A 253,573-nucleotide genomic window follows, 5' to 3' on the forward strand; every position below is an offset into this window, starting at 1 on the left:
TTGGAGTGGCATGGGTGTTGGGGATCAGACCTAGTGCCTTGCACCTGCTCAGCACCCAGCCTAGCCCTGAGCAACACTCCCAGCCCATTTTCTAGTTTGCTTGTTTTTGTTTTACGTGCATGGTGTTCTGCCTGCAAGTCTGTCTCTGCATGCACCACATGCATGTCTGATAGCCAGAGGTCAGAAAAAGATTGCATTATAGATGTCTGTAAGCAACTATAGCGGGGCTGAAAATCGAATCCAGGTGCTCTGGAAGAGCAGCTAGTATTCTTAACCACTGAGCCATCTCTCCAGCCAATTTTGTAATATTTTCAACTCTTCCTTAAAAACAAAAACAAACACAAACAAACCATAGGTTAGAATAAGGATACAACTTTTAAAAGAAAAGCTCATCTTAACTGAAGAAATTAAATTCTGAATTTTATATTAACTAGGGGATGGCATTATTGGGCATTCGAGTTGTATATTTTTCATTTATGACTTAGAAAATGCCATGTATGCGTGTATGTATGCATGTGATAGACATCTTTTATATCTATAAATTTTTTCAGTGACCCATAGAAGTAACTTTTAAGGTTTAAATATCTGTGTGTGTGCCTGAATGAATTTATGTGCACCATGTGCATATAGTGCCTGGGGAGGCCAGGAGAGGGCTTCAGATGCCCCTCAAACTGAAGTTACAGATGGTTAGGAAGTCTGGAATTGCTTTGTCATTCATTTGAAGACATGCAGACTGCAGAACAATCTCCTCTACCTGCAGAGAGCTCCTGGTGATTGTCAGGTGTGGAATAGCACCTGGACCTACTTGCAACACTACACCAACTCCACCATCCTCCTGGTCACGAGGCCAGCAGTCCTGACAATTTCTTCTCGTCACTTCTTTTACGATTATTCTCTCAGAGTGATTTTCCAGAAGTATGTTCTCAAAGTGCTTTTGCCACTCTCAATATTCCTCGAGACAGTTTCCTAAATGCCCAAGGGTAGCCTCAGGGAACACCCTTCCCTGGGGAGACAATTAGGAGCATCACCCATCCTTAGCTTTCTGATCACCTTCAGGAACAGAGATGCACCTCCTGGAAGAAAGAGCTAGATACCTCCTGTCCAGAGTCACAAAGCTGGCAACTTGCTCTGCATGGATGCTAGAGGGTTGCTTATAGCATATTACGGTATGCTACAAATATTTTATAATATATAGTTCAAATTGCTGTCACTCCGATAGGCTGGTGAAAGCCTTTTGAAACAAATGCGTTGACAGATTTAAACTTAGAAATTGTGCTATTTGAGACATTTCATTTCCTTTGAAACAGACTTACACCTAGTTTTTCTTACCAAGCCTTCATTTAATTCTGGTTCCCTGCCAAACTTATAATATTGGCTGTCTTTGGGACCTTGAAGTGGACAGGGTTGGCTTATGGCTGGTGCAAAGTATCCTGGGGAAAGCTGCGGAAGATAAGCCTGCTGCCTGCCCAGTGGTCAGAGGCAGCCCTGGAAGCCAGAAATTATCATAAGGACAGCCAGAATATGGCCATAGAGTGAGGTGAGTGTCCTTGGAAGATGGAGAGGGGAGGTTGGCTAAAGACTATATATTAAAAAGAAAAAGATGAGGAGCTGGAGAGAAGGCACGTGCACACCATGGTGCATGGGGGTGCATGCATATACACACACAATTAATTAAAATGTAATTTAAAAGTTTTAAAAGATGACCTCTAGCAGGTCAAAGGGTAACTTTGTCAGCTACTGCAATGCTCAGTTTGAGTGCTGTATTAAAAATGGGTGGCGTGGGCTGGGACACCTGGAAGAGTGCTTGCCTAGCATGAATGATGCCCTGGGTTCCATACCCAGCACCAAATAAAACCAGGCATGAAGGCCCACACCTCTAATCCCGAACCCAGAAGGTAGAAGCATCAGAAGTTTAAGGTCATCCTCAGCAAGTTGGGGGACAGGGTTAGCTACAGAAGACCCTGTCTTAAAAAAAGAATGAATGAATAAACTGGTGCAAGACCCTAGGTTCTAGCTTCAGAGGACCCAATACGTTCTTCTGTCCCCTGGAGCACCTAACACACACACACACACACACACACACACACACACACACACACACACACACACACACACACCCTCAACTCCGTTAAGTGTCACCTCAGAACACTCATTTCAGCTTTCAGGGCAAGCTAAGGACAGCACTGTCACAAAGCTGCACTCTAGTGCCCCCCTGTGGAGACGGTTGGTTTCAAGAACCCCTTGCTATGGTGAAACCTGGCAAAGGAAGGAATCCTCTGACCCTGCACTGCCACCTTTTGTCCCATGTAGTCTCATCCAAAACACAGCAGGGTCATTTCCCTAGAGTGACTCCACTCTGCCTCCACCTCTCTTTTCTAGTCTGTCTACAGTCCTGCTTGTCTCCACTTACAGACTCGACAAAGGCTCCAAAGAGAAGCTTGTCAGAGCTTTGCACTGAATTCCCATTAATGGAAAATTCCAAGTTGGTGGTATCCTCTCCTGGCTACACTGGAATTAGGTCTGGCTCCACTGCTTTACTGTGGGATCATATATATATATATATATATGGAGAATGAATGGGAAAATCTGGGCAGCTGCCATTAGCTTACAGCCACCTGAATTGAATGCTCTGGGTTAGTCTGAAAATATGCTTCATCCCCTTTCTGCAAGGGTGTATTTTTGCTGAGATTAAAATTGTAGCTTAGGGTTGGGGGTGTAGCTTAGTTTTGGCTTCACATGCTTTCTCAACACATGCTATATTTAGTGTAATTCTTTCTCTGTGCAAGACTGGGATAGTACTGAGGATTTTAAACTCCTGCCAGAAAACCAGTTTTGCTTTTAGCCTCTTATTTATGCAGGAATTGCTGTGCAGGGTCCTGGTACCAGCCACAGCACTGCAGAAACTGGGTGCAATGATACATGTCTGTAATACCAGCACCTGGAAGGTAGAGACAGAGGATCAAAATTTAAAGGTTGCCGGGCAGTGCTGGCACACGCTTTTAATCCCAGCACTGAGGAGTCAGAAGCAGGCGGATCTCTGTGAGTTTGAGGCCAGCCTGGTCTACAGAGGGAGTTCCAGGATAGTGAGGGCTATACAGAGAAACCAACCAAACAAACAAATAAAAATTTAAAGGTCATTCTTGGCTATATAGTAAGTTCAGGGCCAATATATGTGAGACCTGCCTCAAAACATAAAATTCAACACACTACTCAACCCTTACAGATAGTCCACTGGTTTCTTTTATTGTTATGAAGTCACTATGGGTTTAACTGCTGCTGCTCTTGCAGAGCTGGGCTGACTTGTCTGAGCACAGGAGGTCCTGAGCGGCAGCCCTAGTACTGCAGGCTGTTGGGGAGGGAGGAAAGGCATCTGCCTCTGGCCTAGACGGTCTGCCTTTGCTTCCACCTTGAGCAGTTTTTCCAGACGCGTTCAGACAGAAGTATTGTGATTTGATAATCATCTGGAAATCCGTGAGGTTCTCTTAACACTGTCTATGTTCCTCTTCTCTTTCCAGACTCAACAGTTCTCTTCCCTTTCCCCTAGTTCAACCTTTTTCTCTGCTTGCTTCAATTATGTAATTTCTCCTGACTTACACATCTTGTCTTCTAAGCACCTTAAATCTGCCTGTCTCTAGGCTGTTTCTTCGGAAGGGAACAGACCCTAGGCAGAGAAGTTCCCGTGATGCCAGCCTCCCAGCTCTGCATTTTGCTCTGGATTTTGGTTACCAGTAAGAGACCAATTGGGTACTGTTTTAGAGAGCTGTTTCCTGTTCAGTTCAGAAGCTGTACTTCTTCCCAGCAGGAAGTCCATAACCAGCGCGCCTGTACAGCTGTAGACAACAGGTGCAGGAAGCAGATGATTTTCCCCCTGGGATGAGGCCAGACCATGCAGAACTGGATACAGGATCAGACAGGGAATATGCAAAGAAAAACTTCATCTGCTCTTCACGAGCAAAGGTCATGCTTCATGTTTGGACAATGGTGATGAAGCTTTCACAGGAAAATAGGCTACTGCCTACTGTACACGGTTGACATTTATTTTAAATAAAGAATATATTACGTCCTCACAAAGCTAGGTTTTAAAAAAGGCATCTAATAAATTTATACAGTGAATAGTATGTCTTTATTCTATTTACAGTAAATTTGTTATAAATATAATACACTTTTGAAAAGCTTATTTTTAACTTGAGTAGATTTATATTTTAAACAGATCAACTTAATTGTTAAAGTTATATAATAAAGAATATGATTTAATGACAAAAATCTTATTGTGAAATAGTGTGACAATAAGAGATGAGCGAGGGAATAAAGTCAAATTCCTTCCAAAACTATGTTCAAAGCATCAGAAAAGCTTTTCTTTTTACAGTTATGTATAAGCTATCGGGATACCAGACTACACGAATGCCCGTAGCCAAAGTTCAAAACCAATCTTACAGAACTGCATGAGGCGAGGCAAGGCAAGAAAACCTGTATTTGACACTCTAGACCTTCACAGTAAAGCTGGGTCTGCAGACTAATGGCTTAGTGGCGGTCTTGCCGGCAAGGACTTTCCCTCCTCAAAATCATCTCAAGAGTCATATCCCACTCCGCACGGCGCAACAGCAGACTTCGACGCTTTTCCTTTAAGACACGGCTTCATTAGTGTATGGATATGTTGAAATTCTGTATTATGCACATGTAAATTATTACCAGTTTTAAAAGAAAACAAAATGGAATTCTATTCTCAGCCCAGTGTACTGTGCGTTAACTAAGTGCCAAGTCCCAGTATTTTCCAGTGATGGACGAGAGAACTTCCGTAACAAGAGGGTATTTCAAATGCCGCTGTAAAACTAATGCCAGAGTCGGGCTCCATCTGTGACTCTCAGCAGTCAGGCATTATTGATGATAATCAGAGCAGGCATGGAGTTCTGCTGACTTGTTTCAAATACTGTAACCTGGTCCAATAACTTGGCAAATACCCTTGGAGTTCCAAGGTTATAAACACCTGTATGAACAAAGCAAGCTTTCAGTTGCAAACTCTGCGTCTCTTCACTTTTCAGCTGCAGTTTATACTGTGTCTGTCCAAGCCACGTGAATGATCCATGAGTCTCCAATGCCTCTGGACTAAAGGAAGAAGGAAACGCTAAGTTGTAAACTTTTTCTTTCACTTTTTTTTTCTCTAAAGTCTTACTAACATCTCTCCTTCATCAAATCCTTTTGTTTTGAGGATTTATAAAATGAACTATTATTAATAATACTTATTACTATTTTCTAGGAACAATGATAAAAGTAGATTATTTCACTTAATGCCCAGAATGGCATCTAGTCAACAATGGAACCTGATTTCAAACTGAGCTCTTAACCTCTTTGTTATTCACATATAAAAACAATTGTATGTAAAAGAACGCCCATGATTTTAAACTTTGTAAAACTAGAAAGTAGGAACAATCCAGTGCCCAACAACACAGCACAACTCAACGAGTTTGTGATACATAAACATGCTTGGATTTTAATGTACATTTCTGGGATATAACATGAAAACATTCATCATATGCTTCATATGACTTTTGTGTTTTTGAAGATTTATTTACTCATCTTTATGTGTATGGGTACACCGTCTGCATGTGTGTAACTGAACCACATGTGTACCTGGTACTTGCAGAGCCAGAAGAAGGTATCAGATCCCTTGGAACTGGAGTTACAGATGATTGTAAACCACCAAACAGGTGCTGGGAACCAAACACAGATCCTCTACAAGAGCACCAAGTGCTCTTGACCACTGAACCTTTTTCCAGCCCAAGATTTATTTCCTAATACAAAAATGCCTAAGACAAACCTGTAGCTCTAGAAGTACTAGGTACTGCAGTATAATCTAAACTCTTTTATTAAGTATTATTTTCAAATCAGGGTGAAAAAAACCTTTGATATTTAATAGCTTGGTAATACTTCTCTGATACCATATAAATAAATCTAACAGTGCTTGACTTAATTTTATCCATGTTAGGCAATGATTTGCATAATTTCCAAACACTGAACTGCTTTAAATAATACTAAACTTTGGGCTACAAAGTAAGCTCTCACAAAATAAATTCTTACCTTGTCGTTTTATGCCGGAGATCAACTATGACATCTACGTCAGCCTTAGAACAGTTAGAAAGTAAAAGGGTCACTGGTACTAGGCAAAGGCTGTGGAACAGAGACAGACAAAATCGCTAGTGAGACACCTTCTTCTTAAAAACTAGCTTCTTAAAATAACACAAAAACACTTAACAGAACACAAGTTCAAAATCAAATTCAAGTAAGAAAAACCTGAGTCACAAAATCATTCTAGGTACTAATTTTGTAAATAAAATACATTAATACAATCTCTCTATACTAAATATCAGAATGCATATTTTCTAGAAGGAATACTGTTAAACAAAAGTGTTGTCCCTGAATATAAATGTGGCTTAGGTTGTGCCGGCATTATGCGCCAGAGAGCAGGTTTCCCCGTATGCACCATCTCCTTTATTTAAATTACAAATGTATAGTCACAAGCCAAAGTGAAACCCCAGGAACTCACACTCTTCTGGGCCCATCTAATCCTCCAATGCTAGGTGACTCACACCTTACTGAAATGCTACTAAAAGAAGAGATGCAGATATCTGCAGACTGCCCTCACCCACCCCACTGCCCATCTCATCCTCAGACCCGGATGACATCATGGCCCCCTGACTGTTAGCCCTTTCGGGAGCACTTTAAACTGTGGACCCTCCCTCCCTCCACTACACACTGTTGAGACATCACTTCCCTCTTGATCTTCCTGCTGGAGCTGCTCCTTCCCAGCCTTCAGGTGCTCTTTTTTCCTTGGCCCACTGTTCACCATTTCTTTTCTGTCCCACCACACCCTCCCTCCCTCCCTCTGTCAGCTTTACCAAAGGGGACTTCTCCAAAACTTGGACATCAATTGTCATATACACACTGGTTCTAAGAAAACTACTCCTTATACCTGCAAGTGGGCAACCTGCAAGTCATTAGATTTACAACTTCCTACTTTAAAAACATTGTTTATACATCCAAGTTGTTTATCAAAAATATAAATAACTCACTCCCTATGATATTCAGTACTTAAAAATTCTCCAGGAAAAGTTAATTTGCAAGATGGCTTGCTGCCAAGTCTGACAGCCTGAGTTTGATACCTGGGCTCCACATGGTAGAAGGAGAGAACTCCCAAAAAATGTCCTTTGACCTCTACATGAATGCCACAGAATGCACACATACATACGTGTGTGTGTGTGTGTGTGTGTGTGTGTGTGTGTGTGTGTGTGTGTGCACGCAATATAAATAGATGTAAAAAGCCTTACGGGAATGACACAATTGAAACCTGAGTCCCACTGTTAGTCATGCTATAGGTTTGATCTGCGTCTAAAACAAACGATACAATTTTTCCCCTGGTTTTTGACTTTATTAAAAACCTTACACTTCAAACAGATGCCTCGGAAGTGTCTGGGGCAACATCCATCCTCAGTAACACTGAAGGTGTGTGTGTATGCGTGCCCCCCCCCCATACACATACACTCACAAATAATAATTATAGTAAAGGCTAAATCATTTAAGACTCAATAATATTTTAAATTTCTTTTGGCATGTGGGTTAATGCTGTTACCAAAATAATGTTAATTTTTGGTACAGTGTGTCTGTACAAGTACATAGAAAAATTTAACAAACATAACCCTCATACCTTTTTTGATGAAATGGATGATGAAATGATTCTGGGTAGTGAAGACTTGTTTTAATGAGATTAGAAAGCTGCTCTACTGATGGTCTTGTGGAAACTGTAGTGTTTTCTGGCCTGAAGAACTTCAATAGTTCCATTTCTGGAGGCTCCTGAGAATAGACAATACAGACTAGTAATGAAATGATGTTTTATAAAACTTACAGTATACAAACTTTTTAAAAAACAGTGAAAACAACCTAAATCATAAAGAGTATTTTTTTCTTTTTTTGCTATTATTTAAACTAGCAGCTACTGCCACTTACAATATAATCAGGGATAAACATTAATTTCCTGTTTACCTAACAATTCCACACATTAGCTCTGTGATCTTAATTACTTTAATAATTTCCTTATATGTAAATTTGGGTTCCATAACTAATCACTTCAACAGTTGATGTGATTCTCATTCAATAAAACTGCTCAGTACTAAGGCTGTGGATATTCAATTATCCACAGCTGTTTTAACAACTGAGGATCAAGAACTAACAAAAAAAATTCCATTTTGAAAATATATTCATTTATTTCATAGATTTAGTGTTTCAAATATATTACTCCAAAGCAAACATGTACTGGGGAACTAGCTCAGCTGGTCTAGTGCTGGCCTGGCATGAACCGGTTCAAGCCCCCAGCACTTGGGTAGTAGAAGTTAAGAGAATCAGGAACTCAAGGCCAACCTCAGCTACACCCCAAACTTGAGGCCAGTCTGAGCTACTGAATAAGGCCCCTAAATTGTTTTAAGTTTCTTTTTTTTTTTTTTTTTTTTAAGATTTATTTATTTATTATGTACACAGAAGAGGGCACCAGATCTCATTACAGATGGTTGTGAGCCACCATGTGGGTGCTGGGAATTGAACTCAGGTCCTGTGAAAGAGCAGTCAGTGAGTGCTCTTAACCTCTGAGCTATCTCTCTAGCCCCTTGTTTTAAGTTTCTTAAAGGAGGAAAGGGAACAACAGCATAAAAATTACCTAACACTGGTCATAAAGACAGCTCTACTTATTTCAAAGAGTGTCATTTAAACAACCCAGCTGATTCTACTGCATGTGCAGAGTATTTATGAGGACCAAGGGAACAACCAGCAACACTCGGGGACATACAAGCACTTCAACCCAGCATGCCTTCCTAAGCTGAGGGCACTTCACACTCTGGTACCATGAGGTCTTGCAGCTCACCTTGCAGACCTTAGAATCAGTCATTGTTCCTGGAACCCACTCTTCTTTTAGTTTCTACACTGAAATGTCCATTGAAAATTGAAGAGCTATAACATGAACAGATTTCACAAACATGACCCTAGCCTAAAGGACCTAGATGACAATAAACCACATAGGACATCTGCAGATTCCAAACAGCGGCTCTGCTTTTGACTTCTAAGACATACAAATAGTCCAGTTTACTCCAGAAAACGAAGAGCTGAGGAAAGGCAGGAGGAGCTTCTGGACAGTTGCCGAGATCTTTTTCTTAACCTCAGTCTTAGATTAGATTTGTAAGAACTCTGTACTTATGACTATCTTTAATTTTTAAAGTTTAAAAAATGCATTATTGGGGCTGGAGAGATGGCTCAGTGGTTAAGAGCACTGGATACTTTTCTAGAGGACCCAGTTCACAACCATTCATAAACCCACTTCCAGGATCCAATGCCTTCTTCCCAAGTCTGTGGGCACTGCAGGCATAGACAGTAATGGGCACCAAGCATGTACGTGGTCACATACATAGTTCTTGGGCACTGCATGCACATGGTGTTCATACATTGTCTATAGACACCAAGCATGCACGTGGTGCACAGACATATGCAGAATGTTCACTTATAAAATAAAAAGAATTCATCTAGTTAACATATTCAAGTCATCTAAACAACCTGACTTCTAAATTATACTGAATAAGGGCTAAAGGTATAGCTCAGTGGTAGAGTGTAGGTTTATCATGTGTGAGACTCAGGGTTCAATCCTCATCATAAAGTAAATAACACCAGAAAATTTCTACAAATCACCTGTCAGGAGAAAAGACATAAACAGTAGCCAGAGAAGGGTATTCAGACAAACCAGGCATGTAACACACGCCTCTAACTCCATAACCAGAGGCCGGCCCATGCAGAGGCTGCACGTCAGAGACCAGCCAGAGCAGCTAGACCCTATCTTAAACTAGAGAGGACAGAGCCGAGGGGTGAGAGGCATGGCACAGAAAGGTCACAAGCACAGGGAAGCACGACGACACGCAGACACAAGGGTCACAGCAGCCTCCCAGCAGCTGCCATACCTGTTTCTGGGACTGTGAAAAGGCTTCTTTTCCGAGAGCGCGGACAGCGACATGGTGCTGGCCTTCTACGATGAGCTGCTTGTTATCTTCGACAACGTAAGCCTGCAACGCAACCGACAGGGGTCACCTCCCGGGTCGAGATCAAGGTAGTAACAGTGATAGTAAAGTAGTAATGATCTGTCAATTAGCCACAATCCTGTGTCAGCATTTGAACCTTTATTACCTTTATCCATTCAACCAAAAAACACCTATCCCTCCCTCTGAATCTGTTGGTGTGGGTTTTTTATAAAACTTGACTGACCCAAGTATTTCAAAGAGATAAATCTTGAATTTTTTCCTTGTTTTCTCTAGACTTTCAAGAGACTTTCTCTAAACTTCAAAGAGTGTGTGTGTGTGTGTGTGTGTGTGTGTGTGTGTGTGTGTACACATGTAGGTGGGTGCCTGTCAAAGTCAGAACTCAACATATGCTGGATTCCTCAGCCACTTCTCTTACTGAACCCGGAGCTCCCTGACAGGCTTGCTTCCAGGGAATTCCAGGGATCCTTTCTCCATTCAGCACTGTGGTTACAGACACAGGCTTTTACCTGAGTGCTGGGGATTTGAACTCAGGTCCTCATGCTTGCACCGCAGGCACTTTACCCACTGAGTCCTCTCCACAGGTCCAAGAAAGACTGCTTTCTTAAGGGGATCTCGGTTAAAAACCAAGAAGTAACATTCAAGCTTCTTCACTCAACTGCCGAAACACAGACGACTAAACTGTGAATCCTGTGAGTGAAAATGCCAGGCCTCGTCAGACTGTTAAGTCCAGGACGGTCTCAAACCTGTGATTCTGTCTGAGCACCATGAGTGTTACATTATATGTGTGTACCAGCATATCCACTTTAATCCACACAATTTCTTTTGGTTTTGGTTATTTTTTCCAAGATAGGGTCTCACTGTATATCACAGGCTGGAGTGGAATCTGGTATGTAGCTCTGACCGGAATCAAACTTAAGCCTTCTGAATACTAGAATTACAGGCACATGGTACCACATCTGGCTACATGTTTTTAAAAAGGCTTTTTTTTCTACTGGTAAATAGCAAACTGAACTCATCTATTTTAAAATATTTGTCCCAATTTATAGTTTTTTCTCTCTTTTGAATTTGACTCTGTTCTAGAGAAATATGTGTCAATGGCTCTAATTTACTGTACTGTCACATTATACAAATATACAAGACTTATTTGAAGTTTTTGTTTTAATATTATTTGTTTTATGTGCATCAATATTTTGTTAGCATGTAGGTCTACGCACTGTGTACATGCCAGAAAAGAATGGTGGATGCCCTGGGACTGGGGTTGTGAGCCACCATGAAGGTCCTCTGGAAGAGCAGCCCAATACTCTTAACTGCTGACCCATCTCCCAGCCCTGACCTTTAGTTGTGTTTTCATTTGTTTGTTTGGTTGGTTGGGTTTTTTTTTGGTTTTTCAAGACAGGGTTTCTCTGTGTAGCCCTGGCTGTCCTAGAACTCACTCTGTAGACCAGGATGGCCTCGAATCACAGAGATCCACCTATTTCTGCCTCCCAAGTGCTGTGATTAAAGATGTGTGCCACCATGTCTGTCGAATTACTTGTTTTTAATAAGCTAAACTTTCATTTGATTCAAGAGACTCCCTCAGAATGCTGCAAGAGTTTCAATGCTTGAGTCCTTTCAATTTCTGTACTCACTGACTGGTGACGGATTGTCATTCGGGGGTCACACTTTTAAGTACTGCTGTCCTAAAGCACAGGACAGCCCACAGCCTGCTCAGCTCAGAACCCAGAAGTAAGGAGCTGCACAGCTGCTCATTGAACCTTTATAGGAACTCATCGATCAAGTCTTGAGACCATGTCAGACATCTTTTACATAGATGTTTCCAGGTCAACCTGAGCTACATAGGAGACCCTGCCTCAAAACAAAACAATTTGACACCCAAGATATGAGTTTGGTCCTGAATAGCTTTGATTCACAAATCCTCCCCTTCCTGGGCATGATATCCCACATGTTCAGTAGCTAGCTAGGTGTGATAACACACACCTGTAATCACAGCACTTGGGAGGTACTGGAAGGATAAGAAGTTCAAGGCCAACCTTGATTATATGAGATCCTGTCAGAAAAATAAAAACCAAAAAAGAAGGGAAAAAGTATTTTTAAATTCTCTTTAATTTACACACATTTTCTCAACTCAATATAAATGCAGCTCCAGGTATTAACTACTACTAAGCTTTGTATCATATTCTTTAATACATTTACCTCTATTTTCCATAAAGGATTACACCTTAAGTTTCTCTTTTACATATCATTAGCAGGCCATTTTTTAAAAAGTAAAATTTTCTTCCCAACCAAGATCATTGTGGATTTGACAATTGAATACAGATTATAGCACATATTACTCGAAATCTTACCTTAAATGCATCAATAGAAGAGCCTATGATTTCAAGCTAATACATAACAATACATAATAGTCATTTTAACATAAGCATATGCATTTTTATATAGTAAAAAAATAAAATTTATTTAAGCAGTGTTTCATTTGAAGTTCATGCAAAGTCAGCACAGTTTCAAAATGTAACTTACTTGCAGCAGCAATGAATAAACAAAGGTAAAAATAAGAAAGGGAGGAGAGGCACACAAAGAGAGGAATGCCACAGCACCAAGCCCAGGCTGCAGAGCTGGGAACTGAGTGCCCACACTCACAGAGCAGTCTCCTTCTCGACAGTGTCTGCAGATGCTCATGACAGTTTCGTGGAACCTGCTCTCACTGACCTGCATGGCCACAATACTCCTCGTGACACAGAGAAACAACAGTGTCTCACAGAAGAAAGCCATCTGCTTTTATTGAATTCCTTTCTTTAGACAAAAAGTCATTATGATGGAATGGCTAAAAATTATAAAATAATTTCAATATTGAAAGTGAAAATTTTAATCATAAAAAATGTGAGTATACAGTTATCCTCCAATTTGAAAATAAAATATATAAAGCTGAATATACTGGCAACAGCTTCAATCCCAGCAAAGATGGAGCTCTATAACTTCAAGTCCAGACTGGTCTATATAACAAGTTCTAAGCTAGCAGGGCTATATAATGAGACTCTGTCTCAAAAATCAAAATGAAACAGGAAAAAAAAAAACCAAAAAACAAAACAGTAATGATAACAACAACAAGGGAAGGAAGGAAGGTGGGTGGGCAAACACCCAGGCCGGGTATGATGGTATATACCCGCATCCCGCATCCCCGAAACTAAAGCAGGTACAGAGCCTGAGGCCTGCCTGCCTACACAAACAGAACGTAAAGGTCTCTAAGTGAGGTTTTCTGGCAGCATGTAGTGCACTACCTTCCATAACACGACAATGTTCAGGTCCACCTCACTGCACTTCTGAATCAGCCGCACAGCATCCTCTACAGGTTTCTCTGGATGCGCAGAAAGCGGGTCTTGTGGTTTCTTCAACTCTGAGGATAAACTTCGGTAAAAGAAATCTGCACATGGACTTGCTGAACTTATTATCTGTGGAAAGAAAAATCACCTATCTACATAAGTGTTTTAATTAAATGCCCTGTCAAAACTTACTCATTTAAATATACTCTGCCAAAATTTATAATTCTGTAACTTACATATACCCCAAAGTTCACTCATTAATTTCTTGTCTGTGCAGCTAAATATGTGAAGGCCATTTGAATACTTAAAAGATTTAGTGCAAATTATTTATAACCTTAAAAGGTGTTATACCAATGTAATCTATACTGCCATGATTTTCCAGGTGTCCAGGAGGATGAAGAAAAACTACAATTCTATAAAACAAAAGTGTTTCTCATCCATTTAACTCCCTAGAAACATCAGTCAGATCCTTGAACTAAAACTCATTTTCATTGTGGTTGTTGTTAAATAATTTTGTGAATGAGTACTTTTTGAGGTGTCTGGTTGAATTAAGAAGAAACTTATGAGGACACTATCAGGCAGCATCTAATGAAATAACATAGATAATCACTGGTATTAAGTAGCCCTTTGTATTTACCTGAAGGAAACAATGTAAGAAAAGATTCAATTTATAGGATTTCCCCTTACACAGTATACTCTCTCACAGTAAAACCTCTACATTTAGTTTTATGGATTATAATGCAAAAATCATTTATATGTAAAGCTTCACAATACAAAGTAAATATTAAATGTTAATATATGCTGGGCTGGAGAATTGGCTCAGCTGTTAAAGGATAGGCTCACAACCCCAAATACAAGAGGTCAGTTCCCAGTACCCACTCCAGCCACTTAAAAAACAAACAAACAAAACAACCCATTATTGGGTGATGTCATTCTGTACACTGTGAATGTGTGTTGCTCTGATTTGGTTGATAAATAAAACGCTGATTGGTCAGTAGCAGGTAAGAAGTATAGGCGGGATAAGCAGACAAGAATTCTGGGAAGAGGAAGGCTGAGTCAGAAATCGCCAGCCAGACACAGAGGAAGTAAGACGACAAGGCAAAACTGAGAAAAGGTACCAAGCCATGTGGTTAAACATAAATAAGAATTATGGGTTAATTTAAGTGTAAGAGCTAGTCAGTAATAAGCAAATGGCCAAGCAGTTATAATTAATATAAGCCTCTGTGTGTTTACTTGGGGGATGCGAGTGGGAGAGATCTGTCCTAACCATCCACCAGGCAGGACATAGGAAAACTTCCAACTACACACCATGTATTTTTTTTCTCTTCTGATGAACTTTTTCTGATAAAATATCATCCCCATAATTTTCTCCTTAATCTGTAGTACTTGGTGTTATTCAACCAGATACTTCAAAACAGGGTCTTTGTTTCTGTCTTCTTTGGTGCATATGTGCTATATTTTTTAACAACAAATACAACAAAAATTGAACTTTTAATATAATTTAAGGGTTCTGCTGTGAAGCCTCTAGAAATTTAATTTTTTTTTTTTTTTTTTTTTTTAAATTCTGAGAATTGAACTCAGGACCTCTGGAAGAGCAGTCAGTGCTCTTAACTGCTGAGCCATCTCTCCAGCCCCAAATTTGAATTATTTTAAAATAAAATCAAAAACTCATCCACCAGGTTTGGTGGCATAGGCTTGTAATCCCAGGAGGCCCTTCTCAAAGCACAAAGTAAAAGAGGACAGACTGGGTTACAGCTTAATGGTAGAGTGCTTGCCTAGCATACAGAGGACCCCTAAGTTTAAGCCCTGGGATCATCAACATCACAATAAACAAACAAACAAAAAGCAATGATGAAAACATACAAGTGAATACCTAAAGTACTGCTAACTCTAACATTTAAAATCACACGGAGCAATTATTGGAGCTCCGTAGCTTTGAGATATTCCTTAAACAGCTGCTTCCTCAAATATTGTCACAAAGGTGAGTAATGTGAAACTCCTGATCAGAGAAATGCAATACTTTAGAGATGTCTGGAATTGTTAAAGAACAAGAAGTCATTTCATTAACAGAACAATTATACAGGATGAGAGGATAGCTCCCCAGATGACTTCTCCAGGTTACAGCAGAGCTTGTTAAAAATGTATAAGGCAGGGAAATGGTTCAATAGGTACAAGTACTTGTCACACAAACTTAGAGCCCACATCTTAATTCCAGCATCCTTATGGTAAAGTGAAGGTGCATACAGGAGAAGCAGCCCAAAACTTGAAGTCCAGCTAGCCTGAGAACCTGCAGAACAGCAGCAGAGACCTGGGGAGACCCTCTCTCAAGCAGGGAAAAGAGAACTGCCCCCAGAAAGTGGTCCTCTGGACCTCCACACACCCACCATGGCACATATAAGCACATGTAAAATTAATTAATTAATTAAAACTAAATGTTGAAGTATGTTCCAGGCTAGAGACAAAGCTCAGTTGATAGACTGAAGGTTTAGCATTCACAAAGCTCTAGGTTCAACCTCCAGCTCCACATGGAAGGTCAGAAATGGTGACATGGTGCTATAAGCCTGTGATCCCTCTGGACATGGTCCCATAGTCCTGCGATCCTATCATGCTGACATAAACCTGTAATGCCAGCACTCAGGAGGTAGAGACAGGAAGAAGAGAAGTTCAAGGTCATCCTTGGCTATATAAGGAGTTATGAGGCCAGGCTGGACTGACATGATACCCTGTCTTCAAAAAAAATTAAAAATAATATTCCCAAACTCTACTGCAGATCACAATGGAGCTTCAGAAGTGCGGAAGAAAAGCCTTTATTCTAACAAAATTCTCTATACCTGGACATTCAAAACTAGGGACTGAACCACTACTAAGGTCTATAGTATTACCTAGAAACTGACAACCACACAGAACCTCAGTTTCCACCACAGTCCTGACAAATCAAAACTGTACCTTAACAAGATCCCAACTGTGTACTTCTTAACATTCAAAAAGCTTGCTCCAGGTGACGAATGCATATTATGATCAAATGTTACAAAATTCTGTCCAATTCCAAGACAGCCTATGTACCCAACGTTTCCAAGTCTTGGAACCACGTAATATGCCCAAATTTGAAGATGACAAATGAGCAAACAAATTTAAGCAGACTTAGAAACAGAGGTTCTAGTTAGAAAAGTGGCTGTACTTTGGCCACGTTTCCTAAACAGAAAAGTTTCCTCAAGTAATTCTGGCTTTTCTAAACTTCCTTCACTGGATATTTTCAGAGGAAGTTAGTTTTACGTAACTGAAGTGGAACAGTCCATATGGCATGCTTGGATTAAAGGTGGGTTGTAAAACTCAAATGAAGTTCATATGCTCACTATTCAAAGATAGTTATTATTAGTGACGCTACATTTTTTTTTTCAGAGCAGACAGATAAGCCAAAACTATGATTTTTACAACAAATACTAATGTGCATCTTTGCATACCTGTTCATTTCCAAAGATGATATCTGCAAAAGTATATTTTTCGGAGGACTGTGTAGCAGCTAAAAAAAACAAAAAAAACACACACAGGAAAACAAACTAATCATGTCATTGCTGTAAGATATAAAATAGACATTTAAGAAAGTGTCAAAGTAAGACAAATTTACCTTCTTTTTGTTTACATCTTACTGCCTTGAAGCAAAACTTTCCTTTCTCCCTACTGGCAAGTTTCGCATCTAGGAATAAAAGTGTTTCTCAGGTTACATGTGCAAAGCCCAATTCATTAGTCAGACTTCCTTTGTCAAAACAGAAAGCAATTCAAAATTATTTTAAAAAGGTTTCATTTGGTTGGATGTGGAGATGCATGCCTTTAGTCCGAGCATTCAAGAGGCAGAGGCAGGTGGATCTCTGAGTTTGAGGCCAGGCTTGTCTCAAAAAAAGAAAAAGAATCTTCTTTCTTTTCAATGAAATGAATATTCATTAACCACTTGAAAAGGTTAAGATTCAGACTCTTAAGATACACAAGCATATGTGACTCTATAATTGTGTGTGTGTGTGTGTGTGTGTGTGTGTGTGTGTGTGTGTGTGTGTGTGTTTTCTAGGAGCTCCCACAGTCTCAGCACTTGATCATACCCTTTCAGTATTTTTCAGTCATTTCCTTTTGGTACTTCTCCACATTACATTTTGCCACAGTGTATCTTCCTACCACTGTGTCTGGCTTTAAAAGTCTTATAGGACCAAAGAGATGGCTCAGCAGGTAAAGGTGCCTGCTACCAAGTCTGATGACCTGAGTTTAACATTGGTATCCATATGGTGGAAGGACAGAACTGACTCCCCCAAGTTGTCCTTTGGCCTCCACATGTGTGCTGTGGAAAATGAATGTTTACATGCACACAGATACAAATACAAAAGTACATAAAAGTAAAAAAAATTAAATGCTGATGTATTTTGCTGGCTACTAAAGTCTACATAAGTAGCAGCATAATTTACACTAAAGCCACAACCAATTTTTCTCCAGTAAACATGAATATGCCATGCTCTCTGATTATACAGATTTCTCCACATGTTCAGGTAACTCCTACTCTTCAAATGTGAAAGGCCCCTAGTGCTAGTGTGTTTGAACAAGTGGTCTGCAGCTAATGGTGCCTTGCTGGTGGAAGCGGGAACTGGGGCAGACAGACCCTAAGGTCTTACGCCTAGCCCCACTTCCTATCCACCCTCTCAGCTTCCTGATGCAGATGTGGTATGACCAGCTGTGTCATGCCCCTGCCCCTGTGCCGTCCCAAGGGTGGACTGTATCCCTTCACACTGGAACCAAAACAGCCTTCCTCCCTTCAGCTGCATCTTCACGTGTTTGCTCACAACAACAACAAAGTGAGGGACACAATTTCCCACGTGAAACCAGTGTGACGTAAGGGCACAGACCTTTGTTTTCAGAAGTGTTCACGGATTTATGCAGCTGCCAGTGCCTGCTGCTGCTTGACACCTGCACCATGTGGAACTCCTTCACCCCTGCTTCACTCTGTCAAGACAACAAGTCACCTGAGGTTAAAGGAACTGAGTGAGGTCAAACACTCCAGTGAGGACAACATCAGATGCTGCTCAAATCAATCAAAAGTAACAATAAAGGGTGGGGAAGGAGCTCAATGGTAGAGCACTTATCTCATGTACAAAGCCCCATTTAATTCCCAGTATAGGGGAAATAAAATAAAATAGGGGGGGCGGGGGGCAAAACACCTAGATCTGTAGGGGCTAGAGAGATGGATCAGTGGTTAGGAGCACTTGCTGAGCTTCCAGAGGACCTAGGTTCAGTTCTCAGCACCCAAATGGCTGCTTACAATAATCTATTCTGTTTCCAGGGAATCCAGCCCTTTTTTCTAGCCTCCATGGGCACCAGGCACACATATAGTTATATATAAGCAGGCAGAACATTCACATGCATAAAATAAAAATAAATCTTCAGAAATAAAATAAAAACTTTAGATGTAATATGTATTTGAAATAATTCAACAATATGTATCTCAGAAGGTTATTCAAATCCTCTAACACTCTGGAGAAAGCAACATTTTACTCAAGAAATAGATTAGTATATTATATATCCATAGTATAATATATATCCATACATAAAGTTATTAGAATCTACTATTTCTGGTAGTATTTAATAATCAAAATTATTTGTAAGCCAGGTATGGCAGTTCACATCCAATCTCAGCACTTGGGAGGCTAGAACAAAAGGACCACTGTTTATGGAGAAAATGCATCAGAAGAAATAAGTGTCATACCCTTTCTTTCTTTCTTTCTTTTCTTTCTTTTTTTTTTTTTTTGAGAGAGAGAGAGATCTAGTCTCACTGTTTATGGGCTATATCTCAAGTTCTAGACTTCTCGGGTTACAAAATGAGACCCTGACTCAAGTGAAACAGAATAAATCGCTTGTGGACTTTTAACTAAAACTATGACACTTTCTGAGCTAGGGAAACAGTTCAGTTGGCCTAGCATTCATGAAGCCTCTATAAGACAGATTTGGTGATATATGCCTATAATCTCAGTGCTCAGGAGGTAGAAGCATGGGCTTAGAATTTCAAAGTAGGGCTGGAGAGATGGCTCAGAGGCTAAGAGCACTGGCTGCTCTTCTGGAGGTCCTGAGTTCAATTCCCAGCAACCACATGGTGGCTCACAACCATCTGTAATGAGATCTGGTGCCCTATTATGGCATGTAGGCATACATGCAGGCAGAACACTGTATACACAATAAATAAATAAATCTTAAAAAAAAAAGTTCAAAATAATTTTCAACTACAGAATGTTTGAGACTAGATCTCTCTCTCTCTCAAAAAAAAAAAAAAGAAAGAAAAGAAAGAAAGAAAGAAAGGGTATGACACTTATTTCTTCTGATGCATTTTCTCCAGAAATATCTCATTTTCGAAAAGGTGGGGAAAAAAAATAACAAGCAATTAGCTGGACACAGTGACACCTGCCACTTGCCTATAATCCTGGATCTCAGGAGGCTGACAAATTCAAAGTTACCTAGACTAATACACAGGTGTCACTATGGGAGGGAGAGAGGGGGGAACAATGAAAAACTCTCAAACTAATGTGTAACTTAAACTGTATATAACTGTTATGTTCCCTTAAATGAGAGCTAATCTGACATTAGAAATTACTAACATTTTCTTTCTCAAATAATGAACATAGTCCTGTGAAAATCACCAACATTTCAGTACAATAAACCTCAATGTTTCTTAAAAAGTCATTTCATAGACTTAGGAACTAAAAGCAAGCATTACAGAACTAATAACATTTGATAAGTATCTGAACTGATCAACATGAGGCTTCACAATCACCTTCTTGACTTTGGAGTGTACAGACAGAAATGTCTTTTATAAAGGGAATGGTACTGTCAGGGCATGTGAGAACAGAGTTATTACGTTAATGCGGAATGTGAAATCCTCACAGAATGACACACACTTTATTACCTCTCAGACTGTCTCACCAAATACTACCTACACCTGACACTGATGTACCATACTACTATCAGCAGATCCTTTCACAAAATGAAACCCAGTGGAGAATTTTAACAGGTTTTTATACTAGACTATATGAATAGTTCTAAAATCCCTATTTACGCTAAACTATAGGAGGAAAAAAAAAAACATGTGCCAAAACCAAACATTTCTAAATACACTTTAAACAAATTTCAGCTTTAAAATAACTTACAGTATTGGTATTTTCCACATCCACAAAGACTAGCATATTGCCTCCCCTGCCTTCTTCATCTTCAAGTGAATTACTTCTGCAGACAGTTGCTCGCACGTTCAAAGACCGGCTAGTACAAATAACTGCAGTGTGTCTTAATATTCTGTGTCTGAAGATTAAAAACACATGCAAACTGAATCTAAGAGTCTCTCCCGATGTTACAAATCTCTAAATCTAAATAAAGACCAGAAACATAGGAACTTCCAGGATAGCATATAACCAGAAAACAAATTATAGTTAGACTAAGTTCAACTGTTTCTTCTCAATTTGGAAGAAAATTAACAGTAATCCTGGCTCTAGGCTTTTCACCTGCTCATCAAACCATGACATAGTAAAAACCACCCTCACATAAAAACAGATACATCTTCTCTCTTTAAAGTGGTCCCAAAGATGTTCCCAAATGTACGGTAGCACACACCTTTAATCCCAGTACTCAGGAGACAGAGGTAGAATGCTCTCTGTGAATTTGAGGCCAACTTAGTCTACAGTGAGTTCCAAGCTAGCCAAGGCTACATAATGAGATCCTGCCTCAAAATAAATAAATAGGTCTCAAAATTAAAACTACCAATAAAACCACAAGTTAATTTTTGTCTTAATTTGTGTATTTATGTGTGCACATATGTATGGGTATCCAAGGAGGCCAGAAGAAGGCACCAGACTACCAAGAACTGGATTACACCCAATATGAATGCTGGGCACCAACCATGGGTCCTCTGGAAGAACAGCAAGAACTCTTAACCACCGAGGCACATATTCTCAGGCCTGAAACCTCAACTTCTAACTTGGTATTCAAAACTGCACATTTCAAATGCAATGTCTAGTATTTAAGCCAAAGTCTGTGTTGCTTCAGGGTGGCCTTATATTCCTGATCTTGCCTTCATCTCCCTGATTACAGGCATGTGCTACCACATCAAACCCTGCTTGACCTCTTTTCCATAGTTTGTACTGTGGCAAAAGCATTCAGTTCTTCTTCTAACTGGTAAACCACTATTCATAAATAAAGGTGCCCACTGAAGTGGTTGACTCCAGAATCCATGTCCTGAAATCTCTCTGCCCTCTGAAGCCCATTTCCCTACCTCAGCTCTAAAGCTTCCCTGGCCAGAGTGCTGCTGTGTCTATCCTCTTAGAAGTATCCACATTACTAAGAACCCAAAATGAACCATCATCTTAAGGAGAATTCACATTATTAAGGCTCCAAACTGTACCATTACTTCAAGTATTTTCCTATTTTTGTCCTTATGCTGTTTCATATTACATTTAGATATCCTACAGAATAAAACAAATGTTAATTTTATAAAGATGGTAGTAGTATTTGAATTCTGCTGTGAAACATGGAGGCCTGAAGTTGTACAAAACAGTGAGATTGGAGATCTTAAGTGATTGTCCACTGGAACACCACTGCACACACATGTCCCATACATACCAAAATCATATTCTTACAAAAGGATGCTGTACGGAAGGGGACTTGATATACACATAACACAGCACTTAAATCTATTAAAGAATCAGTAAGTTTATAGACTTTAAAGTAAAAAAAATTTTGAGTTTTTCACTTTCTATTTAAAAAAACACAACAAAACTTCATGTAGCTATTTCTTTCCATTCTTAGCTACCTAGAATTAAGTTATAATTATAACAAATTCAGATATAAACATTATACATAATTTGAGAGACAGTATCTTTTTGTTTCTTTGCTTGCTTGTTTTTTGTTTTTCAAGACAGAGTTTCTCTGAGTAGCTCTGGCTGTCCTGGAATTTGCTCTGTAGACCAGGCTGGTCTGGAACTCAAGTGCTGTGATTAAAGGCATGCGCCGCCACCACCCACTCAGGAATGTGGTGACTTCTTAGTAAATGATGATGTATAATATATTAACAAGTACCAACTATTTATTCAAATACGCAAACACATTAAGTACAGATCTTACACTTTAAAAGTTTTAAATTACCCACCGTCTTTTAGGCTGCTTTTTAACACTTTCATAGTAAAATAAAAAGTTAATCTCATGGACACCCTCTTCGTCTGGCCCACGAAGCCACATTGGCAGCTGGACAGAAGCTCCGGGAAGCAGCACGGAATCAGGAAGGGGGACGGGAATGGCCTCCGGCTGCTGTCCGGTGCTGGTCCCAAAGTCTCCAGAAGACGCAAAAGACACAAGTGCCGTGCCTGCTGAGGCAGGGCCTGTAACTACCGTCTTGTAAGCACTGCAGTTTTCAGATGCGGAAGGGCTCAGTGGTGTTAGAGCAGCAGTATTGACCCCAAAAGTGAAGAACTCTGGACGTTTAGACACAACCTTCAATCCAGTCAGAGGACATTTGCTGACATTGACAAATTCGACATATGCTTTTCGGATTTCTCCACAGAGCAGCCCTGTAGGAAAATGTATAAAGAACACCTGCATTGGAGGGAAAAAATATTATTACACTGTTAAAATTCTGAGCCTCTGATGAGCAATGCTGAAAGAGACTGTTTTCTAAAAGAACAAGTTATTTCATAGTTCTATCTCTGAATCAAGCATCTAATGTTATTTTCCACTCAGATTTTAAATTTTGAATTTAAAATACAAGAACAAGATGACTAATTTGTCAAACTTGCATGACTATGTAGATTATGGACAAGTTACAAGCTATTTTAAATGACTCTAAAAATTAGATGAAAATGAGTCTTGTAATGGTTTATCACTGTCAAGTTTAAAAGTATCTAACTGCATCAGTAAATAACCATGGCTGTCACAGGAGAACACAGAGATCCATGATTCCATATTCACAGCTTTAAAATCCGAAAGTTCCACACAACCCAGGCTTTTAGTAACTCAATGGGGGCAAATGAAGAATTTTTCAACCTGTGGATAAAACTAGGCATAAATGAGACCACTCAAATGCTAAGAAACCACGACTAGAAACTTAATGACTTCCTAGTGATTTAACACACAACAGACAAAATCAAACTCTTGAAAACATACCCCAGAACTCACATAGATGGCCTCTGGTCCTAATTTCAACCCCAAACACATTCTTTACAAGACTGGTCAGCCAACACTAGTTGTTTCTACAGAGTTAAGAAGTGGCCTCCTTCCAAACATCACACTCAGATGCACAAGGTTCAAACTGCCACACAAGAACAAACATGAGATATAAAACAAGCAGTTCTAAACATAGGATGGATGGGAATTGAAAAGCCACTAAGTTACACAAAGTTTCAGCCAATGACAGTACCTGGTTCATGTAGTGAGTTAGGAGGTTTCCTAAGGTTAGAGGCTTAGAACTGGGCCTGAGAATAAAGCTCTATCTATAACTGTGAGTCATCTGAGAGCACAACCTGCTGCTAAAGCTAGGGAAACATCAAGGAAGAGGGGTAGGAAGACGGGAAGAGCCAGAAGACCAGGTGTCTGCTATTGGTGTTTTCTATATACGACAGAGAAGTGCAGCCATGACTTCCCCACACTGTGGTTGCCTGAACAAGACCAGCAGAGTGACAGCACCAGTTAATATGAGAACACTGACAGGTGTAGTTAGAGTTTTCCTGCCTGGCCCAGTCAGGACAAATCTCTCTTACCCGCCAGTCCCACAGCCACTCAGACCCAACCAAGAAAGCACACAGAAACTTACATTGTTTACAAACTGTATGGCCGTGGCAGGCTTCTTGTTATCTACTTCTTCTATCTTAAATTAACCCATTTCTGTTAGTCTATACTTTGCCACATGGCGTGTGGCTTACCAGTGTCTTTACATGTTGCTTTTCATGACGGCAGCTGGTGGTGTCTCTCCCCAGCCTTCTACTTCCCAGAATTCTCTTCTCTCTTGTCCCGCCTATACTTCCTGCCTGGCCACTGGCCAATCAGAACTTTATTTACACAGAGCGATATCCACAGCACTTCCCCTTTTCTTTTTTTTTTTTTAAGGAAGGTTTTAACTTTTACATAGTACAATTACATATAACAAAACAATCATCAAGCAAGAATTACAGTTACAATATTAAAGAAGATATCCTATCTATCTTATATTTGTGAGTCTAAAGTTTTATATCTAACTTATCTTTTATCATAACTGAGGAAATTATAACTATCTAGTCTTCAACCACATCAAAGACCTCAGAAGGATATAACCCCAGCATCACAATAAGTCAATAAAATTTAACTTAACTGAGAAGTTTTGACTGAAAGAGTCAATATAGAACAAAGAAACAATAAAAAGCTAAATATGACTTTAGATAAGTAAAAATCCTCAACATGAACAAAGATATTAAATAAAGCTAAAACATACATAAAATAATTATCAAAAAGAAAACAGCACTTGGGCCTGTATCCTCCCCCCTCATTAAATTTTGCCTCTCTGCCTTTAAATGTATGAGCAGAATACATGCAGTTCAACAATTATTTCATCTTAATACACAACACTACCACCACCAACCATACCACATGATACTATTTATAACTAACTACCAATACTCTATTTAAGATCACTAGGTCTAAAAACATAAATACCATTTTGGGATCATATTACAAGCACCTTTTGGAGAAAGGTGATCATACTTACTAACTTCCCTATCAGGGAAACTAAAACCTAACACATTTTTAGATTTCATTATGGTACTTATAAACAATCTCCCATCTTCTCCCCCATGACCCTGGCCACCCCTGTACTCTTCCATGTCCCCACACAGCCTTTCCATTGACATGTCACATCCTATTGCTTTTCCCTCCTTCCTAAACACCTTTTTCTCATGGTCTCCTTACCAGTGGCACAGCCAACAGACCCGCTCACCTACACACACACACACACACACACACACACACACACACACACACACACTCTATAGGTCATTTGTCTGAGTCTGGATTACTTTCCAGATGCACTCATTGTAGTGGGTAGCCATCCCAGCATTGGCCTGGAAGTTCCAACCCCCATTGAGGCTTCAGTAATGGTCACGCCCACAAGGCAGGGCTGAGGGAGGAAGCGGAAGACCCAGGAGGGAGAGGAGAGGTCTTTCTTGGTTCTTGGACGCTGGACGCTGGAGGTAGACCGAGCAGAGTTCTCCAGAGAACACTGCCGGACTGTGCCATACCTTTCCCAGACCCTGCAATCTATCCCTTCATTTGTAAGTTACCCCACAAAATAAACCTCCCTTTTAACTACGTGGAGTGGCCTTAATAATTTCACCAATAACGCATCCCACATAATTGTATACTGCTTAGACTGTCTATAAGCATTCACTCACATATTATTTTTATACACTGCAAAAGGGTCATCAAGTTCAATAAGCAAAGTGCTGAGTTACAAATATTCCCCCAGTTCCTATTAATTTGTTGAGGATTCTACCTTACAACATGAATGTGGTGGAACGCCAATTTGCACATACCCTGACCTCTATCAATGAGAACCATTTAGCTAGCTTAACAATAGTTTAACAGTGCAGTTCAAATCTCAGCACTCAGGAGGCAGATCTCTGTGAGTTCAAGGCCAGCCAGTACTACATAGAAAGACCCTGCCTTAAAACAAACAACAACAACAAAAAGTACAGTTCAATGTACTACCTGTACTACCTGTACTACCAACAACCTCAACCTAAAATTAAATTCTATAAAACATCATCTGGCTCTGCAAATGGTTAGTCATGATGGGAAGAAGCATCATACCTCCAGAAGCGGCATCTCCTCAGTGACTACAGGGTCTAAACGTCGGTCAGGACCGTACTTGACAGACGTCTTCTCCTCCTTCGTGTTGTTAAGTCGAGGGCCCTGAATTTCTAAGTCCTGTCTCCCTCGGACTGACATGCTCAGAGAGTGTTTTCCTGAAATTAAAAAAATCAATACCCTAAAAATAATATGGCAGGTTTGATGATTTGGTTGAACTTGAATATATGAATACTATAAATAAACACTATAAATTTCCATAAATCCCATGTAATTGTTGAGTAGCACATGTAATTACAACAGTAAGTATACTTTAATTCCATATTTAACATCATCTATGGTATGCTATTCAACATCTCATTTTGTTTTTGATTTATTTACGTTGCATAAAGGCTACTCATCATTGAATAGCAGTCTTTAAAAACCAGTATCCCTATTCATCAAAAAAAAATCTGAGAACAACTGTCTTTGGCCCAGTGGGCCATAAGAAAATATTAAGTAATGTATTAAAAAATAAAACATAAAAATAAAAAGTAAAACATAAAACAGGTCAGCTTTTTACTTTTACTCATACCAAATATAGCACTATTTTGAAGACATATAACTAGCTATATCTTCTCAAAAGGCTGAACAATGAAAATTCTAATACAGAAAAGTTTTCTTTTTAACTTCTTCAATATTTATGCGAGGTTTCACCCAAGTAAAACATGTACTCTCATGTGTGAAAGAGCTAGGGGGGCATACAACGCCATCTTTCCGGAAGGCTATTCAGGGCCTTTGGTCACTCTGACGGATTAGATATACAATGTAGTGTTTCCATAAACTACTGTGCCCAGATCCCTATGAACATTCTGTATGAAAAGTATCTACACTAAAATGTCATGAAAATTCTGTTTATAAGATGGGACTTATTTTAATGTGAATTCACAGTCACTGCCACACACTAACATAAATTATGATCTTTAATGTATTTTGTTTTAGCACCCTGTTAGCAATATTTTATGGACTATCAAAATTCTGTGGTACCAGAAGACTTAAGTACCATGAGAAAGTTAAAAAAAAAATTCAGTACTCACACTGCTTTAAAATGTAATAAATTAGCAAGACTACTTACAAATAACCTGCCTAACACTTACCAAACAGGAAGCAGAAATACAGTACGAAAACTCAAAAGACCATACTCAATTTTTGGGTAGGAACAAAACCCGCTGATTCATTCTTTCTAGTTGAGTTTCTCTTGTGTCCAGGTGGAAATGTTAACTACAAGCGTGAAAGTCAGCAAGTGTTTCAGGAGACTCCCACTGTTAACAGTCAGCTTTTATTATGAATGCTAAATTCACACCAACCACATGAACAGCAGTCAATTTTAATTTGTTAGAAGATACTAAAATAAAGTGCTGGAACTCCAGCAGTTTATTACAAACTCCCTTCACAGCATCTTTTCAACCTAAACTCAACCGAATATATATTAATTACAGAGTTCTCCGAATTATTTAAAAATCAAACAAAACCCACCAAACCAAGTGAAGAGCATGTATGTATCTTTAGTTTTCTTCAAAGTCTACAGAGAATACTATTTAGGGAACCAAGATTATCAGCTTAAAATTAACTCTGCTCCTTTGGGGTATAGATAACAATATTTCAAGTCATTTTTTTTTTTTTTTTTTTTTTTTGGCTGTTGTTTTGTTCTTTGTCAGTACTGAAGGCTGAACCTGGTACCTCATGCTAAGCAGATGTACTACCAGGGAGCTACACCAATAGCTCAAATTTTTATGACTTTTGTTTTGAAATATTGTCTGACTAAACTGCTCAGGCTATTTTTGCAGTTCTCCTGTCTTAGCCTCCCAAGAAACTATTGGCATGGACTGCCACAGGTGGCTTTGAGTATTTAATAGCCAAAGACAGAGGACACAGTGGCTTTAGTATGTTGTTTGATAGAAAGGAAATATTAAAAACAAAATATACTAAGGTGGTTTTGTATTGGCAGCAGACATTTCAACAAACAAAATTTATTTAGTTATAATTTACTAAATTGATATCAGTAACAAAAATATTATCGAGGGAATAAAATCCCATACCTTTGAACCTATGCCAGAAGTTAGAATAATCTAAATTACATATGCTTATACATGTCTAGATGCCATTATATAGTAGGTGTGTCCAACCTGCAGCCCAACACATTTAAAATATTATGAGATTTTTCTTGGCAATAATTTTTTTTTGTAATTTGACTGCAGTTCTCAAATAGGAACTTTGTACGTGACAACATAACATGGGCAATGTCCATCAGCTGGATATGTTTGAAAGGCACATTAGACCTATTTAGAAAAAAACTCTATTCATTCATTGTATTCTATGGGATGGTTTAAGAGTTACTTTTCTAACTGCTTATCGATGCTATAGCTTTACCTGTGTGACATCCAGGAAGAGCACCAATGCCATCTACTGTCACGGAGCCCTGAATAGTGCCAAGATTATACACAACTCCCAGAATGTGCAGCTCCCCTATGTGATGGGGAAAGAGCTTCAGTCTTGCCTATGGAAATATTGAAGTCATTCTTATTATGTTTTCATAGGATCTTAATAGCACAGTATCTCAATTTTGGAATGTTGCAGAATTAACTCATGAGCTAAACTTTTAAACTGACAAAGTTCCTTATGGAAAAGTATTTTTCTTATTTTTTATTTGAATTTTTATTTTAGGGGAAAGCACATACAGTCTACCATCTGTCACAAATTATGCAGTGGAGTTTCCCCCATTTAGGGAAATCACAGGGCCACAGCAAATCCCAAGTCAAGTGCAATGGAAGAGGCTTGCCCTGGGAAATCACTTTCTTAGTTGTGGTAGCTCCCCTGCTGGCTAAGTATGGAAAAGCATCTTTCTTAAAAGAAGATCTGTAAATTCAGTAATTGTTTTGGGTTTTTGTTTTGCTTTGTTATTGAGTTAAGGTCTCACTATGTAGCTTTAGCAAGTCTGGATCTTGGTATGTAGACCAGGCTGGCCTCAAACTCAAAGAGATCTACCTGTCTCTGCCTCCCAAGTACTGGGACTAAAAGTGTGCACCACCATGCTGTACAAAAACAAATCAAAAATTATGTCTTGATCCTCGAAAACACAATTTTTTTCTTTTGTAGTACTGGGACTCAAATGAGGCCTTGCACACGTTAAAAACAGCCCAGCCCTAAAAGAATACCCACAGACCAACTCTGGGCTAGGCATGGTGGCACACACCTTCCATCCCCACATTTGAGAGAGAAAGGGCCAGGTAATTTCTGTGAGTTCCAGGCCAGCCAGGGCTACATACTGAGTTTCAGGCCAGCCAAGGCTACACAGTGAGACCCTGTCTCAATAAACAAACAAACAAATCTGCGCACCTAAGTGTCTATACATTTGCCAGACTAATACCAAGAAGTGGTGAAATGCTTGTACCAAGCTTCTCTGGAAACTTGTTCAAAGACAAACTACTACTTTTCTACTGATTTCTTTGGAGCCACTCCAGTACTCTAATATTTCAAATTTTAGACTTAAAAAAGCTAGAAAACTTAATAGCTAAAAGAATTAAGCTGATTTTTTTTAAATTTTGTTTTTGGTTTACAAGCTTAGAAAGGCAAAACAAATATAAATGCTTAAAACAATTACCACTTTAGATTCTTCACTGTTAATTAAGAATTCTGAAATAACTTCAGTTCCAATCATTTCAGGTTCACCTGTAACCTAAAGAACAAATTATATTTTTTTAAAAATATACATATTAGTGAATAAAATAACAAAACATTAACATCTTGCTGGCCGAATTTACCAAGAGTAACATTAATTGAAGCCAGTGCCTCCAGGTTCATCTCTGAGCAGTTTCCCATCCCTCAGGAAAGCCTGTCTACGGAGGCACCTGACATGTAGTTTTCATTTTGTTCAGCCTGACTCCACTAAAGTGGCTCAGTGATCTACTCAAGGATGCAGTCATCAAGAGGACAAGACCCCAAGAGAAGTCCAACTGCTCACAGTTAACAATGGCCAAGGATATGTGGGTGTGGCTTGCTTAACACACGAGTGGCCATCGGTTTGACCCAAAATTCTACTACAATTTAAATTTAAAAATTCACCATAGAATTATTGTGATAGTAAACATGGAACTCTTCACACTGACTAGTAGATGACAGTAAGACAGTCTATGAATCATCCATGACAGTTTACATAAAAATGAAGTACTAGACATTTTAACACTAGAAAACACAGACCAAGCAACACAAATGAACAAAGCAACATGAATAGAAGGAAATACAAAAGATGAACAAAAAACATAAAAATGAAAACTCAGTATGAACAGCAAAATGTTACTGTAGCTGTTTCTAAATATCAGGAAGATAGTTTTAAGATCATGTTTCTCTGTATTCTCACATTTCAAGAGTAAGCGGAATAGAGTAAAACAGTAACAGACTGTCAGGCTGTAGCTGAGACACACACATCACAGATACCGGTTAGTGACTTACTCGTTCTCTAACTGTTTCGATGTCTTTCCCATTGATGTCTTTAGGCTGAAACCTCCAGAGCAATGACAAGTCAGACAGCAAAAGTGGAACTTTCAAAGGGTTTCTGAAAGCCACTTCCACTGTAATTGGCTCTACAGAAAGAAAAGGCTACATTTAGTAACTTTCATGACCCTGACCCTGCCTCTAACACCCTTCTGTCTTTTTGCCTAAACTGTCTTCTGTCAGCTTATACAATTTGAAAATGTCTTAGATGTCCCTAATGTCACTCTCTTGGTGCTCCAGGACCACGTAACATACATAGACATTAGAGCCCCACCACTTGCTTACAAATGTAGCTCAGCACATAGTGAGCTATCTTTGTGCACATGGCCTGCAGTAATAAACTATCTGGAATTTGCTCTAAGCACAGAAATACACTTCAGTATTGGGCTGGAGAAATGGCTCAGTGGTTAAGATCACTTGCTGGTCTTGCAGAGAACCCACAAGGCAGCTCCCAACTCCAATTCCAGGAGATCTATCCTCCTCCTCTACCCTTCAGGAGCACTAGGCACACATGTGGTGCATATACACACATGCAGGCAAAACATTTACACACACAAAGTATTTTTTAGTTCAATTATAGCACCTTCCACAACCGCAAGTGGAAATCTGGAGTTGTCGGAGTGGCTGTTCAAACAATATTGTGTGGGGTAGAAACTGGATGGAATCACTCCTTTATTAGCCACAGCCACAACATGCTCCTCGAGTTCTCGCCACTGGTGAGATGACTCACAGTCATACTCTTGGTCAAGACTTACATGAGTAGCTGCTTGCTTCTCACCTTAACAAACAAAGGGAAAGAAAGCACATTTCACACTTAAATACATGCTCATGAACATCGGCCTCATATAACGCATATTTCAAATAAGAACCAGAGGTATCCAAATATATATATATATATACATACATATGCACTCTTGCCTAATTTCTAATTCTCTTGATTCACAAATATCTGTTCTCTAATCCTAGCTTCACAGCAACTTTGCTCTAATACTAATATTTTTTTTCTGATTCCGAAATAATGTTATTTTCCCTAACTTCCACAAATTTTACATAAAATATACAGAAAAATAAGTAAAACTGCTTCTAGATAAAAATTTTGTTTTTGACTCAGTGGCTCTTGTAGCTCAGGCTAGCTTGTAACAAGCTATGGAACTTAAAGATGACATGAAACACATCTTCCTGCCTCCACCTCCCAAGTGCGGGGATCAAAGGTATGACTACCATTCCTGGCTTATATCTTTACTTGTTTTTTATTTTTTGTTTTTCGAGACAAGGTTTCTCGTGTAGCTCTGTGTCCTGGAACTCGCTCAGTAGACTAGACTGGCCATGAACTCAGAACTCCACCTACCTCTGCCTCCAGAGAGCTAAGATTAAAGGCATGTGCCACCACTGCACAGCTTTTTTTTTTTTTAATCTAAATATTTTATTTTATGTCTACAGGTGCTTTGCCTGCATGTTTGTCTGTGTATCACTTATGTACCTGGTACCCATGGAGGCAAGAAGGTTTTGAAATTCCAAGAACTGGAATTACAAAACAGTGGGAGCTGTCATATGGGTTCTGGACCTGGGTCCTCTGGAGAAGTAGCCAGTGCTCTTAACCACCGAGCTGTTTTTGCAGCCCCACTGCTTGTATCTTAGCTCTCTTTTAAATTGCATTTATTTATCTATTGACATGGGGGATGCATGCGTGGCACAAATGGAGGTCCAAGGGCGACTTCTGGGGGTCAGTTGCCCCCCCTCCATGTGGCCCCCAGGACTGAACTCAGTCTTCAGCCATTGGAGCAGGCACCACCACCTCTTGAGCCACCAAGTCAAACTCACAGCTCAGACAATTTTTAGTCAGCTTTAACCTCATGAGCCTGACTTTTATTTTATTTTTTTACAAAAAAAAGCATTATAGCCAAAGTCACCACCCTCTCTCTGCATTCCTCCCAATCCTAACATCCCTGTCACTTCTGCTGGTACCATTTCTCTTGGAGATTAAAATGTATCACTTTTGGACATGTTTGCACATTTTTCTTATAAATTTTATCAGAAATCAGAAGTATATACATAAACAATGCATGGAACTGGTTTCTGAATTTCAAATTTAAGCTGCAAATGATTTTTTTCATCCAAAGTTAAATATGTAGAATTAGTTCATTCAGGCCCTGCAGCATATATTCCTTATGTAAATATATCAAAATATTTTTGCAATAAAGAAAAATCATAATGTAAAGTTAACTTTAAAAAAAAAAAAAACACCAAAAGAACATCGGTACACCCAACTTTTAATCTAATAGTGAATGCCCTTTCAAGCCTCAACCCCAGAAAAAAAAAAAAAAAGATCCTGTATTGATTTAAAAGGGGTAGTGATGTAGCTTAGGTGGAGGGTGTTTGCCTAACACATACAAAATTTGACCCCAGAAGCACATAAATTAAGCATGGTGATACACAACCTGTAATTCCAGCACCTGGGAAGAGGCAAGAGGATATGTTCAAGGCCATCTTAAGGTACACGGTAAGTCTGAGGCTAGCCCAGGTTACATGGAATCCTGTTTCAAAAACATTTTTTTAACCTTAAAAAAAAAAAAAAAAAAACTCTTGGGCTGGAGAGATGGCTCAGAGGTTAAGAGCACTGACTGCTCTTCCAGAGGTCCTGAGTTCAATTCCCAGCAACCACATGGTGGCTCACAACCATCTGTAATGAGATCTGGTGCCCTCTTCTGGCCTGCAGTCATACATACTGTATACATAATAATAAATAAATAAATCTTTAAAAAACAAAAAAACAAAAAAACTCTTACAAGCAGAGGAGTAAACCATGTCGCCTGCTTCTACATATTTCCATAACAAAAAAGTTGAAGAACCTAAGCTAGGTGTAGTGCTGCACACCTATAACCCACACGTGAGAGACAGAGCCAGAAGGCTTATTCCAAGTTCAAGACCAGCCTTCTCTATACAGAGTTCCAGGTAGCTTGGGAATCTTGTGTCAGGACAGGAAAAAAAAAAAAACAAAATCAATTAAAAACTACATTATATACATGTTTATCACAATATGATTTTATAAAAGCGAAAAACTAAAATCAGTAACTACAGCAAGGGAATGAATGCTGTATTTAAAGGTGCTTTATGGGCACCGAATGGCATCTATGACAAATATTAAAGATGCTTGCCAAGGGGATACAGTAGTGAGAACTTCCTGAGTGAGAGAAGCCGCTGTAAAGAATCACACCCGTTTGGTTTTTGTTTTTAGTTTTTGGACTGGAAAGAAAAACAGTAAGGTAGTGGTTATATACTCTAATGACTGGACAATAGGTGAAGCAGCATAAAGCCATTTTCAACTACCCAACAGCATTTCCATTTCTAACGGGAGACAGAACACTTTAAAGAAATAGTCATTAGGTAACTAGGCCAAGTGAGAGTTTACTAACCATCTGCTGGTCGTCTGTCATGGCCAAAGAAAACCCGTGTTGCTGAACTGTTAATGTATGGTAAGGGAAGCTGTGGTAAAGGGCCATCTGGTGACAGCTGATTTACATTCTGGGAGAAATACAACAGAAGGAAAAATAGTTTTTAAGAAAGCTACATTTTTTTCATGTTTCCTAATTTTTAATACACAGGTATCAAATGTTATGCAAGAAAATTTAGACATACAAAGACTAGTTTATATGCTATATCAGAGTCATAAACAATTACAATTGAGAACTTTAGACATTATTTACTCTACTTCTACAGAACCTTCCTAGCCTATAACTAACTCCCGTTAATTAGGAGCCTTGACCTCGCAGAGCAAGTACAAAGCCGCCTGAGTAAAGGGGCTGGGAGATAGCTCAGTGGTAGAGTGCTTATCTAGTAGGCACTGGCCCCTGGTTTTAATTCCCAGTACTACGTTTTAAAATAGAACCTTCCTAAAGAGTACTAAACTAGTTAAGCTTTTAGTTTTTTTGCATATTAAACTTCCAATTGTACTGCTTCTTATTGAGTCATTATAGCGTCCTATCTGCCAATTTTTAACTGGTCTGACTCTGAATTAGTAAGTCTAAAAGAGCAGTTATTTCCTCTGAGGAAGATAAAATATTCAACCTTTCACAGGTCTTGAAGGGGAGGGTTTAAACATCCTAAGTGTCCTATCAAACAGTGATCTGTGGTTTGTACCCACTTAGGTTACAGTACAACACTTGCTGTGAGTCCACACCTCATCTTTTATCAGGAAAAAAAAGGAGCACATGAATCTAAGGATAGTAGGAGGATCCATTATTTTGTAAAAATCAGCTGCAACCTTATAAAAACGTGATAAAAATAGGCCCAGCACATGCCCACAATCCAGCACTGGAGAGGTAAGAGGCTGGAGGATCAGGAGTTCAAATTCATTCTCAGATACACAGAGAATTCTAGGCCAGTCTGGGCTATGAGACCTTGTCTCAAAAAAACAAAATAAGTAACCTAGAAATTTTAATGCATTTCTTGTAAAGATTTCAAAATACTCACAAATGAAAGCCATGTGTGGGTGGTATACACCTGTAATACTAGTTTTTGGAAGGCTAAGGCAGGAGGGTGAAGAGTCTAAGGCCAGACTAGCTAAAGACTGAGACCTATCTTTAAAAAGGGGGCTGGAGAGACAGCTCAGCAGCAAAAACACTGGCTCTTCTTCCAGGGGACCAGGGTTTGATTCCCAGCACCTTCATGACGGCTCACAACTATCTAAGTAAGTCTGCAGTCCCAGAGGACCTTTCATGGCCTCTCTAGGCATCAGGCACAGATATAATGCAAAGACATACAGGCAAAATACCTAAACACATCAAATAAATAAATAAATGAATAAATAAAATTTAAATTAAAAAAATAAAAACAAGGCTTTAAAGGGGAGGGGGGGAGTGATACAATTCTAGTTTAATTACAAGCATATTTTTTTAAAAAAAGAAAAGCCACAAAACCACATTTACTGAAATATTAAAATCTCTTTAAAAAACTGTATTAATGCCATGTAGTACAGAGCTATAACCAAGAAACTGTCCACATTTTTTTATGACAGGCAATTACATACTCTGCAATAAAGCCATTTAATTATACTCTAAGGGGCTAGTAGTAAGCAGGCTTTTCCCTGAAAATAATAATTTAAGAGCAATTTTAATATTTATTCCTGAAAAGAAGTACTTACCTTATAAACATAAAGATATTCTCTGAGAAAGGCCCCTTGCTGAGCAGCAGACTGTTTGCTTTCATTGATTAAAATGTGCCTAAAAGCAGACACAGCATTGTCCAGCTGCCTCAGAGTGTAGGACTGGCGCCCAATGGTAAAGTTGATGTGATCCTCTGCCAGAGACCATCCTTTTCCTTTGTAAACTTGCATGGCTTGACAATAGCAGCGCAAAGCATGCTTTTTCTGCAAGAAAATTAATGAAACACGTATTGTAGTTTAAATTTGTCTTGAACTGGAGAAAACAAACACAAACACATGCAGAGACATGCTCAAGTATAAACAAGTAACTAACTGGCTCACCCACTACAAGAGAATGTGATAAAGAAAATGAAGCTAACAATTAGGATGATCTCCTCACAATTACACAATTCTATGTGGACATAGGTTGGGTTTCCTCAGCCATCCAGAGTGAGTGTGCATGTGTTTTTGTCTGTTCTTACAACTACCCTTATTTCTCTGAGGAAAATATTTCACTGATCATTTTGGCTTCACTTATTTCAAATTCTTTCCACAAAGAGGTAAGGTATAACAGTCGGCAGTATCAATCTGATTGGATCTAGAAACACCACAGCAACACACCTCTGGGAGTGTCTATGAGAGTGTTTCCAGAAAGCTTTAACTGAGGACGGAAGGATCCATCCTGAATATAGGGTGTCATCCCACAGGGCTTGGTCCTATGCTGAATAAAAAAGACAGAGGGCCAGTGAGGTCGATTGCTCAAGGAATAGAGACACTTTGGAGTTAAATCTCCAAAGCCCACAAAGTGACAGGAGAAAACAGACTCCAAAGAATTGTCCTCCAATCTCCAAAGAATATGATACTATGTGAGCTCACACACATAACAATAAATTAAAAATTAAAACCCAGAGGAGAGAAATGGCTCAGCAGTTAAGAGCACTGACTGATGTTCCAGAGAACCCAGGTTCAATTCCCAGCCTGTCTGGTGTCCAGTCACACCAGGATAAAAATTAAAAAATAAAATAAAAATAAAAACCAAAACGCAGTTCCAGAAAAGTTAAGTAACCAAAACCAGGCTATTTATACATCAAGATTTAAGCCTGTATCTGTCCAAAGCCAAATCTCACGTCCTCGCCAAAATATCTAAAAGCAGAATTTATTTCAACTTTTAGGATTAAATATAAAGGGTTGGGGAGGAGGACAAGAATCGTCAGAGCTAAAGGCTTGCCACCAAGCCTGAAAGCCAGTTTGAACCCAGGGGCTCACAGTGCAGAGGGTAAAAACTATGTCTGCACTGGGCGGTGGTGGCGCACACCTTTAATCTCAGCACTCAGGAGGCAAAGTCAGGTGGATCTCTGAGTTTTAGGCCAGCCTGGGCTACAGAGCAAGATATAAATAAGACAGGCACCAAAGTACAGAGAGACCCTGTCATGAACGACCCCCCTCCACCCCCCCCCAAAAGAAAACTAAGTCTGCAGGTTGTCTGACTCCACACATGGGCATACACAAAAAAATAAAGAAATAAACAAAGATGTAACAAGAATCACAGCACTTAGGAGGCAGAGGCTAGAAGATATGAGCATGAGTCAGCGAGGGCTACATTGTATGAACTTGTCTCAAAAACAACAACAAAACTGACAAGAATATACTTTATAAATAAGTAAAAATAAACAAAAAAATTAAAAGACTGGTTTGTTTTTGTTTTGTTTTGTTTGTTTTTGTTGTTGTTGTTTTTCGAGACAGGGTTTCTCTGTGTAGCTTTGCGCCTCTCCTGGAACTGACAAGGACGGCCTCCAACTCAGAGAGATCTGCCTGCCTCTGCCTCCTAAGTGCTGGGATTAAAGGCATGCACTATGCACATGTGGGTTTGTGTTCACAGATGAGTGCAGGCACCCTGGTATTCCAGGAAAGAGTACCATATTCTCAGCAGCTGAAGTTAGAGGCAGCTGTGAATTATTCAATGTGGGTGCTGGGATCCCAAGTCAGGTCCTCTGGAAAAGCAGCAAAAGCTCCTAGCTGCTGAGCATCTTTCCAGCTGCAACAACCTTTGAAAGATATGCTTACCTGCCCTGCTTTACTAAACCGATGGCCAGCCAGGATCATGTGAAAAGCGTATTTTCTAACCATGGGACTCTTCATGTTGATGAAGCAATGCGCAGCCTGCTCCAAGAGAAGTGCACTCCGGAGATCAGAATCCTGTGCATGAGCAGACCAGAGAATGGTGAGCATCACAAAAGGAAAAAGAGCTGCTCAGAAAGCTTCTGGTTCCTAGTACACGGTCAGTGTAGCTTGGAGCAAAAGAGGCAGACATAAAGGGGCCAACCAATCTCAATTCTTTCTCCAAGTAGCACATATTTTGTTTAAAAAGACTTCTAAAAACAACTTTCTGTTGTTGTTCCTTTTCATAAAATCTAAACGGCCAATTATGATGCATACTGTATAATAAATCTCTGAATACCTTCAATCCCTTCTGAGCAGTTAAACTGAGAACTGAATACAGGTATTCTAGTTAAAGAAAACCAAAAAACACAGAAAAACAGTTATCTAGTTTGTTCTGGATATTGCCTGGTGACTAACAGCATATTTACTGTGCACACCACCCCAAAGAATATAGGCTAGATTATATGTAGATTATTATGTAAGCTAACTTATGACTTTATCCTCTTTAAAGAACATTTACTTAAAGGAATCCTCAATTTTTACTGTAATATTGAATAAAGGGCAATGCCTGCTTTTCATTAAAAATCCCTGCAGCGAGGAGTTCTTCACAGGCTCTTGTAAATCAGGAACAGGACAAGTGCAAGCAGTTTCCATTTGCCTGACCTTGACTGCCCAGGAGCTGTGATGACTCATCTTGGTAAGCTACTGCTTCAGCATCAGGGAGAAAGTGAGGAAGGTTGCTGACTAAGAATCAGCCTTTCCCCAGCACTTTCTCTAGGTCCTCAGACTCAAGCTGAACTTACCAGGCCCTTCCATGTGTTCTGCTGCCATTATTTTCCCCAGGGAAAGTTGAAAACAGAAAACATTGACTTTAAATGCAATTGTTTCAAAAATTGGTTACATCAAACAGACCACTATTATAAACTATCTTTGCAGCAGCTATTATTACTTTAAGCCCAAATTAAATGTTCAAATGTCTGCTCTAAGAATCACATTCAAAAGCTGGTAGGAAAATATCAGGAATACACAATTAACAAATGGTTCTAAGGAAGATGCAAATCAATTAAGTAGATAATCTTAGGAGCTTACATTTTTAGATTTTCAGGACAGCCTTTTCTAACAAAAACTATTAAAATACAAATATAGGTGTGTATGTGTGATTGTGTGTGGCTATGTGCACAAGTGGCAGCCAGAGAGGCCAGAGGCATCATTTGCCCAACACTGGTGCTGGGAACCAAACTCAGGTTCTCTGTAAGAGTAATACATGCTCTTAACCTTTGAGCCACACTTCCATTCCCCCATATAAATATGTATATTTATTTAAAGTAACTGTTACACAAAAGCAAACACCTTCGGCATCCCATGCTACAATTCATGTGTAGAGGACTGTTTCCAATTTGGTGCTACTTTCTCAGTTTCTCTTTTCATAGATGAGTGTTTATACGCCTAACAGGCATGTATGAAAAAAACCAAACACATAAATTTTTACATATAAGTGGTAGTAGATATACTATTTTGTTTTCCAAACCATTTACATCTTTCATTTTTAAATAAGTATATTCCAATATGTAAAAATATCATAACTTACAGTCACCAATTAATCAAATGTTGGTTTTTTTTTTCTACTACCAAAAAAAGACTTAATAAATGTAATTTCTGTGTGTGCATGTGCATGTATTGCTGGGAACTGAACCTAGGCAAGTGTTCTCCCATTGAGCTACAATTCCAGCTCTTACTTCTTGATATAAGATCTCACTAAGTAGCTTAAGGCTGATCTAGAACTCTGGATCGTCCCAGCTGGTCTCAAACCCACAGTCTTCCTGCCTCGTAAGTGCCACTGCACTCAGCCATCAAAACAATTATTAAATTATTAAATACTCAGAAATACTTTTATTACACAAATTTCTGGAAGCAGAAATAAGAAATTAATGAAACTTATGCATGTATCTCAAATTCTAATCATTGCAGACAAATTGTTGCCAAAAAACTTACTATAAATACTCTCATCAATGGAAATTAAGAATTCAGGTTTATGGAGCCAGAAGGATGGCTCAACAGTTAAGAGTGTGTACAGCTCGTACAGAAAACCCAAAGTACAGTTCCTAGCACCCATGTCAGGAAGTTCACAACCACCTGTAACTCAAGCTCCAGGGGAATCCAACAATTCTGGCCTCTGGGGGGCTGGCGTGCTTTCTCTCTCTCTCTCTCTCTCTTCCCCTCCCTCCCCCCCTCTCTCATTCACACTTACTCATTCAAATGCAAAAGTCATAGAGGTTCCAATCCTGGATAGCCTATTTTTGTAAACAATGTACTCTAGAAATCTGTAATGGTTTTTAAGTGACTCAATGTAAAGTCCAATTGAGAACCCACATAATAAACTTAGCATTCTCAAATTTAACACCATAAGACTGAGTAATTCAATCAAGATCTTAAGTCCAATCATGAATTAATTAAGCTACAACAAAATTAGACACAGATTACTGGTGTCACACATAACTATGACCTTCAAGTCTTTACTATCAAGTTATTACAAAGAGGGACTTGATGAGATCGCTGTGCAGGAAAAAAAAATGCCACTGACCCCTGACAACCAGAGTTTACTCCCCAAAACTCTTTCAAAGTGGAAAGAATGACTCTACTATCTTGTCCTCTACCTCTTTGTGAATATCATGGCATGTGTACCAAACACACATAAAAACAGCAAAATAAAAAATACAACTGAAAATCAAGTTTTATAAAAATCAAGACATGTATGTGGGGGATGGGCTGGAAACACAGTTCACTAACACAGCACTTGCTAGCATTTGTGAGGCCCTGAGTTCAATGCCAGGCACAGGAGGGGAGAAGGAGGAGGAAAGGAGGGAGGAGAAAAGCCCACCAGATCACTGCAGATTCCTAATTCTGGGAAAACATTACTAGAACCTGCTTCCACCTGTGCCCTAGAGCAGTCAATGACAAATCATCCACATCTGAGAAAGTAAAGTTAAAAACAAGTAACAAGGTTTGATTTAAAAACAAGTAACAAGGTTAAATATAATCAGAAGAATGTGCTCTAAGGAAATTTTATTCATATATGTAGGTAGACAGACAAACACATTTACACAAGGTTAAAAAAACACAACACAAAACAATGAAACCCTATACTAACTCCTGGATCATAAATTCTTTGTACACTCACTGATATCCCTAGGTTGAAACGACATAGCACTCAAAGTCAAGATCAGATTAGCTACTAAAATAGAGTCTGAACACTACCAAACAGCTCATGTCTGACACAGTGTGGTGGTTGAAATAAGAACAGCCACCATAGGCTCATGTATTGACTGCTTAAGTCACCAGGGGAGGCCCTTCTCAAGAAGGATCAGGAGGGCTAGGGGGTGCAACACAGCTGGAGGTTTGGGCTGGGGGTGGGAGGAGGCATGGAGGCTTCAAAAAGCTCACAGAAGGCTGAGAATTTCTTTCTGGGATGTAGCTCTCAGCTATTGCTCCAGCCCCTGCCTGAATGCTGCCATGATAATGGATCAACTAAACCTCTGAAACCTTAAGCAAGCCCCAGTTAAATGTTTCCTTTCTAAGAGTTGTTTTGGTCACGCTGTCTCTTCACAGCAACAGAACAGTAACTAAGACACACCAGTTCATGCTTATTGGTCAGTGTATCACATACACCAATTATAAAACTCCAGTGTCAGGCATTAGGAATAAAAATGTAAAAGATGGGCTGGCGAGATGGCTCAGTAGTTAAAAGCATGGAAGAGGACTGGTTTTGCAGAGGACCTGAGTTTGATTCCCAGCATCCACATCAGGCAGCAGAGCTGCCTGTACCAGCTCCAGGGGATCTGAAATCTCCTCTGGCCTCTGAGAGCACTGCACTCACATGAACATTACCACCACCACCACACACACACACACACACACACACACACACACACACACACACAGAGAGAGAGAGAGAGAGAGAGAGAGAGAGAGAGAGAGAGAGAGAGAGAAATCTTTAAAAAAGCAAAAGCCAAGAGGGTGTGGTGAATGAGTTCAAGGACAGCATGGACTGTAGAGTGAGACAGCTCAGATTTGCTTGGAATACAAATCACAACTGACTTATTGAGAAAAAAAAAAAAAAAAAAAAAAGAGGGTAGAAGGCTAACCTCAAGTAGATTACAGATTACACAATTTCTAGTATAATATAATGCCAACCTTTATTGTCTATGAGAGAGTAGAAAGGAAACATTCAGAGCAAGGTGGGGAACTAGAGAGACCCATCTGAAGGACATGACCAGCCAATTATGTGAAGCAGCAGACAGAGAGCCAAAGCAGTAAGAGTAATGACGTAACCAAGAGGGCAGAGGGCCGAGTGGAATGGCTCAGCAGGGAAAGGCACGTGCCACAAGCCTGGCCACCTAAGCTGGGTCGGTCAAACTCAAAGAAGAGGAGAGAACTGTCTCCACAAACTACTCTGACCTCTGCCTCTGTGCCAGGGAATTCATGCCACCACGCACGCATACACAGTAGCAGTGATCATAAATTAAAAAGAAACCGGTAAGCATTCAGAGGGACCTTTGGGATATGAATGAAAGACTGTTCAGAGGATAAGAACTATACACAGGACACCAACAACAAACAGCCAGTCATCCTCTGACAGATGGACGAAGAGAAGCACCTCAAGCTCCAGCCCCTTCTTCCGGAGCAAGGAAAGATGGCTGCTGACAGCATGTCACAAAAGTACTGGGTAATGAATGGGCTGGAGAGATGACTCAGAGGTTAAGAGCACTGGCTACTCTTCTAGAGGTCCTGAGTTCAATTCCCAGCAACCACACAGTGGCTCACAACCATTTATAATGAGATCTGGTGCCCTCTTCTGGCCTGCAGGCATAAATACAGGCAGAACACTGTATATATAATAAATAAATAATCTGTTTTTAAAAAGTATTGGGTAAAAGGTTTTAAATTTATTGATATATTAATCTAAGATGCCTTGGATGCATCCAAAGTAGATTAGTATGGCATGGCCTGCCATCTTTTAGATTTATCTACTTTGGATGCATTTTAAAGCATTTTCTTTAAATGGTCATATAAGTAAAAACTGAGATTAAACATTCCTCAGTGATTTTCTTAGTACTAGTTTTATACCAGATTGAAACACATGCATGTCTTAGTTGTACATAGCATAGAACTTACATCAAACAAGATGCCACATACATGGTTGTGGTTAGTTAGTAATGAAAGGTAGACTGAGACTACAGAAACAAAATGAATTCAATTAGGGCTGTAAAGATGACTCAGTAGTTAAGAGCACTGGCTGCTCTTGCAAAGAACCAGTTTCAGTTTCCATCACCCACAGAGAAGCTCACAACTATCAGTTAACTCCAGTTCCAGGGGATCTGACACCTTCTGACCTCTAGCACCAGGCACATATATGAGGCACATACATAAGTACAGACAAAACACTCATAAAGTAAATAAATTTAAAAACATAATTTTCAATAAATAAGTTCAAATTATAAAAGATATACTAGCTGAGTATGGTATTCATGACTGAAATCCCAGTACTCAGAGGCTGAGACAGGGAAATTGCTAGGAATTTAAGGCTATTATGAACTACAAAACTGTCTCAAGCTGCCCCCACTACAAAACAAACAAACAAACAAACAAAACCTTAAAATGAAGTTAATGAGTAACTAGTGGTGTTTTAATCCTGAAAAAGAAAGCCCTCCTATTTATGTCTTATACAGCACCTCTTACACACTTATGAAATCAAACAGCACAAGTCCAGTACCTCACTTGTCAACCGTATTAGAAGGGCTGCAGCCTCTGAATATTTGCTTTGACTTTTTAAAATTTCGGCACTAAGCAACACACATCTTTCAGCCAACACCATATTCCTAAACAAAAACAGACAAGGAAAAACAATCAGCATCACAGTAATTCTTTAGCACATCAAGTTACCATACATTCAAAGAGTCACTAGCTGATTTTGAGCAAGAAGTCTGTCCTGGCCTTGCTTGCAGAGCTTCGCCACTAAGCATGCTCCCTCCCCCTCTTTCTAACCCCTTGGGAACATGCCAAAGTCCAAGCATGCATGCTCTCAACTCCACATTCCCACTTTCTCTAAGAACCCATCATGTGCCCACCCAGCCCCCAGCCCCAAAGCTGCTTGTCAGTCTCCACAGTTGAACTTCTCTGGAGACCCTAACTCAAATGTCTCCGTCCAGTAGTTTCCAGCCTGACTCCACTGCTGTTATTGTTCTCAAATTCTAATAAAATGATCAAGATTTAAGGGAAAAAGTCTGTCATTTTCTACCCACTAAAAAGGAAAAAAAAGCAATATTCATAATCTTTATTCCTTTGGAGGTACTGGGGTCAAACTGGGGGCCTGGCAAATGGTACGCTACAGCCCCAGCCCAGCACTTTTTCTCATCACACAATTCTAAAGTAAGAACACAATGCAAGGCTGAATACAGTAGTACACACCTAGAAACCTAGCACTTGGGAGACTGAGACAGGAGAATGCTGGTGAATTCAAAATTAGCTGGTGCTACATTATGAGACTTGGTCTCAAAGAAGGGGATAAAGGAAATTTTTTTTTAAAAAATCAACTGTAATAAAGTAATTTAAGAAAAAGCAGAGTGGGGCAGTGAGATAACCCAGTAGATAAAGGTATTTGCAACCAAGTTTAATGACCTAAGTTTGATTCCAGTGGCCTACATGCGGAGAGAACAGACTCCCATCAAGCTGTCCTTGGCCTCCATAAACATGCCATGGAATGCCCATACCCAACACTCAGACACACATAAAAAAAGGTTGGGAGTGGTTACTACTCTCAAAACATATTGTAGGCTAAACATGATATCACATGCCTTTAATCCAAGAATGTGAAAGGCAGGTTAATCTCTGTGAGTAGGAGACCAGCTTGGTCTACATGGTGAGTTCCAGGCTAGCTTGGGCTACATACTGAGACCCTGTCTTTTAAAAGAAAAAAGTAATAGCAGACCCCATAGCTTACACTCCAGAAGTAGAGACAGAGAATCAGGAATTTAAGACCACCCTTGGCCATACAGCAAGTTCAAGCCAGCCTGGAATACATAAGACTCATACCCCACAAAACAAATGCTTTGATGATCTATCACACTTTGCACAGATTACATTTGCAACAGGTATTCCTGAATACCTAAGTATGCCTAATGTTCACTACTCATGTAAGGCTCAGTTCTTAAATTCTATAAAATGCTAAGTTTTTAAGTACATTATTACATTTTTATTTGTATTATATTTTATAGTTACTTGTGTGTATGCACACATGGGGGCACAAACGCACATGTCATTATGGCATTCATGTCAAGTCAGGACAACTTTCTCTCCTGTCAAGTCTCTCCTTCTATCATGTGGGTCCCAGGGATCAACTCCAGTTGGCAGGCTTGGCAGCAATGATCTTTACCCACTGGTATCTAGCCAGCCCTATGAATGCTGTTCCATTGTAAGCATTGCTATTGCTATTACCTCTACAAAACAACAGAGTGCTCCAATTGAATCTCTATCTCTGCCTTCCAATGTGTCTATTCTTCAACACAAACATCAGGCATCTAACTCAGTGGACAAAGTTCTGAGTTCAATCTAGCACCATTAAAAAAGAAATCTGATTAATTTACTAAAAATAGTTTTTATAATGATGAATGTCTATGCAAATATGCAGTAATTTTCATTTACTTCAACAGTTTAAACCTTAATTTCAGCTTAGGAAGAATAAATGACAGTTAAGGCTTCTAACATCGATTTATCTCAGCCCTTTCTATCTATCCCCAAATGCTTTCCATATACACAAACTGACCTTTACCAGCAAAACTAGAGAAACATTATTCCTATAACACATAATTCTAGAAATGTCCCGATAGCTACAAAAGCTAGCCACCCTGCATGAAAGTCTACCTATCAAATAACCTAACAGCCTCCTTCTGACCCAGTTCAGTTTCATTGTAAGAATTCTAATAGAACTCACTACTTCTCATTTTTCTCTAAGTCTATATTACTTGACTCTTCATGCTTCTGCCTAATTAACAAAAGTTCAAAATGGTTAATTTCCATCTTAATGGTAGGTAAAATAAAAAATGTCCACAATAAAAATTATCTCCAGTGTAGCACAAAACCTCAATGCTACATATATCAACTTGCTATCCACCAATGCAGTGCAGCTAGGATCTGAAAAGAGAAGGGAATACACACAATTTTCATTTCAACTTGTCTCTCACTAAATTAACTTCAGTTGAGAATCTAAGGCATGAAAAACAAAGAACTACTTATAAATATCAACTCTGTCCCAAATAGTCAAAACTATAAATATTATGGTCACCTACTTGCAGATATCCCTGTAGGTCTGAATTGCTGTGTCCATGTAATGGGCAGGGTATGGCCGAGGAGCCCCTGGCTGAAGAAAGGCCGACACTGCTGCCATCTCCTAAAGGAGTCAAATAAACAGTATTTCAGGAGAACCATTCTCATACTTCACACTCAGTAAACTTAAAGACTGAAGGCCTCATAGCATACATGTATAAATACCACAGTTTAATGCAGATTCAAAACACACATTATTTGTTTTAACTTAAAATTCTGGTCTTTGTGGGGTGTGATGGCCAACATCTTTAATCCCAGCCTTTGGGAAGCAGAGGCAGGCTGGTCTCTGTAAGTCTGAGGCTAGCCTGGTCTACACAGTACGTTATAGGCTAGGCAGGCTAAACAGAGAACCTATCTTAAAAAACAACAACAACAAAAAAAAAAAACAACAACAACAACAACAAAAAGAGTTATGCATGATTTAAAGTTATATCCTGACGAATCCATGAAAAAGGTGAATCCTGAAAAATTCCTTGTGAGGTGATTTTGTTGTACAGACACTAGAGTATATTTATATAAACCAAAATGACTATGCCATTTGTAGGTAAGAATGTTTTAAGCAATTATTTTATAAGAACACCACCATATATTCAGTCTGTTGTCTGTCACACACACACACACACACACACACACACACACACAAATGCACTATATGGCTGTACAATTTTCCTATTTTTATCTACATTTGATAAATATTACATTTAAACTATTTAAGGAAAGGTAGCAGCTATATGAGAGATGAGTTTATAAGTGCTGGATATTAAGGTATATTTAACATTATACATTCAGAACTGAAAATAGCTGTAGTTTATAAAAGCTATTGTAAAAGTAATAAACCTGAGAGGAACAGCTTTGGAACAGTCCTCTTGAAGCCTATTCATCTGCATAATCAAAGCACAAACAAAACCATGAACTGGTAACACAGCAAGGTGACCTATAGAGCTTGTTGGGCAGCTTAGCATGGCTGGAGGATACAAGCTAAATGCCAAACATTTCCTCCTGGTGGGACTGAGAGGAAGAGGAACTCCTGACCCGAAAGTAAAAGAGGAAATGAAACCTGTCTTGAGCCCAGAACTGTACAAAGGTGAAGAAAGAGAAGGGAGGCACTTCTCTGGATAGAAGTCCATATGCACAGAATGTTGACAATCAATTTTAATTTTCTAAAATTATCACAGGCGTGGGGATAGAGCTCAGCAAGTCACAGACCATTACCGAGGCCCTGGCTTGATACTCAACACCACAAAACAAACCAACAGTACCAACCAAGGCTCCAGCTGCATAAAGCATTGCTTGGTCATTAAGGAAATCCTTCTTTGCAGTGTGATAGCAACTGTAAGCCAAATCGTAATGCTGCACCAAAAAGCACAAGTCAGCCATTTTCCTGATTTGAAGCTCAGGTGCTTCTGGTGGATACCTAGAACATAAATATAGAATTTATGGCCCATCACACCATCACACATAAAATGTATAGTAAGCTGTTCAACTATGCAGAACATGAAAGAATTTGATCTATTTTGCGAAAATCCTATCTTCAAGGAAGACTATCAATTCTCAAAACTATCTGAAAGTCCAAAAGTTAATTAATTAATATGTTTAACTTATAGTCTTGGAAGCTTCCCAACTGCCAACAAGCATCTGCCCCAGGGATAAGTTATGAAGTAAATAAATGGTTAATACCAGGTAACTTATTTATATACAACTAAGAAAAAAAAATCCAAATAGACTCATGTGATTTTTCATTAAAACAAGAGTTTGTAAGAAATGAAATTTGCTAAATATATTCCTTGTCTTAGAACAGCAGGCAGAGGAGCCCAGCATGGTGATGCACCAACACTAGGGAGCCTGAAGCAGGAGAGCTCTAAGCTGAAGGCCGAATAGGGCAACTCAACAAGACATCACCTTTAAAAAAGTATATTCCAAAGCACTTCAGACAAAAAGGACTAGTACTGAGTACCAAATCTAACTCCCATCTCCTTACAAATAGAAAAGTAGGTCCAAAGTAAAATGATGTTCTGAGTTATTTTAAGAGTTTTGTGTGTTTTTGCTTATCATCACTTTAGCCACAGGCTGTTGACAGATCTTCAGTATCAACCATGAAGTCACTCTTGATACAGGTCAAATCCAACCTAAAAACAATTGGTTACCCCCCTAACATTCATGCCACTATTGGATTAGTGGGCACATGTGGCCTAGCAGGTGGGTACTGTGATGTTCAGCGTCCTCTACTAAGGTCACTGATGAATGTTTCCCCAGTAGTCTATATATCACCTTCTAGCATTATGAAAGCTAACCAACCACCAGGAAGAAAATGTCCTGGTCAGTTCCAGTTTACTTCCTCAGTGTTCTGTAATTAAGCTATATGGAGTTCTCAGCAATAGAGTCTTAGTTCTGGTGAGCAACTAAAGAGCCAGTGGTTTCTTGGCTGAAGAGTTTATTTCCCAAAGTCCAATAAGCCAGCCATGGTAGCAGTTCACATCTGTAATCCCAGTGCTTGGGAAACTAAAATAGGATTATTACAAGTCCCAAGCTAGCCTGGGCTCAGAGTCAGACTCCACCTCAAAAAAATTAACTTGATTTAAAAGTCCAATTACAGGGTCTAGAAAGCTGGCTCAGCGGTTAAGAGCACTGACTGCTCTTCCAGAGGACCCAGGTTCAATTTCTAGCACCCACAACTGTCCGTAACTCCAGTTCTAGGGGACCTGACACCCTCACAAAGACATACATGTAGGCAAAACACCAATGCACATAAAAATTAAAATTTTTTAAAAGTCCAATTAGTTTTTTAAATTAGAATTTAATTAGTGTCTTTCTTAGATATCATTAAGTTTTGACCAATATGAAAATAAGAACCTAAAAAGACAATCACTGTTTTTGTAGTCAAACGCAAGACAAAGTTAAATGCAGCAGAATTAAATATAGTGTTATTATACTCACAACAACCCAGATGTATTTTTCAGTTCGTTAATGCTCTTTTCTGGAACTTTACTGCCACTAAACCATTTCTTAGTGGCAGAAAATAGAGACCGACTCAAACCTTTCCTTGATATTAGCTAGAAAAAAATATTTAAACATGTTAACAAATATAAACGCTTCAAGTATTTTCTATAAACAAAAAAATTAAGCTTTACTAGTAAGTAAACAAATATCTTAATAACACTAATTTAAAAAATGTCAAGTGTCTGCAGAAATGGCTCAGCAGATAGGAGCACTTGTTCTTCTTGTAAAGGACCTGTCTTCAGCTCTCAAGACCAACACAGTGGATCACAGCCAACTCTTAACTCCAGTTCTGGGAAATCCAACCCCACTCTGGCCTCTGCAGGGACCAGGCACACATATGATATACATACACATATACAAGCAAAAAACACATACCCATAAAATAAAACTAAAAACAGCTGTTGGTTTGTTTTAGTGTCTAATATATAGGCTGTAGAGCTGATTGGTGGATAAGAGCACTTGCTGCTCTTGCAAAGAACACAAGTTCAGTTCCCTGCACCCACATAGTGGCTCACTACGACCCATTACTCCAGTTCCAGGGCATCCAATGCCCTCTTATGTCCTCTGTGACCATCAAATATGAAATGGTACACATACATACATGCAGGCAAAACATTCATACACATAAAATTAGAACTGATAAGTGAGTCTTAAAAAATAATTTGTCCAATAAACTGAAAAAAAAACCTCTAAGTGAAAAGAAATAAGGCTTATCTAGTACTAAACAGAACTTCATCACTGATATTAACTTCAGTCAGTTTTTACAGCTTATTATAAAACAAAAAACAAAACAAAACTTTAAATGCAAAACTTTTAATAAAGTCTTAAACTCACTGACTTAATTTGAAGATTAATAACCCAAAAAAACTTAAGTCTTACCTGATCATTTAACTGCCGAATTGTTTTCTCTATATGTGGTAAAAGGCCACGGAATGTAAACTCTTGTATGAACTGTCGAATTCTATCATGATCAGTAAGTGTCAAACAAGCACCACGAATCACTCCAGTACTTGCTTTCTTTGTTTCGTGTACTGAAGCAAACTTTGTATGATCTGAGCCATCGGTATTAGGAGGGTCACCACACTGGTCTAATTGAAGTGGATGAACTCGGAAGTTATTTGGTAAACCATCTACTGAAAAACAAATCTCTCTTTTACTCTCAGAATACAAAAGAAAACGTAACAAAACTACCATATCATTAAAGGAAAAGGTGACAAATCCTTTCTTACTGTGTGTCTCTGAGATGAAATTCTGTTAACATTTTCCCATTTTAAATTAAAGACTTGAGCAAGAGAGACAGTTCAGGGAAGACTGCCTGACAATGGAGTATGATTCCTGAAATCCACACACGAACAGAAAGAACAGACTCCCTACAGGTCGCTGACCTCCACATACATGACACTGCACCCACATGCAGAAACACGCACACATGCAAGCATATGTAAATGCATGCAATAAAAAACTTGAATTAAATTAAGGTACTTGAGTTAATAATTGCTGCCTGCATACAAGCTTAAGAATCTAGGCAACTCAGTTTTAAAATACTACAGTGAATTACCCTATTTTTGGAGAGCAAGCAAGGTTCTATTGAGATACAAAGTAATAGCTCCCGAAGCAGGGAGAGTCCCGCATATAAACAGGTTATCTTATATTACAACAGCTGCACATGGTGGCACATGTCTATAATTCCAGCAGTTGGAAATCTGAGAAATAGATGCCAAGTTCAGAAACAGAAAGTCAGTTCCAGGCCACTCTTACCCACACAGTAAGATCAACAAAACAAACAAACAAAAATTTAGAGCCATCATTACCAAAACTATAATTTAAAATATAGGAATACAGTTCTAAAATTTGGGGAATTATGTTGTGTATTACATTTCCCTGGCTTTTAGTAATATTTTGATTGACCCAGGCATGACCATTTTCGTTTATTTGTGTGTACATGAAGCTCACGGAGGCCCACAGAGAGTGTTAGGTTCCCCTAGGCTGGAGGCAACTGTGAGTGGTCTAGCATGGGTACTGAGATCTAACTCAAGGTCCTCTGGAAGATCAATAACCACTGAGCCTTCTCTCCAGCCCTCATGACCCACTATTCTTAGAACACAAATTTAAAGGTAAACAACAAAAAACAGAATTCAAAGAACTGCATAAAAGCAGAAGAAACATTAACTTCTGAGTCAAGTGTGCTGGCACAGGTCTATCTCTCAGTACTTGGGAGAGAGAGAGAGAATTCTAAATTCAAGGACAACTTAAGCTATACAGAGAGATATGGTAAATCCGAGCTACTTAGAAAGCTGGGATAAGAAAATCCCAATTTAAAGCATAGTCAATAATTTAGTCAAGACCTAGTCTTAAAATTTAAAAAAGGAGGGGTAGGCTAGAGAGATGTCTTGGTATTTACTGTTCTTGGAGAGGACCTGAGTTCAGTTCCCAGAACCCACATCAGGCAGTTTACAAACACCTGTATGTAACCCTAGCTCTGGGTGATCTCATGCCTATGATCTCCTCCAGCACCAGCATTCACAGAAACATCCCCACACATAAACACACATATACATAATAGAAAATAAATCTTAAAAAAAAAAAAAAGAAAGAAAACAAAAAGAGCTGGAGAATGAACTAGCATCTGCAAAGCCCTAAACTCAATTACCAGTACTGAAAGGGGTTGGTGGTTAAAGTTTCCCCATCGTTTATCTGTGAAGGCTAGGGTGCTTTAACAACAATAAATACTTCCAGTCAAAAGAGAACTTAAAGTATAACAAGACCTTTGACTTCGTTATCTAGTCCATCCAATGAGAGCAAGTTACTATCAGAATTCTTACTGGAGGTCATAGTATAAGGGCCATCTTCATATGATTCCTAGCAAAATAAAATACAAAAGCATTAGCAATATATTAACTAATCGTGTTTAAATATTACCAAATACACCAATGCTTATGATTCTTCTGGTGAATATGGCTTCATGTACTTGCTAAAGGAATACTCTTCTTTTTTGGCCCTCTAATTTCAGCAAATTGGATTGTCATGATCCATAACATTATATTTTAATTTCTTTTCATACTCAATTAACTATGCTAATTCTTCCACATTCAAATGACCTGCATCTCAAATGTACCTCAATATTCATGCCCACCTGTATAGGCACATACACATGCCCACGAATCCTAAAAATAATGTCAAAGGAAAAGCCTACCAGAGTCAGACAAGAGGGAAATCTTCAAAATCTCCCAGGACACAGACAAGATGCTAGCAGGAGTGGACTCTGAATAGACTGAAGGGCTGGGAGAAATACCCAACACAGTGCTCCATACTAGTAAGGCACTGGATTCTCAAGCCATCCCTGAACCCTACACTACTCCATGAGACCAAGGAAAATGAGCTATTATTATTCTGAGTGCCAGAACTTAATAGCAACAGACAGAACCAGGTAGGAAACTCTCTGAAAACCACCAGACAGACTTCAGAAAGCAGGTATAACTAGTCTGTAATCCCAGCACTCAGGAGGCAGAGGCAGATGGATCTCTGTGAGTTCGAGGCCAGCCTGGTCTACAAAGTGAGTTCCAGGAAAGGCTCCAAAGCTACAGAGAAACCCTGTCTTGAAAAACCAAAATAAATAAATAAATGAATGAATGAATGAATGAATAAAAAATAAATAAATAAAAAATAGAAAGTGGTGATGGTGTCATTGGCCTATGAGGATGCTGGACTAAAGTCTATCAAATTGTGCAAACAGGCAAATTGTGTACTATGTGAATTATTTGTCAATAAAGATTTTATAAAATGTAAAAAAAAGGGGGGGCTCCAAAGCTACACAGAGATAAATAAATAAATGAGTGAGTAAAATATTAGATACTATGTCTAGATCAAAAATTCTACATGACAGAAAAATAAGAAAAATAAAATGTTAACCAACATTTCTATTAGAGCAATAATTACATAAACTTTTAAAGTGATTTTTAAATATCTCATAAAGAGCAAATAAAGTAGCACAGTTATACAAAATATATTTTTCATTTACTTGGAAAATCCTTTTTAAAAAAAGTCAAATCTCTACTAACCAAATAAATAAAAGAACTTGGTATTGGCTCTACCAAGTAGCTCACAATGTTACTTAACATGGTGAAAGAAATAAACTTTACAACTATGCACTTCAACCTACAAGTAACATTAGCTTAGAAGTCTAAGAAAATAACAAGAAAGGAAGAAATAACACTTCAAAAACTCAAGAACGGAAAACCAAATGACAGGAGCAATCCCCCCACCAAGGTCGTGTGAGCTCCACAGAGTGGCCGCATGGCGGAACTGTAGGAAGAAGGCAACCCCAGCCGGGGGTAATAAAGAGCAGACTGTGAGCCTTCTTAGTTAATATGGGGGTATGGGACGGGGTCGAGACAGGGTCTCACTATGCAGACCAGGCTGACCTTGAACTCAAGAAATCCATCTACCTCTGCATCCTGAGTACATTCTTGGTTAATTAAATAGACAAATCCAAATGTCTATCTCTACATGGATAAACAATCTAACTAACAAACTCTGTGGTTTCCCCCATCAGTTCATGTATTAGGACACTTGGTTCCCAGCTGAAGGTGCTGAGTTTGAGGCTTGCTGGAGGAAAAATAGCACTTGTGGCAGCTTTCAAGGATTTATAGCCTTGAACTACTTCCTGATTTCCCTGCTTTCTGTATGTAGATGAAAAGTAATTTCTCTGCTCTGACTGCCAGGCCAGCCTTAGACTCCTGCTTCCAACCTTCCCCATGATGGACAGCATTTCTCAGGAACTGTAAGGTAAAGTAAACCCTTTCTTCATGGTGTTTATTATCACAGCAACAGAGAGTAATTAATACAGAATGTAATTCACTTTTCAAAAACTACCTAATGCTATCATTTATACCTCAATGTGCTGTAGCTGATTAAAAAAACAGCTTTTGAACCACTTTAAGAGCTCACAGCTGATGGATCAAACTAGTCATGCTAGTATTGTATTAGTTAGCCATTAAGCCAAGGCAGGTACATTTGGGTTCAGGTGCCTATGTTAATGTGCCTTCAAAGTACCCTCTCCTTTATTTTCAGCTAAAACTTTTCTGTCCATCACTTTAACCTTTTATATATGTGCTCCATGACTCTGAGCTGAGCATGCTCAACATTACATCTATCTGTTCTTTAAATTATGACCACAAACTGAGCATAAAAGGCACACAACAGAAAAAACTTAGGAAGGGGCCCTGAATGAAATCCTCATCTTCCTTTGGTCAAGGGTGGCACTGCTTTGGATGGCTGCCTTGCCTGCTGCATGCAGACACCTTCCTCCCCTCTTGTATGTCTTGGCTGTGCTTGTTTTGGCTTTGCAAACTCACTGTGTTCAGTTTCAAAACCAACAAATGAAAACTTCTAGACCCATGATAGTGCATGTCAAAAATGTCAACACTTGGGAAGCTGAGGCAGGAGGATTAAGAAATCAGAACAGACAGCCTGGGCTACCTAACAAAATCACAGCCTGCCTGTACTATACGTCAAAGAAAAAGAAAACAAAACGCTAGCCAGGCTTAGTGGTACACATCTTTAATCCTAGCACTCTGTAGGCAGAGATAGGTTTGAGGCCAGCCCAATCTACATAATAACTTCCAGGCCAGTAAGGTATACAGAGTCAGACCCTGTCTCCACCTGCCCCTCAAAATATAAAAGAAAAAAATCTACAATCATATCTTTATAACATAAACTAAAATACAACTTCTGTAGTTTGATTCAGTTTTTCAGATGTACCTGGTGCTGAATATTATTTTTCTGGAGATATTGACTCCAAGGATCTGGTATCTGTTCATCTGATGCTCGATTTGGTGCTCGAGAATTAATTTTAAGCAAATAACAACCCTGAGTTCCATATTTCTGTTTCATTTCTTCATAAATTGATTCAGCTCTAAAGAAAAGAGAAAGAACTTTGTAATAACATTAGACTTTAGACAGAATTTAGCAGATCTTGGATAACAGTTCTAAGTTTTTTATTTATTTCTCTTTATATTGTTTTTATGTTTATTTCTGTAGGAAGGGAAATGACACATACCACACTGTATATGTGTCATCAGAGGATAACTTATAGAAGCTGGTTCTCTCCTTCCACCACATGGGTTCTAGGAATTGAACTCAGGTCATCAGCCTTAGCATCAAGCACCTTTATCCACTGAGACATCTGGTGAGTCCAGACAACAGATTTTATTTTATTAAGGTTTTTTTTTTTTTTAAATGTGTGTAAGCCTGCATGGATTTGATGTGCACTCCTGCATGCAAGAGCTCAAGGAGGCTATAAGAGGGTGTCAGAACCCCTGGGGCTGAATAACAAGCAGTTTCAAGCTGCCATGTGGGTGCTGGGACCTGGACCTGAGTCATCGCCAAGAGTGGTAAGTGTTCTTAACCCTGAGCATCACTCCAGCCCCAACAACAGACATTTCAAATAATCCAAGAATAAACCCAAAAAAAAGGTAAAACAGAAAATTAGAGATTATAAAAATTTAAACAAAACTCATGATCCTAATCAAAACTTTTCTTCAAGACAGTCCTATCTGTTGTATTGGCAATCCTGATGGCCAGTTTCTTTACAGCACAGACTGTCTGGGAGCCTTCCACATTAGCTACTGTACAGACTGCCCATTTCCAGAACCACTACAAACATACATATTAGCAGCTTTCCGTCAACAGTGGGAACTCATCCTCAGAAAGTGTAATTTGAGAGTATCTTTTAAAACCATTTATTAATAAATGCAAGTTATAATACCAAACACTGTTTGTAGGGCAGGGAAGAAAAGGAAAGAACTATAGCAAAGCAGATGAAGCCCTCACTGTACAGACCACCCTTTGTACTTACAGAACTTAGAGAAGCTGAGCCTTGAGCTACTGCTCAGACTAAAAAAATAAATTAATAAAACTTAAAATCTTATTCCCATATTTAAAAAAAAATGTCATCTTCAGCTACATACCAAGTTTGAGGCCAGCTTAAGCTACATGAAATATGTTTTTTTTTAAAAAAGAAAACTATGGGGTTGGGGCAAGGCCCTGGGTTCGATCCTCAGCTCCAAAAAAAGAAAAGAAAACTACTAAACATGCTAGCTGTTGGTAGAGAAAATAAATTGTAATGTGACATCTTAATAAGAAAATAGTACAACTGTGAAAAATGAAATTCTAGTCCCAGTGGGTTCAGTCTGCTTGTTTATTTATAATTTTTAATTTCTTTCAAGGTTGGATATTGAACCCAGGGCCTCAAAAAAGGTAAGCTCTATCACTGAGCTACAATGTTTAGTCCCAAGTCTAGTTAAAACAGGTATTTTCAGCCAACTGGCTATTTTGGGAGAGGGGGACACCAGAAAAATATGAAGGCTTATTCATGAGCAAATGCTGATATTGTACAAATAACAATCCTAGCAAACAACAAAATCACATAATATCCCAGTAAAAGTTGTAAAACAGTGTATACAAATAAATACAGAGTACCACAAGTCAAACTCCTACTCACTTTATTAACAATATTGCTAAAAAACCTAAGAACTGAGTTATTGAGATGGCTTGTGGATAAATGTGCATGCTATTAAGTCTGAGAACCTGAAACCTGAGTTCTATCCCTTAGACCTACATGGTAGGAAGAGAACTGGCCCTGCAAGATGTTGTCTGACCCCCACCTGCAGGCTGCGATGCATGCATGTGCGCACATGCGCGCGCGCACGCGCGCGCGCGCACACACTCTAAACAAAATTATTAAAAACTATGAACCATTGGCCTCATTCTGAATGCCACTTGAACACCACCACTCAATACAGGAGATAAACCATGTTCAACTGTCTTAAAGTAATTTAATAACCAGTTCACACTATTTTTTACTTACACTATTCTTTATCCAATAGGCTTTGGACATTATTTTAAATGCTAAAGATGAATACTCTACAAGAAGTATTTATTCTGTTTCTGGGTTTTAAGTTATTAGAATTTACTTAGAGGGTAGAGTTATTGCTCAATGGTAGACTGTGTGAAGCATTAGACTTCATGCTTAATCTCAACTACCCAACAATCAATGATCACTTATGTTCAAAACAAGGATTATAAATTATAGGTCCCAAATGGCAATCAGATACCAAGTATAATATAGTATAAAACAAGAATAATTTGATCCATACCTTGAAACAAAAGCCAAAGTAAACTCCAAAGCCATAAACATAAAATTATTTTTATGCTTATATCCCAAAAATTCATTTTAAGGGCCAGAAAGATAGCTCAGCAAGTAAAAGCACTTGCTGGGGCTGAAGAGATGGCTCAGAGATTAAGAGCACTGGCTGCTCTTCCAGAGGACCTGAGTTCAAGTCCCAGAAAACATCTATAATGAGATCTGATGCTCTCTTCTGGCATGTAGGCATACATGCAGACAGAATATTATACATAATAAATGGATTTAAAACAAACAAACAACAAAAAAAGTACTTGCCATCAACAACCTAAGTTTAATCCCCAGGGCCCTGTGGTGGAAGAAGAGAACCAATCCCTAAAGATGTCCTCTGACCTCCACCTGTGTGCTGTGATATGTGTGCACATGTATGTGCACGTGTGTGCACGCACACACACATCCCCTCCCCAAAAAGTGATTCTTCTTTTTGAAAAATAAAACAATGAAAATTTAAAAAGCAATGCTTACCTCTGCTCATCTCCTGAAGTTACATCATGCAAAAGCACATAATATTTAAGTGTATTTGGGATAAACCACTTAGGGTAGGAATAATCACTGTTGTGCTGAATTCGATGTTGTTCTTGTGACAACTTTGAAAACTGTTCCATAGGTTCAGCTTCACCAGACGACGCCACCAACATACCTTGTAACCACACTGTCAGGGAAATCATCACATCTCTCAATGATAAATACTGCCTTATTAATATAAATTTTAGGAGAAATTTTCTGGTCAGGCATCATAGCACAAGCCTGTTATTCCAGCTACTTAAGAGGCTAAGGCAAGAGGGCTGAAAGTTAGGGCTGCAATTGCACTGAAGTGTAAGTCCAAAGCCAGCCTGAACATCTAAGGGAGAGATCTCTTCTTCTGGCTTCCATGTACACAAGCATATACACTTGCACACCCAGATAAGCACACACAACATGCACACTGAATTCATACACACACACACACACACACACACACACACACACACACACCTCAACTACCCAGATCAGAAAATCCAAAATAAAGAAATTTTGAATGTGGTATCATTACCAATGAAAGATAATTTCTCCATTTTCTATAACTTCTCAAGTATTTTGTCTTTGTTTCTACAATTAGCAACTTCCTGGCTTATAGATGACTTAAAGGATACAAGCTAAATAGTGGTTCAGAAACTCATGATCTGATGCTGGCATGGACTGCAGAAATGTCTCTCTGTAAGACTCAAACCACGGAGTAGTCGCTAAAATTAACAACATGCAAAATGGTTAGAATTCAGCAGAATCAGTTTATAAAGGAAAGCTAATAATTTCTAGTAGTAAACAAGTATTTTTACCTGTGCTTTAAGATACATGATATAAAAGCAAACAACACAATTTCTCTTATTTGTAGATGTAGCACTTTATATAAATACATCAAATCATTCACATATTTAGAGATATATAGCATATGCAGCATGTATATTTTAAGCTATTCATACAAATCCACTTATATATGCAACTACTCAGGTCAGGAGAAGGAAGCTGTCACTCCTGAGCCTGTACAGCATTCCCAAACCATGTACTCACTGGATCACAGTGACTAGAACTAAGCTTCAGGTCCCGTATCAGTCAGTTCACAGTCATAAGCAGACCCTGCTCATACGAGATCATGCTGTATGTACATCACCAGCTCTCCACCGAGATGATCTTACCCCTCAGGAGAAACTAGACAGTATTGGAAGATGGTTGTGGTTGTCACAACAGAGAAGGAAACAGAACTACCGGTGCTTAAGAGGTCAGAAAAATCAAAGACATCTTACTGTGCACAGAGCAAAACAGCTCCACACACACAAAGAATCACCTGGCTCAAACTGCCAAGATGGATGTGGCTGACAAATTCTATAGCTTGACAACTTGATTCTGACTATAACAAGCCTTTTACAATCTTACATGGTATTATTATCGCTCTGTATGTGGTTGTATGCATATGGAGGTAAGAGGACAACTTTCAGGTTGATTCTGTTTACACCGTGGGTTCTGGGAACTGAACTCAGGTTGTCAAGCTTGCAGCAACAAGTACCTTTATCCACTAAGCCATCTCACTGACCCAGCAAAGCCTTTCTAAAGAGAAATTCAAAGGATGATTACTTTATAATCAAGTCAACTCTTTAGCAATTCATATTACATCTTTTCTAAAAAAATCTGAACATACTTAAACTTAGTTGGGCAAGGTGGTTCATGCCTCTAATCCTAGCACTCAAGAGACTGAGGTGGGAGAATTACAAATCTGACAGCCTGAGTGACAAAGTAAGATCAGGTGTCAAACAGTTCCATGAAGGAGAGAGAGAAGAGCAAGGAACCAAGAAAGAGTGCTAGACAGAGCTGGTTAGGCAGGCAGAATAGCATATGCCTGTACTCCAAGCACCTGAAAGATGGAAGCTGGAGGACCAGGCATAAATGACTAGAGAGGCAGAAGAAAAAACTATGTGCTGACCAAATACCATATCTCATCTGGGGCCAAATCATCTTTTTGTTATTTGGCTTTTTGTTTTGTTTTAAGATATGATCTCACTATGTAGCTCTGCCTGGCCTTTGACTACCTATGTAGACTACCTTCTGTGCCAACACATCAGCCAAATATACAAAAAATCTTTTCACTGTAACTGGGTGTGATGGCACATATCTTTAATCCTAACCCTGGGGAGGCAGAAGCAGGCAGATCTCAGTGAGTTCAAGGCCAGTCTGGTCTACCTAGCAGGTTCTAGGATGACCAGGACTGTTACACTGAAGAGACCTGTCTCCAAAACAAAACAAAACAAAACAAAACCCTACAACAAATGTCCTACAAGAAATGCTCATGTGCAGCCAGGCAGTGGTGGCACACACTTTAATCCCAGCACTCCGGAAGCAGAGGCAGAGACAGAGACAGTCAGATCTCTGAGTTTGAGACCAGCCTAGTCAACAGAAGAGAGTTCCAGAACAGCCAAGGCTACACAGAGAACCCTGTTTGGAATTTAAAAAAAAAAAAAAAAAGCACATATTTGCAGTATGGTTAGGAGGACATTATTAAGACAATTCCCAACAATACTACAATCTTCATGGAAATGGACAATGAATAACACAACTATATGTATTTGTCACAATAGGAAACTAATTTTCTCACCAACCAGAACATATTCTTCCCTCCAAATCAGTTAAAAATAATCTCCAGCTAAAAAATTCATTGATTTATCATCTATGCCAACAGAAAAATATCAATATCAAAAAATTAGATTAAGTAACAAAGTATTTCACAGAAATGACTATATATCTATACCAATTTTGCTTATTTATCTACCTTTGTTGCCTTACTATTGCTAAAAAATTAACAAAATAAACAAACAAACAAAAAAACCCTGTAGTCATATGAGTAAGTTTCTGCTTGGTAGTAGATCTTCCAAACAGCTATGCCATACTATATTATCTGTATAAATAAACTTTAGCTGAATGTGATGCCAAATTCCTGAACCCCTGGCAACCAGAAGGTAGAAACAGGAAAATCAGGAGTTTGAGGCCATCCTGGGCTATATGTCTCTATATCAAAGAAAAAAAATAAAGGAAACAAGGCTAGAAGAGCCTTATATCATCAGGACTAAACTATGGTCCACCCATTAAATGGTATACTATGCAACTAAAAGAGGAAAAGGAAATACCATTAGGCTGTGAAGTAAAACCTGCAACAGCCAAGGCTAGGCATTAGTGGCTCATACCTGTCAATCCAGCACTTAGAAGTCTGAGACAGCAAGACGTCTATGAGTTCAACACCAACCAAGGCTAGAGAGCCAGACTGTGTCTCAAGAAACAATAAAACAAAGTAGCAGCCAAAAGTATGCATTTTTGTGTAAAAAAGGGAAAAAAAACACATGAAAAGTTACACACATTTGTTTATATTTTCAAAGACAAATAATGAAAAGATAACCCTAACATATGTGGGCTGTGGATGCAGCTCTGTGGTAGCACATTAGCTGGCATGCATGAGGCCCTGGGCTTGATCCCAAGCGCTACCACAAAAAAAAAAAAAAAAAAAAAAAAAGCCTAATACAACTAACTCTCTCTCTCTCTCAGGAAGAAAGGAGGATGGAAGAAAGGAAAAGGCAGGAGGGAGAGAGAGAAGGGAGAGGAGGGGGAGAGAGAGAGATGGAGGGAGGCTAGCTCTCTCTGAACTATGGGTTTAATCTTTTTGTTTTCCTATCTGAGACAGGGGTCTCATATATCCCAGGTTGGTTTGAACTCACTGTGCAGCTAAGGGTGATCTTATAGTCCTTGTTGTGGTTTGAATATAAAATGTCCCCATAGGCTCATGTATTTGAATACTGTTCCCAGCGGGAGGCACTGTTTGGGATGGTTATGGAACCTTTAAATGGTGGAACCTTGCTGGAGGAAAATAATTCACTAGAGGTGGGCTTTGAGGTGTTCTAGGCTGGCCCTATTTCCTATTCTCATTCTACTTCAGTACTGTCAAAATAACATGACTGGTTTGCCTTGGGGCCACTTCATCCCCAAAATAAACCCTTTCTCTCCTAAGCTGCTTCTGTCAGTGTATTTAACCAGAGCAAACAGAAATGAAACTAATACACTATGACCCTTTGTCTCAAGTGCTGGAACTGCAGGTGTGCCCTTCCGCAGTTTACGTGGGGTTAAGAGGCTCAAACTCAAAATGGCGTGCACAATAGGTAAGCATTCTACCACTGAGCTATACTCCCAACTGTGTTTCATGATTTGACTTTAGAACTTTATGAACATAGTTATGTATAAAACTATTATAATTTCTAATTAAATAAAAAAGGAAAGGACAAGACACGCACTCATGAGCACTGTGGGAACAGACATTGAATACTAAGCAAAGATGGGTTTTCATCCTTCAGATAGGTCACATTCAGGTGAACAAGTAGCCTTTCCCCTCAGCCACATGTTTTCCTGAGTGCTGTGAAGTGTGTGATTCCTCTGTCCACCTTTAACTTTGTTAACTGCCAACAAACTAATTTTGTTATATTTTTCAAATTATCCTCTTTATAGGAAATGGGAAGAAATGGTACTTTTTAATGTTTGTGTTTAACACAAGACTTTAACACTTAATGACAATTCTTTCACCTTAAAAGTACTTGTACATAGTTTGGGATGAAATCACTGTTTTACTCCTATTCCTATTTTTATTGGCAAGTGGAACAGCAGCCATGATATCCTGTGAATGTTTCCTTCAACAAACCAAGCAAGCTCTTGGGGGTATTCAGGAGATGAGGAGTTCAAGGTCACTCTCAGCTTCAAAGGGAGTCCGAAACCAGCATTTCTCTATACAATATATTTTGTCTCAGTAAGGAAGGGATAGTATGCTTTTCATTTTTATAAAAAGAAGATGCAGTTTAAACTAGACTATTCCAGAGCAATGTATGGATTTAAGAAACAGATAATAGATGATGAACAAGTAAAAGTTTAAAGAGTACCACAAGACCACTTTCACATCAGAAAAATTAGGGACACATTAACTGGTATAAATATGAAAAAGTACTGGAAAAGGGGACAGTGGGCAATAGATAAGGAGTAACATGAGAACAGTCTGGAAAAAGAGACCCATCACAAGAAATACCTGTATATAACGAGGATTCTTTCAATTCCATGAAAGTGTCTTTCCAATTACTGTACCAAGGAACACTAGCTTTAATTGACCGATCTGATGAAGAAAATATGGCACCGTTAAGCCAAGCTATGAGGTAAATATCTAAAATTTACTGCTTAAACTGAATGAGTGAAAAGTATGCCAACTCCCTCTAACAGCAAAACCTAAATGCAAACTTCTGGACATATAACTAATGCTGTATTAGAACGGATAAATAAGCTTTTAAAATAACCCCCAAAGTACCAATCTGTCATGATGGAACCTTATTCAAATTAATTCCATACTTCATTGTATCTTATTCTAATTTTCCAAAGACAAAATGTAGCTCAGTGGTAAGGTGCTTATACTTAGCATGTGCAGGGCCTGAGGCTCAATCCCCAGCAGATAGATAAATAAACTGAAAGGAGTTGTCTTGAAGTAATAGGGGAGAAGCGAAAAGCTGACAAACTCATTTTCTTTTCTTTTATCCTAATAGTTAGTGGGTTTCGTCCAAACAGTTCAGCTACAGTAGTATCTCTGCCTGCTTTTAAAAGCAGAGAGCACACAACACTCTCTTACGTAGAAGTGCTGGAAGACCTCTGAGAATACAAGTAATAATTAAGTAAGTTTTCACAATCAAGTAACTTACTATTCCTATAAACTATCTAGAGAAAACAATTTTAACAAAATTCTTAAAAATTAAATCTGTTCCATAGTTAACAAACAGCAACTTAAAAAAAATTCATCTCTAGAGAAACTATATGGCCCCAAATAATTGTAATAAAACTGAAAACTTGCAAGTCTGCACAGCCTCACCACAAAAGGAAGAACTGACTGATGAGTTTTCCTTGTACCCAGTAAACATCTGAACACCTCAATGTGAAATAGCAAGTTTTCAACAAATGTGAGGGACTTTTCAACATGAAAAGGACCTAACAGAAAAAAGAATATGAATGAGATAAAAGGTCCAGAATAAAAGAAAATTGAAAAATAAAAAGTCGCTAACAATAAATTAAAATTAATTTATCAATATCCCCGAGTTAACATTTTAAAGAGAAGAAAGACAGAGAGAGAGAGAGAGAGAGAGAGAGAGAGATAGATAGGAGGGAGGGAGGGGAGGAAGGGAGATAGAGGGAAAGAAAAAGAAGAAAGAAAGGAAGGAAGGAAGGAAGGAAGGAAGGAAGGAAGGAAGGAAGGAAGGAAGGAAGGAAGGAAGGAAGGAAGGAAGGAAGGAAGGAAGGAAGAAAGAAAGAAAGGAAGGAGGAAGGAAGGGAAGAAGGAAGGAAGGAAGGAAGGAAGAAAGGAAGGAGGAAGGAAGGGAGGAAGGAAAGAAGAAAGGAAGGAAGGAAGGAAGGAGGAAGGAAGGAAGGAAGAAAGGAAGGAGGAAGGAAGGGAGGAAGGAAGGAAGAAGGAAAGGAAGGAAGGAAGGAAGAAAGGAAGGAAGGAAGGAAGGAAGGAAGGAAGGAAGGAAGAAAAAGGGAAAACCCAGAAATCAAATACATATCTTGGGGGTTGGAGAGTGGAGACCAGGTCTCACTATGTAGCCCTGGCTGTCCCAGAACTCACTATGTAAACCAGCTGTCCTCGAACTTAGAGATCCTCCTGCCTCTGCTGGGATTAAGAGCATGTGCCACCACACCTAGTCTCAAAGAAATATCTTTTTTAAAAAGAGAGTAAATATTGAAATTTCAATAGAAGAGCCTTATAAAGTAAACAGACAAAACTCTGCAATATTCATAAAAATGATCAGAACACTGAATACCAATTCAAATTCTACAGCCAACTAAGAATAGCTCCAGGAAAGAAAAATGAAGAAATAAAGAATTCAAGAACATTCCCAGGACTAAAGACCATACGTGACCAGATGGTTACAAATGCTCACTCCTGGGAGCTCAGAAGCCCTAAGTGGCACAATGTGCATCTCAAACAGCAGAGCAAAAAGCCTCTTCTGAGTTATTTAAAGCTGAAAATAAGTAGGGTTCTTAAGAACAACACTAAAAGCTCACAGGTAAACCATCAGTCAATCATAAACTACATTTTCATTAACTTCTCAAAAATTTTATCCTAAGTAGTTGGAGAGATAGCTTCATGATTTAAAAAAAAATACTTTATTACTTACACACACAACACACACACACACACACACACACACACACACACACCTTTTTTTTTTCTACTTTCTCAAGACAGGATTTCTCTGTGTACCCACCATGGCTGTCCTGGAACTCACTTTGTAGACCAGGATGGCCTCGAACTCAGAGATCCCCCTGTATCTGCCACCCGAGAGCTGGGATTATAAGCATGCACCAACACCATCCAGTAAGATGACTCCATGTTTAAGAGAATTAACTGCTTTTCCAGAGGACCCAAGTTCTGGTCTCAGAACCTGGTGAGCCATGTGGTGGTTCACAACTATCTGTAACTCCAGTCCCAGAGGATCCAATGATCTCTGGTCTCCATAGGCACTGCATACATGTGGTGCAGACATACATACAGCTAAAACACCCATACAAAAAATAAAAGGAAAACATTCTAAGATTTTTTTTTTAATTTCTTAAAAAAATATATTTAGTGCTGGGCAGTGGTGGTGCACGCCTTTTAATCCTAGCACTCGGGAGGCAGAGCCAGGCGGATCTCTGTGAGTTCGAGGCCAGCCTGGTCTACCGAGCGAGATCCAGGAAAGGCGCAAAGCTACACAGAGAAACCCTGTCTTGAAAAACCAAAAAAAAAAAAAAAAAAAAAAAAAAGAAAAGAAAAAATAATATATATATATATTATATATATATATATATATATATATATATATTTATATATAAAAAGTATTATCTTCTATATACCTTTCCCAGAAAGCTACTAAGGAAGACCCCCCCCATCAAATCAAAGATATATACCACAAAAGATAAGAATGAGTCAAACCCGGTTACTCTTGCCTATCATCCTAAATTTCAAGAGCTGAAGCAAAAGAATCCAGCACTGAGTTGAAAATGAGCCAGGGCCAGTGAGTTCTAGTGCAACCTACATTAAAGAGTAAGAATCTTTTTACACAGAGAGAGATTTGAATGAAAGAGAGAGTATAAAGAAAGAAAAATTGACTAGCTGATTCAGTAGGTAAGGCCCTTACTACCTGATGTAAGCCTGAAAATGAGTATGATCCACAGAACCTACAAAGACCTCACAATGTCCTCTGACTACACATGCACCATGGTACACACATCATACACACAAACACCCACAATAATAATGAGGATGGTGACATTAATAAAGTAAAATAAAGTGAGAGAAGGAAAGGAAATCTCTAGGATGAAAACTGTGGAAAGTGCCTTGGAGTCAATAGTCCAGAATGGAGTAGATGAACATTTTTCAACTTTATCTTTCACCAATGAATATTTTTGACAGAGTCCCATTGTATATTCCAGGCTGGCCTGGAACTATGTAGCCCAGCTGGCCTTGAACTGGGAGCAACCCTCCTGCCCAAATTAGACTCCATGCACGAGCCACCATTCCCTGCTGTCCCTAGACTTTCTTTTTGCCTCATTACTCCGTCCCTTCCATCTTTCCCCAGCTTGAGGTCATACATATGCTATGCATGTTCTCGTTCACTCCACTATACCCCTGGCCCAAAAATGTTTGAAACTATACATGAACATGCAGGGACATGACTCTTTGGAGAAATAAGAATCTGTGTAATAACTAAAATATTTTGTCCCCAAAGCCATTTTCAACTCCCTGGGGGATGGAATCATCCTTACTGATGACATCAGTGATAGAGAGAAGACTCTGGAAGAAGATCGTGATAAAGAATTACTTGAAAACTGACCTAACACATTCAAAGTCCTACTCAGGAAGTTTAAGAGACTACAAAGACTGAACAAAATGATTTTAAGGGTTATTACTGTAGTGATTTGAATAGGTATGGCCCCACAGACTCATGTTTGAATGCTTGGCCCACAGGAAGTGGCACTATTAGGAGGAAGTATGTCACTGTAGGGGCGGGCTTTGAGGTTTCAAATATGCTCAAGCTATGGCTGGTACAGTCTCTCCTTCTGCTACCTGCAAATCCAGATTTCTAACTCTCAGCTCCTTCTCCAGCACCATGTCTGCCTGCATGCCACCGTGTTCCACCATGACAATAATGGACTAAACCTCTGAAACTGCAAGCCAGCCCCAATTAAATGTCCTCCTTTATAAGAGTTGCTATTGTCATGGAGTCTCTTCACAGCAATGGAAACTCTAAGACAGAAGTTGGTACCAGGGTCTGGGGTATTGCTGTGATAGGCCTGACCATGCTTTTATTTGGAGGAATGTAGACTTTGGTACTTTGGGTCAGGAAAGCAGTGGAATGCTTTAAGCACTGCTTATTCGGTCATACTAGTAGGAGCAGAGAAGATAATAGTGCTGGGGTGACTAGACCTGGGGGGCTAACTCAAGAGATTTTAGAGAAGAATTTTAGTATGTAGCCTAGAGATTGTTCTTGTGATATTTTGGCTAAGAATGTGGCTGCTTCTAAAGTGAAGAAATTTGGATTAATTGCACTGGCAAAGGAAATCTCAAAACAGACTAGTATAGACAATGTTGTGTGGTTATTATTGTTCACTCTTATAAGCAAGCTGAGTAAGGAAAAATACAAAATATACAATTTGAGGAGAAAAGGAGCATCAGGAAGTAGAATGGAAATAAATCCTGTATTCAAGGAGATAAACAGATTAAAGATATTAAATGGAATAAAAGGAGTGGTGACTTTTATTCAGCGCAAGAGCCTACCCAATTAAGCTTTCAACTTGTTAAAAGCAATTACCACCTTAGGCCCAGGCATGATAGAACAAACTGAAACTTCAGTACTTTAATCCTAGTACTCAGAAGGCAGAAGCAGGCAGATCACTAAGTTTGAGGCCTGCCTGGTCTACAGATGGAGTTTCAGGACAATCAAACTTAGGGAGCAAAGGAAACCATGGAAAACAGAAAGCTGGTGAAGATATAAGTAAATAAGGGGGCCATGTTCTTGCCTCAGTAAGCAGCAGAACTTGGCAACTTCAGCCAAGTGGTTCTGGCTTTAGTATTAAGGACAGAAGAAAGGGGTTATGGAATCTCCCTCTGTGACTAAGGAAAGCTGTAGAGGCCAGGCATGTGTCAGAGGTATCCCTGAAGGGAGGCCTAGAGAGGCTACTGTGTGAAACTATAAAAGTGAAGTTTAGAATGCCTTGGAGACCCCAAGATGCTGGAGATGTGAAATACCTACCAAGGAAAACTGCTAAGTGAGAGTGGAACCAGCCCAAGAGAAAGAAGTGTGTTATAGTCAACAAAGCTCAAAGAAGTTGGAGATCTGAAGAGCACTTTGACATCAGACATGGAGATACAGAGTTTGGAGTTTGCACAGATGGTTTTCAGTCTTGCTTTGGTCCAGTATTTCTTTATTTATTATGTTCCATTTCCTCCATTTTGGAATGGTATTATATCCTATGCCATTATGTTAGAAGTATATGATCTGCTTTTATATTTTGATTTTATAAGGGATTACAATTAAGAGAAGGCATGAATCTCAGAAAAGACTTTGACCTTTCAACTTTTAAACACTGTTGAGACTGTGAGAGACTATGGGGACTTTTTAAGTTGGACTAAATGCATTTTGCATTATGACATGGCTACAAGCCTATGGGTGCCAGGGAGTAGAATGTGGTGGTATGCATAGGTATGGCCCCCATAGACTCATGTTTCTTTGAAGCATCAGAAACCCTAACTAAGACAATGCCTATCACCCCCAGAAAGCTGGGGGCGGGGGAGGGGGCAACAGAAGTAGGAAGCACAAGAGTTGGAGGCTTGCAGGTCAGCCTATCAGCCTAGGAAGCCTAGTGTGGAGGTCTGAATGAGAGTGGCCCCGACAGGCCCACACATCTGAATGCTGGTCCCTAGTTGGTAGAGCTGTTCGAGAATTAGGAGGTGTGGCCTTGTTGGAGGAAGTGTCTCACTGGGGAGAGGGGAGGATTTAAGGATTCAAAAGCCCATGTCAATCTAGTCATCTCTCTACCTCACGGCTGTTGCCTCAAGATACCAGCTATCTAGCTACTGATGCTTCCCAACATGATGGTCAGGAACTCACCCTCTGAAACTGTAAGCAAGCCCCCAACTAAATGCTTTCTTTCTTTTATAAATTGCCTTGGTCGTGGTGTTTTGTCATTATAATAGAAAAGCAACTAAGATACTTAGCAAGACCCTATCTCCAAAAAAAAAGGAAAAAACAAAAAACAAACCCCCACAAAACTATTTTCATACATGATAGGCAATTCCTCTCTGTATCCTCTTAGCACTATGGCAAGACAGATAGGCCATGTCTACTACAATCATTATTTCTATAACAGACTATAAATCAGAATGTATTATGATTACTGATTAATAATGATCTCTTTCCTTGACTGTAAGAATGTCTTATACATCTCTAGGTATCAGTGCAAAGTGCATAGCAGAAAATCAATACATCTGAAAACCAAAAATGTTAAGAGCCTAGCTAAGTTTAGCAGTGCAGGCCTGTTGAGAAGTTGAGGTAAGAGGACTGTCACAAGTTCCAAGCCAGCCAGGACCCTGTCTCCAAGAAAAGATAAGGGGGAGAGAGAGAGAGAGAGAGAGAGAGAGAGAGAGAGAAGGGAGGGAGGGAGGGAGGAAAAAAAAGAGAAAGACTAAAATAGCTGTAGAGAATCTGGAAGAGGCTGTACTCACTGAAAATCTTAGCACTTGAGAGGTAGAGGAGGAGAATGAAGGCGTTAGAGCTTGAAGCCTTCCCCCTGTGAAAAAAAGAACTGAACATGACGGTGCACACCTTTAATACCAGCACTTAGGAAGAAGAGGTAGGTAGATTGCTGTGAGTTCCAGGCCATCTAGGCTACATAGTGAGACTGTCTCACAGAGCAAGAGCATGAGAGAGGGTGGGAGGAGAGGAGACAGAGGGGAGACCGGGGAAGGATGGGAGAACAAGGAGGAGGAAGTCTAGTCAAGTTTATGTTTTCAGAGAGGAGACAAAGTTTCAAACTGTCAGCAGCCTACCTCAGTTACCCCATTAACTCAGGGCTTGTCATATATAAGATTAAGACATTAACATCTGACTCCTTGCCTCTCATACTTGAACACTGATGACAGGAAAACAAATCTCAAATTCTACCATTTCTCAGGTAAATATGCAAAATTTTCCATCACATTAAAATACATTATTCCAGAAACTGACTAATCCTATACCTAAAAATTCAAATGCTTTTGACTGGTATAGCTCAGTGGTGAGCTGACTGACTAGCACGTTTTAAGGTCTTGGGACAAATCCTAGCACTATAAAATAAAAAAAGATAAAATGAAATTATCAGATTGATCTATGTTGCTGAAATTAAAATGAATGGCAAAGAAAGATATGGAAGACTAGAACACAGTCATTCTACACATATTTGTAAGTATACATACTTATAGACTAATTACCATGTTGACCTACAACCTGCCATTAAGTTCTCTGTACATAGGGGCAAGATTTGGTTTACTACTACTATTACCATTATTATTATTATATTAATGTACGGGGGTGCATGTGTGCCACAGTGCCTATGTGAAGGTCAGAGGACAACTTTGTAAAGTCAATTCTCTATTACCACACTCCCATGAGTTCTAGGCCTCAAACTCCAGTCATCAGGCTTGCATGGCAAACACTATACCAGCTGAGCCATCTCACTGGCCCAGGAAGGGCTTTACAATTAGGAAGTATAAAAGTGCCAGACTAAATTAGACCAACCTAAAAAAAGTAAGCTGCTGTTTTAAAGCAGTTGAGAGATTGTAATTAGATTAACATACTTCTAATATTTTCCTTTTAAGAATTCACCATGTATTTTTAATAAGACTTTGGATACTAGAAAAGAATCACATCAAATATTAACTCACTCTACATATTAATGTATTATTTTCCTTTTAGTCTTATTATAAAAACATTTACTACCTAAACCAGTGTAAGAAGCACTTATAAAACCATGTACTTACATCTGTTTTATAAACATTTCCACTTAACATGAAGCAAGATTACAAGTATAACAGGCCTTTCATTTAATAACAATATCAAATCATACAAAAAAAAACCCTGTTATCTATTATTAGTTTTATCATGAAACACTGATTTCCCTAGGTTATTTACTATAAGTGCTAGAAACAAAGAAGTTCCTGGTTGTGAAAGTGTCTTTCAGCACTGCTCTGTTGAATGAAAGGTCTCTAAGACAAAGAATTATTTTCCTAACAAAAGAAATTTCCATTAAAAAAATTATCAACAGTTGTTACATACCACTGATGTTAAGATCATAATCCCCCGCTGTAATCACATTAGCAACTGATCCTTCTGCAGGCTGGCTGCCAGAAACGACATCATTCAAAAGCTTCCCAATGGCTCCTGGCTGAGGTGACTGGGTGACAATGTTGCTTACTGCTATCTTCAAATTTTTAATTATATGCAGTTGATTATTAGGATCTCTCATGTGAACTTTTAAAAGAGAAAAAGAAATTTTAAATTAACTTGGTATAATGTATCATAAACCAAAATTGGGTTAATGGTTTTTAAACACAAAAGAATCTCAAATCAGAAACTAAGAATTAAAAGAATATTCTTCCAGGATACAACTGGTTTACATTTTCCCTTACAAACCAAAAGAAATACCTAACTATTAACCATAAACTCATTCCTTCTTAGACAGTCATAGTGGCACATGCCTATATTCCCAGCACCTGGAAAACAGAAGCAGAATCAGGAGTTCAAGGCCAGTCTGGACTATGTGAGACTCTGTCTCAAAGAGGAAAAAAATATTCCTTCCTCTCACACAATACTACACAATTTCCCTATAGGTCGTGTTTCTCTTGTTTAGAGCTATCCAAAACCACCACCCATAAAGTACCCAGATACTTTTCTGGATTTTGGAGGCAGGATCTTTGTATGAAGCATGGGTGGCCTTGAAGATACAGTGATCCTACTGTCTCAGCCTTCCAAGCAAGCCTTGGAACATGAAGGATACATTTCAGAGGTAGGAAAAAAAAGGACAATAAAATGTTAACATATGCCGGGTGGTGGTGGCGCACGCCTGTAATCTCAGCACTTGGGAGGCAGAGGCAGGTGGATCTCTGTGAGTTCAAGGCCAGCCTGGTCTACAAAGCAAGTTCCAGGACAGCCTCCAAAGCTACAGAGAAACCCTGTCTCGAAAAAAACCACACACACATACACACACACAAAAATGTTAAAATATTACCCAGGTATTGTGGCTCATAACTATAATTCAATCACTCATGCAACTCAGGCCAAAGGAATGCCTTGCTCTAAGTTCAAAGCCAGTCCAGACTACAAAATGGGACACTGTCTCAACAAAAAATAAATAATACTAATAAAATAAAATATCAAGTAGTATGTGTTTTGAATATTTGCACGTGTATTTTAAATAACATACGTGGGATAGTGGACAACTCAATCTCCAGAGTCCAAGATGGGAAGAGAGACCCAAGTACTGCAAGTTGTCCTCTGATCTCTACATGCACATGGTATGCACATACTCACACACATCATACACACATACACAATGATTTAAAAAAATAATTTTAAGGTTATGTGCAAAATGTATTCATAGCAGCTGATCTGACTACTTGAAGATTAGAGAAAGCCAAAAGAAAGGAGGAGGATTCCAACCTAACTTACAGTAATTTTAAAGAAAAAAAAAAAAAAAAAAAGCAAACACAGGGCTGAGGAACGCAGTTTGGATCTCCAGAACCCACATAAAACCAGACACAGAAGTCCGTATATCTATAATCCTAGCACTCCCAGAGACATGGGTGTAGTGGATAGCCATCCCAGCCTTGGCCTGGAAGTTCCAACCCCCATTGAGGCTTCAGTAATGATCACGCCCACAAGGAGGGGCAGAAGGGGGAGCGGAAGACCGAGGATGAGGAGGAGGTCGCTCTCTTGGTTCAGGGACTCTGGACGTTGGAGGTAGACCGAGCAGAGTTCTCCAGAGAACACTGCCGGACTGCGCTATACCTTTGCCAGACCCTGCAACCTACCCCTTCATTTGTAAGTTACCCCACAAAATAAGCCTCCCTTTTAACTATGTGGAGTGGCCTAAATAATTTCACTAATACATGGGTGTTGGAAACAAGAGGATCCTGGGATACTCACAGGTCAGCTAGCATAGCACATGCAGGAGTAAACAAAAAGACCCTTGTTCAAAGTGGAAGGCAAAGACACCGAAGGTTTTCCTCTGCTCTGCGCGCGCGCGCGCGCGCACACACACACACACACACACACACACACACACACACACCATGGATGCACGTATGCACATGTACACACACAAAGGTTTAAAAAGATGACAAGTTTTGCATTTTGTAGCTCAACAGTGGAGATGAATAGTTATTGTATGCTCTGCATTCATCTATGATTATTGTTTTCTCATTTAAGTACACACAGACCTCCCTCAATAATTAAAACTTCCCAACTCTATAATTATGACACAGAAAAGGAAAAAGGAAAAGGAAGAGAAAGAGAAAAGGAAAGGAAAAGAGAACCACCAGAGTCCTATGACATACCTCTGAAATCTTCAGGAACATATTTGCAAGTATTTTCCTTAATGTTGTTCCATAATTAACAAATACTATAAGCAACAAAAACTAGCAAACCTTCCTTTGAGGGCTGGGAACAAGGCCATAATATGCTTTCCTAGTATGCTCTAGGTCTTATATTCAAACTAGAAACTCTACTCTTTCTCTCTTCTCTCTCTCCTTCCTCCCTCCCTCCCTCCCTCCCTCTCTCTCTCTCCCCAGACCTTAAAGATTACCTAGTTACATCAACATAGGAGTAGTTGTTGTGGTTAATATTGTCGTCTTGACAAGATCTAGAGTCAACAGAAGACAAACCCGAGTATGCCTGATTCTAGACTGGATTCAGGAAGTGAGAAGACCCACCCTGAATATGGACTGCATCACACCATGGGCTCAGGTCCCACGCCGAATGAAAAAGAGAAAGTGAGCTGAGCACCCCCACTCATTTCTCTCTCTGGTGACTGGATAGGAGGTGACCAGACAGCCTCCTGTTCCTGCTGTCATCTTCTCATGATGGACTACAGGCTCCAAAGTCAGCCAAAATAAACTTTCCGTCCTTTATGATATGTCTATCAGGTATGTTGTCATAGCGATGAAAAAAAACTAATACAGAACTGACCGCAGAAGTGAGACAGTTGTGGTGATACACCTGACTATGTGATTGTTAGACCTCTGCGACTCAGTCATAGAAGAATATCAAAGAACTTAGAACTCTGGGACTTAAAAAGCCCATGAATGTTGTAAGAAGAGTTTAACAGGCCACTCTGGTGGGAATTTGGAAATCAGATTGCCAAGAAAAGCATTAGCAATGGCGGCCTTGCTTATGGGGTTTCAAAGGGGAACAAGGCTCCACTGGGAACTAGGCTAAAAGCCATTCGTGTTATATTCTGACAAGGAATCTGGCTGCCACTGTATTGCCTATGTCCTAACAACTTCAGTGAGGCTGAATTCAAAGGTAATGAACTAATTTGGTTGGCTGATATCAAGCCAGACAGCATCTGGGCTGTGTCTTGATTACTGTACACTACTTTTACCCAGGTCTACAGTGAGAACAAATGGAGCAAAATAGTAAAAAAATAAATAAAAATTAAAAATTAAAAAAAAAACTGCCATTTGTTGGGAAAAAGGAGTTTAAAGCTGAAGACAAGGAATCATCAAGATGATTCAATGGGTAAAGGCATTTGCTGCCAGGCCTGAGACTGGAGTTTGATCCCTGGATCCTACACATTGGAAGAGGAGAACCAACTTCTTCATAAGTTCCTCTGACCTCCACATGAGCACCTATACACATACACACAGATACATACAATAAATATATAGGGGTAAAAAAATAAAGCTGTAGACAAGCCACATTGGTGAGAAAGGAGATGTAATTATTAAAGATTGGCACAATTCTAGAGAAACTTGTATTGAACTGAAACAATAGGAAAAAGTGCCCAAAGAGCAAGACTCTATCCTTTTAGTACTACATCTTGTGAAAATCCAAATAAAGGGGTCTAAACAGAAGGCTACTGAAAGGGTGCCCTGCTCAAGAACAACTATAGGGAAAACTGTCTCCCTGGAGTCATCTTGGAAGACACAGGCAACAATTCAACTGTGGTCCAGGGGCCTAAGCTCTATCTCAAGCTGGCAATACTTAGCATCATATACATGGTACTAGTTTTACAGGCATGGAAGCTGCAAGAATGAAGGGGCATGGAGGGCCAAGGTTCTAAAACACCAACCACTGAGGCACAGCAGTGTGTGGCAGGGTTGGATTCCCTGCTAAGAAAGCCTAAGAGACCACTACGTGAAGCTGAGAAGGTGAAGCCTAAGCAACACTGGGAGAGCCTGGGATACCACAAAAAGACCAGGGCAATGGGATAGCTGCTGAGGAAAGCTACAGGAATGGAGTGAAACTGGTTTGGGAGACTGTGTGTGCTGCAGGTGGCAGACCAGGAAGGGTGGAGCTACCCAAGGCACAGGAGCACAGTCCCAGATACCCAACAGATATCTGCTCTGCTGGGTTTCAGTCTTGCCTTGGGGCTTACTGTGAAGACATCTGAGTCTCAGAAGAAACTATTTAACTTCAAAATAATATGGTACTGTTAAAAACTACAAGAACTTTTGAATTTAGACCGAATGCATTTTACATTATGAAGTACTTTTTTGTGCCTATAGGGACAAAGGATAGAAGGTTATGGCTTTAAAGTGATTTGGGGGGAATGTAGGAGGAGAGATGGCTCAGTGGATAAGAGTACTAGCTGTTCTTCCAGAGGACCTGAGTTCAATTCCCAGCATCCACATGGAGACCTACAAACCATCTGTAACTTCGGTCCCAGGGAATCAGACAGCCTCTTCTGACCTCTGAGGGTACTGTATGCACCTATGTGCGCACTGACACATAAGCCAGCAGTCATAAACATAGAAAAAAAAAGATTAAAATGTTTAAAGTGATATATGTAGGTATCAACTCGACAAGGGAAAGATATATGGTGGTCAATATTGAGTCAACTAGACAGAATCATCTAGGAGACAACTGAACTGGGCCTGACTATGAGGGTGTCCACAGATGGTGTTAACTAAGGGGAAAAACCTACTCTGAATATGGGTGTCACCATCCCATGGGCTAGGGTCTCAGAAATGAATGGAAAGGAGGAAGGGAGCTGAGTTCCTAAGTACAGAGTGGCATGAGCAGCTCCTTGTACTCCTGCTGCCTTCCTCACTGTGGTGGACTATATCCTAAACTAGAGTCAGAATACACCCTTCTTCCCAGGTATTTCATACAAGAATAGAAAAGCAACGAGAAAAAAAAGCAAAGAAAAGAAAAAAAGGAAAGTTTATAACTAAAAGAAATTTAACTTTAAAAATGACTATGATGGTTATTAACAACAAAGAAAAGTGTGGTGGTGTACACCTGTAGTACCCTTGGTAGGTGGAGGCAAGAGAATCAGGAGTTCAAGGCCAGCGAGACCTAAAACAATAAAGAAGGGGGATGGGGGGAAGGTGAGGATGGAGATGAGGAAAAAGAGGAAGAGGTGGGAAGTGGAAAGAAAATAAATTAGAGAAGCTGCCTTTCAAAGACATTTCCTAAACTTATCTGCCAAACTTCTCTAGTCTGTGCAGAAAAACTTCAAATTTATAGAAGAATTACAATCTATTATTTTTAGTCACTTAAATAAATTTAATTAATTTCAACACATTAGCATACATACTTCTGAAACTGTAATTTAAAGTTTAAATTAAATGTTTAAAGTGGGATTTTCTGAAACCACATTTAAAATGATACAATGAAATACTATTTAGAATTATTAGAAAACTACCATCAAACAAACAGTAAGGCATGATGAACTCTTTGAAGCCGATGGCCAATACAAATCTCCGAAAACACTAGAGGACTGAGGAAACAGCTCAGCAATACATAAATTTTGTGGGTTTCTTTTATGGTGGTGAGGAATGAATACAGGGCGTATGCACTCTAGATAAGCACTCTAACTGAGGTACATCCCTAGCTCTGTTTTTGTTGTTGTTTTTTGTTGTTTGCTTTACTCCTTTTTTATCGAAAATACATTTTTTTTCATACAGTATGTTCTGATTATGGTTTCCCCTCCCCATACACCTCCCAGTTCTTCCCCACCTCCCCTCCCATCTAGATCTATACACCCTTTCTGTCTCTAGTTAGAAAACAAATAGGCAGTTAAGAAATAATATTAAAATACAAAAAGATAATAAAAAAACAAACAAATCTAAAAATGACAAGACAACCAAACAAGAAAAAGAGCCACAGAAAAAGCATAAAAATGCAGAGAGATACAGAAACACAAATTCTCACACACAGGAATCCCATAAATAAATACAAAACCAAAAAACAAAAAACAAAAAACAACAACAACAAAAAAAACCTGGAAGCCATAATAGACATGCAAAGGACCTGTAAGGTTTAAAAAAAAAAAAAGACACAGACCCTCCAAAGATGCCGTTGGGTTTGTTCTATGTTGGTTGCTACAGTACTATTTACAAGTGTAAACAGGCATCCCCTAGTGTCATAGGTCCCAGTTCAATCTCTAGCACCATAGAAAAGAAGTAGTAGGATAACAAAATATGTGAACAGTGAATACAAGTTAAATCTGGAGCACACATCAAGAACATAAGACAAAACAACTGTGCTTCATTGGTAGACTCAGTGTGTTTAATTCTTTTTAGGTTATGCAAGAAACCTTAACTGGCTCGCTATCATCTAACTTACATGCACTTGAAGCCTATAGCTACTTTTAAGGTCCTACACAAAAATAGTACTCAAATTTTCTTATAGCAACCGTCTTTCCAGTATAATATTTAAACTATGTGTTTTTCTACTGAAGTCTAAAGATAAGTCTCCTGGAAATACTTGACTGTACTAAGCCAAGTTTGATCTCAGAAGTCAGGACAAATCTAACAAACCTGCTGGCCACAAATAAAATCTAGTCTTGTTTGTTTGTTTACATTCATTTCTCTGAGTAAAGAAATTTTAGCCGGGTGGTGGTGGCGCATGCCTTTCTTTAATCCCAGCACTTGAGAGGTAGAGCCAGGTAGATCTCTGTGAGTTCGAGGCCTGCCTGGGCTACAGAGTTCCAGGAAAGGCACAAAGCTACACGGAGAAACCCTGTCTGGGGGGTTGGGGGGATTTTTGTTGTTGTTGGAGTTGAGGACCAAACCCAGGGCCTTGTGCTTGCTAAATCCCCAGCCCCACAAAAAAGAAATTTTAACTTGGCACTAGAGAGATGGCTCAGTAAGAGCTCTGGCTGTTCTTCCAGAGGACCAGGGTTCAACTCCCAGAACTCACAGAATAGCTAGTAATCCTCTGTACCTCCAGTTCCAGGGGGATCCTAAGCCTTCTTCTGACCTCTGCTGTCAATGAATGCATGTGGTGCACAGACACACATGCAAGCAAAAACACCCGTATTTGTAAAATAAAAGGAAATCTTTTAAAAAAGAAAATGTAACTTGTTTTACTTGGATCCTGAAATTATACTACCTAAATGATATTCTTATGACTTACTTCCTAAGGAAAAAAAACAATCTTTGAAGAATCTCTATATGACACACATGCCATAAAGGGGGGGGGGGAAGCCCCAAAATTTATTTACCAACAACAAAAAGGCAGTGGGATATTACACCAAATTTCTGAATATAATATTTTCCATTAACTTTGAGAACTTCATACATGCATACATCCATATTCTTATTATACAGACTTTCCACCTCCCCTATATGAACTCCCAGCCCTCCTCCAAAATTAATGCTCTACCAATTTTTTTTATGCTGACACTGTAGTCTGTATCCTAATTACCTTTGAACTTTTTCTTCTTTTTCTGAGTGTTTCCTTATGTAATTCAAGCTGGCATCAAGCAAGCACTCCTCCTGCTTCAGCCTCCAAAGCAATAAGATTATAGGTATGTACCATGCCAGCTTAAACTTTTTAAAAATTTATAACAACTCATATGAACCTTATAAACTACCAACTCAATGGCCTTGCTCAAGAACTCGAGACTGCCTCACAGTTACCACTAGAAAAGAAATCTAGGAAGCCCCTTCTTGAAACTCAGCTTCTCCTCTCCCCAGCATCTCCTCTGAATTCTGTACCCCACAAGATTGCTTTCCCACTACTCTCCCCTAAACACTGACTACAATTTATACCTTCTGACCTAACCATTTGACGGCAGTCTTAACTGCAAACATCATAGAATCTGCAATCACCTGGAAGACTGGGCAAGCCACTGGAGGGTTAGCTTGGTTACGATGGTTATCCATCTTGACTGTAGATGGAACTATCTCCTTAAAAGGGACCCTGGACTGTATAAAATGGGAAACTAGAGTTTGCAATCACCCCTGGCTCCTAACTGTGGATGCAATGTGACCAGATGCTTCAGGCTCCTTCTGTCTTCACTTCTCTGCCATGATGGCCTGTATCTTCAGCTGTGAGCCAAAATAAATCCTTCCCTCTAAAGCTGCTTCTGCCAGAATATTTTATCACAGGAACAAGAGGAACACCGTTCTACCTCACTCCTTCTCGAATACATGGTGAATGCTTTTGTCTTTCCACCACCTCTCTTTCAACCACATCACTGTACTCCTTCCTAATCTTTCCCATGCTTCAAGGAGAAATACAAGTGGACACAAGTTCACCTCTATCACCGCACCATCATAGAAGGCCTACAGAGTCCTTAAAAATGCACCTACTCACAAAAGAGGATATTTAAGCATAAAGCACACCAAATTTAAAAATCGTTAGCAACAAAAACGAATGCAAAGCCTCCCACTTATATCTTTTATATTGGATACCTATTGAAATAAATCTGCCAAAACTTTGGAAATACAGGGATCAAATAAGTTACATTACTGGAACTAATCCCACCAGGGCTGGGAATATACTTATGTGCAAAAGAAAAAAGGTTAGTGCATGTTCAACCTTTAGCATCAAAAGAAAACATCATATGCTATTTTTTTTTCTTTATATATTATCAGTTACCAAAAATTTTAACTATATATATGAAGCCTGGCGTGGTGACACACACTTGTAATCCTAATACTTAGAACATAGAGGCAGGAAGATCAAGAGTTCCAGGCCAGCCTATATTACATGAGACCTTGCTCTCCAATATAAAAAAGTAATTTTAAGTACACTCAAGAAATGAGATGATTTTGATGATTCAGATCACAATATCCTGAGTCACACTACCTGTTTTTAAATCTTTCCTAGATACAAAACTGCAGATAAGCTATTATTTCTATATCTCAATGTCCTCAAATTTTAAAAAAGGCAATAATGGCCAGGTGGTGGTGGTGCACACTTGTAATCCTGGCATGTAGGAAGTTGAGGTAGGAGAATCATTGTGCACTGCAAGTCAGTCTGGGCTACATAGTGAGTTAAGGCCAGCCTGAGCTATATAACTAACCCTGTCCCAAAACAGCAACAATGACAATCAGTAAGTAGAAATAACGAAGACTCAGTGACTAAAAGAAAAGCTACATGAGACAGGTCTCAGGAATTAGCATTGTTTATTTTCCTTAACACAACAGGAAAGAGCATATACAAAGTCAACTTGACTTCCGGGGTTTATTTTTTTACGAATTTAAGACTGGAGAGGGACTAGAAACATAGCTTAGTGAGATAACCCTTGCTTAGCATGTGTAGGAGCCTGGATTTGAACCAGGGAGACAAGGGAAAGTTTAATATAAACTGGAACAAGGAGTGGTGGCACACACCTGTAGCCCCAGCACTCAGGAGGCTGAGGCAAGAAGATCAACAGTGATGCTAGATTGGGGTACAGTGGGAAATAGAGGTTAATCTGAGCTAATACTCAGACCTATCAACCCCACACCCATTTGAATTACAAATGCAGAGGTTTGCTGTTCTGAGTAACACTAGAGCAATGGTTCTCCACCTGTGTCTCAACTCCTTTGGGTCATATATCAGATATTTACATTACAATTCATAACAGCAAAATTACAGTTATGAAGTAGCAATGAAATCATTTTATGGTTGGGGGTCATTACCACACAAGGAACTGTATTAAAGGGTTGCAGCATTAGGAAGGTTGCATGGGAGCTGCAATGTTGAATAAACTATAGGCTGAAGAGTTGAAGAGAATCCAAGAATTATCAAAGTTTGGGTTAGCTAGGCATGGTGGTATACAACTTTCATTCCAGCAGTGAGGGTAGAAGGCAGAGGCAGGCAGATCTGAATTCAAGGCCAGCCTGGTCTATTTAGTGAGCTCTAGGACATCCAGGACTACTACATAGAGAGACCCTGTCTCAATCAACAACAAAATTTTTAACTTAGTTTTATGTGTATGTATGCCTACATGTATGTAAGCACATCACCTGTGGACAGTGCTGTGCCAGGTGACAGCGCTGGATCCTATGGGGCTGGAGTTAGTTACAAGCTGCTGCCAAGGGGTGCTGGAAATGGAACCATGGTCCTCTGCAGAGTATCAAGTGCTTTTAACCACTACACCATCTCTCTATCCCTCAAAGTTGGGGTTTTTTGGATACTTCCTTCCTCCCTAACTAGAAAAAGAAACTTGCAAAGCAGCAAATCTCCTAAAGACTGCCTGAAGCATGTAAACACAGGAACCAACAGTATAGCACTATATGTGTGTGTGTGTGTGTGTGTGTGTGTGTGTGTGTGTGTGTGTATTTGGATAAACACCATAACCAAATAAAGACCACAGTTATTTGAAAAACAAAAGTTTATAAGAGAATCCTTAATCCTAAACAACTCTCAAATTTCCAAGGAACTTCACCTGGTTTTTTTGTTGTTGTTGTTATGTTCTGTTTTAAAGAGAGCAGTTAAACCACACTTAGGAGTATATTTAAATTAAAATTTTTAACCTTTAAAAATTCTCTCTCTCTCTCTCTCTCTCTCTCTCTCTCTCTCTGTGTGTGTGTGTGTGTGTGTGTGTGTGTGTGTGTGTGTGTGTCTCGACTTGCAAGTCTCCCCAGAGCTAGAGATACAGGAAGTTCTGAACCACCACACACTGAATGCTGGGAATCAAACTTTGGTCCTCTGTGAGAGCTACATGTGCTCTTAACCACTGGGCCATCTCTCTTGTCCCCTTGAATAAAATTTTAAGTATGATTTTTTTTTTCCTTAATAACAAAAAAAAAAAAAAATTCAAAACATGGAGAAAGAGCCAGTTATGGTGGCTCAAGCCTGTAATCTCAGCATTCAAGAGGTTGAGACAGGGGGACTGCCTGGAGTTTGGAATTGCCAAGCTACATATATATAGTGAGTTCCAGACCAGCCTGGACTAGAGTGAAACTCATCTTAAAAATTAGCAAGAATAAACAATAAAGCTGGAGAAAGAAAATAATTGTTAAATATGAATATATTTCTTATGATTAACCATCAATATGAAAAGGGCAAAATGCTTGAACTGTTCTAACCCCATAAATCTAGATAACCTGAAACATCTATATTATTACTACAATTTATCCTTTGTCATTTTTTTTCCTTTTAACTTTTTAAATGTTACATTTTTCTCTTAAGGTAGGGTCTCATGTATCCCTGCTGGCCTCAAACATGCGACATACATAGCCCAAGAAAGACTTAACCTTCTTATCTTCCTGCCTCCAGCTCCGAGTGTTGGGATCACAGGTGTGCTATGTGGTGCTGAGAAGCCAATGGACAGCGGCTTCCAGTATGCTAGGCAGGAACTCTACCAACTGAGCTAAGGGCAGCCCCCATCCTTTATTATTCATGTAATGCTTTGCTTGCTTTTCTTGACATTGGGCCAACTGCTGTATAGCTAGAACCTGTTTGAATGGTCGAAAGGGGGGAAGTAACAGCCAAACAGAAGTCCAGACAGAGATGAACCCCAAGACTAGCCGAATGCCACGAACAAGATAACTTTAAAAGTCCAATTTAACACTCGAGGAAGGGACATGACAGATCTTAAACTCCGATTTGGAGGCTACATCCTTTCTACCTTAACTGTCTAGTAAGTACCAAATCCTGTTCGGTGACTGTTAACAACAGTCTCGACTCCCTTGTGCCGGGGCTCAGGTTTATCTTCACGACTTAATGACCCGGCTCGTCCAAGGAAGAAAGCGCTTAGAAAACCGGGGTGGCCAGGAGCGCGCGGTCTTGACAGACGCTGGCCGCCCCTCGACAGCCGCAGCCCCGGGCCGCCGCCCCTCTGTCCTCTACTTGCTCCCAACTTCCTTTTCTCGGCCACGGCTCGTCTGTAGCTGATGGACGAGGAAGAACACCACGTACCTTCGGAGGTGAGGCGGGAGAAGGGCTTGAGCAGTTCGGCGAAGCTGAGGTGGTTGAGGCGGGTGAGCCGCTCGGCTTCGTCGCTGCACAGCGCGGCGACGCAGGGGACGAAGGAGTCGGGGATGAGCTCCTGCACCGACTGCACGCACTGGGCCATGGCCGCGGCCGGGCGCCCGGCCTCCGCCCCACCACGGAGCCGAGCTTGCCGCAGCCGCCGCCGCCTGCCCGGCCGGGTGCGGCCCCACTCCGGAGCCTGCAGCCGACTGCGCGTAGCCGCCGCTGCTTCGGCTTTCAGGGCCTGGGCCCGTCCCTGCCCACTCTCAGCGCTCCCGGAAGCTTTGCATCCCACCCTGGCAGGTGGGGACGCCGACCACCGCCACTCAGCCCTCCCGACGGCAAAGCCTTGGTCACTGTCCGACAGGAACCGCCATGTTGGGCCGAACCCTGACCCGCCGGCAGCACTACTCCCGGCAGGCCCCGCGCGCACCCCTCACGTGACTGTGTCAAAGACGCGCTAGGGGCGGGGCCGGAGCCGACGACTGGAAAACAGGGAGCTACGGAAGCCCGTAGGAAGATTGGAACCGGAAATACTGTGACGAGTGGGTTCCCCTATTGGCTGGGGGCGGGCCCATGAGGCGGGTGGGCGTGGCCGAGTGGGCCGGGCGCGCAGGTTTTGGACGGGTTCCCGGCGGGTACCTGGCAAGTCTGTAATGGTGATGGCTGTTCACGCAGGCCTGACCTTCTTGGTGTCCCCGAAGATCTCATCTGGCTGCAGTAAGCAACTGATGTAGCTTCGCGCTACTTTCTGACAGGTCGCCCCGCCTTTCCCTTGGTGGGCGGCAACTGCTTGAGGGACAAGGGGTGCTGATTGCCAGGCAGGTGCCTAGGAGTTCCCTCTGCAGGTGCTAGAGACGGACTGTGTATCCTTTGAGCACCCACCGGCGTGCTTTTAGAAGCGGTCTGCCACATGTGTGCTCAATCCACCGAGCAGGAAAATGTGCTACTGAGGGTGCTTTAGTTAGCACGGAATGTAAGGGGAAACTCCATTTTTCTGGATCTCTGGGAAAGGCTGTCTTCGTCGTCAGTCTTATTTTTAAGACGCAGGCTAGGATGTCGTGCAGTTGTCTCTCATACATGATGTCTTGGAACTCCTACTTCAGCCTCCCAAGTACTGGGGTTACCGGCTTTCACCACCACGCCTGGCTCCGCCCCTCCTTTTCCTTTTTGGAGTGTTTACTTCATGGCAATGAAGAAACCAGTACTTATATACTGTGTGGCTGGGCATTCTTGCATACTTGAGACTTGTTAGCCCCCATAATCACATGACCCACGCCTAAAAGGGAATAGCTAAAAGGGAATTACCAGAGGCTTGCCACAAGACAGAATGGGGAACAGAGTCTTACCAGACCAGAGACTGGGCCCTAGAGCTGACTATTAGCAGAAGCATGTAGATCTCTGTGAATATGAGATCACCCTGGTCTATGTAACAAGTTACAAGCTAGTCAGGGCTGTGTACAGTGAGACTCTGTCTCAAAGGGGGGGGGGGTAATTTCCTTAAAATAGCATTACATTACATTGGGCACCTTAACAGACTTTTTTTTTTTTTTTTTTTTTTTTTTTGAGACAGGGTTTCTCTGTGTAACCACTCTGGCCGTTCTGGAATTCAATCTGTAGACCAGGCTGGCCTCGAACTCACAGAGATTTGCCTGCCTCTGCCTCTGCCTCTGCCTCTGCCTCTGGAGTGCTGGTATTAAAAGACTATGCTATCACCACTTGGCTTTAACAGACTTTTGAAGTACAGGGTCTGACTATGTATCCTTAACTGGCCTGGGACTTGCTATGTAGACCCAGCTGGCCTCATACTCAGAGATCTGCCTGCCTCCTCAGTGCAGGGATTAAAGATATGTGCCACCATACCCAGTGGTAGCAGGCTTTTAATCAAGACTTTTGCAACATCAAAACATAAGTTAGTGGGGATAGAGATGGCCCAGTGGTTAAGAGCAATTACTGCTTTTGTAGAAGACCTGAGTTCAATTCCCAGCATCCACATCAGGTGGCCCACAACTGCCAGTAACTCCAGTTCCAGGCACTAGACACCCTTGTCTAACCTTTAAGGGCACCTGTACTTATGTGCACACAGAGGCATATACACATGTACTATAAATAAATCTGAAAAAAAATCTGAAGTTAAAATTGGACGTGGTGATACATGCCAGTAATTTCAGCCAAGTAATTCCAGGCTAGATTTTCCAGGTAGTGGTGGTGCATGACTTTAGTCCTAGCACTCGAGAGGCAGAGGCAGGTGGATCTAATTGAGTTTGAGGCCAACCTGGTCCACAAAGTTAGTTCCAGGACAACCAGGGCTATTCTGGGAAAGCCTGTCTTGAACACTCCCTCGACCAAAAAAATTCCAGGCTGAAACAAGATTGTCAGCCTGAAATACATTATAAGACTGAATCTGGGGAAAAATATAAGCTGAGCATAATGGAACATGCCTGTCATCCTGGCACTGGAAAAGTGGAGACAGAGAGTCAGATGTTCACTGTCATCCTCACCTACATAGCAAGTTCCAGGTTAGTCTGGAATACATGAGACTCTGTATTTAACAACATCAAAAAGTGTATCTAGAGCCAGGCAGTCATGGCACATGCCTTTAATCCCAGCACTTGGGGGACAGAGGCAGGCAGGTCTCTGTGAGTTCAAGGCCAGCCTGGTCTGCAGAGTGAGTTCCAGGACAACCATGGCTGTTACACAGAGAAACCCTATGTCAAAAAACAAACAAACAAAAAAGTGTATCTAGGCAGTGGTAACTACACCTATAATCCCAACAGCTGGAAGACAAGCAGGAGTACCAGCACAATTTCAAGGCCAGCCTGCTCTACAGTATGAAAGGGGTGTGTGTGGGTGTGTGTGAGTGTGTGTGGGTGTGTGGGTGTGTGAGCTAACACCTGTAATCCCAGCTTTTGAGATGTTGAGGCAAGATGATTTCCACAAGGTCTAGGCTACATAAGACCCTATCTTAAAAAGTAAGAATAAATAAATGTAAAACATGCTGGGGATATAGCTCAGTAGTAGGGCACTTGTCTCTGATACATGAAGTTCTGGGTTTGATCCCCTGTAATTTAAAAAAAAAAAAATGTAGCCTGGAGGTGGTAGCGAAAGCCTATAATTCCAGCACTTGGGAGGCAGAGGCATGCCAATCTCTGTGAGTTGGAGGCCAGCCTGGTCTACAAAGTGAATTCCAGGAAAAACAAGCTCTTACACAGAGAAACCCTGTTCAAAAAAAAAAAAGTTTAAATCAGAAGTTAAGGTTATACTAGCTTAAACCAAGTGTAGGTAAAAGAGACTTATAGCTCACAGGAAAGGGGGCTTGGGACAAGCATAACCCCAGGCTTCATCAGCAGGAGTCTTCCCCTTACATCTCTGCTTCCATCTTCAGTCCTTGGGGACCTTTCTCCCCAGTGGAGGGCCTGCCCATGTGCCCAGATCCCACATTCTCATTTTAACAAATTAAACAGAAGTGGAACTTCACATTCCCAGCATCAGTCTGTCAGTCCCACTGCAATTTGTTCCACTCAACCATATGCCTTTTCCTGAGCCAATCAAGTTCCAGGAAGGTTAGCTATAATTAGCTATGGCTAGTCATTGTAATCAGATGTTTTCTGCCCCAAACATTTGTTTCCAAATACCCAGCAGTCGCTTCCCAAATTATCACACAGAGCCTTATAGTAATTATAAATGCTTGGCCAATAGCTCAAACTTGTTACTAGCTAACTCTTACATTTCTTATCTATGTTTGGCCATGTGGCTTGGTATCTTTCCTCAGTATGGCATTCTCACCTTGCTTTTCTACATTTTCTGGCAACTCTCTGACTCTGCCCTTCCTCTTCACAGAATTCTCTTTCGTTCAATTCTCAGTTCTCTTGCTCTTGCGCAGCTATTAGCCAATCATCTTTTTATTAGTCAGTGAGAGTAATACATATTCATAGTGTACAAAAAGATTATTCCACAGCAAGTCATGGTCATGTCTCTACTCTTCTAGGAAGGAAGATAAGATTTATGACTATCAAACTAGAGATGGGAATGTTTACCAGCCAAATATAAAAATCATATATCTCACCACAACTAATCATTGGCTTCTCTATAACCACACATTGCCTTCTTCCATAGCTATGATTTTAAGACTGCTCCTACCAATAATTATCCCTTTTACTACTGAAAACAGACTCATCTCATACCTGGAGGCAACCATACAGAAATCATCATACCCAGTTCCAACCCAGGGATCTCTGGATGTGGTTCTTCATAGTCTATGACCAATAGCTTTCTGTTTATTTCTTTATTTCTGAGACAGGCCCAGACTGGCCACCAACTCACTCTATAGTCAAGGATGATCTTGAACTTCTAATCTTCCTGCCTCCACTTCCCCAGAGCTAGGATCTCTTCATTTTTATGTGGTTCTGGAGATTTAAAGCAGGACTTCATGCATTCCAGGCATGAATTCTACCAACTGAACTACATCCCAGACACTAATTTTTTTTCAAGTTTCATTACAGAAGTTTATTTATTTGTATTTGTTCATGTACCCATCATACACACACATGCAATAATACCTAAGTGGAGATCAGAGGACAACCTTTGTCTTCTACCATGTGGGTCTGGGAATAGAACTCAGGATATCAGGCTTGGCAGCCAGCATCTTCCTAGGTATACTTACATACATATAGAGAGAAAGTGGGTGAATTTAATGTGGTCTTCAAAGTCACTAGGTAGTAGGTAGACCTTGAACTCCTGATCCTCCTGTCTCAACCTGCTGGTATTACAGGTATGTGATACTATGCCTGGCCTCTAGCTGTTTAAAGTAAAGACATGAGGTGTGGATATAGCTCAGTGGTAGAGTGCTTGCTTAGCATGTGCAAGGTCGTGGGTTTAGTCTCCAGTACTACAAAAAAGAAGGGAGGGTAGCAAATCAAGCTGTTGGTTCTTCTGTTAGTGCATACCCACTTTTTTTTTTTCAATATAAAAGAAATCTGTTTTCTTTGTTAGAAACAAAATCAAATCATAAAATTGTCATTCAATAATTTCACATCCCACTGGACCCAGTAAGTTCTAGACAACTCTTATCTCCTAAGGAGGCTGGGAATGTTAAGGTCCAGGGTTCTGTTGCTAAGTCAAAAGAACCAATGAATGAAGCGAATAAATACAAGTCAATAGCTAGATGTCTCCACACTGTGTCGGAATGATGCACTATGCAGGATGTGTTTGCAGGTCTAGCTTATGCTCTTCGGTTTCTATGCCTCCTCTGGACACTGGCTGTGCTTATATTACATGTATTTTGAATAGTTCACTGTGTCCATAGCTTGGTCATATCCTACCCTCAAGGCCAAGAGGTCGGGGGTTGGTCACAAATGAGTAAACATTTGTTGAACAAAGCTCAACGATGAGATACCTTCTCTGAACTGAGTCATTAGACAAGTCCATCACCATTGGACATCACAGCATGTACTTACACAAATCCAGGTGATGTCTTCCTGGGGAGATGTGAATAAATGTCCACTCATTGCTGATAACTGACAGTCTTAGTTAGGGTTTCTATTGCTGTGAAGAGACACTATGACCATGGCAACTCTTATAAAGGAAACATTTAATTGGGAGATTGCTTACAATTTAGAGGTTTAGTCCATTGTCATCATGGCAGGAAGCATGGCAGCATGCTGGCAGACATGATGATGGGAAAGTACCTGAGAGTTCTGCATTCAGATCTGAAGGCAGCAGGAAGAGAGAGTGACTCTGGGCTTGGCTTGAGCATCTGAAACTTCAAAGCCTGCCCCCAATGACACACTTCCTCCAACAAGGCCACATCTACTCCTACAAGGCCATCCCTGTGAGCCTCTAGGGGCCATTTTCAGTCAAACCACCACACTGACCAAAGAAAGCATTCCACCAGGCATGGTGAACCAAGTTACTGACGGATGCATAGATCATTCCAAGGCAGCTATATCATCAAAATACCTGCCCTATTGTGGGTGTTGACTCAGCAAAGCTGCGTCCTTGAACTCCCTATAACCACCTTCAATCACCAATTTTCTGATGTAGGAAGTGAACCATGGGCAATTAACTTTTCTGGATAGTCAACATGAAGCTAGAAACAGAATTAGCTTCTCTTCATCCCGAGGCTTCACTGTGAGGAAGTTGCCTTCCCACCAAGCTTCCTTGTTCCAAACATACCTATAGACATTTTGACTTGCACCAGCCAGTCATGGACACACAAGCAGGTAAAGTGTCTATATACAACATTTTGTTTGAAGAGAGCACTTCCAAAGTAGCTAAGTTTGATTCCCATCATTCATGTCTGAGAGCTCATAACTACATATAACTCCAGCTCCAGGGGATCTAACACCCTCTTCTGGCCTCTGTGGGGTAGCATTAAAAATAAACCCTAAAAATATTTTTAAAGATTTTTTTTAATTTTGTTTTATGTGTATGAGTGTCTAGTCCTCTGTAAAAGCAAGTTCTCTTAGCTCCTGAGCCATCTTTCCAGCTCCTAAAAAATATTTTTAAAAAATAAAGTTGGGGCTAGAGGTCAGTGAGATGGCTGGGATGCTTATTGCCAAGACTGATGACCTGAGTTTGACCCCCAAGACCCACATCGTGGAAGGAAGGAAGCACTCCACAAAGCTGTCCTCTGGTCTCTACATGTGCACTGTGGCACTGCACTGAATACTCAGACATCATATACACATAATAAATGCTCTATGTTGAGGCTAGAATTGCTGGATTCATTTAAAGCTGAACACCTAAATCTACTGTTCAGACCTCTGTAATTACTTCCATTTATTTTAAATCTGAAGATCAAATCTAGTGCATAACAAATTGAAACTGCTTTCACCTTTTCCAACAGCAGATGGTGCTGTTGAACATTGTAATTTGTAATTATAAAAATTTTTAATTCTAAAATACATAGTTATCACTAGAGACCCAGGTTCAGTTCCTAACACACACATAGTAACTCACAACCATCTGTAACTCCAGGCCCAGGTGATCAATGCCTTCTGTGGGCACTACACACACATGGTGCACAGACATACATGCAGAAAAATCAACAATGCATACAATATAAGAGAGAGAAACTTTTAAGTTAATTACACTCAAATATTTTGTGATATACTAATTGAAAACATTGAAATAGAAGGAGGGTTTAATATATAATTTATGGGGTGTGAATGTAGCTCAGTGGTACAGCATTTGCCTAAGATACAAAGGCCCTGGATTTAATCCCTAACAGGACAGAGAGAAAGGGTGGGGAGATGGAGGGAGAGAGAAAGAGAGATCAGGACAGGCAATATGTAGCTCAATGGTTGTGTCTGCAATAGCATGTACAAGGTTCTGGGTTCAATCCAGTGCCCAACACATACATATACACACACAATATACACATATATATGCTCACATATAATAAACCTGTATTCTACATGTTGGTTCATATTCTTTAGCAGTCCTGGAGATCAGACAGCTTTATTATTACTAGACCGAGTCCTCTACTACTGTGCTAACCTCAACTTTGGCCCACATTTTATTTTACTTTAGACAGATCTTCATGTGCCAAGGCTGTCCTGAAGTCCTTATCCTCCTGCCTCCCCTTCCCAAATGTTAACATGTCATAGTTAGGAGCTTGAGATATGGCTCGGCAGCTAAGTTAAGAGTGCTTGCTACTCTTCCAGAAGACCTAGAGTTTGGTTCCCAGAACCTGGCTCAGCAGCCTTAAGGGCGCCAAAGCCCTCTTCTAGCATATGTTGGGCTTTCTCTAGAGGCAGTGGAACTTGGGAGAGTGGAGCCAATATATGAGGCTAACTAAAGTCTTATGAAATAGCCAACTTTATTCAGAGCATCAGACAGTTTATACTCTGAGGGTTAAGAAGAGTCACATGAGTAAGTTTTCATGAGTTTAACCTGTGTACAATCACAAGGACAAGATGCACAATACAAAAGAACATGTCTTTCCATTGAGGCATATAAACAAATAACAAGAGCCAGTTACTCAGTCCTGTTTGCTATACCTGGGAGGAGGTAACACATTCCAAGAACAAGTCTGTGTTTTGAAGAAACTGACTTACAAGACTCTTACCTTGTTTTCTTGGCGTTTTCTCACAAGCATTCAGAATACTCACACAACTCAATTCTTGGACCGTTCTGACATGAAGACATCTGCACACACATGGTGTAACACAGACAGACAGACAGACAGACAGACAGACACACACACACACACACACACACACACACACACACACACACACACACATTCAATTTAAAAACCTAAGAACAAAACCAACCATGGCCTTTGCAAATCATACTTCTCACATTTGGATCGCTTTGGCTGCTCTCCATGGTTCTGAACCAGGCTTACTCATCAAGACTCAAGCCTACTTCTCTAATGTTTCCTGCATAAATCATTCTGTGCTGACAAGCAAAGTAAAGGCAGAAATGTCAATAAAAGAAAAATGGAGAAAGAAGAAGAGAGATCAGTACGATGGATAATTATTTACAGGTTCATGTATAAAAAAAAGGGAAATTCACTTTCAGATTTTCAAATACTTTGAAATACTATCCAGAGGTACATTTCTTTATTCCCAGCACCTAGGAGGCAGAGGTTAGTGGATCTCCATAAGTTCAAGGCCAGCCTGGTCAACATATTGAGTTACAGGCTAGCTAAAATTACTTGATGAAATCTTGTCTAAAATTAATTAATTAATTAATTAATTAATTAAAAACCAAAACAACAAAAGAAGTGGTGACACACACCTGTAATTTTAATGCTTAAGAGGTGGATCAAAAGTTCAAGTTCATCTTCAGCTACTTCAAGGAGCAATGACTAAATCCGAGTTACCAATAATGAATCAGTGTTGAATTAAGGAAAATTACTTTCAAAGCACTTCCCCTTAGAGTCATTTAGCCAAGAGTAAGCCCAGATTTGAATTCTCTACTTCATGCTCCCTGTATCTTCTGTCTACTGTCTGTCTGTTGCATGAGTCTGAATCTGTGCCTGTATGTGTCCCTGTGTATCTGTCTATTCTGTCTGTGCATGTCTGTTCCTAACAAAGGGTTTGCTCTGTCTTTATTGAACAGCATAGAAAGTATCACATGGGGGAAGGAATGGGACACTTACAGAAATCTTTAGTAACAATTATTCAAGGAATTAAGTCCCTGTTTCCTACTGACCCAGATAACAAACATCATTGAGGAACAACCACTATCCATAAATGGATGCTTTCTGCCTTTATTAGTTTATAGTTGCTTTCAACTTCTGTATTTACTGCTTTCAGCAAATGACCCACATGCATTATCTGGGCCAGGTATGGAAGAGAACATAACTTAAAGTTACAGCTATGCATTAGCCGTAATTGGCCATGGTTGTAAAAGTTGATTACATGGGAAATCCAAGGCAAGTAATGTTGCCTGATATATTGTTCTTTTAACAGCAGGTTAGACAAACAGTTTGAGTATACAGTAGGCTAGTAGTCTTAAGTCCTAAGTGACTTCAAGGTATATTGTTAACTCTGGCTGTGAGGTCCAGCAAAAGTTCCAGTCTTAAAATATGAGAAATATTCTCAGAATACTTCATTGTCACAAGCTTCAAAGAGTTTGAGGCCAGACTTGGCTATTTGAGACCTTAGGAAAAAAACGACAACAAAAAAGTTCTAACTGATGTCAAAGTTACAACAAATTAAGTCCTATATCCCCATTCACACCCAGGGGGGAAAAAAAAACCAGTGGAGAAATTTCTTTTAATTTTTAAAAGTTAATTATTTAATTTTATGCCTGAGTATTTTGTTACATATATATGTGCTTTATATATATATTAATGTTTGTGCCTGGTCCCATGGGGGTGCTAGCATTACAGAGGTGAGCAACACCCAGCCTCAACAGTCAGTCTGAAGATGTCTACACTGTCTATTAGCTGGACATGTTTATTGGGAATCTGATTTTTCTCTTTCTTTTGTAGCAATGGGTTGGCTTAGCAATGTGTAAGCTATTTTTAAGAATTATTTGATGCAGGCCACTGTGTTTGGCATTAGGTTGGGTTACGTCCAACACCCAGTGGGATATGAAAGGCAATGGAGTCCTAGTGGTGGGGGTGATGTGAACTGGTGCATGAGACACAGAATAATCATGGGCCAGACTGGGAAGAAATCTGAGAAAGAACCAGTTTGCTGATGGAAGCATGTAAAATCAGACTGCATGAGCCTGAGACAGCTCAAGAAGTTCAGAGGAGCTGATGAAGACTGTTTACTTCTGGAAGAATGGAAGCATTAAACCAAGAATGGAAGCAGCAAAGGATACAACCCATGCACGTCATGACTTCTTGTTGGTGACCAGGTGACTTGGATTTTCTAGCATAAGTCTGTAGCTAGAGTTTTCCTGTGGGCGTGGTGGCACCTGGAGAGAAGCTCTCCAACTACATAAGTCATCTGGTTACACACCCTGAGTGCAGTTGCATCAGGGCCTGAATTTTTTCTTGGTCTCCCTGACAGCAGAATTTCATAGTGAAAGATGAAACTGTTTTACATAACATTCCTGTATGGGGTTTGAAGTTCTAGATCAGGATGGCACTTTCACTGAAGAACTAATAAAAAAATGTGGTGGAAAGTTCCTGGAGACAGAATCTGAATTTATAAATGGTGAAATTTTGTGGCATTGGTAAATGTTCTTGTTTAATATAATGATAATGATGACAATGATGATAGAGATGATCCTGATGAAAGACAAGAAAAACAGAAAGATCTAGAAGATAGTCAAGACGATAAAGTTGCCCACTATGGAAATTTTTTGCCAATAAAATTTGTGAAGTTATTTCCTCAATGTTTCCAGATGAGGGTACAGCAGAAGAAACTTTATATATCACCAGGCAGCAGCTCCCAGGTGCTCTGCCTCCTGAATACACCCCAAACATAGATGGACCAAATGCTAAATCTGTTGAGAGGGACCAAAGCTTACATTCATTCCATACACTTTCCTGTAGGTGATGTTTTAATCAGGACTGCTTCCTGTATCTCTTTCATGCAACACCCAACACATAAGAGCAGAACACAGAAACAGCTCTGGACCACAAGCCTTGGGAGCCAGTGTTACCAGCATCTGGAAGGAGTTAAGGATTTGCTGCTGCCTTCACTGCTGAGTGGATAAAGACATCACAATGCCCAGGGGCCACAAAAGAGGAAGACTTCCTAACAACAGGAGCAGCACACCCCCATCAGTGTGCTGGAGTCCAAGGATGTAGACAGTGACAGAGAAGCAGGGGCTGAAGGGGGAGAGAACAATGGTGAATAAGAGAAAAAAGATGAAACTTTCCAGCCCCTCTGAAGCAAATTCTCAGTGTCAAACACCAATAAAAATGAAGCCAAATGTTGAAGCTCCTGAGAATGTGGTGTGGAGCCTCAACGTTTAGAGTCCTTATCGGTGCTTACTAGGATTGCTTTTGTGCCATTGCTAGGCAATCGGCACCAAAACACACAAACAAGCATATGAGTTCAGAGTCAAAGAGTCCAGTGCCAGCATGTGTCCCACTGAGGACGTGGACACTCCTCCGAGAAAGAAGAAAGAAAACCCTGCAGAAAGATACAACCAAAAAAGCATCGAAACTAGCCGGGCGGTGGGGGCACACGCCTTTAATCCCAGCACTCGGAGCCTGAGACAGCTCAAGAGGTTCAGAGGAGCTAATGAAGACTTTACTTCTGAAAGAATGGAACCATTAAACTTCTTGTTGGTGACCCAGTGACTTGGATTTTCTAGCATAAGTCGTTCCAGGCCAGCCTGGGCTACAAAGCGAGTTCCAGGACAGCCTCCAAAGCTACAGAGAAACCCTGTCTCGAAAAACCAAAAAAAAAAAAAAAAAAGGCATCAAAACTGCCTTCCCAGAGGCTGGTGCAAAGCACATTGTAACCCCCAGCAATGTCCATGCCACCTGGCTATCCAAGAGTGTAATGACTTCTGTCTCCCATGTGGAGCTGCTGACCACTGGGACAGCCAAAACATGTCCTGCAAGGACTGCAGTCTTCAGTGGGGCTCTAAAAAGCGCTTGTTGCTGTCACCATCTACTGTGGTAGGCTGGGGGATCTTTATCAGAGTTCCTGTGCAGAAAAAATGAATCCATTTCAGAACACTGTGCGCAGACTGTTTCTCAGGATGAAGCAGACAGAAGAGGGAACGTGTACGGCAAACACACAGGCAGCTTCCTGTTTATTTTGAACGTTGACATAACCTGCACGGGCAACAAAATCTGTTTTGCTAACAATTCAGTAAATCCAAACTGATACGGAAAAGTTATGATGGTAATGCTGGTCACAGAATATGCATATTTGCTGAGAGCCATCTAGACTGGTGAAGAGCTGTTTTGGGGTTACAGATACAGCTGGGCTGATGCCCTGAAGTCTGTGGGCATCAAAAGAGAAATAGAAATCCCTGACATCACTACCTCTTCCCCTCCTCTCTGAAACAGCTGCCTTAGCTTCAGGAACCTTGAGTATTGTAGGCAATTTAGAAAAAGAAAGTGCAGTTTGAAATTCTGTATTTGCAAAGTACTGCAACAGTAATTTATAGAAATGAGTTTAAAAGTCAGCTTTTTATTGCCTTCTCACAGCTGCAAAGTGTTTTGTACTACCAGTGAATTTTTGCAATATGTTATATGGTACATTTTCAACTTTGAGTAAAGAACACTTGAACTTGTAAAAAATCACTTTATGCATTAGATTTGATTTACATTTGTTTGTGTGGTTTGTGTATGTGTGTGGGGTATGTGTAATGTTGTGTCTATGTGGTGGAGGGGATATATGTGGTATGTTTATCTGTGTAGTGGAGAGGATATGTGTGGTGTGTGTATGTATGATTTTGTATGGGGTATGTGTGGTGTATATGATGTGTATACTGGATAGTTTTATGACAACTTGACATGAGCTAAAGTCATCTGAGAGGAGGAAATCTCAATTAAGAAAATGTCTCTATAATGTCCACCTGCAGGGCATTTTTTATTAGTTATTGCAGTTGTTTGAATAGGAATGGCCCCTATGGGCTCATGTATTTGAATGCTTGGTCATTTAGGAGTGGCACTACTCGACAGAGATTAGGAGGGGTGGCCTTGTTAGAAGTGTGTTACCAGGGGTGAGCTTTGGGATTCCAGATGTTCAAGAATGTCTCTTTCCTTCCTGCTGCCTGCAGATCTGGATGTAAAACTCTCAGCTCCAGCACCATGTCTGCCTGTGTGCCACCATACTTCCCACCATGCTGATAATGGACTAAACTTCTGAAACTGTAAGCAAGCCCAGTTAAATGATTTCCTTTACAAGAATTGCTATGGTCATGGTGTCTCTTCAACAATAGAATATTCTATGAGACCGTCATTGATGTGTGGGGGCAGGCAGCCCAGTATGGGCGGTGCTATCTCTAGCCTGATGGTCCTGGGTTCTAGAAGGAAGCAGGCTGAACAAGTTGTGTTGAGCAAGCCAATAATCAGTACCCCTCCATGGCCTCTGCATCAGCTCCTGGCTCCAGGTTCCTGCCCTGCTTCAGTTCCTGTTCTGAGTTCCTTTAATGATGAACTGTGATGTGAAAGCTTAGTGAATAAACACTTTCCTCCCCTACTTGCTTTTTGGTCATGGTGTTTCATCACAGCAATAGAAACCCTAATTAAGTCTCTCTCTCTCTCTCTCTCTCTCTCTCTCTCTCTCTCTCTCTCTCTCTCTCTCTGTGTGTGTGTGTGTGTGTGTGTGTGTGTGTGTGTGTGTGTTTTGTATGTGTGTATGTGTGGTGTGTATATGTGTGGTGTATGTGTGTATTTATGTGTGGTGTTGTGTTGAGGTGGATGTGTGTGTTGTGTGTATAGTGTGTGTGTGTGTGTGTGTGTGTGTGTGTGTTGTTAAGTGCACATGAGAACAGTGCCTGTGGCAGACAGAAGAGGGTGTCAGAATCCCTGGAGCTAGAGCTAACAGGTTGTTGTGAACTGCCAGATGTGAATGCTGAAATTAAGCTCTGGTAGTCTGCAAGAGCAGTGAGTACTCTTAACCACTGAGCCATTTCTCCAGCCATAAAATGTAAATTTTTTTGTATTTAAATATATTTATTTATTAAATTTTTTTCATTGTATATATCAACCCCAGTTCCCCCCCCCCATAATTTTTTTGTTTGTTTGTTTTTGTTTTGTTTTTCGAGACCGGGTTTCTCTGTAGCTTTGGAGACTGTCCTGGAACTCGCTTTGGAGACCAGGCTGGCCTCGAACTCACAGAGATCCACCTACCCCTGTCTCCCGAGTGCTGGGATTACAGGCGTGTGCCACCACCACCTGGCATAAAATGTAAATTTTAAATAGAATTTATAATATTTATACAATACTAAATATCAAGAGTCAAAGTTCTTATTTTAGAATAAAACACTACTTCCTATTATTTATTTTAAAATTGACATGAATGTTCTTGGATAGAAAATGAGAGTTGTTCGTATGATTTAATTCTTCCTTTAAGACACTTTTGTGTATCTTAGGCTGACCTTGAACTCATTACATAGTGAGGATTATCTTGTACGTCTGATCCTCCTGCCTTTGCCATTACTGGCTGCTTCTTGTGCTTTTGTTTCGTTTTAAGAAACATTTTTATTTTTTATTTGTGGATATGTGTGATTGTCTTTGTATGTCTGCAGTTGAGACCAGGTGGCCTTTGAGACCAGGTGGCAAGGGTGTTGAGTCCCCTGTAGCTGAAGTTACAAGTGGCTGTGAGTCAGCCAACATGGGTGCTAGGAACCAAACTTGGGTCTCTGGGAGAGCGGTACTCACTCTTAACTGATGAGCCGTCTCTACAGCCTGGCCCCTTTTAGCTGACGATCCCTCAGCTGGATAGTTCAGGCAAACAGGGTCATTTAGTTGGAATCCTGTAGTTTCATTTCCTCACTGCAGTCAGGGGACTTTGCCTGTGTCTGTATCTGCTTTGAAAGATGTGATCACAGGCTAGCCTGTGAAGCCGAATGACTCAGCTCACTTTGGACTTTACCTTACCTTCCGTTGCATCTGAAGCCTTGTTTATAAAAACAGCAAAGATTAGATAAGCAATATCTATAATCCAAAGCTGGCTCTGGGCATCTATTTACCTTTCCTTGAAGATTATGATTTGCATGTTCAAGTAGTGCTCTGGACTTTATCAGACTGGGGCAGAAGTTGATCCAGGTCTTGTCATTCTTTGCTTGGACAAGTGCCTTAATCCAAATCATCTAGGTGTTGTTTTGTTGGTGTTTGTGTTTTTATAATGCTGTACTAACTGGTGTAGAACTCTAAACTGTCTAATTTCACTTGCTCGTTTGTTTGTTTGAGACAAGGTCTCTATATGTAGACATAGATGTCCTGAAACTCTCCAGGTAGCCCAGGCTGGCCTTGAATCACAGAGATCTGCCTGCCTCTGCCTCTGGGATTAAAGGTGTGTGCCACCTCACCCAGGCCTAAACCTCCTAATTTCAGAGATGATACCGGCACAGGCAATGCAGCTTAGTGCTGGGATGTTTACCTAAGGTACACAAGGCTCAGGTTCATTCTCTTAGCAACACAAAAAAACTGAGAGTAAAATAAAAGTTTATACCCAGCACCAAATAAAACTAGGTGTGGTGGTTCCAGCTTGTAATTTTACCACTGGTGAGATGGCTGCAGAAAGATGGTGACGTTCAAGGACACCCTCTGCTACATAGCTAGTTCCTGGGCAGCCTGTCTCAAAATGAACAAGTAAACAGACAGAATGATAACACATCTAAATATATAGCAAGTTTTTCTATTGATTTAAAAATCTGAGAACAAGAAGCAGGCTTTCTACAAAGGTCTAAGGATATTGCTACACATGGTAACTCACATCTGTAATCCTAGCCCTTAGGCTGAGGCAGGAGGATTACTATGAGTTCTAGGCCAACTTGGGTTGTCAGGTAAGATCCTGTCTCACATAAAATGAAACAAAATGTCTAAGGATGGAAATAAAATTTCCCCTTATTCTTTCAAATGTATATTGCATTAAGAAGGCTTCTGTTGAATTCCTAGGGCCATAAGAAGCCACTCTTAACAAATGACACAGTCTGGCGTGGTGGTGCAGCCTTTAGTCCCAGCATGCAGGAGGCAAAGGTAGGCAGGTCTCTGAGTTCAAAGCCAGCCTGGTCTACAGAATGAGTGCTAGGACACAGAGAAAGCCTGCCTCGGAAAAAAAAAAAAAAAAAAAAAATGAAAAAAATAGTGAGAGAGAGAGAGAGAGAATATTTACTATTTGACACATACTTACCAAAGGACAAACACTGTTCAAAGTGTTCTCTGCTTATGGGTCCATTGGGAATTCACAATTCTACCATAGAATGCAAATATGGTTTGACATCTGGGATGTGAGGTGGGGCATAATCACTGTCTAATTTTTTTTCTTTTTGGCTTCATCTTATGCCATCTATCCTTCTATGCTCCCCCCAAGACTTTCTTTCTTATAGTTACCCTAGACACCATAAACAACAAGCCCTACTGATGATCACCTTAAGATAAAGGATATAAACAATTCTATAAGCGCAGAGATAGTCCCAGACATAGCTCACATGACTGAGATAATGACCCAAAGTAATGATCAACCATACCAACAGGATCCTGACTGCTACTGTAGGAGCATTCACTCTTGCCTGCATTTCTCATTCATGTGTTACAATAAGATTACTATCAGCATTTGGGAAACAGAGTTTAGGCCATCAGACCTCAACTGTCCTTCCCAGTGGGGCACCCTTCTTGCCTTTACCATTCTTCCCCTCTTTAACTGAATTTCTGGATGCCAAAGCCTTGTCCTTTGGGACTTCCTAGAGCCAAGCTTTTGTCCTAATAGGTCCTATTATATTCCTCTGTTGTCATCATTTGGGGTGTGTGTGTGTGTGTGTGTGTGTGTGTGTGTGTGTGTGTGTGTTTCTGTGTGTGTGTTTCTGTGTGTATATGCATATTCCAGAGGTTAGTGCCACTGTTTCCTTTATCATTCTATAGTCAACTGTTTGAGACAGGGTCTCGTTGAAACTGACATTTACTACTTCAATTAGACTCGCTGGCCAGCAAGCTCCCTGGATCCCAGCACTAGAACTGTAGATGCACACTGCTGCACTTGCAGTGGGAATCTGAAGTCAAGTCCTAACGCTTGTGTGGCAAGCACTTTACTAAGTGGATGATCTCTCTGGCCTATATGATTTTTTTTCTTTGTTTCCATTTCCCAGTATTTGTTATTTTGGTGCTGTGGATTAAGTAAAGGCTGAGATACAACCAAGTACCCTACCACTGAGCTGCACCACCCAACATCAATTGTATTTTTTTGTTTTTGTTTTTGTTTTTCAAGACAGGGTTTCTCTGTGTAGCTTTGCGCCTTTCCTGGGACTTACTTGGTAGCCTAGGCTGGCCTCGAACTCACAGAGATCCACCTGGCTCTGCCTCCCGAGTGCTGGGATTAAAGGCATGTGCCACCACCGCCGGGCATCAATTGTATTTTTAAGATAGTATCCTTCATAAATGCTTGAAAACTGATTTGGATAGAACCAGGATAGTGTACTAGAGAACTAAGCCAAGTCAAGGCCTCTACCATTTCAAGAGAATTTTTTTATTTTATTTTTGGAGACAGGGTCTCATGTAACCCAGGTTAATCTTAAAGTTGCTATGTAGCCCAAAGGTGCTTTGAACCTCTGTTCCTTCTGCTACCCTCCAAGTGCTGGGATTTCAGGCATGTGTCACCTTACCTGGAATTATGCATTGTTGAGGACTGAACTCAGCACTTCCTGTAGCCTAGTAACATCCTGAGTGAAAGTGTATGTCTGACATGAGCATCTCATGTCAAGGACCCCAGTGCCTTGAGAGTGGCAAAGCCTTCCTCTAGTCTGAGTGTGATGTTGACAGTGTGTTCAGAAAATGTCTCTGACAGCTTTCTGCCCCTGAATGGTTTACAGCCTGAAGACTGCTCCCCTACAGAGCTTCTACCAAGATTCGCTAGCCCTGCCTCTTTGTTCAGCTGTATAGAATAATCCTGAATCCTTGTTCATCTATCTGCAGTAACCCTGTCTCCTTGTTCAACTGTATATAGTAACACACTGAGCTTGCAGGATGATGGGGCTTTTCTTCCCGAGAGCCCAGATCACCAATCCCAGCTTTTCTGTAAGTGTGTCTGTGTGTTGTCAGTTCTTCCTTCCCTGCCACCCCAGTGAGGACAGTTCCTGGAGCCATACAGAGCACAGCACTAGGCAAGTGCTCTACCAACCCAGCTGGACTCGGAGCCCCCTCCCTTTTGGGGGTTTCTTGAGAGAGAGTTTTGCTATGCAGATGCTGTTCCTCAGGAGGCACCTACCACGTTTTTTGAGACAATGTCTGTCACTGAGATAGAAAAAAAAGGTAAAATCATTTTGAAAACTAGAAAATAGCATTCAAATATAAAGTAATATTACCATCACTCAGATCTATAGGCTTGTCTGTTTTCCAAGACAAATGGATTGAAATCTGAGAGCGTCCCTCTCATTTACCTAAGAGTCCTTCTGGAGTGGATGTGCTCTCAGCCACTCTTCTGTGCCCACCAGTCCTTGCTCTCTCTGTCTGCCAAGCTGTGCCCTCCAATTTCTCTCTTCTCCGCCCCATTCTATGCATTTGTTGGTTCTACTCTGTTACCCTTGATCACCTTCCTTATCCCTAACTCAGAGCATGTATACTACTTTGTAGTAAGCTCTGCCTACTCACAAGATGAACTACACATGGACTATGATTTTTATATTTTCATCCTAGAATGAATGTCTAAAAATGATAACATGTTTTCTTCTAGAGAATTGTAGGGCGAGTTGAGCTCTGTCTATTTTAAGAACATACTCAGTGTCCATTTCCAAGAAGCGGAAACATGACATTATGGTTCTGCAAGTAAGGCATGTCTTCAAATCATGTTCTTGAGGTCATGGGATATTTTGTACTGTATATTCTCAGAAATCCATCAGAACTATGAATGGTATCAGACAGAATTTGGCAATTACTGTGGAGCATAACAGGGTTCCAACAAAGACCTAGGCTCTGCATCTCATGGTGTCAGCTAGCCTGGGGGTTGCCCTCTTTTACTTTGCAGTATAACTTTGTCATCCCCAAATGTGTCTGTCTGACTGAATTCATAACCACCCTGGGCCACAGAGTGGACATGCCTGGAAAGTTCTGAAATGTATTGTAGAAATGCAAAACATGGTCTCCTTCCTTCCTGAGGTTCTGGATGGAATGGAGGTCAATAACGGGCAGGAAAGTATCATAACAGGCTCCAGTGTTCCAGCCAAGTGATCTCTGACCTGACCTTGACCACTGTGTTAGTTACTTTTCTGTCGCTGTGATAAAACACCCGATCAAGGCAGCTCATAGAAGGGAAGGTTTATGGTGCTCACAGCTGCGCAAGGACCAGAGTCCACCATGAGGGAATGTGTAGCAGTAAGCCGCAGGCCAGGTGGCAGGAGCAGGAAGCAGAGAGATAACATCTTCCAGGGCACGCGTGAAGCAGAGAGAGCAAACAGAAGCAGGGCAAGCCCATATCCTCTCAAGCTTGCCCCAGTGGCATACTTCTTCCAGCAAGGCTGCACCCTGACCTCCCCAAACAGCTCCACTAACTGGGAACCAGATATTCGAATACCCGAGTCTATGAGAGACAGTTCTCATTCAAACCACTAAAATGACCCTTGATGATCCATCCAGAGGTCACTGAGAAGGAGAGCAAAGACCTAGTCAGCACCCTACGTTGACCTAGAACGTGCTTGCTCTTGGCTTCTGCCCTTTATCTAGATTTTGCTTTCCAGAGCAACACAGGATGAGGGTGTGGCCTCTTTAGAGATATTCAAGATAGCAAGTTAACCACTGTGAACCTTCATTTATTAATTTTTCATTTAACTACTTATTTAGAGACAGGGTCTCACTATGTAGCACTGGGTGGCCTGGAGCTCAATCTGTATACTAGACTGATCTCAAGCTCACAGACATCCACCTGTCTCTGCCTCTCCAGTACTGGGATTAAGGGCCAGTGCAACCATGTTGGATTTGGTTGGTATGTTTGTTTTTGAAACAAGACTCATACAATCTAGGCTGGCCTTGAACTCACTGTGTAGCCTAGGCTGGCTATACGTTTGTGATCCTCTTGATCTTCCTGTGAGTCCTAGGAGGATGAGTGTCTGCCACTAACCCATACCTGGCTAAGGTTACATAAAGTGTTTTGTTTGTTTGTTTGTTTGTTTGTTTTAACAAAAGCTCTTACTGTGTAGTCTGAGCTGCCCTGGAATGTGTGACCTCTGCCTCAGCTTCTGGAGTGCTGGGGTTTCTATCCATTTCTCTCTCATTTCTCTATGATGCTTTCATTGCTTGTGTCTCCATAAGAACCCAGTGTTTATCTGTATTCCCCGTGTGGATGTGACCACTACAGAATACAAGGCCATTTTCATCTTCTGGTAACTGGGGAGTGCCCCCCGCCTTTACTTGGAGGCTAGAGGTCAGTGTCAGTTGTCCTTCCCTTTAACTGTATACCCTATTTTTTTGAGGCAGTCTCTCACTAAACTTGGAGTTCACTGATCTATATATGCTGATGGCTGTCAAGTAAGCACCAAAGATTCACATATTTCTACACGCTCAGCACTAGGATTACAGGCATGTGCCACAGGGCCAATTCTTTATGTGGGTGTCGGGGATATGACTTCAGGTCTTCATCCTTGGGTAGCAAGCACTTTATTGATTGGCCACCCCTAGCCAGTAGGCTTATTAGTGGCTTTTAGCAAAAAGCAAGTTTTTTAAAGTGTTCACTGAGTGGTATGCATACAAAATTATTTCTGAGTGTTATTAAATGCAAAGCAAAAGCTGGCATGGTGGCTCACACCTGTAATCCCAGCACTGGGCAAGATAAGGCAGGAGGATTCCTTCCAGTTACAGGGCCAGCCTGATCTACAAAATGAGATCATGCCTATATGTATAGTTCTAGAGATGTATCTAAGATGATAACGTACTTAGGAAGCCCTAAATTTGTTCACCAGCACTTCATAAAACAGGCATGCTGTTCATGCCCTATAATCCCAGCCTTTAAAAGGCAGAGCTAAGAGTATTTCATTCAAGGCCATCCTCTGTCGTAGCCTGGGCTACATGATACCCTGTCTCACAATAAATAAATAATCTCTCCCTCCCTCAAATAGAGAAAAATAGAAGAAAGACTACATGCTGTTTGGTTTTGTTTTTAAAAACTTACAAAGGGGGGGGGGGGGGAGTGACAAAAAATAAACTTGCAAAATAAGTCTAAATGTTTACTTTGTTACAAACCATCTCAGTTTGTTTGCTCTCTAGGGTTAACATGAACATTGCACCTGTTTGGAGTGTTGATCAATGTCAGTAGCAACTATTATTTAACCCTGCTTTAAAGTACACTATCACCTGGGAAATGACTCCTATCCCAGCACATTTCCATATGTTAGTAGGACCCAGAACCTGGGCAGAACATGAAGCTAGGCCAGCTGTGGCTGCATGGCAGCAGCACTTAAGGAGAGCACACCCTTAGTCCCAGCGAGCAAAGGCTTTGCTAAACAGGAAGTTGTCACCGTCTATTCTCTACTGCAAATCAAAAAGGTTTGATTTTAGATGTGTTTATTTTCACGTATTATGTATAGGAGTGGTTTTTTAGGCATGTACATCTGTGCACCACAGGCATACAGTGCCCTTGAAGACCAGAAGGATCCCCAGGAATTAAAGCTTATGGATGCTGGGAATTGAACTTGGGTCTTCTGGGAACACAGTCAGTGCTCTTCACCACTAAGCCTTCTTTTGAGCCCCAAATGTGAGCTCTTTACTTGAGAAGAGGAGGTTTTTCTATGAAGAAATCTTTTCTGTAATAAACGTGTGAAAGAATGCCTTGTCTAAATGGAGAACAAGGATTCATCATTTTGGAAGGTATGGTAGGACACAAACAAAGACTGCCACCCCAGAACTTGGGAAGCTGGAGAATCAGAAGTTTCAGATCATCCATAGTTACATAGCAAATCTGAGATCCGCCTGGACCACATGATTCAAGCTGGTGATCACTGACATGAAAACGGAGGCTGGAGAGATGGCTCAGCAGTTAAGAGCACTGGCTGTTCTTCCATAAGATCTGAATTTAGTTTCTAGCACTCACATGGTTGCTCAGAACCCTCTGTAACTCCAGTTCCAGGGCATCCAATGCCCTTTCTTGGGCATGAGGCACACCAGTCATGCACAAATAGACATTCAAGCAAAACACCCATACACAGACTATAAATAAAAATATTAAAATGGTGTAGGAACTGTGCTTGTTATCATATCTCTAGCAGTTGATACCATGATTCTGAGTAGTAAGATATGAGGCTGGGGAGATGGCTCAGTGAGTAAGAATGCTTGCTGCATAAGCATTAAAACCTGAGTTCAAATCCCCAATACCCATGTAAAAAGCCAGTGTGATCATGCACACACCTGTAACCCCAGTGCTATGGAGGACAGAGATAGGAGGATTTGGGGGGCTGCTGACGACAAGATTAGCTCTAGATTCAGTGGGAGACCCTGCCTCAAGGAAATCAGATGAAGTTCTCTGGCCCACACACAGGCACTTGGGGCCATGCTTCTGTGCACACACACGCACACACACATACACACACATACACACACCACACACACAGAGAGAGAGAGAGAGAGAGAGAGAGAGAGAGAGAGAGAGAGAACAGAAACAGATTCTCCCTAGCAGGTTCAAGAGTCTAGGCTACATTAGCTCTTGTCTCAAAAATAAATAAATAAAATAAATAAACAAACAAACCATCACTATAGAATAGAATGGAGGGCCATCTGCCTGTGACATGTGTCACTCCACACATCAGCAGGGTTAATTCAGGGGATCTGGCTGGCTATGCAGATGTCCCTTCCTCTCCACTCTGTCTCCCTCCCAAAGCTGTGTGCATGGTGAAAGAGACTGTTCTTGGGTGGTGGTATCCACATAGCTGTGCTTCCCTGTGAGGACCTCCAAATAAGTTCTCACATAGGAGACCCCACAAAATTATACAAAATAAGAAAAGGAGAAGGACCAAGGGGAGTGAGGGAAGAATGCCACATAAAGACCCAAATACTGGCCTCTTCATTCCATAGGTAAGAAAGGTGAACCCACTCTCCAGGTTACAGTACTTCCGCCAGGACCCAGAGTCCTTCCCAGATGTCATGACTTTGCAGTTGGTTGTTGTCATTTCCTGCAGGGTCTCCTTATACAGCCCAGGATGCCCTTGAACCCCAGATCCTTCCACCTCAACCTCCCAAGCCCTGGGATTATGATACTATCCCATCATACCTACCCACTTTACAACTTGTGGGTTTTGTTGCTGTTGTTTTCGTTTAAGAGTGGTTCATGGGTTGGGGATTTAGCTTAGGGTTGGGGATTTAGCTTAGTGATAGAGCACTTGCAGATCCTCAGCTTAAAAAAAAAAAAAAAAGAGTGGTTCATGCAGCCAAGGCTTGCATTCAACTTTCTATCTAAACAAGGAAGACCTTGAGCTCTTAATCCTCCTGCCTCTGCACCAACTGCAGAGGCTACAAGCTTGAGTCACCAAAGCTGGTGACTTGATTCTTCGGATTCTTAATGCAGTGCTTACAATGTGACGCTAGTGGAGCTGAAGATGTCATCCCAGGAAGACCCTAGGGTGGAGCATCTGGCTCTAGATTAATTACTGCAGTGTGGCTGAATCAGAGGGAATGAGAAGGGAAGGTCGTTATGCTAGGGCTCATGAAAAGTAGTCTGTCTTCAGATCCACAATGGCTAACGGAACAAACTGGTCAGGAGAGCGAGCCCCCTCTACTGGGGTGAAGAAACCTCTGGTTGCAGGCCTGTTACTGTAGTATCCCAGAAAACTGGTTACAGGCCACCCACTAAACTGATTCCAGACTCCCCTCCACCATCTGGTATGAGAAATTGTCCAGAACAATATTTGAGAAATTGTCTCAGAGTTTCTTTGGGGTCATTGGCTACAGAAGCTCATTTTGTGTTGCTATAAAATATGCAACATTTTATAATTCAAAGAGGTTTATTTGGCTGAAACATATCCAGCCTTCCTGCTGGTGCTGTGCAAGCATGTGAGGCTGACCTGGTTGGTCTTGCTGAGAAAACTGAGTGCTATCCATGCCAAATGGGTAACAGACCAAAAGATACTCAACTGGCACATGGCTTACTGGAGAATGTGCTTTAAGAATCCACTGAGGGGTGGGGAGATTAGAGGGCTCAACAGGTAAGGAAGGCACTTGCTGCCGAGGCTGACAACCTGAGTCTAGACCCCAGCAGCCACAGGATGGAAGGAAAGAACTGCCCCTGCATGTTTCCATCTCATCTCCATGGGTACCATGGCAAGCTTGCTTGCTCTCCAACACACATAGCCATACAAAAGTCAGTAAGAATAACCTACTTTTTAAAGGAGCTAAAAGAATCTGCTATGAGGGGAAACATTTCATTCTAAAAGAAACAAAACAAACATTTCACCATTCTCTCCTTCTTGCTGGTAGCCCTGAGTATTAGGTATTTTTTGCCTCTGGGTCAAAGGGTAACTAAGTACATGACTGTGAGTAGAAAATGCCAGAAGTGGGCATCAGGTCCCCTGGAGTAGGAGTTGCAAGTGGTTGTGACCCATGGCATTTGTGCCACTCATATGCACTCACACCCCACACAAATAAGTAAGTGCACAAAAGAAATTTAAATATGCATATAAATACGGTAGCTTGAACTAAAAACAATTTTTGTTTGTTTTTTGAGACAAGGCTTCTCTATTATGTACTCCTATAAACCAGGCCAGCCTCAAGCTCACAGAGTTCTAACTTCCTCTGCCTCCAGAGTGCTGGGATTAAAGACATGCACCATGCCCAACAAAAACAAATTTTTGTTTGTTTGTTTTTGTTTTTGTTTTGTTTGTTTGTTTGTTGTTGTTTTTTTTGAGACAGGGTTTCTCTATGTAGCTTTGTGCCCTTCCTGGAACTCACTTTGGAGACCAGGCTGGCCTCGAACTCACAGAGATCCTCCTGGCTCTGCCTCCCGAGTGCTGGGATTAAAGGCGTGCGCCACCACCACCTGGCCAAAAACAATTTTTAAATGCAAGCTGTGCTTGAACAATTTACTCTTAAATACTAGATTAAGACTGAGTAGATCTCATGTTCTTATTGCCTCACTCTCTATGCTTCTCTACATAGGTATATTTGATCTTCACTTCATACTAATCTGTCTTAGACTACTGACGTTCAAATTTAGGAGCATGAATTAGCTGGCTCAGTGGTCCAGCACTTGCTCAGGACACATGGGGCCTTTGGTTAGGTCACCAGCTCTACCGAACAGAGCAACAGGAGATGAGCATGGGGTGGGAGGTGGGGTAGCTCCGTGGCAGCGCTTGCCTTGAATGCAAGAGGTCCTACGTCTAGTCCCAAAACAGCATAAACTGGGCATGGTAGCATGCACCTGTAATCCTAGCACTCAGAAGCAAGACCATCAGAAGTTCAGGGTCCTCACTGACTACATAATAACTTGGATGCCAGCCCAGAATACATGAAACCCTTTGTAAAATGTGAAGAAGGGGACAAGGCATGATGGCTTCTATCTGTAATCCAGCACTCAGAAGCCTGAGGCAGGGAAATTGCCTTAAGTTCCAAGTACACTTCCTCACCCCTCCACCCCAACTGTGCAGAGAGACCCTGTCTTAAAACAAAAAAAAAAAGTTTAATTCAATTGAAGAAGGTCAGAGTAGTGAACCCAACATGGTTGAATCTTGATGGCTTTATAAGAGATTGGACAGACACATGTACACTCTCTGCCTCTTGCCTTGTGACACCGTCTGCCACCATTGGGACTTTGCCATTACAAAGGCAAAGTCCATTACCAGAGGCAGCCTTGGACTTTGGATCAGATCCCCAAGAACAAATAAACCTCTTCTCCATAAAGTTACCCAACCACAGCATTGCATTACAATAACACAAACAGGCTAATAGAAGTGGCCTCCTTTTCCCTTTCCTTGCCCCGTGACTTTGGTGTAGAATATGTTTTTCCAAGACACACGTACTTATGGATGTAAGAGAGAGACGAGTGTTTGCCAAGGCCTCGCTTTGTGTTCTGTGTGTGTTGCAGCTGCTCCTGCGTCTGCTCTTCCTTTTCTATCGGCTATTGGATTTTGAAAACTCATGAATTGATTTCACAATTGTAGAGGGCCATGAGCTGCCATTGAAAACACTGTTCTGGCAGATGCTGCTGTGTGACTCAGAAGTTTCACCTCTCTTCCCCTTTACTGTCTCCTTTACCCGTGAGCTGTGCAGTAACACCCGCTAAAGTGGTCAGCTGAGATGAAGCTGGATAAGAGTGGGGGAAGTGAGAGCAAACACTGCCATTTCATTCAAGTCATACTGAGCATAGAAGTACACTTTGGAATCTCAGAAAGAGATGAGCAAAAGATGAGAGCACTACATATGGTGTCCACCTGCAATTCCCATACCTGGGACACAGAGACAAGTGGATCACAATGAGTTCAGAGCCAACCTGAGCTACAGGAGATCCACCTGGCTCCCTTGAAAAGGCAGAGAGCATGACTCATGGTTACACTGTATTCTTATTCTGTTAGACACTTTTCATCTCAAGGACAAAATGCCTGAGAAGACACTTCGGGAGATTCAGTTCACGGTCTGCTGACTCCATTGTTTTAGGTGTGAGATGAGACCTGGTGGGAAGGGTGATAGAGCAGAGTTGCTCACCTCAAGGCAGCTGGGAAGCAGAGAGAGCAAGGAGGAGTGCTCATGGACCGCCTCGTTACCTACTTCCTCCAATGAGGTCCTTCCTCCCTGTTTGCACAATGCCATCAAATTGCAAATGAGACCCTAGCCAAAAAAGAGAGGGGAAAATGGGAGATGGTGGCTTGTGCCTATAATCCCAGGACTGAGTGATACACTCCTATAGTCCCAGCACTTGAGACACCAAGGCAGGAGGATTGCAAGTTCAGGGCCTGCCTTGGGCTTCATAGTATGTACCAGGCCAGTTTTGACAATTTAGTGAGATCCTGTCTCAAAATAAAAGTAAAAAGAGCTTGGAATGCTGGTAGTAGAATGCTTGGTGCATTTCACACACACACTCACACCACACACACATACACACACACTCACACACATACACACTCATACCACACACACATACACACACACAATACACATACCACACACACATACACACACCCTCACTCCACACACACATACACACACACAATACACATACCACACACACATACATACATACCACACACACACATACACACACACTCACTCACACCACACACACACACCACACATGCATACACAAACACCTATTATTATTTGCTACAGTGGAGTGCAAGAGCTGGTGGCAAAGAACCGGAGAAATTGGGGAAAGCCAGTGCTGTGAGCTTCGGGAAAATAAAAAGGCTAGTGTGAGCAACATGGTGAGATCTAGGACAGTCAGGACTACACAGTGAGACCCTGTCTCAAAAAATAAAAAGTTGGGGTTGGGGAGTTAGCTCAGTGGTAGAGCACTTGCCTAGCAAGCGCAAGGCCCTGGGTTCAGTCCTCAGCCCTGAAAAAAAAAGAAAAAAGAAAAAAAAAAGTTTGCCAGGCAGTGGTGGTGCACACCTTTAATCCCAGCACTGGGGAGGCAGAGGCAGGCAGATTTCTGAGTTCAAGGCCAGCCAGGGCTATAGAATAAGTTCCAGGACAGCCAGGGCTACACAGAGAAATCCTGTCTCAAAACACACGCGTGCGCGCGCACACATGCACACACGCATGTACACACACGTGACTTTAAAAGACATTAACTTTTTATCATTTTTAACTTGTGGAGGATGTTTCTGTTGGGAATGGGTATGGACGTGACTACAGTGTCTTTAGAGGCTAGAGACATCAGGTCTTCTGGAACTGGAGTTACAGGCAGTTATGAACCCTCTGACATGGGTGCTAGGAACGGAACGCAGATCCTCAGGAAGAGCAGTGTATGTCCTTAAGCACCATGCCATCTTTGTAGCCTGCCCTAAAAATAAAGGCTTAGAAAATAAGCAGTGTTCACTTCGTGTGAAACCAATGTCTAAAACTGGCCACCAGTGTGACCTTTCCCTCTGTCCCAGAGGGACGGTGTCTGTGCCACCTGCTTTCACTAGCTACGTTGATGACTGCTCAGGCACTGGTCCCCCCCAGGTCAGTTTAAACTTTGTTCTAAATGCCTGAGTAACGGACAGATTCGGTTTCATCTTTCAAGCCACTGCCTTATACCATAAACTGAGGCAGTCACTGACAGCTGGGGCTTTCTGTGACGGTGGGGACTGGAGATCCAGCCTACATCTACTATTACAATCTCAGGGCTGGGGATTTAACTCAGTGGTAGAGCGCTTGCCTAGCAAGCACAAGGCCCTGGGTTGGATCCTCAGCTCCACATACAAAAAAAAAAAAAAAAAAAAAAAAAAAACCTCTCAGTAAGAGGCTGAGGCAGAGCCAGGTGGATCTCTGTGAGTCCAAGGCCAGCCTGGTCTATAGAGCGAGTTCCAGGAAAGGCGCAAAGCTACACAGAGAAACCCTGTCTTGAAAAACCTAAAAAATAAATAAACAGATAAATAAATGAATGAATGAATGAATGAATAAATAAATAAATAAATAAATAAATAAATGAATAAATAAATCTATCTCAGTAAGAGTTTCTAGGCCTGGGTGCCTATGTGGACAGCATCTTGTTTTATCAAGTGTCCTCTGCTCCAAGAGAAGCAAGGCCAGTTAACAGATATTTCATTCTGGGGATATCAGAGGACAGCAAACAAGGAGGACCACCAAGCTTGAATACGTTCAGCACCAAGCTCTGCCCATTCAGGGGTCCCTCCATTCTCTGAAGACAGGCCAGACCAGAGAGAGCTTGTGAACATATAGGGATCTTCAAGAACTTATCCAGGTCTGAGGATATAGCTCATTGGTAAAATATTGCCTAGGATATATGAAGCCGTGGGTTAAATCCCTATTACAGAAAAGCATTGAGGTCACAGTTGGGGATGTAGCTCAGCTGGTGGAGTGCTTGTCTAGTGTGCATGAAGCCCCCTTAGTTCAATCTCTAACACAAATACATCAGGCACCAGGTGTGGTGGAGCCTATAATCCCAGCACTCAGGAATCACAGGCAGGCAGGTCAGAAGTTCATGGTCATTTTCCATACATGGTGAATTTTAGTCCAGCCTGAGCTACATGAGACCCTGCTACACACAAACAAAATAAAACAAAAATTGAGGTCATTTAGCTTTTGCCTTATTTAAAGTTAATATAGGGGTTAGAAAAATAGCTCAGTAGTTAAGAGACCTGGCTGCTCTTCCAGAGGATCTGGGTTCAGTTCCCAGCACTCACACAGTAGATTACAAGTATTCTTAACTCCAGTTCCAAAGGATCTGACACACTCTTCTTGCCTCCTCAGACACTAGGCATGCATGTGGTGCATAGACATACAAGCAAAAAGTGCATATACACTAAATAAATTAAACAAATGAATAATAAGATTAATGGGGGATTAAAGTGAAGCTCAGTGATATAGTGCTTATACTGTAGAAGAAGTGCAATTCAGTTTCCTACTGCAAAAATCTAAGACAAATTTAACATGTTTCAAAATTTCTCATTCTCAGCTAGGCATGGTAGAACAGCACAGTAATCCAGCACATGGGAGGCTGATGCAGGAGGATTGCCTTAAGTTTGAGTTTGATAGTAACAAGAGCTACACAGTAAGACTCTGTCTTACAACAAAGTCAGGACCATGACTTGTGCATGTGGTGTCAGAATTCTAATAACCACTCTGTGCTGTGTTCCAAGTAGACCCCAATACGTTGAAAAGAAATGTACTGATGGGGGAGAGGCATTGGATTTGCTTAAAGGAAGACTTGCAACACAGTGCTTCTAAACTTGTCCTTGTACTCCCCAAAGTGTCCTCAGGAGATGTCGTAGCTCAGAAGCCCTCTGACCCCAGCCTAAAAGCTTTGCCTTTTCATTTATCTGAAGTTTAATTCTAGTTATTGTTAGTGGGGGATACGCACTTGCATGGTGTCCATGTGGAAGCCGCAACTGTTGAGAGTCATTTCTCTCCTCCCATCATGGGAGATGGGGCTCAAACTCAGCACAGCCTGTGTGTCACTGCCTTTCTTTCTTTCTTTGGGTTTTTTTGTTTGTTTGTTTGTTTGTTTGTTTTTCGAGACAAGGTTTCTCTGTAGCTTTGGAGGTTGTCCTGGAACTCGCTTTGTAGCCCAGGCTGGCCTCGAACTCACAGAGATCCACCTGCCTCTGCCTCCTGAGTGCTGGGATTACAGGCATGTGCCACCATCGCCCGGCTTCACTGCCATTCTCTCCCTTCCTGTCACAGCCTCCTAGCAAAGGGCTTGTTAATTTGTTAATTAAAAAAAATATTACACTCACTTATTTTGACATTTCACGTGTGTGTACTTGTAGTGGAGGGTACACGGGTCACAGCACATGTGGAGATCAGAAGCCAACTTTTGGATAGCTCTCTCCTTCATCCACCAGGTAGGATGCAGGAATGAAATTAAGGTTGTCAGGTTTCTGTGACAAGCTCACTGAAGCAATTTTTTTTTCAAATTCCCAATGTAGCTGAGAATGACCTTGAACTTTGCAAAGCATTTCAGTGGTAAGTATCTGAAACTAGGAGTCTGAAGCAGTCACATGCAGAGACCCCAAAGAGGAAGCCTGGGAGGGAGGGGACGCTGTTTGTCAAATAACTTCAGTGTGCTGTGACTCCAGGATCGTCTGACCCAGTGACCTAATTCATGCCAAGCTGGGACTGCTGTAGCTCCTCCCAGCAAAGTGCTTTGCCTGGAGCCCTGTGGGTGCAAAACACCTTGTGTCTGCTTGCCCTTGTGTAAGGACGGGTTACACTGTAACACACCTTGTGTCTGCTTGCCCTTGTGTAAGGACGGGTTACACTGTAACACACCTTGTGTCTGCTTGCCCTTGTGTAAGGACGGGTTACACTGTAACACACCTTGAGTCTGCTTGCCCTTGTGTAAGGACGGGTTACACTGTAACACACCTTGTGTCTGCTTGCCCTTGTGTAAAGACGGGTTATACTGTAAACACCTTGTGTCTGCTTGCCCTTGTGTAAGGACAGTTACACTGTAAAACACCTTGTGTCTACTTGCCCTTGTGTAAGGACGGGTTACACTGTAACCATGTACTCATAGCAGTACAAGCTGCATGTCACTGGGAACATGGGTGTTTTCTGAGAGAGAAATGGCACCAGTCTTGGGACTTGACCCTAGGCATACTATCCCAGAAAAAGGTGGGAGAGTGTGAGTCAGCTAGTAAAAGTCTAGCCAAGAGGATAGAGGACAGTGCCATTGAGTGGAGCAACCAATGTTGGGGAGATCTGTCTTGCTTGAGGATAACCTCCACTCACCAAAAAGGCTGGGTTGCAGGGACAAGGTCTCAGTTGCCAAGGAGAAGATGAGCAAAGGCCCACCAACAGCCTTACTCCCAATCTTATAGCTAGCATGGACCATAGGCCAGGAGTCTTAATGGAAATAACAGTCCCTTTCATTGGGCATGATGGCATGCCTAAGATACATTTACTTGGGATTTGGAGGCAGAAGAATCAGGATTTCAAGGTCCCCTTTTGCTACATGGAACCCTGTCTTACCCCTCCTTGCCTCCAAATCCCAAGAATCATCTTTTTCATCTTCAACAAGGTCTTGCTCAGGACAATAAATATCATGCCATTATTGACATGATGTACTTGGAAGGATACTCTTTTGCAATAGAGACCAAAGCAAAAAACAACTTTATAAACTAGGCCAACAGGAGTCCAGGGAAGAAGCAGAGGACCATAAGTAGTATGCAGTACTGGGAGCCTAAAAAACAATCTGAGCCATGAGATGCCTTGAATAACAGAAGTTCAAGGTTATCCTTTGCTAACTATTGTATTCAACGTCAGCCTGGGCTACATGAGACCTTTTCTTAAAATAAAAGAAATAAATGTCTGCCTGGGAGCCATGTGTAGTGATAGAGATCTGTAATTCTGCCTCTCAAAAGACTGAGGCAGAAAAATCTTGAGTTCAAGGGTAGTTTGGGCTACATTTCAAGAGCTTGTCTTGAAATAAGTAAATAAAACATGCCAGAATGTAGTAACTTAAAAAATGCCTACTTGACAGCAAACTAGTTATGTTTATTGTTATTTTTATGAGAATCTGAAAAAAAAGCATTAATCACTTCATGCTGGAAAAATCAGAAGAAGCTTAGGCAAAAGGTAGGATGTCAGGTCTGATGAACTTCTCTGGGGTGGTGGTGTTTTTAGAGAGGGGGTCTCATGCCGCCCAGGCAGGGCTGAGCGCAGACTCACTGTGGATGATGGCAGCGTATCCTATCTTCCCAGTGCTGCCTCCAGAGCACTGGGATCACAGGGTGTCTGGTGGTGCCTGGCAGTAGGACTTGTTGTTTGTTGTGTGTTTCTTACTTGTCAGTCTCTGAATGAGTTTGAGATCAGTTTTCATATTCATGGGGTGTCCGTAAGCAATGTGAGGGCCTATGTCACTCAGACAGTGACATTGGAGCCAGTGGACTCGGACTGTACATATCTTCTGTCTGCGTTTTTCTTTTTCCCAAATGAGGGGAAGGAACAGCACAAACACAATTGAAGCCCCTGGTAGATTGCATAGCTTGAACAAGTTAACAGAGATTTAGTTATGGCAGTTGAGTTTAGAGTTACACAGCTGCCCTATTTAACAGGAGTGGAGATCTTTGGAAAGTGGTGTTGCATCTCAAATGATACTTGCCAACAGCTATGGCCATTACTGTATGGCCTAGACCATCCTGCCTAGAGTCAGAAATGGAGGGTGAAGCTCCAGGATCTGGGTTGTGTGTACTGATGTTGCAATGCTCCATTCAGTCCCAAGTACCATTACAATTGGACTGGGAAGGTGGGTGTGGGGTGCACACCTTTAATCACAGCACTTGGGAGGCACAGTCAGAAATCTCTGTAAGTTTCAGGCCAGCCTGGTATGTATAGCACAGCAAATTCCAGGAAAACCTGGGTTACATAGTGAAACCCTATCTCAAAAAACGGGGAGCGGAGTCTAGAGTGACAGCTCAGAGGTTAAGAGCCCTGGCTGCTCTTGCAAAGGACCTGGGTTCAATTCCCAGCACCCATTTAGTACCTCAGAACCATCCATAACTCCAGGGATCCCACACCTTCCTCTGGCCTCTGTGGGCATGATGTGTGGATGTGGTGTACAGACATGCATGCAAGCAAAATACCCATGTGTATAATAATAATTTGTCTTTTTTTTGTTTTTGTTTTTCGAGACAGGGTTTCTCTGTGTAGCTTTGGAGCCTGTCCTGGAACTCGCTTGGTAGACCAGGCTGGCCTGGAACTAACAGAGATCCGCCTGCCTCTGTCTCCGGATTGCTGGGATTAAAGGCGTGCGCCACCACCGCCCGGCTTGTGTATAGTAATTTTTAAAAACTTCACAAAACCAAAAGCAGAAGAAACTGAAACAAGGAGGCCCAGATGACCTGCAGCAGGCCAACAGGAGTCGAGCAAAGGCAGGTGCTTGATCTTGGCTGAGTTTAACTCTGGCCTGTGCTGCTTCTGCTGACCTCGGGCTGCTCTCATCACTCATACCCAGGTCTTCCGTGGTGAAATATGCTTCCTCTGTGGTTGAACTTTGTGACTGCTTCCCCCCAAACCCTCTTCTCCTCAGCTCATTAAACTAAGCTAATCAGGAGAATCCTGTTCTCTTTGCTGATAACTGGTCCAGGGGAGGCAAATGAAATATGAGGAAGGATGCTATGGATTGAACTTTGTTCACACAACTAACATGTTGCAAAGGTACCTGGGTAAGGCCCATAGATCTCATGCAAAGCTGCTAGGAACTGTCTCTGTTGCCCTGCCCTGGAAGGCCACATCTGCCCCTATTTCCTGGCTCTTTGATATGCTGGTGGGAGGAACACATTAGAGCAACTATGGAAAGTCTCCATTGGGCCATAAGTGGGAGTCTATGGTGCAAGATGTCCTTGTCTTACAGACACTTCTCTCCAGATGTGTCAGAATTGGCTAGTGTAAAGCTCACTCTTTTTTTTTTTTTTTTTTTTTTGAGCTGAGGGTCGAACCCAGGGCCTTGTGCTTGCTAGGCAAGCGCTCTACCACTGACACTGTCTTTTGCCCTCCAAACTGGTTGATGATTGGCATGAGCAGAGGGCTGCTTTTGGAATGTATGACAACATTGTGATCCTCAGGATTTTGACCTCTATAGAAGGTCTCCTTTGGGATAGTTTGGATTTAATTAGGTGTAAGTGAGGTCATGAGGCTGGGGCTCTCATAATGGAATCAGTGCCCTTACAAGACGACAGCATGGGATGGAGTTGCTTGGTGGTTAAGAGCATGTATACAGCTCTTGCAGAGGACTCAAGTTTGTTTCCCAGCACTCACATGAGGCAACTGGCAACCTATTGTTAACTCCTGCTCTGGGGGACCCACTGCCATCTTCTGACCTCAGCAGGTACTGCACGCGTTGTTCAGTTGGAGCCTCCCGCTCTGCCTGCGCAGTCTAGGAAGCCCCCCATTCCTGTCTCTCTCTGTCTTCAAATCCTTCTCTCTGAGTCTCTGAACAAAGGAAAGGTGCCAAAATGCATTCTTGGCGAGTAGTGCCGCTTTCTCCCCTGATGCTGCCAAGCACCCAAGTCCCCGCCTAAGCACTCAGATTTTGACATTACTTGGGCACAAACCCAGGTGTGGCAGACCCATCCTCACCCCTCCCCTATAGTCTATAAAATTTCCCAATACGATGCCTCAAGGCTATGTTCAGCCGGGCAGTGGTGGTGCACGCCTTTAATCCCAGCACTCGGGAGGCAGAGGCAGGAGGATCACTGTGAGTTCGAGGCCAGCCTGGTTTACCAAGCGAGATCCAGGGAAGGCACAAACCTACACAGAGAAACCCTGTCTTGAAAAACAAACAAACAAAAAACAAAATTTCCCTGCCTTAGTTCAGGCGGGCAACTTCTCTAGCCTCTGTCCCTGCAACGGTGAACTCACCAAGGAGCTGCTTTGCTCAATAAACCTGCTGTTACACTTTTTCAATTTAGCTTGATCTGGCTTACTGCGTCGGCAGAGAAACTTATTGCCGGGTGGTATTCATGTTCACATCTACACACACCAACCCATCTTCCTTCCTTCTGTCTTTCCTCCTTTCTCCCTTTATCCCTCCCCCCCCCTCTAAAATTTATATTCTAGTTGACAGAGAGGAGATCACTTCCCACCAAACCTGACAATCTGAGCCCCATCCCCTGGACTCAAACATCAACTAATGCCTTCTCTTGAGCTCTTTTCCTTCTGTTTGTTTTGTCCAATTTGGAGGTATTAGTTTTTGTTTTTCTTACTATATTTTGTTTTATGATTATCCCTTAGAAGCCTGTTTATTTTCTAATGAGTGACGGAAAGGGTGTGGATCCAGATGTGAGGGAACGTGAGGAGGAACTGGAAGGAAGAGAGGGAAGAAAAACTGTAATCAGGATATATTATGTGAGAAAAAAATATTTTCAATAAAAGGAGAAAAAAGTTATCCTCTGACCTCTACACTTGAACTATGGCACATGCAAGCACACAGGTGCACGCGCACACACGACGATGATGATGACGACGATGACGATGATGATGATGATAAAATGTAACTATTAAACATACACTTTTTTTAAAGTGACGTAGATGTTGAACTGTGGGCTCATTCTTTTTCCTATGGTCCTACTAAGTGAGGCAGCTCACTCTGCCTTAGGAGCTTCCTTATGTCATTTACACTTGCCCTTCCATCTCTGGAATGTTTTTACTACTATTATTTCATCTATTCATTCATTTATTTTTGAGATAGGGTCTCACTATATAGCCCTGACTGGCCTGGAACTCACTATATAGACCAGGCTGGCCTGGAACTCACAGAGATCTGCCTGCCTCTGCCTCCCGAGTGCTGGGATTACAGGTGCTATACCCAGCTTGGAATATATGCTTATATACATCTTTTGTTTAAACACTATGATTTAAGCAGGTGAAAAACAGTAAAAACCAAAGGTTTGATTAGTTCTTATTCAGTTCTACATTTTTAAAGATAAAAAGATAGCTTAACTATATATTTAAAGCAAAGCAAAACATAATGAAAACTCTTCCCAAACTACATTGTTTACTTGACAGCGAGATTCTAAACAAAAATGAGGTAGCCAGGAAGATGGTTGTGCTGGACCCCTGGGACACAGCTTCCTAGAATTGTTGAAGTTGGTAATGAAGCTGGTCTTCATGGTAGGATTGTTAAGATTTTCTATTTTTATCAAGTTGCACTTTCAAATCCTGAAAACTATTCAGTCCTTGACTACCTATGACATCATTTCCTTATTATGAAGAGAATGTAAAACAAATTAAGTTAGCAATTATTGTCCTGAAGAAACTATGAGGGGGATGTGCAAGACCTCACTCTATAGATGTCCCTAGTGGCACCATCATAACAGCAAAGAAGGAAATAACAAACTATTCTGCAACAGAGGATCACTTAGGTCCATTTTGATACAGCAGACAATGCCACTGAAATAGGTTGTAAAATTCTACTAATCTGATATACCTAGATACATAATATGAGCTAATATCAGAAGTATAGTTCAGTTTACTGTATGCACAAGACCCTAGGTCTGTAGATGGGCATAGTGGCGCACATCTGTGTTCCCAGAAGTTGAGAGGGGGAGTCAGGAAATCAAGAGTTTCAAGACCAGCTTTGGGTACATAGTGAATTTATGTCTTCCTGGGATACAGGAAACCCTGTCTCAAAACAACAACAAAAAGCCAACTCAAAGACATTTTAGATAATTCTATATAAAGGGAAGATACTCCATCCATAGTAGTAGGCAACAGAGACAGTAATAGTCACCAGAGCTGTGAGCCTCACATGGACACCCTGGCTAGAGAACTGGGGTAGCCTGCAAAGGCTCACAACAGCACCCAGCAGTGTGAAGTCGCTGGGAAATGATGGGACTGATGGGAGTAAACTCCTGCCAAAAATACTACAGTTAGAGTGACTAGGGACAGAGTAAAGGCTGCACTATGAAGATGCTACAACACAATTTGAAGATGGTTCCTGGAGGGTCTGGGGGAACAGGAGGAATAAGGTCTAGTGTGGTCCAGAGTAATCTCAAATTCAATCCACAGCCAAGGGTTTCCTTTGTTAGAAAGGCATCTCATAAAGAAGCAAAGCACAAGTGACCCAACAAGGCAGTTTCTTCTTGCACAAAGGGTGTGCCACAACCTAATGCTGGACTAGCGAGCACACTGGATGAAGCTTTTATACTAATGCAGGTGGGGATAGTGGCTCATCCTCTCGGTGGGAGCTTGACCTCACTATCTGAGCCAATTGGTTAATAAATAATCGGTGTAGAGAAAATGAAGGGAAGGGAGAGGTGTCAGGCCCTGTGTCATAGGTTCTGGGAAGCAGCAGGACCTTTTTTATAGACAAAAGTTGGTCAGCTGGGAAATAGAAGGATCGCATTAAAGTTTTACAAGGTGGGGGAGATTTGTGGAATTTGGCCTCTAAAGACCTAGTCACTTTTTTTTTGGGGGGGGGTCTTGTTTTGTTTTTTGTTTTTTCTAGACAGGGTTTCTCTGTGTAGCTTTGCACCTTTCCTGGAACTCACTTTGGAGACCAGGCTGGCCTCTAACTCACAGAGATCCGCCTGGCTCTGCCTCCTGAGTGCTGAGATTAAAGGCATGCGCCACCACCACCCAGCAACCTAGTCACTTTTGAAAGGAAAAAAAAATAATGTCTCTCCTACCTCATCCTTCTGATCCTTAACCCAGGTGCTGGGATTATAGGTTTTCTTTGTTGCTGGAAAGGAACCCAGAGTGTATTGTATACTACATAGGTCTGCTACCAAAGTGAGCTAAGTCTCTAGCCTGAGTTCCTGTCTCTTGAAAGAAAATAAACCAGCACTTAGGTGCTGAGGAGGAAGATTATATAGTGAAGAGAAAGAAAGGACAGGGAAGGAAGGGAAGGAGATGAGGAGGAGGGAAGAGGGTGAGCAGAACATGGAAAAAAGGAGAAAGAGAAAGAAATTGAGCATCTGTGGTCCCAGCATGGAGAGGTGGAGGCAGGAAGAATTAGTTCAAGGTCATCTTCAGCTGTATAGCAAACTGAGTGGCCAGCCTGGGCTATTTGAGACCCTGCTTCAACCTTCCCTTTGGAGGGGATGACAATATGCAAATGTGGAGTAATTGTTAAGTAAATAGTTACATGGGAGTCCCTCTTTTTTTGGGGGGGGAGCTGAGGATCAAACCGGGGCCTTGCGTTTGCTAGGCAAGCGCTCTACCACTGAGCTAAATCCCCAACCCCGGGATTCCCACTTTCATTCAACAAGTTTTTATCATATTTCTTCTACATTTAAGACCTTGGACAGAAAATAAAATAAAAAGGGCCATTCTCGGTGGTGCATGCCATTAATCCAAGCACTAGGGGCTAGGGCCCAGCCTGGTCTACATAGCAAGTTCCAGAACAGCCAGGAGTACATAGAGAGACCTTGTATCAAAAACAAAAACAAACAAAAGACCTTGTACTAGAAGTTAGGTGTATAAAGTTGACTGACGTAAGGTACCTAGTAGGACCGAAGTCCCCTAACGGCAGTGCTGGTGACAACATCCTAAACAGAAGGACCTGGTAAAGAGAGGACAGTTAGTGGGTAAACAAAAGCCTACACTCAGCATTCATGGAAAACCACTAGCTCCTTCATCTGTCCCGACAGTCACCAACCCCAAGCAAGAACATCTAGTTCCCATTAATCTGAAGAGCCTGCGTCAACTGAAGACTACCACCCTGCTGACTGTCCTGTAAAATTCGATACTTTTCCACCAGGCTGCTGTCTTCCATTCAGAGGCAGCCCGGTGGTTCATTCCCCTGTAAACTTTTCTTCCCACAGAGTGGTCGAGTTCGGTGACTTCACTGTACCCTCACTTCCAATACCCACTTCAGGAGACAGACAAGAGTCCTCACTTTTTAAATACTTTATTTTTATTTATGTGTCTGTGTGGGGATATGTGCATGTGTGGGGAACTCATGGAGGCCATCAAATCCTTTGGAGCTAGTATTGTAGATGCTTGTGAGCAGACGATTATGGGTGCTAGGAGTCAAACCAGCCCTCTGTAAGAGTAGCATGTGTGTGCTCTTAACCACTGAACCGTCTTTCCAGCCTCAAGGCCCCCTGATTGTACTTACTCCTTGGCATCATATATGTTTATTCTTTCTTTTTAAATTTTGACTGAACCTCTGACATTAACAAAATTAGAATACCTAATGTAAAATTAACCGTGGCACCATTGTAAGAAAGATACAGGCTGGGTGGCACACGCCTTTAATCCCAGCACTCAAGAGGCAGAGCCAGGCAGATCTCTATGAGTTCTAGGCCAGCCTGATCTACAGAGAGAGATCCAGGACAGGCACCAAAACTACACTGAGAAACCTGTCTTGAAAAACAAACAAACAAACAAACAAACAAAAGCTGGGCGTTGGTGGCACACGCCTTTAATCCCAGCACTTGGGAGGCAGAGCCAGGCAGATCTTTGTGAGTTCAAGGTCAGCCTGGTCTCCAAAGCGAGTTCCAGGAAAGGCACAAAGCTACACGGAGAAACCTTGTCTCATAAAACCAAAAAAGAAGGAGGAGGAGGAGAGGAGGAGGAGGAGGAGGAGGAGGAGGAGGAGGAGGAGGAGGAGGAGGAGGAGGAGGGGAAGAAGAAGAAGAAGAAGAAGAAGAAGAAGAAGAAGAAGAAGAAGAAGGTGGTGAAGAAGAAGAGGAGGAGGAAGAGAGAAAGAAAGAAAGAAAGAAAGAAAGAAGGAAGGAAGGAAGGAAGGAAGGAAGGAAGGAAGGAAGAAAGAAACATACATTACAGTATATATATATATATATATATATATATATATATATATATATATATATATATATATACTATATTTTGGAGATAGTATTGTAGCTCACATTGTAGCTCAGGTTAACCAGCAACTTACTGCATAGTCCAGGCTGGTCTTGAACTCATAGCACCCCTTCTTTCCTCCTCCATTTTCCAAGTGCTGAGGTCTGCCTCACTAAGCACCACCCCACCCCGTGCATAATTAGTGCCACGACTAACCTTGTTTCATGGGTAAGACAACCAGGCACTGGAGAAGTAAACATGATACCCGGGTTCACACAGACGCTGTGTCGCAGTGGGGTTCCCAGCCTAGGAAATGTGTCTGAAGACTTCCTGTGCTTCTTGATGTAGCTGTGTCTCAAAACACTGGGGTGGTGCTTGCCCTGTTTCATTTCTTTTCCCCATTTCATAGCCCTGACAGCTGGAACTGGGTGTGTAGCCCAGGCTGGCCTCCAACTCAGAAGCACACCTGCCCTGCCTCCCGAGGGCTGGGATTAAAGGTGTGCACTACCACACCTCTGTTTTGTTAGTTTTGAGATGGGCACTTCTAATTTTCCTACCTCAGCTTCTTGAGGGCTGGAATTACAGAGGTTCACCAACATGCCCAGCTTTAATTCTTCCTCTGTCTTTCTCTAGGTCTTCTGTTTTTCCCTCACTGTCCAGTGGCTTTGTCTGAATGTGAGTTACATAAAGCTTTTGAATTTTGCATGTCCCAGCTAATGCAAGAGAAACGTTTATCTTCCCTCCCTCCCTTTTCTCCCATCTCTGTATTTTGAAATCTTTCTACCTGAATTTCGAAATTTCCGTAGAATAAACTCTGCCTGGATGGGTCAGGCAGCTACCTTGAGCTAGTAAACAGTAGCTTGTAGGGTCAGGGCAGGTCCAGTTCAAGGCCACTTCTGGAGAAGTGGTGGCTCATGCTGATCCGAAAGGACAGAGTGGGTGGGGAGAACAATAGAAGGGAAAGTTCCCAGCAACATTCATAGAAACAGTAATGAAGGGAATCTCAGAAACTGAAAGCACTTAGCAGTCATTTGAGTGCTTATGAAATTATTCTCCTCAAACTGTGTTTTCAAACAAAATACAGTGCACACGTTAACAAACTGAAACTCCAGTCACCCAGACCCAAGCCTACCTTATCAGCTGCATTCCTTGTGCTGGTTATTTGAGTTCAAATGGGGATGGTAGTACGGTCTGATAGTTAGAGGCGAGACCAATTACCTATACAATATACTCAGCACAGTAAACACCCCATAAACAATAATTGAGGGGTGGCATAAAGACGCTTGCTGCTAAGTCTGATGACCCAGATTCAATCCCCAGAACTAACATGGTGGGAGGAGAGAACCAGCTCCTGTAAACTGTCCCCTGACCTCCACAACTGTGCTGTGTCCCCACACAGTAACTAACAAAATTAATGTATATTAAAAGTAGCTAATAGTGCCAGGCAGGGTGGAGCACAGCTTTAATCCCAGCATGTGGGAGGCAGAGGTAGGCGAATCTCTGTGAGTTCAAGGCTAGCCTTGTCTACAGAGGTATTTCAGGACAGCCAGGGCTACACTGAGAAACTCTGTATGGAAAAACAAACCCCTCCCAAAAAGGAAGGAAGGAAGGAAGGAAGGAGCTGATATTGTGAATTTTCCTTAAATGGATGAAATATTTTAAAAATTATAGACCGAGACTGGGGCTGTAGCTCAGTTAGGATTCACAAGACCCTGGATTTCATCCCCAGTGTTGCATAAATGAGGGTATGGTGGCTCTTGCCTTTAACCCAGGGGTGGAGGCAGTGCAGGTGTAAGGACTAGAAAATCAAGCCCAGCTTCAGGAGTTTGAGAAGCCAACCACTGCTACTTGAGACACCACTGATAGGAAATCACAACATGTCCACACGGTTGGGCTTTCCCAGAGGACCACCTAGTTATTTCCGGTCCAAAATAGCCATTTCCAGGTCAGAACATCTCGTGTGACTAGGACTCCATGGCTTTACATGGTTGCGTAAAGCGTGTGCGGCCATGTAATCTACACACATGCGTGGAGTAGCCACATGCGGTCCTGTACGCATCCACGGCTCACTCTTTAAAAAGCCGGCACCATGTTGCACAGGTCTCTCTCTTCTCTTCTCTCTTTCTCTCTCTCCCCCGACGTGTGTTTCACACAGGCCTGTCACCTCTATCCTCTTTAATAAAACTCTTCTGTGGTCTTGTCGTGTTCGGGACGTGTTCCTAGCGCCACTTAAATACTAACAACCACCACCACCCTCACACACACACATACCCCATCAAAACAAAATGAAACTAACAAAAGGAGAGGAGCTTGGTAATACACACTTGCAATTCCAGGACTCTGGAAGCTGAGGCAGGATCTTTGCCACAATGAAACTACATAGAAAGTTCCCGGTTAGTCTGGAGTACAGCTTGAGACCTTGCCTCAAACAAATAAATAAGTGGGTTCAATCCCTAGCACCAAGATAAAATTAAAATACAGTTTGCTTGTTTGGGGGGAAGCGTGTCTCCTGTGGGCCAGTTTGGCCTCACACCGTTCATGGTGACCTTGATTCTCCTGCCTTCACCTTCATAGTGCTGGGTTAGCAGACAAGTACTACCTCCTGTTTCTGCAGCACTGGGGATTGAACCCAGGGCTTCAGACATGGTAGGCAGGCATTCTACCAAGTACCACTTCAACAGCAGGCTGAAAATGGAGAGGGCTGGACAGTTTTTCTGTCTTATTTGAACCAAGTTATCAGTCATGGGTACCAGGAGAAGCAGCTCTGGCTTGGGCTCTAGGACATCAGCTGTTTTCTCTGATGGGCGTCTGCGTTTCCTGATCTGCAGTCTGCTTTGCTGCAAGATGTTTGTATTGATTCCCTGCAGAGGAGTCTGCTCATAGAGCTGACTACAGCAGAACCATTAGCAACATCCCCTCCAGAGCCTTCTGGCATTGATTTCCCACTGTCCTTCCTGAGGGAGGGGCTAAGAGCCGTGAAGTAAAGGAAATTCTGAAGCTCCCTCTCTGCCGCAGCTGACTGAGAAGCACCTCATATTCATTGTGAAAACAGAGTGATAAGCAGGAAATACGCACTGCCATGCCATATACAAAGCCATTATATATGACAGTGACTGGCCTGTAAGTCATGGCACTCAGGAGGCCAAGGGAAGATCACCAAGGGTTTGAGCCCAGCATGAGCAACTTAGTAAGCCCTGTCTATATATTAGAAGAAAAGACATTATTTCTCAGATATTATATGTGTTAATAGCCTAGTGGTTCCGTGTTGCTAGACACGTAGCTCAGTGGTAGAATGCTCGCTAGATATGTGTAAGGTTCTGGGATTGTTTGGTTTGTTTTGAGTTTAATCGCAAGGCTTGGAGTTGGTTAGTCGGGTTTTGGTTGTGGGGTCTTAAAATGACATTTATTTATTAGGGAGAGAGAGTGCTGCCACATTACTGAGAATGGGACCCAGGGTCTTAGGCATGCTACACAGGTGATCTGCCACGAAATTAAGTTCCCAGGTCCTTTCCTTTTTTACAATGTTGCAATGCTGAGGATCAAACCCAGGACTTTGCCTATAAACTTATAGCCCTATACCCTCAGCCCAAATTATAATTATTATTAATTTTTTTTTTTTGTTTTTTGAGGCAGAGTTTCTCTGTGTAGCCCTGGCTGTCCTGGAACTATTATATAAACCAGGTTTACCTCAAACTCACAGAAATCCACCTGCCTCCTTCTCCCCAAGTGCTGGAATTAAAGGCGTGCACAACCACGGCCCAGCCAAAGTTAATTTTAATTGGCATATAAAAAGTTCACACATTTCTGAGATACTGTGTCATGTTTCAATATTCATGTAAATATTGTGTACAAGGCAAACATTTTTGTCTTTTCTTGTTGGGATTGGGGTTTTGTTTTTGGTCTTTTGAGACAGGGTCTCACTATGTAGTAGAACTTGCTATATAGACCAGGCTAGCCTTAAACTCAAAAAGATCCCTCCCGTTTCTGCCCCTCAAGTGCTAGTACTGGAATTAAGATGTGTACCATTATGCCTGGTTTATTTTTGTTCTTTTGAGAGAAAAGGTCCCGATGCATAGCTCAAGCTTGTTTCAAATTTACAATGTGGCTTGGACCAACCTCACACTTCTGATCCCCCTGCCTCAGCCTCCAAAGCTTTGGGCTTATTGGCATGTGCCCTCTTCAAACCTTTGCCATTTCTTTGTGTAGTGTTGCTTTAATTCAGTAGAATGGTCTTCGATGAGGCTCAGATATAGAAATGAAATAGTAATTCATGTTTTACAGCTCACATCACTGTGTCTATGGTCACCAGTTCGCTCACTGCAGCAGCACTGGCATTTCCAAAGCTGCTGGCTCACATAACAGAAGGGCAGCCAGTTTTACATTAGGGTCAACAGAAGAAGAAAACAGGCTAATGCAATGCATTCAAGCTAGACGCAGACTGAAAAGCAATTATGGCATATTTTGATCCTGCTGGGTCTAATTACCTAATGCCTCCAAGAATTTATGGATAAATGTAAGTTAGTTCTCTTCATATGACCTTTTATATACTCACATTGTTGTTTTAATGAGTTTTTTATTGCCAGTGATGATGTGCTATCATGATGTTTTGCACTGAAGGGGGAAAATGCATATATTTTTGAGAGGGGGCATTTCCCATAGCCAAGTCTGCCCTGGAGCTCACTGGGTATGTAGCCCAAGGTGACCTCCAGTTTCTGATCTTCCTGCCTTTGCCTCCTGAGTGCTGCCACACCTGGTTTAATGGTTTTCTTTAATGTCCTCAAATTAAGGTCAAAGTCTGGCGCCTGCTGATCTATGATGTCTCTTCCTACAGCATCTGCTGCCCACTGTAAAGGGGCAGAGGATGACCCTCCTCAGCTTCCAGGATACTTAGGCTGCCAAGTGTAGGTATGAGCTCATCGTGGTATCTAGAGATGCAGCCTAGCCCAGGAGTCGCTAAGTGGACCACACCTCCCCACCACCTCCATGCCACCCCACTTTCCTCTTTGTAGAAGCAAATGACCAAACGCTAACAGGACAGAAAAGTGCCAAACTCAAACAGTGTCCTGCCATTTTTTTTTCCTTTTTCTTTAAAACAAACAAACAAAAAAAACCTTTCTTTTTCTTGTTTCCTTCCACACCCGAGCACAATACAAACTGTCTTTCATATAATACAAGTAATTTGAAATTTGAGGTGATTTAAAAAGTGACAGGGTGGCTGTGGTGGCATACACCAGCAATCCCAGCACTCAGAAACAGGAGGAGCAGGAGTTCAAGGCCACCCTTAGCTACAAGACATCTGTTCTCAACTCCTCTGCCTGCCCCATCCTTGCTACTGAGTTAGTCATTGTCTCAAGGAAAGAGCTAGGAAAAAGCTGTGTTTTTACAAACAGTTCTTAGCTCTATCCTTCCCAGAGGTTCCTAAAATCCATCCATCATTTGCTCTTGCCAGCTTTAGATCATCAACCTGTAACTGCTACCATAGCTTCCATGCATCTGTTTCTCAACTGCCACCATTGTCCTAACATCTATTATACACTTCAGTTTTCCATTTGTGAAATGGGATAATAAAGTTCATAAATGCATCAGACACACACACACACACACACACACACACATCCCCACTGGTAGAGGTCAGAGGACAACTTTCTGGAGTCAGTGCTCTCCTCCCACCATGTGGGTCCCGGAGATTAAACGCAGGTTGTCAGGCGTGGCAGCAAGCCCCTTTACCTGCGGAGCCACCTTACCCACCCAACACTCACATTTTTTTGAAGTGAAAGCACTAACATTCTTTTGTGATAAAGGACAAAAAGATACATAGTAGGCAAATATCAAGTAGGAAAGTGTTTATATAGGTGTGAGGGAGTTTGGAAAAATCCTGAAAGTTCTTATTTGTAGTGAAGTGTTCAAATACATGAGCCCACAGGGGACATTTATTGAAACCAAAGTATACTGGTTTTTTGTACGTGTTTGTGGTGTTGGGGGTTGAACTTGGGGCTTGCTCATTCTAACTAAGCAAGTCCTACCACTGAACTATCCTCCTAGCCCGAAGACTCCATTTGTATTTCAAATGTGTCCATCAGAAACTGAAAGAGGCAGAATGAATGCTTTAATCGACTGGGAATTAGTTTACTTCTTGGGAAATGGGAGAACTGGATCAGATGCTCCTTTGGACCTTTTCCATTCTATACCTGTTGTGAGTTCATGTGTATTGAAGTAGATCACCCCAAATGTGAAAGGAATTCAGGCCCAGGAGTTACCCAGGAAGAGCCTCCCACTGACACCCATATGGTCTTCCCTGAGTTACTGCTGAAGTCAAGCAGCGTGCTTTGAAGCTATGTTATACTGGGACCACCTACAGTAGATGAAGGATTAATTGGTCGGAATGTTGTAGAGATACCTGCCGACCACACTCGATCTGAAAACTAGCAACTAAAGACGGTAAGAAAAAGCAAAGGGCGGCACTCTAGTCTGAAAAACCAACCATCACAAATCAAGGCAGAAAATCCAGGGCCTTGACTGACTTATCTGGATGAACACATGAGTCCTTCGGCGGAATGGCATTTGTGATGATGTCCTTCTCACTTTGAGAAGAGATCAATGGGGCCAGCAAGATAGTTAAATGGGAAAGGAGCTTGCTGCCAATCTGAGTGGGAAGAGAGAACCAATTCCCTGAAGTTGTTTTCTGGCCTCTATGTGCACACCATGGCATATGGACACCTCTCCCCCAACAAATAAATGTTAAAAAATAAATAAACAACTTTAAAAGTAAGTAAAAATTCAGCACTCGGGAGGCAGAGACAGGCAGATCTCTGTGAGTTCAAGGCCAGCCTGGTCTACAGAGCAAGTTCCAGGACAGGCTCCAAAGCTAAACCCTGTCTCAAAAAAACCAAAAAAAGTAAAAAAATAATAATAATAATAAAATAATAATAATAATAAAGCTCTGAAGACAGCTTAATACAGAGCATATGCCTAGCATGTGTAAGGCCCTGGTTTCCATCCCTAAGTACTGCTTTCTACAAAAGAAACAATTTTTCATTTTATCATTGTGAAGGTGCTACACACTATTCAAGATCACATCTCAGATGTTTCTGTAGAATGTTATAAGTCATTATTACGCCCATAGGATTATAGGTGACAATTTATCAATTGATCTGTGTAAGCATGGAGATACCCATGTTTCGAGGCCAGAGTGTCTAACCAGCAAGACACCACCCAATGGTGAGGAGGCTCAAACTGTGCCAAAATAAAAGCAGGTGGCTCTCCTGCCACCTGGCAGGTTTGCTGTTGCCACAGTAACGTACAGAGCCAGCTACAGTAGAGACCACTGAACTGCTTGTCCAGGAATGGCTCGCTGAGCCCTGTGTGCGGCCCGCTGGGGACCGTTTAAATTGTAAGGTGTTTGTCTGGTTGGTTGTCTGGTTGGTTTTCATTTTGATCTGCTATTGTTTGCTTTCCCTTTCTGAGCAAAGGTCTTTCTGTATACCCCGAGCTGGACTCATGGTTCTCTCAGCCATCCTCCTGAGTTCGCTTCCTAAGGGCACCACCACACCCAGCTAACGTGTCGCTTTCATAACTCACCCAGACACTGAAGTCTGGTATCTTGGCATCGAGCCATTTCAACAGGCTTCTCAGGTGAGTCTGACGCAAGACAACTTGAGGACAGGATGACTTGACAGAAGTGCTGATATGGCCGAGTCACTGACTTGCTCAAGCTCTGAATTGGTGCTATAAAACCACAGAAGCCACCTGAAAATGCAAACAAGGCCACTCTCGTTTTCACACCTCCTCGCCTCCAGTTTCCCCTCTCTCTGTTGAGTGCTGTGCGCTGAAAATCTGAGCATCAGGGAACTGAATGCAGCTTTCAGAGCCAGAGCTTGGGGCCTCCTGCCCCCTTGTCTGTGTTCACCACAGCCCAGTCATCCCCATCTGTCTGGAACACTTGATTTTCCTCCCGTTTGAAATTGAAATGTCTTCTCTCCTCTTTCTCCTCCCTCTTCTAGCAGAGCCTCACTGTATAGTCCTGGGTGTCCTGGAACTCCCTGTGTAGACAGGCCTCAACTCTCAGAGAATGTCCTGCCTCTGCCTCCGAGTGCTGAGATTAAAGACGTGCTCCATCATGACTAGCTGTGAAATTCTGTTTTCTGTTTGGTTTTGGTTTTTTTATTTCTTTTTTCTACCTTTTTTATTTTCTACTTTTATTTTTGAGACAGGGTCTCTCTACGTAGCCCTCATTGTTCTGGAACTTGGTATGTAGACAAGGCTGTCCTCAAACTCACAGAAATCCACCTGCCTGTGCCTCCAAACTGTTGGGGTTAAAGGCCTTCACCACCATGCTGGTATTTGTAATTTTTAAAGACAGGCTTAGGTGTGTCAAGCAAGCAGGCCTCAAATCTGCTACATAGCTGAGGAAGACCTTGAATTTCTGATCCTCCTGCCTCCACCTCCCCGGAGCTGGGATTACAGATGGGCACTGCCAGTTTATGCTGTGCTGGATATGAAACCCAGTTTTCTGTATGCTGGGAAAGCACTCTACCAACTGAGAGCTATATCTTTAACTCCAGAATGTTCTTTCTTGCTCTCTCCTTCCTTACACACTCTGGGTGAAGTCAGTATCCTCATTCCTTTCATAGATTCTGATCACTGATGATATACTGTATTATAAAGGTCTTTTTTTTGTTTTGTTTTGTTTTGTTTTGTTTTTTCCAGACAGGATCTCTCTGTGTAGCTTTGCGCCTTTCCTGGATCTCACTTGGTATCTCAGGCTGACCTCGAACTCATAGAGATCCGCCTGGCTCTGCCTCCCAAGTGCTGGGATTAAAGGCGTGCACCATCAACGCCCTGCATAAAGGTCTTCTTTTCTTTTTTTTGGGGGGGAGGATTTTTTGAGACAGGGTTTCTCTGTGTAGCCCTGGCTGTCCTGTAACTCTGTCTGTGGACCAGGCTGGCCTCGAACTCAGAGATTTGCCTCCCGGGTGCTGGAATTAAAGGCGTGTACCACCACCGCCGAGCTAAAGATGTTATTTTCTTAAGAGCTTATCTCTCAGAATAAAAGCCTTGAGGACAGGAAAGTGGTGTCAGTTTTGGTATAAACCACGGACTAACCGACTAGATTATGCAAGAGAAAAAGGAAGTGTTGGTAAAATGCTGCAAGCTATAAAGGCAGGAGATAAAGAGGAAGTGTATCATCCTCTATGAAGTAGGTGCTAGGAAAGCTGTGATTCCATGAAAAGGGAGGGCCATGAGGTTGAGAAGAACACAGTGAGTGGTAGCACTCTGGAGTCATTGTGTGTCATGGAAACATACATAAACATACACTGCATTGCCTTTACCACCGAGGTCCACAGTAGTCAGTTGGAAGAGTCCCTTCAATTCAGAGATGAAGAGAAGAATCCACTCAAAGCGGAGGACAGTGAGGAGGCACTCCATGGCCAGAACCAGTAGCTGTCCACTCCTTGGTCTGTCCTTGTTTTCTTCTTGTTGCTACGATTAAACATTCCGACCAAAAGCAAATCATGAGGCTTCCCTTCCAGGTCACGGTCCGTTATCGAGGGAGTTCATGGAAGGAACTCAAGGCAGGAGGCTGGAGCAGAAACCATGGAGGACTGTTGTTTTCTGGCTCACTCCTAGGCTCATGCTTAGGTAGCTTTCTTACAGCCCAGGACCACCTGGAGAGAGGTGCTGCCTGAAGTGGGCTATGCTCTCCTTCATCGATAAACAACTAAGACAACTCATTGTCATACACAGGCCCAGAGACCAACCTGATGAAGACAATTCCCCAGTTACTTTCTAGGCTGGGTCAAGTTCGCAGTTAATGCTAACTAACTAACTAGAACATCCCTTTTCCTGCCCCTGATGACTAGTGATATATTTGACACAAAGTAGGCTCCCTCATTAAATGCCTGCAGAATGAGTAAAGTCAGAGACAGAACATGTGTTTAACTCTACCTGGTAGGCATCACTGTCCATTCCATCCATTTACTTCTAACAAAAACTCTACCTGCAAAAATTGCCTATCACTGGTATAATAGTGACATGACTGTTCTGGGGTTACTAGCTGATTTCTGATTGGATTTTAGCCCTGGTCAAAAGGAGAGAATACATACTTGATACTGTAAACCTATTCATTAGCCTATGGCTAGGCCAGGCATGTTGGTGTGCTGTGGAATATTCCTTTACACTGTGTGAATATATGTCACAGTAATTGGTTTAATAAAGACAATGACTGGCCAATAGCTGAACAGAATAAGGTTAGGGAGGAGAGCCAGACAAGGAGAATTCGGGGAAGAAGGGCAGAGTGTGGAGTTGCCAGCCAGTTGCAGAGGGAGCAGGAGATAACCATGCCATGTTAATAAAGGTACCGCCACATGGCAGAGCATAAATAGGAATATGGATTAACTTAAAATGTAAAAGCTAGTTAGTAATAAGCCTGAGCTATTGGCCAGGCATTTATAATTAATATAAGCCTCAGTGTGTTTGAGAAGGGCTGCAGGACAGGAAAGCTCTGCCTACATTGTACATGTCTTTAATTCCAGCATTCGGGACGAAGAGGCAGGCAGATCTCTGAGAATTCAAGGCCAGTTTGGCCTACATAGCAAGCTCCAGGCCAGCCAGGACTGCATTGTAAGGCCCATTTTCAAAAACAACAATAATCAAAACCAAAAACTAAGCAAAATGGGAGCTGAGTTATAGCTTAATGATTGAATGTTTGCCTGAGAGACAAGGCCCAGCATCATAAAATTAAACAACATAAAAAATTAAAAATTAAAAGTGTCAGCTGGGCATGGTGGTACATGCCTTTAATTCCAGCAGAGGCAGATGCAGGCGGTTCTCTGAGTTTGAGGCTAGCCTGGCCTACAAAGTAAGTTCCAGGACAGCCAGAGGTATACAAAGAGACCCTGTCTTGAAAAGAGAAAAAAATAAAAAATAAAAGCCTCAAAAACGAACGTAAAAAGGTAGAGACTAGGAGAAACTGGGTGAAGACCAGGAGATTGTAATACATTACGTATTATGTATAGTATTATGTATAGTCCACAGAGTAGTGTGTATTTCTCCATACAATTGCATTAAATCTACAGCTGTCTCCAACCTATTTTTCCCCTCCTATCTCAACCTCTCACATACTGTTATCACAGGCGTGCCCCACCATATGCAGGTGTGAGTTTTATTCTTCACTTTATCATTTACATCAGTACTAGGGAACAAACCCAGACCTCATACAGGCTAGGCAAGCACCCCACCACTGAACTACATCTAAAATGGTGGTGTTTTCTTGAGTTAGTCTCATTCCACAGCCCTGAATGTTCTGGAATTCACTGTGTAGTCCAGGCTGCCCTGAAACTTCGGATAATCCTCCTAAATTCTGATATTGAAGGCATAAGCCATGATATCTGGCTTATTTGTCTACTTTTGAAACACAGCCATGTTCAAATGCAGCCCAGGCTGGCCTCGAACTCTCAGCAATCCTCCTGCCTGACTGCTGGCATCGTATTTGTACACCACTAAGTGGGGCTCTGGATCAGGAAACTTCCCACTGCCCCGGGCTATCTCTATCTCTCTCTGATTGAAGTATTGAGTCAATCACCGAAATGGTCATAGGTCGGCTCTGAGGCTTATTAAGATATCAACTTGGAGGCCAGATAGAGTCATCCCGTCTCCAGTAGGTGTTCTTAAACTGCACTTTGCAGAACTCTGAGTGCGGTCGCCGGGTGGAAGGCTCAGGTTTCACCCTCTGGGGACCTCGAGCTTCTGCAGCGCCTGGTCGCTCGCGGAAGAGCGTTTGCAGGCGGCAGCCGCGCGCTCTGCCTGCGCTCCACCGAGAGGCCCCGCGACGCGGCTGGCCGAGCCAGGAGGCGGCGATCCCGGCTGGGCCGGGACTTCCTTCCTCCGGGGAGGGACAGCAGAACCCCCCCGCAGTCCGCACCGAGCTCCTGGCAGCCTGCAGAACTAGCGCGCAGCGATGGGCTCCCTGCTGAGCAGCGACAGCTCCAAGTCGGCGCCCGCCTCCGCCTCCCCGCGGCCCCTAGAGCGCAGCGGGGACCCGGAGCTTCCCGTCACCTCCTTCGACTGCTCGGTGTGCCTGGAGGTGCTACATCAGCCGGTCCGGACCCGCTGTGGCCACGTGTGAGTGTCCGGGAGCTCGGGTGCGCGACCACCTAGCAGGGAAGGATGCCGGGGAAGCGGAGGGCACAAAGTGGGTGGAAGTAGAACAGCGACTATTGGGGAAACTGCATGGCTAGTTGGGGACGCTTGCACAGGATTTCGAGAGCGGGGTTCCCACCACGCACAGTAGTCCAGCTGGTTTTGACTGATCTGGGTGTGTCTCTCACTCTCCGGAGAACCTGGGTAGGTTTTTGTTTTGCTGCATCTGTGCACATGTTCCAGAACCTCCAGAGGCTTATTTATCTCTTGTGCTGTAGAGGATCTGCACAAACTCTTTCAATTCCCACCCCACATCCCTTTCCCAACACACACAGACGCGTATTGCTAAAGGCTTTCTGAGGTCGCTCGGACGTTTTGCTCCACGCCACTGAATTCACCCATTTAAAACTCAGCTACAAAGTGACTGGAGGTTGTGTGCTATCTGCCATAGGCACCGGCCTCTCCCAGAACCGAGAGTTTAGACAATTTTCTTCAAAATCTCGTATCGTGTAGTGAAAACTCACTATAGTTGCAAAGCAGTGTTAGTTCCTAAGGCTTTAAAAATGAAGCCCCGATCGTAATGGGTATGTTCTTAGGGGATGTTTGAATAAGCCGAGAGGCCTTCGATGTGTGTGAATTTGTGTTAGCCGTTTGTTGTTGTTGTTGTTGTTGTTTTTGTTGTTGTTGTTGTTTCTTGGTTACGTGGGTCTGAGTTGTGATTGCATGTATAGGTTGAAAGCAAAGCCCACTCTATGAAACTACCTACAGCAGGATAAAGCAACAGAACAAAAACACTGTTCGCTGGTGCCGACTTTCGGCTTATCAACCAAACCAAGCCAAACCCTGTATATTAAAAATGCATATGCATGGCCGTGTTTTTAATAGCACTTGAGTGAGGCTTGACTTCACTTGAGTGAAGCCCTGGTGCCCATCGTGAACCAGAGAGGAGGATGTGCCGCCCACACAGTGCTTAAATCAAGAGTGCTCTTGGCTCCACTTGTGGTTTGTTCTCAGGTTTGGGTTTTGGTTTGTTTCTTTTTTCAGCTTTGTGCTTTAAACTCAAGGCTTACGTTTTTTACCGTCTTTTCCAGTTAGTGATGTTGTTTCCTAGCTCTAGACATAGCTCTTTGACGAGCCGTCCATCTAAAGGCCAGGTAGACAGTGTGAGAGCCAAGGTTCTGTTGTGTAATGTCATGAAATATGCTGATGAGGTCCGAACAATAACCTAAAGGGAAAGGCATTTTTTAAAGACTGGGGGCTCAGGGGTGAGTTTGGGTCTCACGTAGAGTAGTCTAGCTTCAAACTCACAAAGAAGCTGAGGATGTGAGGATGACCTTGAAAAGTTGGGATCTTTTTTTGTTGGTTTTTTGGTTTTGGTTTTGGTTTTTGGAGACATGGTTTCTCTGTGTAGCTTTGCGCCTTTTCCTGGATCTCACTTGGTAGCCCATGCTGGCCTCAAACTTACAGAGATCCTCCTGGCTCTGCTTCCCGAGTGCTGGGGTTAAAGGCGTGTGCCACCACCGCCCAGCAGAAAAGTTTTGTTGTGAGAGTCTCACTATGTAACCCAGGCTGGCCTTGATATCACTATGTAGATCTGGCCCACCCGTAACTCAAAGATCTGCCTGCCTGCCTCCTGGGTTCTAGGACTCAAGGTGCTACCACACTCACCCAAACTTGGCCTTGAACCCCCTGTCTCCACTTGCAGACTGCTGGGATCACTGACCTGCATGCACTACATGTCCAGTTTATGTCAGGTTGAGGATCCTTACATGGTAAGAAAGCTCCCTACCAACTCCCCATTTTTCACTTTGTGAGCCTGTGTGGAATTTAGGGACTTATAAATCACTAAGCAAGTTCTCTGTCCTGAGCTAGATCCCCAGAATTTGAATTTAACCTTTATTAACATTAAAGCTTTGCAGTTGAACCAAAGATGAACAGTAAGTCTTCAAACTTCCTTCTACAGCACTGAAGGGGCAGCTTTGCCTCTGTAATCATATGACTCTGGATTGCTTTCAGGGGCTGGACTTTGAACACAGTAATTTATTTGTTTTTGCCAAAGGATAATATAAACTTGCAAAATGTTACATTTATTTTTGTTGAATCTCTTTTTTCTTTGTTAGAGTGAATAGGAAATTGGCCACTGGAAAAACAGTCATAAAATATCATAACCAGGGCTGGACAAATTGGCCTTCCCTCCCTTAGCTGTTCTTTGTTTGGACAAATCTATGTCCATTGTTCTGGCTGTGGGCAGAATTTCCATGTTCTTCCTTTTGGCCAACTTGGGCCCCTTCCACTTTATAAATGTTAACCAGAGTCCTTTGCTGCACTGGAGACTGTTGTTAACACCAATTGTACATTCTAAATTACTCTTTCCTACCGAACTTAAGTTGGAAAATGAGAAAATTGCAAGTGAAGCTCTTTGTTTTCATTATCAGGGCTGTTTTTTGTTGATTTTAGTTTAGAAATCCATGGCAAGGCAAACATGCACAGTGACAACAATTCTCTGGATGAATGTGGAAATGATCCTTTACAAACACGAATGTGGCACAGTGGCAGTTGCGCATCAGTGAAAGTGGGTTTGAAATCCGCACAGCCAGGAGCCATCTTGTGACCAAGGGTTTGAATCTCAGAATCTCGCTGCTCTCTTCCTTTTAAAATGGTGAAAACAAACTGTTGCAAATGCAGAGAAGCCTGTAAAGGAAGATGGAGAGCTGGAAATGTGGAGGGAGTGGTGGGAAGTTGGCATAGCATAAGCCAAGCCGTGGACTGGACTGCCAATGCCCCACACAAGGCTCAGGTTGTGGCTTCTGTTTTCTTCAGTCATTTTATAATCCAAACCTCCATAAATAGGTACTATCATCATCATCTTGATTTTGACACAGAGTCCCAGGTATCTGTCCCAGCTGGCCCTGAACTCACTATGTAGTCAAGGACAACTGTCCATTTTTAGCCACTAAATTTCTTTCTTTCTTTCTTTTTTTTTTTTTTTTTTTTGAGACAAGGTCTGACTTTGTAGAGCTAGCTGGCCTTGAACTCAGATCTTCCTGCCTTTGCCTCCTAAATGCTGTGATTAAAGGCCTGTGCCACCATGACTAGCAAGCCCTGTTTCTTTCTTCCTAGCTGAGATTACAGATATACTACACATAGGGTGCTGTGTATCAAACTCAGTGTCTGTGTCTGCTAGGCAGGCCGGGCAGGCACTCTACCAAATGAACTATATCCCCAGGCCTGTTTGTGTGTTTTTTAGTGGAATGTATGGGTTTTCAATAAATTCATCTATTTGAGTGAGGTGATACTTGCTTCCCAGGACGTGAGGGAGTGGAGAGACAGGACAGCTTTCAGGAGTTGGCCCCCCTTCTACCTCTTATGCCTTTGAGATTGCCTTCTACTTTGTGGGTTCTGGGGATCAAACTAGCAAATGCCTTTATCCGCAGAGCCATCTTGATGGCCCCAATGTTTTATACTTTGGACAGTTTTCTACAATTTAGGACTCAGTCTCTATCTTTTCCTGAGGCAAGATCTCATTCTGTATCCCAGGCTGGCCTGGAACTCACTGTGTAGACCAAGGCTTTTCTTGAACTCAGAGAACCACCTGCCTTCCAAGTGCTGGGATTAAAGATGTGCATCACCATGCCTGACATCCAGTGTTTTATATTTTAGATTGATTATTCATACCACAAAAATAGTTTTTAAAGTAGATTAGGAGAAAAGGACTTTGTACGTTTGCTTCAATGTTGTCAGACAACTAGGGAAAGAGAGTTGCTAAAAAGGAATCTGATTTGCAGTTAGAGAGAAAAATCAAAGGTCTGGGCATGTTGTTCATTGGTAACGCCCTTACCTAACATGTGCAAGGACTAGGTTCAGTGTCCAGCTCGAGAAAAGTCAACTGTTCTGAGTGTTATAGACGTGCCTGCTGAAGGGGCTGGGGATACGTAATAACTATTTTGCTGTTACTGTGATAAAACACCATGACCAAGGCAACCTATAAAAGAAGGAATTTATTTGGACATATCATTCCATGATGGCAGAGTGGAGGCATGGCAGCTGGAAACTGAGAGCTTACATCTTGGGACCCAAGCAGGAAGCAGAGAGAATGAACTCAGAATGGACAGAGTCCTTAAATTCTCAAAGTCTACCTCAGGTTATACACTTCCTCCAACAAGGCTGCAACCCCCAAGCCTTCTCAAACTGCCAACAGCTAGGGACCAAATATTCAAATGCCCAGAACTATGGGGGACATCTCCTTCAAACCATCACAGGGTATATTGCAGTGGCAGCGTTCTGACCTAGTAGGCACAAGGTTTGGGATTTGATCCCTGAGTATCACACACTCAAATAAAAATAGCCAAATAATTAGTTTTCCGAGTGGACATGGTAGACAAAGGAGAAAGATGTTAGAGACAATTCCTAGGATTTAATGAACGCATGAAAGGGCCTTGTACTACTCAGGATTCTCTAGGGTAACAGAACTTACAGATGAAATCTCTATGTATAGAAAGGGGATGTATTAGAATGACTACAGGCTGTACTTCAGGTAATCCAGCAATGGCTGGCTGTGAATGGGAAGTCCAAAGATCCAGTAGAGTTCAGTCCACGAGGCTGGATGTCTCAACTGGTCTTCAATATACGTGAAAATCCTAAGTAGGCTGTAACGTCAGTGAAGGAATGGACGTTCTAGCGAGGCAAGGACCAACAGGCAGAGTAAATAAAAGCTTTGGTCTCTCATGTCTTCAGCAGAAGGTGTGGCCAGATTAAAGGTGTGTTTTCCTGCCTCAAGATCCTGATCAAATATCAGCCGGGGCGGTGGTGGCGCACGCCTTTAATCCCAGCACTCAAGGAGGCAGAGCCAGGCGGATCTCTTTGAGTTCAAGGCCAACCTTGGCTACCAAGTGAGTTCCAGAAAAGGCACAAAGCTACACAAAACAAACAAACAAACAAAAAGTGAATCTACCTACTTTAAATTAAGAGAAAAAAAAATCCCTCACAGATGCGTCCTCCATTTTTGGATTTTGGTTAATTCTAGATGCTGACTACCAAGTTGACAACCAAAAATAGCCACTATAAGCCTACTGAACAGTTAGCAATCTGGTAAAGAGAATTTAAAATGCATTTGCCTATAGCTGGTTCTGGTGGGGCATACCTGTAATCCCAGAGTTTGAAATGTAGAACCCTAAAGACTGCCACAGTTTAAATCGAGCCTGAACATCAAATGTTAGCCAGCTAGGACTGCATAAGGAGACACTGTCTCCAAAATACCAAAAAAAACAAACAAACAAACAAACAAACAAACACAAATATCTCAGAGATCCTGTGGAGTACGTTTGGGAAAGTAGATGAAAGTTAAAAGAGTTACCTAAAAGGTCTAGAGCAGTGTTTCTCAACCTGTAGCTTTCGACCCCTTTGAGGGTCAGGTGCCCCTTACACAGGGTTTGTCTAAGACCATCAGAAAATGCAGGTATTTACATTACTCTTCATAACAGTAGCAAAATCATAGTTATGAAGTAGCAATGAAAATGATTTTATGGTTGAGAGTCACCACGACATGAGGAACTGTATTAAAGGGTCGTGGCCTTAGGAAGATTGAGAACTACTTGTCTAGAGGTCGAGAATGAAACTGGGGTGTGGGATAGGATGAGAAGAGCTGTATCTCCCTCTCACTCAGTGGAGACAACTGCTTAAAGTCATAGATGTGCACACTTTTCCTAAAGGAAATGCTGCTAAGGCATATCCTAATCACTTTGAGGAAAGTGGATGAAAATGTTCCATTTGTGAGTAATTAGAAGCAATAAAGCCTCTCCAAAGTGGTGGCTCTCCGAAGTAAGGAGACCCTGGCAGTTTTTTGTTTGTTTTGTTCTAAGATGGTTCTTGCTATGTAGCCCAGCCCAGCCTAGAATTTGAGATCCTCTTGCCCCAGCCTCCTAAATGCTAGGGTTATAGGCACGCTCTATTCACCAGACTCTGATGAGGTTTCACTTCCCCTTGACTAAGGATTGAATTCAGGCCCTTGAGCTCAAAAGGCAAGCTGTCTAGCACTGAGCTACACCCCCAAATACAGTGCTTCCATTCTTAGAGATGAACAACTCAAAGACTTCTTTCTTAAAGTGGAACCATCTTACCCTATTATGTATTATAGACGTTTGTTATCTGCTTATGTATTATCAATTAGTGAGAGCTCTCTAGAGAAACCATCTAGATGACCTGTGTCCCTGTGTGCTTGTTATTTTCAGCCTCTGGGGTGTAACTGAGCTTGGTAAAGACAGTAGACAGAAGTTTTATGGCTTTTCCTCCCGAGGTGTGACTAAACATCTGTTCACTCCAGATAGGACACCAGTGATATACCACTGGTTTATTTCAAGTACAGCTTGAAAACAATGAGTTCATTTTGGGGGTTACTTACAGGATCATAGGTGACTCAGGCTTCGTTTCCACGCACCCCACCCCAGTGTGGACAGTGAACCTAAAGAGCTGTCTTCCTGGAACTCCTTGGATCACCTGTAGGTGCCTCCACTCAAGAGTGGCCTCTCCACCAGAGATTGTTCAAGGTTTATTTGTAGGGGGTAGGAGGTGAGGGGTGATTTGTGGGAATGTGCACAACAGTGTAGAGGCCAGAAGAGGGCGCTCCGTTCCCCAGGTCTGGGACTGCAGTGTCTGTGCACCACTGACATGGATGCTAACTCAGGTCCTCTAGAAGAGCAGGAAGCCCTCTTAACTGCTGAGTTACCTCTCTAGCCCCTAGATAGTTTCTGTGACAAAATGCCTGAGAAGCAACTTAAGGAAAGGTTTGTTTGGGTTTTATATTTTAAATTGATTACTCATTTCTCAAAAAGTAGGGTTTGTTTGTTTGTTTTGTTTTGTTTTTTGTTTTTCGAGACAGGGTTTCTCTGTGTAGCTTTGCGTCTTTTCTGGAACTCACTTGGTAGCCCAGGCTGGCCTCGAACTCAGAGAGATCCACCTGGCTCTGCCTCCTGAGTGCTGGGATTATAGGCATGCGCCACCACCGCCCGGCCTCAAAAAGTAGTTTTAAAGGTAGAATAGGAGAAAAGGACTTCTTATATCTGCTTTATGTCTTTAGTCCCAGAACTAGGAAAAGAGGGAATTATTGAATGGAAACTGCAAACTGAACTAAAAAGGAATGTGATTTACAGTTAAAGAGAAAAGAAGGATCAAAAGTGTGGGGATGTTGTTCATTGGTAAAGCGCTTGTCTAATATGGGCAAGGCCTGGGTTCGGTGCCAAGCAGCAGAAAAATAAACTGCTCTGATTGTTATAGACATGCCTGCTGAAGGGGGCTGGGGATACATGTTAGCTACTCTGGTGACTCTGACCAAGGCAACCTGTAAAAGAATTTATTTGGGCATGTGGAAGATGGTGGTCAGAGTGTGAGACAGCTGACCCTATTTCGTCTGCAGTCAGGAAGCGGAAGGAGGTGAATTATGAAGCAGCTAGCTTTATCCTTTCCCATTTTTACTCAGTCCCGGGGCCCCAGCCTGTGGGGAAGCGCCACCCAGATTCTGACTGGATCTTCTTTAGCTAAGCTTCTGTGACTCTTCCTCAGAACATCCAGAAGTGTGTCTCCTGTGTGCTTCCAAATCCAGTTGAACTGATGGTGATGAAGATGAGCCATCACAGACTCTTGTGACTTCATTTGCATGAGCTTTATGAGTGTTCCTCTCCCTTTAGGAGGGCATTCTGGGATTGCTGGTGTGTGCCACCATGCTAAGCTCCTTCTATAGACTTAACATGAACTTTAATAAATAAGGCTAATTTTGTACAGCCTTGTTCTTGGGGTAAGGTAGAAGGGTAAGGAAGCTATTTTGGCTACAGCTAAGTAAATGAAGGACCAGTTAGGCTTTTTTCTTAGATTGGTTTTTGTTTCGCTTTGTTTTCTTGACCAACCATTGACATTTCAACGTTAGTGTATGGTAGACAGTCTCTAATTTCCTGAAAATCCTCATCTGCCTCATACATACTTTCAAACTTCATCATCAGAAAGGAAGAAACAAGTTCAGGGCTATGAAACTCAGATGGAGGAGGGAGGAGGGGGAACATGTTTATGAGATGGTATTGGGGATTGAACCCAGAGCTTTGCATGCTGTGCAAGCACTCTGCCAACTGAGCCACATCCCAGCTCCAATGATCTATGCTTTCTCTCTAGTGATTTTAAGATTAGACACGAGCCCTCCATGCCCCAGAAGAACACCCCAAAGTCCTTTGTGAGTGTGTTAGAATGTGATGTGTGAAGTCATTTGTGCCACAACAATTGGGAAGTTCTTGAGCGTCATTGCTCTAGTAGATGAACATTCCTTTTTTTAAAAGATTTATTTATTATGTATACAGTATTCTGTCTGCATGTGTCCTTGCAGGCCAGAAGAGGGCGCCAGATCTCATTACAGATGGTTGTGAGCCACCATGTGGTTGCTGGGAATTGAACTCAGGACCTCTGGAAGAGCAGTCAGTGCTCTTAACCACTGAGCCATCTCTCCAGCCTGAACACTCCTTTTAAAAGCACAATGTCACCACTCTAAAGGTTTGGCAATTAAATGTTGGCTATTGGTTGGATTAATGAGTATAAGTGACTCTGAAACAAAACAGTTTGTACAATTTGGTGTTCTTCCATAGTAGCAGTCACCTGACCTTGTGTGTGTGTGTGTGTGTGTGTGTGTGTGTGTGTGTGTGTGTGTGTGTCCATGTCCCATATTAGACATGATAGGGTTGCTTTTCTTGCTGGGCTGGGGACTGAACTCAGTTTCTCATTCCTACTAGGCAAGTACTATACACACACACTGTACTATGAAGCTGTACTTGGGCCTGACCAGTAGGATTCCTTGTTGAAGGGGAACTGTTTTGTTTGTTAGTTTTTGTGGTGTGTGTGTGTGTGTGTGTGTGTGTGTGTGTGTGTGTGTTGTCCTGTAGTGGAATATTAGCCTGTGGTTATTGTCTTTGGATAGCGGCTCCCTTCATTCGGTCTCCATTTCCATGCTTACTTTGGCAGCTCATGCCTTTTTTTTTTTTTTTTTTTTTTTTTTTTTTTTTTTTTTAAAGAGGTTACTTAGACAGGTTCTCACTCTAACCCAGGCTGAACTGGAACACACTATACAGCCCTGACCAGCCTTCAACTTAAAGCAATCCCCCTGCCTCACACTCCCAACTGGTGGGATTACAGGTGTGAGCCATTAAACTAGCCATCTCAAGGTTTGAATTTGTCTTTGTGCCAGCACATCTGTCATGAGACTTTGTGTTGGGTGTCTCAGTTAAAAGGTTAGGGCTGCCACAGGCTGCCAACAGCCTCTTCCAGAACTCTCCCTCCAGGACCCTCCCCTCCACCCCAGAAAGTCCCCAGCGCTTCTCTTTCCTGTTTCAATTCATTTAGAGTTCACTTTTGCCCTGAGACTGGGACATGAGTCTCTCCAGGGTCCTTAGCTGTGTTTTCCTGTTTCCTTCCAGCACTCTGCTGGCCTCTTTATTACAGGGGATTTTGCTAATTACTTAATTTAGAGAAATAGGCTGGGGTTCGTAAAATAACAAATAGGAGTGATGTAATTAAATTTCCAGCTGGTTTCAGAGTTAGTTGAGTCATTATGGAGTTCCTTATTGATTTTCTCCTGCTGTGCTACAAGGGAGGCAAGGCACGTGCTGGAGCAAAGGGCCACCCACACTCCTTGGAGAGGGCTTCAGCCCCAGCACTTCTGGGAGATGGCACTGGAGTGGCACCGAGCTAGTAAGACAAGGCTCACAGCTGAGCCAGGGGACTGGACGCCCGTGTGAAATCTGATTTCAAAGCCCTGGGAATGAATCCAGAAGGTTTCCTTTTTTTGTTGGTTGTTTTTTCATTTGAAAATTGCATTTATTTATTTGCTGAGGGGTGTGTGTGTCATGTTGCCCATCTGGAGGCCATGAGACAACAGGTGACAGATGCTTTTTACTACTGGGTATTTCACTGACCGCATTCAGAGTTTTTGAAAACAAGGAGGCAGACTGGTTTTTGTTGTTGCTGTTTGAGATATAGGGTCTCACTATGTAGCCTTGGCTGGCCTGTAGACAAGGCTGGTCCTGAACTCACAGAGCTCCCCCAGCCTCCACCTCCTGGGTACTGGGATTAAAGGAGCGTTCCACCACGCTGGGCTGGAGCCAGATTTTCAAAATGGTATGCCATTTTCATCCACGTCCAGCTTTTCTCTTTCAACAGCATCCTCTCACTTCACTGATTTCTCACTTCACAGCCTCCTGATGGCACAGGGTAGACAATCAAATACCTCCTTTCCTAGTGTCCATGCCTTCCCTTGGGGGCCTCGTGGTAGGAAGAATCACACTCTTTGAGACAGGATCTCTTGGAGAGTCCAGGCTGGTCAACTGTTTCTGTCAACGGGTTTGGTCTTGAACTTGGCCCCTCCTGCTCTTAACCTTCCAAATGCTGGTTTTATGGGCATAGACCACAGCACCCGGGGCTGTACACAAGCACTCCATCAACGTCAACTGAGCTACAGGTGCCACAGTATGATTTCTTCGTGGGAACTTTGGGAATTCCCAGAAAAGGCTAGTGGGCAGTTCCTCCTGATTGTTATATCAACTTTCTGAGCATGTTCTGAGCAACTGCTGTTGTGCCTGGGTTGTGTAGGAGGAGGGAGCCTGTGTTCCAAGTGGCCCTGTGATCTTTCTCACAGTGTTACTGTAACTGGCCTGTCATCACAGAAACCTTTTTGTTTTGCTTCTCAGCTTTGCTGAGGTGATACAGTGTGACTCATACCATGTATGGTGGTTGATGAATTGCAGCAATTGTTCACAGCCTGTAACAACACCACACGGAGATCTGGAACAATTGGTTCCCTTCCGCTGAGGAATCCCTTCCTGTCCTTTGTGGTCAGCCCCATCAGCCCCATCTGCTCTGGCATCAACTTCAGGATCATGCAGCTGGCAGCTTTTCACTTGCAGAAGGGGCATGGTTTGATATTGCCTGTCTCTTCCCTTTGCCACTGTCAATTGCCATTTGCTGGTGTGAGGCACTGGTATATCTTGGCTTTTTGAGTCAGGGTCTCATATATCAAACTCACTGATGTGGCTAAGATGACCCTGAACTCCTCCACCCTCCACCTCTGGGTTTCTGGGATTACTGGTGTGCACAACCATGTCTAGTTTATACAGTGGTGGGGATGGGACCTGAGGTGCATACATGCAAGGCAAGCGCTCTCCCAACTGAGCTATACATCTAGCCCAGTCTTTTTTTTTTTTTTTTTTTTTTGAGCTGAGGATCGAACCCCGGGCCTTGCCCTTGCTAGGCAAACACTCTACCACTGAGCTAAATCCCCAACCCCCAGTCTTTTTTTTTTTTTTTTTTAAGATTTATTTATTTATTATGTATACAGTGTTCTGCCTGCACACCAGAAGAGAGAACTATAGATGGTTGTGAGCACCATGTGGTTGCTGGGAATTGAACTCAGGACCTTTGGAAGAGTAGCCAGTGCTCTTAACCCCTGAGCCATCTCTCCAGCCCTTAGACTTCCTAAGTGTCGTGTTTACAGGTTTGTTTTCCCACACCCAGTTTAAGGCACCAAAGTGTCTCGAATAAATTTGCTATAAACTTAGAAGTATGTGAAGTGGTTGATTCTTTCGTAGGCCTAGAATGTTGTATTTGGAATGTTAAATTTTTTAGTTGAACATTTGTAGCCAGGCAATGGTGTCACACCCCTTTTATCCCAGCACTCAGGAGGCAGAGGCAGGCAGACCTCTGTGAGTTCAAGGCCAGCCTGGTCTACAACAGTGAAACCCTGTCTGGGGGAAAAAAGAACACATTTGAACCATTTGTAATGAATACTCTTACAAGGATATACTTCCAAGGTTGTGTATAATGGTCCAAACTTTTAATCTATCACTTAGGAGGCAGAATCAGGCAGATACTGTGAGTTTGAGCCCAGCTTCATCTACATAGTACATTCCAGGCCAACCAAGACTACACAGTTGTCTTTCTCAAAACAAACAGACAAACAAAACAAGAATATATTTTCAGCCAGGCTAAGTGATGGATTCCTGTAATCCCAGTAGAGATTGCAGGAGGTAAAGAGGTTAGTGGGAAAACTGAGGTTCCTTTTTCAGATTCTTAGTCTCCTTTTGTTCTAGAGCTTTCAGTTGTGCTTGCTGTTAATTCATTGGTTTGAGCTTTCTCTGTCTTTTTTTTTGTTGTTGTTCGGAGCTGAGGACTGAACCCAGAGCCTTGTGCTTGCTCGGCAAGCGCTCTACCACTGAGCTAAATCTCCAGCCCCTCTCCATCTTCTTTATGTGTGCATTTAGAGCTATGAATTTTCCTCTTAGCACTGCTTTCATAGTGTCCCATAAGTTTTGGTATGTTGTACTTTCATTTTCATTGAATTCTAGGAAATCTTAAATTTCTTTATTTCTTCCTTGACCTATTGGTGTTCAGGTGGGCATTATTCAGTTTCCATGAGATTGTAGACTTTCTATAATTTTTGTTGTTGTTGTAATCTAACTTTAAGATATGGTGGTCCAATAAGATACAGGAGATTATCCCAATATTTTTGTATCTTTTGAGATTTGCTTTGTGACCAAGCATGAGGTCAATTTTTGAGAAGGTTCCATGGGGTGCTGAGAAGAAGGTATATTCTTTTGTGTTAGTATAGAATGTTCTAGATATCTATTAAGTATATTTGAGTCATACCATCAGTTAGGCCCTTAATTTCTTTGTTAAATTTCAGTCTGGTAGATCTGTCTTTTGGTGAGAGTGGTGTGTTGAAATCTCCTACTAATGTATGGGGTTTGATGTGTGATTTAAGCTTTAGTAATGCTTCTTTTATGAATGTGGGTGCCTTTGTATTTGGGGCATAAATGTTCAGAATCGAGACTTGATCTTGGTGTATTTTTCCTGTGATAAATATGTAATGTCCATCCTGATCTCTTTCAATTGATTTTAGTTTAAAGTCTATTTTATTAGATATTAGGATAGCTACACCAGCTTGTTTCTTAGGTCCATTTACTTGGGAAACCTTTTCCCAGTCCTTTACTCTGAGGTAGTGTCTGTCTTCAAAGTTAAGGTGGGTTTCTTGTATGCATCAGAAGGATGGATCCTGTTTTCTTTTTTTTTTTCTTTCTTTTTTATTTTTTAAATTTATTTTATGTGCACTGGTGTAAAGGTGTCAGATCCCCTGCAACTGGAGTTACAGACAGTTGTGAGCTTCCATGTGGGTGCTGGGAATTGAACTCAGGACCTCTGGAAGAGCAGTCAGTGCTCTTAACCGCTGAGCCATCTCTCCAGCCCCTGGATCCTGTTTTTCTTATCCATTCTGTTAGTCTGTGTCTTTTTATAGGTGAGTTGAGACCATTGATACTGATGGATATTAATGACCAGTGATTGTTAATTCCTGTGATTTTTTTTTTTTTTTTGTGGTAGTGTTGCATTTTCCTTCTTTGGTATTTATTTGTTGGTGTAGGATTCAGATTCTTAGTCTCATTCATAAAAGAATTTAGACATGGGAAGAAAGTCATGCCTTTTGAGTTAGGGTCCAACATGTTCGGCAAGCAGCCACATGGCAGGAGCAGAGACTGAGAAAACCCAGAGTGTGGATGAAAGCATGCCCAGAGTTTGGAAGGAAGAAAAAGAAAAAGTTACATTTTTCTGGATAATTCAGAAAAGTGGTGTCTTCATAAGAGAATACTTCCAGGGTGGGATTTCTGAGAAAGAAAAGTGTCTTATTAAGGGGATAATTATTCCTCCCTTCTTACCATGGCTTGAGGAAAGCAACCCATCTGAGGTGATTGATAGGCTCAACTGGATTGACTCTTTCGGAACTCCATGCAGAGCCATGAGTAGAATGGAGATTCTAGACTTTTTACCTGGGAGCAGTTGAATGGACCTTTAAAGGCCCAGCTACCCCCACCTTCTTTTTTCAGACAGGGTCTCATAGTGTGACTCTGGCTGGCCTGGAACCTACGATGTAGACCAGACTGACCTTGAACTCACAGATCTGCCCGTCTCTGCCTCTTGAGTGCTAGGCTTAAAATCATGGACCACCATGCCTAGCTATTTTATTTTTAAATTACATGTGTGTGTCTATATGTGAGTATGAGTGCATGTGTCCTGGGAGGCCAGAAGACTTGGGTGCTGGGAATGGAACTCATGTCCTCTGAAAGAGCAGTGTGAACTCAAGTGCAGAGCCGTGTCTTCTGATTATTCTGTTTGTTTTGAGTAGGTTCTGCCGATCCTGTATTGCGACCAGTATAAAGAACAATAAATGGACATGTCCGTACTGCCGGGCATACCTTCCTTCAGAGGGAGTTCCAGCAACTGACATAGCCAAAAGAATGAAATCAGAATACCAGAACTGTACTGAGTGTGGGACTCTGGTGAGTAACACAACCCATGTTCATGATTCTAAGCAAAGTTTCCCAGTGAAATTATCATTCCACCTGCTCCATCTCTCCAGCTCCCCAACGTTGGGAACAGGTCTCATTCTGTAACCCAAGGTGGATTTAAACTTGCTATCCTCCTACTTCTGCTTTGAAAGTATCAAGATTACATGCATGCCCCCACATCAGCTCCTTCAGTATTCGTGTATATATACAGAGAGTGGACCTAAGGCTTCCTGCATGCTAGGTGACTGTTGTGCTACTGGCCCATATCCCCAGCCCTCGGTTTTACTTTTGATTTTGAGACAGAGTCATTAAGTTACCTATGTTAGCTGTGAACTGACTCTGTATCCCCAAAGTAGCTTGCATTATATGCTTGCCCCACCAGCCTTTTAAACATTCCTTTTGAAACCTGGAACTTTTACTTCATTCATCTGTTTTCTTACCACCATCCAGAGCTGAAAATTAAAAATGTTTTAACTTGGATGGAATTTAAAGAAACATATGAGAATTCATGCCTTTAATCTCAGCACACTGGAGGCTGAAGCAGGAGGATCTGCTGCATGCTCAAGGCTAGCCTGGTCTACATTGCAAGTTCCAGTCCAGCCAGGACTGTATAACAATACACTATGTCAGAACAACAACAACAAAAACCCAAAACAAAAAGTCAATTCCTGCCAGGCGGTGGTGGTGTATGCCTTTAATCCCAGCATTCAGGAGGCAGAGGCAGGTAGATCTCTGTGAATTGGAAGCCAACTTGGTCTTCAGGGTGAGTTCCAGGATACCCAAGGCTACATAAGGAAATCCTGTCTGGGAAAGAAAAAAGAAAAAGAAAAAAAAAGTTAAGAGTACTGGCTGCTCTTCCAGAGGTCCTTAGTTCAATTCCCACCAACCACATGGTGGTTCACAACCATCTATAATGATATCTGGTGCCCTCTTCTGGCAAGGAGGCATATATGCAGGCAGAACACTGTATATAATAATAAATAAATAAATCTTTAAAAAAAAATCAATCCTCAGCAGTGGAAGAACATGGTTACTCTCTCCCCTTGCCTCAGAGCCTGGAGACCAGCTGAACTTGTTCCCCTGGCCCTTAAGAAATAACTCTGACTGAGGAAGCAGGAAGATGCTAAATGGCCTCTCAGCTTCTCAGCTCCCCCAGAGTAACTGCTTTGATTTGACTAACTACACCCATTAAGTTCCCAGGGCCCTTGTCTCCTGTAGGCTCCTTTTCTGTTACCATCTTTCCCTAGAGCTGTATGCTCACACTCTGTGTGCCAGCCACGCTAGGGCCCTGCAGGCAAGAACAGTTGGGGAGCTTGGCACCTCCTGTAACATTGCACCCTATACTGATCCACTACGGCCTTGGTGCATTTAAAGACATTTGTAAGTGTAAGGCTCAATAATCTATCATGGCCACCTGACCAGAATTTATACATATCCTTTAAACACCCTGAGATCCAACCTTAATTCTCTCACTTAACTGTTTCTGATTTGACACACATTGTGTATGTGTGGGCACATGTGGACCACCTTACTGTGGTTGTCTGTCCAAAACAACAGCATTCTCTCAGGTCCTGGGTGGAGTCCCCACCTGATTCCCATCAGATTCTCACCCGAATCTCTGGTATCTGACCAGTCACAGGATTTTGGTTCATGTTTGAGGAACTCGGTGTCACACTCTTGCTTTCTAGACTGTTCTTCTATCCAGGAATGCTGCCTGCTCCTGTACAAGTTTCAGCTTTGCATATTTCACTGTCCAGGCCGGCTCTCCTCTCCATGCAGCCTGACCTTAGTATTTTGAGTTCCTCTCAAAACATTCTTAGCTGCCTGTCTGCACCAATTCTTTCCTCTATCTGAGTAACTGCAACCTTAGAACAGGCAAGAGGCTCATTGTCTTCCTGCTCTTTGACGGTACCTTACATAGTTTTGTGTGTATGTCTAGATTATAAACTTAACAATCTATTTATTTGTCAATGTACAATCCCCAGGTTGATAATTTTTCTAAGGAAAGCTTATCTTTCTTGAACAAAGAATATGAATTCTTTTGAAACAGTCTTAGCCTAGTCTAGCCTGAAACTTATAATCCTCCTACTTCAAATCTTCCTCCCAAATCCTGAGGATTATGGGTATACCACACCTATGTTAATTTTTTTTCTTCCTCCCTCCCTCCCTCCCTCCCTCCTTCCCTTCCTTCCTTCACCTATTTTTTATTTGTTTGTTTATGATGGGTCTCCCTCTGTATGCCTGCATGGCCTGGGATTCACAGTATGGATCAGGTCAGCAGCGATCACTTGCCTGTCCCTCCCAAGTGCTGGGATTAAAGGTGTGTGCCATTATGCCTGGCTCAGAAGTATATATATACTTATACATGATTAAACTAAGTAAAGAAAAGCTGTGTAAATAGGATTATTAGATTTTTATTTTATGAGAGAGAGAGAGAGAGAGAGAGAGAGAGAGAGAACAGGCACACATGAGCCACAGTTTGCATGTGGGAAGCCAGAGTACAATTTGTAGGAACTGGTTCTCTCCTTGTCCCTAGTAGGGACCTGGAATCAGTTGTCAGGCTTAGTCACAGGTGCCTTTACCCACTGAGCTATCTCAGCAGACTCCAAAGTAGATGCTATAGGTTATAAACATTTCTGTCCCCCTCCTCCTCCTCCCCTGCCCTTTCCACCTATCAGATAGGATCTCAGTGTCTAGCCCTGACTGGCCTGGAACTCTGTGTAAACCAGGCTGGTCTGGAACTCAAAGATTCCAAGTGCTGGGATCAAAGGCATGCACCACTGCTGGGCTTACACCTTTAACCTAGCACTCAGAACGAAAGCAGAGACAGGATCTCTGAGTTATAGAGCTAGTTCCAGGGAAGCCAGAGTTACACAGAGAAACCCTGTCCAAAACAAAAACAAACAAGAAGATGTGCACCATCACGTCTGGCTATAGACACGTCCTTTTAAGATGGCTACCTTGATCAGTCCTTCTTATGTATTCGATGGGTACTTTGTCGCTGTTTTCATGTTCTCGCTAGCTTTACTTCTTTCTGCCTTTTGTTAAGTGACTGTGACTATTTCCATCATGTGGTAGAGTTTCTGAAGCTGAACTTCCAATGGAAGTTTGGGTGGAATGGGGCAATGTGCGCTGGCTGTGGGCTGCCTCCTAGCCACAGCTGTAAGAAGCTTCCTCCACCAAGAAATCTTATCAGTGTTTCTGATCAAGCCGAGGAGTGCGTACTGTGCTGTCAGCGCAGCCCTGAGTGTTTGTCAGTGCAGTCAGGGCTTCTGATAAAGACGGACTATGAGCGCTGTGGTTGTTAGCCCTGGCGGCACTATGAAGTGTACTGTGCATTGTGACTCACACAACACTGCTAGTCATGTCATGAACTCACAGTGGCATTTACGACTTCACTACTGTGAGGGCTCCTTTGCTTTAATGGACACTTGCAAAATGTGCGCTCAGTCGTCCTCATCTCCATGTCTTTTCATCCCTTGTCAATGCTTTTCTGCTCCGCTTATTCTTACTCTTTCTCGAGTTTTCTTTCTGTCCAAAACCTATTTGCATAACAGCTTGCAAAAAAAAAAAAAAAAACATGCTTTTTTTGTTTTTTGTTTTTTGTTTTTTTGTTTTTCGAGACCGGGTTTCCATGTAACTTTGGAGGCTGTCCTGGAACTTGCTTTGTAGACCAGGCTGGCCTCGAACTCACAGAGATCCACCTACCTCTGCCTCTGCCTCCCGAGTGCTGGGATTACAGGCGTGCGTCGCCACCGCCCGGCCTGCATGCTTTTTAGAAGGAACAAATTTAAAATCTCACCATTCAATGTTTCCAAAGTGTTAGGAGATGTTAAACACATTATTATTATTATTATTATTATTATTATTATTATTATTATATTACAATATTACGTTTTGGCTTTTTCAGATAGGGTTTCTCTGTATATCCCTGGTTGTCCTGAAACTTAGATCAGGCTGGCCTCAAACTCAGAGATCCTCTGGTCTCTGCCTCTTAATGCTGGGATTAAAGGCATGCTCATCCGGCTCAGTGTTATTCTTGATAATGCCTGTACTTTGTGACTAATTCATGAATAGATCCAGTTAACTACTGCCCCAATGTTACCGGGTTTGAAAGTTATAGAGTTAGGTTACATAAAGACCCTTTCCAACAGGAAAAAAAAAAACAGGAGTTTTATTTGCCTTTGTGTAGGTTTGCCTCAGTGACATGAGGACGCACATAAGGACTTGTGAGAAGTACATCGATAAATATGGGCCACTGCAAGAACTTGGCGAGACAACAACAAGGTTTGTTTGAATGCAGTGTGATGTCATGCTGAATTCAGTGTGTCTATGGAGACCCTAAGCTTAGCACTTGGGAAGCTCGGGCAGGAGGGTACCTGTGAGTCTGAGGCCATCCTGGGCTGCACATGAAAGCACACTCAAAACTGAACTTGAACATCTCTTTTTGAAAAAGACCTTTGATTTTTATTTTATGTGTCTTGCATTGTCTGTGCACCATGTGGATGCAGTGCCCACAGAGGTCAGAAGGTGTCAGATATCCACCATGTTGGTACTGGAATTCGAACCTAGGTCCTCTGTAAGAACAGCCAGTGCTCTTAAGTGCTGAGCTATCTCTCCAGCCCCAAACATCTCTGTTTTTAATGATGGGTGTATGTAAGTATGTGTGCCTGAGTGTATGTCTGCACCAAGTGGATGTAGGAGCCTGTGGAGGTGGGAAATTGTCTTGGATCCCCCTACTGAAGTTATACAGAGTGGTGAGCCCCTGTGTAGGTGCTGAGAACTGGACCTGAGTCCTCTGCAAGAGCAGCAAGTACTTTTAACCACCGAGCCATCTCTCCAGCCTAAAAGTCTAAGGCTCGGTCTGTTCTTTTTATTTTACTTGAAATTGCCTTGCTAATGTACCTGCTATTGCAGGATCTGTTTTATAAATGTGCCATAAATTTTAAATGAATATTTTTGCTGCAGTAAGCAGAGTGTAGATTCTGATAGGGAAGAAGGAAAACTGAAAAATAAGTGGGAGAATATGGCTTCGACTGCAAGTTGATGGAGTTTTTGAAAAATTCAAAATATATAGAAATTAACTTAGCCTCTAATTTCTTTTGCTAGTTAAAATTATAGTGAATTTGAAGACTCTTGTGGCCAAGCTTGGTGGCACAGACCTTGGTCTCCATCCAGTACTCAGGGGACCAAGGCAGAAGGCTCACCAATGCAGAGCTAGCCTATGCTGCCTATTGACTTTGAGGACAGCTTGAAGCATGCATGAGAGTAAAACAGACAAACACCCAGCCCAGTATGGAGACAAATGCCTATACCCACAGCATTCCAGGAAGCCGAGACACATGGGTTGCTATGAGCTCTTGCCTCAAAACAAACCAGAAAAGCAAGCCAGGTATGGTGGTGCATACCTGTAACCCCAGAACTTAGGGGCTAGAAATAGAAGGACCAAGGTAAGTCTGGCCTACCTAGTGAGACCCTACCCCCCACAACAGAAGTTACTGACCTAGCTATAGTCTGTACAATCTGTTTTTTTTTTTTTTTAATTTGTAATTAGGTGGCTACTCTCTAGCTGACCGCTACTTTAGTGATTGTAATTCTGTGCTATTTCCAGATGTGTGTGTCCATTTTGTCAGAGGGAACTGGATGAAGACTGCTTGCTGGATCATTGCATTACCCACCACAGATCAGAAAGGAGGCCTGTGGTAATGATTCTTACCTACTAGCTGTCTGTCAGTCTTTCTGTGTGTATATAGTGTCTGAATTTAAGATATATTAGACTCTGGGCCTCATGGTTTGTGCCTGTCACCTTAGCACATGGGAGGTTAGGAAGGAGAGATGCTTCAGGTTTGAGGCTAACCTAGGCTAGTTACACAGGGAGTTCCATGCCAGCACTTACTTATTTTATGCTTTTCAAACTTCCTACACCTACTTATCTGTGTGATCACACAAAGTTCACATGTGGAGATGGGAGAACTTGGGGAGTCTTTTGGGAGAGAACTTTCAGCATACTGAGCATTTCACCAACCCCAAGAAACTCTATTTAATATTGTGTTTTTGGACATGATGGTACATACCATTGGTAGGCAAAAGCAGGTGGATTTTTGTGAGTTCAAGACAAGCCTGGTCTACGTAGTGAGTTCTAGGCTAGGCTAGGCAGGTCTACAAGAGTGAAACCCTGTAATTTTTTTTTTACTTCTTATTTATTTAGTGTGCATTGGTGTTTTGCCTGCATGTATATCTATGTGAGGATGTCAGATCTTAGAGTTACAGACAGTTATGAACTGCCATGTGGGTGCTGGGAATTGAACCCAAGTCCATTGGAAAAACAGCCAGTGCTCTTAAACACTGAGCCATCTTTCCAGCTCCCTCCCTGTCTTCTTTTTACTTCTTTTTTTGTTTTTTTTTTTTTGTTTGTTTTTTTAAGATTTATTTACTTACTATGTATACATTATTCTGCCTGCATGTGTCCCTGCAGGCCAGAAGAGGGCACCAGATCTCATTACCAATGGTTGTGAGCCACCATGTGGGTGCTGGGAATTGAACTCAGGACCTCTGGAAGAGCAGTCAGTGCTCTTAACCGCTGAGCCATACCTTCAGCCCTTTCTTTTTACTTCTTAAGAAAAAGATATTCAGCTGAAAAGATAAATGCATAGGATCTCACCATGCAGCCCTAGCTCACCTAGAACGTTCTTTGTAGACCTGACTGGCCTTGAACTCACAGAGATCTTCCTAGCTATAAATATAATTGTTACTATTGAGATATATGAAGCCAAGTGTAGTAGTAGACAGGTGGTTAAGGCCAGCCTTGGCCACAGTAGATTCAAAGCCAGCCTGAGCTACGAGAGAAACAAAACAAAACATTGCTAGGGAGATGGCTTAGTCCATAAAGTGCCTGCACACAAGCAGGAGGACCTGAGTTCTGATCCCCAGCGTTCCCCTAAGACCTGAGTGGGATGGTGTGGTGCCCATCTGTAAGCCCGGGACTAGGTACAGAGGTGGACCCTGGAGCTTGCTGGCCAGCCAGCTCACCTAGCCTATCACTTAACTCCAGGTTCACTGAGAAGCTGTCTCAAAAAATAAAGTAGGAGAGGGTTGAAGAGATGCTCAGTGTTTAAGAATACTTGCTGCTCTTGCAGAGGACCTGGGCTCAGGTCTTGGCAATCTATGACTTCAGTTGCAGGATATCTGATGCTCTCTTCTGGGTTCTGTGGGCACCAGGCATTGATGTGGTATATATATGCAGGCAAACACTCATACTTGTAAAAGTTAACAAATCATTTGTTAAAATCCTTAAAAACTGTATGGTAACTTAAATACATAAAGTAGAAATGAAAAATAAGTTAATTAAGAACACGAGGTGAACAATTGAGGAAAACACCTGACATTGACCTCTGACCTTCACATGAACATGCACAGACATGACCCTGTACATACACATGCAAACACAAGAACACATACATACATCACACACACACACACACACACACACACACACACACACACACACACACATGAAACTAAACAAACAAAATACAATGTTGAGGTATGGCCAATGGATTCATAGTTAAAATTCACATTCAATGGTAACTTCTTTTTTAAAATTCTGGGATTAATAGTTATTTAAAATTTTTAACTATTTATTGGTCTTTCTTCTAGTTCTGCCCACTTTGCCATTTACTACCTAATGAGAGCCCAAGTACCTTCAATGGCAGTCTAATTAGACACTTGCAAGTCAGCCACACTTTGTTTTATGATGATTTCTTAGTAAGTATATTCCTAACTTTTACATTATGTGTTTGTGCTATCTGTGTTAAGCATCCTTTTTAAAATCCCTGTGAATAAAATTATTATACAAAAAAGAAAAAAAGGAGCATGTGGGTAAAGTGTTCAGTGTTAGCATTAGCATTAAGGAGAACATCAAGACAGTAGAGTGCTTTATAGCATTCACTACTAACATTGAAGTGGTCTTCTTTAACCAGCTGTGGTGGTGCACACCTTTGTTCCCAGCACTGGGAAGGCAGAGGTGGCCAGAGCTCTGTGAGTTCAAGACCAGCCTGGTTTACATAGTAAGTTCTAGGTCAGCCAGGGCCACATGGTAAGACACTGTCTCAACAAACAAACTAAAATGATAGAATGGACTTCCAATAGCGATTTCACCTTTGTTTTAGAAGCAAGAGGGATAGGGTTCTTACTGCCTTTTTTGTTTTTACTTATAGAAGTGCTGATATGAAGCTTAAATTTCACTTTGACACATAGAGAAGCAAGAAGAGCATTTTGTTTGTATTTTCCTGTCATAAGTCAATAATTAATAGAACTGTTAGCATTCTGAGTCCTAGGAGTGGCCTGATTTTTCCCCCATGCTGGAGACCATCCCTGGAGTCTTGCTTTTACTTTTCTAAACCTTCAGATTTTAATTTTCTTTTTACTTATATGTCTAGGTGTATGTTGTGGGGGAGAGGGTGAAGTCAGAAGAGGACATCAGAGTCTCTAGTGGTTATGAGCCACCTGATGTGGTGTTGTAGTTTGAGACCACTGAGAAAAGACCCCAGAGTCAATTCAGAGTATAATTAAACAAATTTATCAAGGCTACTAGCAGGGACACAGTCTTTTTTTTTTTGTTGTTTTTTTTTTTTTTTTGTTTTGAGACAGGGTTTCTCTGTAGCTTTGGAGTCTGTCCTGGACTAGCTCTGTAGACCAGGCTGGCCTCGAACTCACAGAGATCCACCTGCCTCTGCCTCCCGAGTGCTGGGATTACAGGCGTGCGCCACCACTGCCCAGCTGGGACACAGTCTTTAACCCAAATCACCTCACAGAAGCAGGTGAAGGAAGGGCTTTTAAAGCCTTTTGTCCACAAGAACTATTCTGCTGTGGGGAGATTAGATAGAGGAGGTGACCTCAAAATAGTCCTTGAATGTCTGTACAAGTAAGTTACAGAAGCCAAAATCAGTAGTTAGTCTCATAACCAGCAGATGGTCATAGCTGTGCATTTCTGGGTGGGGGTTAAGGAGTCGGGGTTGCCGGGAACTTGAGTCAGAGACAAACAGCTATTAGGTACCAAGGTGGATGCCTAGTACAAAATGGGGTTTCTTTAGCCATCACAGTGGGTGCCAGGAAACGGGGAGCTCAGGTCCTCTGGAAGAGCAGTTTATGTTCTTAACACTGAGCCATTTTTCCAACCCAGATGTCTACTGTTCCCTATTAAACTATTAACTAAGACTTGATGGCAATTCCTGAAAGGCCAGTGTAGTTAAACAGGAAACGGTAACCTCCAATAAGTTCTAGGTCTGACAGGCTTCCTGGAATGATGGACAGGTCATGGAACTCAGGGAATTTGTTCCCTGAAAAGTGAGCATTGCGTTGAGCCTGGTGCCACCCTCTCCCATTTCTGAACCACTGCTATTTCTAATCATTCTTTTCTATTGTAGGACTTTGATATAATCGAGGAAGCCCTAATCCGAAGAGTGTTAGACCGCTCACTTCTTGAATATGTGAACCACTCAAGCACCACATAATTCTATACATAGCAAGGGACCATTATTCACTTATACCATTTAAGATGCTGCTTCAAGGACCGGAGGGAAATTGTCAATGTTTCATGGAGAAAACTGTACTACAGTGTTGCACACTTGTCTTTGCTATGTTGCATTCAAAAACTGCTTTCATTCCAGTGTAGACCTGCCTTTACGTTCTTGAGTTTCGTAGACATTTAACCACAGGCAAGAGTCTCCATAAGCTATTAAGAGATGGAAGAGACAGAGGCTGAATATGTGGTGGAGGAGCTCCGTGTGCACAGTGGTGATGCTGTGCATAATGCTACATGTTCATGACTATCATCATGGTTAGGCAAGATAACCAATCTCTGTTCTGCACAAAAAGATGGAGAAAGGAACAAAATATGGACATTAAAAGAAATCTGAAATTTATTCAAATCTTCTAATCTCCAATAAAGGAATGTAAATAACCTCATGTGAAAGGAGGAAAGGAAAGAACTTGAAATCAACAAAATCCATTTTAACCAAATTGCAGTACATGATACGCTAATGGATTTTGTGTTTGGAATGTATACTTAGCAAGCATGGCGGTGAATGTCTGTAATGCAAGTATCTGGGAGGTGGAAGGATCAGAAATGTAAGGCCAGCCTTGGCTAATGAGACCATAGAAACATTAAAAAACTGAAAAAAGATTATGTGGACTTAACTATTAGCATGCTATATATGCACATATAAAAATTTGATGGAATATTTTTCAAATATTTGTAGCTTATTATTTACAGGTGTTTTATAATATAAGTGATTTCTTAAGACCAATCTATGGCCAACATTTTCACATTAGTAATTTTGAGTGGAACTCCTAAGCTTTGTTTTTAATTTTAACATCTTAAAAAGTATAAAATAAAGCACACATACTAAAAACCAGATGCAAAATGTATAGCTTAATGTGTTCTTATAAAAACATTTGTACTCATGGATGGTGACATGCATATGCCTGGGAGGCAGAGCAGGATTGCTTCAAGTCCACAGTCTACCTGGGCTATAGTATATGACCTTGTCTCAAAACCAGAGAAACAGAAGCATTAAGACCTTGTATATTTAGACATCTATGAATGGACATCCATCCATTACAAACGTCACTTTATTGAGGTCCGACTCCTCTTTTCTTTGGCCATTCCTTGAAGGTTGGCTGAGTCCTTTGAACACTTTATCACTTTCCTTGTTGTTTCCTATGGCAAGATCCTCCATGCGGAATTTGTGTTTGCTATTATGGACCTGAAATCACCAACTCCCTAAGAAGACTGGTTTCTTTCTGTGCAGAATGACATTTCAAACCGCAGTCGGAAGCTGGGGATGGTAGCACATGCCTGTAAGGAAGATCTGTTGTTCTAGATCTTCCTCAGCTACATAGCAAGTCAAGGACAGCCTAGGCTACAAGAGACCCTGACTCAATCCACCCCCCCCCCCCCCTTTTTATTCCAGAAAAAGGCTCTATGGATAATTGCTGTTATTAAGGTGGCTGTTGTTTCAGGGGGAGAGCTAGGAAACAGCTGTTTGTTTGTTTAAAGACAGAATACTTCATGGCCAGGCATGGTAGTTCTAGTAGTTCAGGATGGTTGCTAACTCGAGACCCTCTTGTTTCAGCCTCTTATGTGTGAGGATACAGGTCTGTGTTAGCATGCCTGGCAGTTATTCCCCATTTTCAAAAATAGTTTTATTGTGCCAATATTTTTTTTTTTTTTTTTTGAGCTGAGGATCGAACCCACGGCCTTGCGCTTGCTAGGCAAGTGCTCTACCACGGAGCTAAATTCACAACCCGTTCCAACATTTTTTGTTATGCTCTACTCTCTCCCTTTTTATCCCCCAGTTCTTCAAGTAATGTGTATTTATCGTTACTGGAGTTTTTCACATTTGACACATTTAATGACACATTCAGGACACTTGATTAGAATTTACTACATCTTGAAATGAAGAGAAAAGTAACAAGAGACTATGGCCATCAACTCCTGGGGGTGAAATGATGCTTGACTTAAATTAGCTTCTTTAAATGGCTGGTGAGAGGGCTCAATAGGTAAAGGCACTTGCTGCCAACCTTAACAATCTGAGTGTGATCCCTGGGACCCACATTTGTGAAAGAGAACTAACTCCCCCAAGTGCCGAAATGGGTACCCCCCCACACAAATGAACATAAAACAACGTAAACTGTACTCATTTTAAGCTTTATTGGTTACACTTCAACATTGTCATAATCATGGTGCCTTGATTTCTTCCCCCTTTTTTGAGACAGGTTCTCGATATGTATACCTGGCTGATCTGGAACTCACTGGGTAGAGCACACTGGCCTCGAACTTTGGGTGATCTTCCTGTTTCTAGCTCCTAATGCTGGGATTTAGATGTGGCCACTGCTTTTTAAAACTTCTCTAATGAATTTTCCATGACGACTTGGATTTTGATACTGTTTTCTCACCAGGACAAGGTCACTTGAGAGATATAAAGCAGGGGAAGAAAAAGACTTCAGGACATACATCCCTTTCTTTCCTTCATTTCTCTTTTGGTGTTAGATGGAAATCAGGAACTGATGTGCATCAGGCCAGTGCGTCAGTCAATCTGTGTTAATTCAGAGTCATAAAGTCATTACACCTGTAAGTAAGTTTAAAACTCCATTCTGGGGGCTGGATGCCCAGTGGTTAAGAGCACTGGCTGCTCTTCCAGGGGATCCCAGTTCAGTTCCAGAACCCACACGGCAGCTCACAGCTGTCTGTAATTCCAGCTCCAGGGCATCCGACACCCTCACACAGACATATATTTAGGCAAAATGACAATGCACATAAAATAAAAATAAACATTGAAAAAGTTAAAAGAAAAACAAAAACCTATTCTGGATCACCAAGATGGCTCAGCAGGTCAACTGCTCTCTGTGCCAGTCTGGCGCCCAGGTTTGTCTGATCCCCAACAGCTCCTGGCGGAAGGAAAGCTGACTCAGGAAGGTTGTCTTCTCACCTCTGCAGGTGCACCGTGGCATGCTCGTGTCGGAACTTACGGCGTAAATATGTCACTCGTATGAAACTCACGACTCAGCACACGTAAAAATAGTAAATGGGGGTGGGGCTGAAGAGATGGTGACTCAGCAGCTAGGGTGCTTGCCACTACATCGTGAGGTCGGAGGTCCCCGCACCCGTGTGGGACAGCTCACTCTAGCAGCTCTTCTGGCTTCCACTGGCACTTGAGAATACAGGTGCATGAGCATACACACTCATACAAAATATTTAAAAATTTTTATAGACTTTCTGTTCTGTTTTCTCATTGGTTGTAAACCCAGCCACGTGACCTCGTCACTGCCTGTCTGTACAGACCTCCAGGTCTTCTATAGTTGGTATTGAGATTAAAGGCATATGTCTGCCATGCTGGCTGTGTTCTTGAGATCCACCTAGCTCTGCCTCCCAAGTGCTGGGATTAAAGGTGTGCACCACTACCACCCAATTTCTGCTCTGGCTTGCTCTGACCTCAAGGCAACTTTATTAACATATAAATAAAATCACAATTCAATACAAATAAAATATCACTATATTTCCCCTTTTATATTTTAAGAAAAAAAGTTATAACTAAAATAAGAAAAACTATATACAAAAGTACAATAACTATATACAAATAATAAATACCTAAACAATGTCTAGTCCATTTGCATTTGACAAATTCAGAGAAAATAATTCCATTATCTATCCTATTTTGGTAAGTCCAGAATGTACCTGATTCACTTTCTATCCTAACTTATATTAATAACGGAACTGTCTCATAATGTCTTTCAAAATTATACACTTAGAGCTCTTAGTGAGTTTTTCTGAAATCCTTAACAAAGATAATTATAACTGTAACTAACTGATCTTCAACTCCCTCAGAGACCCAAGAAGGAAATAATACTACCTAATAAAAAATAAAAACAGGAAGTGCATGCAAGCAGCTTCCAAAAAAAAAAAAATGAGTTGACAGAAACAAAATATTTAAAAATAACAAAAAATTAAGAAACCCAACAACCGAATTCTAAATTGAGCGTGGTAACTAAAGTCTATAATCCAGCACTTGGGAGGTAGAAGCAAAAAGATAAGAAGCTTGAGGCCAGCCTCAGCTAGCTAGCCAGTTTAGGCTAGCCTGGGGTTACACGTGACTCTGCCTCAAAACCAAAGCCCTGTGTTCTACATCCTAAGTTGAAGTCATGCATTGCTAACAGTGCAGGGACACACTCAGAAATCTACCTGAGGTCGGTGTGTGTGTTTGTTAATTTTGTCACCTACAGGATAAATTAGGTGCTGGCCGCCTGAGGTATTTTGTGTTCTGAATTGCTGCAGTTAAAATGACATGCAGATATCCTTCCACTGTGCTTTGACCGTTTTATAAAAAGGAGTTTGTAATTCATTGCTTTAAAAAGTAAAAACCAGTATTCAAAGTTGTTGATTACCAATAAAAATCTTTCATGTGTTTTTTTGTAAATACTGCCTCATGCTACAACTTTATCAAATGGGGGGAAAGCCAATTCCAATGATATTTTAGAACTAAGTTCTGCTAAACTTTGGTTGGAAAATGGATTGATTGTGGATGCTCGTAAGAACCCCTGAGGATGGTAATGTTGGTTCCCTACTGTTACTGAGTATTATGTGTGCTTCCTTTTAAAATGAGCTTACTCCAGTTTTTGAATGGTTATCATATGATAATTTGTATGCTCACACATTGAAAGTATTTTTTAAGTACTAAGAGATTCATTCTTTTATTGTTCAAATGTAAAAAGGACTTATGATCAGAATTTAAAACGTGTAATTCTTTTTCTTTTGAGAACTATTATGAAAAATAAAGAATGGCAGGACCATTGCTTTCATTAAAATAGCCACTGTGTCTTGGTTTTTTATTTTTATGGTACTGGGTATTGAACCTAGGATCTCACACATGTTGGTCAAGCATTCTAATGCCAAACTACATCTCCAGTCCTCTTCCTTTTTAGGACAGAATCTAAATTAGTTGCCTAAACTGCCCTTGAACTTGTAATCTTCTGTCTTAGCCTCTTAAGTAGCCGGGATTACAAGCATGCGTCACCCTACACAGTTTTGTTGTTTTGAGACAAGATTTCACCATGTAGCCCTGCTGGCCTGGAATGTGCTTACTACATAGCCCAGGCTGGTCTTGAACTTGTGATCATTCTATCTCTGCCCACCCCTCTCCCCAAGTGCTGGGATTATAGCTATGCACTGCTGTTCCTGGCCAAGTAGGTTAGGAAAGCCTTTGCCCCCCTTCTTTACAGTACTAGGGCAGAAACTCAGGACATGGGCACAGTTCCAGCTTACCTTTTCTATTTCAGTGGAGCTAACAGCCAACAGTAACACTGTGGTACTCAGAATTCGGGTTTTCTAAACTGCTGTTATGGGTATTTGGAGTATTAGTGATGAGGGGCTAGCTTCTTTAGAATATTGAATATCCTTAGTCTCTGCCTAGACCCCAAGACCAGTTAGGAAACCAGACAGGTCTCTAGACAATGATAACATCTACTGGGAATAGAATCTTTAGTTGAGAACCACTGAACTAAACGAAAATTACTTTTGTGGCTGATGTTACTTAGCAACTGTTAAAAACAAAGAGGTGGGATGTACCTCAGTAAGAAAGCTTGCTTAGCATTGTTGATGGCCACCTTCAGTTATGAAAGAGTTGTGGTCAAACCTGAGATACATGGGACTTTGTTAAAAAAAAAAAAAAAAAAGTGCTTCTACATTGCCTTTGGGCTGGGGATGTGTCTTAGAGTGCTTTCTCACACACACATCTGTAGGTCCAATCCTTAGCACCAAATAAAATAGGTGTGGTTACACTTGCCTGTAATATCGGCCCTGGGGAGGTACAGGCAGGAAGAACAGGTGTTCAGAGTTATTCTTGGCTTTATATTGAGTTTGAGGTCAGCCTGGCCCACAAAATATACACAGTCTTACATTTCAGGAAGCACACATTTAAAAAAATTTTAATATAAATATATATGTATGTGTGTGTGTGTGTGTGAGTGTGTGTATATATACCATGTGCATGCAGGAATCCTTAGTTTAGAAGCATCCAATACCCTGGAACTGGAGTTACAGTTGTGAGCTGCCATGTGGGTACTGAGAATGAAACTCAGATTCTCTGCAAAAGAACTGATTTTAACCACTGAGCCATCTCTCCAGCCAGAAAAGAACACATCCTAGTTTTTGGTTTTGTTTTTTGAGACAGGATCTTTTTAATTTTTTTTTTTTTTAAGTTTTATGTACGTTGGTGTTTTGCCAGTTCCCCTGGAACTAGAGTTACAGACAGTTGTGAGCTGTCACGTGGGTGCAGGGAATTGAACCCCGGTCGTCTGGAAGAGCAGCCAAGTACTCTTAACTGCTGGGCCGTCTCTCCAGCCCCTTGAGACAGGATCTTAATATATAGCTTGGGCTGGGCCTAGAAGTCAAAAATCTGCCTGCCTCTACCTCCTGAGAACAGAGATTAAAGATGTGTGCCACCATTCCTGAATCAAAACAAAAAAAAAAAAAACAAAAACCAGACACATCTTTCATTTGTTAATGATTCCCAAGTTTGAATAAAATTAACTAAAAGTTACCATGGCAAAAATAAATATGAGAGCCAGGTGTGGTGGCACATACCCGTAACCCTGGCGTCTGGGGGCTGAAGCAGGAAGACAGTTTAGGTCTAACCTGAGCTGTATAAGGAGTTCAAGACTAGACTTCAAAACTTAGTGAAAATTTGTTGGTTTTTTGTATTGTTGCTGTGGTGGTGGGTTTTTTTTTGTTGTTATTGTTTGTTTTTTGAGACAGGGTCTCATGTAGCCCAGACTAACTTCAAATTCAACATATAGCTGAAAAACAACCTTGAACTCTGTCACTCAAATGTTAGGATTACCAGTACCTACCATCTCATCTTCTCTTTTGTTTTGTTTTTGAGACAGGATCTCACTATGTAGCCCTGGCTGCCTTGGAACTCACTATGTAGACCATGATGGCTTCAAACTCACAGACATCCATATCTTTTTTTTTTTTTTTTTTTAAACAGAGGGCAACATTATATTATCCTTTTATAGGATTTCAAGTTTGTGTTCTGCAGAAATTTGGACCTTGAGACCTGCTGATTTGAAACCCCTTACAGGGGTGTTGTAGAATATTATTTTAACTAGGCAAAGATGTGTTATATTTGTTCATGCTGCAGAATATTACTTTAATTGTGTAATGTAGCTAGTTTTCCTGCCTGGCCCACGGTCAGGACGAATCTCTCTTACCTGCCACCCACCAGTCCCACAGCTGCTCAGACCCAACCGAGTAAACACACAGAGATTTATATTATTTATAAACTGTATGGCCGTGGCAGGCTTCTTGTTATCTACTTCTTCTATCTTGAATTAACCCATTTCTGTTAGTCCATAAGTTGCCACGGGGCTCGTGGCTTACTGGTACCTTACATGTTGCTTGTCATGGCAGCAGCTGGCAGTGTCTCTGCCTCTGCCTTCCACTTCCCAGAATTTTCTCTGCTTGTCCCACCTATACTTCCTGCCTGGCTACTGGCCAATCAGTGTTTTATTTATTAACCAACCAGAGCAACACATTTGACAAACAGAACATCCCACAGCAGTTTAAACATGTGTTTCTTTTTTTTTTTTAATGCTGCATTTATTTAACTATGAAAAAAAATGTGTTGCATTTGTTTCACCCTGTCTTCCTAAGGCACCTGATTGGTCTAATAAAGAACTGAATGCCCAATAGCTAGGCGGAGAAAGGATAGGCAGCGCTGGCTGGCAGGAAGAGAGAATAAATAGGAAGAGAAATCTAGGCTTAAGGAGAGAGAGGAAGAATGAGAGAAGATGGAGGAGAGAATGAAGGACATGTCTGGGGCCAGAAGCCAGGCAGCCGACAGACAGACAGACATAGAGAAGCAGTGAGAGTAAGACATGCAGGAGGAAGAACGGCAATAAGCCCCGAGACAAAAGGGAGATAAAGAGAAACAGGTTAATTTAAGTCAAAAGAGCTAGCCAGAAACGAGCCTAAGCTAGGCCGAGCATTCAAAACTAATACGTCTCTGTGTCGTGATTTGGGAGCTGGTTGGTAGCCAAAAGAAAAAGCCTGGTACAGAGAGAGAATAACTTTCCCCCCAGTATTGGGCATTGAACCTAGGGCCTTGCACATGCTACTCAAGTTCTCTACCACTTAACACCCCCAACCTTACAGTGAAAAACAGGTAGTAAAATGATACAATTCATAGAAACAGAAAACAGAATGGTTTCCGGTGGTTGGAAGAAGAAATGGGGAGTTATTGTTTAATGGGTATAGACTTTCAGTTCAGCAATAGGTGAAAGTTCTAAAACCTGTTGTACAAACAAGGTATATAGCTGATACTATGATACTGTACATTTAAAAGTGATCAAAGTGAGTGGAGGCTTAGTGGTTAAGAACACTGGCTGCTCTAGGTTCAATTCCCCAATACTCACAGGACAGCCCTCTTCTGGCTTTTGCCAGAATTGCATGCACTCGGTGCACAGACATACAGACTGGCAAAACATTTAAACACAAAGAAATCTTTTTGTTTGTTTGTTTGTTTGTTTGTTTGATTGATTTTAAGATTTATTTATTTATTATGTACAGGAGAGGGTGCCAGATCTCATTACAGATGGTTGTGAACCACCATGTGGGTGCTGGGAATTGAACTCAGGACCTCTGGAAGAGCAGTTGGTGCTCTTAACCTCTGAGCCATCTCTCCAGCCCCCAGAAAGAAATCTTTAAAATATTTGTATTAGCTGGGCGGTGGTGACTGCACACCTTTAATCCCAGCACATGAGAGGCAGAGGCAGGCAGATCTCTGTGAGTTTGAGGCCAGCCTGCTATATAGAGCAAGATCCAATACAGGCACCAAAACTACACAGAGAAACCCTGTCTCAGAAAACCAATACATATGTATACACACACAGTGTGGTGTGTGTGTGTGTGTGTGTGTGTGTGTGTGTGTGTGTATTAGGGACTGGAGAGATGGTTCAGATGTTAAGAGCACTGGCTCTTCCAGAGGACCTGGGTTTAATTCTCATCACTCATATGGGAGGTCAAAACTGTCTATAAATCCAGTTCCAGGGGACCCGGCACTCTCACAAACACCAATGCACATAAAATAAAAATAAATCTTAAAATATTTGTATTAGATTTACTTATAAGTATTTTGCTTGAACATGTGTATTGCTCATGTCTATGACTGTTGCTCATGGAGGTCAGAAGGGGGCGTCAGATACCCAGGAATTGGAGTCCAAAGTCCTCTTTATATGTGCTGAGTCATCTCTCTACTACCACCCCCAAATAAATCTCTAAAAAATTATCTAGATGTGTTTTCTTTTGTGTGTGTGAGGATTGCACGGAGGCTAGAGATTGGTGTGTTCATCAATAACTCTCCAGCTTTTTGTTTTTTAATTTTATTCTTGAGGCAAAGCTCTCATTGTGCAGCTCCAGCCAGCCTGGAACTTGCTATGTAGACCTGGCTGGCCTCAAATTCACCTGCCACTGCCTCAAAAGATATATACATTATACCCAGCACCTTATCTTGGAGACAAGTTCCTCACTAAACTTGGGTTTTGCTGACTTGGCTAGACTGGCCAGTCAGTCCCGAGGAGCCTTCCTTCTATTGCTGGCTCACCGGATCACAGATGTGAACTTCCAAACCTGGCTTTTTAAAAAACAAACAGATACCATGGATTCTCGGGAATCAAGGTTAGGTCTCCTTGCCTGTCCAGCAAGCACTTACTGAGCTGTTTCTTCAGCTCCTAAGAGTCTACATTAGTGTTGTTTTTCTTACCCTAATTCTTTCTTTCATTCCCCCACCCCAACACACACACAGAAGCATTTTCTTTTTAAACGAGTTTGGTAAATTATAGTTGTCAGTGAAATTTGGAATAAAAGAAATGTCATCTCACTGGCAATTCTCCTGAACTTCCAAAAATAAAGCATTTAAATATAGAGACTGAGAAACTCCTTGTCGCTGGTTTTCACCCACGGGTTTCTGATCAGACTTCTGATAAAGGTCTAAGCACACAGCCTTGTTTGAACTTTTCACCTTTCATGTGCTGCTGTGGGGCTCCGCTGGCTGATTGCTAGTCAGGGTATAGCACCCCCATTTGGTGTTCATTTGTGTTTTGTTTTGAGACAGGTCTCATTAGGTATACCAGGCTGGCCTGGAATTCACAAAGAACCGCTTACCTCTGCCTGGTACTTTAGTTGTGGACAACCATGATTACCCCTCCACCCCATTTGAACATTTTGTTTTGCAATGATGGGATGGAGCCCAGGACCTTGCACTTCTAGGCAAGCATTCTAGCACCCAGCTGCATCTCTAGCCTCCCCACTCCATTTCAGCTTAATTACCTCTTTCAAGTATTCTACCACTGAGTTACACACAAAAAAATTGATTTTTTTTTTTTTGTGGGGTGTGGGGGCACCTTGTTATGTTACCCAGGTTGGCCTTGAATTCCTGGGACCTAGTAATCCTTCTGCCTCAGTCTCTCAAATAGCCTGGACATTGTATATAGTATATGACATTGGACATGTCTCAAATTCTCTCATACACATTTTTCCCCAGAGGGATTGCCATGTAATCCAGACATGCTGATGTCCAGGTTGCAATATAGTGGAGGAAGATTATATAACTCTGTGAAGGGACCTGGTCTTAGAGTTTCTATTGTTGTGAAGAGACACAATGACCACAGCAACTATTAAAAAGAAAACATTTAATTGGGGTGCCTTGCTTATAGTTTCAGAGGTTCAGTCCATTATCATCATGACAGGGAGCATGGCAGTGTGCAGGCAGATGTGGTACTGTAGCTGTAGCCGAGAGTCCTATATCTTGCAGGTAACAGGAAGTCAACTGACACACTGGGTGGTATCTTGAGCATAGGAAACCTCAAAGCCTGCCTCACCATGATGAACATCCTCTAACAAGGCCACACCCACCCCAACAAAACCATACTCTCTAATAGTGCCACTCCCTATGAGATTATGGAGCCAATTACATTCAAACTACCACAGATCCCAAGACCAAGTTCTCTGAACCAAACAGATTTATTTGCCCCAGAGGGACAAAAGCCAGGGAATAAGAGACAAAGCCAAAGCCGGGTGGTGGCCCACGCCTGTAATCCCAGCACTCGGGAGGCAGAGGCAGGTGGATATTTGTGAGTTCGAGGCCAGCCTGGTCTACCAAGCAAGATCCAGGAAAGGCGCAAAGCTTCACAGAGAAACCCTGTCTCGAAAAACAAACAAAAAAAAAAAAAAAAAAAAAAAGAGAGAGAGAGAGAGACAAAGACAGATGACAGAGGATAAGGGAGAAGGAGAAGGGAACAAAGGAGAAGGGGAAGGGGTATTTATCCTGAAGGGACAAAGGACTGCCTCTGGAAAGAGAGGAGACAGACATGGCCCATAGGCAAATGGCAGTTTATAAAGAGAAATGGGGAAATCTGTTAGGATGAGATGTTTAATTTTGGACAGGTTAATTAAGGCAGCCAAAAGGGGGCTTTTGATTGCTGGACTTCAATATTTTGATAGCTGGACCTTGGTAGTCCGCCTCACGGGGAGGAAGTGGCCAAATAAGGGGATGGACCTCGGTGGCTAGCTTTAGGAATGTACTCTAATGGTTTCAGCAAGGCAGAGGGAATGGGGGAAGGGTAAGGCCTGCCAGAGCTATGTTCGCCATGCTGGGGTCTGCCAGAGCCATGTTCACCATGCTCAGGCCAGGTAGAACCCCTCCCCCTGGACTTTAGATCCCCCTGCTTTCACCTCCCCAGTACAGAGTGCAAGGGTATGTCTCAACACCTAGTCTGAACTCCAGGCCTCACCACAATACCAACTGAACCAAATCCCCATCCCCTTTGAGTATTTTCTCGACAAGATCTCACTATGTAGCACTAGTGGCCCCCAAGGGGTTCGTCTTGCCTCAGCCCCCTAAGTGGCTAGCAATACAGAGAAGCACACTGCCACGCTCCATTTCCCCACTCCCTTATGTACTTTTGGAACAAAGACTTGAACTTGGACCGATACAGTCTAGGGCATCTTTATTGGGTTCATTTTCTCTGCTAATTAAGGAATCAAATGGCAGGAAGGATCTCAAGAGCCACAGGTAGCACATGAGAAATCTCAAACACCTCAAACTGGAGCAGACGCAGTTTAAGAAAGGTGTTTTTGGAGGTGAGGAAACGTACATGCAGCAGACATAACAGGGAAATAGACCTTCTGCAAAGCTCGGGAAGGTGAGAGATCCAGTATTTTCTGGAAGGCTTGAAGTATGAAAGTCTCTGGAGAGTTTCTCTTCCCTAACTTAGGGTTGGTCAGTTTGAAGAAGGACATATGGCCAATTGGCCCACAGCTGTAAATGAGCCCTGATCCAACCATGAACTTGTTGAACCAGTCCTTCCACTGGGAGGCAGGGGCCAAAAAGCCCTTGTTTTAAGCTGCTAGGCTCTTGTCTCAGATCAAGAGGGTGAAGAAGCAGCCAGCCATCTTGAAAGGTTCATCACCTTTATTACCTAGCCATGGTCCATCTCCCTATCTGTCTGCCTGCCTGGGAGTCAAAGGCCTAGTTTCTCAGGAATGTGCCCATGCTGGCCAAGTGCTCTACCACCAAGTCACCTTTCCAGCCCCAGCTCCTCAATTCAGCAGTCTTGCTGGCCTGATAGAGTTTTTGATGTTTGCATTTTGGAAGTTCCCCTGACACAAACTGACAGTGATTCATTTCAGGGTGAGTGCAAAGGGAAATAAGCTCAGTCATGACACAGATAATGAGGTAGTTAATGAGATAGCTGACTCGGGTAAGCTGTGTTACCTTTAAAAGACCAGTTAGAAACCGGGCGGTGGTGGCGCACGCCTTTAATCCCAGCACTCGGGAGGCAGAGGCAGGCAGATCTTTGTGAGTTCGAGGCCATCCTGGGCTACAGAGTGAGTTCCAGGTAAGGCACAAAGCTACACAGAGAAACCCTGTCTCAAAAAACAAAAACAAACAAACAAAAAAAGACCAGTTACAGACTTGAAAGCAACAAATTAAGTTAAGATGTGACATAACGGGATGGTGAAATGTCTTACCTGCTGCAGGATGGTTGAGCCTAGAGCAGTGTGTGTGTGTGTGTGTGTGTGTGTGTGTGTGTGTGTGTGTGTGTGTGTGTGTGTTTGATGTCTTTCCTACAGCAGGATGGTTAAGTCTGGACAATGTGTTTGTATGTGATTTCCACATCAATTCCCTCCTTAAACTAAGGCATCAAGGGGCTTTTCTTCAGGGCCTCTACATAGTCCTGTCCATTCCTACGCCTGCTCAACTAAGGAGTCATTCCTGAGCAAGTTCAAGTTAAGGTCATAATCTAAGAAGACAGTAGACACATTTTAGGCATTCATAGCTTAAGGTCATGGAACAAACAAAAGGTGAAACCTGAGCCTTTCTCCCAATCTTTCAGTTTTCCAGTTGCTTCTTCTAAGGCAATCATTTAACCATCAAAGGGGCTTTTGAGGTTTTATAATGAGACAAAGCCAGGCTCTGTCAGGAAAGAAAATTATTTTCTTGTTTCATTTTTGAGACAAGGTCTCATGAGAAGCCCATTTTGTGGCTGAGGCTAGCTTTGAACTTCCTCTTTCTACCTGTATAGAGTGTTAATTACAGGTTTGTTCTGCCATGCCCAGTTCTTACAAACAATTTGTTGATGGATTTGCACATGCTACCAAATATATGCTTACAGCTACACCAAATGATTTAGAATATAGGAGCGAGTAGTATAAATATATTTGTAATAGACACGTGCAAAGTTAGTGTTGCAGAGGATGAAACAAAATTAAAGTCATAAAATTAACTTCATTGTTAGGTATTCTTAAGAATGACATTAAAGAATATCATACTGTGTGTGTGTTTCTTGTACTTTTTTACTGTATTTATTTACTTAAAAATAACTTTGCTATTTTATTTCTGTGTCTTGCCTGCATGTGTACCACCAGTGTGCCGGTGCTCTCAGAAGCCAGATATCATTGGATCCCCTGGAATTGTGGGTACTGGGAATTAAAGCTGAGTCCTCTGTAAGAGCAGCAAGAGTTCTCAACCACTGAGCCATTTCTCCAGCCCCTTATTAACCTGTATTCTTTTTTTTTCCTGTTTGTTTTGTAAAGAGAGAAAAAGAGGCATAGGGTTGGATAGGTGGGGAGGATCTGGGAGGTGACAGGGGAGGGGGAAACCATGATTAGAATATATTGTATAAACTTTAAATAAAAACAGAATATCATATAGATAATGTATTTCCTAAGGTGGTCAGAATGAGTGGAATGAGTGAAAATACACTATCAGTGACACTGGGCATCTGCAAACATCGGTGGGACTTTGAGAAGCTAGCACATGCCTCCTATCATGTTCTTTCCCCTCCCAGGAAATCTCAAGCTAATATTAGCTTTCCTGCTCTGCTTCCACTTCCACTGTACTCGATGTTATGGAGCAAAAAGAACAAGAATGCAAGCACTTATAGCCTGGTAGAAGGAATTAGCTCTTCTAGAACCCCACCCTCCCACTTCTATGATTTTCTTTTTTTCCTGAGACAGGGTCTTGCTATGGAGTCCAGGTTGACCTTGACCTCTCCATCCTCCTGCTTCAGCCTCTCACATGCTGATTTGGACCTCCTCCTCCTCACTTTATCATGCACATTGAGGCTCCAGGAGGCTTTCCAGGAATCCATAGATTCTAATCCTTCCATTTTCTACCATCGTAATCACTGTTGATGTAGAGTGTAATACTTCATCAAAGCATGCTTTGTTTCTCCAGTTACTCTTTGAATCATCATTTTGATAACTATTAGAGTGAAATTAGTTAACAATAAAAGCCATGGCATCTGCAAAAACACCTAACAGTGCTACTAGAAAAATTATAAATTTTGAAACCTCAGTTAGATTTTATTTGCAATTTGTGAAATCCACACCACCACATTCCATAAAGTAGAGCAGTGTTGTTGTGAGTGGAGGAGTCTGGCCACACAGACAGAAGTGGGTGGAGGAGAGCAGGATTAGAACAAGCTGGATTCCAGTCATTGGGGTAGTTTCCCTGTGAAGGTCACAGCGCAGGAGATTTAAATCTGGGTTATATGAGAATTTGACTATTTCTCGCTCTGTCTTGATTTTTACCAAAGCCAGATAACTTAGTTTCACGTTTGATGGCACAGGACTTTGGCCAACTCCCTGTTAGTCTAGCCTGGTGTGCTCTGTCTAGACCAGTATCCTACCATTGTTTCTACTTTACAGTGACAAGGACCATGAAAGTCACCAACTGCAGGAGAGACCCAACCAGTGTCTTTTTCATTTGTTTTGTTTCTTCTTGTTTCTTCTACACAGGGTTTCTCCTGGTAGCCCTGGCTGTCCAGGAACTCACTCTGTAGGCTAGACTGGCCTCTAACTCAGAGATCTGCCTGCCTCTGCCTCCCAAGTGCTGGGATTAAAGGTATGTTCCACCTCTGCCTGGCTAGAGTCCTTTTTAAAAATTTTTTTTTTTTCAATTTTATTTCTTTTCTGAATCTTTTGTCTGCATGGATACCCATGCACCTCCATGTTCAGTGTGCAAGGAGGCCAGAAGAGGAATTCAGATTTTTAGAATTGGAGTTGCAGATGGCTGTGAGCTGCCATGTGGGTGCTGAGAACTCAATCTGTGTCCTCTGGAAGAGCAGCTAGTGTTCATAACCACTGAGCCATCCCGCTAGTGTCTTAAATGACATCCATTAAAATTAATTTAGAGCTGGGCGGTGGTGGCGCACGCCTGTAATCCCAGCACTCGGGAGGCAGAGGCATGTGGATCTCTGGGAGTTCAAGGCTAGCCCGGTCTACAGAGCTAGTCCAGGACAGGCTCCAAAGCTACAGAGAAACCCTGTCTCGAAAAACAAACAAACAAACAAAAAATTAACTTAGACTGTGTTTAAGGGTTTTAGCAAAGGATGGCATTGGAATTTTTCTCTGAGGTTTACTGAAGGTTTTCTCATATACTCTGGATTTTCCTTACCTTCTCTTTCCCAAATAGTTGTGTTCCTATTTCATGTGGCTTTATCTAGGAATTAAGGGCCCATTCAAGAAAACAACTTATTTCCCAAGTGAGACAAAAATAACGAATTAGTGACTTAGATGGAATGTGTAGGTACATGCTTCTAGCTCATTCTCCTTCAAATCTATCATTCTCACCTTCCCTGATCGAAAGGGTTTTTTATGGTGGAAGACTGCATCTGTCAATGCCTGAAATGTACAAATCTGTCATTTTGCTTAAATTCAAAGTTCCAGCTCCACAGCAGCCTTTGAATCTGAGATCCTCCAACCTCAGTCTAACCAGATTGTGGTTACTTGTTCCATAGCACACCTCTTGCCCAAATCCAAATCTGGCCGGACCTAATAATGAAAATCAGATCCTTTGCATTAGGAATATTTAGAAACTCTGTCTTAAGAAACCAAAAGAGACAGAGAAAGAGACAGAGGGAGAGAGGGAGAGGGAGAGAGAGAAAGGGAAAAAAGAAAGGAAGAAAGAAAAAGGAAGGAAGGGGGGAGTGAAGAAAGAGAGGAAGGGAAAGAAGAAAAAAAAAAAAACAGGAAGAAAATTCCCAGGGAAAGCAGTCGGAGGGCCAAGCAACGGAATCCACACGGCGGGCGGCTGAGACCACCGGGTGAGGAGGGCCGCCCATTGCTTTCGTCACAATCCGCCGCCGCGCCGCGCCGCCCCCGGTTGCCATGGGGGCCGGGGAGGCCACCACGCCCCCGCCCCGCGGTGGGCGGTGACCCGCGGCCGGGCTGCGAGCCTCGCAATGCCCAGGGACAGCGGCTCCGGGGGTGGGGGCTTGACAGTGCTCCACGAGCCTCACTGGGGCCCAGTCCCATGAGGCGTGCGCGCCGCGGGACTGAAGCCAGAGGACGGCGGAGGGCCACCGCTCGGCCGGCCCGCGACGGGGAAGGCGCATGAGGCCCAGCGCGGCTCCGGGGATCTGAGGTGAGGCCGGGCGAGCTGGGCGGAGTTGGCAGGGGGCGGGCCGGCGAGGGCGTGGGAATGGCGGAGCGGAGGGGGGCCTGGGCCGCGAGGACTGGGTCGAGCGGCGGCGGCGGCGGCGGCGGCCGAGCGCGGAACTGCGGACCCGCGGCGCCTGCCCCTCCTTCCCGGGGGCGGGGCCGTGGCGCTATGGCGGCCGGGAGGGGCGGGGCGGGGCCTCGGGCGCGCGCCCGAGATAGAAGCCGCGGCGCAGCCAATGACAGCGCCTCCTCCCGCGCCTCCCGCTAAGCCCCGCCTTCGCGCTGTGGGCCGGCGGAGAATGGGCGGGGCCTGCTCGTGCTGCTGCCTTGTCTCTGTGTTCCGCCCCGCCCCGGAGCCCCGCCCCCTTCCTGGCGCTGGCCGCTTCCTGAGGGAGCCGCTTCCTGACACGATTCCCTCCCCCCTCAGGGCTCTCGCAGGGCGTCGGGCTCCGGGCCGCCACCGCCACCTGGGCCCCTGCCGGCGCCCGCGCCGTTCCCGCCCACCCCTCGCCATGTCCGAGGAGCTCTCGGCGGCCACGGCCTACACGGAAGATGATTTCTACTGCCCTGTCTGTCAGGAGGTGCTCAAGACGCCGGTGCGGACCGCGGCCTGTCAGCACGTGTGAGTAGACGCCCCTGCGCCGGCCCCGGCCCCGGCCCCGCCGGCCCCGCCGGCCCCGCCGGCCCCGCCTGCTTTCTGCGCCCCCGGCCCCGAGCCCCGGGCCCCGGGCCGGTCGGCGCTCGGGCCCTCTCCGGGGCGTCCCGGCCCTCCTTGCCAGGCCCGAGCGGGGCCCGCAGAGAACGTGGAGCCTTTTTGTCTCCTAGCAACCCTTGTGGAGGCCCGGGCGTTGGGTGCCCGGCCCCGCCGAGGGGTCGTGTGGGCCGGGCCGCCGGCGTGGTTCCCCGGCTTCTCTTGGGGTGTTAGAGCCCGGTCTGTGCGAGGACACCCCGCACGCCACACACACACACACAGACACACACACACACACAGCACACACACACATCACACACACACCACACACAGACACACACACACAGACACACACATCACACACACACACAGACACACACACACACACACACACACACAGACACACACACACACACAGACACACACACACAGACACACACATCACACACACACACAGACACACACACACACAGACACACACATCACACAGACACACAGACACACACACACAGACACAGACACACACATCACACAGACACACAGACACACACACACACACAGACACACACACACATCACACACACACACACACACACACACAGACACACACACACACACACAGACACACACACACAGACACACACACACACACAGACACACACACACAGACACACACACACACACATCACACACACACAGACACACACACACAGACACACAGACACACACACACAGACACACACACACATCACACACACACAGACACACACACATCACACACACAGACACACACAGCACACACACACACACACACACACAGACACACATCACACACACACACACCACACACAGACACACACACACAGACACACACATCACACACACACCACACACAGACACACACAGCACACACACACACAGCACACACACACAGACACACACACACAGACACACACAGCACACACACACACAGCACACACACACACACAGACACACACACACACATCACACAGACACACACACACACACACACATCACACACACACACACCACACACATCACACACACACACATCACACACACACAGACACACACCACACACACATACACACACACATCACACACACAGACACACACACATCACACACACACAGACACACACACACACAGACACACACACACATCACACACAGACACACACACACAGACACATCTCACACACACACACACACACACCACACACACCACACACAGACACACACACATCACACACACAGACACACACACATCACACACGGACACAGACAGACACATCACACACAGACACACACACATCACACACATCACACACATCACACACACAGACACATCACACACACACACACAGACACATCACACAGACACATCACACACACACACACAGACACATCACACAGACCCACACACATCACACACAGACACACAGACACATCACACACACACACACAGACACATCACACACACACAGACACACATCACACACAGACACACACACACACATCACACACAGACACACGCACGCACACATCACACACCCCGACACACACACACACATCACACACATAGACACACACACACACACACACACACACACGCACACACACACTCATCACACACCCTGTCCTTGTGTGTCAGATGACTGGTGGCCCTCTCCCACGCGAGGTCCGAAGTGGCAGGGTTTCCCGGGCGGGGGGAGTGGCTCCTCTGTGGCTCCCTCCTGTGGACTGTGGCAGGCTGAGGTGCCTGCTCCAGGCCTGAGGTAGAACGCAAAGGCCCGGGGCAGGGTGGCCTGACTGAGGCCTGCCACGGTTACAGGAAGCAATTTGAGTTGGGGACAGACCTTAATAAAGTCTATAAAGCACGTGACAGACCTGGGTGATGGTCAGAGTCCACGAGGAACGTTATTTGTTTACTTAGCTTGCTTGCTTTTTTATATATTTGTTTTGAGACACGGGCTCCTGTTGCTCTGGCTAGTCTGGAACTCAGAGCAAGCTACCTGCCTCAGGGATTAAAGCGGGCGCCAACTCGCCAGGCTCCCCCGAGGAACTTTTTGAAAGTAAAGATAACCAGTTTCTAGGCTCCGTTCCAAACTTAGACATGGGTTTCTGGCAGGTGGGGCCTGAAAAAGTTCGGTACTTCCAAGCAGCAGCAAAGAATTAAACAAGTCTCTAGATAAGTGTTTCCTTCCACTCTTGTTTTTAATGATGGGACTTAGAATTTTCCTTTTTAAAGATTTATTTATTTATTACGTATACAGCATGTATGACCAACCAGAAGAGGGCACCAGACCTTATTACAAATGGTTGTGAGCCACCATGTGGGTGCTGGGAATTTAACTCAGGACCTCTGGAAAAGCAGTCAGTGCTCTTAACCTCTGAGCCATCTCTCCAGCCCGGGACTTAGAATTTTCAAGGCATAGGTGAAGTGATGCTTGGGAGGCTCAGACAGAACGATTTGAGTTTGAGACTAGCCTGGCCATGTAGTGACTTCCAGGCCACCCTGGACTACACACTGAGCAAGACTTGTCTCAAAACACCCAACAGTAACAACAATCCAGCAATCCCCTTTAAGAAAAGGAAGAATGGTAGTGGATAGAACTTTGGTTTCTTGATCACAAGTCTAGTTACAGATGACCTTTTTGTTGTTAACTTTTTTTGACATTGATAATCCTTTTTTACTGAAAAATATTTCACGATGGGTGGTAGTGGCACAGGCCTTTAATCCCAGCACTTGGGAGGCAGAGCCAGGATGATCTCTGTGAGTTCGAGGCCAGCCTGGGCTACAGAGTGAGATCCAGGACAGGCACCAAAACTACATGGCGAAACCTTGTATCAAAAAAAAAAAAAAAAAAAAATCACACAATATAGTCTGAGCATGATTTCCCCTCCCCAAATCCTCCCCATCTACTGCCCTTTCTTTATCTTGGTCTTTAGGAAACAAAGAAAATGCCCAAACAAACCAGACTAAAAAATGAAAAACACAAGAAAAAAACAAAAACTGTAAAACTACAAAATTGGACAATAATATATAACAAAAGGACAAAAAATGCCCAAACAAAGCAATATGATTCAAAAAGTACAGAAATAACATTGAACACCTTTTGTGTTGCCATCTCTTCTGTTGGGCATGAGCCAACTCTTAACTGTTCATCTTCACTAGTCCTATTATGTGGTAGTCGTGTGAGTTAGCTTTTAGTGATGAACTATGTAAGTTATTTTTGCTCATCAAGAAAGATTAATGAGCTGAGTGGTGGTGGCTAATGCCTTTAATCCCAGTACTCTGAAAGGCAGAGGTAGGTGAATCTTAGTGAGTTGAGGACAGCCAGGGTTACACAGAGAAACCCTGTCTCGAAAAACCAGAAAAACAAACAAAAAAGGGGGGGGGGGATGAAAGAAAGATTAATGAGGACTGGAGGGTTGGTGCTGAGGTTAAGAACAATTACTGGTCTACCACAGGACCTGAGTTCAGTTCCTACCACCCATGTCAGGTAGAAAACTATTAACTCTAGTTGCAAGGGACCCAACATCTCTCTGGCCTCTGCAAGGCACTTGTACTCACATGCACATATCCTCGTGCAGGTACACACACACACACAAAACCCCACATAATTTAAAATAATAAAGTTAAGTTCTTTATAAAACAAGATTAATAACAGCCTGACACTTTTCTTTGGAGCAGATGAGGTGAGAGGAAGCTATGGTAGCTGTTGTGTGTGTACTTTGTAGATCTTTTATATAGAGAGTCATTTCAGACACTCTGGGGTCATTGACCTCAGACCCATTGTAAATTTCAGCCCCTCAAAATTCTGTGCACAAAATTCCACTGTATTTCACATGTCGTATATTTAAAATGAAGGACTGTAATTTAGCTTGACCTCAAGTGATTTTTTTTTTTTTTTTTTCCTAAACTTAGTTCTGACTTTCTTCAGATTAACTTACTGGACCTTGACATGAAGTGAATAGCTCTCTACCAGCACTTTCCCTATAGTTGCTTTGTACTTCTTGCTGAACAGTGTATTTTTTTTTTCTTTTTTTTTGGGGGGGGGTTTGAGACAGGGTTTCTCTGTGTAGCTTTGCACTTCTCCTGGAACTCACTCTGTAGCCCAGGCTGGCCTCAAACTCACAGAGATCCGCCTGCCTCTGCCTCCTGAGTGCTGGGATTAAAGGCATGCGCCACCACCGCCTGGCCTGAACAGTGTATTTAAAAAAGGAAGAGGGAGGACATTTTTTATACAGATGAGAAGGTAGGTAATGATGGAGCAGGGTCTAGATTGACAGGACTGAATGGGATGAAGGAATTTTTTTAATAACTAGAATTATTTTAAAGTATTTACTACATTGTTATCTCTCTTTTTCTTTTCTTTTCTTTTGGTTTTTTTGAGACAGGGTTTCTTTGTGTAGCTTTGTGCCTTACCTGGAACTCACTCTGTAGCCCAGGCTGGCCTCGAACTCACAGAGATCTGCCCGTCTCTGCCTTCCGAGTGCTGGGATTAAAAGCGTGCGCCGCCACCACCACCTGGCACATCATTATCTCTTTTTCACACAAGACAGAATTGTGCCTATAAACAAGTTTATATTTTGCTGAAAAATCGGGTTGTATTTTTGAGGTGAGGCTTAGGATTGAGCTTAGTGCCTTAATGGATGGATATAGTCTAGTCTATCAAACTAACAGAAGGAAAGGAGTACCAAATTACTTTATGATTCATAGAAAGGGATGAAGTTAATGATTTGGATCACTGGGAATCTTGTAGATATTAAAAATATGTTTTCATGGCTATTTCAGTGACAGGAAAGGAGCAAAATCATTACAATGACTATCAAAATATAAATGTCCCTTTAATCTCCATTTATTTTTCCAAATAGGTATTGTCTAATGCTTTCTATTTGGCATAAGGAGTACTCAGTGTACTTTCTCTAGTAACTGTTGATAGTCTAGTAGAGAAAACCTATAAATGTTACTGATATCTACAAGATTTTAGGTAGAAAATTTTATGTTATCAACAAGAAGCAAGTATCACCGGGCGTTGGTGGCACACGCCTTTAAGAGGCAGGCAGATCTCTTCTCCAGGAAAGGTGCAAAGCTACACAGAGAAACCCTGTCTTAACCCCCCCCCCCCAAAAAAAAAAGAAGAAGCAAGTACCTAAATCAGTTTGGGAATATAAGTGACTGATTTTCTTGATGAAGTTACCAGTGACAGTTTGTATTTGGGACGTGGTGGGTATACTGTGTATAGATTTACTAGAAGATGGCTATCCTCATATATGTGTGTGTGTGTGTGTGTGTGTGTGTGTGTGTGTGTCAAATTTCAGGTTGGCAGTTGACACTAGTAATGTTGGTGACACATTGATATGTCAGGAAAGAGAATGATGAGAAAGAACCTTAAACTAAGGTGGTTGTGGTAATGCAGAGAAGAGTCCCCTGACATTGTAAGGATATTGTGTAAGATTTAATGACAGCATGTCCAGTGGTTAAATGTATATACTGTACATAGATCTGGAATAAATGGAGGTAAAGCTGCCTTTGTAGGTGTGTTCACCGAGAAACATATATAACAAAGCAAGAAGAGAAGAGGTCCTAGATAGACCCAAGTTTTGAAGAATACTTACATAACTTCAGTAGAGAGAGCTGTATCCTAAGAAGTAGACAGGATAGGAAGAAATCCAGGCGAGACATAAACTGAGAGAATTAAAAACAAAAAGCAAAGCAGTAACCAAAACAACCAAACAAACAAAAAAAAACAAAACAAAACAAAAAAACCCCACAGCACTGTCAGATACCTTAGAAGAGTCCAATATAATTTTTTTTTTAAGATTTATTTATTTATTATGTATACAGAAGAGGGCGCCAGATCTCATTACAGATGGTTGTAAGCCATGATGTGGTTGCTGGGAATTGAACTCAGGACCTCTGGAAGAACAGCCAGTGCTCTTAACCGCTGAGCCATCTCTCCAGCGCCCCCCCCCCCCCCCATATAATGTTTGGTTTTTTTTGTTTTTTGTTTTAAAGTAAAAACAAAGTAAGGGCTGGGGGTATTAGTGTTAAAATGCTTGCCTAGCATGGACAAAGGTCTGTGTTTAGTCCCCAGCACTGAAAAACAAAACAAAGTTGGCTTGGGTGGTACAGGCCTGCAAAAGCATCTGGGAAGACTAAGAAAGGACAATTGCGATTTTGAGACTAGGCTATGCAACTAAATGAGACTGTCTCAAAACACCAAAACGAACTAGGGGACTTGGGGACCTAGCCCTTTGTTAGCCCATTTATCTAGCCTATGTGAGCTCCAGTGCTCCTCCTGTCCCCCAGCTGAACCAGTCATAGTGGCACATCTATAAAAACAGCACTTAGGCCGGGTGGTAGTGGTGCACACCTTTAATCCCAGCACTTGGGAGGCAGCGGCAGGTGGATCTCTGAGTTCGAGGCCAGCCTGGTCTACAAAGCAAGTTAAACAGCACTTGAGGTGAGATATGGTAGGAGAATTGCCAGGAATTTAAAACCAGCATGGGCTACATAGCAATACTGTTCCTCAAAAGGCCAGAAAAAGTGTGTGTGAGACAAGTATTCAAAAAAACATTTCAGGAGAAAATAGAGTGGCTATTGATAAGCTTATTTCTCCTAGTTTACTATGTAATCTTAAAAATCTCTTAGTTTTTTTGTTCATTTTACTTTTTGTTGCTGTGATAAAATACTTTGACAAAAAGCAACTTAGGGAAGAAAGAGTTTATTTGATTTACAATTGCAATCTGTTCCTTTGGAGACATCAAGGCAGGAATTTAAAGCACCACATCCCATCAAGAACAGGGATACAATAAATGCGCAGAACCTAGCTTGCTACTTAGCCAGCTTTCTCTTACACAGTTCAGGGCTGAAAACCAGGTAAGGCTGCTGTCTGAAATGGTCTGGGTCTTCTATACATCAGTAACTATCAAAACAGTCCTAAAATACACCCACAGATTCAGCCAACCTAATCTAGACAGTACCTCAATTGACTTTTCTTCCCAGGCGATTCTGGATTGTGTCAAGTTGACACTTAAAGCCAATCATTATAGTTTCTGTCTCTTTTTTAAAATGTCAAAGAATATTTGTACAGTGTTAGAAGTAAGCTCTAATCCAAATGAAGATTTACATATAACAACATATCTGGGAAACATTAGTTTTCTTCCTTTGAGACGTATTTTATATAGCCCAGGCTGGCCTTGAACTCCTTATATAGTTAAGACTGGCTTTTAACTATGATTTTCCTGTCTCTATTTTTCAAGTGCTGAGATGATAGGCATGTACCAAGATATCAGGCTTCTTTTTGACCTTTGAGATGAAGTTTCATGATATAGCTCTAGCTAATTGGGAACTCACTATGGGGTTTTGTTTTTTTTTTTTTTTATTTGTTGACAGTCTCATACATATAATGTATTTTGTTCATTTTTGTCTTCAATTACCCTCTCATTTCCTTCTAGCTTCTCTGAACCTGTTCCCAACAAATCCCTCTTCTATATTTTCATGTCTTTTTTTTTTTTTTTTTTTCCTTTTGGCTTTTCGAGACAGGGTTTCTCTGTAGCTTTGGAGCCTATCCTGGAACTCACTCTGTAGACCAGGCTGGCCTCGAACTCACAGAGATCTGGCTGGCTCTGCCTCCCAAGTACTGGGATTAAAGGCGTACGCTGCCACCCCCAACCCCGCTTATTTTCATGTCTTAAATCCCCCCCCCCCCCCAGACAGAATTTCTCTGAGTAGCTGTCATGGAACTTGGCCTGGAACTCAGAGATCCACCTGCTTCTGCCTCCTTCCTGAGTGCTGGGATTAAAAGAGTGCACCACCACCACCTTCCAGCTTCTTAAGATTTTTAAACTAATCCTTTGTCATTATTTATAAAGTGGCATAATTAAAAAAAACTGTACTGTTTACTTAACAGATCAATTTAATTTTTTTCCGAGACAGGGTTTCTCTGTGTAGTTTTGGTCAAATCAATTTAATTTTAAGACCTGAAGATTAATTGATTACTCCTTTCCCCTCCTCAGTTATTTTGGGGGGCTGTGTATTTTGGCACTTGCTTGTAGTCCCAGCATTAAGGAGACTGGGGCAGGAGAGTTGCTGTCAGTTTGAGCCATACCAGGGCTACCTTGTCTCAAGGGAGAAAAACAAAGGCCAGGCATGGTGTATACTGCCTATGATCCTTGTACTTGGAGGCAGGAGGATCAGGAGTTCAAGGCCAACCTAATGTGAAGAATTTGAGGTCACCATAGCTACATGAGACTTTTTTGTTTATCAGTGTTTTGCCTATTGTCTTTGCACCGTTTGCACGCAGTGCCTGTGGAGGCCAGACTAGGGCATCAGATTCCCCGGGACTGGAGTTACAGGCAGTTGTAAGCGGCCATGTGGTGCTGGGATTGAACCCATGTTCTCTGAAAGAACAACCGGTGCTCCTAACTGCCGAGCCATCTCTCCAGCCCCAAGATTCTTTCTTAAAAATAAGTTATTTGGGGGAATTATTTTGATGATATAAATTTGCTTGCCAGGCATTTAACTTACACTAAAAGCACAGTGGGTAAAAATATGGTTTTTTCTCTCCCAGTATCTGTTGATTGTTGGCATCTGGGAGTAGCAAACAGAGGAATTTGTAGTAATAAAGTAATGTACTATTCTAAAGTTACAGGCTCCTTTGATATGTGAAAAAGAAAGTATGACAGGAAGAGAAGGAAGGTGCACACCAAAAATTACTAAACTTTTTTTTTCTTAAATCAGTTTCTGTGTAGCAAATTTATTTAGTTTAATATAAAGGGAGATAATAAACAAGTTTATAGCTGAAGAGGCATGTTTGTGGTACAGAAGGAAAAACGGAAAAATTGGAAATAAAATTATTTATTTACCGGAATGTAGGGGTTATTGTTCTTCTTGTTGTTGTTTGTTTGAATTGGTCTTTTTATGTTATGGATGTCTTGGAACTTGATATGGAGATCAGGCTGTCCTGGAGCTCAAAGAGATCCTTCTGCTTCGTCTTCTTGTCTTGCTGGGATTAAATGCCTGTGCTGGCACACCTGTCTTTGTTTTATAGTTCTCAAACACAAATGTAGCTGGGTGTGGTGGCACATACCTGTAATTCCTTCCTATCATTCAAGAAGTTAAAGTAGGATTGCTTCCTTAGAGTCTATAAACTTCAGCTACAGAGTGAGACCCTTTCTCAAAAAAAAAAAAAAAAAGTTGTAAAATGGACTTGAATGTAGTTTTATTTTGTTACCATCTAATCCAGTTATTAGTCTTAATGTCTAAGAAATACATACATAACTTCCAAACTTGGCTGTGCATACATTTGAATAGCCTGACTTTGTAGTATATGTACATATCCATAATCACTTGTTTATAGTTAAAGAAATAAAGTAATTTTTTTTCTGTAATTAACTAACATGTAACAAATGTTTGGTTTAGTTTCTGTAGAAAATGTTTCCTGACTGCAATGAGAGAAAGTGGAATACATTGTCCCCTATGTCGTGGAAGTGTGACTAGAAGAGAAAGAGCATGTCCAGAACGGGCCTTAGATCTTGAAAATGTCATGAGGAAGTTTTCTGGTAGCTGCAGATGCTGTTCAAAAAAGGTAGAGTTATGTTATGACAGTGTTTTAATTTTCCTGGTGAACATGGTTTTGAAAAGAAAGACATTTCCAAGCAGTGTGGTGTGCACCTATAATCCTTGCTCTCGGGGGACTGAACTAGGAGGGCTGCAAGTTCACAGCCAGCTTGGGCTACAAATTGAGATAGTCTCAGAAACAAAATAAACAGAATGTTATTTCGATTGAGTTATGTAGAAAAGATCAGAAGCTTTGTGTATCAGAAACCTTAAGAGATTTTTCATCTTTAAGATTACAAATTTATTGTCTCAATAAGCTCACAGTCTCTCAAATGTTAATAATTTAGCCAAATAGATTTATATACTAAAGAAACCTGTAGCTGCCCACTTAGATATTTTCTTAAATCATTAAATATCTCACAGAAGACTGGTTTAAGCTTTAACTTTAAGCACATGGGATAATCAGGTATTGATAAATAATATTCACTAATTCTATTTGAAGAAGGCTGAACTGGTAAGAAGTGGTTAGGCTTTGAGTATAGCCTTGTGTCTGTAGTGCGTTTACTCAAGTCAGGTCTGCTTTGCATCTTTGAAGAAGATGGTGAACTGAAAATACACTTGGGGGAGTCTGGCCTTGCTTTTCAGTGAGAAACCAAAAAAAATGTTCCCAATATGAACATGAGAACATAATTTTTTACCTGCTTTTTTTCTCGTATTGGGTTGTAATAGTCAAACGCTCAGAAGCATGAGGCAGCCTCTTAGAATTCTTTCTTTTGTATTTGGTTTTCTGGGCTAGGGTGTCACGTAGCCCAAGTGGGCCTTGAGCTCATAATATAACTGAAGATGACCTTGAACAACTGATTCTTTGTTTCCTCTTCCCAAATGCTGAGATACAAGCATTCACCTCTGTGCCTGGCTTTTTCTATTGGTGTTACCATTTCAAGTGTAAAATTATTTGTTAATTTTATTCCCAATGGTTTAATGGAAGTTGGACTTGTGTGCAGGAACAAAAATGTGTTACCTATATTTATTTGTTTGTTTATTTATTTATTTATTTGAGGCAGGGTCTCCCTATGTATCCCTGGCTGACCTGAAACTCATTGTAGACCTGATTGACCTTAGCCTCTAAATAAGAGATCTGTTTCCCAAGTACTGGGGTTAAAGGTGTGTGCCACCCTGCCTGACACTAACTTACTTTTATAAAGAAACTTTTGCTTAAATGAAATATTTAGTTATCTATATATCTTTTTTCCTCTTATTGACAGTATCTCAAATTTTATGTATCGTGTTCTAAATTAAAAATCATATTTAACCAATAATTTACAGATTAAATTCTATCGCATGAGACATCATTACAAATCTTGCAAGAAGTATCAGGATGAATATGGTGTGTCTTCTGTCATTCCAAACTTTAAGATTTCTCAAGATTCAGTAAGAAGCAGGTAAGCAACATTTATTCTAAAAGCAAAATTTTAATAATTGAAATAGAAATTGCTTGGGGAATTTTGATATGTATATGTTCAACAAATTACACTAAGTATCTTAACTAGAATTTGCCTTAAATTTATTTGATATTTGTGTCTAGGAGACCAACTCCATCATATGCCTGAGCTTATGTTACTTAAGATCATTCTGGGAAAATCTTTCTTTGAATAAAAATTATACCTGGGAGTTAAAGACTCAATTTTCAGATGAATAATTTGAAAATTTGGCAAAATCACTTTCAATAATGTATTTAAATACTGGAGTTTTCATTTATTTATTTATTTACTTTTTCATTACCCTCTAAGGAATAGGCTTACCATTTGAAGTTTTTATTCTGATAGTGCTCAGATACACTATTACTACTATTACTACTACTACTTTTCTGTTGTACTATTATTTTAAGACTGGGTATAATGTATCCAAAGCTGGTTTTGAACTTATTATGTAGCCCATGATGGCTTTGGGCTCCACCTGAGTCTCTTGGGCACTTGGGCTTACAAATGTGTAGTGCCAAACCTCATACCAATCTATGGCTTCAAAAAAAATAGTGATTTATTTTTTTATTTTTGTTTTGTTGCGTCATTTAAAAACATTTATTACATTTCTTTGGGGTGTGTGTGTGTGTGTGTGTGTGTGTGTGTGTGTGTGTATTTATTTAGAGGTCAGGACAGCTTAGAGGATTCAGTTTTCTTTTTCCATATGGATCCTCGTGATTGAATTCAGGTGATCAGGTGTTTATTTTTAAATAGTTTTTCTCTCTTTCTCAAGAATCTTTGCTTCTGCTGGGATTAAAAGTATGCACCACCACTTCTTGTGGCCATCAGCCTTAGTAACAAGTGCTTGTACCTGCTAAGCCATTTATCTCCTCAGCCCGTCTCTGAGCTCCTTTAACTAATTTGAAACAGGGGTACTTTGGTAATTTGTTTTGTTATTCTCCATCTACCCAGGTACAATAGTGAGTAAGTAATGGAAGCTCAATAAATGCTGTTAAAGTAAATAATAGTGATAAGGGCTGGAGAGATGGCTCAGAGGTTAAGAGCACCGACAACTGCTCTTCCAGAGGTCCTGAGTTCAATACCCAGCAACCACATGGTGCTCACAACTATCTTTAATGAGATCTGGCACCCTCTTCTGTATACATAATAAATAAATAAATCTTTAAAAAAAATAATAGTGATAAGATGTATACCTGGTTAGCCACTAACCCAGGTCAAGAAGTAGAGCAGTTATCAGAACAGTTTTCCTATGAGCTGTGTCCGTTTGAATTCCATAGACCTATAACCACTGTTCTTTCAGTTGAATGGTTAATCTTTTGTTTTTCTTTATATTTTATCATCCCCATATGTATCCCTAAATGTTTTATTTCATTTAGAAAATTAATGACAAGCTTGTGTTCAATAGTGTAAAGAAATGCAATTTCAAGCCGGGCACTCAGGAGGCAGAGCCAGGAAGATCTTTGTGAGTTTGAGGCCAGCCTGGTCTACAGAGCGAGATCCAGGGAAGGTGCAAAGCTACACAGAGAAACCCTGTCTTGAAAAACCAAAAAAAAAAAGAAATGCAATTTCTTCAGTCTTACAATAGCTTGTGGAAATCAATATGCTAAGTCAAATAAATAAAATTTTAATTTCAGTGCTTGATACATGTTGTTAATATTCATACTTTAACCACTTTTAAGCACTCTGGTTGTCCATATAGTTGTACTATTTCTTTTGGCTGTTTTACTGACTACTTAGTTGAAACTTCTGGTAAGTTCTTTAGTAATGTTTTCATTGCTCTGCAGAACTCAACCCAGGTTCTCAATTTACTGTCAGTAGATGAAATTGTCATTTTCATTTAGTGATTTAAAAAAAAAAAAAAAAAAAAAATCCATGTGGATTCTTTCCTCCCTCTGCTTTGCATACTGTACTTCTGTATTATAAGTACACATCTGTTTATTACCCAGTTAATTTTTTGTTTTGTTTTGTTTTTCAAGACAAAGTTTCTCTGTGTAGCCCTGGTTGTCCTGGAACTCACTCTGTAGACCAGGCTGGTCTGCACATAGAGATCCACCTACCTCTGCTTCCTTAGTGCTCAGATTAAAGGTGTGCACCACCACTTCCTGGCAAGTTAATTTTTCTTAATATAGAGTAATGTTTTGTTACTTTTTTTCAACACTGTGTCCCAAGTACTCAGCAAAGTTCTTAAAGTGTATTACATGTACGGTCACTTTATTGGGCTGCTTTGTTTTTGTTTTGTTTGGCTTTTTGAGATTTGGTTTCACTTTGTAGCCCTGGCTGGCATGGACCTTGATATGTAGACTATTCTGACCTCAAACTTTGTGATGTCTCTGCTGCCTGAGTACTGGAATTACAGGTATATACCACCATACTCTGTACTGCATGTTAAATGACAACTCCCTACCCTATTCCTAGGACACAGACCTTGCTCATTTGGTTCCTTAGATTCATTTGATCAGACAATGTTAAGTCCTAATAACAATATTCCTTATCTGTATTCTTTCTCTGCTGTTGTTACTTCTCTAACTCAGTCCCTCTTATTTTCTGAATGGTATTAGTGTTCAGTTGGTAGTTCCCTAACCTGCCTGATGGCATTGCAATCTGTAGACCTGTGTGTCTCTGTGTGCATATGTATATGTGAGTGCAGGTGCCTGCAGAGGGTGTCATATCCCCCTGGAATTGGAGTTACAGGTGGTTATGAGCCAGTTGATGTAGTTGCTATAATCCAAACTCAGGTCCTGCAAGTACATTTTTTGTTTTTAATGGACAATTAACTATTGCACCATCTCTCCAGCCCTGCCAATATATTTTCTTTAAGTGCTTACTGCATAAGCATGGCATATGAGTTTACCTCCCCAGCACCCATGATGACAGGAGGACAGCACTCACATAAAAAGACAGGCACACTAATGTAGCATGAATCTTAAAAGGTCTTATTAATAAAAACAAACCTGGAGCCAGGTACCGGGGTCAACGCTAGAAGATCAGAGAAGCAGAACAAGCTATAGCCACCTCACTTTGCCAGTTTCTCTGTATAGTTTTGCAGTTTTGGTGCCTTTCCTGGATCTCGCTCTGTAGACCAGGCTGGTCTCAAACTCACAGAGATCTGCCTGGCTCTGCTTCCCAAGTGCTGGGTTTTAAAGGTGTGTGCCACCATCACCTGGCTCAGACGCCTTTCTTTTTTTTTTTGTATGTGGAGCTGAGGATCGAACCCAGGGCCTTGTGCTTGCTAGGCAAGCGCTCTACCACTGAGCTAAATCCCCAACCCCAGACTCCTTTCTTATTTGATCATTTTCTCTTTAGCTTTTGTCTTTGCTGTGTAATTCTGCATATCATTGTATTATATACATTAAACAGCCATGCTGAATTTTAACATATACTTGCTACCGTGTGTGTGTGTGTGTGTGTGTGTGTGTGTGTGTGTGTGTGTGTATCTGTGCTATGTATGTTAATGTATATGCATATGTATTCCTTTTGAGGGGGGAGGTAAAGGACAGTATCAGATATCTGCAGTTGCTCTCCACCTTAGTTTTGAATCTTTCACTGAACCTGGCTCTCACTGATGTCTCCAGGGGCTAGGGATCATTTGTCTCAGAGAACAGAACAGCCATAATGTTAAACATAGAGGCTAGCATTCCAGAGGCAGAGATCCGTCTGGATCTCTGTGAGTTCAAAGCCACCCTGGAAATAGCCAGGCATGGTGACTCACGCCTTTAATCCCAAGAAGTGATGGCAGAAAGCAGAAAGGTATATAAGGAATGAAAACCAGGAACTAGAGCCTGGTTAAGAAGCTTTTAGGCTTTAGAGCAGCAGTTCATTTGGATATGAGGACCCAGAGGCTTCCAGTCTGAGGAAACAGGATCAGCTGAGGAACTGGCAAGGTGAGGTGGCTATGGCTTGTTCTTCTCTGATCTTCCAGCGTTGACCCCAGTACCTGGCTCCAGGTTTGTTTTTATTAATAAGACCTTTTAAGATTCATGCTACATTAGTGTGCCTGTCTTTTTATGTGAGTGCTGTCCTCCTGTCATCATGGGTGCTGGGGAGGTAAACTCATATGCCATGCTTATGCAGTAAGCACTTAAACCACTGCGGCATCTTCCCGGATCCAACCTTGCTATTTTGGAAGACATTTAATTTACTTAACAGGGAAGGCTTAGCTGGATGTGATGGTACTCACCTGTGATCCAGTATTCAGAAGCCTAAAGCAAGAAAATTACCAGGATTTCAAAGCTTGTCAAAGCTACATGATAAGTTCAAGGTCAGCCTGGAGTATGGAATAAAATCTTCCTTTTTACTAAAAATAAATGGATGAGTATAATAAAATAAAAACTATAGAGATAGGCCTGGTGGCACAGGGATGTAATCCCAGCTACTTAGGAGACTGAGGAGGAGAATCACAAATTCAAGGCCTGCCTGGACTTTATGGCCAGACAAGACAGCTTGAGCAGGATTTTGACCCAAGAAAGTGAGGGTAGATACTATGCGATTTGGATGTCTAGATTAGTTCTCCAGTACTGCAAAGATAGTGAATGAATGAATGAGAATGAATGAATGAACAAACGAATGTACACATGCATGCGTGCACACTAGACTTGAGAGTGCCCTGGCTCAGATTCCAGTTCTGTTCTTTAGTAATTGTTTGACATTGTCAAGAAACTGTGCCTTGGTTTTCTCACCTCTTTATAAGTGGGGTTGAAAGTTAATGTGTTAGTGTAGGTGAGATTAAGTTGAATAATGTCTTGTGTGGTGTTAGTTCATACTTTCACCTCCATCTTTTACAAGTGGTACTGCTTTTCCCTAGCACTCTTAACCTACACCTTGCCAGCTCAGCTGGTAGACTATTTATGGATTCATTGATTCATTGATTCATTCATTTATTTAGGTTTTTCGAGACAGGGTTTCTTTGTGTAGCCTTGGCTGTCCTGGAACTTGCTTTGTATACCAGGCTGTCCTTGAACTCAGAACAGAGATCCACCTGCTTCTGACTCCTGAGTGCTGAGACTAAAGGCATGCATCACCACAACTGGTAAAATTTTAATGTTTTACTTTTATGTGATTGGTGTTTTGCCTGCGTGTATGTCTGTGTGAAGTGTCAGATTCCCTGGAACTGTTGTTACAGGCAGGTGTGAGCTGCCATGTGGGTGCTGGGAATTGAACTCAGGTCCTCTAAAGAGGAGGAAATGCTCATAACCACTTCAGCTGGTAGACTTTTTATTCTTTTGTTTACTCTGTGTGTGTATGAGGACAGCTATCAGAAAATGGTTCTCTGTTGCCATCTTGTGGGATCTGAGGATCAAACTCAGGTTTCAGACCTGTGTGGAAAGCTGCTCTGACCTTTGAATCATTTTACTGGCTTTTCCTTTTTTATTTAAACTGTTAGCTATCCTGTTGAATCTTTCCTAACCTTTAGAATTTCTTCCTGTTAATAGAACAGAAGTTTATACTCCAGTTAGATCCTTTAAACTTTATTGTATTTATTTACTGCTAAATCTTATATAAAATCTAGTATTATTTATATATCCTATATATATCCTATGTAGTGTTGTGTTTTCAATATGGACATGGGCAGAATTACGGGTTTTTTTTTTTGTTTGTTTTTTGTTTTTGTTATTGGGCTTGTTTGTTTTGTGGTACTTTGGGATCAGACTCAGGGACCCAGGGCTTTACATATTATAGATAAGCACTAAACCATGAGCTGCATCCTTAGACCTTAGTTGGTTTGGGGTTGGGGGGGGCGGGGTTTGAGACAGGATCTTGCTGTGTGATTACTAGGTAATTTTGTGTAGGCTTTGAACTGATGAGCTGGCTTCTGACTACTAGGATTATAGGTATTGTGATGCCTGGCAAGAGAAATGTTTTCCTTGGGGGGGGGGGGGCACTTGCACTTTGGGATGTATTTTGATTCCTAGCACCCACATCAGGCGGGTCACAACCATCCGTAACTCCAGCTCCAGGTGGAACTGATGTCTCTGGCCTCTGAGGTCACCTGCATTCTCATACACAGACACACACATATAATGAAAAATAATACAAGTCTCTAAAAGAAAAAAAGTGTTTCTCCATAGTAGAAGTAGGTTAGTGAGCTGGAAAAGAAGCCCCAAAGCCTGCAAATACTTTTTTTTTTTTTTTTTTTTTTTTAGGTTTTTCAAGACAGGGTTTCTCTGTGTAGCTTTGTGCCTTTCCTGGAACTCACTCTGTAGCCCAGGCTGGCCTTGAACTCACAGAGATCTGCCTGCCTCTGTCTCCCAAGTGCTGGAATTAAAGGCGTGCACCACCACTGCCTGGCATACTTGTTATTATAACATTGACAACATGGATGAAATTCTGTGGCATGTTAGTTACAGTTCCTGTGTGGAATGCTCCTTCTTCTAATATACCATACAACATTGACTTCTCTGGCATAGGATACAACTAAATATGTCAGGATGGTCTGTATATTAGAGAAGTGTACTATTAGAGAAGTGAAGCCTAGTCTCTTTTTGGGGAATAAATTATAATCATTAGAAAAGTTCAAATATCTTGCCAGGCGGTAGTAACGCACACCTTTAATCCGAGCATTGGGGGAGGCAGAGGCAGGTGGTTCTCTATGAGTTCGAGGCCAGCCTAGTCTACAGAGCGAGATCCAGGACAGGCACCAAAACTACACAGAGAAACCCTGTCTCCGGGGGAAAAAAAACAAAACAAACAAACAAAAAAAACAAGTATTTTGTGAAACCTCTTCTACTTTGGAAGCCACAGTCTTCTACCATGTCCTAGCTATGTGAGAAAGGTTCACAAATCTTTTAGTTCACCCAAGGGTTTAAAAACTTAACAAGGAGCACTGGAGAGATGGCTTAGTAGTTAGTAGAGCATTGATTGTGCTTCCATAGGACCTGGGTTCGAATCTCTCCGCCTACTTGCAGGCTCACCACCATCTGTAACTTCAGATACAGGGGATCCTATACCTTTTCCTGGCCTCTACAAGCACTTCATGTGTGTACTGCATAGACTTTCATGCAGCAAAACATCCTTCATGTTAAAAAATGAGCAAGGGCCAAATGTGATATAGCACATATATGCCAGAGGATGAAGCAGGAGAATGGGAAGCCAGCTTGGGCTAATTTTTAGACCCTGTCCTCACCCTCACTTAACCATCATCCCCAAAAGAACATCACTGGTTGAGGAAAAAGATTTTATGTAATTAAAATTCTGTGTTCTTTACTTTACACTTGTACCTGAATATTGTAAAAGGTTTTATTTTTGTGGGTTTTGAGATATCTTACTCCGTAGTAGTGGTTGGCCTAGAATTCTCTTTGTAGCCCAGGATACCTAAAACTCACAGAGATGTACCTGTTCTGTCTCTGCCTTTCAAATACTGAGATTAAAGGTATGTGTCACCATGCCAGGCTGTTTTTTTGTTTGTTTGTTTGTTTGTTTTGGTTTTGTTTTTGTTGTTTCAGACAAGAGTTAAGTAGTCCAGGCTGGCCTCAAACCTATTATTCCTCTTGCCTCAGCCTCCTAAGTGGTGTGACATTGTAAGTGTATGCCACTATGCCCTGCTGTAAACATCTGTTTTAAAAGACATAAATACATGAGTGAATAAGAACTTAAACAGTCTTTCTTGATTTTGAAAGCAATGTCATGAATATTTTGTATTAAAGACTACTTGAGCCGAGTTGTGGTGGCATGTGCGCCTTTAATCCCAGCACTTGGGAAGTAGATCTCTGTGAATTGGAGGCTAACTTGGTCTTCAGGGTGAGTTCCAGGACAGACAGGGCTACACAGAGAAACCCGTCTCAGAAAAAAACAAAAAACTACTTCAAACTTGAAGGTTCACACTTTTTTTTTTTAAATGTGGATTGAGTGTTTTTCCTACATGTGTACCAGATGTGTGCCTGGTGCCTATGAAGACCGAAAGTATTAACTACTGAGCCATCTCTCCAGCCCCTAAAGTTCAGTCTATTCATCTTCATTAAACAGTTCACATTAATGAAGCTCTGATATGTTTTATTATTTGTGGCATTAACTCTCCCCTCCCTGTGCTTCTTAAGTAACAGGAATGAAACATCTACGTCTGATAACACAGAAACTTACCGAGAGAATACAAGGTAAATTTTGTAAAATTCTACTTTAGTAAATAATATTGTTGAATAGTGTAGAAGGTCTTTATTATTTGTGTTGATAAGAATTTAACTTGGTGATTGACCATACTAGGCATTCACTTATACCATTGAACTATAATTCTGAATCCTCATAATAGATTTTTCTTTTCTCTGAGACAGAGTTTTGTCGTAAAGCTTAGACTGGCCCTAAATTCATGATCCTCTTGCCTAAGCCTTCAGAGTGTTTGGAGTTAACAGGCATGTAGATAATAACGTTAAATAGATTAGTTAGTAGATTTTTAGTATTAATGTTTTTTGTGTGATTTTGTGTGTATGTTGTGTGTGTGCGTATGTGCATACCACATTACACATATAGTTGTCTAGAGGATAGCTTGCAGGAGTTGGTTCTTTTCACCATAAGAGTCCTGAGGACTTAACTCAGGTTTCAGGTTAGGTGGCAAGTGCCCCTCAGCTGCTGAGCCATCTTTCCAGCCCAGTTACTGTATTTTTAAAATAAACATTTATTCAGTTAATTCACTAACTATAGTGCTGGGAGTTAATGCTTCAGAAATAAACAGTGCTTAAATAGTTGTTACTTTCAAGATCATGTAAGAGCTAATCTATTTTCCTGGTCAAATTTCTTCTATGCATGATTCAGGCAGAGATGTCAGTATTGAACTTGGTGACATTCAGAAGTGTTAAAGCCCAGTGATGTTTGATTCTTAGATTGCTTTGAACTACTTTATCTTAGGGTTTCTATTGCTGTGGTAAAACACCATGACCAGTGCAACTTACAGAAGATAGAGTTTATTTGGGGTTTACATTTCTAGAAGATTAGAGTCCATAATGGTGGTATGAGGCCTGGTGATTGGCAGCTGGAGCAGTTACAAGGAGGAAGCAGAAAACACACTGGAAATGGTGTCAGTTTTTTGAAACCTCAGAGTCTGCCCAATGACACACTTCCATCAAGGCCATACTTGCTAAACCTTCCCAAACAGTTCTAACAAATGGGAATAAAGTGTTCAAACACACGAACCTTTGGGAATCATTGTTGAAACCACTACACATCTCAGTCTTTGCTTTTTCTGTGAATTTTGTGTTAGATTCTTAATCTGGGGTAGAGTCAAGTTAGAATTTGATGGGACTCTTTTTTAACTAACTGTATTATTTAATTTATGTGCCTTAGGAGAGTAGTGAAGCACATGCTGCAGTCTAGTCAGACAGTGACTTGTGCCTTCACTTGTTGAGCCATTTCACTGGTCCATAGAATCTGTGTAAGGTTTTAAATTCCTCCATAGGAGCTTTCTAAAATGTGGTAAACCGTAAGACAGTTAGAAATTTGAAGGGATACTCAGTGACTTCTGGTACCACATGAATGATTACAATTACATTTGGACTTCTTAACTATGGTCCTTTATTTTGTTTGTAATTGTTTGTTTGGAGATGGGTTTCATTAGGTAGAGGAGGCTGATCTTGAACTCATGATCTTGCTGCTTTAGCCTTCTGAGTACTAAGAATTATAGGCATGGACTATCATGCTTAGCTTTTCACCCCTTGAGAACAAATGGACTGAAAGGATAAACACCAGTACTATATAAAATGAGACTGTAAGAGAGATTCTGTTCCAAATCAGTTATTGAATAATCTCATAACTACGACTTAAAACATAATAATTCACAACAGTGCGTCAAAAAAATCTCATTTTTTTATGTTGATGGTTTTGAATTTCAGTATGTCTTATTTGAATTGCTTTGTAGTTCTTCTGGGCATCCCACCTTTAAGTGTCCCTTATGTCAAGAGTCAAATTTCACCAGACAGCGTTTGTTGGATCACTGTAATAGTAACCATCTATTTCAGATAGTTCCTGTGGTGAGTACATATATTCAAAAGAACCTTTTGTTTAAAGCATGTAGTTCCATGAATCTTTCTTCATGTATAGAAAGGGGAAGTTTCTTTATTTAAATTTGGATATAAAAGTTTTAATAAGTGATTGATTGTGATGCAAACAATGAGATATTTAAAATTTCATTGCCTCATGTAAAGAAAGATAGTTACTGTGAGGTAATGTAGACTACTCTAGTAAAGAATAAAATGTGAACTAGGGAGTCATTTTTGTGTAGTGGCAGAGCCTAATTCTGTTGAGTCCTTTCAGTTTATTCTGCTGGTTGCAGAGGACTGGATCTAGTCACATGAATCTGTTGTAGAAGACAATACCTATAAGAATAAAACTGAGCCAGGCGGTAGTGGCGCACGCCTGTAATCCCAGAACTCGGGAGGCAGAGGCAGGTGGGTCTCTGTGAGTTCGAGGCCAGCCTGCGCTACCAAGTGAGTTCCAGGAAAGGCACAAAGCTACACAGGGAAACCCTGTCTCGAACCACCCCCCCCCCCAAAAAAAAAAAAAAGAATAAAACTGAGCTAGGCATGGTGGTGAATGCTTTTACTCCTAGCTCTAGAGAACAATTCTAGGCCAGCCAGAGCCATACAGTGAGACCTTGTCTCAAAAGCCAAAGAGTAAAACCAGGATACAATTAAACTTTATAATTCACTCCGTTTTCATTTTACATGTAAATGAAATCAAGCTAATAATAATTCTATAATGGTTATTAATTAGATCAAGTGAGACTATATGTTGCACATGTTGTAGGTAGTTAATGGAAACTCATTACATTGATATTAGTATAGGCTGCATGTGCTGTTTCTGTTTAAATAGTTCTATAACTAGGGATTTAATTAATAGAATATCCATGGTCTGGTCTCTCTTACTATAATAGTGTCATTTATCAAAGGTAATCTGCTTGGGAAATGATCTAGTCATGGGATTTGGCTCTTAGAAATGGATTTCAAGAGCTGCACATGGCACATCTGCAGTCCCAGGACTTGGGAACCTTAGACAGAAGAATCACAAGTTCAAGGCAGCCTGGGCTACATAGCGAGACCCTGTCTTAATCTCTTTATACTGCCCAGTGCTTTTTGTGTTCAGGCAAACCTTAGAGAGACTAGGTGTGAGTACAGATCACATTATTAAAGCAAATATTGATGTGAGGGCTGGATGTGCTAGTGCATGCCTTTAATCCCAGCACTTGGGAGGCAGAGGCAGGAGGATCTCAGTGAGTTCGAGGCCAGCCTAGTCTACATAGCAAGCTCCAGAATAGCCAGGACTACATTAGAGAGACCCTGTCTCAAAAAAACAAAAAATAAAATAAGAAATTGATGTGAATTGAGCTATACCTTTTTTTATTTTTCAGTGCATATAAAAGTTACACTTGACTATACTGTTTTCTGTTAAAGTATGCAATGGTATTCTGTCTAAAGTGTATACAATAGCTGAATTACATGCTTCATTGCTAAAAGTGTTATTGATCATTTGAGCTGTTGGAACAATGGTGCCAAATAGACTTGCTTGACACTGGGTTGGCACAGACTTTCAATTTTTAAAGAAATGTAGTATTTGCAAAATGCAGCAGACTGAAGCACGATGAAGTATACCTGATGTTTTCAGTAACTGAGCTTGTATTTTAATGCTCTCAATAATTATATGATGTTTCATTATTTTTGTTATTTTTTGATTTAAAACAATCTGTTTCTCATAGACATGTCCTATTTGTGTGTCTCTTCCTTGGGGAGATCCTAGCCAGATTACTAGAAATTTCGTTAGTCATCTAAATCAAAGACATCAGTTTGATTATGGAGAATTTGTGGTAAGTGAGTTCTTCAAGATTAAGAAAGTTAAATTAACTTTTTCAATCTAAATTTGAGTTTTCAGGAAGTTGTGGAATCAGACTACTTGAATAAAGGGCAAGTTGCTGTATTTTTAATAGTAAAATTGTTAAGCTTCATGAAATTCTGAGAATTGAATTTATTTTTTATACTAGAGAGATAATTACTAGAAAAATAAGCCCCTTAATAGCAAAATGGAAGTTTAAGTAAAAATTGCCTAGAATTAAGAGAAAATTATACCTGCTTGAAAAGTAAAATTGGTCCAACTCACGTGGGAGGATGTGTTTCAAATATAGAGTAAGTTGTAAGCGGATGAGGCACATTAAGAAAACAAACCCAAGAAACCCATCAAAAACCAGGTTGTCTACTTAGGAAAGGCAACAAAGGCCCTCAAACCAAAAGGCTCAATTTCTATTTTTCATACTCATGATAATTTTAAAAAATGATGTGATGGTTTCACTTTATTAATTGTAAAATTGCACTTTATTCAGCTTGTGTATAGTTAAGATCTCATTTAATACACAATTAATCCCAATAAAGAAAAGCTGTTGTTCATTTTCCTGTTCAGGTAAAAACAGGCATGCATAATTTTCATTTTTATGAAATTTGCAATTTTAGCCTTATTTCAGAATAATTTAATTGTATGTAAAATTCACATGTGCTGCTTCAGTGATTTTAGGAAGTAATTGTATATTATTTTTAAATTTCCATTTTAAGAGCAAATACTGTGTCTAGAGGGCTATATTTGGAAGAACAAAATAGGTTTTGTCAACTATTTTTAATCTAATTCTTTGTTTTACCTTGCCCTAGAAAACTGTATTTCAGTTGTCAGGTAGAAGACTTGGTATCTTTTTATTTATTTATTTATTTATTTATTTATTATTTTTAATTAATTTATTTTTTTGTGGGGCTGAGGATCGAACCCTGGGCTTTGTGCTTGTTAGGCAAGCTCTCTACCACTGAGCTAAATCCCCGACCCCAACTTGATATCTTTTAATGCTAATCCATGGGGCATAAATTGACAGCAAATAGCGTTAAAGAGAGAATAGGGTTTCTGTTGTTGGTGTTGTTTGGATGGTGGGTCAAGACGCAGTGCATTCTAAACAGTTGTTCTACACTGGGGTACTGAGCCCTAGTCATAGAGAGCCAGTTTATAATTTAAAATGACTGAGCTACAGTAGAACTATTAAATTCGGCTGTTAATTCAGTAAATGCTTATCTTTCTTAAAATTAATTTCTCTCCAAAACTTAGAAATCTTTTTTAGAGATGATACAAATTTATCATTACTAGTTTTAAATAACTATAATTTTGGTCAGTGTAAATTTTATCCTCTGCTGAGCAGAGCATTTATTACTTATTACTAAATAATGATAGCCAAACTTAATTTTTAAAGTTCATGTATTGAAACCTTGTATTTTGCTAATTTTTGAGATGGGGTCCCATTATGTCCATGCTGGTTTCAAACCCCTGGGCTCTAGGTATCCTCCTGCCTCACGGTCCTGAGTGGCTGAGAATATGGTGCACACACCATGGTACTTGGCTTAATCTTGCATTTTAAAGCATACTGTACATAAACTCCCTTGTATGCAAATGAATGTGAAAATGTAATGCATTAGATAAAATTGAATAGTTGACTATTTTCCTGTTGACATGGTTTTTTCTTTATTTAGAATCTTCAGCTAGATGAGGAAACCCAGTATCAAACTGCTGTAGAAGAATCTTTTCAAGCAAACATCTGATTTGAGTACACATTTCTGCATCCTTGTACCTACAAGTGCCATCTTTAAGGGGAAGACAACGTGAAGTCACCGTTTGAATAATTTGCTGTGCATATTAATAAAAATAATAATTCAGTCTACTGTATTAGGTTTTTAATTGAAAATAAAGGTGGGCCACCCTAACTCCATTCTCTAGACAGTTACTTTAACAACATGGAAACGGTTGTATTTTACTTGTGTGGTGAAAAGGGAATTCCTGTTGTCTTTTTCTTGCTTGTGTTACATATTCTGAATGTTTCATTAAGTTGTTTTTGATATTTGATGTAGTTCCTTCTGTTTACTTTAGAGGTAACAGTACTTTATTACAAAGGTAACAGTAGCAAGTTCTAAGAGATGTGATTCCTATAAAAATAATAAGACTGAGCCATTTGTCAGAACTGCAGAATGGAAACTTGAAGTGCTAAGTGATGGATAATCCAAAGGGATTTTTTAAAGAATAGATTCTAGCTGAGGAATTCAACAATAAGAAAATTGTATTTATGTAATGTTTTGTATTTTTGAAGACTAGTGAAATTTCTATAATAATTTTGACTTTGAAAGCATATTGTACAAATGTTTCTTCTTTTGCTATTAGATGAACATATCAAAAGAAGAGAAAAGGTTTTCTTTGGTGGTTAGTTATTTCACTCTAGCTTGAATAATTTGTAAGCCTAAAATGAGTTGTATGACAGTTCTCTGTAGTCAGTATTTCTCACTAGCTGATGGAACTTTCAGTTTGTGATGATATATTACACTTAAATTAGTTTTTTAAAAATCCAAAGTTGAAGATGTATGTGGAGATACGTACATACACTTTTGCATGTATCTATGCACATATATCTTTACTGAGAGTTTGTCAGGTTATGTATAGAATTTCTATTAAGAGTTTTAATAATGGGCAAGCAATATAGGATTGAAGTATTTATCTCATTTGATTAAAATTTTGTATGTTACCAGATTTTTTAAACAGTAAGCCAAAAACTAAATGGTATAGTTGGCTGTTATTACATCTAAAAAATTTGTTATATGGTGCTCATTAGTTATTTTTGAAAATAATGAATAGGTGATGTAGTGAGGGAGGTTTTACCAGCTACTGTTTCACTACATTTTAGTCAAAACCAAGTTCGTTCTTAGTCTTTGGTGTAAAGTATTGTAGAAGAGGCCAAGTCATAGAGTATAGGGTGAAGAGTGAATTCCTGACATTCCATGCTAACATACACTGTTACGCTTTCTTTAAAATAACTAAACTCAAAAGAAAAATCTCTGAAGTAGTTTGCTGCTAATATATACATATATTGTAAAAAATGGTATATTTTGATTTTCTTAATACCCTTGTTGACTTTTCTACAGTGAACATTTTTTAACTTGATTTAATAAAAATGTTAATTTTCAACATGCATTTTGTAAAAACCTTTTTCAGTTAAACAGTAATGACTTTATTTATGTTTAGTAATATAATCAAACACACAAAAAGCCATACATCTTAATGCCTCTTTTCTGTCCTTTCTTGAATGTGATGTTTGCTGTGTTTTCTAGCACTTTCAGTTGACATACAGGAATTTTAGGAACATCTGTATAATGAACTCTTTAAAAGAGACTTCTGTCCACAGTTCTAGCTAAAGCAATAACTTAGATACTTTTAAAGTATAATTGAGCCAGTGTGTCCGTACACCATCCAGTGATGTGCAAACTTCTTTAAAGGGAAACTTGTACTAGAGGCTGTTTTGAAATCTTGTTTTGAAGTCTTGTGGATGAGTTAAATATTAATAGCTTTTTAAATAAGAATTACACCCCCCCCCCCCAAACTCCTGACTATGGAAAAAAACTTCTAAATTCCTCTTTTTGTTAGTGGAATAAGAACAGGGATAGATAGGTTTATAATTTAATTCCTAGGGGGAAAAGCTCCTACTTTATTTTGTCTTTGTAGCTGTCAGGATAAAGAGGAGAAGCTGTAGCAATATGCTGATGCGTTGGTTTCACAGTACCAGTTAGGAAAGCTATTTCTCCTTACAATTTAGTGTATGTTGTTAAATATGGTGTTATTTGAGATGTATTGCTTTATTTTTTTCAATTAAAAATGGTTTTCTCCTATTTGTGTGTCTTAATTAAAATTTGTCCTCAGAGAAACATTTCTAGGTCTCATAAGAAACACGCAGGACATTTCCCATTATTTTGCACTTGAAATAGTTGATAGGCTGTTAGTGTTGATACTACTGTATGTTGGGTTGAACTGTATAAAATTTTGTTATTATGTATTTCCAGTACTAAACATCTGCATAAAACCATTTCATAAAATGTCCATTCAGCAAGATGATGATGATGATGATGATTTTCTTCCCCGAGACAGGGTTTCTCTGTGTAGCTTTGCATCTTTCCTGGAACTCCCTCTGTAGTCCATGCTAGTCTCAAACTCACAGAGATCCTCCTGCCTCTGCAGGAGTGTTCCCCCACGGCCTGGCCAAGATATTTCAAGTCCTGGTAGCAATCAATCAAAAAGTTAGCTAGTTGACACCTTTAATGTGGAGAAATTGGCTGTAGGCAAGATAGGGCTCTAAGAATGTTTTGCATATATAGCGTCATCTTTGTGTTGTGTTCATTGCTGTCTTCAGTGAACCATGCCTTCTATAGGAATTGTGGGTATTGCATTCAAATAGACTCCCAAAAAGTTGTCTTGGGATACACCCAAATACAGCCATGTGCAGTTTGTAGTGGAGGTGTATATATTGTATGATGCCACCTATTGTGTAGTTTCAGTTCTGCAGTACAGGGTTGGGGAAAGGAAAATGGAGACCAAGCATAAGAGGTCAAATAATCTGTAGAGATGGCTCATCGGTTAACCACTTGCTCTTGTAGGGGACCTGGGTGCGGTTCACAACCATCCATAACTCCAGTTCCAGGGTATCAGCACATGCTACACATATTGCAGCTGGAACGCACACACACACACACTTTTTTTTAAAAAAAGTAAAGGGCTAGAGGGTCAATGAGATGGCTCAGTGGGTAATTACAAAACACTTTCTGACAAAGTTTGGCAACTTGAGTTTGATCTTTGGAACCATGTGATGGAGAGAACAGACTTCCACAAAGTTGTCCCCTGACCTCCACAGTAGTGTGGCATGTAAGCACTCCATATATATTTTTTAATGGCAGATACAAGGGCCTTGTGAAAGGGGAATTAACAGCCCTTCTCACCAACTGCACTTGGCTGTCAGGCTTGAGAGAAGCCAACCATCACTATCCTCACTAGTAAAAGATGTGTGTGCCTTTCATTCCTGCTAAGGTACCAAACTGCAATACAAGGTTGCAGTATGTTTCTGAGTTTTTTGTTTTGATTAAATGAAGTATGTGCTCTACTGGTAGGGTACACTTCCAGCTTCTGTATGATAAATGCTGGGGAAGCTGAGGCAAAGGGATTGCTGTAAGGTCAAGAACAGCCTGAGCTATGTAATTGGATCCTGTCTCAATCCCCCTTTCTAAATGTATCAGACTTCTGGGCATAGTGGTGCATGTCTAATCCCAGCACTGGGGAGGTGGAGACCAGCTTGTCAGGATCTTATCTTTAAAAAGGTGTCGGCACTTGGAAGGCAGAGGCAGGAGGAGTATTAGGAGTTTGATGCCAGTCAGGTTTTAAAGGACTGCTTGCATGTCCTTTCAGATTTTTCAGTTCATATGCATGGAGACTGTGCAACCATGTGTCTGATACCAAATGGTGAACCAATAGTTTTATCGGGGACTCATAGGAACATGGGTAAGGGTTCGCTTACAGGAGCACAAATTACTCAAGGACAGCTGCATCACCCAGGCTGACACCAGCATGGGCCACAGCTCACAAAGCTGGGAACCTGGAGCACACTGCACAGCCTGAACTCCATTGTGAACATGTAATCAGAATGGGAGAAACAAGACATGCCCAGATCTTGGGGACTCCCAAAAGACCACCAGAGACCAAATCCCATATGTAAAAGCAATGAACCTTTATTTTCAAGCTCCGATCTTGCTGTCTGTCCAACGCAGCAGAGAGCCCTGAGCTCATCATAGCAGAGGTTGGGGTGAGGGGGTTTCGGGGTTCAGGATCCTGATTGGCTGACATGCTCCTCAGTTGATAGACTGCTTGTCAAGTATGCCAGAGGCCCTGGGTTGATCTCCAGCCTGAATAAAGCTGAGAGAGGAGGCATGTGAAGATCAGGGAGGGATTCAAGGTGATCCTTGTCATAGAAAGTTTGAAACTGGCCCGGGCGATATTCCTTTTTCAAAAACAACAAAAACTTAAAACAAAAATTAGTAAATCTGAAATGGAAGAACTGTATTAGAGAGAACTAATGGCTGAGGATCAAACCCAGGGCCTTGCGCTTCCTAGGCAAGTGCTCTACCACTGAGCTAAATCCCCAACCCTTGTTTTTATAGCCAAGTGGTGGTGACACATGCCTTTAATCTCAGCACTTGAGAGGCAAAGGCAGACAAATCTGAGTTCCAGGATTGCTACATAGAGAAACTGTCTCAGAAAAAAAATAATAAAAAATATTTTGTTTTTATTATTTTTAGTTATGTATGGTTTGTGTATTTGCATGTAGGTATGAACACTTGAGTACAGATGCTGGAGGAGGCCAAAGGCATTTAGATTGTATGTATTGTGAAGGGCCTCAAAACAGCTTGACCACACATCAGCCATGACAGGCTTAGGGGGTCTGTGACAGGCTTATTGGCAGGCAACACCCAAATCCAGGAAAAGCCTTAAACTGATACCACCCAGGGATCTACCTAGGGGTGAGGAAGTACCTGACATCCCAAACATTCCAACCATTAGATAAGGTGACCAGATGTCCTTTAGTCTAGCACACACCTATTTTTGTTTTAGATACTCCCTAGACAATTGTCAGCCAGTCAGGGTCCTGGACCCTGGAAATCCCCTCACCCCAACCTCTGCTATGATAAAAACTCTGTCCCACCTGAGCTCAGGGCTCTCTGCTCTCACCGCTGTGTTGGACAGACAGAGGGACCAAGCTCTGGAGCTTGAAATAAAGGCTCTTTGCTTTTACATGCGGGATTCGGTCTCCGTGGTGGTCTTTTGGGGGTCCCCGTGATCTGGGCATAACATGTATATGGAAAGGGTGGTGTCCACATGACTACAGGTGCCTGAGGAAGCCAGAAGGCATTAGATGTCACTAGAGCTGGAGTTACAGGTAGTTGCAAGCCACATGATGTGGTGCCAGGAACCAAATTTGGATGCTCTGAAAGAGCAGCAATTGCTCTTAACCAGTGAACCATCTCCCCAGTCAAGATTTTGTTTGGAAGAAAATAAAAAAGGAGGTGGTTCCCCTAAGAACATTTAAATGCATTCTTAAAAGCATAACTGTTTGGATTTGTGAAACTTGGGACAGAGTTCCAGAAGTGTGCGCGTGTGTGCGTGCGTGTGCGTGGCTTTCTCCTTTCCCTGAAGATCTGGCCTACTTTCACCATCGGCCTGTTGACTTTCTTGTTTGAGTCTCAGCCTAGATGTTTCTAGAAGATACCACTCACCCTTTCAGAGAGATGAGCATTTTGTCCTGGGTCTCCTTTGTGATTATAATTGTCCCATGGTCTCACATGAGGTTGACTCACAGCTGCCCAGGAAGTGCATAAGAAAGGAATCTGGAATTGCTTGTGGAATAATGAGTCTTTAAAATGCAAATTTCAAGGTGAATGGTAAGTTGAAAGTACTGTGCGCTCCTGATGTTTTGGAGGTGTTAGGGCACTTGTGTTCTTGAAAAATATGGAGTACTGTAACCCATTGTCATGGTTCTTACAGGAAATCTGGTGATGCTGTAGAATGAAGCATGCATTTCAACTCGTCTCCTGTCATATGTGAGGTGCATTATTCCTAGATTTCAGGGAGCGTGGAAGGAGTAGAATGTAGAAGGCAAAAAGGAAGGAATGTGGTATTAGACTGAAGCCCAACTTCCCACCGCCACTAGATGGCAGCTTAGAACTATGACATGACGGAGTCCAACAACGTTTGGGAATTTGGCTAGAGTAGATGGAAAAAGGAGGAAAGATTGCAGTTTATGTACTTGTATCCATCTCTCATTTTGTTTTCATTGTAGAACAGTATGATGACACACACACACACACACCCCAAATCTCACTTGCTGCACACCTACCTGACACAGGCTGGTTAACCTTTCCAGTTCCCACTTAAGATAGGTGCTGTCAAATTTTAGAGCTGTTTATAAGAGTATAGTTTTGGAGATTGATCTGTAATTCATACATATATCCTCCACTGATAAGTTAGGAAACCAGTATTTCCCATCATGACTCACACACACAGTAGGTGCTCAATAGATGTTGGCTGACTGAATTGAAGGGAAATAGAGAAAAGGTGTCTGGAAATGGGAGATGAGGAACTAGTATCGAAGTGAAAATTCAACACAGTGTGGAGGGTCACAGAGAGAGGCAAGGGAAGGGAAAAGAACATATCATAGCAGATGTTGGGGTGAGGGATTTCCAGGGTCCAGGACCCTGATTAGCTGACAATTGTCTAGGGGTATCTGTAAAACAAAACTAGGTGTGTGCTAGGCTCAAGGGCATCTGGCTACCTTATCTAATGGTTGGAATGTTTGGGATATCAGGTACTTCTTCACCCCTGGGTGGATCCCTGGGTGGTATCAGCTTAAGGCTTTTCCTGGATTTGGGTGTTGCCTGCCAGTAAGCCTGTCATGGCTGCTGTATGGTCAAGCTGTTTTGGGGCCCTCCACACCTATACCCTGTCTTCTCTTCTCAGAGAAAACCTGCTACATCCATGAAATGCAAAGTCCTTTTGACAGCCTTTTATTAATATTCATTTTTCTGTGTGAGACACAGCCTCATAAAGGCTGGCCACCAATTCTCTATGTAGTCAAGAATGACCTAGAGCTCTCAATCAGATAGATCCTCCTGCCTCTACTTCCTCAGTGCTGGGATTACAGGCACATACTTCCAGGCAAAAGCCTGTTACTAAGTAGATAGACAAGTCTCCAACGACACATCCAATTTGAGTGGTAAAAACAAAGGCTGTGGAATCTCAGAGAGAGGAAGTCTTCATAGAAAGGGTGGGCACTGGCCTGGGCCGACAGGAGAAGCTAAGCAGACGTTAGTGGGAGGGAGAAGTGTCCTGGTACCTGGGGCTTTGAGACAGATTCGGGAAGACGGTGAGGAGGGTCAGTAGTCACTGTGTGTGTGTGTGTGTGTGTGTGTGTGTGTGTGTGTAGGTGTGGGGACATGACAGCCAGGCCTGACCTGATGATGGCACTGTGTTATTGTCTGCCCACAAAAGAACTGCTCTATCCCAGTCATTAGCATGCTTAGACCCGAGTAATAATTTACACAGGTCCCCTGTGTTGGCTAAAGAAACTTAATATAGAGCCCGGCATCCCTTATGGGCTCTGGAATGCCTGGGAGATCCTAGTGACCTGCAAGGGGCGCGGGTAAGAATAGAATAATGGGCTGTGAGGCAGTAACAGCTGCCTTTGCTTCTGCAAAACTTGCTTACTGCTATGGGATGAAATGATCTTTTTATTATTATATATCAAGAAAGAAGGAAAAAACTGAGGAAGTGAAACAACGTTCCTGCCCACCTGTGTGTAGGTTCCATGGAGAGTTGTAATGCACATCTTTCTGATGTCCTCTAAAACCCCACCTCCCCCTCTTCCACACAGCATGCTGTTTGGCTCTGAGGCTGTCACTCATCCTCTGCTAGCAGTAAGAATAAATTAACCTCAATTTGAATTGAGTCTAAGTCTGCGGTCTTCCCAGCGGATTTGAATACCACAACAGGGCAACAGGAGATACATATGGTGCCTAGGAGGCATGTCCAAAGAGTGTGTGTCCTTTACCTTAGCAGAAAAGAAGGTTGTAGATAAACTGCTAAACTGTCTTATTAAATAAAAAACCCAGAGCCAGATATGGGGGTTAAAACCTGTGATAGATAATTACATGTCCACACGGTTGGGCTTGCCCAGCGGACCGCCTAACTATTTCCGGTTCAGAATAGCCATCTCCGGGTCAGACATCTCGCGGAACCGGGACTCTGTGGCTTTACGTGGTTGCGTAAAGCGCGCGCAGCAGCCATGTAATCTACGCGCATGCGTGGAGTACCCACAGGAGTACCTGTACGCATGCGCGGCCCAACCTTTAAAAAGCCGGTGCCATCTTGCATGAGTCTCTCAGTCTCTCTCTGTCTGTCTCTCCCCCCACGTGTGTTTCACGCAGGCCTGTCACCTCTATCCTCTTTAATAAAACTCTTCTGTGGTCTTGTTGTGTTCAGGACGTGTTCCTAGCGCCAAAATAAATACTAACAACCTGAGACATCAGAGGAATAGGAAAAGCCACAAGCCAACCTCACCTCACTGACACCTTAGCTTCCTAAGAGATCTGCTTCCTGTCTACCCACGCCTATATGCCTTTCTGTCTGCTGTCTCATTGGCTCTCTGTCCAGCTACATCACTTCTTGTTAGTTATTTAGCGGCACTCTTACCCCGCGAGGAACACATCCCGAACACCACAAATCCACAGAAGAATTTTTATTAAAGAGGATAGAGGTGACAGGCCTGTGTGAAGCACACATGTGGGTGAGGAGACAAGAGAGAGAGGAGAAAGAGAAGAGAAGAGAGAGACCTGTGCATAATGGCACCTTGCCTGAGCAAAACAGTAGAGCTGGCCCTGGCGATGTGAGTGTGAGGTACCAGGATCTGAGGACCTGAGAGCAGAACTGGCCCAGCTCCTTGCTGCAGACTGCATTGGGTGAGCTAGCTGAGGCAGTGCTGGAGAGCTTGTCCTGGTAGTGACCATGAGGGAAAGCTGACAGGCTGACCAACCCAGCCACCACCCATACCCAGAACTAGGCCTATGGGTTGGCCCACCCCAACATCCACCGCATCTATGAACTGTTGGAGCATATAAAAGGGATGAACCTACAGATTCAAAACAGCAGGATCTCCATGACACAGGACAACAACAGGCTATCCAAGAGGAGCCCCAGGGAGAGCCCATTATCAGTGGTGTAGCAGAAGCCAGAGGCCTCGAGCCACACCAGTGATTTGTGGCAAGGAACACTTGGCAAGTAAAGATGAATGGACTAAAGGTAAACTGTGGGCCATGCTACAGTTTCCACGACAAGATTCTTCTTTTTTGCTTTTGTTTGTTTCTTTGTTTGGTTTGGTTTTTTGGTTTTTTCTTTTAAATTTGGTTTTGATTTGAGGGAAATGTTACAGGGGCAAAGGGTAGATTCTAGGCGTAGGAAAGATAAGTAGGATTAGAATGCATGATGTGAAATCCACAAAGAATTGATAAAAGATGGGGAAAAAGATTGAGCAATGGTTTTGGCAGGAAGGCCTTGAGTGCTACAATGCATGGTCTTAACCTGGAAGTTTCTAGGCTTCTCTGCCAGCTACTTTTCTCCTTACTGTGACAAACCTCTGACTAGACCACAAGGTAGGTTTTGGCTTGTGGTTTGAGGGGATACCGTCAATCATGGCAAAAACCAAAGAAAACGAAGTGTGGCTGTGTGAGTGTGTGGCTGCTGGTCACACTGTATCTATCTACAATCATGAAACAAACAAAAGAAAATGAAGCCTGGCAGTGTGAGTGTGTGGTTGCTGGTCATACTATATCTACAATCATGAAACAAACAAAAGAAAACAGTGTGGCAGTATAAGTGTATGGCTGATCACACCTTATCTACAATCATGAAACAGAGAACTGAATGCTCAGCTTGCTTTCTACTTTATTTCCATTTTTATTCTGTCTGGAATCCCAACCAGTGGGATACCGCCCACCTTCAGGGTGAGTCTCCCATACTCAGTCCTCTAGGGAAACAATCTCAGAGGCATGCCCAAAGGTATCTCCTAAGAGATTTTAAATCAAATTCACAGTGAAGATGGGCCATCGTAGCATCTCCGTAGTAACCTAGTCTTACTCTGTCTAAATTGAACCCCTATTTCCTCCTACCCCGTCCAAACCATGTTTCCTTCAGTTTTTCAAATTTTAGTTAATAACATTTCAATGCTTGAAAATCAGTCCTCACCCTGATTTCTTATTTCCCCCCATATCTCATGTCCAAGCACCACTGACTCCACTTATAAAATATTTCCAGGCTCCTCTCTGCACCACCCCCATGGAATTCCCTTGGTGGGAACCAGCTCCCCTGTGGATTTTTACAACAACTGTGTTATCCCTATTTGTACATCCTTTTGTGTAGTTTCCAATATAGCATCTGGAACAATCCTGATGAAACTTGTTTGTTGCTCTCTGTTCAAGATCATACAGTGGATCTTTGTCCCACTGGGTGGAAGCCAGGACAATGTCCTCTCCTTGCCACTGCTTGGCCCTCCTGCTGGTGTCTTATGCTTCACACAGCTCCTCATCATCTTTATTATTCTTTGAGTTGTGCTTCGACAGGGCCACCATGGACTCCTCCCTCCATTCAGAACTCTCTTCCTACGGTGCTCCCCATGTCTGCACCTCAACTTCTCTCTCACTACCCAAACATCATCTTTGTCGTTGATGTTTACAAGGACCGAACTGAATAAAAATAATTTTCCAACTAAGCAGTTAACAAAAGAAGCCGTGGTCATGCCTGGGCCTGGAGAAGCCGAGAGGAGAGGCTAGGATTCTTAAAACTTAGGCAACATTTAAAGGGATTCTGTTTGATGCTGGTGTCTCTGAATGGGCGTTGGCAAACCCCAGAGAAACTACAAACTGGATTCAGCCACCACTGAGGTAAATTGGGGTTGCTCGGGTGGCACAGGCAGGGACAGCCACCCTCTAATTAAGACAGGGCTACATTTTATGCAGCCCAGCCTGGCTTTGAGCTCACTGTGTAGCCAAGGATGACCTTGAACTTTTGATTATCCTGCAGCTGCTTCCCCAGGTCTGGGGTTCCAGGTGCCAGCTACCATGCCTGGCTAAAATGTCATACTAATAGTCAATGTTTTCTTGACTATCTCATTGAAAATTAATTGTACTCCCCAAGACACTCCTTATTCCCGTCCTTAACCACAGTGGAGATAGACTGTCAGCTGGGCTCAGCTAGAGTTACATTTGCCAGATTCTCTACCCAGAGTTCCAAGGTTGCATGGTCACAGAACATACTGCTCGGCCAGGGAAGGCAGAAGTGAGGGAGGCATTGTTGTTTATCACACAGAAGACTCAAACAGGGCAGAACATGGTGGCGTGCCTATGAGTGTACTTATTTACCCATGGGCTCACTTCTCACTTCTTAGATTACCTGGTCAGGGTCTGGCAGTGACTGGAACCACAACTCCTCCCTGTAGATGACCCCTGCTGTGGGATAATGCTGTTGTACACTGGTTTAATTAAACACTGATTGACCAGTAGCCAGGCAAGAAGTATAGGTGGGGCGAACAGACTAAAGGAATACTGGGAAGAGGAAGAGCAGAGTCAGGAGTCGCCAGCTAGACACAGAGGAAGCAAGATGACAAGGCGGAACTGAGAAAAGGTACCAAGCCACATGGCTAAACATAGATAAGAATTATGGGTTAATTTAAGTGTAAGAGCTAGTCAGTAATAAGCCTGAGCTAATGGCCAAGGAGTTATAATTAATATAAGCCTTTGTGTGTTTTCTTGGGGGATACAAGTGGGAGAGATTTGTCCCAAGCTCCAGCCATCTGACTGCTGGCCATCCGGAACACAGGAAAACTTCTAGCTACAGTTGGGGGGGCAGGGCACACCCGTGTAAATTGTTTACAGAGCTGAGTGACTGTTGAGAACTTCCGTGACAGCCGGGCGGCAGTGTCTCACATCTTTAGTTCAGCACTCGGGAGACAGAACCAGATGGACCTCTGTGAGTTCGAGCCAGCCTGGTCTACAAAGCCAGCCTGGTCTACAGAGCAAGATCTAAGACAGGCACCAAAATTATACAGGGAAATCCTGTCTTGAAAAACAAACCAAAAACCAAAAACCAAAAACCAAAAACCAAAGCTTTCATGATTGTGGAGCCAGAGCACTGGTGATCAAGAGCTGAATTATTTTGAGCTATGGTCAACCTGTAAATAGCCACGTGTCCTCTTCCGTGTTTGGGCTAACACCTACCTGACTTTTAGGTAAATCATTTTAGAACGTGAAAGAAAACCCCAGCTCCACCACCTGCTTTGCTGTACCCCACCTGCCTGGTGTTCCTGTGAAGGCAATACAGACCCCATCTATGGGTAGAGCCACCACCTTATACCATCTGCTGTACTCGGTTCCAGAAAGGACCTCAGGAATGTGCCATGACAACTAGAACAGATTCAGAACATTCTGTCTGCAGTTTATGGCCCTTGAAGATATCTAGATAATCCTGCTGGGCAAGTTGTGGTTCCCCGCCAAAAGTACAATCCAATGGTTTCAAATGTGGCTTCGAGCCAAAATCACCTTGCCCCATATCCCTTCTATCCAATCCCAAGTTGCCAATTCCTGCTTGTGGTTTTTCCCTATAAAAACTCTCTACACCTGTGCCACTGCCACATTTCCTTCCATCTGCCATGCGGTGGCCCAGGTTGAATCTGACAATAAAAAGACCCTTATGTGCTTGCATTGGAAACCAGCTCCTTGGTGGTCTGTGGGGGTTTTGAGAAACAGGTACAACATTCCCACCAACACATTTTCAAAGTACCTTGATTTATGACTGTCTTTGTTCTGTTACTTTAAGAACTTCATGGCACTGTTACCATGATGGAACCTGTGTTCCTGGGCCAGGGTCATGTGTTCCTTAGTCATGTTCCTTAGTCATGTCATCAGCCTGGGACGGCGGCCCAGCCTAAAAAGCGGGCGGGCCCTCTGTGTGTCTCCCTTTTCTACGCTCTCTTCCCCCCATGTGGTCTCTCTCTCTCTCTCTCTCTCTTTCTCTCTCTCTCTCTCTTTCTCTCTCTCTCCCTCTCTCTCCCAATAAAGCTCTAGAAAGGTAACCATGGCTTGTGACTCTCCTCCGCTGGCCACAAGCACCATCGCCGCTTTAACCAACAGGGTCATTCCTGTTTGGTTCTAGAATAAATTCTCTCTTCTCCTCCCAGAGGCGACAGCTACATTGTCTGAACCCTGCTCCCCCTTAGTCTCTCCCTGATTATCTGCCTTGCTTACTTCAGGCATCAGCAACACGCACCAAAGAAGCAGCCTCATGCACACTGCGTTTATCTAGTCTCTAGAATCACATAAATTCCTGGATGGGGGGGGGGCACACGATGGACAGGGGACAGGGGTGGGGGAGGATATACAAGTATAAGATGCAACTTCTGGGTGGTGAGGAGCCTTGATTGATAGTCTTTGCTAGTTTTCTGGTACAGATGTTCCCACCACATTTTAAGCCATCACTGAGGAGGGAGAGGAGAGAGATGTTAAAGGAGCCTTTGTCGCTGTAAGCTGGCTCCAGCACAGCGCTGTGCACACTACCCAGGAGCTTGGTTTTGTTTTGTTGGTTGGTTTTCTTTTTTGAGATAGGGTCTCTTTGTGTGGCTCTGGCTTTCCTGGAACTCACTCTGTTCACCACGCTGGCCTCAAACTCAGAGATTTGCCTGCCGCTGCCTCTGCCTTTCAACTGCTGGAATTAAAGGCCTTGCCACCTGGCTTCTTCCTTCCTTCCTTCCTTCCTTCCTTCCTTCCTTCCTTCCTTCCTTCCTCCCTCCCTCCCTCCCTCCCTCCCTCCCTCCCTCTCTCTCTCTCTGTCTCTCTCTCTCTCTCCCCCTCTCTCTCCCTCTCTCTCTATTTATTTATTATGTATAGGTTTCTATCTGCATGTTTGCCTGCATGCCAGAAGAGGGCACCAGATCTCATTATAGATGGTCATGAGCTGCCATGTAGTTGCTGGGAATTGAACTCAGGACCTCTGGAAGAGCAGTCAATGCTCTTAACCTCTGACACCACCCGCCCCCCACTGGGCTTGTTTTAAATACACTTTAGTTACCCATCTCCTGCCCTTAGATGTCAACCCTTTCGTGGCAAGGGTGCTTGCCTGTTTTAATTCTGTCACTTGAGAGCTGACTTACAGAATTAATGAATCAGTGTAAGCAAGCCAAGAACCTGTGGCTGGCCAGTCCCCTGGTTGTGTTGAACAAGTCTTGTGGAGTACCTATCACAGGCTAGATACTTTGTTAGCTGCTAAGGTACATGCAAAGAACAAGGCTTGCTTGTTAATCTGGCAGGACGCACCAAGATAGGAGGAAAGTCAGTTTCAGGAAAACCAGGGGTAGCAAAGATTTTCAAGGCTGGGGAATGAAAGGGCATATGGCGTGGGTTTGGTCATCGACTGAAGAGTGTGGAAGAATCATGAGCCATGGCTACCAGAGACAGAAGGGGCTTTATTAGAGAGAGGAGGGGACAGGACAGAGATGCAAAGAGACAGACACAGAGACAGCGAGCGTGGGGGTGCACGCCTGGCTTTTAGGCTGGGACGCAGTTGCCCACTGATGACGTAATAAGGCGCCGGACGAGACCCCCCCCCCCCCCAGCTTGGCATATACAGAATCCTTACAGTGAAACCTCCTACAGCTTGCTCCAAAGTCAGATAGATAATGCGTGTGCACAAAAGGGTTGAAGAGAGCCCTCTTTATGGGACAGTTCAATTACAGGAGATTGTTTCCCCCTGGTAACTTTGTTGGCTGCTATACTGCCAGAGCATGTTGGCCATTGGTCATGTTCTTTTGGCGCCATGCAATGTCATCCTTTTGTTTTCGTTACAGTGACTCCTCTCCTTTTTAAGAGACAAATCTCTCTATGTAGTTCAGGCTGGCTTTAATCTCACCAATCTCCTGCGTCAGCCTCCCCTTGCTGGGGTTACAGATGTGTACCCCCACACTTGGCAGTAGCCATTCTTGGGTTGGAAATGGAGAGGACAGGGTTGTTGTTGATACCCTTTGTCCCTGCAGAAAACATTTGCATATCATTTACACGAAAAGGGGTTAATATAAAGATATCTAAGGACCTTGAACAACTCAGGAGCAAGAAGATAGCCTAAAGATGGACAAAGGCTCTGGCAGAGGTTGTTTAAAAGATGTGATCGCTCTCTTCCGAAGCTGTAGTCCCTGTTGGTGCCGTGCTGCAGCAGCAGGAGCCTGAGCAGCCGGCTGGTCACATTGTAACAACAGAGCACTAGTCAGCCTTTAAAGAGAAGGAAATCTGCCAGGCATAGGGGCACATGCCTTTAATTCTGGCATTTGGGAGGCAGAGGCAGGTGGATCTCTGAGTTCAAGGCCAGCCAGAGAGACATCGTGAGACTCTGTCTTGAAAAACAAAACAAAACAAAGAAACAAAACTCCAAAAGGAAATCCTAGTATTTAAAAAATCATAAGTGAACTAACAAGGATTACAAATGCCACCCAATTTCACTTTATGTGTGGAACAAAAGGCTGAACTCTTAGAAGCAGCGAGTAAAGCACAAGGGAGCATGACTGCACAGCAAACTTCAGGAGGCTGCTTCCCCCACCCACGCATCCTCTGATCTAGTCCTGTGTTATGGAGTCTCCAATCCTGAGCCTTGGAAGGTCCACATTACCTTTACCCCTCATTTACTTCCTACGAGCACAAAGAAAAGCCACCTAATTACAGATTCCTTCCTTGACCATCCTTGTAAAGCACAAACTTTATAATGTGTTTATTGATTGATTGTTATATGGACAACTTGAAAGAGAAAGTTTTCCATGTGGGTCTAGGTACTGAACTCAGCATCAGGCTTGGTGGCAGGTGTCTTTACCATTTAAGCCATCTTGTCCACCCAATCACACCCTCTTGAGTCTCTTGGGCTCCTCACCTAGAGTTTTATTTCTGAATGGGACTTGTCCTGACATTGTGCCCATGATTACTTATTATGATCTCCTTTCTGCCTGAGGGCCAAGTGTCAGGGTCCAGCCCTGACCGTTGAAGGGTCCTTGAAGTGGGGAGTGAAGAACTGAGAAATGCTAGATAGGAAAAAATATAGACGTAGATGAAGAAGAAGATAGAGACACAGGATAGCTTTGGGAGGGCCCTGGGTCAATACCCAGTCTCCTTGAGTTTATTCCTAATGGGCTTTTTATATACTAGCAAGGGGAGAGGCAAAAGGCCTCCCCCTTTCAAGATCAAAGTACAGAGTACAACCAAGTGTAGACCCTTTCTTAATTCTCTAAACACCTGGTAAACACACCTTACAGCAAAGCATCTTGTAATTAGGCCTTGAAGCATAAGACACCTGGCCAAAATATTCTATTATGTAGCCTTGGAGAGCAACATAAACTGACTCTCTGATCTTGAGTCAAAAATAGAAAGAAATGGTAAGTTGGAGTCTTTGTTGGCTCCTACAGGCAGGAACTTTCATCTGTTTACATCACTGCCCTCTCCAGCCCTGAGAACTGTCCCAACATAAAGAAGCTGTAGGAAGTAAGTTGAACAGATTGTTATGAGCCTTTGACTTATTTTTTTTGGGGGGGGGGCAGGGTCTCACTGTGTAGTCCTACCTGACCTGGAACTAGGTTTGTAGACCAGGCTGACCTTGAACTCACAGGGATCTCCTGCCTCTGCCTCCCCAGTACTAGGATTAAATGCCACCAAGGCTGGCTGGCTATGAGCCTTCCAGAGCAGTAAGTGGATTAGGGTCTCTCTACATATCCCTGGTTGGCCTTAAATCCACAGATACTGTTTCCCTTTGCCTCTCTCGTGTTGTGATTAAAGGTGGGTGTCACCATGCTCAGTCTCTTTTTAGAAAAAATTTCCAGAAGTCCAGTGTGGTGGCTCATGCCTGTGTAATTCCTGCATCTGGGAGGCTAAAGCCAGAGGGTCATTGGAAGTTTAGGGCCATCTTAGGCTACATAGTGAATTCTAGGACAGTTTGAGCTATAGAGTAAGCCTCTGCCTCAATACTCCACTGTATCCCTAAAACAAGACAAAAAAAATAGAGAAAAAGTTTGCAGAAAGAGGTAAAGAGAAGAACACAAGAGTTGAGGTTGAGTATTGTAAGGCAGGGCGCCCCTGTCCTCAGCATTAAGAGCTTCCACCTTTTCTATACATGGAAAAGGATGTTGGGGCTGAAGAGATGAAGTGGCTAAGAGTCCTGGCTACTGCCTTATGAGGACTGAAGGTCTGATTCTAGCACCCGTATCAGGCAGATCATAAATGCTTGTAACTTCAGCTTCAAGGGTCTGACACCCTGTCCTGGGCACCTTCACACACACACATGCACATATCCACACATATGTTGGAGTGTCATCTTACCTTTCCCTTCCCCACGTTCCCCTGTTCTTCCCAGGCCTTCCTCCCTCTTCCCCTCCTCCCTATCTTACAGTTCCAGTGTGCCCAACATTCCTCCAACCAAGCCCCACCTGCTAATAGCCAGTGGAGCTGTGAACTCACCAGTGGACTCAGGCATCCTCTTGGCCGGCACACTTGTGATCCAATTGGCTCTCAGTAGTGCCAACAGCTAAGAAACAAGACTTGTACACACACTTTGGACCATCTTCTATCTCAGTCACGACAGGGGCCTTTTATTAATGCTGCACAGAGAGAAACATGAGAACAAGGAGGGAGCCAGGAGCAAGCAAGTGGAGGAAGTACAGACATAGCCATTTCTTCCATCACCAGAACCTGTCACAGTGGGAGGTGAAGAAGGGCAGATTTGTTTGGAGCTGTTCAGAAACAAAATCAAGCAACATTTCCGACAGAAAAAAGCCCAGAGGGAGGACACAGAAGAATCCCAACTTGCCTAGGGCAAGGTTGTGCACCATTGAAGGGCCAATGGTCTTGGCAGTGAAGTCTTAGCTGACCTGCTATTGTGGGGTATCCACCAGGGAAGACTTCTCAGACACAAGTTTAAGCCAATAGAAAGCTTTTATTAGCTGGCTGGTGACTAACTGGGTATTCAGGATCCCAGCATAGCACTATCTTAGTTGGAGTTTTTATTGCTGTGAAGAGACATCATGATCTCAGCAACGCTTACAAAGGAAAGCCTTTAGTTGGGAGCTTGCTTACAGTTCAGAGGTTTAGTCCATTGTCATAAAGATAGGCAGGAAGTATGGCAGCATGCAGGCAGGGATGGTGTTGGAGAGGTAGCTGAGAGTTCTACATCTGTATCCGAGGGCAGCAAGAAGAGATAGTGGGTCACTAGGCCTGGCATGAGCTTCTGAAACCTCAAAGCCCTCCCCTAGTGACACACTTCCTCCAACAAGGCCATACCTACTCCAAGAAGGCCATACCTCCTCATGAGCCCATGGGGACCATTTTCCTTCAACCACCACAAGTACCAAGCCTTTCTTAGGATGAGCTTTTAAGCACAAAAAACCATGTTCTGGGTTGACATATTTCAGTTAACAAGGACAGTCAACCAGAAGCAGAACTATATAAGCCAAAAAAGCAAGGTTAGTTGTTAGTTTTGTGTGGCACTGTGTTATTCATCAAGTGGTGCTGTTTACTCTGCAAGAAAAGCCACAAGGCACAACAAAACCCACTACAAGAGTTTGTGCCGGGTGGTGGTGACACACAGCTTGAATCCCAGCACTCGGGAGGCAGAGGCAGGCCAATCTCTGTGAGTTCGAGGCCAGCCTGGTCTACAAAGCGAGTTCCAGGAAAGGCCCAAAACTACACAGAGAAACCCTGTCTCGAAAAACAAACAAAACAAACAAACAAACAAACAAAAAAGAGTTTATTAAGGAAAGATGTGCTTTGGCCTATGGAGATTGTATAGGAAGAGAGAGGAAGAAGAGGAAGAAGAGGGGGGAGGAATCTGTGACCTGCTTTTTATGGATCCCCCCGGACCCCCCCAACATGTGCATATGAGTTTACGGAGATATTCCACACATGACATAGATTGCATGATCATGCTGTGTGGAAATTATGCAACCATGCAATGCATGAATTACATAGGATGTAAGGGATGACTAAGTCTCTTGCCTGGCTACTGGACTGCACATGTGCAGTCATGTAGCAACATTAATACATTTAGAGACTTTCCCAGAACTATGTATTTTGATGGATTTTGTTTTTATTTTGGCAGGTCTATGGCCTGAGTTTATTTATTGGCTTAAATCTGTGTGTGAGCAGTCTTCTCTGGTGGTGTTATGCCCGAATCACAGGGACCCCCAAAAGACCACCACGGAGACCGAATCCCATGTGTAAAAGCAAAGAGCCTTTATTTTCAAGCTCAGAGCTTGGTCCCTCTGTCTGTCTGACACAGAGGTGAGAGTAGAGAGCCCAGAGCCTAGGCAGGGTGAGGTTTTATCATATCAGAGGTTGGGGTGAGGGGATTCCTCATTGGCTGACATTTGTCTAGGGGTATAGGGGTTGTTTGGAATTTCCTCTTAGGTGCAGGCCCCACTGGCTAGGATCAGTTTATGGCTCTTCCTGGGTCCAGGTGTTGCCTGCCAAAAGCTGTGTCTGGACCTCTAAGCTGGTCATGGCAGCTGTGTGGTCAAGCTGTTTTGGGACACCCCCCCCACAGTGGATACCCCACAACATTTTTGGAGGTCTCACCCATATCCTCAGAGACCAGACTTCAAGACACCATAGATCACAGAGCCCCTCAGAGTGAGGAAGAGTGTAGTGGTCAAGGAGCTCCTAGGAGGTGCTCAACCTGAGATGTTCCAGGTCCCCAGGGGTCCCTCTGATCAATTGCTGTCTAATGAGGCTTTGGAGGGGTCTGACACCTCCACCCCCAAAAGGAAACAAATTAGAAAGTTGCCTGGTCTGTCATCTCCTGAGGTAAGTCTTGTTACGGTGCCTTCTGTTTGGACTCCTAAGAGAGGCCAGGCATGGCCTTTTATCAAGTGTCTGGGGGCAGTGTCAGATGTCACTGGATTCCACCTGTCTGTTTCAGGTGTATGAATGTGTGGTGGCCATCCTTGGTTGCCTTGACTGTGTGTCTTTTCATGTGTTTCTGTCAGCTCCATTTCCTACATTGAGCAATGGCTTTGTCTGGTGTGAGAACCCCCTGCCTTAAGAACTGTGCCTCGGGCTGGAGAGGTGGCTCAGAGGTTAAGAGCACTGGCTGGTGTTCCAGAGGTCCTGAGTTCAATTCCCAGCTCACAACCATCTGTAATGAGATCTGGTGCCCTCTTCTGGTGTGTAGGCATACATGCAGGCAGAATACTGTATATATAATACATAAATAAATATTAAAAAAAAAAAAAAAGAACTGTGCCTCTTGTTGGCCGAATCCTTTTGGCTCTGCCAGGTCACCCAGATGAACCTAAAGTTCCCCCACCTGTCCCATTCTGGGACACATGCTTGTTTCATCACTGGACTCCCGCTCATGGTCCCGGTAGGTCCTGGTCCCTGTGTGGAGGCAGGGAGGGGCCAAACCTCTCATCATCCAGGCTTCCCTGACATTTATGTAGAATACACACAGAGAGGCAAATCGTTCCCCCAAACCTTTTCATCCGTTTGTCCATGAAACAAAAGACATGACAAAAAGGGTTTTAACCCCCAACTTTGGGGTCAGGGAAATGGCCTATAACATACCTGTCCAAACAATCGGACCCTGTAGCCACAGCATGGCCCACCTATCTAAGAGCTGTGGCAGCTAGCTGCTAATCTAATGAAAAACAACAACAAAACAAGTTAGTTCTGGGTCAAGATCTTATCCTTACAGTACCCCACGCTATTGAGGCCCTCCTTTGAGGAACACCAGAACTCTGGCTGTCTAATGCCTGTGTGACCCAGCACCAGTCCCTACTCCTGGACCACCCTTGAGTCCTGTTTGAGAGACCCACTGCCATCAGTCAAGTTACCTGTTGTTTTTCTACTGGCACAGAGGCTGCATCTGAACCTTCTGCTGTTTCAGCCAGTTACTGGCCTACTTCTAAGGAAGCGCTCGGCGGGACTTCTACATCCCACCGGATCAGTCTCTTGCCACTGCCACCAAATGTAGTTTTTAACTAGATCTCTATTATTCTATTTACTAATAAAGACTCAGGAGTCAGAGGCTGGTGTGAAAACCTGCTAGCTCAGAGAGGTTGAGGAGCAACTAGCTGACCTTCCCTCTTCATGGGTGTTTCAGAGAGACTGTCTCTTCCAAAAAGACCACCACACTCAAAGTCCCTTCTTACTACTTCCTGTGAGTTTCTCTATCTGTTCTCTGAATTCCCTCTGATTCTCTATGATTATTTTCTACCAACTAGTTGCTGGCTTTGCCTCCTGACCCAAGGTTCATTTTATTTAATTAATGAAAACGAAAGCTCAGGGTTCACAGTATGATGATATATCCTCAAGAGTCACCCTCTTGTCTACTGAGGACCCACAAGTGCTCATCCATGACTACCACAAGATGAATGATGAAACCAGATATGTGAGAGCTATGGTAGTTGCTTTAACTGAAGCAATTTGGGCCCAAGCCAGGTACCCCAGCCCAGAGAGCAGAACTGATCAATCTGACCCAGGCTTTCAGATTGGGAAAAGAAAAGTCCAACACCATATACATGGACAATCACTATGTTTTTACTGCTGCACATGCCCATGGTATGAATGATAGAGAAAGAGGACTTCTCACCACTGGGGAAATAGACATTAAACACAAAAAGAAAACCTTTGCCCTCCTAGGGGATATTTGGCTTTCCCTATAAATTGCTGTCTTCTATGACTCTATTTGGAGGACATAAAAATAATGATTCCCCTGAGAGAAGAGGTAAATGGGACACTGACCTGGATGCCTACAAATAGTCCTAAGACCAGTGGGGCCTATTGATATTCTGAGGACATACCTGACCCAGTATTACCTGAGACTCCATGGTAGAGCCAAGAAGAAATAGGAATACAGAAAGCTTGGTGGAGGACACCGGAGGGAAATATCATTCTCCCAGAAACAGTTGGCAGGACTCTGGTAACTGACCTTCACCTGGATACTCATCTGCAGTTCACAAATGTTCTGAGTCGCTCAGACCAAGGTATGTTATTTCTAGACTGGACAGCCTGGCAGATGGGGTTGTGAAACTGTGGCTTCCAGGAAAATTCCTTAAGAAATATTCTGGCCTTTGGGAAACAGGAAGAACCTGGAGAATCAGACTCTATGCCACAGGAAGGTACCCTAGCGATAGATTCAAACCAGTCCTTGAGGTCCCCAGACCTTTGGATCCTAACAAAGATCTCTTACCTGTGCCAAGGCCCCAACCAACTCTCCCCTCCTAACACACCCAGGGACAGAGTCCCGCCTCCCACTGTCTAGGAAGCTGAGGGATGCCCATCTCTGTTTTCCCACTCTTGACAAGGTTCACTGCTTAGATAAACATTCCCAGACAGAAACTGGCCAGGATGGCTGGTATTCTTAGACCTCCAGTCCCCATACTAGGTAGGGACAGGAGCTACCCAGACTGCCAGTCACTGACTGACAACACTCACCGTGACTGTGGGAAGGGCAGTCGAAATTAACATTAAAGGACTTACAACGTGCTGAGACTTGTCTAACTCAGCATCTTTTTCTTTTCCGAGACAGGGTTACTCTGTGTAGCTTTGTGCCTTTCCTGGAACTCACTTGGTAGCCCAGGCTGCCAGGCTGGCCTCGAACTCACAGAGATCCACCTGCCTCTGCCTCCCGAGTGCTGGGATTAAAGGCGTGCGCCACCACCGCCCGGCAATACTCAGCATCTTTAGCCTAGGCACTTCCCCTTATTCTGATGCCTGCTGTTGCTGTTGTGCCTTGTGGGTTAACTCATCTGTACAGCAGCAGTATTACTGGGCCTCTGAGACTACTTGATGGGTACATACTAATAGATTAACTAAATGTGCATCTTGTAATGCTTTCCAAACTGAGAAACTCCTTTGGTGCACCTTAGTACACCATCTGCCCCTTTATAATGGGAAACAAGAAAAATGAACATTTTAGTATAGACCCTGGACTATGAAAAAAGAGCTGTTCCTGTTCTGATCCCGTTCCTGGTTGGAGCTGCAACAGCCACGGACACGTTAACCTTTACCATGAGAGATGCAAACTTTGGACACTAAGTAGGCAGGTTGATTGGGACATAGAAGTCTTTAAAAGTTTCCATTTCTGAATTAAAATAACAGATTCCCTCACAGAAATGATCCTACAAAATGAATGAGACTTAGAATTACTTCTCATGAGATAAGGAGGGTTATGTATGGCTTTGGGGAAAAGCTGTTGTTTCTATGCTAATAATCAAGAATTAATTAAAGAAAATCTTACCGTTATTGGGCAAAAAGAGAAAGAGACAAAGACATAAATCAGATAATTGGCACCAATCTCTGTTCTCTTGGTCCCCTGACTAACTACTCTGATATCAACACTGGCTGGGCCTTTAATTCTCCTTCTGACTGAATAATGGTGGAGCCCTGCATCTAAAACTATTTGGCCAGTTATGAGAAGGCTGAATCATGATTTGACTCATTCACTAACACCAATGGGGAGTGTACCAGGGCCCTAGACCTTAGTAGGCCCCCAGACATTAGCACAACTGACTCCATGATGGAAGTACCATTCGGTTCATAAAACTCAGCACATAGACAGTGGCACCTGCTAAAACAAAACCAAAGACCTAATCCATCAAAGTCCACAGTTCTGGGAAAGTCTCTAAATACACTAACCTTGCTTTTTGGCTTCCAGCTTGTTAACTGAAGTGTTTCAACCTGGAACATGTTTGTTTATTTTGCTTAAAAGCTCACTCTGAGAAAGGCTCCAGCTCCACTGGAATCCTGAACACTCAGTATAGTTGCTGGCCAGCCAATAAGACTTTCTATTGCCTTAAACTTGTGTCTGAGCGGTCTTCTCTGATACCCACAACCAATTTCACTTTTTGTAGGGTATTTCACCACAGCCACAGAGAGGAAACTGTTATCCCAGGATAGCTATGCATGCAGCCCTGAACATTTGTAGACCATGACTAGATTCCTGGGTTTGTGGGTATGGTGTTTGGAAGAAAATGGCCCATAAAGGGAGCAGCACTATTAGGAGGTGTGGCCTTGTTGGAGGAAGTGTGTTACTATGGGGGGTGGGTGTAGTGGGTAGCTTTCCAGCCTTGGCCTGGAAGTTCCAACCTCCATTGAGGCTTCAGTAATGGTCACACCTACAAGGCCAGGCTGAGAGAGGACACTGAAGACCCAGGATGGAGATGCGAGGGATCTCTTTTGGTTCCTGGACCCTAGTCACTGGAGGTAGACCGAGCAGAGTTCTCCAGAGAACACTGCCGGACTGCACCATACCTTTGCCAGACCCTACAACCTACCTATCCCTTCATTTGTAAGTTACCCCACAAAATAAACCTCCCTTTTAACTACGTGGAGTGGCCTTAATAACTTCACCAATATCTGGCACTCACGTGGGGCGAATTCCAAAGGCCTGGGCGGCTGCCACCCTCAGTGTAACGGTCAGTTGGCTTTCTGTTCCCTGCAAGATGTAGCACTTCAGCTATTCCTCCAGCACCATATCTGCCTGCACACTGCCATACTCACCACCATGATGATAATGGACTGGACTCTGAACTGAAAGAGAGCCACCTCAATGAAATGTTTTCCTGTATAAGAGTTGCCATGGTCATGGTGTCTCTTCACAGCAATAGAAACCCCAACATGGTGGGCTAGCCAGCCTAGAGGAATCATTGAGTTCCAAGCCAGTGAGAGACCATGTCTAAAAATCCAAGATAGATGGGCTGCAGGGATGGTTCAATGGTTTAGGAGCACTGGCTGTTCTCGAAGAGGACTGGAGTTCCATTCCCAGCACCTACATGGTGGCTAACAATCACCTGTAGCTCCAGCTCCAGGACATCTGATGCCCTCTTCTGGCCTCCTTGGAAACATCAAGCACCTATCCACACATCAGTATCTGTCCCCTCACACAACCCCACAAATAGACACCCAAAGGCCTACAGCTGGTTGAATCTGGCTGAGTGCTTCAGAAGAACAGTCATAATCTAAGTTGAATTTGGTGGTTCCTGCCCATAATCCAGTACCTGGGTCAGAAGTTCCAGGCTGATATGGTCTACATAGTAAGTACCAGACTGGCTATAGAGGGAGAACGTGTCTCAAAAAACTTTAAAAACAACTATACAACAACAACGATGCCTCCACCCACATAAAGTATTGTAAAATAGTTCTTTTCCAAATACAGTTTTCTTTGAGGTCATGCTTTCTTCATATTCTTTAGTTACAACTTTCTACTGATGAGCTGAATGTTCCAGCAGGTGTGGGAATCCACCAATATTTTACTAAACCAGACATTGAGTTTGCAAAATGGTAAAACTTTCTCGTAATTATTTTTTGTTTTGGTCATGTTCTTAGTCATTACAATGTTATTTATATTAACATAGAACTGTACTGGGTGGCTGTTTGAGGCATGCCCTGAAGCACCGCCTTTAGTAACATTACACCTGCCTATGGCCTTGAGGTACCTGCCCCTGGGGCGTGGCCACTCTGGGGACCCTTAAGACCTGGGATGCACGGACCCAGCTCTTTCTTGGCTACCTCATGGTTTGGATGCTGAGATCTTGAACCAAGCAGATCAGCATGGGCCATAACTGAGCTTTCCTGAATCTTACAATAAATCACCCCTGGTTGTTAGTTAACCCCCAAATAAATTCCTTTGATCATTAAGATGACTCTGTGAATTGCTAGCAATTTAATCCCAATATAGAATGGTTTCTCTCTCTCTCTCTCTCTCTCTCTCTCTCTCTCTCTCTCTCTCTCTCTCTTTCTCTCTTTTTGGAGCTGAGGCTCAAATCCAGGGCCTTGCGCTTGCTAGGCAAGCGCTTTACCGCTGAGTTAAATCCCAATCCTAGAATGGTATTTTTATAGTTGCTTTTTTTTTTGAGGTAGATTTTCTCATAGCTTAGTGTTAAATGTTTCCATTCAGATCATTTATATATAAACAAGATCACAGTATATGTAGTTCTGTTCCTGGATTTTTTTTTCCTTTTCAATGGTTTCTGTGGTTTAGGTGATCCAGGCGAATCACTGTGAGTTACTAGCAGTGTTCAGCCACAGGAGGGAGAAACGTCATGCTTCTTCCAAACGCCTCGTGCTGTCTTTGGTGGGCTTCCCTATGTCAGCACAGTGGCTGCAGTGACAACAGTGCCCTTGACCCCTCCACTGCAGAAACATGCTTTAGCTCCTGCCTCCATCTCCCTACATGGCAGCCTCGTCTGGGGGTCATGTGGGACCCTGTTTTCTTTCTGCTGTGGCACTCTCATAATGTCGCTTCCACGTACTTGGGAATGTGTTTGTCACGCCAGCACATCTAGGTCAGGGCTTCTTAAACTGCTTATTTAGAAAGCTATGTGTGCCTGAGAAAAGTTTACACAATCCTGGTAGATAAGTATGTGAAATAAGCATACAAATTAAACATTCACTAATATTAAGTGATGAATTTATTTTAAGCTGGTTATAGTGGCTGGTTATAGTTTCCTTTCCTGAGACAGAGTTTCTCTCTGTATCCTTGCTTGTCCTGGAACTTGCTTTGTAGACTAGGCTGTCATAGAGATCTGTTTGCCTCTGCCTCCCCAGTGCTGGGATTAAAGGTTTGTGCTACACCATCCTGTGTAGTGGCGCAATTTTGTAATCCCAGCTGCTTGGGAAGCTGAGGCAAGAGGACTACAGATTCTGGGCCAGTCTATACTTCAGAGTGAATTGAGGGCAGTTTGGGAAATTTAGTGAGATCCTCATCTCAAAACAAACAAACAAAAAAAATGAAGAGCACAGGGTCCTCTCAGCAGTGACGGCTTGCCTAGCATGCACAAGGACCTGGGTTGGATCTCCATGACCACAAAAACTGTTTAGGAAAAACTGTTAGGTATACATAAAATGTTACCATTTACTGAAGTCTAAAGCAAATTTGCATCCTAATGAGATGCATGCATTTGTTTGAATAACAAACTCCAATCCAAAGATATACTAGTTTGCTATTTAAACATTGAAGAGTAACAGTGGGAAAAAATTAAAAATACTTTTCCACAATTAAACCTTCATGTTTCTGTCTGAGCAAAAGACTTAGTACATGCAATGAAAACTCTGAAGTTCACAGGCAGTCAGGATGGGTTGGTGGGCAAAGGCTTTTGCTGTTAAGCCCAATGACCTGAGTTTGGTCCCCAGGAGAGAACTGGCCTCTGCAAGTTGTCCTTTGACCTTTACATACAGTTAAAAAGTAATGAACATTAGTTTCAAATCCGAGTGAAGTTATTATGCAGAGTTCCCTGGTGTGACCTGAGCTTGGACTGTGTGTTCAGAACAAAGCCTGGAGTGAAGACACAATGCAGTGTGGATGAGCACTTCCAGAAACGTTCAAAGTCACTGCATACTTGATTCTGAAAAACTTTTGGTCCTTGTATATTCAGAAACTTTCTCCTGCTGTTCATTTTTTAATCTATGTATCTATGTATATATATACATATCTATCTATCATATCATATTTATCTGTCTATCTGTCAATCATATCTATCACATCTATCTATCTATCATCTATCTATCTATCTATCTATCTATCTATCTAATCTATCTAATCTACCTCTCTATCTCTCCATCCATCCATCCATCCATTCTTCCATCCATCTATTTATTTATTTTCTATGCTGGCCAAAGTTTCCGTCTCTCCTCTCCTCCCAGTCCCTCCTCCACCTTCCCGTTCCCACTCCCCCAATCTACCCCCTCCTCTGCTTTTGTTCAGGAAAGGGCAGGTCTCCCATGGATACTAACAAGACATAACATATCAAATTGCAGTACTACTAAGCACCTCCCCGTACATTAAGACTGGGCAAGGTGGCCCAGTATGAGGTGTAGGGTCCCCAAACCAGTAAAAGAGTCAGAGACAGCTCCTGTTCCCATTGTTAGGCATCCTACAAGAGGACCAAGCTACAAAACTAACTGAGAGGATCTGCTGGCCAAGCTGGAGCCATAACAGGCTCCCCTGGCAGCCCTGACATGGACCAGCCCTTAGTTTCAGTTCACTAGAATGGGCTGCATCTGAGCAAGCAATTCTCAGGAAAACCACAACTTAGGGGCAACCAATCAACAGGTGCCCCACCCCCCCAGCCTTCTGCTGGCTCAGCCCGTTTTCAGTCTCTCTTTTGAGGTCCATACTGGTGCATTGTGATTTCTGTAACCCTCCTGTGCTTCTGTCTGTTCACTATACTGTTATATTTGTTCCTTTAGAAGAAATGGGACAGGTGGATTCCACTCCCCTAAATATCCTGCTGGATCATTGCAAGGACTTCCAGGCCCAAGATGCTGACTTGGGAGTTATGGTCCAGAAGGGGAAACTCTCTGTCTTTTGTAGGAATTAATGTCCTGCATTTGATGTGGGAGGGCCAAAGGAAGGGACATTTGACCTCTCAACTGTCCATCAAGTCAAGAACATAGTCTCTGGGTCACCAGGACACCCTGGTCAGGTCTCCTATATCACCACCTGGCAACCTGCTAGAGAAGCCCCCTGCATGGCTAAACCCCTTTCTTCCTCCTCCAGGGGCAGTGGTGGCTGTGGCTGCTGAGAAAAAGAAGAAAGTAAAGGAGGAGGGGGATAGGTCACAGCCTTCTACACCCCTGGACCCCGTCCTTCTGTCTCCAGGAGGTTTTGAGGAGGTGTTCTTTTCTACCCCACCACCTTACCCCCAAGTACCCCAGAATAAAAGAGCTGGGAGGGCTCCAGGGGAGGGATGGAGGAGTCGCTCACACATATGAGCATGGTCTCAGAGGGAGGAAACCACCATCCAGGGCTGATTGATGCTCAGGGCAGGCAGCAGCTAGTCCATTGGCCCTTTGCCACTAGTGACCTTTATGATTGAAGTTACAAAACTCTAAGTTTTCTGAGAAGCCTGCCAACTCGTTGATTTGTTAGATTCTGTCCTTCTCACACACCAGCCCACATGAAATGACTGTTTTCAGCTACCCCAGGTCCTCTTGACTACTGAGGAGATGTGGGGAGCAGATTATAGCCGAGGCCTGGAAATTGATTCTGGGCCCAGATGGAATACTGACCACCAATGCAGACCTCATAAATATTGGTTTTCCTGTGACACGACCCAACAGGGATTTCAGCACAGGAAGGTAGGGAGAGGCTAAAAGTCTCCAGACTCTAATGGGGGTGTGTGTGTGTCTCCGGGCTGCTGAGAGGTGGCCCACAAATTTGTTCAAAGTTAGTCAAATATGCCAGGAGCTTGAAGAGACACCAGGAGTGTTCCTAGAGAGGCTGATAGAACCTGTACGCCCTTGGATCCAGAAGCACCAAAGAGTCGGTCTGCATTCAGCCTGGCTTTTGGCAACCAGTCAGCACCAGACATCCACCATAAGTTGCAAAGACTAGAAGGTTTTGAAGGTAAGAGGTTGGCCGAACTCATTGCAGTTGCTGAGAAAGTATTCAATAATAGGGAGACCCCAGAAGACAGACAAGACTAAGGGGCTCACGGAGGCTTTAGAGAGACAGATGCAGGGACTCTCCAAAGTCCTCATAGCTGTATCAGGCAGCCCAGAGGTTAGAAGATGGGCATTGGCTTCTGGAGGCTCACCACACAGACAGAAAGCCCTAAAGCAAGGGTGAGCAATAGCCCTAGATTGCGGAAAGACCAGTGTGCCTGCTGTAAGAAGCTGGGTCACGGGAAGAGTGAATGCCCTGTGTGACAGGGATCAAAAGCAAAGGTACTGGAATTGGAAGAAATGAGTGATTGAAGGGCACGGGGCTCAGAGCCCCTCCCTGAGCCCTGGATAACCCTAAAGGCAGAGGGGAAATCCATAGATTTTTCTGGTGAATACAGGAGCACAACACTCCATTTTAAAACAACCTCTAGGCAAAATGTCACAAAAAAAAAAAAAAAAAAAAAAAAACCCTGGGAGCAAGGGGCCACAGGGATGAACTGGTATTTATGGACCACTTGAAGATCAGTAGACACAGGAAAAGGCCAGGCAATCCACTCTTTCCTGGTCATTCCTGAATGCCACTGTTGGGAAGATACTTACTGACTAAGATGGGGGCCCACATCCATTTTGACCAGACCGGGATATCAGTGACTGATCAAAGGGAGAGGCACTGCACATGCTCACCATGTCACTTGAGGAGGAATATAAAGTGTTTGTGCCCCCCCCCCAAAAAAAAAAACCAGTAAGACAATAGAAACCTACTCCAAAACTGGCTCCAAGAAATTCCCCAGGCATGGGCAGAAACTGAGGGATCTGGGCTGGCAGCATACCGCCCCCATCTAGTACAGCTGAAAGCTGGGACAATGTCAACACATGTTAGACAGAACCCAATGCCCAGAGAGGCCAAGCAAGGGATCATCCCCCATATTAAGCATCTCAGAGATCTGGGTACTTTGGTCCCTTGCCAGTCAGCCTGGAATACGCCTCTGCTGCCAGTTAAAAGGCCCGATTCCAATGACTACAGACCAGTGCAAGACTTCTGTGAGGTTAATAAGAGAGTGGAGAACATTTATACAACTGTTCCCAACCCCTACACCCTTCTAAGTGTCTTGCCCCCAGAACGGGTCATCTACACTGTGTTAGACCTCAAGGATGCCTTCTTCAGCCTGCCACTGGCCCCAGCCAGTCAGCCTATGTTTGCTTTTGAATGGATGGATCCAGAGGACAGATTTAATGGACAGCTATCTTGGACACGACTGCCCCAGGGCTTCAAAACCTCTCCTAGCATCTTTGATGAGACACCCATGAGGACTTGGGGAAGTGCCAACAAGCCCACCCCAACATCAGCTTATGACAGTATGTGGATGACCTCCTGACAGCAGCTGATACCTTGGAAGTCTGCAAGGCCACCACTGAGGGGCTACTTAAAACTTTGGGGGATCTGGGGTATCGTGTGTCAGCAAAGAAGGCTCAACCTTGCCAGACTGAGGTACCTTACCTGGGGTACATACTCAAGGGGGGCAAAAGATGGCTGTTTAAAGCAAGAAAAGAGACCATCCTGAGGATCCCCAGACCCAGAAACCTCCCAGCAACTGCTGAGAGGTGAGGGAGTCCCTGAGGTCTGCTGGGTTCACTAGGCTCCGGATCCCTGGGTTTGCTGAATTAGCCTGGCCTCTGTATGAAGGGAGTGGCCAAGGGGGTATTGATGCAAACCCTGGGTCCATGGAAAAGGCCAGTAGCCTACTTGTCCAAAAAGCTGGACCCAGTGGCTGCTGTATGGCCTCTTTGCCTCCACACATTTGCAGCAACAGCTTTATTAGTCAAAGACTCAGATGCACTAACCTTGGGGTAGACTCTTAAAGTGACCACCCCCATGCTGTTGAGAGGTCCTTAAACACCCTCCTGATAGATGGCTTTCTAATGCTTGGCTGACTCATTACCAGGCTTTGCTCCTAAACCCACCAGGATCCAATACACCCCCAGCAGTGCCCTGAACTCTGCCACCCTGCTTCCAGACCTGGACCTGGCTGGACCAGCCTCTCCATGATTGTCTGGACATCCTGAGCCATCTCCACAGGACCAGACCAGACCTCAGGGACGTCCCTTTATCAAGGGCTGAGGTAACATGGTATACAGATTCATCAAAGATGGTGTCAGGTATTTGGGGGCAGTGGTTACAACTGAGGAAGAAATCATATGGACAGAGGCCATACTTCCTGGGATATCAGCCTAGAGGGCCATCTGGTAGCTCTAACAAAGGCACCACAGTTGGGAAAGGGAAAAAGACTTAATGTCTATACTGACAGCTGGTATGCATTTGCCACAATACATATCCATTGTGCCATCTATAGGGAGAGGGGATTGTTGACTGCAGAAGGAAAGACTTAAAAATAAGCAGGAAATTTTAGACTTCTTACAGGCCATATGGCTGCCCCAAGAGATTGCTGTCATGCACTGCCCTGGACACCAGAAAGGAGAGGACCCAATCTCAAGAGGAAACAGCTGGGCAGACAAGGCAGCAAAGGAAGCTGCCCTCTAGTTGCCTATCCTACTGGCCACACCACCACAGATGGTAACACCCACATTGCCATAATTTCCAGCTTATATCGACCCATGTACAGAGAATCCACCCATGTATAAATGCTTACAAGGAGAATGGATGGTTCAAGACCCCTGATGAACAGATCATCTTCCCATCAGACTTTGCCACTCAACTAGTCTGACAAATACATCAGAGTGCCCATCTGGGAGAAAGAAAAATACAGGATCTTTTGAGAAGGGCACACCTTAAGGTTTTTTATCTTAAGGCCAAAACAGCAGAAGCTATAGGCCAATGTCCCACTTGCCGTCTCATCAATACAAAAAGTAGCGTCACAATAACTGGACACAGGGAGAGGGGAATGCAGCCTGGTGCCAACTGGGAGACTGACTTCACAGAGGTAAAAACCAGGCCTGTATGGCTATAAATATTTGCTAGTTTTTTATAGATACCTTTTCAGGATGGACTGAGGCTTCTCCAACTAAACATGAGATGGCTGTCATGGTGGTCAAGAAGCTGCTGGAAGAAATTATTGCAAGGTATGGCCTCCCTGTGCTCTTGGACTCAGATAACAGGGCTGCATTCATCTCACAGGTAACACAGAAATTAGTTACGGCTATGGGGACCAATTGGAAACTCCATTTGTGCTTGTCATCCCCAAAGTTCAGGCTAGATAGAAAGGATAAACAGGACCCTGGAGGAGACCTTAACTAAATTAACCCTTGAGACTGATGATGACGGGGTGCCTCTCCTCCCCTTTGCTCTTTACCGGGTTTGCAATTCTCCTTACACTTTAGGCCTGACCCTATAGGAAGTCATGCATGTCAGGCCACCACCCATTCTGTCTAATCTCAGGGCAGAATTGCTGGCTGAATTTGATGACCAAGGATTTCTCTCCTCCCTACAAGTTCTGTCTCAGGTGCAGAAACAACTTTGGCCTCAGCTGTGTGCATTCTATGAAAAGGTGCTGCCTCCTGTGCCCCACAGGTTCTGGCACAGGGACCTGATGATTATCAAGAAACACAGGAAAGAGACCTTGGAGCCTAGTGGGAAGGGACCTTACACTGTCACCCTGACAATGCCAACAGCGGCCAAAGTGGATGGGGTCCCCACTTGGATTCATCATTCCCACATGAAGCCTGTGGACCCACACACTGATCCTGGGACTATGCTCCAGAGGAAGCCAATCCTGGACTTTGCAGGGCCATTGCATACCCATAAGATCCTTTAAAACTGAGGCTCCAGAAAGTCACTGATCCAGCTAAATGATGGACTTGTCCCTATGCTTACTCAGCATATGCATGTGCCTGCTGGGACTTTCCAATCAGATCACCATAAGGGACCACAACCCCCACCTACCCTTTAATCTCACATGGAAAATTATCAATGCTGGCTCAGGAAAGATCCTGAACCAAACTATCCACGCAGCCCCTTTGGGGACCTGTTTTCCTGACTTATACTTTGACCTGGGGATGCTTTATGGTTGGGCTACATTACAAGAAGTCACCCATTTTTATGTTTGCCCTGGGCATGATAGAAACGAGGCTCAATAGAGACCTGCAGGGGAGTCAATGACTATTTCTGTGCTTCATGGAGCTGTGTCTCCACTGGTCATATTTGATGGAAGGCCCCAAAGGATGGGGACCTCATCCAGGTAAAAAGGGCAGGCGAACCAAAATGTCTGGGTGCTTGGTGGACTAAATTTGCTGGAGAAGGGACATGTAACCCAATATTAATTCAGTTTACTGATGCTGGTAAAAAGACGTCTGGTTGGACATCAGGAAAGACCTGGGGTTTAAGGATGTATGGCCAGGTTGGAAGACCAACAGGGAAGGATCCAGTAGCATTATTCACCCTTTGGTTGGATATTCAACCCCTCCAGCCATGAAAAAGCCCTTGGGCCTCAACAAGATAATGAGAACCCCAAAGCCTAAGAAAATAAAATCTTAAAAATCTAGGCCTAAGAAAACTAAAACATTGTCTTTGACAACCAAGTCAGCCCCCTTGAGTTTGCCCACCAATTCAGGCCTCTTTAACCTGCTAAGAGCTACTTATTTGGTTCTAAATGCCTCAAAGCCGAACCTTGCTGAGACTTGTTGGCCCTGTCTGGATACAAAACCACCTTATTATGAGAGGATTGCAATAAAGGGAAGTTATATCAGCTCTCCTGACATGCAGCCATGCAGATGGCAAAGTTCAGGCAGAATTACCCTACAGTCTGTTGCTGGGGATGTCTTTCTGTATGCTCTGAATGTGTTGCTCTGATTGATTGACAAATAAAATGCTGATTGGCCAGGAGCTAGGCAGGAAGTATAGTGTAGGCAGGATAAGGAGAGAAGAGAATTCTGGGAAGTGGAAGGCTGAGTCAGGAGTTGCCAGCCAGACACAGAGGAAATGAGATTTAAAAGCCACAGCCATGTGGCAACTTATAGATTAATAGAAATAGGTTAATTTAAGATGTAAGAACTAGATACCAAGAAGCCTGCCATGGCCATACATTTTATAAGTAATATAAGTCTCTGTGTATTTACTTGGGTCCGAGCGACTGCAAGAGCCAGGTGGACACAGGAAAACTTCTGGCTACAATCTGTAACAGGAAACAGCCTCTGTGTGGGCAAACCCCCACCTAATTATGTTGACCTCTGCAACAAAACTCAGAATCCACCAGGGATAGGATATTTAATCCCACTGGATGATGCCTGGTGGGCCTGTCCCATGAGTTTAACCCCCTGCATACATGCCCAAATTTTAAATGCTACTCAGGGTTTCTGTGTTTTGGTGCAGCTGGTCTGCAGGTTAGCTTATTTCCCTGAGGAAGAAATCCTCCATCTGTTAAAACCACCAGGATGGGCTAAATGGGAAGTTTTCACAGGCATCCTAATATCCTCCCTTGTAGGATAGGAGTCTTACCTGGGATCATCCTTGTAGATTCCTGAGAGATTCCCTTGTCTCAGGGTTTTACCTGACCCAGAAATGCCCCCCTTCCCAGTACTCTCCCCCTCTGCCCCATAACCTGCTCGCTGGTGTTCCCATTCCCACCCACCCCCAGTCCATTCACAAAATCTCTTCTATTTCCCTTTCCCAGGGAGATCCAGGTCGCTTCCCTTGAACCTTTCTTGTTATGTAGTCTCTCTGACTATGTGGATTGTAGCATGGTTATCCTTTACTTTATAGCTAATGTCCACTCACGAGTGAGAACATACCATGTTTGTCTTTCTCAGTCTGGGTTATCTCACTCAGGATTTTTTCTAGTTCCATCCATTTGCCTTCAAATTTCATGAACCATTGTTTTTAACAGCTGAGTAATACTCCACTGTGTAAATGTACCACATTTAAAAAAATTACATTTCTTAGTTGAGGGGCACTTAGGTTATTTCCAGGTTCTGGCTATTATAAATAAAGCTGCTATGAACACAGTTGATCAAGTGTCCCTGTGGTATGCTGAGCACCCTTTGGGTCTATGCCCAAGAGTGGCATTGCTGGGTCTTGTTGTAGTTTGATTCCCAGTTTTTTGAGGAACTGCCACACTGATTTCCGAAGTGAGTGGCTGTCCAAGTTTGTACCCCCACCAGCAATGGAGGAGTGTTCCCCTTGCTTCACATCCTCTCCAGCATGAGCTGTCACTTGTGCTTTTGATCTTAGCCATTCTGACAGGTGTAAGATGGAATCTCAGAGTTGTTTCAATTTGCATTTCCCAGATGAATAAGGATGTTGAACATTTCTTTAAATGTATCTCGGTTATTTGCAAGTCCTCTGTTGAGAATTCTATGCTTAGATCTGTACCTCATTTTTAATCTGATTATTTGGTTTGTTGATGTCTAGTTTCTTGAGTTCTTTATCTATTTTGGAAACCAGCTCTCTGTCAGATGTCAGAATATCTTTTTCCATTGTAGGCTGCTATTTTGGCCTATTGACAGTGTCCTTTGTCTTATAGAAACGTTTCAGTTTCATGAGGTCCCATTTATTAAATATTAATCTTATGTCTGTGTTATTGGTGTCTTGTTGAAGAAGTTGTCTTCTGTGCCAATGCATTCAAGGCTATTTCCCACTTTCTCTTCTATCAGATTCAGTGTATCTGGGATATGTGCTGAGGTCTTTTATTATCTACTTGAACTTGAGTTTTGTGCAGGGGGATAGATATGGATCTATTTGCATTCTTCTAGATGCAGACATCCAGTTGTGCCAGTACCATTTGTTGAAGATGTTTTCTCTTTTACATTGTATAATTTTGGCTTCTTTGTCAAAAATTGGGTGTCCATAGGTGTGTGGACCTCTGTCTGCATCTTTGATTAGATTTCATTGATCCACCTGTCTGGTTTTTTGTTTGTTTGTTTTGTTTTGTTTTGTTTTTCAAGACAGGGTTTCTCTGTGAAGTTTTGGTGCCTGTCCTGGATCTCACTCTGTAGACCAGGCTGGCCTTGAACTCACAGAGATTCGCCTGGCTCTGCCTCCTGAGTGCTGGGATTAAAGGTGTGCACCACCACCGCCCGGCCTGTATGTTTTTATGCTAATACTATGCAGTTTTTATTACTATGACTTTGTAGTAGAGCTTGACATCAGGGGTCATAATACCTCTAGAAGTTCTTTTATTGTGCAGGATTGTTTTAGCTATGTTGAGTTTTTTTGTTTTTTGTTTTTTTTCCTATAAAGTTGAGTATTGTTCTTTCAAGGTCTGTAAAGAATTTTGTTGGTATTTTAATGGGAATTGCATTGAATCTGTAGATTGCTTTTGGTAAAATGGACATTTTTACTGTTCCCCCTACTGATCCATGAACATGGGAGACCTTTCCATCTTCTGATATCTTCTCTAATTTCTCTCTTCAAAGATTTTAAATTCTTGTCATACAGGTCTTTCACTTACTTGGTTAGAGTTATACCAAGATATTTGATATTATTTGAAGCTATTATAAAGGGTGATTCCCTGATTTCTTTTTCAGCCTGTTTATCATTTGTATATCAGCTCTCTGTCAGATGTGGGGTTGGTGAAGACCTTTTCCCATTCTGTAGGGTGTCATTTTGTCTTATTGACCATGTCCTTTGCCCTATAAAAGCTTCTCAGTTTTAAGAGGTCCCATTTCTTAATTGTTTCTCTCAGTGTCTGTGCTACTGGTGTTATATTTAGAAAGTGATCTCTGGTGCCAATGCATTCAAGACTACTTCCTACTTTCTCTTCTATCAGGTTAAGAGTAACAGGATTTATGTTGAGGTCGTTGATCCACTTGGACTTAAGTTTTGTACATGGTGACAGATATGGATCTATTTGCAATCTTCTACATGTTGACATCCAGTTATGCCAGCACCATTTGTTGAAGATGCTTTCTTTTTTCCATTGTATAGTTTTGGCTTCCTTGTTGAAAATTATATGTTCATAGGTGTGTGGATTAATGTCAGGGTCTTCATTTCAGTTCCAATGGTCCACATGTCAGTTTTTATGCCAGTACCAAGCTGTTTTTTATTACTGTAGCTCTATAGTAGAGCTTGAGGTCAGGGATCATGATGCCTCTAGAGGTTGTTTTACTGTACAGGATTCTTTTGGCTATCCTGGGGTTTTGTTTTTCCATATGAACTTGAGTATTGTTCTTTCCAGGTCTGTGAAGAATTATGTTGGGATTTTGATGGGGATTGCATTGAATCTGTAGATTGCTTTTAGTAAGATTGCCATTTTTACTATGTTAATCCTACCTCTTTTGGCTATCCTGGGGTTTTGTTTTTCCATATGAACTTGAGTATTGTTCTTTCCAGGTCTGTGAAGAATTATGTTGGGATTTTGATGGGGATTGCATTGAATCTGTAGATTGCTTTTAGTAAGATTGCCATTTTTACTATGTTAATCCTACCTATCCATGAGCATGGGAGATCTTTCAATTTTCTGACATCTTCAATTTCTTTCTTCAGGGACTTAAAGTTCTTGTCATACAGGTCCTTTGCTTGTTTAGTTAGAGTTACCATAAGGTATTTTATATCATTTGTGGCTATTGTAAAGGTAATGCATGTCTGATTTCTTTCTCAGCCCATTTGTCATTTGTATATAGGAAGGGTACTAATTTTTTTTTGAGTTAATCTTGTATCCTGCTACATTGCTGAAGGTGTTTATAAGCTGTATCAGTTCCTTGGTTGAATTTTTGGGGTCACTTATGTATGCTATCATATTGTCTGCAAATAGTGAAAGCTTGACTTCTTTCTTTCCAATTTCTACCCCTTTGGTCTCCTTATGTTGTCTTATTTCTCGGGCTAGAACTTCAAGTTCTAATTTGGATAAGTATTGGGAGAGTGGTCAGCCTTGTCTTGTTCCTGATTTTAGTGGAATGGCTTTGAATTTTTCTCCATTTAATTTGATGTTGGCTGTTGGCATGCTGTAAATTGCCTTTATTATGTTTAGGTATGTTTCCTGTATTCCTGATCACTCCAAGACCTTTATCATGAAGGGGTGTTGGATTTTGTCAAATGCCTTTTCTGTGTCTAGTGAGATGATCATGTGGTTTTTTTCTTTGAGTTTGTTTATATGGTGTATTACATTGGCGGACTTTCATATGTTGAACCACCCTTGTATCCCTGGGATGAAGCTTACTTGATCATGGTGGATAATTGTTTTGATGTGTTCTTGGAGTCTATTTGCCAATATATTTTTTTAAAACTACTTTTTGTTTTGTTTTGTTTTTCAAGACAGGGTTTCTCTGTGTAGCTTTGCGCCTTTCCTGGAACTTGCTTTGTTGACCAGGCTGGCCTTGAACTCACAGAGATCCACCTGGCTCTACTCCTGAGTGCTGGGATTAAAGGTGTGAGCCACCACCGCCTGGCAGCCAATATTTTATTGAGTATTTTCGCATCAATGTTCATGAGGGAGATTGGTTTGTAGTTATCTTTCTTTGTTGCATCTGTGTTTGGCTTGGGAATCAGGGTAATTGTAGCCTCATAGAAGGAGTTTGGTAATGTTCTCTCTGCTTCTATTGTGTGGAACAATTTGAAGAGTATTGGTATTAACTCTTCTTTAAAGGTCTGGTAGAATTCTGTGCTGAAACCATATGTTCCTGTGCTTTTTTTGGTTGGGAGACTTTTAATGACTGCTTCTATTTTCTTAGGGGTTATTGGTCTATTTAAATAGTTTATCTGGTCTTGATTTAACTTAGGTATGTGGTATCTATCTAGAAAATGATCCATTTCTTTTAGATTTTCCAGTTTTGTGGAGTACAGATTTTTGAAGTATGACCTAATGACTCTCTTGATTTCCTCATTGTTTGTTGTTATGTCCCCCTTTTAGTTTCTGATTTTGTTAATTTGTATTTCTCTCTCTTCCTTTTAATTAGTTTGCATAAAGGTTTATCTATTTTCTTGAAAAATGATTTCTTTGTTTCATTGATTCTTTGTATTGTTCTCTTTGTTTCTATTTTATTGATTTCAGCCCTCAGTTTGATGATTTCCTGCCATCTACTCCTCTTGGGCATATTTGCTTCTTTTTGTTCTAGAGCTTTCAGGTATGCTGTTAAGTTGCTAATATGAGATCTCTCCAGATTCTTCATGAAGGCACTTAGTGATATGAACTTTCCTCTTAGAACCACTTTCATTGTGTCTCATAGGTTTGGATATGTTGTGCATTAATTTTCATTGAATTCTCAGAAGTCTTCTCTCTCTCTCTCTCTCTCTCTCTCTCTCTCTCTCTCTCTCTCTTTTCTTTGACCTAGTAGTAACTCAGTAGAGAGTTGTTCAGTTTCCATGAGTGTAGGTTTTCTGTTGTTTCTGTTGTTGATATCCAGTTTTAATCCATGGTAATCTGATAAGATACAGGGAGTTATTTAAATTTTTTTGCATCTATTGAGACTTTCTTTGTGGCCAAGTATATGTTTAGTTGTGGAGAAGGTTCCATGAGGTGCTAAGAAGAAGGTATATTTTTTTGTGTTTGGGTGAGATGTTCTGTAGATATCTGTCAGGTCCACTTGAGTCAATGTTTGTCAGATCTATTATTTCTCTGTTTAGTTTCTGTATGAATGATCTGTCCATTGGTGAGAGTGAAGTGTTGAAGTCTCCTCCTATTATTATATAGGTTTTGATGTGTGATTTAAGCTTTAGTGATGTTTTTTCTTTATAAATGTGGGTGCCTTTACATTTGGGGCATAGATGTTCAGAATTGAGACATCATCTTGGTAGATTTTTCCTTTGATTAGTATGAAATTCACTTCTCCATCTCTTTGGATTAATTTTTATTTGAGGTCTACTTTGTTAGATATTAGTATAGTTATACCAGCTTGCTTCTTAGGTCCATTTGATTGGACAATCTTTTTCCAACTCTTTATTCTGAAGTAATGTCTATCTTTGATGTCGAGGTGCATTTCTTGTATACAACAGAAGGATGGATCTTGTTTTTGTATCCATTCTGTTAGCCTGTGTCTTTTTATTAGAGAATTGAGTCTATTGCTATTGAGGGATATTAGAAACCAATGATTGTTAATTCCTGGTATTTTGTTGATGTTGGTTGTGTGTGTGTGTGTGTGTGTGTGTGTGTGTGTGTGTGTGTGTGTGTGTGTGTGTGTGTGTGTGTGTGTGTGTGTGTGTGTGTGTTTCACTTCTTTGATTTTTACTGGTGTGGAATTATTAAATATTGGATATTTACTTGTATGTCTGTGTTTTCGTGGGTGTAGTTAACTTCCTGGGATTGGAGTTTTCCTTCTAGTATCTTCTGGAGGGCTGGATTTGCAGATAGATAGTGTTTAAATTTGACATTGTCATGAAATATCTTGTTTTTTTCCATCTATGGTGATTGAATGTTTTACTGGGTATAGTAGTCTGGGCTGGCATCTGTGGTCTTTTAGAGTCTGCAGCACATCTGTCCAGTCCCTTTGGTTCTGAGAGTCTCTGTTGAGAAGTTGGGTCTGCCCTTATATGTTACTTGGCTTTTTTCTTTTGCTGCTTTTAATATTCTTTCTCTACTTTGTATATTTAGTGTTTCGATTATTATGTAGTGTGGGGATTTTCTTTTCTGATCCAATCTTTGGTGTTCTGTAAACTTCATGTACCTTTATAGGCATGTCTTTTCTTTAGATTGAGAAAATTTTCTTCTATGGTTTTGTTAAATATATTCTCTTGGTTTTTGAACTGGGTTTCTTCTTCTTCTATTCCTATTATTCTTATGTTTGGTCTTTTCATAGTGCTCAAGAGTTCCTAGATGTTTTGTGTTAGGAACTTTTTAGATTTAACATTTCCCTTGACTGATGAATCTATTTCCTCTGTCATGTCTTCAACATCTGAGGCTCTCTCTTCTCCTGTATTCTGTTGGTGATGCTTGCATCTGTGGTTCCTATTCCCTTACCCTGATTTTCCATTTCCAGGATTCCCTCAGTTTGTGTTTTCTTTATTGCTTCTATTTCCATTTTCAGGTTTTGAACTGTTTCCTTCACCTGTTTGTTTGTTCTTGGCTTTCTTGACATTCTTTTAGAGATTTATTGATTTCATCCATTTTTTTTGTTTGTCTTTTCCTCAATATCTTAAAGGTATTTTTTAAAAAATTTCCCCTTGAAGGGCTTCTATCATCTTTATAAAGTTATTTTCAAGGTCATTTTCTTGTGCTTCAGCTGTGTTGGATTGTTCAGGTCTTGCTGGGCTCTGGTGGTGCCATGTTGTCCCTTCTGTTATCAATTGTGTTCTTACACTGGCATATAGGCAACTGGATTTGGGATGATTATAGGTCTAGGTATTGATTCCTATGTTTGTCTTTGTTGGATGGGTGCTTTGTTCCTTGGTTTATCTTTCCTCTCTGGTCTTCTGGCCTAAATGGCCAAGGGTTCTGGTGACTAGTGAGTCTTCAGATCTGGGGTTTTGGGGGCCTGTAGTCCCTAGATCTAGCCTGACCTCTGGTAAAGTCAAGTTGTAGAGCAGAATGTGGCCTCCTGGCAGGGAGGTAGTCTGGGGATGTTGGGCAGCCCTAATGGGGTTTGGTGGCCTGTGGGTGGTATTTTACCTGGGGTACCTAGGACCAGTCTGGCCTTTGGTAAAGCTACCAGGTCTGTGGGCCCTTATGTGGAGCACAGGGGAGGAATTGATTGCTCTGGATTTGTTTGTTTGTTTTGTTTTTTTTAGATCTCATATTTAGTTAATTGACCCCCTCCAGGGTTGTGAACCACAGCATAAGAAACCTTGATATAGGGGACTTTTCTCAAAGGTACACACTGTGAAAACAACAGTGGTATAGAAGCATGATGATACCTGGTGCCAGGCACATGGGAGGTGCTACTTGCCAGTGGTTTAAATTTGTTGGGTTTTCTTGATCCCTTATAAGGATCATATAATCATATCATGTTAATTGACCCAAACATCACAGATTTTTTTTTTTTTTGAGCTGAGGATCGAACCCAGGACCTTGCTCTTGCTAGGCAAGTGCTCTACCATTGAGCTAAATCCCCAACCCCAGGTTTTTTTCCCCCACAGGATTCTCATCTTTAAAATAGAATTGGTCATAAAAGTTAACCAAAAATGCACTTTTATTCAAGTGGGTAACAGACATGAACAGGATGTCAGCATAAGTAAAAATGATGAGTAAAAATAGTATAACAAAACAATGAATGTGGGTTGGAGAGATGGCTCAGTGGTTAAGAGCACTCTTCCAAAGGTCCTGAGTTCAATTCCCAGCAACCACATGGTGGCTCACAACCACCTGTAATGAGATCTGGTGCCCTCTTCTGGCATGCAGGCATACATGCAGGCAGAATACTGTATACATAATAAATAAGTCTTTAAAAAAAGAATGTTAATTTAGCAAATCATAGACATTTTTAAGGTTGGACTGGCAAGATAACTCAGATTGTCCTCTGATCTACACACACACACACACACACACACACACACACACACACACACACCTACACTACCCACGTGATAAATTAAAATGTTGTAATAATTAAAAAATGGTAAATGGCTTTTTTTTTTTTTTGATTTTTTGAGACAGGGTTTCTCTGTGTAGTTTTGGAGCCTTTCCTGGATCTCACTCTGTAGCTCAGGCTGGCCTAAAACTCACAGAGATCTGCCTGTCTCTGCTTCCCAAGTGCAGTTTTTTTTTTTTTAATTATAGGAAAAAAAATAGAGACAGGGTCTTGCTATGTATCTCTGGCTGTCCTTGAACTCAGAATCCTCAGGGCTGGGGAGATGGCTCAGTAGTTAAGAGTACTGGCTGCTCTGCTGGAGGACCAGGGTTCAGTTCCCAGCTCCCATATGACAGCTCATACCTACATGTCACTTCAGTTCCAAGGCTTCTGACACCCTCACACAGACACACAGGCAAAACATCAATGAACATAACCATAAAAATAAAATAAAATAGGGCTGGAGAGATGGCTCAGAGGTTAAGAACTGACTGCTCTTCCAGAGATCCTGAGTTCAATTCCCAGCACCCACATGTGGCTCACAACCATCTGTAATGAGATCTGGTGCTCTCTTCTGGCCTGCAGTCATACATGCTGTATACATAATAAATAAATAAATAAATAAATAAATAAATAAATAAATAAATAAATAAATAAAAGAACTTAGAGTCCTCCTGCCCCAGGTCCAGTCTCTTGAGTACATTAACATGTCCAACTTCCGCTTACTTTTAGCACTGAATGGTCCTGTCTTACCTGGAGTTCTGTCACACTTTCCCCACCATGATGGGCCGTCTTCCTGACACCATGAACCAAACTAAGTTAAAGTTGCTTCCGTTGGGCATTATATCACACTGGGGTGAAAAAGAACCCACAGAGGACTGGAAGCTTTCCACTGTAGATGTAGATTAGTTTGTTTCTCCTCATGGCTTCACTTCAATCTTCCTTATTTAAAAACATTTATTATGCTGGGCAGTGGTGGAGGCGCACACCTTTAATCCCAGCACTCGGGAGGCAGAGGCAGGCGGATCTCTGTGAGTTCCAGGAAAGATGCAAAGCTAAACAGAGAAACCTTGTCTCGAAAAATCAAAAAAATGAAACAAAACAAAAAACCAAGTAGCCAAACAAACAAACAAAAAACCCCCCAAAAATTATGATATTATTTATTTATGTGTATGTATGTGTCACTGTGTGCATGTATGCACACCTTCATGATCGTAACCCTGGAGTAGGAAAAAGGGTGTGAGATCCCCTGGTCTGGAGTTATGGGTGGATGTGAATCACTTAGCATGGGTGTTGGGAACTGAACTCACATCTTTTGCTACAGCTCTGTGTATAGTCCTGGCTGGCCTGGAATCCTATGTAAACCAGGATGGCCTTGAACTCACAAAACATCTGCCTGCCTCTTCCTCCCAAGTGCTCAAGGGATTAAAGGTGAGAGCCACCATGCCAGGCAAATTTCATCAATTTTTGTCTGTCCAAGAGAAGTGTGTATTTTTCTTTCATTTATCAGGGGTACAGAATTCTTGGTGGGTGATTTTTGTCTCATAGCATTAAAAACATCTCTCTAGTCTTTAATCTTTCTACAGTTTTAAAATAATATAATCTTATTTGTTTCCTTGGGTGAGAACAGTTCTTTGACGTGTTTCACAGGCAGGCCTCGTGCTCCAAATCCTCCTGAATTAGCCTTTCCGGTGCTCCAAATCCTCCTGAATTAGCCTTTCCGGTGCTCCAAATCCTCCTGAATTAGCCTTTCCGGTGGCTGGTACAGGCAGGCCACCCTGTCCACCACCAGCCACCCTCTGCATGTCCTGAGAATTCTCATGTAGTCCTCATGTTTGTTTCTCTGTAGGAAAGCTTTTATCTTCAGCTTGTTTTCCTTCAAAAACTTTTTTTTTTTTTTTTAACAAAAGATTTTAGGTAGCCCAGGCTTGACACAAACTCACTGTGTAGCTGAGAATGGCCTGGAACTCCTTTTCCTCTAGTCTCCAGCTCCTGAGTTGTTGGACTTTGGTTCACATCAGAAGGCTGAGGAAGCTGGAGTCTGACATTAGTATGGGGGGACAACAGTAGAGATACACACGTTCACCAGCAAGAAGCAAAGGGCAGGGGCTGTGGGACTCAGTGGGTGAAGGCGTTTACTGCCAAGCCAGATGATCTGAGTGTGATACATGGAACTCACACAGTGGAAGGAGAGAACTGACTCTCTGCAGGCTGTCCTCTGACCTCCACACATGAATCAGGATGCAAGTGCCCACACATATACACCCATGCACAAAAAAATGTAATCTAAAAAATTAAAAGAGAAAAAAGCAGCAAAGACAAACAGGTCAATTCAGTTCTGTATAGCTCAATAAAGTGTCATTGTGCATATACACCATATTTTCTTCATCCATTTATCTGTTGACGAGTATGTAGGCTGATTCCATGGGCTTGCTATTGTGAATAGAGCCACAGTAAATGTGAGTGTGAAGAGGTTTCTGCTGTATGCTAACAGGTCCCCAGTTGATATAGCTGGATCATACAGTAGTGTTATTTTCTGTTTCAGGAAACAATTTATGGAGTCTAGTGTGGCACACTCTTGTAATCCCAGAATTTAGGACATGAAAGCAGAAGGATCAGGAATCCAAGGTCATTCTTAGCTACACATAGCAAAATTGAGGGCAGTACAGGCTACAAGAGGAACCGTCCCAAAACCCTTAAAACAGACAACAAAAAAACGAATAAAAGAAACAACAGAATTGGACTCAGATATGGCAAGAATAGTGGAATTACCAGAGCAGGAATTTAAAATAACCATGATGAATATTCTAAAGGCTCTATTAGATAAGCACACAACACAGGAAGTCAGGAGAGTGGCCTGAGAAGACAGATGGGGTTTTAAGAAAACAGGAATGGGTTTCCTTGGGGTTCTTACTCTTGAGCTGGACACACACACACACACACACACACACACACACACACACACACACACAAAAGAGCCCAAATCAAGATCTAGCCATATCATTTTGAAGCCACAAGAAACAAAAGGTGAAGGAGTTTGGGTGTGATAGTACATACCTGTAATTGCAGTACTGAGAACTGAGTACATGAACTTCGAAAAATGTAAATGTCAGGTTTACGGAGAGACCGTGCTGTAACAGGGCCCCAGACCTTAGTAGGCCAGCAAGACCTTAGCACAACTGACTCCACACAGAAGTAGCATTGAGGCTAGTATGAGATGTCTCAGCCAGATGCCTGGTTTGTGCCCAAGTAAATCCAAATCAGAGAGCCCTTACGCAGGAGGGGAGAGAGCAACACCCCAGTGAACTCTGGGGAAACTGACTCCACCAAGATCCAGCCTTCTGGGGGAGGATAAATGTCCTTGCTAGACACGTTTTCAGAGTGGGTAAAAGTATTCCCCACCTGAACTAAAACTCTTGTAGCTAAAAAGTTCCTCCAGGAACTGGTCCCCTGATTTGGCCTTCCCTTAGCAATGACTTGGCTTGCATAGCGAAAACCTCTTGTCATATGTGGGACCTCAAAGCCCACCTGCAGTGACACACTTCCTCCAACAAGACTACACCTACTCCAACAAGGCCACACCTTCTTCTTTTTTAAAAAATATGGAACGCTTCACGAATTTGCATGTCATCCTTGCGCAGGGGCCATGCTAATCTTCTCTGTCTCGTTCCAATTTTAGTATCTGTGCTGCCGACGCGAGCACCAGGCCACACCTCCTAATAGTGCCATTCCCTGTGGGGCCATTTTCTTTCAAACCATCACATTCTACTCCCTGGCCCAAAATGCATTCAGTCCAACTTGAAAAGTCCCCATAGTCTGCCACAGTCTCAGATTTATTTAAAAGTCTAAAGTTCAAAGTCACTTCTGAGATTCATGCAATCTCTTAACTGTAATCCCTGTAAAATCAAAATAAAAAAGCAAATCATGTATTTTCAACATATAATGGCACAGGATATGCATTAACATTCCAAAACACAGGGAAGGGAGCCTAGTGAGGAAATACAGGACCAAAGCAAGACTGAAAAACAGCTGGGCAAACTCCAAACTCTGCATCTTCATATTTAATGTCAAAACACTCTCCACATCTCCAACTCCTTTCAGCTTTGTTGACTGAAACACACTTCTTTCTCTTGGCCTGGTTCCACTCCCTGTTAGCAGCTCTCCTCAGCAGGTATCCCAATGCTCTGGCATCTCTAACATCTTGGAATCTCCAAGGCAATCCAGGCTTCAGATCCACAGCTGCACGCAATGGCCTCTCTAGGCTTCCATTTAGGGACACCCCTGAGGCATGCCTGGCCTCATTGGCTTTTCTTAGTTGTGGAGGCAAATTTTATATCCCCTTTCTTCTATCCTTAACTAAGGATAAAATAAATAAGACACTGAAAAATACTTTAAGAAAACTCTCAGTAGAGTCTACCAAAGAATAAAAAGGTCTCCTTCCTTTGCTTTGCTGAGCCCACTGCACCACATATAGGGAAGGATTTACCTCACTATTAGATTATGTTTGAAAGACTTCCCAGTGGCTTCCCTGGCTCAGAGACCTGTAGGCAGAAAGTTCTCTGACCATCCCTTTCTTAAGTCAGTACAGACTGTCCAGTCCTCCATACAGGCTATTCATTAAACTGTGCTAGAGAGCCAGCTGACCTCCAAGTCCAGCACTAGTTTTCCTTGTTAAGTCCAGTGACACCATGTGGGTCAAGCGAATAGCCAAAGCGGTGCTGGAACTAACCTGGAAAGAACCACACCAAGTGACGTTCTCTACTCTGTGGTGGTGAAGATGGCTGGCATCATACCATGGATCCATCACACCCAGGTCAAGAAAGTAGAAGTCACAGGCACTGCTCCCAAATGGTCTGTTTCTGGACCAAGGACCCATTGAAATTAAGGTTTCATTGAGCTCAGGACCTTTCCACTGCCTGCCCCTCCACTCCTCCTGAGTCTTGTGTTTTGTACTATGAGTATGAGTATAGGGTCATGTTCCATCCCCCATCACCCTTAGGAATGGCCTGGAACCTGAGAAAGATAGACACAGGGAAGGTATTAGCTAGGGCGACTATAGACCAAAAACCCAAAGTCCATCTTGACCTTTACTCGCTGGTGCCCACTGTTAAGTATCTGGTTGTATGGAGGAAAAAAGCTATAAAAACTTATCTTTTGAGATAAGAATATAAAGTTTACTATTCTGTGCACGTTCTGTGGCTGGGCCCTCTACTTGCCAGAAACAAGGGAGTTCCCACTGTAAAAACTGGGGTTGTAAAACTAAGGCTTCCTGAAAAAGTCCTTCAAAATATTCTGGCCTTTGAAAAACAGAAAGAAAAAAAAATCGGGGGAATCAGATTCTATGCCACAGGAAGGGTCTCTGGGGATAGAGTTAATCATTCTCAACCCCAAATCAGCCAGACTTGTTGGTTATGCTTAGACACCCAGCCCTTGTACCACATAGGGATAGGAACTAACCAGACTGTCAGCCCACTATTAGCCCAGCTGGCAAATAAAGGCTTTCTTTTGGCTTAAATCCATATCCAAACAGTCTTCTCTAGTGAATCCCCACAGCATCTGCCTTGAAGGAATAAACCAAAAGTGATAGAGGACACCTGTGTCCCCTACTGGGCTGGTGTGAACAGAGGCACACTCGTCCTCCCCCTCACATGTGCATACATAGACATACAAACCAACAAACAAGAAATATTTTCCCAAAACACAGGAATGGAGCTGGAGAGGTGACTCAGTGGTTAAGAGCATTGGTTGCTTGTTGTATAATATTATTTTAAGATGTGTTATATTTGTTTATGCTATGGAAAATTTGTTCAATGATGCAAAGATGTGTTGTATTCTTTTATGTTGCAGTTGTTTAACTCTGTGAAGCTGTGTTTGCCTGTCTAAAACACCTGATGGTCTAATAAAGAGCTGAATGGCCAATAGCAAAGAAAGAGAAAGGATAGGTAGGGCTGGCAGGCAGAGAGAATTAATAGAAGGAGAAATATGGGAGGAAAAGAAGAAAGGGCAAGAGAACAAGGAGAGGAGGATGCTGGGGACCAGCCACCCAGCCACCCAGCCATCCAGCCACCCAGCCACCCAGCCACCCAGCCACCCAGCCACCCAGCCACCCAGCCACACAGCCACCCAGCTACGGAGTAAGAGTGAAAGTAAGATTTACAGAAGTAAGAAAAGGAAAAGCCCAGAGGCAAAAGGTATCTGGGATAATTTACAGTAAGAAAAGCTGGCTAGAAATAAGTCAAGCTAAGTCCGGGCATTCATAAGTAAGAATAACTTTCATTGGGGTTGGGGATTTAGCTCAGTGGTAGAGCACTTGCCTAGCAAGCGCAAGGTCCTGGGTTCGGTTCTCAGCCCTGGGAAAAAAAGAGAATAACTTTCATGTGTTTTTTGGGGGGTTGTGGGCCCCCAAAGAGTAAAGAAAGAGCTTAAGGGTAAAAAACAATCAAGAACAGTTGCTGTTCCAGAGGACACTGGTTCAATCCCAGTACCCACATGGTGGCAAATAACCATCTGTGACTCCAGCCCCAGGGACACTATGCCCTCTTCTTGCCTCTGCAAAAGACACATGCAGTACAGAGACAAACATGCAGGAAAATACTCATACATGTAAAATAAAAAAATAAATCTGAAAATAAAATCAAGAGTGATGCTTCTTCCACATGTTTGCAAGCTTGGACTGCAGGGGCATTTAGCTGGACTTGGCTGTGGGGGAGTCAACTTCTGTTAAAAAATGTTTTATTTTATTACTTAAAAAATTATGTGTATTTGTCTTTTTATGTGTGGTATTTGTTCATATTAAGTGAAAGTGCCCATGGAGTTCAGAATATGGCATCAGATCCTCCAAAGCTGAAGTTGCAGGCAGTGTTAAGCTGGGAACCAAATTCTGTTCATCTGCATGAGCAGTGAATGCTTTTAACTACTGAGCAATCTTTCCAGCCCCCAAATCCCTCTAGCAGTCCCACAGAGTAGACATGTACCAGTTAAGAAGCAGGCTCCACTGTTACTCTTTTGGACCAGAGTCACCAATTCCACTCTGGATTGAAGACAGTCACAGAAGCAAGGTACCAGCTGAGCTGTTCTAGAGTCCCCAGTAATCCTGCGGTGATGGTTGAAGGAACCTGGGGCCTGGTCTGATGGAGGCATGAACCACTTGCTGGCTGCCAGTAGAAGCACTGGTATTCGAAGTGGGCTTGTTTGGGTAGAGGCAGAATTTTCCCTTTCAGCCCCAGTCAGCTGACTTCTAGATGGGTTGCTCCTGGTCCTTGGATGTTTCTGAGAATCAAGGATAGAGGTCCTTAAAGGAAGGAGAATTCCTCCAGTCAACTTGTCAGGTGGCTGCAACTCCAGCTCCTGCCTGGGCTGTCCAGCCTGCCAGGTCCCACTGTCTGCAGATTCTGGATGAGCTAGCCTCTGTGATCACATGGGGTCAACTCCTCAGAGTCAATCTGTCTCATGCTGATGGTTCTTCCCTTCTGAAGCACCCTGGCTAATTAGAGACAGTGTTTGGAGAAGGTTGTAAAAAATGTGACCCAAGGGAGGGAGATGGGAAACCTTTGTGAAAACTGTACCAGGCTTGTCAGCATCACGCAGTGGAGGCAACCTGGGCCTGTGTTTTATGCATGTTTTCACTGTCTAGTTGGTGGTGCATTTGTGTTCTCAATGCAAGGACTTCTATGATCACCCATAACTGTTCTTTCCCTTTTCTGCACATTTATGTAGTTTAGGTGCACACACACATATGTATACGTATGCATGTATATATGCAAACACAAATGTATATGTAGAGAGAGATGGAGGGAGCTTCTGCATTGTTGCCTGGGGTGGGGGCAGCCTCCAGCAGCACAGGTCTCAAAGGGAATCCACTGAGTCAGAGCATACTGTGACTTTTTATCTGAGGGGGTAAAGGGAAAAGAAACTCACACACTTTCTTGATAGTTTCCTCCAGACTTTTCTTTAATCTTCTTTTGCATTTTCTATTCTTTATTTTCCTGGTGACTTCCTTTTCTCATTTTAGATGTTTTCCTCCTAACTTATTTTAACTCTGTCTTTATTCTTTCCCTTACAGCTATATTCCCCAGCAAAATCTTTACACTGTGGTTACATTCTGTTTTTCAAGTGAATGATTACAATGAATACAAGTAAAAAACAGCATGTTTTCCACATCCCTTACATGATTAAACATTTAATGTGTTACAGTGAAAAACAAGTTGTTCCAAGAACACACGTACATTCATAGTCAAACAACTTGTTAGAGTTTAACAGTATATAGGCAAGCAAGATATTCTTTTCCTGGCAGGTTGTGTTTTGCGGTTATAAGGAAAGGACCAATCACTTTATAACTTAACTTGAAAGGTAATCTTATAAGGAATCTTAAAGGAATCACAAACCTAAACTTCTATACATGAAGCCCAATCAGTCAGATATACTCTAAATCTTTCGGGTGCATACCCACTCATCAATAGTTTTTTTTATATCAGGAAATTGAGGGCAGAAATGGGTATAAGGAATTAATCATCACCTTTGATCACCAATTCTAGCAAGAAAAATACATCAGCTTACAGTAATTGAGCTGCTTTGTATTTATTTCCTGACCTTAACACGTTCCTCTTTTAACTATGTGATTTTCTAAAACTTTAGATTATCTTCTTGGGTTTTTCACCTCAAAGCTATTTGACAAAAACATCTAGTCTAACCTTAAGTTATTTTCAAAGCTTCGTTGTAGCTATGAGGCACTCTGAAACCTGTGAACACATCTCCCAACATTAAAAGAGTTTCAACTAGCTGGGCTACTGGGACTCAATTGTTTTTCCTAATCATTAACCTAAGCCACAATCTATATGGCTCCTCAAGAGAAACTCATGTGTTCTAGCTCTGTGACATTTACTTGTTTCATTTTTATCATCAAAACTCTATTTAAACTAACATTATTATTATCATCAATTGAACAGTACAGCTTAGGAAGAAATCATCTTCATCCACAGGTAAAAATGCCCAGTAGAATGAGATGTTTCCATGATATAAACACACTGCATTATAGGAAGTGCGGATCTCCCCACACCCATTCACACCATGCCAGATACCAGAGAAAGATGACC

The 253,573-nt window shown here is 42.0% G+C and overlaps 3 protein-coding genes, 2 non-coding genes and 1 pseudogene across 14 annotated transcripts; 3 read left to right on the forward strand and 3 right to left on the reverse strand.

Annotated features, from left to right (window-relative positions):
- Window positions 1-3,245: 3,245 nt before the first annotated feature.
- Window positions 3,246-84,036, reverse strand: Trappc8 (trafficking protein particle complex 8). 5 transcript variants are annotated; one of them, XM_036204565.1, is made up of 30 exons: window positions 83,550-84,036; window positions 71,520-71,714; window positions 63,215-63,298; window positions 58,764-58,853; window positions 58,096-58,270; window positions 55,188-55,341; window positions 52,250-52,286; window positions 50,307-50,560; window positions 49,365-49,480; window positions 47,694-47,844; window positions 46,394-46,494; window positions 43,822-43,927; window positions 37,956-38,087; window positions 35,892-36,116; window positions 34,165-34,273; window positions 31,335-31,529; window positions 30,710-30,840; window positions 29,862-29,936; window positions 28,631-28,757; window positions 26,225-26,379; window positions 22,542-22,984; window positions 20,554-20,701; window positions 18,265-18,361; window positions 17,007-17,075; window positions 16,843-16,901; window positions 13,340-13,510; window positions 9,987-10,088; window positions 7,700-7,845; window positions 6,076-6,165; window positions 3,246-5,103 (listed from the first exon to the last, which is right to left on the reverse strand). In XM_036204565.1, the coding sequence occupies exons 1-30, from the start codon at window positions 83,704-83,706 to the stop codon at window positions 4,869-4,871; spliced, it is 4,329 nt and encodes a 1,442-aa protein (XP_036060458.1). In that variant the 5' UTR covers window positions 83,707-84,036; the 3' UTR covers window positions 3,246-4,868. The 5 variants fall into 5 exon arrangements, with proteins under 5 accessions (XP_036060458.1, XP_036060456.1, XP_036060457.1 ...); XM_036204563.1 differs by having other exon boundaries at window positions 52,193-52,286; XM_036204564.1 differs by having other exon boundaries at window positions 3,247-5,103; window positions 50,307-50,557; window positions 52,193-52,286.
- On the reverse strand, window positions 28,922-29,089 carry LOC118595085. Its single transcript, XR_004946460.1, has one exon. It is a non-coding gene; the product is annotated as a U1 spliceosomal RNA (small nuclear RNA).
- Window positions 84,037-84,199: 163 nt separating the features above from the next.
- Window positions 84,200-161,268, forward strand: Rnf125 (ring finger protein 125). 2 transcript variants are annotated; one of them, XM_036205225.1, is made up of 6 exons: window positions 84,200-84,323; window positions 149,864-150,017; window positions 154,219-154,313; window positions 155,638-155,728; window positions 157,683-157,790; window positions 159,452-161,268. In XM_036205225.1, the coding sequence occupies exons 2-6, from the start codon at window positions 149,976-149,978 to the stop codon at window positions 159,536-159,538; spliced, it is 423 nt and encodes a 140-aa protein (XP_036061118.1). In that variant the 5' UTR covers window positions 84,200-84,323; window positions 149,864-149,975; the 3' UTR covers window positions 159,539-161,268. The 2 variants fall into 2 exon arrangements, with proteins under 2 accessions (XP_036061118.1, XP_036061117.1); XM_036205224.1 differs by lacking the exon at window positions 84,200-84,323 and adding an exon at window positions 135,312-135,651.
- LOC118594942 lies at window positions 93,537-96,040 on the forward strand (annotated as a pseudogene).
- Window positions 161,269-176,270: 15,002 nt separating the features above from the next.
- Window positions 176,271-203,939, forward strand: Rnf138 (ring finger protein 138). 5 transcript variants are annotated; one of them, XM_036205137.1, is made up of 8 exons: window positions 176,271-176,512; window positions 176,957-177,151; window positions 186,674-186,839; window positions 188,138-188,253; window positions 196,323-196,379; window positions 198,131-198,242; window positions 199,964-200,071; window positions 201,762-203,939. In XM_036205137.1, exons 2-8 carry the CDS (start codon window positions 177,042-177,044, stop codon window positions 201,828-201,830), a joined length of 738 nt encoding a protein of 245 aa, XP_036061030.1. In that variant the 5' UTR covers window positions 176,271-176,512; window positions 176,957-177,041; the 3' UTR covers window positions 201,831-203,939. The 5 variants fall into 5 exon arrangements, with proteins under 5 accessions (XP_036061030.1, XP_036061033.1, XP_036061029.1 ...); XM_036205140.1 differs by lacking the exon at window positions 199,964-200,071; XM_036205136.1 differs by lacking the exon at window positions 176,271-176,512 and having other exon boundaries at window positions 176,887-177,151.
- A 44,138-nt stretch (window positions 203,940-248,077) lies between these two features.
- Window positions 248,078-248,184, reverse strand: LOC118595060. Its single transcript, XR_004946438.1, has one exon. It is a non-coding gene; the product is annotated as a U6 spliceosomal RNA (small nuclear RNA).
- Window positions 248,185-253,573: the final 5,389 nt, after the last annotated feature.

Source organism: Onychomys torridus, chromosome 13, assembly GCF_903995425.1.
Source record: "Onychomys torridus chromosome 13, mOncTor1.1, whole genome shotgun sequence".
Classification (NCBI taxonomy): domain Eukaryota; kingdom Metazoa; phylum Chordata; class Mammalia; order Rodentia; family Cricetidae; genus Onychomys; species Onychomys torridus.

Bases quoted from the DNA above. Each gene is read 5' to 3' on its own strand.
- Trappc8 (XM_036204563.1), bottom strand. From the start codon at position 83,706: ATGGCCCAGTGCGTGCAGTCGGTGCAGGAGCTCATCCCCGACTCCTTC. The intron at 13,511-16,842 runs GTATGCAAAGAT...TTCTTTCCACAG, and splicing joins TCATCTTTGGAAATGAACAG to ATAATAAGTTCAGCAAGTCC. The intron at 7,846-9,986 runs GTATGGCAGCTG...GTCTATTCTCAG, and splicing joins TTTCACAGTCCCAGAAACAG to GAGCCTCCAGAAATGGAACT.
- Rnf125 (XM_036205224.1), top strand. From the start codon at position 135,488: ATGGGCTCCCTGCTGAGCAGCGACAGCTCCAAGTCGGCGCCCGCCTCC. The intron at 154,314-155,637 runs GTTTGTTTGAAT...TGCTATTTCCAG, and splicing joins CTTGGCGAGACAACAACAAG to ATGTGTGTGTCCATTTTGTC. The intron at 157,791-159,451 runs GTAAGTATATTC...TTTCTATTGTAG, and splicing joins TGTTTTATGATGATTTCTTA to GACTTTGATATAATCGAGGA.
- Rnf138 (XM_036205137.1), top strand. From the start codon at position 177,042: ATGTCCGAGGAGCTCTCGGCGGCCACGGCCTACACGGAAGATGATTTC. The intron at 177,152-186,673 runs GTGAGTAGACGC...TGTTTGGTTTAG, and splicing joins ACCGCGGCCTGTCAGCACGT to TTTCTGTAGAAAATGTTTCC. The intron at 198,243-199,963 runs GTGAGTACATAT...TGTTTCTCATAG, and splicing joins TATTTCAGATAGTTCCTGTG to ACATGTCCTATTTGTGTGTC.